The sequence below is a fragment of the Caretta caretta genome, chromosome 7, assembly GCF_965140235.1.
Source record: "Caretta caretta isolate rCarCar2 chromosome 7, rCarCar1.hap1, whole genome shotgun sequence".
Taxonomy (NCBI): Eukaryota; Metazoa; Chordata; order Testudines; family Cheloniidae; genus Caretta; species Caretta caretta.
The window spans coordinates 50,858,606-51,143,863 of record NC_134212.1 but is presented as its reverse complement, the minus strand read 5'-3'; the positions used below and the strand labels follow the sequence as shown (position 1 = coordinate 51,143,863).

The 285,258-nt window shown below is 51.7% G+C and overlaps 3 protein-coding genes across 6 annotated transcripts; 1 reads left to right on the top strand and 2 right to left on the bottom strand.

The window, feature by feature from the left end:
• The first annotated feature begins 32,813 nt into the window (after positions 1-32,813).
• MST1 (macrophage stimulating 1) lies at positions 32,814-80,278 on the top strand. Its single transcript, XM_048857482.1, has 18 exons — positions 32,814-32,868; positions 37,808-37,955; positions 51,250-51,362; positions 52,921-53,035; positions 63,144-63,280; positions 64,055-64,175; positions 64,802-64,929; positions 65,485-65,650; positions 66,833-66,963; positions 71,163-71,265; positions 71,967-72,103; positions 72,861-72,893; positions 73,141-73,252; positions 74,399-74,476; positions 77,680-77,826; positions 78,849-78,955; positions 79,343-79,482; positions 80,117-80,278. The coding sequence occupies exons 1-18, from the start codon at positions 32,814-32,816 to the stop codon at positions 80,276-80,278; spliced, it is 2,133 nt and encodes a 710-aa protein (XP_048713439.1).
• An 18,336-nt stretch (positions 80,279-98,614) lies between these two features.
• Positions 98,615-115,926, bottom strand: APEH (acylaminoacyl-peptide hydrolase). 4 transcript variants are annotated; one of them, XM_048856530.2, is made up of 22 exons: positions 115,786-115,926; positions 115,331-115,460; positions 114,232-114,358; positions 108,977-109,067; positions 108,340-108,415; positions 107,935-108,086; positions 107,460-107,597; positions 106,982-107,073; positions 106,477-106,517; positions 105,270-105,391; positions 104,664-104,724; positions 104,153-104,250; positions 103,961-104,012; positions 103,743-103,831; positions 103,033-103,171; positions 102,874-102,957; positions 101,415-101,495; positions 100,792-100,880; positions 100,281-100,471; positions 100,090-100,192; positions 99,230-99,336; positions 98,615-98,789 (listed from the first exon to the last, which is right to left on the bottom strand). In XM_048856530.2, the coding sequence occupies exons 1-22, from the start codon at positions 115,795-115,797 to the stop codon at positions 98,684-98,686; spliced, it is 2,181 nt and encodes a 726-aa protein (XP_048712487.1). In that variant the 5' UTR covers positions 115,798-115,926; the 3' UTR covers positions 98,615-98,683. The 4 variants fall into 4 exon arrangements, with proteins under 4 accessions (XP_048712487.1, XP_048712493.1, XP_048712492.1 ...); XM_048856536.2 differs by lacking the exons at positions 115,331-115,460; positions 115,786-115,926 and adding an exon at positions 112,388-112,619 and having other exon boundaries at positions 107,935-108,081; positions 114,232-114,319; XM_048856535.2 differs by lacking the exons at positions 114,232-114,358; positions 115,331-115,460; positions 115,786-115,926 and adding an exon at positions 110,481-111,324 and having other exon boundaries at positions 107,935-108,081.
• A 51,125-nt stretch (positions 115,927-167,051) lies between these two features.
• Positions 167,052-279,147, bottom strand: LOC125639443 (protein bassoon). The gene is made up of 9 exons (XM_048856491.2): positions 278,680-279,147; positions 249,239-256,060; positions 214,407-216,585; positions 213,262-214,082; positions 211,948-212,047; positions 211,290-211,430; positions 176,980-177,034; positions 172,290-172,387; positions 167,052-170,650 (listed from the first exon to the last, which is right to left on the bottom strand). The coding sequence occupies exons 1-7, from the start codon at positions 279,145-279,147 to the stop codon at positions 176,994-176,996; spliced, it is 10,572 nt and encodes a 3,523-aa protein (XP_048712448.2). The 3' UTR covers positions 167,052-170,650; positions 172,290-172,387; positions 176,980-176,993.
• Positions 279,148-285,258: the final 6,111 nt, after the last annotated feature.

Here is a 285,258-nt window from a genome sequence, read left to right as displayed (position 1 = left end):
AAGTCAAAGGTCTTGCAGGCATCTAAGAACCTTACATCAGCACTGTGACCTTTAGCAGCCAAACTCGTCACCTCATCACACAGGCTCTTGGGAAGTTGCAGGTGACAGCGCTGGCTTTCCAGGGGTTACTGGGAGTCCCTCCATTGCAGCTGTGGGAGCTGGAGGAGCCCACTGCTAGGAGAGGATCATTATGGAAGCCAACCCCGTGGTTAGCCAGAGTGAGTGGTGTCATTATGGTGGCATCCCCAGCCCACAGTGCCCACATCTTGCATTGTCCCATGTGATCTACTAGACGGGACCTGAGCAGAGCCAGAGCCAGTGCTGCCAATGGGCTGCCATCAAGCTCTTTGCTCAGCCCACAGCAGGCAGAGAGGGCATGGACTGATGCCCGTTTGCCTTTTACAGTTGAGCTGAGGGTGGTTTCTGGGGCACATTCTTCTTACATAATGCCCCTCACCCCCCTGCTTAGCATTATCCTGCCCTGCCCAACTCTCTGCCATGCCTACCCACAGCCACCTGGCTCTGGACACACAGGCCCTCCCTTCAGAAGGGCACAGTGGGTTGCTCGAGGGAGGCAGCCTTTCTCAGACAGTTGCCCAGCGCTGGGCATGCTGTGGCATGCTGAGTCCCTGCTCTCTGCCCTTGGATGAAAGGTCCATTACAAGGACATGTTAGTTCATGCGTCATGTGTCCAACTAGAGTTCCCAACTTTCTAATTGCACAAAACATCCTTGTCCCGCCCTCTGCCCCACCCATTCTCTGAGACCCTGCCCCCGCTCACTCATCTCCCCTCCCTCTGTAGCTCACTCTCCCCCAACCTCACTCACTTGCTCATTTTCACCGGGCTGGGACAGGGGGTTGGGGTGTGGGAGAGGATGAGGGCTCCAGCTGGGGGAGTGGGCTTGGGGTGGGGCCAGAAATGAGGGGTTCAGGGTGCGGGAGGGGGCTCTGGGCTGGGTCAGGGAGTTAGAGTGAGGGAGGGGGTGAGGGCTCCACCTGGGGGTGGGCTCTGGGGTGGGTCCAGGAATGAGGGGTGTGGGGTGCAGGAGGGGGTTCCAGGCTGGGGAGTAGGGCTGAGGCGTTCAGAGTGTGAGAGGGGGCCCCAGGATGAGGCAGGAGGTTGGTGTGTGGGAGAGGGTATGGGCTCCAGCTGGAGGTGCAGGGTCTGAGATGGGGCCAAGGATCAGGAGTTTGGAGTGTGGGAGAGGGCTCAGGGCTGAGACAGGGGGTTGGGGCCCAGAAGAGGGTTTGGGGTACAGGTTCCAGAATGGAGTTTGGGTGTGGGAGGGAGAGAGGGGTATGGGTTCCGGGCAGCGCTGATCTCAGGGGGCTCCTGGAAGCAGCTGGAATGTTTGGCTCCTAGGTGAAGGCACAGACAGGTGACTCTGTGTGCTGCCTCTGCCTATAGGTACTGCCCCCACAGCTCCCACTGGCCGCGTTCCCAGCCAATGGGAGCTGCGCAGCCGGTGCTTGGGGCAGAGGCAGCGCATGGAGCCCTCAGGACCACCCCTACATCTAGGAGTCGAACATGCTGGCCGCTTCCGGGAGCCACGCGGAACCAGGTAGAGAGCTTGCCAGCCCTGCGCCTACTGGACTTTTAACACCATGGTCAGTGGTGCCCACCAGAGTCGCCACGGTCCTTTTTTGACTGGGTGTTCTAGTCAAAAACCAGACACCTGGCAACCCTATGTCCAATGCCAGCAGCACAGGGATGGCCCAGGCCAATGTGGCAGCCAGCCACAGCTCAGAAGAGCCTCACAGCACTCCTGACACAAGGTAACGTGTTGTAGGGAAGGGAACTCCAGGGCCTCTAGGATCGCCCATGTACCAGAACTGTCCTGTGACCTCTGTCCTGGAGGCTCCCAATGCCCAGCCCTCCTCTCCACTCCATAGTGTTCTTTCTAGCCAACCCTTTGGCCCTGGAACGTGTCACGTCAGCCAGCAGCGCTTCTTCCATTCCATTGGGGAGCATGGCTTCCAGACAGGGCTGGCTTGGGCTCAGGGCCATGCAGCTTGTCTGAGCAAGTTCTTAGACACTGATTTGTGTTTTTAAAAAGGCAGGAGGCGGAGGTGTTAAACAGCCTAGTGTTTGCCCGTCTCAGAGGCCACTGTCATCCACCAGCCCAGACACGCACACAAAGAACCACCTGTAACAAGGGCCTACGTGGGGCCTTGGCTCTTAGCTCCCAAACACACACAAAATCTTCTTGCCTGAAGGTGCAGTCATGGGCTGCGGGTATCATAGGCCGGGGAGGCTAAGGCTCCCCAAAGAAGCACAACGTGGCCCTCCTTACACTCCGCCCAAGGGCTCCCTCTGGCTTCCCGCTCTTCCACCCACCTGGGGCTAGGATGGCCTGTAGCTGGGACTTGGGGTGGCTGGGGCCGGTGCTCGCTCTGCCCAGTGCTCCAGGGCCGGGGTGCTGGGGCCATGCCCAATGCTGTGGGGCTGGGGGTACCAGGGCCATGCTGCCTGCCTGGCATTCTTGGACTGGGGACCAGGGGTGCTAGGGCCGCACCATCTGCCCAGCACTCCAGGTCTGGGGGTACTCAGGTGGCCTGGGCCTGGGATGGGGGGTTGGTGGCTGCGGTAGGGGGCTCTGGGCTCCAGTGGGGGAGGGGAGAGCCTCAAGCAGAAGGGATGGGGACAGGAGCTAGTCTTCCCCAATGGTAGGTTCACACACCATCCATGGTGTGGGCGCATCCACCCCAGCGAGCTGGCCTCTCCTGGCTACTGGGTGAAGCCCAGTCACCTGACAACTTGCAGTGTGGACACAAGCTAATCAGCTCAGACTCTGCTAGTCCTCCAAGGCTTTCCTACAATTCCACCCTGGTCTGGATTTTCTTGCCCTTTAGCTGCTCCCAACGTCACTTACCAGTTCAAACCCCACAAAAAGTAGAAACTAGGTCAAATTACAAAGCATGACTATGTAACCCTTCTGCGAGGTGGAGCTGTCAACAACCAGGACTGTGTTCAATATCTAGGGGTTCCTTTTCAACAATACAACACCCCAGAAAGACATTTGCCTTCTTCAGAACAGTATCACATTGCTGGCTCATTTCCTTGCAACCCCTCCTAGCCAGGTGTCATCTGCAAATGTTATAAGCACACTCTCCACTCCATTCTCTAAATTATTAATGAAAATAGTGATCAGTCCTGGACCCAGGACAGACCCCTGCGGGCCCCCACTCAGTGCACCCTCCCACTCTGACAGCAAACCACTGATAAAGTTGAGAACAGGTTTTTGTCCACTTGTGCACCCACCTTATAGTGATTTCATCTAGACCACATTGCCCTAGTTTGCTTATGAGAATGTCATGTGGGACTATGTCAAAAATTTACTGAAAACAAGTTAGAGCATGTCTACTGCTTCGCCCCTCCATTAGGCCAGTAACCCTGCCAAAGAAGGAAATTAGGTTGGATTGGCATGATTTGTTAGTGACAAATCCATGTTGGTTATTATTTCTCACCTGATTATCCTGTAAGTGCTTACAAACTGATTGATACGGGAAAGATACTGGAACAAATTAGTAGTAAAGTTAGGCTGACTGGTCTATAATTCCCCAGGTCCTCTGTGTTCTCCTTTGTAAAGACCTGTACTGTGTTCAGAGGTGAAAGGAAGCCGGTATGCCCCGGTACGATGTACCGGCAAGAGCCGGTGCGCCGTACCAGAGTGGATTGGCTTCCCCAGGTGCAATTTAAAGGGCCTGCAGCGGCTGGAGCCCCCGGCCCTTTAAATTGCTGCCAGAGCCCTGCTGCCGGAGCTTTGGGGTAGCGGCGGCGGGGCTGGGGCGACGATTTAAAGGGCCCTGGGCAGTAGCGGCGGCCAAGCCCTGGGCCCTTTAAATCATCCCCGGAGCCCTGCCGCTGCTTCCCCAGGGCTCTGGCAGGCTCCGGGGACGATTTAAAGGGCCTGGGGTGGTAGTGGCGGCCGGAGCCCCGTCCCTGGAGCCCTGCTGCCGGAGCCCTGGGGAAGCGGCGGTGGGGCTCTGGGGGTGATTTAAAGGGCCCAGGGCTCTGGGCTCTGCTACCATCCAGGGCCTTTTAAACCACTGCCAGAGCCCCCGGCTGCCTCTGTTACCCCGGGAAGGGGGAAGGAGGCACTTGCCGGTACAGGGTGGGCCGGGGCTGGCTTTGACCTCCCCCAGCCCCGCCCCCTTTGCCTGAGACCCCGCCCCTTCCGGGGGCCAGAGCCGGCCCCAGCCCAGCCCCGTACCAGTAAGTCACTAGACTTACTTTCAGCCCGACTATGTTTGCCCTTCTCCAGTTGTCTGGGACTTCAGCTGCCCTCCATGAGTTCTCAAAGATAATCGCTAATGATTCAGAGATTGCTTCAGCTAGTTATGTACATACTCTAGAGCAGCAGTCTCCAACCTTTTTAAGCCCAAGATCATTTTTTGAATGTAAGGGCAACCCAGGATCTACCCCGCCCTTTTCCCAAAGCCTCACCCCACTCACTCGATCGCTGCTCTCCCCCACCCTCACTCACTTTCACTGGGCTGGGGTAGGGGCTTGGGGCTTGGAAGGGAGTGCGGGCTCTGGGCTGGGGCCAAGGGGTTCGCAGTGTGGGAGGGGGCTCTGGGCTGAGCTTGGGGCAGGGGGTGGGGGTGAGGGGTGCAAAGTCTGGGAGGGAGTTTTGGTGCAAGAGGGGGCTCCAGGCTGGTGCAGAGTGTTAGGGTGCAGGAAGGGGTGCAGGGTGAGTGCTTTGGGAGGGAGTTTGGGTGCAGGAGGCGGCTCAGGGCTGGGGCAGAGTGTTGGAGTGCAGGAAGGGGCACGGGGTGCTGGCTCTGGGAGGGGGCTGGGGGGTTGGGGTGCGGCCTCCCGCCAGGTGGCACTTACACTGGGCAGCTCCCATCAGTGGCACAGCAAGGCTAAGGCAGGCTCCCTGCCTACCCCAGCCCCATGCCACTCCCAGAAGGGGCCAATGCGTTCCTGGCCAATGGGAGCTGCGGGGGTGGTGCTTGCAGGCAGGAGCAGCATGTGGAGGGATACCCCTGCCCACCCTGGGGCCGCAGGGACATGCTGGCCACTTCCGGGAGCAGTGTGGGGCCAGGGCAGGCAGGGAGCAAGCCTGCTTTAGCAGCACGCTGCACCACCAGAGATCTCATCGACTGGGAGTGGGAGAATCTCTAGGATTGACCAGTTGGTGACCACTGTCCTCAAGTGAATTTCATCAGGTCCTGCTTATCTGCTTACACAAACATTCTTTAACCTGGTCTTTCCCTCATCTGTCTTGCATTCACTCTGCCTTGTTGTTAATATTAATCATGTTAAGCATCTGGTAACATTAACATTTTTAGTGCAGACTAGAGACAAGCAGGCATTTAATACCTCCGCCTTCCTGATACCATCAGTTATTTGTTTTCCTTCCACACTAAATAGCGGACCTACGCTCTTCTTTGTCTTTCTCTTACTCCTCATTTATTTAAATAACCTCTTTTTATTGTCTCTAGGTGTAACTCATTTTGTGTCAACCTTTCTGATTTTGTGTCTACACTCTTTAGTCTTGTGCTCTTCTTTTGTACTCATCCTTACTAATTTGTCTATGTCAGGGCGGATTAACACATGGGCCCATGAGCCTGTGCCCAAGGGCCCTGGCCAATTTGGGGGCCCCCGCAGGAGCACTGGAACCTCTGAGGGAGGAGCAGGGGGCAGGGTCCCATGGCAAGTTCAGTGTGGGGGGCCCAAATGTTCTTTGTGCTCAGGGCCCCAATAAATCATAATCCGCCTCTGGTCCATGTTTCCACTTTTTCTAGGATTCCTTTTAGATTTTCAGATCGCTAAAGAGCTCCTGATGGAGCCCAATGGGCCTCTTACTATCTTTCCTTTGGATTATCAGGAGTTCTCAAACTTCGTTTCACTGCAACCCCCTTCTGACAACAAAAATTACTACACAACCCTAGGATGTGGAACTGAAGCCTGAGCCTGCCCAAGACCTGCTGCCCCTGGTGGAGGGAGTCGAAATCTGAGCTTGCCCGAGCAGGCCCTTTCAGAGGTCCAGAGGGGGCCGGGCCACTTCTAGCTTTTGAGGCTCCTAACCATATTAAAAATAAAAAATGATGACATATGAAAACAAAATAAGGCACCAAAAAAGACTGAGACATAATATGAATATTTTTTTATTTAACAAATGCTTTTCTAGCCTTTTTCTGTAAAAATGCACTAATTATTGAGGAAAAATCTAGCTTTTGTGCAATGTCACAGTTGATATTAAGCATAGCGAGCCCATTCAAATGCTCTTGTCCCACAGTTGAACGGTGATAGTTCTTTCCCTGCTTCAACACGTTGAAGGTGTGTTCACCTAAAGCCACTGGCAAACTGACAAAAATACGCAATGCAATTGTGCTATTAGGAAACACGCCAGAGAGTCCAAGTTTGAATATTTCTTAAAGCAATTCCTGTGGCTTGAAATCCAATTTAAAGTTTGTGGAATATATTTGTTTGAGGAAGATGACCTCGCCACTAAGATCTTTTGAGATTTCTTTGTTGCACTGTTGCTGAAATTGTTCAGCTGCAGAAAGTAGATCTTCATTACTCAGTCTATTGAACTGCCAAAGAAACCCAAAAAGTGTACAAATTAGTTGCAGTGACTCAAAGTGATGTGTAAGACATGATTGAATAGAGTCAGCGATGACAGGGAAGACATTGACCCTATAATGCTGCTCAGCATTGGATTCAGTAGGTTAGTTGTGATTGGAGGAGAACTCAAATGAAATGCCAATATTCTGTGCTACTAATTTGGAGTAAGTCAGTATTGCATCTCATTGTTCATGAATCTGTTGAATGTCATTGATAAGACTTTCAATGTTATCCCTCTCAACATCAACTGTACCATTGCGTGCTTCAATTACCAGATTAGTTTGGTGGATCAGTGTAAGTAGCTTCATCCACAAAGATGACATCAGAATGTATTCAAATTTGGACATGTGCTTCTGAATAGTCTGAAGTTCAGTTTGAGCCTGTGCAGTGAAATCAAGAGATTCAAGCTCATTTAAAGCCTTTCTCACTGAATTCAAATGCTGCGCAACTGGTTGAACACCATCAGTCCGTGTAGACCATCTAGTTTTGGACATCCAATGAAGGAAGATACTGCTTCAGAATTTCCCACCTTTGTGGACTGCTACTGAAGAGATTGTACATTTGCTGAACAGACTCAAAGTAAGTAATTGCCTCCTGGCATAATTCAGCACAGTCAACACCTACAAGGTTTAGTGTGTGGTTTCCACAGCTGGAGAAAATACAGTTTGAATTATGCTCAAGCAGAACTGCTTGTACACCTTTGTACTTCCCTGCCATATTAGATCCATTGTCATAGGCTTGACCAATGCAGACTTGAAAATCTAACTTAAAACCTTCTAGAATTGCTAATATTCGAGCAGCAATTTCTTTTCCAGTTTTTCTCATGAAATTATCAAACAAAATAAAACTTTCTTCAATTGAAAATTTTGAGCTGTCTACAATCTTAACATATTGAATAACCATAGTAGTCTGTTCCTTGTGAGAACAATCTGGAGTGGCATCAACAATGATTGAAAAATACCTGGCATTTTGAATCTCATCAAGAATTGTTATTTGTACGAATGACCCACATAGCTCAATAAACTCATTTTGTATGTGTGTGGAGAGATAATGGACTTGCATGCGCTTTTGTCTCTCTTGCCATTCTCGAACATGTTTAACATGCTCTGATAAAAGTGGGTCATATTTGCTGAGGAACTCAACTATGCCTAGAAAGTTTCCATTTGCACGATCACCAGTACGTTAACTGGAAAAAAGAAAGCCAATCCCCACTCAGAAAGAAAAAGGATGACATGCAGGATGTGCTCAAGAAGTTTTTTCCAGTCATTAGTTTCTGTAGAGAGTTCAGTCAAGAGTAAATTCTCAACTGAACTTTCATCTGATGCTGCCCTACTGGCTGATTTCCATGCAACATAGTTTTCTTTGTGTGTGACAAACTGTCATGTGATGGTATTCAGTCTTTCAACTTCCTCCAATCCCAGTTGATGCTCCATCCTGACTGATCAGAGAGAACTGATGCATTTGCAGCACTTTTGTTCAAAATGAAGAGGGGTGCACAGTACAAAGATTGTTTTTCCGTACTCCAGCATAACCAGTCTCTTGTGCAGGTCTCACCATTTGGAAGAGTTTTTCTCAGCAGACAAGTATGGAAAGCATGATTATCAGCATCTCGTGGCATGTTACTTGGAATTTCAGAACAACTAATTTGAAGAAAAGATTGCATTTGGGCAGCATTGCTCTTGTCAATAATTCCAATGTCAGTCACGGTCAAACCTGAGCAAATTGCTCTTGCTGCGTAAGATCTACATCTTCCTGTTGCTGTTGAGTTTCTTGATCGTACACAGGATCTTCTGCTGCATCTGTTACTACTGGCACATCTCCTTCTTGACTATTGTCTTCACGTTCAGGTATTGGCATTGGCATTGAAATATCACCTGTTGCAGTTGTGGAGTTTTCATTATCTGTAGCATTGTTTGTTGGGTAAGGTGTGTTTTCGAGTGGTTTGAGAAATTAAGTTATTGGCTTTGAGGTCTTAGTGGCTGCTTCACTAAATTGTTTTCGCCGTCTCTTGCTTGCACCACTTTCAAATCTCCTCTTCATAGTGAGCTATCTGGTCAGTATATAGCCTATCCACACTTGAAATATTCTGCTGTAAATAAGTAGCTTATCTACACTTGAAATCTTCTACTGTAAACATGTACACAAATGCTGAATGGTATGCAAATGCTGCAAAGACTTAAAACGAAGGAATACTAATTAAGAACACAAAATGACACAGGCAGACAGGTTATTATCCTTATCACTGAATCAAAATTCAAGCACGCAAGGTATAATATAACAGGCTGAACTGAAGACAAAGGGATGACATATATATAGTAAACACAGACATGGTTACAGACAGAGGGATAATGTCCAAAAATTTCAGACATGATCTCATGAAACTCACTGTACAAGATTGTCCTCACAAATTTTCACCATGAATTGGGCCTATAGACTACGAAAGCCTATAATGACAGCCAAGCTACCAAGCTAGGGCTCAAACAACCAACCATTCACCTCTTTTAGCTACCATATGAAGATAATAATGAGGAATTCTCACACATAAATAATTCCTTAGTCAACTAGATGGAAAACTACAAAGACACTAAAATGTAACAATTCTCTACCTTTCAACACACACTTGATCCAGCACCAGCCACTCGTAGTGGTTTATTTATATAATCGGCTGATCTGAGAGGACACATTCATCACGGTCTAATCTTGTGCCATCAGAACTGATATATTTTTATTAATATTTATGAACATTTTAAACTCTTTAATATGACAAAATCTGTATCAGTTAACAAAAAAATTATGTCTTTTGCCAAATCACATCTCTTATTTGCTTAAATTTGCAGCTCTAAGCTGGGAGAGTGTCACATTTTGGTCCGATAGGGATGCGCATAAAACCAAGTTGCGAAACTTATCAAATGCCAAAAAATTAACAAGTGTCTAAATTTGAGGCCATCTCTTAGCTTGAGGCCTAGGCCAAATGGCCCTCCTGGCCCCACCTCTGATTGGCCCTGGGCAGCAGTCTGGGGCAGGAGGGGCAGTGAGGGACCTGGGATCGTGCAGGCATGGGGAGGAGAAGGGTTGCACCACCTGGGGCAGGTGGTGGTGGGATCTGTACCACCTGGTGGCAATAAGCCCCAAGGCGCCCCGCTGGCAGGGCCCAGCCCCAGAGATGGGAGGGGGTTGACAAGCCCCCAGGTGCCCCACTGGCAGGGCACGGCCCCAGGGATGTGGTCATGAGCCCCCAGGTGCCCCACTGGCAGGACTTGGCCCTGGGGTGAGTGCCTAAGCCTATGTGGAATAAGAGAAACATGGTGGGATAACTCACATGACTGGTGTACTGTCATGGATGGATATAAACTGTTCAGGAAGGACAGGCAGGGCAGAAAATGGGGGGGGAGTGGCATTGTATGTAAGAGAGCAGTATGACTGCTCAGAGCTCCAGTATGAAACTGCAGAAAAACCTGAGAGTCTCTGGATTAAGTTTAGAAGCATGAGCAACAAGGGTGATGTCGTGGTGGGAGTCTGCTATAGACCACCGGACCAGGGGGATGAGGTGGACGAGGCTTTCTTCCGGCAACTAACTGAAATGATTAGATCGCAGGCCCTGGTTCTCATGAGAGACTTCAATCACCCTGATATCTGCTGGGAGAGCAATACAGCAGTGCACAGACAATCCAAGAAGTTTTTGGAAAGCGTAGGGGACAATTTCCTGATGCAAGTGCTGGAGGAACCAATTCGGGGCAGAGCTCTTCTTGGCCTGCTGCTCATAAACAGGGAAGAATTAGTAGGGGAAGCAAAAGTGGATGGGAACTTGGGAGGCAGTGACCATGAGATGATTGAGTTCAGGATCCTGACACAAGGAAGAAAGGAGAGCAGCAGAATATGGACCCTAGACTTCAGAAAAGCAGACTTTGACTCCCTCAGGGAACTGATGGGCAGGATCCCCTGGGAGAATAACATGAGGGGGGAAGGAGTCCAGGAGAGCTGGCTGTATTTTAAAGAATCCTTATTGAGGTTACAGGAACAAACCATCCTGATGTGTAGAAAGAATAGTAAATATGGCAGGCGACCAGCTTGGCTTAACAGTGAAATCCTTGCTGATCTTAAACACAAAAAAGAAGCTTACAAGAAGTGGAAGATTGGACAAATGACCAGAGAGGAGTATAAAAACATTTCTCAGACATGCAGGAGTGAAATCAGGAAGGCCAAATCACAGCTGGAGTTGCAGCTAGCAAGAGATGTTAAGAGTTTCTTCAGGTACCTTAGCAACAAGAAGAAGGTCAAGGAAAGTGTGGGCCCCTTACTGAATGAGGGAGGCAACCTAGTGACAGAGGATGTTGAAAAAGCTAATGTACTCAATGCTTTTTTTGCCTCTGTCTTCACGAACAAGGTCAGCTCCCAGACTACTGCACTGGGCAGCACAGTAAGGGGAGGAGGTGACCACCCCTCTGTGGAGAAAGAAGTGGTTCAGGACTATTTAGAAAAGCTGGACAAGCACAAGTCCATGGCGCCGGATGCACTCCATCTGAGGGTGCTAAAGGAGTTGGTGGTTGTGACTGCAGAGCCATTGGCCATTATCTTTGAAAACTCATGGTGATCGGGGGAGGTCCTGGATGACTGGAAAAGGGCTAATGGAAAAAGGGAAGGAGGATCTGGGGAACTAAAGGCCAGTCAGCCTCACATCAGTCCCTGGAAAAATCATGGAGCAGGTCCTCATGGAATCAATTCTGAAGCATTTAGATGTGAGGAAAGTGATCAGGAACAGTCAGCATGGATTCACCAAGGACAAGTCATGCCTGATTAACTAATTGCCTTCTCTGACAAGATAACTGGCTCTGTGGATAAGGGGAAAGCAGTGGATATCTTATTCCTTGACTTTAGCAAAGCCTTTGATATGGTCTCCCACAGTATTCTTGCCAGCAAGTTAAAGAAGTATGGGCTGGATGAACAGACTATAAGGTGGATAGAAAGGTGGCTAGATCATCGGGCTCAACGGGTAGTGATCAATGGCTCCATGTCTAGTTGGTAGCCGGTATCAAGCAGAGTGCCCCAAGAATCGGTTCCTGGTGCTGGTTTTGCTCAATAGCTTCATTAATGATCTGGAGGATGGTGTGGATTGCACCCTCAGCAAGTTTGCAGATGACACTAAACTGGGAGGAGTGGTAGATACACTGGAGGGTAGGGATATGATACAGAGGGACCTAGGCAATTTAGGACATTGGGCCAAAAGAAATGTGATGAGGTTCAACAAGGACAAGTGCAGAGTCCTGCACTTAGGACGGAAGAATCCCATGCACCACTACAGGCTAGGGACTGAATGGCTAGGCAGCAGTTCTGCAGAAAAGGACCGAGGGGTTACAGTGGACGAGAAGCTGGATATGAGTCAACAGTGTGCCCTTCTTGCCAAGAAGGCTAACAGCATTTTGGGCTGTATAACTAGGAGCAGGGGTGAAAGTAAGTCTAGGGACTTACCGGTACGGGGCTGGGCCCAGCTCAGGCCCCGGAAGGGGCGGGGCCTTGGGCAGAAGGGGCGAGGCTGGGGGAGGTCAGAGCCAGCCCCGGCCCACCCTGTACCAGCCAGTGCCTCCTTCCCCCTCCCTGGGGTAACAGCGGCAGCAGGGAGCTCTGGCAGTGGTTTAAAGGGCCCCGGGTGGTAGTTGAGGCTGGAGCCCTGGGCCCTTTAAATCATCCCTGGAGCCCCACCGCCGCTTCCCCAGGGCTCCGGGGACGGGGCTTCGGCCTCCACTACCACCCCAGGCCCTTTAAATCATCCCCGGAGCCTGCCGGAGCCCTGGGGAAGCAGCGGCTCCGGGGATGATTTAAAGGGCCCAGAGCTTGGCCGCTGCTACTGCCCCAGGCCCTTTAAATCGCCGCCCCAGCCCCGCCGCCGCTACCCCAGGGCTCCAGCAGTGGGGCTCTGGCAGCAATTTAAAGGGCCAGGGGCTCCAGCCAATGCTTTAAATTGCACCTGTGGAAGCCGATCCACCCCAGTACGGCACACCGGCTCTTGCCAGTATGCCGTACTGGGGCATACCGACTTACTTTCACCTCTGAGTAGGAGCATTGCCAGCAGATCGAGGGACGTGATCATTCCCCTCTATTCATCATTGGTGAGGCCTCATCTGGAGTACTATGTGCAGTTTTGGGCCCCACACTACAAAAAGGAGGTGGACAAATTGGAAAGAGTCCAGCGGAGGGCAACAAAAATGATTAGGGGGCTGGAGCACATGATTTATGAGGAGAAGCTGAGGGAACTGGGATTATTTAGTCTGCAGAAGAGAAAATGAGGGGGGATTTGATAGCTGCTTTCAACTTCCTGAAAGGGGGTTCCAAAAAGGATGGATCTATACTCTTCTCAGTGGTAGCAGATGACAGAACAAGGAGTAATGGTCTCAAGTTGCAGTGGGGGAGGTTTAGGTTGGATATTAGGAAACACTTTTTCACTAGGAGGCTGGTGAAGCACTGGAATGGGAGGTGGTGGAGTCTCCTTCCTTAGAGGTTTTTAAGGTCAGGCTTGACAAAGCCCTGGCTGGGATGATTTAGTTGGGGATTGGTCCTGCTTTTGAGCAGGGGGTTGGACTAGATGACCTCCTGCGGTCCCTTCCAACCCCGATATTCTATGATTCTATGAGTCTAATGGGGCAGCTCTCCGGGGAGAGGGGGAGGTGCCTCTTACAGCCCTCCGCCCCTCTCCCCCCACTGGGAAAGACTCCCTGACCTCTGCTAGAGGACACACCCATGTATCATCCTCTCAGCAAATACCCAGGTGCTCTGCCAACCTGATCTTTCTCCTCACTGATCATGTGGGACGAGCCTCCCTGGGAGTAGGATAGGTACCCCTCATTATTCTCTCTGTTGCTAGCAAGCTGCCCATCCTTCCTAGTTGATTTACACTATCCACAAAGAAGTCATCAGCTCCCCCAAAATGCAGCCAGCTCTGGAGCTGGACATGGCAGCTGTGTATAACAAGACTACAGCCAGGATGCAGGCCGGCTAAGCAAAGTAGCCAATGTCCCCACCACAGCAGAGGCAGCACAGCTGACGGGCAGTGTGAAGTGATCTACGTTGGAGCCTTAATGAGCTCTAGCATTTGGGGTCAGACTTTTCATAGAATCATAGAATCATAGAATATAAGGGTTGGAAGGGACCCCAGAAGGTCATCTAGTCCAACCCCCTGCTCGAAGCAGGACCAATTCCCAGTTAAATCATCCCAGCCAGGGCTTTGTCAAGCCTGACCTTAAAAACCTCTAAGGAAGGAGATTCTACCACCTCCCTAGGTAACGCATTCCAGTGTTTCACCACCCTCTTAGTGAAAAAGTTTTTCCTAATATCCAATCTAAACCTCCCCCACTGCAGCTTGAGACCATTACTCCTCGTTCTGTCATCTGATACCATTGAGAACAGTCTAGAGCCATCCTCTTTGGAACCCCCTTTCAGGTAGTTGAAAGCAGCTATCAAATCCCCCCTCATTCTTCTCTTCTGCAGGCTAAACAATCCCAGCTCCCTCAGCCTCTCCTCATAAGTCATGTGTTCCAGACCCCTAATCATTTTTGTTGCCCTTCGCTGGACTCTCTCCAATTTATCCACATCCTTCTTGAAGTGTGGGGCCCAAAACTGGACACAGTACTCCAGATGAGGCCTCACCAATGTCGAATAGAGGGGAACGATCACGTCCCTCGATCTGCTCGCTATGCCCCTACTTATACATCCCAAAATGCCATTGGCCTTCTTGGCAACAAGGGCACACTGCTGACTCATATCCAGCTTCTCGTCCACTGTCACCCCTAGGTCCTTTTCCGCAGAACTGCTGCCTAGCCATTCGGTCCCTAGTCTGTAGCTGTGCATTGGGTTCTTCCGTCCTAAGTGCAGGACTCTGCACTTATCCTTATTGAACCTCATCAGATTTCTTTTGGCCCAATCCTCCAATTTGTCTAGGTCCTTCTGTATCCTATCCCTCCCCTCCAGCGTATCTACCACTCCTCCCAGTTTAGTATCATCCGCAAATTTGCTGAGAGTGCAATCCACACCATCCTCCAGATCATTTATGAAGATATTGAACAAAACCAGCCCCAGGACCGACCCTTGGGGCACTCCACTTGATACCGGCTGCCAACTAGACATGGAGCCATTGATCACTACCCGTTGAGCCCGACAATCTAGCCAGCTTTCTACCCACCTTGTAGTGCATTCATCCAGCCCATACTTCCTTAACTTGCTGACAAGAATACTGTGGGAGACCGTGTCAAAAGCTTTGCTAAAGTCAAGAAACAATACATCCACTGCTTTCCCTTCATCCACAGAACCAGTAATCTCATCATAGAAGGCGATTAGATTAGTCAGGCATGACCTTCCCTTGGTGAATCCATGCTGGCTGTTCCTGATCACTTTCCTCTCATGCAAGTGCTTCAGGATTGATTCTTTGAGGACCTGCTCCATGATTTTTCCAGGGACTGAAGTGAGGCTGACTGGCCTGTAGTTCCCAGGATCCTCCTTCTTCCCTTTTTTAAAGATTGGCACTACATTAGCCTTTTTCCAGTCATCCGGGACTTCCCCGGTTCGCCACGAGTTTTCAAAGATAATGGCCAATGGCTCTGCAATCACAGCCGCCAGTTCCTTCAGCACTCTCGGATGCAACTCGTCCGGCCCCATGGACTTGTGCACGTCCAGCTTTTCTAAATAGTCCCTAACCACCTCTATCTCTATTTTCCATCTGAGCAGCACTATTGTGGTGCCTGTGGCCATGCCAAGTCCTGCTCACACCACAGCTCTGCCCTGCCGATGCCCAGCTCGCACCACAGCCCTGCCCGTGCCAAGGCCCTGCCCGCACCACAGCCCTGCCCAAGCTGAGGCCTGGCCTGTGCCAAGGCCTGCCTGTGCCAAGGCCCTGCCAATGCCACAGCCCTGCCTGCACCATGGCCCTGCCTGCACTGAGGCCCTGCCCGTGCCAAGGCCCCACCCGCACCAAGGCCAGCCCACACCATGGTCCTGCCCATGCCAATGCCCAACCCACTCCAATGCCCCACCTGCACCAAGGCATGTCCATGCCAAGGCCTGCCTGTGCCAAGGCCCACCCATGCCAAGGCCTGCTCTGCATGCTAGGAGGTGCATTTTGACCAGCAGGCACTGCACACTGGGTCAGCTGAACTCCTTGTGCTTTCTGCCTTCCGCAGCCCTCTTGACAGGCCAGCGCCCCCCAGCTGCTGGTCTGAGGGGCACAGGAGGGAAGGTAAGCTGGGGAGTGAGGGCCAGTCCAGCTCTGCACATTTCAGCATTCTGGCTCTGGTGAAAGAGCGAGGGTTGGGGCATGAGGCTGGGGGCATCAGTCTTGGCATGAGGCTGGGGGCAGGTGGGCTGAGGCACAGCCTGGGCTCTCTGGGCGATGCAGGCAATGGGGCAGGCCTGGGAGCCCGGAGCCTGAGTCTCATCTCACACTAGTTTCCCCTGGGGTAATGCTACTGCTCTCAGTGGAGTCGCTGCTGACTGATGCCAGTGTCAGGGTGAGTGGATCGAGCTGGTGCCAGCCTGCTCCATGTTGGCAATAAGCAGCTGGAGTGAGGCGAGGCCCAGCTCCGAGGGGAGGAGGAGAGCACGTGCAGAGCGGGGTGCCAGCGATGAGAAGCCACCCAGCCCAGGGTGCGGGAGAGGCAGCCTGGACCCAACCAGGGCTCAGGATGGTAGACAGACCGTGCCCAGTGGGAGGGAGGGGAGCACTGGGCTAAAGCTAAGGAAGGGAAAGTTCAAGCAAGACTTGGACAAACACTCTGCAGCCAGAGCGAGGGGCGCTCTATGTGTGTGTGTGTGTATGAGGGCCGCTGTGTGTGTGTGTTTGTGTGTGTGAGGGGCGCTCTCTGTGTGTGTGTGAGGGGCACTGTGTGTGTGTGCGTGCGCATGTGTGAGGGGCTCGCTCTGTGTGTGTGTACCAAATAAGGCCAGGCACAGCTGGAGGGGACTGGTTCTGGTGTGCGAGACACCTGCTGGTTGGCCCCAGCTCTGCCTGGACATGCTGTCTGTGACCTGAGTCTATCAGTACTCCTTGTCGTCGCCTCATGGGGGCTGGGGAGATCCAGGAGTGGGAGCGTTCTGGGGCCTGTCCCTGACTGCCCAGGGGCCATGTAGTGGGTGGACATGAGGGAGAGGAGACACCCCCGCCCACACAGTCTCCATGTGGGTGAGACACCACCGCATGCTGCCCCTCATGGGGAGATTCCCCCCAACACTGTCCCTTGTGGGATGACCCCCTGCATGCTGCCCCTTGGTCTGGAAGGTCCGGGAGCAGTACTGCCACAGCTCCCAGCAGGCCATGGAGATACTTCCACCCCCCATGGGATCCCTACTAGCCTCACTTTGCATGATCTTCCCTCCTATCCCCCGAGCCCTGCCCCACAGCTCAGAACCCCCCTGTGCAGAGCTCTGCCCTTCACCCCTCCCAGCACACCTCCCCCTCACAGCCTTTCTCCACCCCACGACCCAGCCCCGGCCCCTATGGTGACAGCTGAAGCCCTTTGGCTGGGTTGGCAATGATCCCCCGCCTAGAGAGGGCACCCATGCGAGTAAGTACCCAGCTGCGGTGCCCCCCTTGCGACACGCATTGGGGCAGAGCAAGGCACCTCACAGGGCACCTGGAGAGCTCAGGTGGCTTGGTAGGGAGTGTCTGGGCCTGGTGCTGGGTTTTCTGGGCACAGCCCGGCTGAGCAGGATGGGGACAGTGTGGTGCCCCTCTCCCGATCAGCCCTGCCCCACACAGTGCTGTGCGGCTGCCCTGGGTTCTCTGAGCATGACCTGACTTGGGGGGAGGAATGCTCCTAGCAATGGAAGATAAGAGCTTCATTCCTCAGCCCAGCCCAGACCTGCTGCTCACTAGATCCAGCTGTGCCTCCAGCCCCCGCCCCACCCCTGCCGCAGCTCAGGACTGCCCCCACACCTGATCAGGGAGCTCCTACGGGTCCCTCCTCACCCTCAGCTGGGTCCTTTGCCACACCACCTGTCCCTGCATGGGCTGCAGCACCTCACCGAAGCCCATACCAAGGGAGGCAAAGCTCTGTCTCCTGCCTGTGCCAGCCAGGCACATGACTGCCCTGGGTACTGTCAAGGGGCTCAGGCAACTTGAAGCTGTGTTGAACCTTCACAGTCCAAAGCAGGAGGGTCTGGAGCTCTCTTCTGGCACCATGCTGATCCATCTGTCCTGCCAGCCCCATGACACTGTGACCCTGCCGCTCGGCTCCTGTGCTGCCCAGGATGAGACCCCCTTCACTCTGCCCCTGGGGGGGCTCCGGCTGCAGAATGTCAGGGGTTAACCCTTGGGGGATCCCAGCCACAGCAGGAGACCTAGTGAAACCAGCAGAATTTATTCCTGGGGGGCAAGAACTGACCCTGGGAGCAGGGGCCAGCCCCTCCCCAGCCCCGCAACCAGACAGCACCAGTCAGGCTGTGCCAGCCTTTCCTGGTGCCAGTGCTGACCCCCAGCAATCTGACTGCCCCATTGCCACATAGTGACCAGCAGAGCTACCAGTCACCCTGTCACCCTGCAGTGTCCCACCAGCCCAGTGACCTCCAGGCAATGACCTCCAAGCAGTGCCCTTCCTATGCCCCAGGTCACCCTACTTCCCATGACACCACACCCCATGTTCTGAAAACATCCACTCAATGTGCAGTGGCGGTCAAAAGAGTGAACAGAATGTTTGGAATCATTAAGAAAGGGATAGATAATAAAACAGAAAATCTCACATTGCCTCTATATAAATCCAGGGTACACCCACATCTTGAATACTGCATGCAGATGTGGTCACCCCCATCTCAAAAAAGATATATTGGATTTGGAAAAGGTTCAGAAAAGGGTAATAAAAATGATTAGGGGTATGGAACGATGGGGTATGAGGAGAGATTAATATGACTGGGACTTTTCAGCTTGGAAAACAGACGACTAAGGGGTGATATGATAGAGGCCTATAAAATCATGATGGGTGTGGAGAAAGCAAATAAGGAAGTGTTATTTACTCCTTCTCATAACACAAAACTAGGGGCCACCAAATGAAATTAATAGGCAGCAGGTTGAAAACAAACAAAAGGAAGTATTTCTTCAAACAACGCACAGTCAGCCTGTGGAACTCCTTGCTAGAGGATGTTGTGAAGACCAAGAATATAACAGGGCTCAAAAGAGAACTAGATAAATCCATGGAGGATAGGCCCATCAATGGCTATTACCCAGGATGGGCAGGGATGGTGTCCCTAGCCTGTTTGCCAGCAGCTGGGAATGGGAGACGGGACGGATCACTTAATGATTATCTGTTCTGTTTTTTCCCTCTGGAGCACTTGGCATTGACCATTGTCAGAAGATAGGATACTGGGCTAGATGGAACTTTGGTCTGACCCAGTATGGCTGTTCTTTTGTTCTTATGCCATACAACAGGCAAGAGGCAGGGTATCAGAAGCCTGCACTGGCTGCATCTGCCCCAGCTATGGCAGAGGGCGGGTTGCTGCTGCCTTCTCCAGGCTTCTCGGGGCTGGGCTGGGACTTGGTGCAAAGATGGCCATGCACATGCCCATGGCTGGTTTTCTAGCCCGGCTCATAGGCTCATAGATATTAAGGTCAGAAGGGACCATTATGATCATCTAGTCCGACCTGCTGCACAACGCAGGCGACAGACTCTCACCCACCCACTCCTGCAAAAAAACCTCTCACCTATGTCTGAGCTATTCAAGTCCTCAAATCATGGTTTAAAGACTTCAAGGAGCAGAGAATCCTCCAGCAAGTAACCCGTGCCCCATGCTACAGAGGAAGGCGAAAAACCCCCAGGGCCTCTTCCAATCTGCCCTGGAGGAAAATTCCTTCCCAACCCCAAATATGGCGATCAGCTGAACCCTGAGCATGTGGGCAAGAATCACCAGCCAGATACCCAGGAGAGAATTCTCTGTAGTAACTCAGATCCCACCCCATCTAACATCCCATCACAGGCCATTGGGCCTATTTACCATGAATATTTAAAGATCAATTAATTGCCAAAATCATATTATCCCATCCTACCATCTCCTCCATAAACTTATCACGTTTAATCTTGAAGCCAGAGAGGTCTTTTGCCCCCACTGCTTCCCTTGGAAGGCTGGAAGGTGAGTGGGGTATAGTGGTTAGAGCAGGGGGGAGGGAGGGCTCCTGGGTTCTATCCCTAGCTCTGGGAGGGTGTGTGGGGGCTTGTGGGTTTGAGCAGGGGACTGTGTGTTAGGTTAGAGCAGTGGGGGCTGGGTTTCAGAACTCCTGGGTTCTAGCCCCAGATTAGGGTGGGGAGTCTAGTGGGTTAGAGCAGAGGGGTGGGAGCCAGGACACATGGGTTCTAGCCCCAGCTCAGGAGGGAAGTGGGAGCTAGCGGTTAGAGCAAAGAACGGCATATTAGGATACCAGAGTGCTGCTTGTGTGTTAATACTTTGCATTTACACAGGAGCCCATTCCCAGGAGGGGGTACAGGAGCAGCCCAACTTACAGGACTTTGGCGTACTCTCCCCAGAGGTGGTTGGGATGGGCACCCCCTGTGGCCCTGCCTTTTCCCACCCTGGGTCCGAGCGCTCCCACAGACTTTGCTGGCTGCTGCCTCGGGGTGGGACAGGGGCTCTGGTAGCAGCAGCCGTGGCAGAGGAGAGGTTGTTCCCTGACCGGGGGCTTCCAGGCACAGAGCGGCACATCGGTGGGACCCTTTGCTCCTGCAGGCTGAGCCCCTCATTCATGGCCTGCTTGATGCAGTTCATAGTGGAGGCTATGGCGGAGGCTGCCCCTTGGCCGTGTTCCCCATTAGTTTCCTGGCTGCGCTCCCAGGCCTGAAGCAGGGAAAGTCTCTTACCCTTGTCTGCTCTCCCCTCGGGGCCTGGGGCCACTGCTCAGTGGCTGCTGCTCCAGCCCTTCCCAGGAAGCAGCAGCAGACAAGACATTGCTCTGCCCTGCTCCAGACATGGCACTGTGCAAGGCTGGAAGGCTGAGTGGGAGGCTCCTGTGGGGCGAGGAAGCAGCTGCCTCAACCCTGGCTGACCTGACAGAGAGGTGAACAGGCTGTGGGCTGGGGGTACTGAACAGAGAGCCTCCCAAGGCTGGGTGCTGGTCAGAGCCCCAAAGCCTGGTACCCTGCTCCCCCAGCAAGGCCTGGCCCCCCCAACCCTCCCAGGGCAGACATGTGCTGGGACCTTTGGGGCCCTTTGCTGCTATGGGGCTGAGGCAGCCTCTTATGGGCGGAGACACGGGTGTGTTTGGGAAGCATGCAGCAGTCTTTGACTTACTGGCACCTGCCGGTCACCCAGGGTGGTTATAGTCCTGAACTGGCCCATTCCACTATCTGGCCAGCTTAAGTGGTGCTAACGGCCTTGGCAGGACCTGAGCTGCTCTGGCTAAGACACCAGTGTGGGGCCCACAGCCAGAGCTTCTCTCTCTGCTCTCAGCCTCCTCGGGGCTCACAGCACCCTGTCCTCAGGGAATCCCAGCTCCCACCAGTCCCATCTTCCCCCAAGGCCTATGAGAGCAGGGTGGGGCAGCAGTGGCTCCGCCACCACAGACAGCTGAGGTCTCTAGGAAGAGGGAGTGCGAACACAAGCCAGGTAGACACTGCAGGGAGGCACTCTGGTTTGGCACCAGGGTCAGAGCTCAGCACCAGTCCCATGGCAAAGCCAGTGCGATGGGGAACCACAGGACCATGGTCTCTACCTGTGCTGCTGAGATACTTTAACCTCTGGCCAGTGCACAGGTCCCTTCCGGAGTCCTGCTCTGGGGCAGATTGGACCCAGCTATGGAATGATCCAGCCCCAGAGCTGGGCTCCCGAGGCAGCAGATCCACTGGCCTTTGTGCATCAAAGCTGGGTGCTTTCTGTCATGCCCCATGGCAGCCCTTGTGCCTTCCTGCCCGGCCTGGAGGGACAAATGCACGTGCTAGGCAGAGGGATCACTGGTGAACGGATGCTGCCAGTCTCTGACCTGAGAACTTGGGGGGAGACAGACCCAGTAGATGCTGAAATAACAGCTGGAATCCAGCATGTGTTTGCTGGATCTTAGTTATGCAATGAGGGGCAATGTGCCTGAATGGGCGCAGTGTAGGCTGGGAATGCCAGGAAAGGCAGCTGGGCAGGGCATGGAACCATGTGGAATTTACCCCGTAATATACACAGCTGGGCCCGTGTTTCTCAGCAGCAATAACAAAGCAAAGCAAATCCGGCTGCTCCTAACCCTGTTAGCCAGCCAGCCCAGAAGGCAGAACGAATCGGTGCATGAGAGAGGAATGTGGCTAGGCGGAGAGGGGCCAGAGCGAAAGAGCAGCAGGTGCTGAACCCCAACAGATGGACAAAACAGGTCTCTTGCAAGGTTTGGGAGGAGCTGATGGGCGGGTGATGGAGGCTGGGGACGTTGGCGGGGTGGAGGCAGATTGACTTCCCTGTACGCTGCTGGGGGGTGACGAGTCATGTCGGAGGCAGAGGTGAGTGGGGCATTCAGGGCTTGGAAGGGGCAGAGCAGCAAGCCAGGAAGGTGACCGAGCTGCTCGCTCTGCGTGGAGCCCAGGGGAGCAAGGTGCCAGAGCTGGCCAGGAGGAGTCAGCAGCACCAAGGAACAAGATGCTGACTGTGGCAGAGGGTGGAGAGGAAGCAGCAGGGTTTGGATGTGGCCTGAATGCTAGGTCCAGGGGGCAGGTGGAGTCAGGGTCTGAATGACAGGGAGAGGGGTAGTAGCCAGGAGGGTAGAGAATGAGGAGGTGCTGATCTCTGACCCATGCCATGCACAGGTTCCACGGCTCCCAAACTGTGGGCAGCTCCTGGTGCTGGGCGCCATGTGACACTGGCAGGGACTGTTCTCCCCTCTGGTCCATGATCCCTCTGAACTCACCTGCACCAGTCTGTGCCCCGGACGCTCTGCACTGCAGGTCATACACTGCTCATCCCAGAGCTTGCACTAAACACAGTCCTGGCTGGATCTCAGGGCTGGGGACCAAGCGGGACTCAGGACTTGCATCTATGCCCCTCCCCTCCCCTGCACACTGCCCACCTGCTCCTGCCAGCTCCTCCCTGTCTGCAGCCAGGGCTGCAGACCAGCCACTGTGGCTCCTCCCAGCCCCCTCCCCACCAAGCTGTCTGGCTCTCTCCCTGCCCCTTTGCCCTTCTTTTCCCCAGGTGCCTCCATGGTCAGCCAGGGGTGACCCTCTGCCTGTGAGCTGCTCCCCACGATCCATGTGGTAGTGGCACAGAGCCACTCCCATTGCAACTGCCACCTGTCTGGGCACAGCATCTGCCCTCTGCTCAGGTCTCACATGGCACCTTGCTGCGGCATCAGGGCACCACTGCTGGGAGGGCTGGGGAGGCACTGCAGTGTGGCTGGGCAGGCTGACCTCAGGGTCTCGCTCTCCTCACGGCACCCAGCCTTGGCCCAGCACAGGGGGGAACTCCACTTGGCGGCCTCCTGCATCCCACGCAGTGCCAGTCACACCCCACGAGATGAGCAAAATATACCACGTCCCCATCCCCATAGACCCCGCCCACAGAGCCAGCCATGCCCCTACCACTCAGACCCTGCCCATAGAGCCAGCCATGACCCCCTACCACTCCAAACCTGCCCAGCGCTTCCTGAGACCTCGCCCACATGGAGCCCAGCCAATAGCTATGCTCCTGCACCCTGACATTGTCTCCTGTGTCCGGCTGCCACACACTGCGTTTGGGAGGTGTCCCCTGGGCTTGTGACTCATTGCACCTTCTGCGCTGCCCCCTACTGCCTCCCCTGCCTGCCCACCCCAGGCAGCTTCCCAGGCAGAGCTGCTACCAGACCCTGCTGAGGGGGGGAATGGTGGGAGCGGGGTCTCAGCTCCACTGTGCTATCACTGAGCCCAGGTGACAGCACAGCTGACTGGGGCCATCACAGCCATCCATCTCCACGCATGGGGCTGGCCCAGCCCCAGCGCCTGCCCTCAGCTGGGCACGGAAGAACCAGGCTCTGCTAACAGTGTTAGTGCCTGGTCCCCTCGGGGCTGCAGCCCTGGATGGCAGCTGAATAGAGCCCTGTGCTCACGAGGCTCTGAGGCTGGTGCCAGGGCGTTCCCAGCTGTGTGACCGCAGCACCCACAGCAGTGTGACCCCCTCCATGCAGGGCACTGAGCAGGGCAGACAGCCCAGCCACGATGCCCCTTTGCTACCTGGCCTCCCCTCCTGGAGCTCTTCAGGCCTCTGCCCATGCCTGGGGGGCACCAGCCTGTGCCACAGGCCCGGCTTTCCATGCCAGGGCAGTGACAGCTGGGTGATGCCTGGCTGTCCAGACCCACCAGCCTCTCCCACTCCTGCACTGCCCCCTGACGGATTGTGAGCAGCAACTGCTGCCTCTCTCAGCTGCACAGTTACTAATAAGCAGAGATCCTAGTTTTCTCTGATAAAAAACAAAATTCTCTGAAAAACAACCATAAAAATCCACATTTTTCCATGATTAAAATGAAATGCTGACCTTTCATTTCCCTAGCCACAACACACACAGGTCTCAGGTGAACACAATATTTTATTGATATACAGCAGAGCCCCCGTTTATCCGAGCCTCCATTGCACAGCTCTCCATGTTAACTGAACCACCAACCACCTGGCAGTGACAATGGTGGGGCCTGGGGCTCTCAGCCCCCACCGCCTGAGCCCCAGCCACCCGAGCTCCAGCCACTGTCAGCCCCAGGCAGCTGGTGGTTTGATTAACACAGGGCACTGGGTAACAGAGGCTTCGGTAAACCGTATTCTATTGTATGCCAATTTAAAGCACATTCAAAAATCAACCCCAAGAGGGGGAGGTTGTGTGCACTGAATAAGTGACACTGGTGCTGTCAGTGAATTTTAGTTCATAGTTAATGGATGTTTTTATTAAAAACTAAACTGGGAGGAGAGGTAGATACGCTGGAGGGTAGGGATAGGATACAGAGGGACCTAGACAAATCTGATGAGGTTCAACAAGGACAAATGCAGAGTCCTGCAATTACGATGGAAGAATCCCATGCACTGCTACAGACTAGGGCCCGAATGGCTAGGCAGAAGTTCTACAGAAAAGGACCTAGGGGTTACAATGGATGAGAAGCTGCATGTGCATCAACAGTGTGCCCTTGTTGCCAAGAAGGCTAATGGCATTTTGGGCTTTATAAGTAGGAACATTGCCAGCAGATCGAGGGATGAGATCAGTGATGAGCTGCCAAAATCTTAACCACTGGTTCCCTCCTCACCCCACGAGGGGGTCATTGCTCACCCCCACCCTCCTGGACTCCTGCCCCATCCAACCCCCCGAGTTCCTTGACACCCCCCCAGGACCCCTGCCCCATCCACCCCCCTCCCCTGTCTCCTGACTGCCCCAAGAACTGGGCAGGAGGGTCTCATGGGCCACCGTAGTGGATGCCCACCCCACCCTAAGAGCCAGAGGGACCTGTTGGGGGGCGAGTTGGGGAGTCCCGGAGCTGCTTATCTGGGGCAGCTCCCAGGAAGCAGCTGGCAGGTCCCTCTGGCTCCTAGGGGCAGGGTAGCATAGCTAGTGGGGGAGCAGGTGAAGCAGCCGCTCCCCCCACTGATCACATCAAAAGTGGTGCCTTAGGCGCCGACTCCCTGGGTGCTCCGGGGCTGGAGCACCCACGGAGAAAATTTGGTGGGTGCAGCACCCACCGGCAGCTCCCCGCCCCGCACCTGGCCCCAGCTCACCTCTGCTCCGCCTCCGCATCCACCCCTAAATGCACCACCCCGCTCTGCTTCTCCAAGCCCCACCCCAGGCTTCCTGCAAATCAGCTGTTTGGCGGGAAGCCTGGGAGGGCTGAGAAGCAGGTGGCAGCTTCACACTCAGGCTGAAGGTGGCAGAGGTGAGCTGGGGCAAGGAGCGGTTCCCCTGCGCCGCACCGGGTTACCTGCTGCGGCACGGGTGGCCCTCCTTGTGCCCCACCCCAGCTCACCTCCACCTCCCTGGGCCTGAGCAGGAAGCCGCGGCCTGCTTCTCAGCCCGCCCTGGCTTCCCACACAAACAGCTAATTCGCGGGAAGCCTGGGGGGGCAGAGAAGCAGAGCGGTGCGGCGCATTCAGGGAAGGAGGCGGAGGCGGAGCAGAGGTGAGCTGGGGCCGGGGTTGGGGTGGGGAGCTGCTGGTGGGTGCTCTGCATCCACCAAATTTTCCCCTTGGGTGCTCCAGCCCTGGAGCACCCATGGAGTCGGCGCCTAAGGCACCACTTTTGGCTGGTTAAATTTAGAAGCCCTTTTAGAACCGGTTGTCCATCGCGGAACAACCAGTTCTAAAAGGGCTTCTAAATTTAACAACGGGTTCTAGTGTACCAGTGGGAACTGGCTCCAGCTCATCACTGGATGAGATCATTCCCCTCTATTCGGTGAGGCCTCATCTGGAGTACTGTGTCCAGTTTTGGGCCCCACACTACAAGAAGAATGTGGAAAAGGCTGCAATTCGGGCTTTCTTGATTAAGAGCCCCCATCTTGACCTGAGCCACATACTGTTCACTTACAGAACGAGCATGGAGACATTCCTTTCTCAACAATCTTGTCTCCCCAACAAGCTGGCCAAACACAGCCACTTGGTTATAGGACTGTTTAACTTTCTTAACAGCTTTCGCTCCATCTGAGACCTTCTGGATCCTTCAACAGGAAACTCAGTGGCTTCATTCACAACAGAAAATTTCTGGCTGTTAGGAACTGAAACTTTCTTGATTAAATCACTTTCACACCCTTCAGTTACAGTAAATTGCTTGCAAAGACTACCATGAGGATTCCTTTCCCTAGGGGCTTTTCTATGCAACAATTCACCCTTCACAGAAATTCTGCCCTTACCCTCTTCACCTAGGGCTTGCTCTAGAGGAACACTTCCCTGAGCAACAACAGACTCTTTCTGGGTCTCATTTATATCCAGAATTACCTCTGACCCATCAGGCGGATTCCTACACAATCCCCTTTCAGGCAAACTTACAGACTTACTAGATAAAAGGTTAGAAGCATTCTCCTTCCCTTTGCCACACACAACTTCAGGAATCTTTTCCTTCTTGCTACAGGTTTCCACACCATCAATAGGTAACAGGATCAAATCACCTTTATGCTCTCCTTGTGCCCTGGCTAGGATCTCACCCTGATTAGACAGAGTTGCTACACCCTTTCCCAACCACACACTAGCAACAGGCAAAATACAAGCACCAGAATTGTCTGGTCTCTGGGATTTTACATAGACACTAACTGGATGCAACCTAGTTACAGGGCCATTCTCCCTAGCAGACACAAACTTAGGACCATTCCCTTCCTGGGCTTTAGTTGAATCCAGAAACTGAGACAACTGCACTATTCTCAACCATCACAGCCTGAAAGGCCCCTTCTGTCTGCTCCACAGACAAAGAAGAGCCGGACACACTTTCTCCTTTACCAGACCACAGCTTGGGCTTTCATTTCCCTTGTCCCAGCACACAGGGTTGTTCACAGACAACTGCTTGGAGACAGGGGTAGCTCCCTCCACAGGCAAGTCAATACCCCTGACAGACACAGGCACATTTCCTTCAGTGTCACACTTCTCCACCCAGGTAACAGGTAAGGTACAGAGACACTCATCTTCCACTATCCTTGCCTTCCCACACTGCTGACTAGACAAAGCCACAGCTCACAAGTCTGCCTAGGCTCATCCAAACTTTCCTTACCGAGCACCTTGCCACTCCCAACAGATAACCTGCCCTGCCTGTGTCTCCCCCCACTCAGCTGGGGTCTCAGCTCCCACTGTGCTCAGCGCTGCCCTTGCTGTCCCAGTGGGGGTAAGCAGTGAGCTCGCTGCTTTCCTCACTGCATCAGAGCCAGCGTGAGCCACCCGAGCCCCCTCTCCGGTGTGCAAGGGGGCAGGGAGCATCTCTCTGTCCCACCCAGCCCCAGGGCTCTGGTTACGGCAGGCAGGTAGCCCAAGCCTAGCAGCTCCTCCCCCCTGCCAGCCAGGTCTTCTGCATTTTCACTGACCATTTCCCTCTCCGCCGATTGGTTCCCTGGATTCAAATTCAAACCTTCAGCCATTACAGGAGCAGGGCCTGGATCCAGTCCCAAAAAGACACAGTCACCCCACAACAGAGTCTCACAGCTGATATCGTGGAGAACCCCAATGACCAGCAAGCCCCACCCATCTGGCTGACGGAGTCTACAGCCTTGGGACCCAGCAAGGGAGCTTGACACCTGGGCTTTTCTGCAGGGTCCCCCTGGTTCAAATTGCCAGCCTGCTCAAAGGTAGTGAGGTGGGCATCCACACCCCCCTCCTTAACCAGGGGCAGCAATTTAATTAAATTTAAATTTAGCAATTTCTCGAGGTTCCCTGCAGAACTGGCACCCCGGGGTCTATCCCCACTCACCCCTGGGAGGTCCCCTATGCCTCTCTGCTCCACCATCACCAGTTCATGCTGCTCCTGCTTCTGCAGCTCTTTCTTGGACTCTCACTGTCTCTCACAGTCCTCTTGCTCTCTTGGACTCAGCTCCAATCCCGTCCATCTCCGATCCCCGGTTGGGGAACCCAATTGTGAAGACCCCCGTCTGGTCGGGGACAGGAGTCTTGGGGATGCCTGGCTACCACTCCAGCCGCTCCCAGATCCTGCTATAGCCCCATTTGGGTTAGGAATCTGTTCCTTAGAGTGGTCATCCTCCTCCAGCTGCATGATTAACTGTGCTTTGGTGAACTTTCCAATGCTCACCCCTCTCTTTTTGCACAGGGTTACAATGTCCTTCTTAAGGAGATGGTGATAGGCTATCACTCCGCGATTCCCAAGTTGTTGTGGACTCACAGGCCTGTGTGCTCTCAGCTCCCCATGGTTTCCAGGGAGAACCCGTAGTGTGCCAGCCCTTCTCGAGGTCACCACTTCTTTGCCAGGGTCGAGCTGCAGACTCCTCCGCCCCTGGGACCGCTCGCTGCAATCCCCAGGGGAACCCTGTTACTGCAAAAGTCCTTCTCTCTTTCAGGGTCAAGCCACAGGCTCCTCCACCCCTGAGACTGCTCACCGCAGTCCCCAGGGGGACCCCATTACTGCACAGTCCTTCTCGCTGGTCACACACTCCCAGGGGTTAACTGACCCCCGAAACCACTCCTCTCTGAGCCTTCAGCATGCCTGGTCCTCGTCAATCCCCCTTCGTTTTACTTTTCCCCAGTCACTTACTGCAGGTAGCGCAATCCACAGGGTGCAGTACATCCCACAGCTGCCACCAGTTGTCACAGAGTCCCTGGGCGATGCTCTGGAACTGCTCCCTACAAAGCCAGCCAGGACTCTGGGGAAGTCTCCTTTCTGTGAGCAGACTGTCTTCAGGACACACAGCTCACACGGCTTCCACCTTCCTGGGTCTGACCTCAGAGCACTCAGCATCCTCTGCCCCTCTGTGCGCTTCCCATAGCAAGTCCGCCCAGGCGGGCTCTTGGGGAAGCCAGAGGGTCCTGCACCCCAACTTCGCAGCCAGACATGACTCTCTGCCAGCCAGTAAAACAGAAAGTTTATTAGACAACAGGCACATGGTCTAAAACAGAGCTTGTAAGTGCAGAGAACAGGACCCGTCAGCTGGGTCCATTTTGGGGGGCAGTGAGCCAGACAACCACGTCTGCACTTCACTCCACGTCCCCAGCCAGCCCCAAACTGAAACTCTCTCCCGCCCCCTCCTCCTCTGGGCTTTGTCCCTTTCTTGGGCCAGGAGATCACCTGATTCCTTTGTTCTCCAACCTTTTAGCTCTCACCTTGCAGGGGGGAAGGGGCCAGGCCATCAGTTGCCAGGAAACAGGGTGTTGGCCATTCACTGTGTCCAGATCCCTGCACACACCTGCCCTCTAGGGCTCTGCAATGATCAAACACCCTTATCCCACCACCTAGATCCTTAAGAACTGCATAGGGGAAACTGAGGCACCCCCACAATATTCAGAGGAAGCATTAAGAACAGTCCTGCTTCGTCACACTGATATTCTATGATTCTATGATAAGTGCAGAGGCAGGAGAATTTTTATTACTCCTGCAAGAGGTGAATCAGGATTTGACCTGCTGCCGATTCCCATGCCAAAGAGGAGCCCTGCCCTACATCTCTTCAGCTGCCTGCTGGCCATGGGAGGAAGTGCCTAATGGTCACAGTGAGATTTGAGATGCACAGCTCAGTGAGCTTTTCCCACTTCTGCCAGAATTTAGCCAGGAAATGAACCTGTGATCATTTGTAGACAAAGGCAGTACCTTGCCACTGACCCACACAGGCCACCGTATGATTCACCAATTGGCCATATGGCATGAGCTCTGTAAATAATGAATGGGTCATGTAAAATTATAGGTGATAGAACTTTCACCATGCCTGCAAAAGCTTCAAAGCTAAGATCACATGAGCAGCTAGTAAGGCCTCCATGACACTGCAGCGTTTTGTCGGCAAAAGTTTTGTCGACAATCAAAAAGCGCTGAAAGATAATTGTTGTTTCATGTTCATGCTGTCTTCCTCTGTCGGCAGAGCGCATACACACTTGGGGCAGTAGCATCAACAGTGAGAACAGTGCACTGCTACAGTAGCTATCTCACACTTCTGCCTCTAGGTCTTCTAGGAAGGTGTAGTGGATTGCAGCGCATCATGGGTCTGGAGTCAATGTCCCATGATGCTTTCCACCCCAGCATTCCATGTGCTTCTGTCTTTGGTTTGTGGCATTTTTCAACAGCCCTTGTTTGCTGTTCACCTTGCCATCTCTGTGTGAAAGCATGGGTCCCACCCTGCTCTCCACTGCTCTGCTAGCTGTCAGTAGCACATCACGAATGGCAGTGCAGTTAATCGTGAAATTCCAAACTCAACAGGATTCACAGTTGCCTGACATCAGTAGGAGCAGTGTTTTTCCCAGGAATTGAAATTAGGGGGGGTGTTCAAAAACATAAGGGGGGAGTGAGGACCAATGAGGGGTGAGACCATTAGGGCAAAGGTGGGCTGTATGGCACCATAGTAAAAACTGAAAAATGTTTCACTACCATTTTATTAGCTTTAACTCGTGTTTTTAAATCATCACACAAAATAAAGTTGGCTACAGAAACCTACTATGAAGCACTATATCTACATCCTTCTTGGTTTCTTGTAATTTTGCACAACTCGTTAATGAACTTCTCAAATGCAGTGTGTTCATTTTTGGTGGCTTTTCATGTGTCCAGTACTTCCAGTTCTTCATGATATGCTCATGATCATGCAGAAGGCGACTTCTTTCAGAACACAAAATTCTATTCAATGATGAAAAAGGACGCTCAACTGTAGCTGTTGTGACTGGGACTAGAAAGAAGTGAATTCCTACTTCTTTCATCCCAGGAAATATAGCACAAAAATTGGGTTGAACCACTAGTGATGATAAAGAAGAAGTTGAAGTCAAATCTTAATTCGTTCATTGTATGATATTCACTCTGTGTTCAAATTCTCTATTCGGTCCTGATCACATGGCAGGCCCATTGCAGGTAGTGCCTCACTCCACTCGACTTTTGGTGTTTTATAAGGCAGGCATCTGTAAAAGCTTCGTGGAGGTTGTTCTAAAGCTCTGCTGGGAGCTGGGCTTGGGGAGGCAACTACCTGCAAAACCAGAACAGCCCGATGCTGGCTTGTTCCTGGCCTCGGCATGGCTGATCAGAGCATGTGCTGGGCTTGTGTTTCTACACTGCTCAGGCTGCAAGTGAAAGGCAGCCACAGAGCCAGCAGCTGCATGTTCTTTTGGTGCTGCTCTCTTCTTTCCCTTCGGGGATGTTTTTGGCTTGATTTGTCTCCTATAAAAAATGGGTCAGACTTTATCCCCATCTCAACCCAGGTCACTGCTCTCTGTTCCCCAAAGCCCAGGTATGACCATCTGCGAGCTGGCCAGACAGCAGCTCTCCTAGGAAACACTCTCCAGCTAAAGGGTACGGGAACAAGGGAGTGTGTCACAGCAAAAGCCTGACTCAGCACTTCGCATGTCAAAGGCTTTAGCTGTTTTTCTGTCTCTTTAGTACAAGTTTTACAGGTAGTGAATGGTGCGTGTTGCTGTGAACCTGAACAGGCTGAGATTGTGGTACGTCAGGCCCCAGATGGTGTGCATCAGTTGTTCAGTGTAAGTGTGCTGCAGGGAGAGGTGCATGGAATGCTTTGGGCCCACTGACCCCAGCAACGCTAGCCCAGTGGTTAGCCCCGGCCACGCAGACACATCCCCAGGAGAGTCAGCGCCTGAATGACAGTGATGTGGGGACACGGCCTCCTGGAGGTGGTTTAGGGACATCACGGCCATACAGACATTTGCTCACTGGGGATTAATGACAAAACAGTCCTATACGGATACTGCCCCCTGTGGGGATATTGCAGTGCTGCAGAGACACTGCCCCTTGTGGGGGTATCGCAGTGCTGCAGTGACTCGTCCCCCCTGTGGAGTATTATTGCAGCGCTGCAGAGACACTGCCTCCCTTTGGTGGGATAGAGGTGTAACCGGTGTGCAGATACCCCCCCCCCCCAGGGGTATTGCCACAGCATGGCAGAGACACTGCCCCCCTGTGGGGGTATCACAGTGCTGCAGCAACACTGCCTCCTTGCGGTGGGTTCGTGTCTCTACATTCCTGGGCTGTTTCTGACTCCAGCACAGGCTGGCTGCTGACCTGGCCTGGTGCGTGTTCACATTCACCTTGGGGGCAGTGTGCGTCTCTTCCCTCTGGGCTCTGCTGCAGCCCTGGCTCACCCAGAGTGGCCAGGGGACCCATTAGCACTGCCCTGCTGCCCCCACCCTACACGCAGGGCATGTGTGCCACCTGCCAGCTCAGCAGTCTCCAGAGCCCCTCGGGCCCCCACCCACAGTACATGGCTCCTGGAGCTGTGAGAGGGCCCAGGGTCGGCTGCATCTCCACCCTGGCAGGGCAGCTCTAGGTGTCATGTCAGTTATTGCAAAGGGAGGAGCGGGTGAGTGGCCGAGTCCTGCTGGAGCTGGGCATGGAGCAGTTTCACAACCTGCTCCTCTGGGTCAATATGGCCATGCAGGGGGTGACTGTTTATTGAAGCCCAGGAGCTTTTGGTGGCAGGGAGCTGAAATCCCCATGAGCTGGGTGTGTGTTGGGGGGTGAGGGCTGCTCCTCTGTGATCTGCCTGGGAATCCCTTGAATGGTGACCCTCCCACTCCCCAGAGCTGCATTATTGGCTTATGGCCCAGAGGCAAATATTTGCCCATCGGGAGCGGAGAACTGGGGGTGGCCCTCAGGGCACTGCCCTGCTTGGACAGTCCAACCTCGGCCAGCACATTTCTGCACAGGCTCCGCAACAATCCCTGAGGCTGACGGCGCAGCAGGATGATGCAGGCCGGAGCAGTGCTGCTGCTTGCCCTGGCCTGTGCCCTCAGCACAGGTAGGAGTGCCCGCCTGGGGCAGCCAGGGCCTGCTGCGAGCCTGCCCTCCCAGTGGGGCAGGAACTAGGGCAGAGGGGCCCCTCTTGGTCTGGCATGGGGCCCAGCACTCGCCTCTCCCTCCTGCACCCGCCAAGGAGGTCTGTGGGCAGGCAGCCGAGGGGAGACCCTGGGGAAAAGCCCCATGAGGCAGGGCAGGAACAGCTGCTCCCTGCTTCGTGCTCAAGCCCCACAGAGCAAAGGACTCTGACCAGCACAGCTGGGTCATGGCTCCAGCCAAGAGAGGAGAGGGAGGTGGACACCAGTGAGAAGTGGTGCCCCTGACTGGGGCCAGACCATGGGCTCTGTGGGGCAGGGATGCTGGCAGAGCCAGTAGGGCAGCGGCCCAGACACTGGCTGCACTCTCAGATGTGCTCTGTCCTGGCTTGGCTGGCCGACCAGTGCTGGCCGGGTCTCCGGCGCAGTTTTCCCTGTCTTTGGACAGAGACATGTGCTGAGATGTCTCAGATAGCTTCTGGGGAGGGGTGTGGGATGCAGGGGTATGGAATCAGGGCCCCCTGGCACTGAGGAGCTCCCATTGGCACCCCAAGCTTGGACCTGGCCTGGCACTTAACAGGCTAGTCAGACTATGGCTGGGAATTTTAGAGGATACAAAATACAGCTTGAAATAGCCCCCTTGCTGCAGCCATAGATGTGCCCCAGCTGCACTGCCGGCCCCACTGCTGGCCACTCTGCCAGCCTGCTGGCCCCTCTGCCCAGGGCTGGCCCACAACATTTTGGCACCTGAGGCAGCCCCCTTGCTTTGGCCAAAACTTTGAAAGGTCTCAGTTCTGCCTTCTTCCTGTTCTACTCCTATCATGGTACTGCTCTGCTTTACCTACCCTAGTAAAGGAGAACTAACAACTTAAAATGCCTTGTTCAAAAATTTTAAGTAACACTTAACTTTAAACGCCTGAACAGCAAATGTAACTTTTCTTGTCTGTATAGTAAACACTGGCATTTTTATCTGTTTGAATAATCAAAGTGGTGCTTTCTGTGCCTTCTTGGTTGCAAAGATTTGAACTGCTTCCTGAAGGTCCACAGTCTGGGCCAGCTTATGCTCTATTGAGATGGTTGCAAGGCTGACCAGCCTCTCCTGTGTCATTGTGGAGCATATTTATTAACTTCAGCTTGGAGAAGCCACTGGCAACTGTTACAGGAAGTGTTAGAAGTATGTGCAGAGCAACAAAAGCATTTGGAAAGAGGGTGATCATCTTATTTGTGCACTGTGACAGGGTCGGGCCAGATGGCTACAGGAGAGTGATAGAAGGCAGATATATTAGCCCTGGGTTGAGTAGGTCCCTTTTCCCTGGGTAAGGTAACAGGGAAGATTCCAGAACAATCAGGAACTTTCTGGAAACAATTAAGACAGACAGGCTGATTAGAACAGCTGCAGCCAATCAAGAAGCTGCTAGAATCAGTTAAGGCTGGCTAATCAGGGCAGCTGAGTTTAAAAAGGACCTCACTTCAGTTTGTGGCATGTGTGTGTGTGAGGAGCTGGGAGCAAGAGGCACTAGGAGCTGAGAGTGAGAATGCATACTGTTGGAGGACTGAGGAGTACTAGCATTATCAGACACCAGGAGGAAGGTCCTATGGTAAGGATAAAGAAGCTGTTGGGAGGAGGCCATGGGGAAGTAGCCCAGGGAGTTGTAGCTGTCACACAGCTGTTCCAGGAGGCACTCTAGACAGCTGCATTCCAGAGGGCCCGGGGCTGGAACCCAGAGTAGAGGGCGGGCCCGAGCTCCTCCCAAACCTCCCAACTCCTGGTCAGACACAGGAGGGGTTGACCTGGACTGTGGGTTCATGAAAATGGCCAAACTGAAGGCAACCGTGAATCTCCAAGGCGAGCAAATCCGCCAATAAGTGCAAGACCCACCAAGGTAGAGGAGGAACTTTGTCACAGCACATATATTCCAGAACAGCCTTTGTAGTTGATTCTGCTGAAATGTATCTTGAAAGGGCTTTCAGTTCATCACCTAAATCACTTGCATCAATATCATGCATGTCATCATGTGTCAACACTGTCTGTAGTGCCCTGCATTGCTGGTGTAGGTCTTCTTCAGGTATAGTGAGGAGTTTTGGAATATCATACAACATCCCAAATATACTGCTGTGTTCCTTGAGCTGCATGAAATGTTCTTCAACTGACTGTATTACACAATCTAGCACCTGGTTAAAGAATTGAACTTTGAATTGTTGTTTGGGGTCTCTTATGGGATTATCCCATGCCTCGTAATCAAAATGTCTTCTTTGGTGACTCTTGTATTCTTGAATGGGTGGGAAAATAGCTTCAGTGTGAAGTTCCTCTGCCAACTTCTGTGCACTCTTCAGAACATTTTGAAATCCCTCATCTGACCAGTAAGACTGTAGGTATGACTTTGCTTTGTCCAGTTGTTCCATTGCTCCAGATATATCAAGGTCAACACCTTGGAGTCTCTTGCTTACAACATTTATTTCAAACAGTATGTCATGCAACAACACTAAGCCACACAGAAATTTGAAGTTATGTAGGTTTCTGGTGATTCCATTTCCCTCTGCCACTGTTCTCCCACAAACAGTTCCTGTCATAGCATTATCCTCCATAATGGCAACTATGGCATCATCTATCTTCCCAATTTGGTGTTTGATAGACTTTATCGCCTTCACTCGACTTTCCCATCATGTGGCACTCAGTGGTTTCAGTGTCAGAGAGGATGTTCCCAGATGTTGCTTCAAAATTTGCCATCGATGAGCTGATGCAGAGAAAAATACATAGATGCTTTGAATTACATTAAAAAATTCAGCAACCTCACTAGAGGCTGATGATGTATCACTGACCACCAAGTTCAATGAATGAGAACTGCATGGGACAAAATAAGCTCGAGGGTTTAACTCTCGGATCCATGTCTGCACTCCTCTGTTCTTTCCTCTCATGTTGGTACCATTATCATAGCCCTGACCTCTCATGTCAGCTATTGCAATTCCTGTATCTTCCAGCTTTTTAAGAAGCACATTTGTCATACCAGCTCCTGTAGTATCATTAATGTCAATAAATTCTAGAAAATACTCTCTGACTGTCACCATTGCAGGGACACTTTCACTAGGTTCTGTTGTTGTTACAAAATGCACCATTAAAGTAATTTGTTCTGTATGGCTGACGTCAGGTGTGCAGTCCAGAATAACAGAGTAATATCTTGCTGACTTCAGATCTGCCACAATCTTCTGTTTGACTTTTGTTGCCAGTAATTGTATGATCTCATTTTGAATTGTTTTTCCAAAAGAGTGGAATTTGCATCTTCTTAGATGCTCCTGGAGTACAGCATCAAACTCAGCCATCAGCTCCACAATTTTAAGGAAGTTTCCATTGTTTGGCATATACAGCTGATCTGAAGTGCCATGCAGTGCTAGGTTTTGGGTAGCAAGCATTCTCACAATGGCAATGAGCCTGTTCAGAACATTTTGCCAGTAAAGAGACTCTGATGCAATCTTCTCTTGATGCTGATCATCTATGGTGGCCTTTAACCTTAGTCTCATCTCAAGCTCTTTCCACCTATGGAATGCTCTCTGGTGATTTGCTGCCTTCTCATGGCATGCCAGATTTCTAGCCAGATTTTTCCAGTTCTTTGTTCCTGTAGAACCCAGTGTGGCTGAAACATTAGACTGGAAGAGTTTGCAACAAAAACAGTAGGCAGCATTCTGGGTTTTTGAGTACATAAGCCATGGCCTCTCCACTTTGTCACCATTGGGGATTTCACACCAGTAATGTGTTGGATGGAAACTTCTATTTTCATTGTCTTTGGGGAACATGAAGTTTTTCACTTGCTGTGGCCCATGCAGTACAAGGAAGTCCCTCAGGCTACTGCTCAAGTGGGTCCACAGTCCTGGATCATCTGGATTTAAGGAACTAAACTTGGCAGCAGCTGTTTCTTGCACCTCCACCACACTCTTCTCTGATCTACACTTTTCTTCAGGAATGTGCATGGTTACATCCATTTGAGATGGAGACATGGATGCTGCAGTAGCTGCCAGGTCACCTGCACTCTAACTGGAAGATCAGGCATCTTGTCACCACTCACATCCTCACCAGGGCCGGAAGGCTCACCGTGAACATTTGTGTTTATGTATCTCAGGAGAGCTCCTTCCTGCTTAGACAGAAAAGCTTCCTTTCCTTTCTTTTTCTAAATGCTGCCCCAGAGGGGCGTTTTCTTCTTTCACTCATGACTGCTGTTCTGTGCCAGCTATAGTGGCTCTCAACACTCAACTGAAGTGGACAAATAAGCAGGCTGGTAGCCGGGCCTGAGTGAGGGAAGATATCAGCATCTTAAGGGCCTAACTGGCTCCTACTACTTCAGTTGACTGCCCGTTCTCATCAACTGAGTTCAGGGAAGCAGCAGGAAAGAGGAAGCTCCCTGAGAAGCTGGTGTTAATCAGTCCAGGGTCCTGGGAGTGCTAGAGAGGTACATAAGAGGCTCCTCCTCTTCTCTCTCCCTGCAGCTCCTGCTGCTTTCTGTTATTCCCTCTCACCTTTTCTCCTGCCTGCCTGTTATGTCTCTTGTGCCCTCCTTCCTCCAGCACAGCACTCCACCATCTCTGTGCATCTAGAGTAGAGAGAATACATATGTACCAGCAGCAGGTACAATTTTCTGCACTCTGGGTCCTAGCGGTGCCCCCCCAAAGTCTGGCACCTGAGGAGGCTGCCTCAGTTCGCCTCATGGTAAGGCCAGCCCTGCCTGCCCACCGGCCCCACTGATGGCCCCGCTGTCTGTCCATAGCTCTGCTGCCTGCCCAGGCACCTCTGCTTCCCTGGCCCCACTGCTTCGCCAGACCCCTCTTGGTTCCATGCCCAGGACAAGGAGTGAGGCCAAAGCTGGGCACCCCCAGCCATGTGATTGCCAGGAATGTGTCTCTCGCTGTGTCCCCCAGGGCAGCAGCGCTCCCCTCTCAATGACTTCCAGAGGCTCAAAGCCACCCAGCTGCTCTCCCTGAGCCAGCAAGGCCCCGGTCCGGAGCAGGAGGAGCTTGCAGACACCGAGGAGTGTGCCAGGCGCTGCACGGTGCTGCTGGACTGCAGGTGAGTGGGGTGATGGGGGCCCAGCTAGGGGTGCATACAAGTGTGTGTGGCTGCATGTGTGTGAGCTCCCCTGTGTGATGCATGAGCAGGGCAACGCTGCCCGCCTCAGGAGCTGGACCCCCAAGTGCTAGCTCAGGAGAGCAGGCTACCCCACGTTTTGCACAGGCTATTGATTATTGCCTCCCCTCCTGTGTGTGGGTGACAATCAGTGTCACCCACTCTCCCAGATCTACTGGGGGAGGGGATTCTGTCCCCCCACAGCAGAAGCTGTCCCCCCACTTCTGCCTGTTCCCAACCTCTCAATCAGTCCTTCCCCCCCCAAATCCCATCTGCTCCTCCTAGGGTTCCTCACCCTCACTCTCCCAGACCAGGGGCTGCAGAGGGACTCTTCTCCCCCTTCCCAGGTGGGGGTGGGGAATCCAGGGGCTGCTCACACCCCACACCTGCCCAGGCAGGAGAAGGATGGCAGAGTCACTGTCAGTGTTCCCTCTAATTTTTCCCACACATGTGTGGAATGAATTTTGTTATGTGCACCAATAGAGGGAACATAGGTCACTGTCCCATCCCCATTTCCCATGGGGGGCCGTGAGCTGTTTGCAACTCTCCCCACCTCTGAGAATGGCTGTGTGTTGCTGGGGTGTGGGAGAAGAACTCTGCCTGTAGCCACTCTGATTGGCTGTTTGGCGCCAGGAGGCTAGTTTTTTGTCTGTGTTTTGCTGTACTATGCCTAGCTGTGCTGCCACTTGCTTGTGCAAATCAGCTACAGTCTCTACTAGCGTTTGTACCCATTCATCTGTTACCATCTTCCCAGGCACTAGGCAGTTCCACTCCCAACCACCAACTTTCAGGCATGTGCCTTTGCCTTCCAGTCATAACTTCAAAGGGAGTGTACCCATGTATCACCTTAGAGCCTATTAGAACCATTAAGATGATTGGTAGCCAGGGCCGGCGCAAGGCTATTTTGCGCCCTAGGCAAAACTTCCACCTTGCGGCCCACCCCCGCGGACATTGGTTCATTGAGGGGCAAATCTCAACGAGCCTTTATAGACCCCAGGGGCCAGCCTGCCCAGGGGCCAGCTGTGCCCAGGGGCTGCTCCCCAGACCAGGTTCCCCCCCTTCCCACCCCCTGAATTCCCCTGGAGGGTGCACAGCCCCCTCACAAGCCCTCCCCACCCCACCCCGGCAGCCCCCACCCCAAGTCACTGGCTTTGCTGGGCTTGGGCCGCTGCAGCAGCTTGGCATGGAGGAGCCGCCTTCCAGAGGCACCAGAGAGCCAGAGTGTCCCACTTGCGGCAGTGGCAAGCCCCAGCCATGGAGGAGCCGGCACAGCGAGGGGGGCAGCAGCCCTGCAACGGCGGCAGTGCCACTAGCGGGGAGCAGCTGCGCCTCCCGCCCCTGCCCAGGCTGCGGCCCGGCACCCTCCCCCCCGGGGGCTCCTGCAGGCCGCAGCGGATGCTGGCCCCCATGCCCCCCCCCCCCCGCCCGGCTCCCCTTGGGTTACCATATTTAAACAATCAAAAAAGAGGATGGGGGAGGGAGAGCCCCGCCCTAGCCCCGCCCCCATCCACTCGCTCCTATTTCCCACCCCCTCACTGCCCCCCTCAGAACCCCCAATCCCCCCTGCTCCTTGTCCCCTGACTGCCCCCCCGGGACCCCTGCCCCTAACTGCCCCCCAGAACCTCACCCCCTACCTAAGCCTCCTTATTTCTTGTCCCCTGACTACCCCCTCCTGAGACTCCCCTGCAGCCTAACTGCCCCCCTAGGACCCTACCCCCTACCTGTCCCCACCCTTATCCACACCCCCACCCCCAGACAGATCCCCGGGACTCCCATTGCCCATCCAACCACTCCCCACCCCCTGACAAGACCCCCAGAACTCCTGACCCATCCAACCCCCCCTGCTCCCTGTCCCCTGACTGCTCCGATCCCTCTCCACACCCCCTCCCCCTGACAGGCCCCCCCCCAGAACTCCCGAACCATCTAACCCTCCCCCTGCTCCCTGACTGCCCCCCGGGACTCCCCTTATCATGTCCATGCCGGTCAGATGCTGGCTCCACGTGGAGGCAAAACATGCGCCAGGCTGCCGCATGCATAGCCCCTCCCCCCCCAGAGTGCTGAGGTAGTGGGAGGGGTGGCCGTAGCTCACATGCCTGGGAGCACAGCGAGGGGGGAGCTGGAGGGCGCATGGGGGCCACCGCCCGCATGCATCTGCTGCAGCCTGCAGGAGCCCCGGGGGGTGGGGCACTGGGCCGCAGCCTGGGCAGGAGGGGCTGCTCCCCGCTAGCAGTGCCGCTGCCTCTTCAGGGCTGCTGCCCCCCTGCGCCGCGCCAGCTCCTCCATGGCTGGGGCTCACTGCCCCCTCAAGCCAATGCTCTGGCTCTCTGGTGCCGCCGGAAGGCGGTTCCTCCCTGCCAAGCCAGGGCACCGCTTTTTGGCGCCCCCAACCACTTGGTGCCCTAGGCGACCGCCTACTTCGCCTAGTGGTTGCACTGGCCCTGTTGGTAGCTTTTCATCCTAATCCCTCCTTGAGGTCTTTACTTGTTTTCTCTAAGCTTCCTTTAGAGTGCGATTGGTTTGTTCAACTTGTCCAGAGGACTCAGGGTGTCCAGCTATGTGGAAACATTGCTTAATGCCTAAAGCATAACATCTCCCACAAAATGGGATCCCAAATCTGAATCAATTACTCTGGGAATTCCCATTCTTGAGAAAACCATGTTAAAGAGTTTCTTAGCAGTGACCGAGGCAGTGTTAGTTTTAGTAGGGCTGGCTTCCACCCATTTGGAGAAGGGATCTACTATTACCAGGCAGTATTTATTCCCTCTACTGGTGGTGGGTAAAGGGCCTATGTAATCTATCTGAATCCGGGACCAGGGACCCTTTATTCTTCGGTGCCCCAGTGCATTTTTTTGAACCTTGCAATCAACATTAACCATGGCGCACTGCAAACAATTATCACACCACTGATTTATATCCGCTTTCATGCCTGGCCACCACCCTATATCTTTAACCCTATTTAAAGTATCCTGTTTTCCTCTATGCCCTTGCTCATGCACAAACTGAATCAGGTCCCCCTGTGCCAGGCTGGGGACTATCCAGTGTCTTTGACCACCTGCATCCACTGCTCAGCAGACATCTCCAATTTGCTCAATCCTGTATTTTCCTGTGGATCTTTCCCTGTCTTGGCTAAGGACCGGATTTCCGTATCCCCACCTTGAAGGGTACTTAAGCCCAAGGTATCTATTCCTTTGCCGAAAGTTTTTCCTCGGGTAGTTACTGCCTCTATTTGTTCTACCGGGTCTGTGTCTCTAGTGTGGTTACTAGTAGCTGCAGCTTTGGCTAAGGCCTCAGCTCTGTTGTTCCAGTGTGCTTCTTCTGTGTGATTTTTCTGATGCCCCTTTCTGTGAGTCTCCTAGGTGTCTCCAGTTCTTTCCTTGTTCAGATTTGACATTTGTCTCCCTTTGTCTGAATGAGAAATGGAGCGCCAATCTGTAGCTACCATTTCTCTATTCAATCAAACGGGGAGCCACACAGTGATTGCTCTGGCTGTCCAGTCAGAGTCAGTGTAACAGAAGTGTCCTGGGATTCATAAGCTAGGACAGCTCTAACTGCCTCCACCTCAGCTGCTTGGGAAGAACGGGGGCAAGCTCGTCCTTGGAGCATCTCTCCCTCATTTACACGGATGGCTCCATACCCTGTTCGGGGATGACCCATAGGGTAGAAACTTGAGTTATCTGTAAACCAAATTGCAACCCCCTTCTGCTTAGCGTCTGCAAGCCTCATGCCTCCCTTGACTGGCCACTCAAGGTGTTTTACCAGGGGGAGGGGGCAGGTATGCGCCTTTCTTTCTATAATTAGCACACAGTGGGCTGGTGAAATGGCTGGTTGATTTTTAAACTCGACTGCTCAGTTTACTAGGGTGAGGGTCTATTGAGCAATGCGGGGGTTAGAGACCTGGCCGTCCTGTATTTTCCCCAATATGACGTGCTTGAGTGGGGAATATACACAGTCTGAACAATGACCTTTGACCCTCCAATAATAAATTCCCAATGCGTGAGGCTCCAGACCAACGCAAGACACTCTTGTTCACAGGCGGTAAAGCCTGGCTCTGTTTGAGCCGGGAGCCTGGAGTCATACGTAATGACTCTGAGCTTGTCACATTGCCTTTGGCTGAGAGTGGCTCCAATGCTTGTCTCTGAGGAGGCCAAATGAATCACAAAGAGCAGGGCAGAGTCCAGATAAGCCAGGGCAGAAGCACTAGCCAAATCTTGTTTCAAGGTGACCAGGGCACTCTGTTGATCTGGTCCCCATTCCCAAATCCTGTTTTTCTTTAATAATTGGTACAGGGGCTTGGCTTTGTCAGAGAACATTTCAATGGCCTCTGCAGAAATTAAAAGTTCGGTGGGAGCAGGTTCCTTTCCTATCGTTTCTACCCTTTGTTGATTGGGAGTCGGACCATCCTCCCCAAGACACACATCCAGGTATTTCACTTGTTGCTGTACTAACTGAGCCTTTTCTCTATTTACCTTAAATCCGGTTTCCTGCATTGTAGTCAACACTTCCCTGGTGATTTCCCTGTTCATTTCTGAAGTGGAGTTGTGTATTAAAGTGTCATCCACGTATGAAATTACGTGTGAGCGGTGGTCAGGGTGCAAATGGTTCCACATTTTAGTGACATGGGCATGACAAATACTAGGGGAAGAATGGAAACCTTGGGGAGTCCAGTTGAAGGCATGTTGTTGTCCCCTATAGGTAAAAGCAAACTTATACCAGCATGAAGTATGGAGGGGTATAGCCAGGAAAGCATTAGTCAAATTGATCACAGAGAACCATTTTGAGCCAGCTGCCCCTACAGTCACTATGATTTTGTTCTATTTAGCTACTACAGGGGCTGCTGCAGAGGTGGCCGCATTTAATGCACGGAAGTCATTCTGCAAGTGATACCGTCTGCCTTAAGGACTGGCCATACTGGTGAATTGCAGATATTCTGCATAAGCATGAGCACCCCTTATTTCAAGAGACAGTCTATAGTATTTTTAATGCCTTCCTCTGCTGCAGCTGGGTATTTATATTAGCTTTGAGGAGAGGGATCTTTTCCCTCAATGAAAACTTCAGAATCTATTTTTCCACACTCCTCCTTATTGTTAGTCAATACCCTGGGAAATTCTTGTACCCATGGATCACTAACGGAGGTTAGGGTGGCTGTGGTTGCCTTTATAGCCGCACAACAATGCACAGCAGAAATCTCTGTAGGCCCTCCTTCCAATTTCCATAACACTCCATTAGCTAGATCCATAGTTAGCTGAAATGTTTGGAGGAAAGGAACACCTAGGATTCCCTTCTCATTTCCCTCATGAGCCCAGCATTCTACTTGCCCCTGTAGTCTGTCAGTTTGCAAGGGAATATCCTGCCAGACTGGAGCTTCCTGGATGTTTCCCCCATACCCACTGAGCTGAACCTGTTTATCAGTGGGTCTCCCTCCGGAGATCCACCAGAGACTTAGAATGTTTACTGATGCTCCAGTATCCACTAACAAGTCGGCTAATATCCCTGGCTGTTTTTTCCTGGTTAGGTCTGTCAGCGGGGTGGCAATTTGGCTGTAGTGTGGTACCAATCAGCGGTAATACCCAGCCAAGCCCAGGAAGGATTGGACCTGCTTCTTTGACTCAGGGACAGGCCAGTTTTGGATAGCATTTACTTTAGCCTGTAGGGGGTTGATAGTTCCTTGACCCACCTGGTGTCCAAGGCACATCACCCTGTTTAGGCCTATTTGACATTTTTTGGCCTTAACAGTTAATCCTGCCTCCCTTATGCGCCAGCAGACAGCTTGGAGGTATTCTAGGTGTTCTGCCCATGAATCTGAGAATATAGCCACATCGTCAAGGTAGGCTACTGCAAATGCCCCAAATCCCGCCAGAAGGTTATTTACCAGTCTCTGGAAGGTGGCAGGTGCATTTTGCAGTTCGAAAGGGAGCACATTAGAATCATAGAATATAAGGGTTGGAAGGGACCTCAGGAGGTCATCTAGTCCAACCACCTGCTCAAAGCAGGACCAATCCCCAACTAAATAATCCCAGCCAGGGCTTTGTCAAGCCTGACCTTAAAAACTTCTAAGGAAGGAGATTCCACCACCTCCCTAAGTAACGCATTCCAGTGTTTCACCACCCTCCTAGTGAAAAAGTTTTTCCTAATATCCAACCTAAACCTCCCCCACTGCAACCTGAGATCATTACTCCTTGTTCTGTCATCTGCTACCATCCCTAAATTAAATTCATACAGCCCTACATGGGTGATGAAGGCTGACCTTTCCTTGGCTGGGTCATCTAGCGGCACTTGTCAGTACCCCTTAGTTAAGTCTAAGCTGGAGATGAACTGGGCACGTTCCAGTTTCTCTAATAGCTCATTTGTGCATGGCATTGGATAGTTCTCTGGGCGAGTTACAGCATTTAGCTTATGGTAGTCCACACAAAAGCAGATTTCCCCATCTGCTTTCAGAACCAGAACCACTAGAGAGGCCCATGCACTCTCAGAGGGGCAGATTACACCCATCTGTAACTTGTCCTTGATCTCCCTTTCTATTGGAGTTTTGGCTTGAGGAGCCATCCAGTAGGGTTGGGCTCTAACTGGGCGAGCATCACCTGTGTCAATGGAGTGGTATGCCTGTTCTGTCCATCCTGGGGTGGCTGAAAACATTGGCACGAAGCTGATGCACAGCTCCTGGATTTGCTGTCACTGCTTATGCCCTAGGGTGATGGAAAGACTCACCTCTTCTAGGCCACCATTGCTTTTTCCTTGATAGTAGACTCCTTCAGGCCACTCAGTGTTATCTCTCTCCTGGGCTGTAAACTGGAGAACCTTGATTTCTCAGGAATAAAAGGGCTTTAGAGAATTAACATGGTATACTTTAGGTTTTAGGATAGGGTCTGGGAACACTATGAGGTAATTAACAGCTCCCAGGCACTCTTGGACCATAAATCGCCCCTCCCATGACACTTCTATCTTATTGGCCTGGAACACTTTTAGGACCATGACTTGGTCATCTACTTTGAAGGAATGCTCTCTGGCATGTTTATCATACCAGGCCTTTTGCTTTTGTTGAGCATCCTGTAGGTTTTCTCAAGCAAGGGCTAGAGTGTCCTTGAGGGTGTTTTGCAGTTTGGTTACAAAGTCCAAAATGTTAGTTCCTGGAGATGTAACTCCCTCCCATTGCTGCTTCACCAACTTTAATGGCCCCTTAACTTCATGGCCATAAAAGAGTTCAAAGGGAGAAAACCCCAAACTGGGATGTGATATTGCCCTGTAGGCAAAGAGCAACTGCTGCAACACTAGGTCCCAATCATGGGAGTGCTCATTCACAAATTTATGTATCATGGTTCCCAAAGTTCCATTAACCTTCTCCACTAGCCCATTCGTTAGATGGTGGTAAGGGGTGGCAACCAAGTGGTTCACCCCATGAGCTTCCCAAAGACGTTTCATGGTCCCTGCCAGGAAGTCAGTTCCCAAATCCATAAGGTTGTCGGAGGGCCAAAAATGTCTGCCAATGCCTGGCTCACGCTTTTAGCCCTGGTGTTGCTTAGAGCTACTGCTTCCGGCCATCAAGTGGCAAAATCCATGAAGGTCAGTATGTAAAGCTTCCCTCTGGGTGTCTTTTTAGGGAAAGGACGCAGAATATCCACAACTACACGCTGAAATGGAACCTCAATTATGGGAAGTGGCTGGAGAAGGGTCTTGACCTGGTCTTGGGGTTTTCCCACCCTTCTGGCACACCTCACAAGACTGGATATAGGTAGAAACATCCTTGCCCATTCCCTCCCAGTGGAATGACTTCCCCAAACTGTCTTTGCTCCTGTTCACCCCAGCATGGCCACTAGAGTGATCATGGGCTAAGCTCAAGAGCTTTTCCCTATACTTAGTTGGAACTACCAACTGTCTCTGAGGATGCCAGTCCTCCTTGTGCCCATCAGAAAGGGTTTCCTTGTATAAGAGTCCTCCTTTTACAGCAAACCTGGGTCCATTGGAAGATCTGAGAGGCGGTGGGTCGTGCTGCCATCCAAGCTCCCTTGAGGCTTCCATCCGCTTCCTGCTCTACCTGGTACTACTCCCTTAATGCTGGAGAATTAGTTCCTCGCTGGGTTGTGGACTTGGGCTTGGTCCCACTGGAAGCAATGCAGGTGATAGGGTTGTCTCCATCGATTGTGAACCGCTTTCCACTGGTGCACTAGGTTGTATTTCAGGCTTCAGCGCCCTTTGGTACTGGCTCCCCTGACTCTGGTAGGGTTGCAAGCATGGGCTCTGGTGCTGACTGCTCCCCCAGTTCCAATTCTTGAGCTGGTTCTGGCTGGGTCCCAGGAACTGGATCTACAACTGCTGCCATAGACTTTGGTCTGGAGTCTGGTTTCACCACCTCTGGCTGGGTCCCTGTAGGAGACTCAAGAATGGAGTTAGGTGTGGAGGCCTGTTTAGCCTGGCTGCTGGTGACCATCCCCACCTTTTTTGTTAGTCTTACATGGTTGGCTAAGTCTTCTCCCAGCAGCACAGGAATGGGATAATCATCATAGACTGCAAAAGTCCATATCCCTGACCAGCCCTTGTACTGGACAGGCAACTTGGCTGTAGACAAGTAAAAAGAGTTGGTCTTAAAGGGTTGCACTGTCACTGGCCTCTGGGTCGATGAATTTGGGGTCCATCAGGGATTGGTGAATAGCTGACACCAGTGCTCCAGAGTCTCTCCACACAGTAATCTTCCTCCCGCCCACACTCACAGTTTCCCTTCACTATGGGGGTATTTGCAAGGCATCTGGGCCTGAGGGCTTTCGGTAGGACCCTGGGGTGATGAGTTGCAGTCGGCTGGTGCTCTTGGGGCAGTTGGCCTTCATATGCCGCAGCTCATTAAATTTGAAGCATCACCCAGCTGACTGTGGGCTTCGGCGAGGTGGGTGGTTGGAGAGTAGCATGGTGAGATGAGAGGGCACCTGGGGTTTCCCTAGTTGTGTAGAGGGCTCCTCCTTGTGAGGTGGGGCCTTGGGCTGATCCCAATGGTGGAGTGTCGTCATGGGTTGCCCCTTCTGATATCCATACCAATGGCTACTAGCTTTCTTATTCTCCGCCACCTCCACCCATTTTGCTCCAATCTTCCCCACTTCGATTCATTTATCACAGCATCTGAGTAGACCAGGTCAATCAGCACTCCCAAGCTGATCCCTTATATGCCCCTGGACTCAGCAGGCTAGGTCGTACAGCACTTCCAAGCTGCCACCCTCCTATGCCACAGGTTCAGCATGTCCCTATCCGCACTTTCACGTTACAATTGTTCTGGTAGTAACCCCCTTGATGAGCAAACCCCACAGGATTTTTGGGTGCTACAGGGATCTTTAGCTTAGGTAGGAGGAACGTTGCTGCAGAGCAAATGGGGAAGCCAAAAACACAGAAAAGAGAGAGATGGAGGGAGGGAAGCAACCATCTTAACCATAAAAATTATTTATGGCCAGGTAATAACCATACACGGAGAGCCAAACAATCAAAACAGGTTCAATATTAAATCTATCTTAAATTTGGTTACAAAAGTCAGGTTTAGAAAACTATACCTGATCACACAAGTCAGGGTTAGAAAGCTATACCTAGAGTAGGACAAAAAACAGAGAGAGAGAGATGGGTTATCCATGCAGCTTGAACCGGTCGGGGTTCCCAGGTAGTGGTGGTAGCTGAGGGTCCGGAGTGCTGGAGACAGGCAGAGCCCCCAGCACGATCAGTCAGGAGAAGATGAAGTCCCAATGTAACTGATGCAGATTTTGGATCCAGGCAGGTCCTGAGAATGGGTAGGGGTTTTTTGTAGGGAAACAACAATGGTTAAAGGGAGAACACTAGATTTGTTTATGGGTAAACTAATGGCTCAAGGGAATATACCAAAGTTGTTTTGTTCAGGCTAGACAATAGGAACTGATCATTCCTGCCAAGGGCGATGTTCCTTTGAGGGAGCTCACCATGCAATTAGGCAGCTTCAGTGTTTTGTATACTGTAAAGGGGCTATGCTGGGGCTCAACCCTCTCTGGGGCGGCAGGGAGCCACACCAGCTCACTACACACAGTTGACTTTGGGGGAATTTGTCTGGCCACCAGAGTCTCCCACGGCAGCCCTTGTGGTAACTGGAATGAGCACTGCAGGCCCGGGCCCTGAGTCAGGGTGGGGCACCAGATAGTCAGTAGTTCAGGCCCTCGGGCAGGGGCTGAGCAAATAGCCCAATGTTAGCAGGCCAGGCCGTGGGTCAGGGCAGGCACCAAATAGTCAGTAGCTCAGGCCCTCGGGCAGGGACTGAGCAACACAGCATGTGTGAATTAGCCCAGGCCTCCAAGGATCTGGAAGAGGGAGAGACTACCACCCACGAGTTGGGTGGCAGGGGGGACACAGGCACACCCACTCCGCTGCGTCCCAGCCCGGGGCCCTAGCAGTGGCAAACGACCCGCTGCTGGGTCAGTGGGGATCCTGACCACAACACACTGAGTTGGGTTCTGGCAGAGATACAGCCAGACTAGGGTCGGCTGTCCCTGGGCTACTTCCTAATTCCCCCACTTCTGGTACCTGGATCACGGCAGTGTTCTCCAGGGGGGGTCCAGCACCATGGGTTCCTCAGGGCAGTGGACAAGCAGCCGGCCTGGTAACTCTCCTGGATAGCTGGCGCAGGGCAGGTCCGGCAACTCCCCTGGATAGCTGGCGTAGGGCAGGTCCCGCCAGTCTTGGTGTGGACCTGGGGCCACGGGGTTTTTTCCAGTCACGGGTTAGGCTGGCTATGTCTGGCCTCCCTGGCCACTGGTCCTCTAGTGAGCTCTGAGGGCCCGCCTTTATACTTCCAGGTTGCCGCCTGTCCCTCTGAGGGGCAGGCTCAGAGCTTCCTGGCTCCACCCACTCCGGTGTCTGGAGGGGCTCGACCCTCTTCGGGGCGGCGGGGAGCCACACCGCCTCGCTACAGATACCAATAAAGGATTTATTACTAGACTAGGTCTGATAACTACTGAGCTGGGTGTGTGCAGGCGAGGGTTCATTAACATCTGGAGCAGAGATCCCGCATCATGCAGTGCTTCCCTGCCTTTCTGGTCCCAGAGTTCCATGTGGTTCTTGCCTTGGAATCTCTGTTCTCCATTCTGTATGCTAATGGATATGCGTGTTCCATCTCTGATGCAAATGAGGCTAGGGGAGTTTCCTTAATCCTGTAACCCTTGTCTGGAGGGGTTTAGGTGTGTCTCCCACTGTCTTTTCATTGCTTTTTATAAATCTTTCTTCTGATCGGTTTTGGTTCAAGCAGAGGCTGGGGTGGGGTCCTTCCTGAATCAGACAGGCTGGATACTGCACCTTGGTTTCCCAGGAACACAGAGCTGACAGGTAGCATGGGGCAGACAGCTAATGGCAGGAGCCAAATTCTCTAGTGGGCTGGAGCTGTTACCATCATGGCAGAGGGCTCTGGCCCGATCAATGGTGTTGCTGCGAGAGGGGGTGTCATAGAACTACAAGTCCAGTGCTCTCCCATACTCTCAGTAGCGGTCCCTGGGAGGAACCGCTTTAGAGTGTTAACCCTCCTTAGGGTCACACTCTTGCTGGGGTAAGCCCTTTGACTCCACTGCCTCCTGGAACTGCACCTCTGAGACCTCAGCATGCCTGCCTCACTCTGCGAACTTCCTCAGTGAGTCCACTCGAACTGGACCCTGGGGGCAGGGAGGGCCGTTTGCACACCCAGAGGGAGCAATGAAACCCTGACCTCTTTAGAGTGGAGTGACTCTCAGCCAGCACTGTAAAACAAGGGTTTATTGGTTGTCTAGAAACACAGTGTAGAAATTCTTGGGTAGCTGCAGAATAGAAAATTACAGCACAGTCCATCTAGGTCTGTCCCAATCTCTTTGGTCCCAGTCCAGAAGCATTTTTCCTTCCAGTCAACCACGCTATATCACCTCCCCAAAGGCCCCTCCTCCATCCTTTGTTATCTTTCCTGGACAAAACACCTGGTGTCTCTCTTCAGCCCTTTGTTTTCCCACTGGGCAAAGCCAGCTGGCTCCCAAGTTGGGGTGGGCCTTCCAGAGGCAAATTAAAGTTTTGTGGAGCCCTGGGCCAGAGAAAGTGGGGGGCCCCTCCCAAATTCCCTCTAAGCTGGGTGGCTGTGCAACAGCCTATTAAGTGCTGTGCAGGCGCTCAGGGCTGCGGTGGGGAGAGTCGCCTATCCCACGGCTCCAACCCAGCCCAGCCCCAGACCTGCTGAGGCAGGCGGAGAGACACCCCTCCTCTGGCCCCAATCCAGCCCGGCTGGACCTGCTGTGGCTGGGGGAAAGGCTCCTATCCCACAGCCCCAGCCCCAAAGCTGCCACAGCGGGGAGAGGCACCTCTCCTCCCAGCCCAAGTGCTGCTGCGGGGAGAGAGAGCTGGGGGGAGTCCTCTCTCCCCGTTGTAGCCCCAGGGCAGCCGGCACCCCAAACCCATCATCCCCAGCCAGAGCCCTCACACCTTGCACCCCAACCCTCTGCCCCAGCCCTGAGCCACCTCCCACACTCCAAACCCCTCGGCCCCAATCCCACCACATGAATTTTGTTATGTGTGCCATTATGGAAGTGATGTGTCTTACATCACCTCCATATTGGTAAACATAATAAAATTCATTCCGCACATGTGTCAGAAATAGTAGAGGGAACACTGGACCCATCCCCACCCTTTCCGCCTGCAGTCCCGCCTCCGTTCTGCCCCTTCCCCCCATGGCCACACCCTGTTCCACCCACAGTCTGCACCATTCCAGCCCCCACTGCATCCCCAGGAACTGGGGGGTGGAGCCGGAGTGCATGAGGAGCCGGGAGCCAGAGGCGGGGTAGGGGAGGAGCTTGGGTGGGAGAGGAGTTGAGGGCTAGAGCTGGGGTGGGGGAGGACTCTGTCACCTTACTCGGAACTCCCCCCATGTTCACTAGGCTGTAGCCAGGCACGGGTGGTGACTCCTGCTATGGTGATGGAAGGTGCTGGAGAGGGCACATGAGCTGGGGCACTGGCTCTGGCCCAGCCCTTGAGGACAGGGGGGAGGGATAGCTCAGTGGTTTGAGCATTGGCCTGCTAAACCCAGGGTTGTGAGTTCAATCCTTGAGGGGGCCATTTGGGATCTGGGGCAAAAATTGGAGATTGGTCCTGCTTTGAGCAGGGGGTTGGACTAGATGACCTCCTGAGGTCCCTTCCAACCCTGGTATTCTATGATTCTATGACAAGGTGGGGTCTGCCGCGCGGTTGGGGACTTGTGGTCTGGTCCGAGCTGGGATAAGACTCTTGGTTTGATCTTCAGGGCCTTTCACTACAACCACCAGCGCCACGGCTGCCAGCTGCTGCCATGGACCCAGCACTCGGTGCACACCCACGTGCAGAGGAACGTCCACTATGATCTCTACCAGAAGAAAGGCAGGTGGGGGCAGGGGTGAGGGTGAGGGGTGGGGCAGGGATGAAGGCCAAGGGGTGCTAACAAGGGCAGGGATAAAGCGCAGGGGTGAGGGGCGGGGGTGGGATGTAGGGCAGAGAGGTGGAGGAGGGCAGAGACGAGGGCAGGGGGCGAGGAGCGGAAGAGACGGGCGTGGAGATGTAGGGCAGGGGGCAGGGATGAAGGCAGGGGTATAGGGCAGGGGGCGAGGGGTGGGGATGAGGGCAGGTGTGTGGGATGGGGGTGGGGGTAAGGGTGTATGGCAGGGGGCGAGGGGTGGGGATCAGAGCAGGGGGTGAGGGGCAGGGGGCAGCAGCAGAGGTGTAGGTCAGTGGGTGGGGAATGAGGTCGGGCGACCAGGGGCAGGGATGTAGGGCAGAGGGTGGGGACAACGGCAGCGGGTGGGGATGAGAGCAGGGGACAAGGGCAGGAGGGCCCAGGGGCAGGGTTATAGTGCGAGGGTGGGGATAAGGGCAGGAGGAGCCAGGGACAGAGGTGTAGGGTGGGGGGTGGGGATGAGGACAGGGGGTGAGAGCCAGAGTGGCAGGGGTGTAGGCAGGGGCAGAGGTATAGGGTGGGGATGAGGGCAGGAGGGAAAGGTGTGTAAGGTGGGGACAAGGGCAGGAGAATGCAGGGGGATCCAGGAGCAGGGGTGTAAGGGGGGTGGGGATGAGGGCGGGGGGGCCAGGGGAGTGGTGGGGGCAGGGATGTAGGGTGAGGGGCAGGGAAAAGGGCAAGGGGTGAAGGGCAGGGGGAGCAGAGGGCAAGGGCAGGGTCAGCAGTGCTTTCACCCAGTTTGACCTTGGGCTGATCAAACCTAACTCCAGGATCCCGCTGCTGGCTCTGGCCATCCAGATGCTTCCTACCGTGAGCTGGCTTTGCCCTGGAGGCTGACACACCCGTGCCCGTCTGTTGCCTGGGGCATGCTGTGTGTCCAGCCACAGAGCAAGCCCAGCTGAGGGCAGCTCCTACCCCATCAGAGGGTTTGTAGTGAGAGAAGGGGAGCCCCAGGCGAGAGGGCAGAGTGAGGGCAGGAGCATTTCCAGAGCAGGTACTTGGTGGCTCGCACGGCCCAGGAGAGGGGTGGCATGGCCATCTGTGCTGTATGACAGCACCCCCAGCTGTGCTCACAGCTGCCAGGCTGCTGGGCTCCAACCTTACAGCCATTGACTCCTGCCACTCTGCTTACCCCGTGCCAGCCTTTCCTAGGGCAGCAACCTCCTGGAGCCCCAAACTGGCCAGTTCTGCACTCCACAGGAGCCAGCTCTTCCACCACTCTCAAGCCACCAGTGCTCTGGTGTCTGGCTCTGTGCTCAGATCTCCCCAGCTCCCGACTGCAGGGAGGCTGCCCAGTTCTGCCCCAGCTCTCTAGCTCCCCAGCGCACTTGCTACAGGGCTGATGGTTGCCTGCTCCCCACTGCTGGCTGGAGTAGCTGCGGAGCTGCAGGAACCGCTCATGCTGAGGGCCGGTTGCTCTCCCCACGGAGGTTCTTCGCAAGGCACCCATCCCTGGGCTCATGGAGGCACCCTTCTCACCCACAGATTACATGCAGAATTGCATTAGGGGAGACGGGAGAAGCTACCGGGGCATGCAGTCCACGACGGAGAAGGGGAAGAACTGCCAGCAGTGGAGATTGAAGATTCCCCATGATCACAGGTGCTGTGAGGGTGATGCCCACCCCGTGCTAGGAGATGAGGTGGGGCTATCCCATGGTGGATGGGGCTGTGCCACCTGGGGGTCCACTGGCATGGGCAGTGAGTATCGAAGGCCAGGGGAGGCTAAGTCTCCCCTAACTGAGGCTGTGGCCTCGCCCACGCTTCCCCCTCTCCCCTGAAGCTGGTGGAGACTCAGCTCCAGTCAAGGGCCTGGAGCTTGGGGCTTGGGCTGGTGGCCAGGGGCTGGAGCATCCAAGAGCAGATCGGGCTGGCTCACCCCAGCCCAGGGGTCCGGCCAGTCAGTGTGGCAGGCTGGGGGGCAGGGCCTCTGGTGGAAGGGGCTAGCTTCCCCTCAGCCCTGCCCCCAGCATGCTCCTCCTCTCATTGGGCTGGTATTGCAGGAGCTGACAGCTCTGGGAAGTCCAGAGTAAATGGTGCCTCTGTCACTGTGCCTCAGTGGGTCACAGCTAAGGATGTCAAATTCAGGACAGACTGTGGAGAAATAGGGCAGACTCACCCCAGATTGGGGGTTGTTTTCTCATTAGATATATCAAGCCTGTAATCAAAGTAAATTTGTCTCACCACACTGGTTAACAGGAAGTGAAAGATGCAGTCTCCTTAAGCATCACAGCACTTGGCTCACCACCCAGGCACTGGACTCTAGGATGAGTGGTTACTGAAAACCAATTTCATTGAACAAAGGGTCCTTTTAATCCCAAGTGATCAGCCACACAGCCAGGTCAACATACAACCCAGATTTTATCCAGTAATCATGCTGGTACCAATCCTGTAGTGACTAAAATCTACAGGTTTAATTATAAAAGAAAAGAAGAGAATTAATAATGGTTAACATATCATATACATGCAAGTGATTACAAAGTCCTTATATCAGGTTTTAGCAGTGATGGAAGGTCCTCAGTCCATAATTCAAAATGCTCCTTTGACTTTTAAATCCACAGTCCAGAGAATCAGGCCAGGAAATGGAGCGCCAAATGGAGATATCTCAGGGATCTTTTATATCCTCTGCCATGTGCCTGGAAATCTACTGTCTCAAACAAAGCTCACAGTCCAGGTGAAAAGTTGGAAAAGTTACATGAAAAGCATGGAAAGTTACTGGCCCAGATGGAGTCCAGGGTCACATGAGCATATCCCACGTCCTTACATGCTAGATGACTCATAGGGGCACCTATTGCCCATGTTCTGGCTGAAGCCTCCCTCTGCAGGAAGAGCTATCAGGGTGGAAGGAGTTTCTTCTATGGCCCATTGTGAGAGCTAAGTGTCCTTGATGGGACATCAACAGAAAGCTGTCTGGCCTCAATTTAAATTTTATCTGGTGGCTGTTACCCGGGAATACAGCACACATGTATGAATAGCCAATATTCATAACTTCAGCTACACAAATGTATCCTATGCATACACATAGGATAACCATACTTAGCCAATCATAACTTTTTCATTGACACCTTATGTGACAAACGTTGCACAAGATTTGTTGTAATTGTCTAACAGTGGCAATATCAATGATATAAATAGTCATATTCAATCGCACAGCATCACAGCCTCTCACAGAGATGGGAACTCCTGTCATTAGTGCTGTACCCCACAAAGGGCACTGGAGCCTCTCAAATGCAGGGCTGCCCAGAGGGGTGGGCAAGTGAGGTAATTTGCCTCAGGCCCTGGGCTCTGCAGGGGCCCCCATGAGAATATAGTATTCTATAGTGTCTTCAGCAGCGGGTCCTTCAGTGCCGCTGAACACACCCGGAGCAAGTGAATGACCCACTGCTGAAATGCCGCCGAAGACCCGGAGCGCCGCCAGGTGAGTAAAAATTAAAAAGGCCCCTTAATTAATTAAAGGGCCCCCAAAATTTCTTTGCCCCAGGCCCCCTGAATCCTCTGGGCGGCCCTGCTCAAATGTGCTGGGGACATCCCCAAATGGGTGGAAGGTTCAGAGATTCCCAGGCCAGAGAGGACCATTGTGATAATCTAGTCTGACCCCCTGTAGGAAATAAGCCAGAAAATGTCCCCAAAACACTTTTAGAAAAACAGCCAATCTTGAGTTAAAAAATGTCACTGATGGAGAATCCTGGGCAGATGAAATTTAATGTTGATAAATGCAAGGTCATGCACATTGGAAAGCATAATCCCAACTATACATATTAAATTATGGGGGTCTAAATTAGCTGTTACTACTCAAGAAAGAGATCTTGGAGTCATTGTGGATAGTTCTCTGAAAACATCCACTCAATGTGCAGCGGCAGTCAAAAAAGCAAACAGAATGCTGGGAATTATTAAGAAAGGGATAGATAATAGGACAGAAAATATCATGTTGCCTCTATATAAATCCATCGTACCCCCGCATCTTGAATACTGTGTTCAGCTGCTTTCAACTACCTGAAAGGGGGTTCCAAAGAGGATGGATCTAGACTGTTCTCAGTGGTAGCAGATGACAGAATGTGGAGCAATGGTCTCAAGTTCCAGTGGGGGATGTGTCGGTTGGATATTAGGAAAAACTTTTTCACTAGGAGGGTGGTGAAACACTGGAATGTGTTACCCTGACACCACGACGGAGGCCATTCAGCTCATGGAGAACTACCTAGCCGCCAAGTCCCCCGGGATGAAAATCCCTTCAGGGTTGGCTGGAACCAAGAATCCTGTGCCCCTGAAGGATTAAACCATCCAGGGACCCCTGGATCATGAGGAACATTGGCCTCCATCCCCCCTACCAGAACTCCGGAGGGCTAGAGAATCCAGAGGCACCAGGCCCCCCAATCCAGAGGACCAGAGCTGGTTACCCACCCTGCAGTTCAGGAGACCATAGCCCCATCAGCAGCCTGGCCAGGGCCCTTGCTTGGCCTAGAACTCGGGGAGGCCTGTTGCGACCCAACTGCCTGGGTACCCAGACAGGAAACCCCACGCGCCACCCAAGAGCAGGACCGGTGTTTCACATATGGCCATTCTGGGCATTGGTCCAGAGACTGCCCGTACATAGAATGTAGCTTTGGGAAGATCTGGGCTCTGCAGGCATGTCCATCCCACTGCAGATAAATGGGAAAGAAGTGATGGGACTCCTAGATTCATGGTGTACTCAGACCTAATCCTGGCCCAACTCAGGGCACCATCATGTTGCAGTACATGCATGGAGATGTGAGGGCCTACCCCGGCACAGAAGTGACTTTAACAATAGGGAAACGCAAAGAGCCCCTGATAGTCGGTCTGGCCCCAACACGGGTCTACCTAATTATTTTAGGCCAGGACTGGGACTATGTTGGGGAATTGTTAGTAGACCTGGTGGGGCTGCCGTCCAATGGTCAAGGACACCTACCTCTGGCCACTGGCCAGCCTGAAGCAGTGACCCTTGTGGGCGTGGGGGAGGTTGCTGACCCTGGTGAAGGGGCATCACAGGTCTCAGCGTCAACTCGGACCCACCAGGTCCCCTCCCAGCCAGGAGGGGAACTCACTCCATTACCTGAATCAGAGATCCTGACTCACTTTTCTGAATTTTTGGGGGAGCAACGGGCTGATGACACCCTGAACCGGGCATATACCCAAGTGGCAGTGGTGAATGGGGAGACTGTTGAACCCCGCCATGCGGGACGGTTCCCATGCTTTGAGATTCAAGGTGACCGTCTATACCTCATAGAGATAGACCAACCAACTGAAGAGGTTCAACAGGAAGGAAGTTATGTGGCTCGCCAATGCCATACCCATGCCTGGGCACCTTGGAAGGGAAAAGACGCTGGCCAAGATTTTAGGTTGGTTCTTTTGGACAGGGATCTACCGAGATGTGGCCAATTTCTGTGCCTCATGCCCAGAGTGTCAGCTCACCGCACCATGGTCAGTTGAGAGAACCCCATTGATCCCCCTCCCACTTGTAGGCGTACACTTTGAGCAGATTGGAGTTGACTTAGTCAGCCTTCTTGAAAAGAGCACTGCTGGATACAGGTTCATCCTTGTTGTGGTGGACTATGTGACCCCGAAGCAGTGCCGTTACGCTCCATGAACTCCAAAGGAGTGGCGACGGAACTTATGAACATCTGCACCCGAGTCAGGGTGCTCTGGGAAATCTTGACAGATCAAGGGACAAACTGTGTCCCAAATGTTCAAACAGCTCTGCCATCTATTCAAGATCAAGACCTTACAAACATCTGTATACCATCTGCAAATGGATGGCCTGGTAGAGTGCTTTAACCGAGCCCTAAAAACAATGCTCCAAAGATTTGTCCTGATGGATATCCAACACTGGGACCAGCTGCTCCCGCCTCTCTTGTTCGCAGTCTGAGAAGTATTGCAGTCTTCCACTGGTTTCTCACCATTTGAGGTTTTATATGGGAGGCAACCCAGGGGGATTTTGGACCTTGTTGAATAAATGTGGGAGGAGCAACCATCCTGAGCCAACAATGTGGTACAGTATGTGCTAAACCTGCGGGAGAAACTTGAGGCCCTAGGTTCATTTGCCAGGGAGAATCTCCTACATGCCCAGGATACCCAAGAAGCGGCCTACAATAAACGGGCATGCCTCCAGGTGTTTCAGCCCGGTGACTGGGTGCTGTTATTGTTGCCCAGTTCAGAGTCGAAGGTCCTGGCCCGCTGGCAAGGACTATATGAGGTGATCCAGCGTGTGGGGCAGGTGAACTATGAAATCAAGCAACTGGACAAACATAAGGTACAACAGATCTACCACATGAACCTGTTAAAACTGTGGAAAGCCCAGGAAGGTTACTAATAGCACCGTACCCACCAGAGCCCGCAGGCCATGAAGGCCTCAAACCCCAGAGTGGTCAAGACTGGGGACAATCTTAACCCCGAGCAGAGAGGTCAGGCACAAGAATTGATTACTGCCTTCTCTTCCATTTTCTCAACCCAACCTGGGTGGACTCACCTGATAACTCATCATATTCAGATGGAACTGGGCATTATGGTCAGAGAAAACCCCTGGCCCCTTCCCCAGAAGTTTAGAGAGACATGAAAGAGGAACTCTGCTCAATGCTCGCATTAGGGATGATTGAGGAGTCATTCAACAATTGCAAAAACCCTGTGGTACTGGTCCCTAAGCTCAATGGAAGCACCCGCTTTTGCATAGACTTCCGCAAGGTCAATGCAGTATCAAAATTCGATGCTTATCCAATGCCTCAGATTGATGAACTGCTCAACTGGCTGGGAAAGGCAGAAAGGCAGAATACATCACCATTTTAGATTTAATGAAGGACTATCCTTACTGAGGTTACAGGGACAAACCATCCCGATGTGTAGAAAGAATAGTAAATATGGCAGGCAACCAGCTTGGCTTAACAGTGAAATCCTTGCTGATCTTAAACACAAAAAAGAAGCTTACAAGAAGTGGAAGATTGGACAAATGACCAGGGATGAGTATAAAAATATTGCTCGGGCATGCAGGAGTGAAATCAGGAAGGCCAAATCACATCTGGAGTTGCACCTAGCAAGAGATGTTAAGAGTAACAAGAAGGATTTCTTCAGGTATGTTGGCAACAAGAAGAAAGTCAAGGAAAGTGTGGGCCCCTTACTGAATGAGGGAGGCAACCTAGTGACAGAGGATGTTGAAAAAGCTAATGTACTCAATACTTTTTTTGCCTCTGTCTTCACGAATAAGGTCAGCTCCCAGACTACTGCACTGGGCAGCACAGCATGGGGAGGAGGTGACCAGCCCTCTGTGGAGAAAGAAGTGGTTCGGGACTATTTAGAAAAGCTGGACGTGCACAAGTCCATGGGGCCGGATGCATTGCATCTGAGAGTGCTAAAGGAGTTGGCGAATGTGATTGCGGAGCCATTGTCCATTATCTTTGACAACTCATGGCGATCGGGGGAAGTCCCGGACGACTGGAAAAAGGCTAATGTAGTGCCCATCTTTAAAAAAGGGAAGAAGGAGGATCCGGGGAACTACAGGCCAGTCAGCCTCACCTCGGTCCCTGGAAAAATCATGGAGCAGGTCCTCAAAGAATCAATTCTGAAGCACTTAGATGAGAGGAAAGTGATCAGGAACAGTCAGCATGGCTAGTTGGCTAGATTGTCGGGCTCAACGGGTAGTGATCAATGGCTCCATGTCTAGTTGGCAGCCAGTATCAAGCGGAGTGCCCCAAGGGTCGGTCCTGGGGCCGGTTTTGCTCAATATCTTCATAAATGATCTGGAGGATGGTGTGGATTGCAGCCTCAGCAAGTTTGCAGACAAAACTAAACTGGGAGGAGTGGTAGATACGCTGGAGGGTAGGGATAGGATACAGAGGGACCTAGACAAATTGGAGGATTGGGCCAAAAGAAATCTGATGAGGTTCAACAAGGACAAGTGCAGAGTCCTGCACTTAGGACGGAAGAACCCAATGCACCGCTACAGACTAGGGACCGAATGGCTAGGCAGAAGTTCCGCAGAAAAGGACCTAGGGGTTACAGTGGATGAGAAGCTGGATATGAGTCAACAGTGTGCCCTTGTTGCCAAGAAGGCCAATAGCATTTTGGGATGTATAAGTTGGGGCATTGCCAGCAGATCGAGGGATGTGATCGTTCCCCTCTATTTGACATTGGTGAGGCCTCATCTGGAGTACTGTGTCCAGTTTTGGGCCCCACACTACGAGAAGGATGTGGAAAAATTGGAGAAGAGTCCAGCGAAGGGCAACAAAAATGATTAGGGGTCTAGAACACATGACTTATGAGGAGAGGCTGAGGGAGCTGGGATTGTTTAGCCTGCAGAAGAGAAGAATGAAGGGGGATTTGATAGCTGCTTTCAACTACCTGAAAGGGGGTTCCAAAGAGGATGGCTCTAGACTGTTCTCAATGGTAGCAGATGACAGAACGAGGAGTAATGGTCTCAAGTTGCAGTGGGGGAGGTTTAGATTGGATATTAGGAAAAACTTTTTCACTAAGAGGGTGGTGAAACACTGGAATGCGTTACCTAGGGAGGTGGTAGAATCTCCTTCCTTAGAGGTTTTTAAGGTCAGGCTTGACAAAGCCCTGGCTGGGATGATTTAACTTGGAATTGGTCCTGCTTCGAGCAGGGGGTTGGACTAGATGACCTTCTGGGGTCCCTTCCAACCCTGATATTCTATGATTTTATGAAGCACTGGAATAGGTGCGATACAACCGCATTTGCTCGAACGCCTCAGACAGAGACAAACACCTACAGGATCTCTATCAAGCATTCTTACAACTACAATACCCACCTGCGGAAGTGAAGAAACAGATTGATAGAGCCAGAAGATTTCCCAGAAGTCTCCTACTACAGGACAGGCCTAACAAAGAAAATAACAGAACGCCACTAGCCGTCACCTTCAGCCCCCAACTAAAACCCCTCCAACGCATTATTAAGGATCTACAACCTATCCTGAAGGATGACCCAACACACTCACAAATCTTGGGAGACAGACCAGTCCTTGCCTACAGACAGCCCCCCAACCTGAAGCAAATACTCACCAGCAACCACATACCACACAACATAACCACTAACCCAGGAACCTATCCTTGCAACAAAGCCCGTTGCCAAGTGTGCCCACATATCTATTCAGGGGACACCATCACAGGGCCTAATAACATCAGCCACACTATCAGAGGCTCGTTCACCTGCACATCCACCAATGTGATATATGCCATCATGTGCCAGCAATGCCTCTCTGCCGTGTACATTGGTCAAACTGGACAGTCTCTACATAAAAGAATAAATGGACACAAATCAGATGTCAAGAATTATAACATTCATAAACCAGTCGGAGAACACTTCAATCTCTCTGGTCACGCTATTACAGACGTGAAAGTTGCGATATTACAACAGAAAAACTTCAAAACCAGACTCCAGAGAGAGACTGTTGAATTGGAATTCATTTGCAAATTGGATACAATTAACTTAGGCTTGAATAGAGACTGGGAGTGGCTAAGTCATTATGCAAGGTAACCTATTTCCCCTTGTTTTTTCCTCCTTCCCCCCCACCCCCCCCGACGTTCTTGTTAAACCCTGGATTTGTGCTGGAAATGGCCCACCTTGATTATCATACACATTGTAAGGAGAGTGATCACTTTAGATGAGCTATTACCAACAGGAGAGTGGGGTGGGGGGAGAGAAAACCTTTTGTAGTGGTAAACACCCATTTTTTCATGGTTTGTGTGTATAAAAAGATCTTCTGTACTTTCCACAATATGCATCCGATGAAGTGAGCTGTAGCTCACAAAAGCTTATGCTCAAATAAATTGGTTAGTCTCTAAGGTGCCACAAGTACTCCTTTTCTTTTTGCGAATACAGACTAACACGGCTGTTACTCTGTTACCTAGGTAGGTAATGGAATCTCCATCCTTAGAGGTTTTTAAGGCCCATCCTGACAAAGCCCTGGCTGGGATGATCTGGTTGGTGCTGGTCCTGCTTTGAGCAGGGGGTTGGACTAGATGACCTCCTGAGGTCTCATCCAATTCTAATCTTCTATGATCCTATGATTCTATACCATCTTTGCCCATCCTAGCTAATAGCCATTGATGGACTACCATCCATGAATGTATCTAATTGTTTTTTGAACCCTGTTATAGTCTTGGCCTTCACATCATCCTCTGGCAAAGAGTTCCTCAGGTTGACTGTGCGTTGTGTGGAGAAATACTTTCTTTTGTTTGTTTTAAACCTGCTGCCTATTAATTTCATTTGGTGACCCCCTAGTTCGTGTTTTATGAGAAGGAGTAAATAAAACTTCCTTATCTACTTTCTCCACACCAGTCAAGATTTTATAGACCTCTATCATGTACCCCCTTAATTGTTTCTTTTCCAGCCTGAAAAGTCCCAGTCTTATTAATCTCTCATCATACGGCAGCCATTCCATACTCCTAATCACTTTTGTTGCCCATTTCTGAATCTTTTCCAATTCCAAGATATCTTTTTTGAGATGAGGCGAAATCAACTGCACACAGTATTCAAGATGTGGGCGTACCATGGATTTATATAGAGGCAATATGATATTTTCTATCTTATTGTCTATCCCTTTCTTAATGATTCCCAATATTTTGTTAGCTTTTTTGACTGCTGCTGCACATTGAGTGGATGTTTTGAGAGAACTGTCCACAATGACTCCAAGATCTCTTTCTTGAGTGAGAACACCTAATTTAGATCCCATAATTTAATATGTATAGTTGGGATTATGTTTTCCAATGTGCATTACTTTGCATTTATCAACATTGTGGAAAAATACAAGTCCCAAAATTGAGTTCAGTGTCATGTGGTCTGGTCACATGCCATTGCATGCTTCGCTGAGTCATAGCAGCCATTATCCATAGGCTGGCTGAAGCACTGGGAACAAACTTTTTCCATGGTCCATTGTCTTTACTGTTGGGCCATTAGCACTGTCTAGCTTTTTCATTTTTGTACCTGAAAGGCTAGTTGTGGATGTTTCCAACTTCACAACATCTTTCAGTGACACACACATAGCAACATTCATAACTCCAGATACAATCCAACAAGAATGCTACTTCCCAAGGCTCACTTTGTACAAAACATATCATAATTATATGACAGTGGTGAATATGGGGGTGTCAGGGTGTTGCTCTGGGGCACTAAGTGTCACACACACACCACTCTGGGAGGCAGTTTTACTGGGCTGGTGTAATGGGGCGCTTATATCTGCTGGAGGCAAATGTGAATGCAGACACATGCATAACTCAGGCTATGTCTACACTACTGCAGTAAGTTGACCTAAGTTACACTACTCCAGCTATGTGAATAACATAGCTGGAGTCGACGTAGCTTAGGTCAACTTACTGTGGTGTCTACACCACACTGGGTTGATGGGAGACACTCTCCCGTCGACTTACCTTACTCTTCTTGTTCAGGGTGGAGTATGGGGGTTGACCAGAAAGCGATCTGCGGTCAATTTGGTGGGTCTTCTAAATCGACCCCTAAGTTAGACCTGCTGAATTGACCCCTGGTGTATTGATCGCCAGAGCTTCAATCTGGCTGCAGTGTAGACATATCCTAAGTCTATGCCAGGCCACTTGCATTGACCTACCTTTGTTGTGTAGCCCTGGCCTGAGTGCTAGAGCCCCTCCTTTGGGCTGTGCAGAGCCCAGCCCCAGCTGGTCTAGGGCACCCGTCACTGAAACTATCCCAGCCTCCAGCACTCTCTGTGTCCCACTAGGTTTTCACCCTCTCTGCGGAATGGCCTTGAGGAGAACTACTGCCGGAACCCAGATAGAGATGAGCGGGGGCCCTGGTGCTACACCACAGACCCGGCCATCCGGCACCAGAGCTGTGGCATCAAGAAGTGTGAAGATGGTGAGTAAACCCCCTTCCCCCAAGCACAGGTGCTGACTTTTCCTTTTTCTGCTCAACCCCCACTTCACCTGAGGCCCCAACCTCACTCAGCCTCTTCCCCCAAGGCCCCACCTTTGCTCCCCCTCTTTCTCCCTCCACTCTGCCCCCTCCCCGGGGCTCCTGCATACCTGCCGCTCTCTGACCTCCCCCAATTCCCCCCAACTGCCAAACAGCTGTTGGGCAGCAGCACCACCCCCATCAGCTGTTGGGCAGCAGTGTTCCCCCATTAGCTGATGAGCAGGGGCGGGAAACAGCTGTGGCCGGTATGTGCGGAGCACCCACTGTTATTTTTCTGTGGATCTCCATCTCCAGAGCACCAACGGACTCAGCATCTATGCCCCCATGCATGGAATAGCCATCTCCCATGTGCAATGGCTGGACACCTCACTCCCTCCGTGTGCTGGCTGGATGCTCCCTCCCTCCCTGCGCGACAGCTGGTGCCTGTGCACCAGCACCCAGCCCACACTTGCCCGTTCACCCCTGCACACCGCCATGCGCATATGTGCTGGATCCAGGGTTCTACCCACAAACCCTTGCCTGGCACTAGTCTGCTTGGTGATGGTCTGTGATATGGGGGCTCTCCTGGGGGCAGAGCTAGGAGGGTTGGGGATGCTGTGGATTCTCTGGGTTCAGTGCCAATGATGCCCACCTGCATAGCTGACAGAGGCCCTCAGAGCTGCCAGCCTGTGTGTGCCCTGCCTCGCTCCATGCCTGAAGCATGACTCTCTCTTGCAGCCGTGTGCATGTTGTGTAACGGGGAAGATTACCGGGGCCTGGTGGACCACACGGAGTCCGGGCGGGAGTGCCAGCGCTGGGACCTGCAGCACCCCCACAAGCACCCATACCATCCCCACAAGTACCAGCCCTCCCTGTTTGGGGCGGGGATTGCTCATCCCCCACAGGATGTTCTCAGCATGGGATGGGAACAGCCTGGCCTTTGGGGGTGTGGGGGGCTCAGGACGGAGCAGGGCTAGGTGGTGGTGGGGCAGCTCAGCACTCTGTCCAGAGCGGCGAGTTCCCCAGGGTCACTGGTTACTGCCCATGGATTGCTAGGGGCTGGGAAGCCTGAGCTCCCGCAGCACTACACAGGCCCTGCAGTGAATGCAGACCAGCCGGGAGGCATGGCACTCCGGGATGGGATGGGCACAAGCAGAGATCCTCCCTGCTGCCAGTGCTGAGCCCCCAGGCTGGCATTGCCACCTGCAGAGGAGCGCACTTGCCACTGCCCAGCCCCACCACCCTGTTCAGGCAGGGTCCAGCACTGAGATTCTGTGGGTAACATGGATCCTGGCCACGTCCCCCAAACAGGGCTGGTCACTGCCAAGGGTCAGGCTGAGGCTGCACTGCAAACCCACTTCCTGGGGGTCCGAGCAGGGGGAGAACACATCCCAGAGGCTCTTGAACCAGGACAGGATCAGAACGTGGCTTTGTAAATATCATGGTTTCCCTCACCTCTCTCTGCCTCCTCCCCGTCCCACCCAGATACCCCGAGAAGGATCTGGATGACAATTACTGCCGCAACCCTGACAGCTCCGTGGGCCCCTGGTGCTACACCACGGACCCAGCCCGGGAGCGGGAGTACTGCCACCTACGCAAGTGCAGTAAGTGCTGTGTAGTGGGTGCCAATGGGAGTGTCTGGGATGTGTTGACCACACTGCTATGTTCGTATCATCGTTAACTCTCTGAGAGCAACGCCGATGTGCCCAATCTGGCTCTGGCTCTTGATGGTGTGAGGTGTAGCCACCTGGCAGGGCCACCCCGTGTCACCGTGCCCAGCTCCCTGCTCCCATGCCTCAGCGGAGTTGAGCCCTGTAGCCATGACAGACCTTTTCCCGACAATGTCCCCCTGCTGCCCCTGACCAGCACTGCTCTCTGCTCTGCCCCAGCGCAGGGGATGAGTAGCACACCAACCCCTTGTACAGCGCCCACCCCGCTGGCACTCGGGAACAAGCTCCATGCCCTTAGGGGGATTTCAGAGAGCCCATGAGGTCCAGCCTCTGTCTCACAGCCCTGAGCACTTGGCAGGGCCCTGCCAGTGAAGGGTCTGCAGCGTGACCAGTCCCCTGGCCAGTGCCCACAGTATACACCACTCGTCCCTGCTCCCGGTGCTCCCAAGACAGCCCCCAGTGACGCTTGGCCTCTCCCGCTGCCCACATCTACGGAAGCAGAGAAACGTCCACACCTCACAGATACCACCACCAGCTGCTTCAAGCACAAAGGCGAAGGCTACCGGGGCAAGGTGAACGTCACCACGTCAGGGATCCCCTGCCAGCGCTGGGATGCCCAGACCCCCCACCGGCACCACTTCCAGCCTGAGGCATACGAGTGCAAGTAGGCGATGGACCACTTGGGTGTGGGGGAGGGAGGAGCTCCTTGAGATCTATATGCTGGAGGTTCGGGGCTGGGGGGCATCCTTGTGCACAGGGAGAAGAATTCACTTTGCATCTGTGCAGGGATTGCTGGGTGGTCCTTGGGGGCTAGTTGGGGGAGGGGTCACGGGGGTCCCTGTGAGGAAGGGAGCTAGCTGGAGGAGGGGTTGCCTGGGTCCCTGTGGCAGGCTAGCTGATGGGAGGGGTTTCCAGGGGTTCCTATGAGGGGGGGCTAGCTGGAGGAGGGTTCACCATTCGTCCCTATGAGATGGGGAGCTAGGTGGGGAAGGTGTCACCTGGGGTCCCTGTGGCAGGCTAGCTGTGGGAGGGGTTGCTAGAGGTTCCTCTGAATGGGGGGCTAGCTGGAGGAGGAGAGGCTGGGGTCCCTAGGAGGGGCTAGTTGGGGGAGGGGTCACATGGGGTCCCTGTGTGGGGGAGCTAACTGGAGGAGGGGGTCTCTGCAGGGGCCGAGCTGGGGGGAGGGGTTGTTGGAGGTTCCTGGAGGGGTACCTGGGGGAGGGGTCACCTGTTCCCCCTCAGATGAGACCCGGCACCAGCACACACTGCGCTAGCTGTCTGAATAAACACCCAGGGTCCTGGATGGCATGAACAGCTGTGCAGCTGTGGTTTGAGCTGGCTGGAACCAGACTCCCTGGCTCAGGTCCCAGGTGCTGCAGGCTCCCGCTATGACCATGTACAACCCAGTCTGGCGGCTGCAGCATTGCTCCAGCTGGAGCTGGGCAAGAGGGGCTGGCTCTGCAGCCAGGAGTCACAGCATGGGAGCCAGCCTGGGGAGCCAGCCAGGGCTGGGAGTGTGGTGTGAGGCCAAGCAGGGCTTGCTGGTTCCATGGCTGCAGGCCCTGAGCCTCCAGCACAGGTGTGACCTTGGCCCAGATGGGGTGGAGCCAACCTTGAAGGGGGGGCTGCTTGTGAATGCCCATAGCCTGATGCCACAGCTTAGGGGGAGCTTAGGGGGAGCTGTCTGTGGGGGGCGATCTGAGCACCTGTATCCTTGGAAATTCCAGCCTGCAACTCACAGAAACACCTCTGTGGCTGGGCACAGCTCCGATGATGGGGGCTGGCAGCCACTGGATGCTGTGCGTTTGGCTGGGGCATTCCCAAGCTGAGCTGATATGTCTGCCAGGGACCTGCGGGAGAATTATTGCCGGAACCCTGATGGCTCAGAGGCCCCCTGGTGCTTCACCAGCCTGCCCAGCATGCGCGTCGCCTTCTGCTTCCAGATCAAACGCTGCACCGATGAGGTGGAGGTGGAGGGTGAGGACTGCCCTGGCGGGGAGGAGACACTGGGCTGCCCTGAGAACCTACAATAATAAACCAGTGCTCACAGCCCAGTGCCCAGGAGCAACCCTACAATAACTGTGCCCACAGCCCACTGCCCAGGAGCGACCCTACAATAACAAATCATCTAGTTATCTTAGGTGCCTATACATGAATGCAAAAAGCCTGGGGAACATGCAGGAAGAATTGGAAGTCCTGGCACAGTCAGGAAACTATCATAGAATCATAGAAGATTAGAACTGGATGAGACCTCAGGAGGTCATCTAGTCCAACCTCCTGCTCAAAGCAGGACCAGCACCAACTAAATTATCCCAGCCAGGGCTTTGTCAAGCCGGGCCTTAAAAACCTCTGAGAATGGAGATTCCACCACCTCCCTAGGTAACCGATTCCAGTGTTTGACCACCCTCCTACTGAAATAATGTTTCATAATTTCCAACCTAGACCTCTCCCACTGCAACTTGAGACCATTGCTCCTTGTTCTGTCATCTGCCACCACAGAGAACAGCTGAACTCCATCCTCTTTGGAACCTCCCTTCAGGTAGTTGAAGGCTGCTATCAAATCCTCCCTCACTCTTCTCTTCTGCAGACTAAACAAACCCAGTTCCCTCAGCCTCTCCTCGTAAGTCATGTGCCCCAGTCCACTGATCACTTTTGTTGCCCTCCACTGGACTCTCTTCAATTTGTCCACATCCTTTCTGTAGTGGGGGACCCCAAAACTGGACACAATACTCCAGATATGGCCTCACCAGAGCCGAATATAGAGGAATAATCACTCCCTCGATGCGCTGGCAATGCTCCTACTAATGCTATGATATGATTGGAGCATTGTCATGGATGGGTATAAACTGTTCAGGAAGGACAGGCAGGGGAAGAAAAGGTGGAGGAATTGCACTATATGTAAGAGAGCAGTATGATTGCTCAGAGCTCCAGTATGAAACTGGAGAAAAAGCCTGTTGAGGGTCTTTGGGTTAAGTTTAGAGGTGAGAAAAACAAGGGTAATGTCGTGGTGGGCATCTACTATCAACCACTGGACCAGGAGGATGAGGTAGATAAGGCTTTCTTCAGACAACTAACAGAAGTTTCCAGATCACAGGCCTGGTTCTCATTGGGGATTTCAATCACCCTGACATGTGCTGGGAGAGCAATACAGCAGTGCACAGACAATCCAGGAAGTTTTTGGAGAGTGTTGGGGACAACTTCCTGGTGCAAGTGCTGGAGGAACCAACTAGGGACCATGCTTCTCTTGACTTGCTGCTCACACACAGGGAAGAATTGGTAGGGGAAGTAGAAGTAGGTGGCAACCTGGGCAGCAGTGACCATGAGATGATCAAGTTCAGAATCCTGACAAAAGGAAGAAAGGAGAGCAGCAAAATATGGACCCTGGACTTCAGAAAAGCAGACTTTGACTCCCTCAGGGAACTGAAGAGCAGGATCCCCATGGAGAATAACATGAGGGGAAAAGGAGTCCAGGAGAGCTGGCTGTATTTTAAAGAAGCCTTATTGAGGGCTCAAGAACAAACCATCCCGATGTGCAGAAAGAATAGCAAATATGGCAGGCAACCAGCTTGGCTTAACAGAGAAATCTTCGGTGAGCTTAAACACAAAAAGGAAGCTTACAAGAAGTGGAAACTTGGACAGATGACTAGGGAGCAGTATAAAAATATTACTCGAGCATGCAGGGGTGTAATCTGGAAGTCCAAAACATAACTGGAGTTGCGGCTAGCAAGGGATGTGAAGGGTAACAAGAAGGGTTTCTACAGGTATGTTAGCAACAAGAAGGTCAAGGAAAGTGTGGGACCCTTACCGAATGGGGGAGACAGCCTAGTGACAGATGATGTGGGAAAAAAAATATTTTTTTTTGCCTCGGTCTTCACAGACAAGGTCAGCTCCTAGACAGCACAGTATGGGGAGGAGGTGAGCAGCCCTCAGTGGTGAAAGAACAGGTTAAGGACTATTTAGAAAAGCTGGACCTGCACAAGTCCATAGAGCCAGATCTAATGCATCCAAGGGTGTGAGGGAGTTGGCTGATGTGATTGCAGAGCCATTAGCCATTATCTTTGAAAACTTGTGGTGATTGGGGGAGGTCCCGGACGATTGTAAAAAGGCAAATATGGTGCCTATCTTTAAAAAAGGGAAGAAGGAGAATCCTGGGAACTACAAACTGGTCAGCGTCACCTCAGTCCCTGGAAAAATCATGGAGCAGGTCATCAAGGAATCCATTTTGAAACACTTGGAGGAGATGAAGGTGATCAGGAACAGTCAAAATAGATTCACTAAGGGCAAGTCATGCCTGACCAACCTGATTGCCTTCTATAATGAGTTAATTGGCTCTGTGGATGTGGAGAAAGTGGTGGATGTGATAGATCTTGACTTTAGCCAAGCTTTTCATATGGTCTCCCACAGTATTCTTGCCAGAAAGTTAAAGAAGTATGGACTGGATGAATGGACTCTAAGGTGGATAGAAACCTGGCTAGATCGTCGGGCTCAACTGGTAGTGATCAGTGGCATGATGTCTAGTTGGCAGCCGGTATCAAGTGGAGTACTCCAGGGGTCTGTCCTGGACCTGGTTTTGTTCAACATATTCATTAATGATCTGGATTAGTCTGCGGAAGAGAAGAATGAGGGGGGATTTGATAGCTGCTTTCAACTACCTGAGAGGTGGTTCCAGAGAGGATGGTTCTAGACTATTCTCAGTGGTGGAAGAGGACAGGACAAGGAGTAATGGTCTCAAGTTGCAGTGGAGGAGGTTTAGGTTGGATATTAGGAAAAACTTTTTCACTAGGAGGGTGGTGAAACACTGGAATGCGTTGCCTAGGGAGGTGGTGGAATCTCCTTCCTTAGAAGTTTTTAAGGTCAGGCTTGACAAAGCCCTGGCTGGGATGATTTAATTGGGGATGGGTCCTGCTTTTGAGCAGGGGGTTGGACTAGATGACCTCCTGAGGTCCCTTCCAACCCTGATATTCTATGATTCTATGATTCTATGGATGATGGGCTAGATTGCACCCTCAGCAAGTTAGTGGATGACATTCAGCTGTGGGGAGAGGTAGATATGCTGGAGGGTAGGGATAGGGTCCAGAGTGAGCTAGACAAACTGGAGGTTGGGACAAAAGAAATCTGATGAGATTCAACAAGGACAAATGCAGAGTCCTGCAGTTAGGACGGAAGAATCCCATGCTCCGCTACAGGCTGGGTACTGACTGGCTAAGCTGCAGTTCTGCAGAAAAGGACCTGGGGATTACAGTGGATGAGAAGCTGGATCTGAGTCAGCAGTGTGTCCTTGTTGCCAAGAAGGCTAACAGCATACTGCACTGCATTAGTATGAGCATTGCCGGCAGATCGAGGGAAATGATTATTCCCCTCTATTCAGCACGAGGGAGGCCACATCTGGAGTATTGCGTCCAGTTTTAGGCCCCCCATTACAGAAATGATGTGGATAAATTGAAGAGAGTGCAGCGGAGGGTAGCAAAAATTATTAGGGGGCTGGGGCACATGACTTATGAGGAGAGGCTGAGGGAACTGGGCTTATTTAGTCTGCAGAGGAGAAGAGTGAGGGGGGGATTTGATAGCAGGCTTCACCTACCTGAAAGGCGGTTCCAAAGAGGATGGAGCTAGGCCGTTCTCACTGGTGGCAGATGACAGAACAAGGAGCAATGGTCTCAAATTGCAGTGGGAGAGGTCTAGGTTGCATATTAGGAAAAACTATTTCACTAGGAGGGTGGTAAAGCACTGGAATGGGTTACCCAGGGAGGTGGTGGAATCTCTATCCTTAGAGGTTTTTTAGGCCCATCTTGACAAAGCCCTGGCTGGGATGATTTAGTTGGGGTTGGTCCTGCTTTGAGCTGGGGATTGGACTAGACGATGTCCTGAGATCTCTTCGAACCCTAATCTTCCATGATTCTATGATCAGTGCCCACAGCCCAGTGCCCAGGAGTGACCCTACAATAACAAACTAGTGTGTACAGTTGAGTGCCCAAGAGCGACCCTCCAATAACAGAACACAGTGTGTGTATTACCTCCTGGGCAGTCTCTGGAGGTCTGGGAGCAGGGCAGGATGCACTAGGCCAGCAGTGCCAGGATGGTCTCTGAGGGGTGTCATGGTGGGGACGGAGGCTAGGGAGCTGCAGGGGAGCTGTGCACCCTCAGTAACAGCTGTCCTTTCCCTTCCCTCACCCCAGACTGTTACCATGGAAATGGTGAGCTGTACAGGGGCAAGATCAGCAAAACCCGGAAGGGCATCACTTGCCAGAAGTGGTCAGCAGGGTCACCACACACACCCCAGTAAGTGTGGGGTCTCCCCTCCTCCAGAAATGGCCCCCACAGCCACTGGGAGAGGCCCCGGGTGGGGAGGTCCCTGCACTGGGCCCAGGAACCTAGGCATGTGACCATGCCATGGAGCCTGGGTCAAGGCGCGCAGCAGGGCTGGGGCAGTGGGAATGGCACTCACCTCAGGGGGAGGGTTGTGGGGAGTGTTGGGACAAGGGATGAGAGGTGTGGGAAGATTGAAGGGTTGGGGGGATTGAGGGAAACCAGGGCAGCAGGGGGGTTGAGGAGGCGGCAGTGGGAAGGGCTGAGGGTTGAGGAGCTGAGGGGCAGGGGCAGGAGGGTAGCTGAGGTGTGGGAGTTTGAGGGGCGGGGGGCAGGAGGATGGATGGGGGGTGATGGGCAGGAGAATTGCTGGGGGAGCTGAGTGGTGCGGGGCAAGAGGGTGGCTGGAGGTGGGGGGTGACTGAGGTGCAGGGGCAGGAGGGTGGCTGGGGGGTTGAGGGGTGGGGTGACTGAGGGTCAGGGGGCAGAAGAGTGGCTGAGGGGTGGGTGGTAACTGAGGGGCGAGGAGCTAGAGAGTGATTGGAGGGGGCTGAGGGGTGGGGGGCAGGAGAGTGGCTATGAGAATCTGGGCTGAGGGATGGGGGGCTGAGAGGCAGCCGGGGCAAGGGGTCGGGGTTGAGGGACACAGGGCTGATTTCCCCATCTCCCCACAGGATCTCGCCTGCCATGTTCCCCACCATGCGCCTGGAGGAGAATTATTGCCGCAACCCTGACAACGACAGCCACGGGCCCTGGTGCTACACCATGGACCCCAGCACCCAGTTTGATTATTGCGCCATCAAGCCCTGCGGTGGGTGCCTGGCACTCAGAGGGGACAGCTCAATCCCAAGGCCACTGCCCCACGCCATGTTCTCTGGGGACTGGAGTCATGCTGCTGAGTTGAGAAAATGCAGTGGGTTCGCGGCCTGGCTCCCCTCTGCCAGGCTGGCCTGTGGCCCAGCCTCCTGTCGACCCAGGGCCACTGCCAGGGCCACCTCTCCAAAGCCACAGGCTGGGCTGCCCCCTCCAGGGGCCTTCTCCACAGCAGAGCCAGCCCTGGCTGCCTGGTGTTTGGCACATGGATCTGAGCCCTCTCAGGGCAGACCTGGGCTCTGGCCTAGCAGAGGGATGGGCGGATTGGTGGCCCCAAACTTGCTCCCTTAAACTGCCCTGTGGGTTCCAGGTAATCAGCCATACCTGTGTCAGGCAGATGGGGCTCCGGGGCCACGGACAGGCCAGGGCCAGAAGATGCTCAGGTGGGGGTGCACTGGAGGAGAGGGTGAAGGGGTGTGATTAAGGGCTCGATCACCCCACTCCAGTGCTGCAGTGATAGGCTGGTTCAGTACCAGCGTGGAAGCCGGGAAGAGTTTTCAAAAGATTTAATCAGCGTTAAAAGGAGCTGGGTCTCTGCAAGGTGGGAGTGAGGAGCTGACTTGGGGGCTGAACCCCCTTCAGGGCTATGCTTTGGCCATTCCCCAGACCTGGCGCCATCCATGCTTGGCTCACCTACTGTGCTCCACTTCTTGGGGCAACTGATCTTCCCCACCTCTGGTTTGTTTCCCCAACAGGTGACAAGACGCTGGCCATCCTGGAGACTGCAGGTAAAGCCCACCAGCTGTGGCCGGGGTCCAGGTGCTGGGGCCAGGCGGGGGCAGCTCAGTTAGGGGATAGTGCTCAGGAGCAGAGGCCACAGAGCCCCTAGGTGACCCCACCTCCCTCTTGGGACTGGGAAAACACCCAGATTACCAAGCAGCTGCCTCTGGCTGGGGGAATCTTTGGGGAGCTCCTGCTGAGTCTGCTGCCGGCCCTGGCCCCCGTGCACTGTCCTCATCCTCCCCATGTCTGCAGATAATATTGTCTTTGCCGAGTGTGGCAAGAGGGATGAGCGCCGCCAGCTGAAAGGCCGTATAGTCGGGGGACGCCCCGGGAACTCACCCTGGACCGTCAGCATCCGCAACCGGTGAGCCAGGGTGGGGCTGGGGCAGGAGAGCTGGAGAGTGGGACCCTGCTGGGTCATGGGGAAGCAGCGGCAGCAGCCGTGTGCCATTGGTGCCTGACCATTGCTCCGCTGGCTCAAAGTGGAGACTCAGGCGGCAGTTATTTGAACTCCATTCAGTGGGGCAAGAGTTTAATGGGTGCGGAGCAGCAAAGTGTGCATCTCCCAGAGCAGCTAGAGCCCGGCCCCAGATCTTCTGGGGGTAGTAACACTGGCTGGCTGGCCACTCTGAGCAGCCTCCCACCACCATGGCTCGCCAGGCACAGGCTGGGGGTCAGCAAGCCACGAATGTTGGTGCCTGCCCCCAGGCCTCACAATGCGCACTGCAGTTCCCCAGCATCCAGACCCCCAGGCACTCGGCAGCTGCAATAGCAGGGGCCTGGGGACTGGCACTTGCAGAATAGCCAGTGGTGGTCACACCTCCTGCCATAGGTTCCTCACAGAGGAGAGAGGCTTATAAGCTGCATGGAGCTGAGACCCACGGTACCATCTCACAATGAGCCAAAGTGCCATGCAGACCAGTGACCGCTCTGACTGTGGCCAATGCCACAGAGGCAGAGACTCCCCATGCACCTCACAGTCCCATATCTGATCTGCTGGAGGCCAAGCGCGCCCAGCCCTCAGAGAGGCATGGCGATCCGGAGATTCAGCCATTCCCAGGCCTGAACGGACCATCGTAATTATCCAGTCTCACCTCCTGTAGGACACAGGCCAGAGAAAATCCCCAAAACATTTCCTAGAGCCAGAAAATAGCCAATCTTGAGTTACAAATTGTCAGTGGTGGAGAATCCACAATGACCCTGGGTAAATTGTTCCAATGGTTACTTATTCTGACGAGTAAAAATGTAAGCCTGATTTCCAGGATGAATGTGTCTAGCTTCAGCATCCCACCTATGGACAGTGGTAGCCCTTCCTCTGCCAGCCTGAAGAGCCCAGGATGAAAGATTCGGTTCCTATGCCAATATTCTGCACAGTGATCAAGTCACCCCTTCACCTCCTCTTTGTTACTGCTGCCAGATCCACCTGGTGCTAACTAGATTGCCAGGCCCTGTGAGGCAGGCCTGCCTGGACCCTGCCTCTCCCATGTGCTGTGTGCTTTCTGCTCCGCAGGGAAGGAGTGCATTTCTGTGGAGGATCCCTAGTGAAGGAGCAATGGGTCATCAGCACGCGCCAGTGCTTCTCCTCCTGGTAAGGTGTCAGCTGTACCCTGGGGCCCCTCCAGGGGAGGAAATGCGGTGTTCTGTGCAAGAGCCATTCTGGCTGAGCACATGGCACTGTGGGGAGGGGGGGGGGGGGCTGGAGTAGGGGACAGTCCCACTGGACCCTGACTGGTCCAGAGATCAGCTAGCTGGTGCCTTTCAGACGCTCAGCGCTAGTCCAGGGGTTGTTACCATCCAGTCCTCCATGGTACGGCGGCCAGCGGGGCCGGGCTCAGTGATGGGCCGGGGAGCAGCGAAGGGAGGCAGATGGTCCCTGCTGACTAGCACCACTGCAACAGCTGCAGGCATCATCTGGTGGGTGCTGCAGTGCACAGGTGGGCAGTGGACAATAGGAGCCTGTGGTTTGTCCCTTCACCCCCTACCCTCCCTAGCTGCAGGCTACACAGGCGTCTGGGCAGCACCATGCTCAGCCTCTGTCAGCCTGGCCTCCCACCCCTGTGCCGCATGGCATGTATCAGCCCCAGAGCGAGCCCTTTGGCCTGGGCATGAGGGGGCTGCTGTAGTGATGGTCAGACACGGACTGTCTGGGAGCACCTTCCTGGGCTGTGCAGCCCTGGCCTGCAGGGAAGGGCCAGTCCTTCCTCGCCCACTCCTAATGGCACCATGGGCAGAAAGGCGGGGCCCCAGGTATGGGGGACTGTGAGAGAGCCCTGCACAGCCAGTAGGGTTGCCAACTGTCTAATCATGCAAACCCAAGTGCCCTTGCCCCACTCCTGTCCCGCCCCATCTCCGAGGCCCCGCCCTGGTCATGCCATCCTCCCTCTCTCCATCACTCACTCTCCCACACTCTCACTTACTTTCACCAGGCGAAGGCAGAGGGTTGGGGTGCGGTCTCTGGGGCCAAGGAGTTTGGAGGGTAGGAGGGCACTCCGGGCTGAGCCTGGGGCAGGGCTTAGGGTGTGGGGGGGGTGCAGGGTGCAAGCTCTGGGGGGGAGTTTAGGTACTGGAGGGGGCTCTGGGCTGGGGGAGAAGGTTGGGGTGCGGGAGGGTGTGCTGGGTTCAGGCTCCAGTAGGGGGCTCAGGGCTAGGGCAGGGGATTGGGGTGTAGGGGGGGTGAGGGGTGCAGGCTCTGGGAGGGAGTTTGGGTGCAGGAGGGGGCTCAGGGCTGGGGCAGGCGATTGGGGTGCGGGTGGAGGTTCAGGGTCAGGGAGGAAGTTAGGGTGCATGAGGGAGTTCCAACCTGGGGCAGGTGATTGGGGTGCAGAAGCAGTGTGGGCTCTGGCCAGGCGGTGCTTACCTTGGACTGGTCCTGATCAGCAGCGCAGTCAGGCTAAGGCAGGCCCCCTGCCAGCCCCTAGCTCTGGGCCGCTCCTGGAAGCAGCCAGCACATCCCTGAGGCCCCTGGGGAGGACCAAGTGCCTGCCTGCAGGCACTGCCCCCGTAGCTCCCTTTGGCCAAAGTTTCCAGGCAATGAGAGCTGTGGAGTCGGAGCTTGGGGCGGGGGCAGTGCGTGGAGACCCCATAACCCCCCGCTTCAGGGACATGCCAGCCACTTCCAGGAGTGGCGCAGAGCCAGGGGCAGGCAGAGAGCCTGACTTAGACCTGCTGTGCCCCCAACCCCAGCCTTGAGCCCCCTCCAGGACCCAAACTCCCTCCCAGAGCTTGCACCCCCCTCTGCACCCCAACCCCCTGCCCCACCCTCAGACCAGAGCCCCCTCATAGAATCATAGAATATCAGGGTTGGAAGGGACCTCAGGAGGTCATCTAGTCCAACCCCCTGCTCAAAGCAGGACCAATCCCCAACTAAATCAACCCAGCCAGGGCTTTGCCAAGCCTGATCTTGAAAACCTCTAATGAAGGAGATTCCACCACCTCCCTAGGTAACCCATTCCAGTGCTTCACCACCCTCCTAGTGAAAAAGTTTTTCCTAATATCCAACCGACACATCCCCCACTGCAACTTGAGACCATTGCTCCTCGTTCTGTCATCTGCTACCACTGAGAACAGTCTAGATCCATCCTCTTTGGAACCCCCTTTCAGGTAGTTGAAAGCAGCTATCAAATCCCCCCTCATTCTTCTCTTCTGCAGACTAAACAAACCCAGTTCCCTCAAAAAGAAAAGGCATACTTGTGGCACCCCAGTTCCCTCAGCCTCTTCTCATAAGTCATGTGCTCCAGCCCTCTAATTATTTGTGTTGCCCTCTGCTGGACTCTTTCCAATTTGTCCACATCCTTCTTGTAGTGTGGGGCCCAAAACTGGACACAATACTCCAGATGAGGCCTCACCAATGTTGAATAGAGGGGAATGATCATGTCCCTCGATCTGCTGGCAATGCCCCTACTTATACAGCCCAAAATGCCATTAGCCTTCTTGGCAACAAGGGCACACTGTTGACTCATATCCAGCTTCTCATCCACTGTAACCCCCAGGTCCTTTTCTGCAGAACTGCTGCCTAGCCATTCAGTCCCTAGTCTGTAGCAGTGCATGGGATTCTTCTGTCCTAAGTGCAGGAATCTGCACTTGTCCTTGTTGAACCTCATCAGATTTCTTTTGGAGCAACCTTCTAATTTGTCTTGGTCCCTCTGTATCCTATCCCTACCCTCCAAGTGTATCTACCTCTCCTCCCAGTTTAGTGTCATCTGCAAACTTGCTGAGGGTGCAGTCCATGCCATCCTCCAGATCATTAATGAAGATATTGAACAAAACTGGTCCCAGGACGGACCCTTGGGGGCACTCCACTTGATACCAGCTGCCAACTAGACATGGAGCCATTGATCATACTGGTTGAACCCAATGATCTAGCCAGCTTTCTATCCACCTTATAGTCCATTCATCCAGCCCATACTTCTTTAACCTGCTGGCAAGAATACTGTGGGAGACCATATGAAAAGCTCCCACAGTCCAAACCCCTCGGCCCCAGCCCAGAGTCCACCCCACCCCCTGCACCCGAACCCCCTGTCCCAGCCTGGTGAAAGTTAATGAGGGTGGGGGAGAGTTAGCGACGGAGGGAGGGGGGATGGAATGAGTGGGGCGGGGACTTGGAGAATGGGCGGGGCAGGGGGCAGGACAAGGGTGTTTGGGTTTGTGTGATTCGACAGTTGGCAACCCTACAGTGGGAGCTCCTGCTGAATGGAGGCTGGGGATCAGGGCGGGGGCTGAGGAGCAGAGTGAGGGCTGGGGGCACTGTGCTGGAGTGATGTGCTGCAGCTTGGATCTTGCCTCCTCTGGCAGTGACACTGACCTGTCTAGCTATGAGGTCCAACTTGGGACCCTCTTCAAGGACCCGAGCCCCAGCGACCCCGACAAACAGGCCCTCCCCATCCTGAGACTTGTCTGCGGGCCCTCTGCGTCCAACCTGGTCCTGCTGAAATTAGCCAGGTGAGCAAGCTGAGGGCGCCGGCTTGGTGAGGCCAGGACCGGGTGCCAAGGCGTACACTGGACTCCACCCCCACCCACCCACCATGCAGCTCTTGGTGTGACAGCCTTTCCTTTCAACTGGAGTGCCCCCTTTCCCTACAAGGGGTGTAAGGTCTGGTTGGCTCCAGTGATTTTCTGTGCTCCCACAGAGAACCTCCATGAGCCAGCCAGGGGCCCTGGGGACAGCCAGGGCATGCCCTGCCCAGGCGTGCTGGGTGCCACGATGGGAAGGGTGGTGCAGGAGTGCATGGCCGGTATGGGCACTGGTGGTGCAGGAGGCCAGCCCATGGGGCAGGTGTCTGGCTGTGACAGGGAGGCAGGTGGGGTAGTATATGGCCCTGGCAGGTGGCATGACCTCAAGGCAGGTGCCTGGCTGTGATGCAGCCCATGCATCCCACAGCACAAAGCTCTGCAGCGCAGCCTAGCCCTTGCCAGCCCCTCAGGCCTGCAGCCAGGCAGCCTGGCTCAGCACCACTTCCTCCCTGTGCCAGGAGCTCCAGGAAGGGGGCAGCTTGGAGCCTGCACTAGTGGCTCATCTCTGGCTGCACTTCCAGTCCCTGGCTCTGGCTCTGCCTCCCTGACCCCCCCATGGCCTGGTGCCATGGCTTCATGCAGGGGCATGCACTGGCATCCAGCTGGCACGCCCTGGAAAGCAAGAGGCAGCTGCAGGCAGGGGAACAAGAAACCTGGGCCAGCGTGGGGGGAATCCCCCAGCTAACACCAAATTCTGGGGCTGAGGAGTCAGCAACCCCCAGGGCTGGACAGAGCTGAATGGGCAGTTCAAACCTCTGCGAGTCATTAGCCCGGGTCCCTGCAGCAGTCCTGTTGTGCTTGAGTCACATTTGGAGGCTGCTCCAGATCAATCTGTGCTGAAGGCCTGTTTCTGCAATGGCCATGGTGAGGGCAGAGCCCATGGTGCCATGCTGGGAGTTGGGTGGCAGGGCGTGGGCAGGCAGCTATGTGGCACTGCTCTCTCTTGGCAGGCCAGCGACTCTGAACAAGCGGGTGGCTCTGATCTGCCTCCCACCAGAGCGGTACGTCGTGCCTGAGAACACAGAGTGCGAGATCGCCGGATGGGGTGAAACCAGAGGTACAGACCCAGGATCAGGGAGGGGGCAGCCAGGAGGTGAGGACTGGAGAATGCCATGGGGCACAGACACCCCCAGAGCCGTCCAGTCTCTTCTCCAGGCTGGGGCTGTCTGCAATGACACCCCACCTTCCCCAGCTTTCTCCTACCCTGCCTCTATACTACAGGAGCCCCAGCCGGATTCCTGCCCCATGCAGCTTCCCCTCTGCTCCATCCCTCTGCCCCATCCCTTCCACCACTGCCACATCAGATCCCAGACAGGGACCCCGTCATGGCCTAGCCAGCCTCCCCTCCAGCCAGCCCTGCCCAGGCCGGGGGGAAGCGAGATGGGGCCACCAGTCCTTGGGCTCTAGCACCTAGGCCTCTCACCTGCTCTCCCTCCTGCCCCAGGTACTGGCAACAAGACTCTACTCAACGTGGCCAAGCTGCCTGTGATGAGCAACAAGGAGTGCAACATGGCGCTCCGAGGCCAGGTGAAGGAGAGTGAGCTGTGTACTGCGCCCCTGAGAGCCAGGGTGGGGGCCTGTGAGGTGAGCTGGGGGGCATGCTGGTTGGTGCATGCTGGGGGAAGGGGAAGGGAGTGCAGTGGGGGCAGGCTGGGAGGGAGTGCCCTGGGGGAGGGGAGTGCCGTGGGGGAGGGGAAGGAGTGTTTAGGGGGCAGGCTGGGTGGCAGTTCAAAGGGGGAGGAGAGTGCTCTGGGGGGTGGGAGGGGAGGGAAATGTTATGGGGAGGGGAGGAGAGTTCTGTGGCGGAGGAGAGTGTCGTGGAGGAGGGAAGGGGAGTACAGTGGGGGAGGGGAGGGGAGTGTTGTCTGGGGAAAGCTGGGAGGGAATGCTGTGAGGGAGAGAAGGGGAGTACTGTGGATGAGGGAGTGCCATGGGGGCAGGCCTGGAAGATGTGCTATGGGTGAGGGGAGGGGAGTGCTGTGGGGGCTGGAAGTGGATCCTGGGGAAGGAGGCCATGCAAGGTGAGCATGGGGAGGATCTGTGAGGGGGCAGGGCAGGACGTGGCCCTGGGGACACGGTGGGGCAGGGCAGGACAGGAGCACAGGAGTGAGGCCAGGAGCCCTGGGCCCTCCACAGTGGCTTGGCACTCCGAGTCCCTGCCCATGCTGAGGGGCCAGCGCAGGGCGTAAGAGTTGGCATGTTCTCTCGGCCCCTGCAGGGTGACTATGGGGGGCCGCTGGCCTGCCTGACCCATGACTGCTGGGTGCTGGAGGGCATCATAACCCCAATGCGTGTGTGTGCCCGCAAGGACCAGCCAGCCATCTTCACTCGTGTCTCGCTCTACGTCGATTGGATCAACAAAGTGATGAGGATGTTCTGAGCTGGGGGGGGCCCAGCTCAGGGCCCAGATGGGCAGGGACAGCCCCCCCAATGAGCTCAGCACTGCTTTCCCCTCCGCCTCATGATGGCCATTGGAGTTCACCCATTCCAAACTGTGCCAAACCCTCACAGCATCCCCAGGCGGGGCTCTGAATCCAGACTGTCTGTCCCATGTGCTGAGACCAAGCCAGGCCAGCCTGTCCCTGGGTTGTGGGCATCAGCCTCACAACAGGGGGTTGCTCCTCATTACTGCATTGGGTGATTGCAATAAACATGCTTAAGGTGTCTCTGTCATGTGGGCCGGGGGGACCTGGGTGCTGGGGTACAGGACCAGCCCCAAGGACTGGTGGGAGCCTGGGCAGGGCCTGGCAGGCTCCAAGTCCACCTGGGGGAGATGGCAGCAGCATTGGCAGGATGGGGCCAGGCTCTGGCCCTGCCCACTCCAAGGAGCCTCTCCCCCGGGATCGGGGGAGGCGGGGGGGGGGCGGGCGCTGATTCCTGAGTTTGCTGTGACCCACAGGAGCCCAGTGCCTGGCCTGGGCATGTCTCACTGGGAGCCTTTGTATGCTGCAGCCACGTGCATCACTGGGAGAGGGCAGTGATGGGCTGGAGCTAATGGTGGGGGGGCAAAAGGAGGAGGGGAAAGGTCCTTGAGTGCTGGGGGGGGGGCAGGAGGCAGTCCCTGGGTGGGGGCAGGGAAGCATGTGGCCCACTGGCCCGTCAGCACATGGGTCCTAGGTGACATGGTGGGGATAGAGGAGCTGGTTCATGTTTCTAAGTTTGCCAATAGAACAGGAGCTGTGACCCAGAGGCAGGGCAGGGGGCTCTAGGGTGGATCTGACTACAGGGAGGGCAGAGCTGGGTCATGGCTTGCATGTAGGAGGAGGGCAGGGGCTGGCTCTGGGGCTGTGACTGCCCCACTGTGGGAACAGCCCTGGCTCATCTGACCAAGCCATAGCCAGCATGAGACAGGTGAGGTGTGCTGCAGGGATTCCAGACGCCAGCCATTTACTGGGACTCCCAGTGCCCCATTCCTCCCACCTGTCCAGCCACCTTCTCACCCAGCCCCCTGATTACTCCACCCATCGTGCACTGGGGCTGCTGCCTGGGACACTTTGGGGGGTACCCGAGGTCTCTGGGGCAAATCCCTGCCCACAGCAGGAGGGAGCAGGTCTGTGTCCGCCAAGGGGAGGCTCCCAGCTCAGCCGGCTGCTGGCAGACAGGTGCACCCCCCCGAGCTCCACAAGCCTTGGTCTTTCCCCAGCAGGCTGGGAATTTACACCCCCTCACCATGGGACACACAAGTGCCCTGCCCTTTTCTGGACACACCCCGCCCCCACCTCACCCCCCCCGTGCACCCTAGTCCACGGCCTGCAGGGAGCTGGGTCACCTGGTCATGGGTCTCACCTCAGTTCACCCTCTCCTTAGCATTTGCCTCTCAGCCGTATCTAGGAAAACCAGACAGAAGTTTATTTAGCAGAGCTGGAGCCAGACCCATGGGGCTTGGAAACCCACGGGAAGAAGTCAAAGAAAAACCGTATGAACCTGGAATTTGACTCCTGACCATGGGACTTGGCTCTCCACTAGTGGCCTGGCCTTCCAGCCTGTAGCTAGTTCACAGAGCTGTAAGACCCCCCCCGCTCTGTGATGGGTGACTTGGGCTGGTCCCTCTGCTCTTCTACAGATCCAGGCTGTTTCCTAGCCAAGGGCACTGTCCTTGGGCTCGTTTGTGTGTATCAGAGCTCATGTCTCCACTTGGTCCAGACAAGCATCCAAGCCCAGTCTCCTTGGTGCAGCTGGAGTCACCCCAAAATCCACCTCGCCGCCACGGACAAGTCTCTAGGCAGCAGTTTTGCACCCCATATCCATCATGTCATGCAGCACCACAGCCACTGCCCCTGCGCACCATTCTCACCAGCCACGCCAGTCAGTTCCTGCTTAGCTTTTGGCAGAGCCCCCTGTGACAGATTAGGTGCCAGAAAACCCCTTTGGAACTGCCACCTTAAGTGCTGGGACTACCTCTAAGCCTGTTTTCCCTGGCAGCTTGGGCCTTCAGTGCCTTTCCTATTGTGCTTGACCCAGGTCTAAACCACATCCCCCAAAAGCTACAGGCTTAACTGAAAAGAGCTTAAGAAGTGCTCCTGTCTCCAGCACCCAGATACCCAGTTCCCAAACCGATCCAAACCTCAAAAAATCCATTTTAATCTGTATAAAGCTTATACAGGGTAAACTCATAAATTGTTTGCCTTCTATAACACTGACAGAGAGATATGCACAGCTGTTTGCTCCCCCAGGAATTAATTACCTGCTCTGGGTTAATTAATAAGTAAAAAGTAATTTTATTATATATAAAAAGTAGGATTTAAGTGGTTCCAAATAACAACAGACAGAAGAAAGTCAATTACCAAGCAAAACAAAACAAAACACACAAGTCTAAGCCTAATACAGTAAGAAACTAAATTCAGGTAAATCTCACCCTCAGGAACATAGACTAAAGCAGAGTTTCTTAGCACAGAAATCAGGAACTTTCCACAGAGTCTATCTTGGGGGGACCCAGGGCATGGCGCCTTCGACTCCCACCTCCGGGTCCCAAACAGCCAACTGCCCCTTCCAGCTGCCTGACCTCCAGCACACCCACTGCCCCTCTTCTTGGTCTTTGTCTTGCTTCCCTGGCAAAGTGTCACCTGGTTGCATCCCACTCCTGGGTCTCCGGTTATGAAGGCACCATCCATTGCTTACATGCAGACAGCTGGGCAGCCTCCCCCCGACCCAGAGTCAGCAAAGTCACACACTTTTATTCCCATCTAGGCATTGGTGCAATACACAGGGAAACTGTGTCTTCATACAAAACAGTAAGACTCACATACAACTGTGACAGCTCTGTTCTTGTCTCCATGGGTCCCACATTTCCTGGTGGATTTCGCTAGCCTCAGAGGCTCACTGTGACCCTCCATGTAACCCTTCTCTCTTTAGAGAAAAGGGTAACAGTCTACTGAGCCATTTTCATCATAAGCCAACAAGGGAGGTGAGGAGAAGTTATCCTTCCTTGCACAGTCTCTGTTGTCTCCTAGTTTCAGTGATTAATGGGGGAAAGGGTGAAGCACAGGCCCAACCTCTACTCCGGGTTTGAGCCCAGGGACCCTAATAGTATCAGCTATGGTAACTGATCTGTTAGAAACATGACACATAATTCCCTGGGCTACTTCCCCACAGCAGCCCCTACATCCTCAGGCTCCACTTCACCCTTAGCTCAGGGCCTCCTTCCTTGTGCCTGATATGGTGTGTGTTGCTCAGTCTCTCCAACAGCACAACTTCCTCCCACAGCTCCTGACATCCACACCCACCTGATTAACTGGGAGGCTTTTAACTAGTTTCAGCCAGTCCCTGATTGGCTTCAGGTTTCCCAATCAACCTAGCATTCTCCCTGCCTTCTGGAAAGTTCTTAATTTGCCCCAGGTGTCTTAATTGACTTGGAGCAGCTGCCATTTAATTTATCCTGGTACCAGGGATTTGTTTAGCCTGGAGCTATCTATCTCCCACTACTTTTCTATAGCCATCTGGCCTTGCCCCATTACACAACATAACAAAGAAAAAAACCCACACTGACACCTCTCTCTCTGTGCTTTGAGACTGAACTGAGCGGGTCACTTTAGTCAGTGCCCTGGGGAAGTTTAGCCCCCCCCATCTCCAGGACAAAGCATCAGCTATAATATTGGACCTTAACATGGACCACTTCCATGTCATAATCCTAGAAGACCAGACTCCACCTCAGGAGTTTGGCATTGGCCCCTTTCATCTGGTGCAGCTGTTATACCAATAAATTAAAACCAGCAGGATCTTATTAAAGGGGAAAAGGCAAAATACCACATTTATTGTGAATACAGAAAGAATCATAGTAAGCAGTTAGTTGTAGTTATAACATTCCATTCAATCTCATATTTATTCACACATTCATTCATACACACACACACACACACAGACACACAGAGGTTCTGCAAGGTTGTTATCATAGTTACCAGCCTTAGAGTTGCTCATGCCAAGCCACTGGCCAGGTGGCCTGGACATGGGGAAGGAGCAGGGCCTTGTCAGATGCTCATCTGATGCTCCTGGAAGTTGGTTTGCAGAATCAGACCCCCCCAAAGATCTCACTTTCTAGAGTCCATTTTTATAGGAATTTCTTCCTAGGCCAGTCTATGGGAATTTCTTCATCATGCTGTTGCTGAATCAATCAGCAGATGGCACATTCCTGCCGGCTCTGTGCTGCTAGATGTTATCTTGTTCTTTGGTTCTCCCATTCTTGAGGCTGTTGGGTGGATTCCAGTCTGCCCTCCGGGGGTCCTCTGCTTATTTCCACTTGACGCCTTCTTCAGCCGAAGGACACTGGATTCTTAGGCTGGCACCTCCCTGATCATTCACTTATTATCCACACCAAGCATCCATCCACATACATCCTCTATCTCTATTTTAATCACAATTGTTAATACAACAAAAGGGCGGGGAGTCTCTGGGTGCTGTTTCTGTTGTTACAGAGTATTGCTTTGAGTCTCTCTCTGTGTGAATTGCTTTGAGAACAGACTCTGTCTTAGAATGTACTAACGCAATTAGCAGCTTGCAAGTTTCACACATAGAGGGAGAGAAACAGTACCAAAAACCAAGAGACCTCTTAATTAGCAATACTCTGGAATTTAAACTATGGGGAATCAAACTCATTTGTGATTTTAATACAGAACTTCTTTCATATGGTCCAACACAGCCACGCCAGGGCAAGTAGTCTGTGTACACAGTGAAATAGCACCCAAATAACTGTAGCTTTTTAAGAGCCCACTCCAAGGCCAGGCATTCCTTCTCTATGGCTGCATAGCTCTGCTCCTGGGCAGCAACTTCTTGCTCAGGTACAGAATGAGGTGTCTCTTCCCCTTCAGATTGGCATGGATCAGCACCGCGCCCAGCCCGGTGTCTGAGGCGTCAATGAATACAATAAAGGTTTGTCAAGAACTGGGCACTTGAGCAGAGCCTCCGTCAGAGCACAGAGAGCCCTCTGGCACTGCCCAAGCCAAGACCCCCTGTCTTGCTTACCCTTCTTGCATAACTCAGTGATGCGGGTGGATATGGAGCTAAAGTGCGACACAACCCTCCACCATCTTAGTCTGGGGAGCAGGCCAATCTCTGAGTGCCTCCACTCTGACTGGCTCTGGCTTTAGGTGGCCACTCTCCACGTTGATGCCCAGGTATGACACCTCTGCAAGCCTCCCCCTCCATTACACTTTTCAGCTTTAACAGTCAGTCCTGCATCCAAGAGGCGACCCAGCACCCTCTTCACCTGTGACACATGACCCTCCCACATCTAGTTAAAGACACAGATATCACGAATATATGCCAGGACAAAGTGCTCCATCCCCCTCTGTAACTGGTCCATCCGATGCTGGGAGGTGGCAGGCAACCCCTTGAGGCTGAAAGGCAGGATCAAGAACATATAGACCCCCCGCCCCCAGAGGGCTTATAAAAGCAGATTTCAACCTGGTACCTGGAGCCAAAGGCACTTGCTGGTAGCCCTTGGTGAGATCCCTGATAGTGAGGTACTGAGTCTTCCCCAACTTGTCTAGGAGTTTTTGAGGCCTAGGCATGGGTTAAGAACTAAACACAGTGATTACATTGAACTTCCGATAGTCCTCACAAAACCGGATCAACAGTCTTTCCTGGGAACCAGCACCACGGGCTAGGCCTAAGAGCTGGAGGATGGCTGGATCAACCCTAAAGCCAGCATGTCTTTGACCTCTCTCACCAGGTGTTAGGCTGTTTTTCCAGTGACTCTGAATAGGGAACACCTGATGGGAAGGCTGGCTCCCATTGTCACCCAACAGGCAGCCTGGGTAGTGAACCCAGGACAGTTGGACAACAGCTGCAGATACAAATGCAACACTTCTCTGAATTGATTGCAGAGGGAGGTTGGCCCCTGTCACAAGGAAGAGTTCCATTTCCCTCTTACCCGCATTTGGCCAGTACCAGCTTCTCCCTGTCAAAGTATGGCTTCATCATATTGACATGGTACACTCGGTCGCTGTGAGCAACAACATAGTTCATCTCATTTAACTGTTTGATACTCTTAAAGGGCCCATCCCAGGCCTCTTGTAATTTATTATTCCTCATTGGGATGAGAGCCACCCATAGTCCCCAGTGTCATAGGAGCAGGCATGAGCTGAACTGTCATACCAGAACTTCTGCCTCCCTTGGGCTCTGGCTAGGTTCTCCCTGGCCAAACCCATGAGCTCAGCGAGTTTTTCCCAGAAAGTCAGTACATACTTCATCACTGATTTTCCATCAGGAGAGGCCTTCCCCTCCCATTCATTCCTCACCAAGTCCATGGATTCCCTCACTCTCCTCCCATACAGCAACTCGAAAGGGGAACCCCCCCCCCATGGGTTCCTGAGGCACTTCTCGCTATGCAACACCAGGTGGGGTAAATACTTATCTCAGTCCTGCAGATGCTGGTCCATAAAAGTCTTCAGCATCATCATTAGGGTCCCATTAAACCTCTCCACCAGCCTATTGAACTGAGGATGATATGAAGAAGCCCAGGTGTGCCGGATCCCACAGTTTTCCCACTAGACTGGAGAGGGGCTGACATGAAATTGGAGCCCTGGTCTGTAAGGACCTCCCAGGGGAACCTCACTCTGCTGAATATGATCTAATCTGCCACAGTGTCTGCCTCGACAGAGAATAAAGCCACCACCTCTGGGTAGCGATTAGCGAAAGCTATCAGCGCCAGAATGTATTTCTTCCCTGACTGAGTTGCCTTGTTGAGGAGCCACAGTGTATGCACAACCACCTTCTGTAACCCAGTGTGATGCTCTGTACCTCAGGGGAACACCCAGCACCCCCATGTTTACCCTTGTAAAATGATTGTGTGGTCTCCAATGCAAAGTTTGTCATCTTGGATATCCTCAGAAGGCTCATGATACACTGATCATTGTTGTTACAGTGATGTTATAGTAATTCTTGCTACAATAATGTTATAGTAATGTTATAGATTATAATTTCATGTATGAGGCTTAAAATATAGCTGCATGGCTTAAAGTAAGCACAGGCAAAAACGCTCCAAAAGCAGAGAGGCAGTTCACACCTCATCAGGGCATGTATCAGACAAACACAGCCCACCCTCACAGAAACAAATGACACAGGCCTAGACAACAACAAAGGACTCTCAAGTGTGTCCCCCACCCTCCCATCTCTTGTTCAGTTAGGGACTATGATGAGCATTAGCTCACCTGACCTTGCAGTCCGGGGGGAGGGGGGCAAAGCCAAGAGGGAAGAAAGAACATGATAAAAGGGAGAGACATTTTTCATGCTCTTCCTGCTCCATCTACAGAAATCACCACCAAGAGACTGCAGCGCTGATCAAAGGGGAGAGCCTGGCTGAACGACAACCAGCCAGCCTGTGGTGAGAAGCATCTAAGTTTGTAAGGGCATTGAAAGTGTTAAGATCAGCTTCGGATGCATTTTGCTTTTATTTCATTGACCAAATCTGACTTCTTTTGCTTTGACGTAGAATCACTTAAAATCTATGTTTTTGTAGTTAATAAATGTATTTGTTTATTCTACCTGAAGCAGTGCGTCTGGTCTGAAGCATGTCAGAGACTTCCCTTGGGATAACAAGCCTGGTACATATCAATTTCTTTGTTACATTGACAAACTCATATAACCTTGCAGCGTCCAGGGGCATAACTGAACACTGCAAGATGCAAGTTACTAGGGTTGTGTCTGGGACCAGAGATATTGGCTAGTGTCAGTCAGTTGCACAATCCATGCAGAGGCTGTGCGTGAAGAGTGGGGTGCTCACAGCAGAGCAGGGTAAGGCTGGCTCTCAGAGTTAAGGATTTGAGTGACCTAGCAGATCACTGATCCAGATAACACCAGGGGAATGTCACACTGTGTATTTCACCCTGCTCACTGCGACACGGTGACGGGAGCCCCTCAGGGTGCAGCCTCTTTTCAGCCTGGGCTGTCTCTCACAATGCCTTGCTAGTGATCAGTATCAAACCCCTACAGGTGCCATTATCACTCAGGACAACCACATGTGGACACCCCACACCCAACTAAAGTGCATTAATGCTCACATGTCCATCTGAGGGTGCTGAGGGAATTGGCTGATGTGATTGCAGAGCCATTGGTCATTATCTTTGAAAATGCATGATCCTTGGGGGAGATCCTGGACTATTGAAAAAAGGCAAATATAGTGCCCATCTTTAAAAAAGGGAAAAAGGAGAATCTGGGGAACTATGGACTAGTCACCTTCACCTCAGTCCCTGGAAAAGTTATGAAGCAGGTTGTGATAAATGAAGGGTGCGGGGCAGTTCCCTTTTTTGGACAGCCACCCAGACAGTAGCTATGAAATCCCTCTTAAAAGCTGGTCTCCAATTGCTCTACCTGTAAAGGGTTAAAAAGTCTCACTGCTATGAGGTAAAGGAAGTCAGTGGGCACCTAGTCAAAGAGACACTGGGAAAGCTAGACCTTTTAAAATTGAAAAAAGACTCCGTTTTTGTCTGTCTGTTGTTCTCCCAGAGAGAGGCGGATAGGGCAGAGCTATGTTGTAAGAAGCTTGGGCCAGGTATGGAAAAATCATCAGCCTCATAACTAGAATCTACTCATTTAAAACCCCACATATGTAAGTAGATCAGGAAATGTCTACATGATTAGGTTTATCCCTTTTATTTCATTATGGCTTGTGGATTCCTCTGTGCTAACCCTAGTTGTTTTTGTTTTGCTGCTAACCTTTAAGATGGACCTCAAGGAAGCTAATTCTTGTAGTGGCTCTTTTAAATCTAGCCACAGCCTGAGACCCAGATGTATTTTCTTTCTCTTTTGATTAATAAAATTTACCTTTTTTAATGTAAGCAGTGTGAGGATGAGCTCCACCCTGACATCTGGTGGTGAGGTGTGGCAAGTTGTGGAAAAGAACTTCAGGGGCTGATCTCATTTGCATAGGCACACCCACCCCGCCTAGAATGAGGCCATAGCTGTCCAAATGGTCACTTTGGCTGCTGTGGGATCCCCAGTGTCTCTGTTATTGGGGCAGGAAGAATAAATTGTTATTACCCTGATTATGGGAACTGTGCTTGGAACTGTACTGGGCCTTTTGTTATGATGGAGGAACTCACCATCACCTAAGTAGCACTCGCTAGGCAAGGGTCATGGGTTCCAAAGCTCTGTGAATTGAAAGAGGCTGGGGACAAATATTAATACTTGGTGGTGTGGGCCTCTGGGTGAGAGCCTTACATGCTAATTGCACTTTCTCCTGTCTCCACTGTGGAATATCAGAGCTAATTTTGATTCCATTAGGAGTCTAGTTAGAGGCTGCTGAGCTCACAAGGTAACTAGATCAACAGAGTGCCCTGGTCACCTTGAAACAAGATTTGGTTAGTACTCTGCCCTGCTCTTTGTGATTCATTTGGCCTCCTCAGAGACAAGCATTGGAGCCACTCTCAACCAAAGGCAATGTGACAAGCTCAGAGTCATTACGTATGACTCCAGGCTCCCGGCTCAAACAGAGCCAGGCTTTACTGCCTGTGAACAAGAGTGTCTTGCGTTGGTCTGGAGCCTCACGCATTGGGAATTTATTATTGGAGGGTCAAAGGTCATTGTTCAGACTGTGTATATTCCCCACTCAAGCACGTCATATTGGGGAAAATACAGGACGGCCAGGTCTCTAACCCCCGCATTGCTCAATAGACCCTCACCCTAGTAAACTGAGCAGTCGAGTTTAAAAATCAACCAGCCATTTCACCAGCCCACTGTGTGCTAATTATAGAAAGAAAGGCGCATACCTGCCCCCTCCCCCTGGTAAAACACCTTGAGTGGCCAGTCAAGGGAGGCATGAGGCTTGCAGACGCTAAGCAGAAGGGGGTTGCAATTTGGTTTACAGATAACTCAAGTTTCTACCCTATGGGTCATCCCCGAACAGGGTATGGAGCCATCCGTGTAAATGAGGGAGAGATGCTCCAAGGACGAGCTCGCCCCCGTTCTTCCCAAGCAGCTGAGGTGGAGGCAGTTAGAGCTGTCCTAGCTTATGAATCCCAGGACACTTCTGTTACACTGACTCTGACTGGACAGCCAGAGCAATCACTGTGTGGCTCCCCGTTTGATTGAATAGAGAAATGGTAGCTACAGATTGGCGCTCCATTTCTCATTCAGACAAAGGGAGACAAATGTCAAATCTGATCAAGGAAAGAACTGGAGACACCTAGGAGACTCACAGAAAGGGGCATCAGAAAAATCACACAGAAGAAGCACACTGGAACAACAGAGCTGAGGCCTTAGCCAAAGCTGCAGCTACTAGTAACCACACTAGAGACACAGACCCAGTAGAACAAATAGAGGCAGTAACTACCCGAGGAAAAACTTTAGGCAAGACATGCGGGGATGGTGTCCCTAGCCTCTATTTGCCAGAAGTTGGGAATGTTCTGTTCATTCCCTCTGGGGCACTTGGCATTGGTCACTGTCGGAAGACAAATACTAGTCTAGATGGACGTGGTGAACCGGCAATGTGTCAGATTGTGTAGACAAATCTCCTGTGAGCACCCGTAAAAATTTGGGGTCACAGACACTTTATGCGAATTGAAACCTGTATTATTCAGAACAATCTTATTCAATCTCTGGCTACCAGCATTGACTCCTGAGAAAGCAGTATTTTATAAATTGATTCCTGGCAATTCATGTGGCCACCTCTACAAGAAACAACTGCACTTCATCATCGCCTGCTGTATCTCAGAGCGATGCAAACCTGAACAGCACGGTATGCCCCTTGTTATGCCAGGAATGCTATTGGATTCGCAACTCCAGTTTGTGGCCACAAGGCTTGAGGCTTATGCAATGGCAGGGAGAAGCTAGCCGATCCTGTCTCCTGCCTGGTGCAGCTTGCCCGACGTACCAACCAGCAGGGAGAGTAACATACAACAGGGATGGAAAGCACTGTGTAGTAACTAATTACAAATAGTTTTTACATGAAGGCTGCACTTGTGATGTCCTTGCTCGTCCAACGTCTGGGTTTACTGCCCGTGCACACAGCAGGACACATTGTGATAGCGCCTCTCCCAGCTTTAAAACGGTCTGTAAGACTACACCCCTGAACCAAAGGACACAACCAAATGTTCACAGAGCCACCACATAGAACTAAGAACAATTGACTGACGGAAACTGGCCACAGGTGTCACGAGGGAATGTGCACACCATTGAACACATGGCGCATGAATAAATGGATGGGTAGAGCCAAATAGCCAAGATACAGTGGTTAGCCCACTGGGTCATCTTCAGTGCATGCACTATACTTCTCTGGGATGGGTAAATATCCTCCCCATAAAAGACAAAAAGGAGAGGCATGTAGGCCTGGCTGAAGCTCTAGGCATCACTAACAAGCGTGAGCTAAAAGCTGTGAGCCCGAACAGGCCTGACCTTGGCAGAATAACAAAAAGACTTCGGTATATTAGCTAGCACCAAGTGAGCACGTTCCTGACCGGAGAGGATGGCACAGAGCTCTCACTTAACTACTGAAACAAATGTCAAGAGGTGGTACCTAAACACACCAAGACCTGCCACTTGGTTTGCTCAAAGTAGCAGGTCCCTGGAGCAGGTTGGTAACTAGACACATCAGGAATGTGAGCCATAACCTGTTTGTATCAGTATATAATATAAAAGGGGGAGTCACAGCAGAGGCTTTGTTGGCCAGCCTGGGGGCGGTCAAGGTCCTGGTGCGCTGACTGAGTTGGTGTCATTGGGTTGCTAGAATCGTAAGTTGTTGACAATAAACCTGGCCGAGCACCTTCTCCACTGTTCCCAGCCTGTGGCCTTTCTTACAACTAATGTGAGGTCTGGGACTGAATGTGCTGCCCTGTCTGCTAATGCGACTTGCATCGGACCCCCGAGAACAGGTGGCACTGTTTGGAGCGACAGGTTGGGTTCGGCTGGACAACTCGGCATCCTTGGGTCTGGTTCAGGTCCTGGCTGGGCCTAAAAATTTCGTCTGAGCAGCCCTCTTCTGTGGGGTGCTGGAGAGCACAGTTGAGAGTGTTGCAGGGATGTGCAAGGCAGAGAAAGCCAGGCGCTAAGGTGCTTATGTTGGAACGAGGCAGCAGGGCAAGTGACGAGTCCAGCCAGAGCCCAGTGTGGGATGCACGACTATGTGCAGGGCACTCATTCTTAGCAGACTCAGGGGGAAACTCAGGGATGAGCCACTGACCATAAGCACTGTTGCTGAATGGCCAGTGTCGTGTGCCGTCCTGCTCCCTTTGGCCAATCCTGGAGGCAGAGTACTGTGGGTAAGGGAGGGGCTTATCACTTTACAATGAGCAACTACCAGAAGATGAGTCAGAAAGAAGTCACCAATGTCCCGGCCTCTCCCAGCTAGGGTTGCGCAACCCTCCCAGACTATCCTGGAGTCCCCAGGAATTAAAGATAAGTCTTTAATTAAAAGATTATGTCATGTGATGAAACCTCCAGGAATACCGCTAACCAAAATTGGTACCCCCCCCTACTCCCAGCAGGGGCCACTGTGGGAAGCAGGGTAGGAGTGCTTGCTGTGGAGGGAGCTCCAATGTGTCAAAGCAGAGGATTTTCTTGTTTTGTATTAATATGGTGTGTGCCTCAGTTTCCCCTATGTGGTGCAGTATTAACACAGGTGGTGGGACAAGGGTGTTGTTCTTTTCAGATACCTCTAGAGGGTAAGGTGTGACTGTTGTCTAGCTGCCTGGGCCGGCTATTTTGTAATTTAGTAACTGATGGCAGGGTGTGTGTGTGGGGGTGAACAGGACTCCCTCTTCAAGAAGCCAGCCAGTTTCAAGAAGGAGAACAAATTACTGAAGTGGAGGCCAGGTGACCCTATTTGCCCGGGAAGAGTAACAAAGGCTGAAGGAGGGGCAACTGGGTGTGACTTGGTATAGCCTGTTGCAAGTACATCTCAGTTTCATGTTTGGGTCTCGGGGGGAGAATCAGGGCTTGGAGCACTGGGTCTGACCAAGATGGACTTAAATGTAACTTTCTGGGTTCGGTGCTAACAAAGACCTTTCCTATGCTGTGTTCCTGCTCTTTTACAACACTGGCTGAGTGCGGAGTGGGATGCAGGCACCCCTTTGGAGCTGTGTAAGGCTTCCCCAGGTGCCCCATCCCCAGGGGAACTTGCTGCAGGGAGCTCACGGTGTGCAGAGTGCTGAATGGTCCAAGGTTGGTCTCAGGAGGCACTGAATCGAAGGAGGCTTCCTGCCCTGGTGAGAATGGCCCTGAGGGGAGTCACACTGAAGAGGGTCCTGCTTGGGTTTGTTCCAGAGCCCTGAGCCTGTGTGCTCGTGACACACAGCTATGCCATCTCCAGCCTCTCCCAGCAGGGGGCGCTGTGGGGCAGGGCAGGAGCCCTGGCTCTGGAGGGGTTGACAAAGTGGGACTTTTCTATAATATTTTTATGAAGCATATATGTGCTTCAGTTTCCCCGATATATCACAGTGTTGCCCAGTGGTGGGAAAGGGCTGTTTGCTTATGGGGCAGGCTAGGAGACAGAGGCATGACTGGCATCTGGCTGACTGAGCTGGGCTGGGTAATTAAAACTGGCCAAAGCAGACCTATATCAATAGAGGCTCTGAGAGGACACTGACAAACCCAGTCCCCAGGACACGGACACCTAACGACCAATGCCCCGGAGGTAGCCAGATTTCCCCACCTGCTTAGACCCTAGCCCGAGAATAGTGGCCAGGTGTGAGGTGGGGAGATAGTGGGAGGGTGGGAGCTGGCTGCATGAGTCATGGCATTTGCCTGGGAACTGATCAAGGAATCAGAGAGAGCCTGACCCATGTGTTAGGATATAGATATTCATGCCTGTCTGTAAAGGCCTATACTCTAAGAATGTAGGTATATGTTTATCATTTAGCTAGTAATAGAGGTATACAAGAAAGAATCTGTGTAAGGGCCTTCTCTCACTGTGACAGTCTGAGGCCCTGTTCTTAGGCCAGTGCCTTTGGCTAAGCAGCAGAGGCAGCCAAAGCTGGGAAGTGAACGGTCACATCCCAAACTAGTCAATATGGGACTGTTAGTAAGGTGATCCAATCTATCACCTCCAGAGAAAAGGAAGAGCCTAGAAGATGAAAAAGGACATTTAGGTTGATAGTTTGCTATCTGGTAAGAACTCACTTATCCGTAGACACAGCTGGGAAACCCTTATGTCTTTATAGATGTAGTTGTGAAATCCTCACTTCCGTATTGTTTTCTCATTATAGTTCCCACGTTGCTATAGTTTATTGGCATGGTCTCTGTCTGGTTCTGTGATTGTTTCTGTCTGCTGTATAATTAATTTTGCTGGGTGTAAACTAATTAAGGTGGTGGGATATAATTGGTTAGCTAATCATGTTACAATATGTTAGGATAGGTTAATTAAATTTCAGCAGAATGATTGGTTAAGGTATAGCTAAGAATATTACTGTATAAATTAGGGGCAAACAGGAAGTAAGTTGGGATTCGAAAATAAGGAAAAAGGAACTTGGATTTAAGCTTGCTGGAAGTTCACCCCAATAAACATTGAATTGTTTGCACCTTCAGACTTCGGGTATTGTTGCTCTCTGTTCATGCGAGAAGGACCAGGGAAGTGGGAGAGTGAAGGAATAAGCTCTCTAAGACCATGGGGTTCATGACAGCTTGGCTGGGCCCTGGCTACCCAGTATGGCTGATGTTTTACCCTGCTCTCTCTGTGCTAACCAAAAGCTGGTCTGTGCTCTGTGTCCAGTGACTAATAAACCCTGCTGGTTGGACAGCACACTGGGAACGTCACTGCACATGCTGGATGAGGTGCACTGATACCTGCAGAGTATGAACATCTCTCCGAGGTGGCCGGTTCCGCTGGGCAACACTCAAGGAAGGATGCGGGGAGCGGGCTAGAGTCGCAGATGTTCAGCCTCAGGAGCCAGCCCTGAAGGATGAATGAGCCTCTAGGGAGTCTATCCCACAGAAGGGGTTCAACACAAAGCTGAGGGGGGATAGCACCGATACTGTTGGTCTGCAAGAGGGAGCTCTCAGCTCCTGCAGTCCCAGACTGGCCCAGCAGGGGTGCTGTAATAGCTAGCCACCCCAGCCGTATCTACTGTGATGGGGCTCACTGTTTCTGACCCTCTGGCCATGAGAAGGCACCCTGGCGAGGCAGCTCCCGCCACACTCATGGCTCCGTGGACAGCAGGACCCCACTCTGGTTGGAAGAGAGCTCTAGAAAGGGCCCACTACTGATCCACTCAGTTTCCCTGGGTAGTGCCAGGGTCCCAGGAGATCAGGGCAGACCTGGAGTCCCACACCCTGCCCCCCTCCCTATTTCCCTGTCCCCATCCCCATCACCATGGGCAGCCTGACTCCTACTCCTCTTGGGGATAGTGGATGTGTGCTGATGCGGCCCCTGTAGCCATCAGCCACCTAGCACCCCACATACAGCAGAGCCTGGTGCCCCCCCTGGGACCCCCAACCTGGAAGACTGGTTTTGATTCCTTGAAACCATTTCAGATGTTAGGTATATATAAATGTTTGGCTGGCTCTAACCCCACTGCTACAGCATATGGGGAGGGGAGGGGAGAATGTGTGCAAAAGACCTTATAAAAAAGTTAGTTGTAGGTAAAAGCACTCTTGTTTGTGTCAATCATTTATCAGACAGAGGAGCTGTGTCCCCATTGATTTATTCCTGACAGCACCTGGAGAGAAACTGTTAAGTTACCACTGCTTAGGGTTCTGAAAACCCTGGGTACCAGGCCTGCCCCACGCTCGTAGAGTCACAGAACATCCAAGGGCTGCAGAGGGTGCCGGGGAGGCAGCAGGAAGGAAATGAGATCAAGAACTTTGAAGACTTAGCGGAAGGGTTTCCCCATTCTTGGCAAGGAACACCCCCCCCCCCACACACACACACACGCACACACACACAAGTTACAGACACCATGGAAAGGCCCCTGGCAAGGCTCAGCAATGAGCGGTGAGGACAGATGTTAGTACCGCCCTCCCCTCCCCCAGTCTAGATGATGCAAGCAGGGCTCACAGTGCCCTGCTTAGGGTAGGGCAGTGCGGATCTGTGTGTGTGGGGGGGTGTGTATGCTGGGGCAGCACAGCTGGGAGAAGGGGCCAGGATGATGGGCAGTGCCCTGCAGAGGGGTGACACACTGTCTGTACATGGCTCAGGGATGCTCCTTGTGGTGCTGAGCACAGGAGTAACCACCCAGCAGGACACCTGGCAGGTGGGATGTGGGTGCCCTGCTGGAGACCACCTGGTGGCTAGGCTCAGAGCTGCCCTGAGATAAGGACAAGGACCCAGAGCCAGCAGGGGAATCGACACCAGCTGTCATGGCTTTGCCTCTCAGTCCTGAGCCCAGGGACCTTCCAAGGCTTCAGCCAGTGGACAATCCAGCCTTGCACAAGGGTCTGGCTGGGCTGCACTTGCTGCAAGGAGCCCCACAGAGATCACTATGTTTAAGGCCCAGTCGTGTTGTCGTGGAGCTGGCGTTGGGGGCTGGAGGCATTGCCAAGGGCCTGAGCCACACTGGGCCATGAGCCCCTTGTAGACAGGGACAGACCTTGGGCTTGGTAGGCCAGCCTGTAGGGACGTAGGCAGTGAACAGGGAGCCATGGTCGCCAGAGCCCCAGTTCCTGCTGCACCCTGGTCCAACCGGAGCTCAGAGCTTCCCTGGCCGGAAGGGCCCATTGCAATCAGCTAGGCTGAGCCCTTGCTGTCTCCCAGCCCTAGCTCTGAGCCCAGGCCAGAGACAGCAATTCCTAGCAGAGTTGTTAGAAATAGCCCAGCTGGAGCTAGAAACTGCCAGCAATGGAGACTGCACCACAATGGCTCCAGTGACTAATTCCCCTCAGCGTGAAACAGTTACACCTGCTTTGCCTGGGTTCAGCTTCCTGCCCTCGGCTCACGTCAGGCCCTCCTGCACCAGAGCAATGAGCACAGGTATTGTCGGACTGGGATTGCCATGCCCCCTTTCCTGCCCATAGCCCAGGCCTCTCGGCTCCATCCGCTCCTGTTTCTCCATCTCCCATCACTCACCTGGGGCAGAGGACCCCCCTCCTGACTTTGCCCTTGGCCCCTCTCTTCGCTCTGGCGGTGAGTCTGGATCCACTTGCCCATCCTGCTGCCTGTTCATAGTGCCACCTCTCTGCTATGCCAACATCTGCATACACCTGCTGCCCTTTATCTAGGGCCGGACAGTGGCTGAAGCTCAGGCTGGCCAGGAGCAAGCTGCTCTTTTTTTATGGACCCCACCCAGTGATACACAAAAGCCTTATAGTGCCACTGCCTGTCCCCACTCTCCTCCCTGCCCAAACAGCTCCAGCTGACTCAGCCCAGCTGTGGTCCATGCACCAAGTATCCTGCCAATGAGGCAGCACTAGCTGCTGACAGCAGGGCTGGGGAAATCTTGCTTTCTGCTGTCACAAAGTGGAAATTTTCTGCAGTTTTTATGATGCCTGTGCATGCATCAGTTTCCCTCTGGACTTCACATCCACAGGGCGGCACTGCAAAGGGGCTGAATTACCACTCTTAGGACAGAGCAGGAGTCATGAGCAGCAGGGTCAGTGAACTGCCTGGAGGACCTGGAAAGAAAATGGGAGCCCCAGGGATGGCACAATTAACTCCCAGCCCTGGGAGGCCGGCAGGTGGGGCATCTGAAGTCAGCCTGGCCCTGAGGGCACTGGCCCAAGATGTCAGGGGTAAGAGCCGCCTCAGCAGCGCTCACCTGGGGCAGAGCCAACACCTGCCTGCAGGGCACCATGGCTGGGTGAAGCTGTCTCAGCCTTGGCTGGTCCCGGTGAGTCAGAGATCCTGCTCTGACTGGACAAGGCTGCCGGGTGTCACTGCCAACACTGGCTGTGGGCTGGGAGGGTGAGGGTGAAAGTCTCCCCCAGGCTTCTGGCTCAGCAGGACAGGGTGGGCAGGCGGTGGTGAGAATGTGTGGCCTGCCCTGGCAGATGAGGGGGGGACCTTGGGTGCTGGCCACTGAGGGGTTCCTCCAGGGCTCGATCCTAGAGCTAGGGCTGTGAGGCACCCCACAAGGGGTAGGCTTACAGAATGGGCTGTTCGCAAGGTGCAGGTGGAGTGTAAAGCCAGCCAGCCAGGTGAGGGGAGAGCGAGTACTGGCACACCTCCCACCTTCCTCCCCCAGGGCCCTTCCCAGAACACCTCCCACCTTCCTCCCCCAGGGCCCTTCCCAGTTCTGCAGGAGGGGCGCTGGTGGCTCCTCCTCCCCCACCCTAGCCCCACAGCCTGCTAGTGAAGGGGGCCCCCCGCTGCAGTGGAGACCCATCCCCTCCCCCCAGGGGCACGCTACGCCCTCAGGGACACAAGATGAGCCGTGGGTTTATTGGATGCAGGTTACAGGGCTCGGGCAGAGGCGAAGCCCAGCCTCTGTCAGCATTGCAGGTGCTGGAGCAGCCAGAGCGCCATGTTCATAAAGCCATCGGCCTCAGCCTCGACGCCAGAGAGCGCATGGCTGTTCCTGGGGTACAGCAGCAGCCTGTGGAGAAGGAGAGGACTTGGTAAGGTACCCCGTAACCAGCTCTCCAGGACCCCCCCCACACATATACCTGGACATGGACCAGGACCCCTTGCCACCTCTCCAGAGACCCCCCCCACCCATCAAGAAATGCACCAGGACCCCCCACCTGCTCCCCCAGGACCCCTGCACCAGGACCACCCCAGCCATTTGGGATGTACCAACTCCTCGCAGCCATCTGAGCCTCCAGCCAGCTTCCCTCCTACAACTCCAGCTTCCCCCCGCCCCAGTGATCTGCTCCCTCCCTTGGTGCCAGCCTGTTCCATTGGTGATCCCAGCCCCACTGGCCTTGTTGCACCTGAGCACCCAACTTGTCCTTCCTCCCGCCCCAGCCATGGCCCCTGCACCAATCAGTTCTCTCCTCCCAGCTGATCCCCATGTCCTGCCCCCCGCAGGCTCACCGTGCAGGGACGCCCCTGGCCTTGAGAGCACGGTAGTACTCCAGCCCCTGCCTGGGGGGGACACGCCTGTCCTCTTCTCCCAGCATCAGAAGCACAGGTGCCCGGACCTGGGGGAAGAGCAGGGCAGAGATCTGGGTCCCACAGCCAGCACTAGGGGACCCACACCATAGAATAGAATATTAAGGTTGGAAGGGACCTCAGGAGGTCATTTAGTCAAACCCGCTGCTCAAAGCAGGACCGATCCCCAACTAAATGATCCCAGACAGGGCTTTGTCAAGCCTAACATTAAAAACCTCTAAGGAAGATGTGGCAAAATGGGACTGTTCTTAATGTTTCCTCTGAATACTGTAGGGGTGCCTCAATTTCTCTTATGCATTTCTTAAGGGAGTGTAATTGTTGCAGAGCAAAGGGCCAGGGTACATAAATGGCCGACACTGTTTCCTGGCAACTGATGGCCTGGGCCCTTCCCCCTCTGCAAAGTGATAGCTAAAAGGTTGGAGAACAAAGGAATCAGATGACCACCCCCCTGTGACGGGTTCCCCAGAATGCAGTCTAGAACTGTGGTACTGCTGACCCCGTCTTACCAACCTGGGTTCCCTCTCACACTGTGACGCTGTGACAAACTGCAAACCTCTCCAGGTCCTGCACTCACACAACCATCCACAGGCAGGGACACACCTAGCTGAGTTACATGAATGCTTTTGTAAGCCACTCGTGATCCAACAACAGAGAGGCTCCAGCCAATTCCTCCCAGCTCCCCAACCTAGGATCCCGGGGCTGCACTGTCTTGCCCTGGTCAGAAGCTTGACCAGTCTCTGAGCAGGGGTTGGGGTCTATGAGCAGGGGGGTGGGGTCCATACCTGGGCAACGTACTGCATGGGTGACATGTGGAGCATCTCTGCCCAGTGGGAGGCATCCGGTAGGGTGTCGGGCGCATAGGGGAAGCCGGCCTCAGTCAGACACCTGCAGAGGAGACAGAGCCCGGCTCAGGGCAGGATCCAGGTTGCACCTGGTGCAGGGGGTGGGGAGGGTCTTAGCCCCAGGCACTCACCAGTCTGGGATGTCGGTGCTGCTGATCATGGAGGCCATGTTGATGACCGGGTTCCTTGCCACACAGGCCTGGTAGGTGCCTGGGTACTGACCGATGAGGTGGCAAGCGAGGAAGCCCCCATGTGAGCCACCCACTAGTGCCACACGCGCTGAGTCTAGGGGCTCCTCCTGCAGCACCCGCTCCACACAATACTGCAATGGGATGAGAGGGGCAGTGCCATGGGGCAGCCAGGGCACCAGGGCCTGAGACAGGGCAGCCTCAGGGCAGGGTGGGAAGCCAGGGCAGTCTCAAGGAGGGGGCAGCCAGGGCCTGGAAGGGATCGCCCAGGGAGGGGACAGGGGGGCAGGGCTGGGATGGGGCCAGGACCTGACAAGCTGGCTGAGCCCATCTCCCCCTAGCAAGTCCCTGGGCGGAAGGTGCCCAGAGGGAGCAGCCTGGTCTCCTGGCTGTGGGTCACACACTGTCCCAGCCCCTGCAGGGCAGCTGGGGGGGTGGGGGGGGCAGCCACTACCTGCACGTCTTTGACATCCTGGCAGCCCACGTGCCCGGGCAGGGAGGCGACGCTGTCCTGGCCAAAGCCCAGCGAACCGCGGTAATTCACTGTGGGAGAGAGTTCAGCATGATGGGAGAGTGCCTGACAGCCCCCCAGCAACAGGGGTTCACAAGGGTACAGGGTTGGCCTGCCACAGCTAGCCCCCTGCCATGCTCTGGGAGCAGGATGCTGCCAGGAGACCCCAACCCTGGCCAAGGGGCACACAGCTGCAGGCCTGCAACCCAGGGTGAGGGGAGAGCAGCTGAGTACTGTGGGGCTGGGTTGGCCCGGGGACTGCGCCCTCCTGCTGGCTGTCCCAGGGATGCTGATGGTGCCCGGGCCCTGCCCTGAATGGCCATCCCCATGTTGATGCTGCATTCTGGGAGCTCAGCCTCCCTGTGCCGTGGCCCAGATGTGCCCTCAGCCCTCTCCAGGGGCTCCAGGGCACCTTCAGAGTAAGCCTTGGCCCAGCAGTTCCTCCCCAGGGTGCCGTGCCCAGGGAGCTGGCAGGGGCCGAGCACGGCCAGGCCTAGGGAGCCCACAGCCACTTCACCAGGCTTTGGCTGCACCATGCCTGCTCCCGTGGCTCTGGCAGGACTCACCCAGGAGCACAGCGAAGCCGATCCTGCAGAGCACCGCGGGGTACAGCATCCAGCTGGCCGTGCAGACAGAGTGTGGGCCTCCTGCAAGGTGAGGGCAGAGGGGTGAGGGGCTGGACCATGGGGCAGAGTCCAGAGGGAAGGGGCTCATAGCGTGTGTGTAGTGTAATTGTTGGGACGTGGTGTCTGGCAGGGACGGGGAGGAGCTGGGTGAGCAAAGTGATCGAGCTGCTAGGCTCCCCCAACACACGATTGCCTTGAACAGAGGCTTTCAGGGGAGCATGGACCAGGGGGCATCTGCTGGCCCCAATCACTCCCTGAATGGCGAATGAACGACACCGTTGGCACAAGGGATTGGTTGGGAACCGGGGACAAGACGCTCAACACAGCGACAGAGCTCTGGGGACCAGGGCAAAACTGGAAACAGAGGCCCCCCCAACCCTCCAAAACAATTACCATGGGGACAAAAGAGTAAAAGAAGAGGGAAGGGGCTGTGGGGTCGGAGGGCCCAGGCCTGTGGGGTGGCTATGATCCCTGTGTGGTGGCTGTGCGCCCCTTGGGGCTGAGGGGCCTAGGCCTTTGGGGTGGCTGTGCTCCCCGCGGGGCTGAGGGGTTTGGGGGCCTAGGCCCGTGGCATTGCTGTGCTCCCTGTGGGGCTGGGTAGACTCTGACCTGCATGCAGCTGGGGGACAGTTCTCGGTCCCACCTCTCCCTGAGCTCTGTCCCTGCCATGCAGGGAACGGCATCCCCACACTGACCCTGCTCCAGACTCAGCCCAGTGGGTGCTGCCAGGCCGCTGTGATGACGCCAGCAGTGCCGAGGGTGGGATCTGGGCCTGGGCAAGCAGGGACGTGGCTCCCTGCACTATCAATAGCAGGTGCCAAAACCGAGTGAGGCTGCCACCCCATATGCCAGGCTGCAGAGCCTCACTCAGATCTGACCTGATCACCCCTCATCTTCCTAGGGACTGATGCAAGCTGCCTAGGGAGGGACTCTCCATGGACATGAACACCAGGGCAGAACCTTGCCCCCAACCCAAACCCAGAGGGACCCGCCTGTCAGTGTCAGGCGCTGGTTGGGTTGGGGCCGCTCCCCTTCCCCTGCCATGGGGCTGGCATTGTGGCTGCTGGCGAATGCCCCCTTGCCCGGGGGGGTGGGGCACGTGCCTGGGAGTCAGAGTCCAGTGAAGGGGCAGTGGCCTGCAGCTGCCATGACAACCCCATGGGACAGGAGGGCAGCTGGCCCCACAGCAGGAGGGGAACAGCTGCAGATAGGCAGGCATGGGGAGCCTCAGGGCAAGGTGGCAGCACTGACAAGGGTCGGGGAGAGCCAGATCTGACAGCACAACACTCGGCTCTAGCTTCATAATTAGGCCTAATCAGACCTACACAGTCTGGGAGGGTGGGGGTCCCTGTGGTGGTGGGGGGGGGAAAGGGAGGGGCATGCCAGGCAGGGGTCTCACCATGGGGCATGACCACCAGGGGCAGCTTCCTCAGCCCTAGCCCCTTGCTGGGCTGCAGCAGGATGGCTTCGAAATCAATACCCTCTGCAAAGGAAGAGTGTGATGTCAGCGTCAGCGCCAGCCCCCAGAGCCCAGCCCCGCACTCCCGAAGGCACTCACTGTACTGCGGATTCTCCTGATCCGGGGGGGGCTGCAGGGGCCGGATCACCCAGCTGATCTCCGGGATGGGGGTCACATCCTCCAGACATACCCAGTGCACCTGGGCCTCCCGCCCGGCCCCGGGGAGGAAGGCCACCTTCTGCCAGGGGAAAGAGCCCATCAGTGGCAGGCGCAGCATGCTCGGGGAGTGGGGGCATGACCCAAGGGGGGCCAGGATGCTCGGGTGGGGGCCTTTGCAGATATCTTCTGGCAGCATTTGGGGAGGAAATGGCTGCAGCTGGAATGGGGGGGTTGACAAGGAGAGACTGACAGCATTGACCAAATAGGCAACCTGCATGCAGCCCCAGTACCTGCAGTCCCTGCTAGTTCAGCCCTGGGCTCCACCCCACACCTCTGCTGGTGCCCCTCACTCCTGCCCCACTGCCCCCTGCTAGCCCAGCCCTGGGCTCCACCCCCCAAGCTCTGCTGATGCCCCATACTCCTGTCCCACTGTCCCCTGCTAGCCTGGCCCTCGGCTCCATCACCCAGCTCTGCTGGTGCCCCTCACGCCTGCCCCACTGCTCCCTGCTAGCCCAGAGCCTGAGCAGGGTGATGCTTTGGGATGCTGGCTGGGGTATGGTGTGGATGCAGCCAGTAAATTTTTATTCCTGAGTCTGCGTGCGGGGTGAAAGGTCACGGCACAGTCTCCCTCCCCAGCCCATATCCCTTACCAGTGTTGGGGGGCAGCTGGGGGTCGAGAACCTGGCCACCAGGAGATCCCGGTCAATGGTGAGGAGAGACCAGCTGCCCAGGGGGGCGCCTGCAAAGGGACAGATGCCCGGGTCACGGTCTGGAGCTCACAGGAGGAGTCTGGGAGCAGCAGGGCTCCCAGCCCCTCCCACCAGGCATCCAGGGACACCGTGAGCAGAGCAGGCTGCCGGGTACTTACCCATCGTCAGGGAGGTCACGCTGCCACTCAGAGTCTCCACCACAAGCAGCTCCTAGGAGGACACCAAGAGCTTCGTCAGAGCCAGGTAGGGCCCAGCACGCCCCCAGCCCCTCTGCTCAGGGCTGGCCTGGGCCCCGGGCTCTGCATATGCCCACAGGCAGCACAGCTGTGGACTGCCCCCGACCCCAGTACCTGCCGGCTGCGCTGAGCGGTGTCCAGCACGACTCTCTGGCTATCGGCTGCCCAGCACAGGCCAGGCAGTGCTGGGCAATAGATCCCTGTGAACGTTCCTGCAAGGAGAGGGCCCCAGGTTCAGCGCACTGCCCCCTGCACACCAGCCAGGCTGGCACAGGGCACTCGCACCAATGGCCAGCAACAGGGAACCAAGCTTCTCACGCAGCTCCTGTTCAGCCTCCTGCCCACACAGCTCTGCCAGTGCCCCTCACTCCCGACTCGCAGCCCCTGCTAGCCCAGCCCTGGGCTGCCCCCCAGCTCTGCCAGCGCCCCTCTCTCCTGATCCACAGCCCCCTGCCCCCCCCCAGCTCTGCCAGCACCCCTCACTCCCAAAACGCAGCCCCTCCTGGTCCCAGCAGCTCTGGCCCCTCCTGAGCAGACAGCGCCAGATCCCTGGGTGTTCAGCCTGTCTCATCATCCCGCTGCCCAGCTCCTCCCTCGTCCCCAGTGAACCTGGCCGACTACTCACCCTGGCTGTGCCGGGACACGACATCCAGTGCGGTGGAGGTGACCTTCGTGTACCAGTCGTACTGCAAGAGACGGCCGCCTGGCACTCAGGGGCAGCAGCGTGGGGCTCTGTTCTGCAATGTTGCCCCCTCCCTTCTGGGGGATCCAGAGCAGGGCTGGTGGCTGCTCATGGGAAGGCCCAGCGTGCTGGGGAGCCTGACCTGGGTTAGCTAGACCCCAGCAGGCCTGTCCCAGCTCCCCCCGGGCACCCAAGGGAGCAGCAGCGCTGTGCCATAGGCACCTTCCGGTGCCTTATTGGGGGGATGATAGGTGTGACGCTGTGGGGAGCAGGGGGCACCAGCAGAGTGAGCAGGGCCAGGCCCAAGTGTCAGGGCGACATGCCCAGGGAAGAGGATTCTCGTTGTGCCGCTGGGTGCACAGACTTTTGGCTATGGCAGCACAGGCTGCTGAAGAAGCCCAAGCACCAGGCCTATGCAGTGCGACTGAAGGCTGGCTCCCAGCAGGAAGTGCCCCTGGAAGACATGGCCCACACGGCCTTGGCTGGGCCTCAGAGAGCCTGACACCCAACCCCTGGCATTGGCTCCCCAACCTGGTGGAACCCACTCACCACGCGAAGGCGGCTGCACTGCTGGTGGGGCCCGAGTGCGCTGTTCTCCAAGTACACGATGCGGCACTGGTCAGGGCTCAGGCGTGGGGACCACACAGCTTTAGTGTCGTCTGACAGCAGCTCTGCAGAGGGACGGAGAAGAGTGTGAGCACAGGCAGGATAGGGGGGCAATCATGGCGGAGGATGGGCAGGTGGGCAGGGCAGAGGTCAGGCTGGACAGGGGCAGGCCAGACGGGGGCATGGGGACATGCAGAACAGGGGACATACAGGCAGGACAGGGGGCACAGGCAGAGCAGGGGACCCGGGGGCAGGGCGCAAGCAGGATGAGGGGACGAGGCCAGGGCAGGGAGCACATGGGCAGAGCGTGGACTGCGGGCAGGATGGGGGCACATGGGCAGAACAAGGACCGTGGGCAGGGCAGCGGGCACAAGGGCAGGGCATGGCATCGGCAGACCGGGGGGCACATGGGCAGAGTGGAGACCACTGGCAGGGCAGGGGACATCCAGGCAGGGGGCAAGCAGGCAGGGAACAGGCAGGACAGGAGGCATACAGGCAGGGCGGAGACCGTGGGCAGGGCAGGGGGTATGCAGGTAGGGCAGGGGGTACGCGGGCAGGGCGCAGGCAGGATGGGGGCATGTGGAGAGAGCAGGGACCGCTGGTAGGATGTGGGAAGAATAGAGGCATGTGGGCAGAGCGGGGACCGCGGGCAGGGTGGGGTGTGGGTAGGGTGGGTGGCACACAGCCAGACCGGGGGCTGGGCAAGGGGCACACAGGCAGGGCAGGTGGAGAACGGGGGCACATGGGCAGAGTGGGGACTGTGGGTGGGGCAGGGGGCACATGGGCAGTGTGGGGCACGGGCTGAATGGGAGGCGCGCAGGCAGGATGGGGTCACATGGGCGAGGTGGGGACCACTGGCAGGGCGGAGTGCGGGCAGGGCACAGCAGGACGGTGTTTCATGGGCATAGTGGGGACCCTGGACAGGGCAGGGGGCATGCAGGTAGGGCAAGGGGCACATGGACATACCCGCAGGTAGGATGGGGGTACATGGGCAGAATGGGGACCATGAGAAGGGCAGGGGGCATGTGGGCAGGGCACAGGCAGGACAGAGACATGTGGGCAGAACAGGGGCAGGGGGCACACAGGGAGGGCACAGGCAGGTAGGGGGCATGCGGGCAGGGCACTGGCTCAGAAAGCAGCAGCGACTCACCACACCTCGCTCCCGTCAGGTCCACATAGAACAGCGCTGACCTGGGAACCAGAGGAGGGCAGCCGTCACTGCACGGGCCCCATAGCTTCCCCACAACTGCCCAACCCTCCTGACCTACACCCGATAGGAGTGGCCAGCCCAGCCCCCACTCCTCCCCCTCCAGATGGCCCCTGCTCCCAGCTGGCAGATCGGAGCTGTGGCTCCTCAGGCTGAGTCTGGCAGCCCCAGCCCCACAACAACCCCTCCCTTTGCAGTGGTCTCCTTCAGAGGAGGCTGCAGCAGATGCCCGCAAGCTGGGGCCAGCTCTCAGAGCAGGGCTGGGTCAGGCCCAGTCCGGCCTTCTGCCCTAGCAGAACAGCCCCAGCCCAAAGGTGCCTCAAAGGGCATTTCCCCGAGGGGTCCCACTGGCCTAGACTATATGGACATGGCTCCACACCTGGGAATGGGGAGGCCCCTCTCCCCAGCGCTCAGGAAGGGGCAGCTGGCAGCAGCACAGGGCACTCACCTGCGGTTGGTGCAGTGCCGCAGGCCCAGGCGGAAGGGCTCATGCCACCAGCCTATGAACACCACACCCGTGTCGCCAGGGGACCAGAAGGCCTGCAGGCAAAGTGGGAGAGCGCCAGTGAGCAAGAGGGGTGGGGAAAGAGAAGGTGGGAGGAGGAGAACCTGGTGAGGGGGGAAGAGTGTCAGAGGGGGCGCAAGAGCAGCTAGAAACTCTCCCGCTCTGTTTAAGGGAATGAAGCAATGAGCAGTGCCCTCCCGAGATCCAAACCAGGGCCCCGCCCTACCGGCTGGCATCCTGGGGCACAGGTTCCCCTGCTGAGGCACATCAGCCCCTCATGGAAACTGGGTGACCTGTGGGTGCTGGCAGGGGCAGCTTGCATCAGAGGGAACAGGTAGAGAGGTGTTTGGGGGCTGTTTTGGGCTGCCAGCGAGTGCCAGTCAGGTACTGCCAGCACCTGGCTCCCCACGCCTGCACTGACCTGCCCAGGGGAGATGTGCTCCGGGATACCCTCCAGCACCGAGACATTGCCGCTCTCCACATCCAGTATGCACAGGGCTGGGATGCTCTTGCCCACCAGTGCCTCGCCCCAGTCGTCATGGTACACGAACTGCTCCCCCTGGAACACAGAGCCATGAGTGCCCCCTCCCCTGGGACACCCCCCAACTCTCCTGCTTTCTGGGGCAGGACAGCCCTGTGCCTCAGATACAGGGCAGATCTGGCTCTTTACATTGCCAGAGCCCACAGGAAAGCCATCTCCTGCCCCACAGGCCCAGTGTGTGGGGGATGGGCAGGCCCAGCATCCCCTAGGGAAGCATGGCACAGCACTCAGCGGCAGAGCTGGGAGTTCTGCTCAGGGCCCTAGCACCATGCCCGACTTTCTGACCAGTTGTGGGGGTGGGACGAATGGCCCACCCACAGCTCCAACTCGCGATCTCCAGCTGCGCCCCACACACCTTGACAGCCTTGTCTCGTCTCTCATCAGCACAGTTGCTGCTCAGCTCCGGGGTTCTGCTCTGGAAGAAGGACTCGGCCTTGGGCCGTTTCCTCTCAGCCACGTAGAGCAGGTGGGTCTCCGAGTGCGACCAGGACAGGCAGCCAAACTGATCTGGGGAAGTGTTGATCAGACCCTGTTGGGCAGCATGGCCCAGTGCCCCCACCACAGGCCCTGGGGACCCCCTTCCCCTACCCTCCCCCACCCGGCCAGACGGCTGCAGGGCCCCCTTCACCGCCCTCTGCACGCCCGGCCAGACGGCCACAGGGCCCCCTTGGCCACCCTCCCATCCCCATATCCTGCCCTGCCCCACTTCCCTGCCAGCCAATGCAGGGAAAAAGGTGGATCCATAGGGACCCAGCCTCACCATCCTCATAGACATTGCCATGCTTCTCCAACACAGTCAGGTTGACGCTCTTCACTTTGCGATTTTGATCCCAGATCTGGAGGAACAAAAACATCAGGGGCCAGGCCCCAGGACTGTGGGGCCACAGGGCAGGTGGCAGGGGAATGGCAGCACAGGGCGGGGGGAACAGGTGACTGTGGTGGGTATTGCTGGCAACAGCTGCCAGCTGGGGTGGTAGTTTGCCTGGCTGCAGAGTGGGCAGCAGGGCCCCACCTTACATGGGCTCGCTCCACCCATGAAGGGAAGGAGTGGGCTGGCCATGGCTCTGTCCATCCTGCCCCACACCAGCCCAGGATCCCACGAGGCTGGGCCCCAGTGTGCCATGAGCAATGCCTGGTAAACGCTGAGGGGAGAGCCACAAAGATTCCCACCCTAGTGGCCTGCTGGAACTACAGAGAACGGATCCCTCCACCCCAAAGCCAGGCCTGAGGAGGGGCCGTCAGCAGCAGGGGCTGGCAGGGGCCCCTTCCTTGAGTCCTGAGCACGGTCAGGCCAGGAAGGAACCTCGGCCCCAGACAGCAAGAATGCTGAGGGCTGCCCTCACTCTGCCCAGGGCTTTTCCCACAGTGTTAGTGGGCCCAGCCTCATATCGACTCACCTCAAGAAACTGCTTCTCCTCGCCTTTGCCAGGGCTGGCTTTCCGCAAGACGGCCTTAAGTGCCCCGCTGGGAGACTCCCTGCTCAGCAGCCTGCAGGGGGAGACAGGCTGGAGTGGGCCTGGGGGCATGGCATGGCCTAGGGACAGGAGAGGCACGGCCAGGGCTCAGGGAGTCCATAGGACCCTGGACCCACGTGCTAACCCACCCCACAGGGGTGTTGGGAGAGGTGGAGTTGGGGCCTGTTGTGATAACGGGGTCTGCAATTGAGCCTATGAGCTCAGTCGTGCAAGAGAGTGAACATTCCCAAGCTGTCACAGTGACCTGTTATCCAAAACGGAACAAGAAAATATGTACAAAGGTCCCCAAAGGACTGGGTGTTCCGGCCACACCTGGTAACCACGAGAAGGTGGGGACCAGAAATCAGTGGACCAAACCTGGAGTCGGAAATTTGGCCTAATTGGTGGTCAATGGGCTATTCCACCCCTCTGCCTTTGGAGGCTGGAAAACAAACAGACTTGGGGGGAAATGAGGTGTCATTAGAGGTTCTGGAACACATTGATAATCTAAACAGTAATAAGTCACCAGGACCAGATGGTATTCACCCAAGAGTTCTGAAGGAACTTAAATGTGAAATTGCAGGATTACTAACTGTAGTCTGTAACCTATAATTTAAATCAGCTTCTGTACCAAATGACTGGAGGATAGCTTATGTGATGCCAATTTTTAAAAAGGGCTCCAGAGGTGAACCTGGCAATTACAGGCTGGTAAGCCTCACCTCAGTACCGGGCAAACTGGTTGAAACTAGAGTAAAGAACAAAATTGTCAGACACATAGATTAACATAAGTTGTTGGGGAATAGTCAACATGGTTTTTGTAAAGGGAAATCATGCCTCACCAATCTACTAGAATTCTTTGAGGGGGTCAACAAGCATGTGGACAAGGGGGATCCAGTGGATATAGTGTATTTAGATTTTCAGAAAGCCTTTGACAAGGTCCCTCACCAAAGGCTATTAAGCAAAGTAAGCAGTCATGGGATAAGAGGAAAGGTCTCATGGGTTGGTAACTGGTTAAAAGATAGGAAACAAAAGGTAGGAATAAATGGTCAGTTTTCAGAATGGAGAGAGGTAAACAGTGGTATCCCCCAGTACTGGCTCCAGTCCTCAACATATTCATAAATGTTCTGGGAAAAGGGGTAAACAGTGAGCTGGCAAAATTTGCAGATGATACAAAACTACTCAAGATAGTTAGGTCCCAGACAGACTGTGAAGAGCTACAAAAGGATCTCTCCGAACTGGGTGACTGGGCAACAAAATGGCAGATAGCATCAGAGGGGTAGCCATGTTAGTCTGTATCCACAAAAACAACGAGGAGTCTGGTGGCACCTTAAAGACTAAGATTTATTTGGGCATAAGCTTTCATGGGTAAAAAACCCACTTCTTTAGATGCATGGAGTGAAAATTGTAGGCATAAATATACATTGGCACATGAAGAGAAAGAAGTTACCTTACATGTGGAGAACCAGTGTTGAAAGCCAATTCAGCCAGGGTGGATGTGGTCCACTCCCAATAATTGATGAGGAGGTGTCAATACCAAGAGAGGGAAAATTGCTTTTGCAGTGAGCCAGCCACTCCTAGTCCCTATTCAAGCCCAAATTAATGGTGTTAAGTTTTGAACTGTAGCTCTGCAATTTCTCTTTGAAGTCTGTTTTTGAAGTTTTTTTTGTTGAAGAATGGCTACTTTTAAATCTGGTGAGGGAGACTGAAGTGTTCTCCTACTGGCTTTTGTATGTTACCATTCCTGATGACTGATTAGTGTCCATTTATCCTTTTACGTAGAGACTGTCTCCGGGTTGGCCAACGTACATGGCAGAGGGGCATTGCTGGCACATATCACATTAGTAGATGTGTAGGTGAATGAGCCCCTGATGGCGTCGCTAGAATAGATATGGGGACAGAGATGGCAATGGGGTTTCTTACAGTGATTGGTTCCTGGGTTAGTGTTTCTGTGGCGTGGTGTGTAGTTGCTGGTTAGTATTTGCTTCAGGTTGGGGAGCTGTTTGGAAGCAAGGATTGGCCTACCTCCCAAGGCCTGTGAGAGTGGCAGATCGTTTTCCAGGATAGGTTGTAGATCGTTGATGATGTGCTGGAGAGGTTTTAGCCGGGGGCTGTACGTGATGGACACTGGTGTTATTTTCTTTGTTGGGCCGGTCCTGTAGTAGGTGACTTCTGGGTACCTGTCTCGCTCTGTCAATCTGTTTCCTCACTTCCCCAGGTGGGTATTGTAGTTTTAAGAATGCTTGATAGAGATCTTGTAGGTGTTTGTCTCTGTCTGAGGGATTGGAACAAATGTGGTTGTATCTTAGGGCTTGGCTGCGTAGACAATGGATTGTGTGATGTGTCCTGGATAGAAGCTGGAGGCATGTAGGTAAGTATAGTGGTCAGTAGGTTTCCGGTATAGGGTGGTGTTTATGTGACCATCACTTATTTTCACTTTAGTGTCCAGGAAGTGGCTCTCTTGTGCGGACTGGTCACTGGTGGGGTGGAAATTGTTGAAATCCATGTGGAATTCTTCAAGGGCCTCCTTCCCATGGATCCTATGATGAAAATGTCATCAATGTAGCGTAAGTAGAGGAGGGGTGCTAGGGGATGATAGCTGAGGAACTCCCTTCTCTTCATGTGCCAATATTTATTTATGCCTGTATCTGCAATTTTCACTTCATGCATCTGGAGAAGTGGTTTTTTACCCACGAAAGCTTATGACCAAATAAATCTATTAGTCTTTAAGGTGCCACCAGACTCCTCATTGTTAAAATGGCAGATGAAATTCAATTATGATAAATGCAAAGTAATGCATACTGGAAAACATAACCCCAACTATACATATAAAATGAGGAGTCTAAATTAGCTGTTACCACTCAAGAAAGAGATCTTCAAGTCATTGTGGATAGTTCTCTGAAAACATCCACCCAATGTGCAGCGGCAGTCAAAAAAGCTAACAGAATCAAGGGAATCATTAAGAAAGGGATAGATAATAAAATAGAAAATATAATATTGCCTCTATATAAATCCATGGTACGCCCACATCTTGAATACTGTGTGCAGATGTGGTCGCCACATCTCAAAAAAGATATATTGGAATTGGAAAAGGTTCAGAAAAGAGCAAAAAAAATGATTAGGGGTATGGAACAACTGCCGTACGAGGAGATTAATCAAACTGGCACTTTCCAGCTTGGAAAAAAGACGACTAAGGGGGGATATGATAGAGGTCTATAGAATCATGACTGGTATGGAGAAAGTAAATAAAGTTTAATTTACTCCTTCCCATAACACAAGAACTAGGAGCCACCAAATGAAATTAATAGGTAGCAGGTTGAAAACAAACAAAAGGAAGTATTTTTTTACACAACGCACAGTGAGTCTGTGGAACTCCTTGCCAGAGGATGTTGTGAAGGCCAAGACTATGACAGGGTTCAAAAGAGAACTAGATAAATCCATGGAGGATAGGTCCATCAATGGCTATTGTCCAGGATGAGCAGGGATAGTGTCCCTAGACTGTTTGCCAGAAGCTGGGAATGGGTGACAGGGCAATCACTTGATGATTATCTGTTCTGTTTATTCCCTCTGCGGCACCTGGCACTGGCCACTGTGGGAAGACAGGATACTGGATTAGAAGAACCTTTGGTCTGACCCAGTATGTCCATTCTTATGTTCTTATGAAATTAGCCAGAGCAGCAACTGTCTGGCGACAACCACTGCAGTGAGCTTCACCATCGTGGCTGGGTCTCCTTGGAACCTCCTGCTCCTGCGAGCTGCCCTGACCAGACCAGGCCAGGCCAAAGAGAGGGGTCCAAAGGCCAGCACCACTTCCATTGGCTTCGGCTGAATTGCAACCCCAGCTGGGACGTGAGACTTTTCCCCCCTCTCTCATTCCCCCTTGCGGCCTTTGCCCTCTCCACCTTTTTTCTCTTTCCTAGCCTTCTCTGTTTTCTTCCTAATTATTAAGAGTGTGGCTGAGCTGGCCATGCCTGCATACTTTGCAACACCACTGTAAGCCTGTAACTGAGCGGCAGCTAAAAGCACTACGCCCAACCGCCTCTTGCTAGTACGAGTTTGCCAGCTCTTGGGCATGGGCTGGGTTTCTCCAGCAGTGAGGTTGCAATGAAGTCAGCCCCAGAGACAGATGCTGAATCTCTCTTTTTGTTGTTCTTTTCCGCTCTATCTTTGGTGCGTTGGGCTTGTTGTCTTCTTAGCAAACAGGATCAGACTTGAGCAGTAGCAGTTACCCCAGTCCATCTCAACTCACTGCTTCTCTTTTCCCCAAACAGTTATTTACCAGCTATAACCCTGTCTACGAGACTGTCTGGCACGGGGAGCCCTCTCCTGCCAAAGGGAAAGGGAACATGGGGTGTTATTACAATGAAAGCCTGACTCAATCCCTTCCATTTCAAAAGCTTCAACTGTTTCCCTTCCTTTCTGGACGTTCAGTACAAGTTAAAGGGGTGTTTGCTGGGCTGTTTGCCCCGGGGCTATGCAAGCTGAGGTCTCCAGATCCTAAAGCCCAGGCCACGGTTAACACAGTTTATTGTTGGCCAGGGACTGGGTCATGTGAACCCTCTGTCTCCTGTATCCCGTCTAAACACACACCAGGACACAGCACAATGGAGAAGTGTTCCCAGCAGGCGCAGCAAAAGGCAGGGACAACAGGTTTGGCACATGGGGTTCCCCATTGCAAAGCTGGAGAAGCAGCAGGGGGCTAGAGGTGGCCCAGATACCTCCTCCAGGGGGTGGGAACAGGCGCAGCCAAGAGCCCCGCCCTCTGCTAATGGCCTTTTGCAGGCAATTGAGCCTGGAGCCCCCCAAGGACACAGAGGAGGGGTAGCCACAGGGGAGGGGACAGGGCAATGTAATGGCAGACTCTGCCTCCCCAACCAGTAGCCTGGGAGCTAGGGGCAATTCAGGGCTAGACATAAGGCCCCCAGGACATCCTCATCCCCGCACTCTGAGCAGGGGGCCTCTGCCAGGTGTAGAGCCACACTCTGGCTCTGTCCCTCCTGCTGGAGCCCCCAGCACCAGGGCAGGTGGCAACGCAGCCCAAGCTCTTCCCCAGCTGCCCACATCCCATGGCAGGGCAGCCCCCACCTCCTGCCAACCACGCCCACATTGGGCAGCCAGCCAGGTCAGGCTCTAGCAGAGCTGTGGGGGTGGCGATGGGCACATGGTGGGTGCTGGCAAAGGCACAGGGCGGAGACACTCACTCTCCCTTGATCTCACTGCAGGTGCCCGAGGGGCCCGAGTACACAATGGCCTGGCTGTCATGGAAGATGAGATACTGGCGGCAGAACTTCACGCTCTCGGCTCTCTCCAGGTCCTGCTGAGACCACTCTGGAAGGAGAGGGCAGTCAGCTGCTGCCTGCCCCAGACCGGCACTGCTCCCCTCTCCTTTGGCCTTAGAGCAAAGATACCACATGGGATGGCCTGTGTGCAGAGCAGGGCACCTTGCCTGCCTGCACTCCTGGCACTTTCTATGCTACCTGCAAGCAGGCTGGGCTTGTGGCTAAGGCAGCAACTTAGGGCTCAGGAGATCTGGGCTCAACCCCAGCTCTGTGTGATCGTGGCCCAGTCCCTTATGGCTTGATGGTCAAGTGCACTTAGCACTTTGCAGCTGGGACGGGGGACATCTCTGAAAATCAGCTGTCACTGTCTGGGCCTCAGCTCCCCAGCTGGCACATGGGGACAGCAGTCAAGCTTCTGTCCCAGGAAGCTGGGGCCAGCCCCATCTGGGCACACTTCTCCCACCCCTCCAGTTGGAGAAAGGGAGCAAGTCACATGGCAATGGGCAGGTCCCAAGGCTCAGTCAGGCCTCTGAGTGGACAGAAAACAGAAGTCTGGAGAGCCGGGAGCAGTGGCTCAGGAAGCAGGGCTGGTCAGGTTAGGGAAGCCACGCGGAGGGCCGCGGAACCCTTAACTGGGGAAGGTCAGGACTGGAGGTGCTGTGGGATGCTGCTGTGACATGTGGAGCGAGCTGCAGGGATGGGAGGGCTGAGCCCAAGCCCAGGGAGCCTACCCAGGGGGTGGCATGCTGATCCGATGGGACCCAACAGCCACAAATCCCTTCACACATGTGAAGAGCCCCAAGCAGGGTCTTGGGGTGCTTTCCTCTGAGACTGACTCTTGGCAAGCAGACAGCCTGGGCCCATTGCCTCACCTCAGAGATGGGGAACTGGGGGGCCTCCCATGGCAAGGCCGAACCAAAGCTAGGAACAATGCAGCTGCCCTCTGCCCTCGGGGCTCCTCTGCCCTCCCCGCACTGGGGCAGAGGGGCTTGGAACGCGCAGGGCGCAACAGAGTCGGTACCTGTATAGACATTGCAGTATTTGCCCCCATACTGAGTGGTGACCTCGGGCCCGATACAGGCACTGCAGAGCGAGGGGCACTGGCTGAGCTCGCGGTACAGCGCCGCTATCTCTTCCGGGCTCCTCAGCACCTGCGCAGGAAGGGCCCGTCAGCACAGGCAGGCTGGCAGTGGGCACCGAGTCAGGCACCGCGCAGCGGGGCAGGGAAGGACCAGGGCAGCGGGGAGCTCGCGGGCACGGAGGGCTGGGCGCAGAGCTCGGCACACCGGGGGCACGGACGCGGGTTCAGGGACGGGGAACGCAGCCTGGGGGCTGTGCGTGGGGGAAGGGGTCGTGGCCCTGTGGGTCACACAGAGGTCACGGCGGGGGGTGGAGCTTTCACCCGCAGTCCCTGCCCTGCCAACCAAGGCCCCTCCCGCGGGACTCTGTGGGAAGGCGGTGGACCCAGCCCCTCACCGGCGACTCCATGTCGCTGACGCTGCTCCGAACGCTGGGGATCCTGACGCGGCACTTCCGGCCCGGAGGACTGGGCCCCTACTGGCCAGGGTCCGGGCCGGCCCCAAGAGCGCTGCGCGCGCAGGGCGGGCGTGTCCCCGCTACCTGTCAACAGCGAGAGCGTGCGCTGGCCCCGCGCGGGGGCATCGGGCCAGACGTGGCTCCGCAGCGAGCCCCAGGCGTGGCGATGAACGGAACGCGGCCCCCCTTCGGAGCCCGAGACCAGCCTGGGGGGTCGGCTAGGCACTGGAGGCAGGGCCGGGGGCGGGGCGCTGGCTGGGGGCAGAGCTGGAGGTGGGGCCGGGCTGGAGGAGATGGGGGGCGGGGTGGGGCGCTCTGGGGGACGGGGCTGGTGTTGGTGGGGTGCTGGCTGGGGGCAGAGCTGGGGGGTGGGGCCGGGCTGGAGGAGACAGGGTGGGCGGGGCTCTCGTGGGGACGGAGCTGGTGTTGGTAGGGCGCTGGCTGGGGGCAGAGCTGGGGGGTGGGGCCGGGCTGGAGGAGATGGGGGGCGGGGTGGGGCGCTCTGGGGGACGGGGCTGGTGTTGGTGGGGTGCTGGCTGGGGGCAGAGCTGGGGGGTGGGGTGCTGGCGTGGCAAGGCGCTAGAGCCGAAGGCGGGGGGTAGGGCTGGCGGGGTGGGTCCGGCATTGCGGCAGCCCCGAGGTGGGAGCTACTCGCACACGCATCTTCCCTGCCCGCAGGGGGTCGCTCGGCTCACTGCTCTCTCGTGCCCTTGTAGTGTCGGGCTGCGACTCCGGGCCTTCCCCCCGCATTGCCAGCCAGTCTCTGCCCTGCTGGCCCAGCCGACAGGTGAGGCTGCCCTGGCAGCAGGATGGGTGACACCCCGGGAGCCCAGTATAGGTGCTGACTCTGTGGGTGGTCCGGGGCTGGCGCACCCATGGGGAAAATTTAGTGGGTACGCTGCACCCACCAGCACCCAAGCTTGCTGCTGCCTCGCCTCATCTCCTCCTTCTTCCTTGAGTGTGCAGCATCCCCGCTCCTCCGCCTACCTCCCAGCGCTTGCCCGTAGAAAGCTCTGGGAGGACGGGGAATGTGGCATGCTCAGGGAAGAGGTGGGGCCAGGGCAGGGATTTGGGGAAGGGGTTGGAATGGGGGCGGGGACTTTGGGAAGGGGGCGGAGTTGGGGCAGGGACTTTGGGGAAGGGGTTGGAATGGGCAGGGCGGGGGTGGAGTCAGGGTGGGGCTAGAGGCGGGTCGAGCACCCACTGGTGCCACTAGAAGTCGGTGCCTATGGAGCCCAGCACCCCCCAGGGCCAGCCTGGCCCCAGAAGCCCCAGTCCTGTGCTGCCCGTGGTGATGCCCAACAAGGCCAGGCTCAGCTCCATGCAGGGCAGAGCCCTGGGCTGGCTGGGACGGTCTCCAAAGTCCACTGGTTCTTGTCACCAAAGCACCCCTGACCAGGCTTGGCCATGGCTGCTGCATGCTGTCCCTGGCAGCCAGGAGTGGGTCAGGATCCAGTATGCGCAGCTTACTGCTTGAGTCCCTTTTTGGGGACTGCACCAGCCTGCATCAGGGCCGAGCACACAGTTTTTCCATGTCAGAAGGAAGGCTCACTTAGAGTGGATGTCTCTTAGGCTGTCTTTCAACATAGTCAACAGCCCCACTGGGAGGCCTGTGTGCCATTTCTGGGTTTGTGCCGTGGCTGCTTCTACGCTAGAGATCACGTCCTGTCAGCTCTCCCCAGGCTGTGCTGCAGCGTGGCAGAGCGTAGGCAGCCCTCCTCTGAGCAGATCTTCGAGACGTGCTGGCCAGATCCCGAGTCTTTGCACTGGTGCCACCGGAGAGCATGTAGAGCTGGCCAGGGTGGGGTTGCCCAGCCATTCTAGTGGGAGAGAGGTTGAGTGGTGCATTGTGGGTGTGGGTCATGGTGTGCTTGTTGGAGTGGGTCTGGCCCCTTTTTCTGTTAGCCATGGGGATCTGGTTTCCTGGGGCTCAGGCAGGTTGGCTGGGACATTGCAGCAGAGTCTTACTGTGGGCGTCTTACATGGTGTTGAGTGCTGCGTGTGGGTCTGGCTGTCTGCATGCCAGTCCGAGCTGGGAATAGCACAGGCGGCGCCATGCCCACGTTAAAGCTGTGCAGCCTCTCGGGCCTGCTGTGAATTCTAATGAATTGGCCTGTAGCAGGGAATGGCTTCAGTCAGTCTCTTTGTCCCCAGCTTGCTGATGACAGAGGTCTCCTGGGACCCTGAGTGCTGAGCTGGAGTTTCCGCCACTGCTCCAGCCAGCAGCATTGCAAGGTTAGGCTGGGAACTGGGAAGCCAAGTGGAAAGCTGCCATGGGCACCTGGCAATCCATGGATTGCAGAGTGACACACTAATTTGGCATTTCCTCACCAGCCTGCACATCTCTAACTAGAGCTGAGCAGCCAATGCCAGCCAGATGGCTGTGCAGGTGCTGAGTGAGAGCTGCATCCGCGTGGGGTGGGTAGAAGGAGCACAGGCCAGGGATGGTGATAAACAGCAAGTGGTGGGGGTGGGGGAAAGAAGCAGGAGTGAAGCCTGTCCCAAGAAGCAGGGAGCTGTAGGCTGAGCAACAGGAGCATAGTGGCTGGAGGGTGTGTGGGGGTTGGACTTCTCCTGGCCCTGAGAACTAGTGCCTGTCCCCCCAAGCAAAGTGTCCCCATTCTCCCCCCGCCCACCCACTGCATGGCAAGCAGCTGCCAGTTTGGAGCACAGGGAGAGCCCATTGCTGTACTGCTGAGGACAGCTCTGTGGACACCAGTGATCGCACATAGCTCCCCCAAGAGAACTGCTCCAAGGGACAGAGTCCTGGGATGAGCAGTACTTTTTGCTCCTTTAGCCTGTACCACAGACTGCCTAGCTCCCACTCCTAGCTGCACTGCTGTGCTTCCATGGCCTCCCTATGCACTTTGCCTTAGTGCAGTCCATCTCCGTGGAGTCATGGCAGAGTTTGTGATGGTCATTCCTCGGCCTCGCCACCCTCATGATGTCACAGAGTGCAGTTCCTGGTTAGACACCCTCTTGGGTGGAATCCTATGCCCTACCTAGCTGGCTGGCGAGGAGTTGTGGAGTTGGCACTCAGGGTCTCAAGGACAGTTAGTGGCTGCCACAGCCTTGGTGCATGCAAAGTGGCCTGAGGCCAGAGAGTCTGCACAGAAAATGACACTTCTCCAGTGCTTCCCAGTGCAGAGTGCCAACTGGCTTGGCTCTGAGGATCACTCCCAGCCACCAAGCAGCAGCCTCCTCCAGGGTGGACACAGCAGCTGGTTGCTGGGGTCACAGGAAGGAAACGTCTCTTGTGACCTGCCAGGGCCCATAGGGAGGCAGAGTGGGGGAAGTAGGCCTGATGTTTGGCCTGGACCGCAGGGCTGATCCCCTTGTGATCGTTGATGAGCTCAAGGGGCCAGGGCCTTGGCTAAGTGCCATCCAAGGGCAGGAAGGTGGAGCTGCAGACTGTGTCTGTCTGCCCCATTGCCATCAGGGGTAACAGTAGAGCACCTTTGCCCCTGGGGGTGATGCCTGGGGCCCTTGATGAATGTAGCAGGTAGCTTTTAGGGAGTTACCTCCTTGATTTGGGGGAGCAAGTTTTAAGTGAAATTTGCAAACAAAATAAATGTTGGGGACTTCTTTAGTGACTTGCCCCCTGTGTGCATGTGGGGCTGGATTGTCTCAGTCACAGGACAGGGGGTGCTGGGGTCAGTGGAACCACCCTGCTGCATCACTATCAGGGTTCCAGCTAGTCCAGGATCCTGTCTGACATGTCCAGTCCAAGTGCCTCGGAGGAAGATGCAGGAAGCCTGTGGTGGGCAGTGCTGGGATAGCCAGTTGGGGGCAGAGCCCCAGCGAACAGTCTCCAAACAAGGTTCTTTCCAATGTAGCATACCCTGACAATTTGTAGGGCAAGTATGTGGGAGCAAAGGAATCTGAATCCATGATAAAAACAAACAGCCGCCTGTGGGACAGTTTGATGAAGCAACCGAGAGGAATGATGATTGGAGCCCAGTCAGCATGCTCTGTAACTCACGTGGCACAGAGAGCTGCCTAGAACTCCCTACGCAGCATTTGCTGCTTTCGAGGTACAATGCGCTGCCTAGGACAGCTCCTGCTCACAGGGAACATGCAGAGGAAATGGGCTGGTCCAGGGAGATGGAGCTAAGGTGCCTGGCTCAGTTTGGAGCAGTCTTTCCATCCCTGTTCTCAAATGGCCTCCAGTGTCAAGAGATCAAAGGAATTCCATAATAAAAGAACTTGAGCTCTGCTCCTTCCTAGGCAGAGCTGGGCTCATGAGAGAAGAACAGTACTGAGGTCTGAAAAGGGGTTCTGGTCCCCGACCCCATGCATGTGCTGGTTACAATCTGTGGCAGCTGGGGGACAGGTAATGGCCAGTGAGGCAGCTGCTGAATACAAAGCAATGTTTGAAACTGGGCCGTGTCAGCACCCTTTCTTTGTGACTCCTCATTCTGAGTGCCCTGGGGGTATAGCTTGGATGATGCATGGCTGTTACCATGGCCTGGTATGGCTGTTTGGGGCCATAGGGAGCCCACGGTTTAACTCATCCAAAGACCCACAGGGTTTCAGAACTGGATGAGTCCTGAGATAGCTGTTGCGGGTCCTGTCCAGCTCCCTTTGTTCTGCTGCTTTGGTTCATGCCTCCCTGCCACGCAGTCCCCAGCAATCTAGTGGCTTTGGCCCTTCATCTCTCTCCTAGAGTTGCATGCCTGGGGTTGCCGTTTAGGTGGGGCAGCTGGACCATCTTTGCAATCTCCTTCCCTTTTGAATCATAGAATTGAATAATAGAATATCAGGGTTGGAAGGGACCTCAGGAGGTCATCTAGTCCAGCCCCCTGCTCAAAGCAGGACCAATCCCCAAATAAATCATCCCAGCCAGGGCTTTGTCAAGCCTGACCTTAAAAACCTCGAAGGGAGGGGATTCCACCACCTCTCTAGCTTACCCATTCCAGTGCTTCACCACCCTCCTAGTGAAAAAGTTTTTCCTAATATCCAACCTAAACCTCCCCCACTGCAACTTGAGACCATTACTCCTTGTTCTGTCATCTGGTACCACTGAGAGCAGTCTAGATCCTTCCTCTTTGGAACGCCCTTTCAGGTAGTTGAAAGCAGCTATCAAATCCTTCCTCCTTCTTCTATTCTGCAGACTAAATAATCCCAGTCCCCTCAGCCTCTCCTCATAAGTCATGTGCTCCAGCCCCCTAATCATTACTGTTGCCCCCCACTGGACTCTTTCCAATTTTTCCACATCCTTCTTATAGTGTGGAGCCTGAAACTGGACACAGTAGTCCAGATGAGGCTTCACCAATGCCAAATAGAGGGGAATGTTCACGTCCCTCGATCTGCTGGCAATACTCCTACTTATACAGCCCAAAATGCCATTAGCCTTCTTGGCAACAAGGGCACACTGTTGACTCATATCCAGCTTCCTGTCCACTATAACCCCTAGGTCCTTTTCTGCCTAGCCACTCAGTCCCTAGTCTGTAGCAATGCATGGGATTCTTCCATCCTAAGTGCAGGACTCTGCACTTGTCCTTGTTGAACCTTGTCTGATTTCTTTTGGCCCAATCCTCTAATTTGTCTAGGTCCCTCTGTATCCTATCCCTACCTTCCAGTGTATCTACCTCTCCTCCCAGTTTAGTGTCATTTGCAGACTTGCTGAGGATGCAATCCATGCCATTCTCCAGATCATTAATGAAGATAATGAACAAAAACAGCCCCAGGACCGACCCTTGGGGCACTCCGCTTGATTCCAAATGCCAACTAGACATGGCGCCATTGACCACTACCTGTTGAGCCCCATGATCTAGCCAGCTTTCTATTCACCTTATCGTCCATTCATCCGGCCCATACTTCTTTAACTTGCTGGCAAGAATACCGTGGGAGACTGTATCAAAAGCTTTGCTAAAGTCAAGGAATAACATGTCCACTGCTTTCCCCTCATCTACAGAACCAGTTATCTTGTCATAGAAGGCAATTAGTTTAGTCAGGCATGACTTGCCCTTGGTGAATCCATGCTGACTTCAAAAATCGATTCCTTGAGGACCTGTTCCATGATTTTTCCAGGGACTGGCTTGTAGTTCCCCGGATCCTCCTCCTTCCCTTTTTTAAAGATGGACACTCCATTAGCCTTTTCCCAGTCATCCGGGACCTCCCCCGCCAACTCCTTTACCACCCTCGGATGCATGGCATCCGGCCCCATGGACTTGTGCTCATCCAGCTTTTCAAAATAGTCCTGAACCACTTCTTTCTCCACAGAGGGCTGGTCACCTCCTCCCCATGCTGTGCTGCCCAGTGCAGTAGTCTGGGAACCTGAAGACAGAGGCAAAAAAAGCATTGAGTACGTTCGCTTTTTCCACATCCTCTGTCACTAGGTTGCCTCCCCCATTCAGTAAGGGCCCCACACTTTCCTTGACCTACTTGTTGTTGCTAAGGTACCTGAAGAAACCCTTCTTGTTACTCTTAACATCCCTTGCTAGCTCCAACTCCAACTTTTTATACTCCTCCCTGGTCATATGTCCCATCTTCTACTTCTTGTAAGCTTCTTTTCTGTGTTTTAGATCAGCAAGGATTTCACTGTTAAGCCAAGCTGATCGCCTGCCGTATTTACAATTCTTTCTACACATCGGGAAAGCCTTAGGGCTTTCTCAGCAGTGGCAGTTTTCTGCTGAGACACCCTAGTCTGATCGAGTCAGTGTCTCATTGGCTGTGATCAGTCCCAGCCAACAGCACTCTGCAGTCCAGCTGTAGGCGAATGTCTTGCCCCAGAACCCAACCATGCGCTAGTATTTCATGCACCACAGGCCAGGTGACAACAGGAGAGGAGTCTGTGCTCCTCTTTATTAAGAGAGCTATTTAGAGAGGTGCAGCAACTACATAGCAGAGAAGAGGAGGGTCAAATGAGGTCTAATATCCTTATGCAGAACCCACACAGTAGAAACACCTGTCCCCACCCTCTCTCACCTACAATGCTCTTTGCCACTTACTACCTGCTGCTTAGTGAGTACAATTCAGTTAAGAGTGAACCGCTCAATCAGGACATGCCAAGCACAGTTCTGCTGCCCTTTATTCACACAAGGATAACACCCTTTATTACTACTGCCCCAATAACAAAGTGATTTGTTAGCCAACACCAGCCAAAAGTGATGATGGAGCTGCTTTGCCCAAATTATGCTGTGCACCTAAGCGGAGTGGACATGTCTATGCAAACAAGGTAGTCTCCTGAAGTCCTCTCCCCCCCAGCTCATCACTAGATGTCAGGGAAGAACTCATTCATACCCTGCATACATTTTATTAAAAGTTTTACTCTTTTCTCATTTACTGGTTTGTTGTTTAATGAACCCCCAGACCTTTACATGGTGTCAGAAGTACCGAATGAGAATGAGACTTTCAGGAGTTTTGAGGTTAAGTCCTGGGTTTGACACTGAAAGCAGAGGGAACAGGAACATGAACACGTGGAGAAGCAAACAGAATGATAAAGGCTTTTGTATGTATTTTATGAACACAGTAGTATGTTGACTAGCTTAAGACAGGAAGAAAGCCAAAATGGATGCAGTCTGCAAATGTCAGACAATGTTGCAGAGAACCAGAAAAAAAATCCATAGATTTGAAATGTATTTAGCAGCCATTTGGGGCAAAGGAGAAAAATGACAAATTGAAATTCTCTCTCTCTTTGCACATTGTAGGGGAGGAAGCATTGGAAATTTATAATAACTTTAAGGGCTTGTCTCACTTTAAATGCTACAATGGCACAGCTGCTCCACTGCAGCGATGGGAAGTAGTGTCAGCACAGCTGATCCATCTCCATAAGAAGCAGTAGCTAAGTTGACAGAAGACTTCTTCCGTTGACCCAGTGCTATCTACATGGGACTTAAGTTGGTTAACTGTGCTGCTTGTAGTATGGAGCAGTATAGTCATGCCAACCATATTTTGTAGTGTAGACCAGGCCTAAGTTGGAAGAAGGTGAAAGCAGGAAGTTTAATAAAATACTGACTAAATTTGAGGAACACTGAATGCCAAAGAAGAATGAGACTTTTGAGAGAGAAAATATTTCTATATTCAGGCAAAAAACTGATGACACCATAGAGCAGAATTAAGAAGACTCAGTAAACCTGGGACTTTGTTGAGTTGATCGTGTCTCTGGTCAGAGAGAGAATTATTTGTGGCATTGAAGAGAATGTGCTAAGGGAAAGACTGTTCCATGAACAGGAGGGGAAGCTGGATATGAGTCAACAGTGTGCCCTTGTTGCCAAGAATGCTGTCAAGATCCCACCCCCTCTGAACTCTGGGGTACAGGTGTGGGGACCTGCATGAAAGACCCCCTAAGCTTATATTCTACCCTCTTAGGTTAAAACTGCCCAAGGGCACAAATTCCTTTCCTTGTCCTTGGGCGGTATTTCCGCCACCATCAAGGGATTTACACAAAAATTCAGGGAAGGGTCAGTTGGAATCCCTATCCCCGCAAAATATCCCACCCCCAAGCCACTTCATCCCCTTTCCTGGGGAGGCTTGAGAATAATATACCAACCAATTGCCTTAGCAATGTGAGCAGAGACCATATTTTGTCTTCAGGACACTGAATTCAATCAGGTTCTTAAAAGAAGAACTTTATAAAGAAAAAAAATAAAAGAATCACACCTGCAAAATCAGGAGGGAAGGTAACTTTCCAGGGTAATAGAAAGAATTAAAACACAGAGGATTCCCCTCTGGGCTCAGCTTCACAGTTACGAAATGACTTCTGTAGCATAGGAAAATTCACAAGCCAAAACAAAAGATAACCTAATGCATTTCCTTGCCATACTTACAATTTCTGTGGTTTTAGATGGATTATTCCATGTATATTTTCAGGAGATACTGTACCTACTTGGCTTTTCCCTTCGTCGGGAGAGGCAACAACAAAAGAGAACCATAACAAATCCTTCCCCCACCAGTTTTGAAAGTATCTTCTTTTCTCATTGGTCCTTCTGGTAAGGTGCCAACTAGGTTATTGGAACTGCTTAACCCCTTACAGGTAAAGCAATGCAGTACAGCTGCCAAGAAGGGATTTTATAATACTGCATACATTCCCCTATAATTATGACAAAGGCTAATGGCTTATTGGGCTGCATTAGTAGGAGCATTGCCAGCAGATTGAAATGATTAATCCCCTCTATTCAGCACTGGTGAGGTCACATCTGGAGTACTGTGTCCAGTTTTGGGCCTTCCACTACAGAAAGGATGTGGACAAATTGGACAGAGTCCAGTGGAGGGCAATGAAAATGATTAGGAGGCTGGGGCACATGACTTACGAGGAGCGGCTGAGGGAACTGGGGAGTAAGGGGGGATTTGATAACAGCCTTCAACTACCTGAAGGGGGGTTCCAAAGAGGATGGAGCTAGGCTGTTCTCAGTGGTGGCAGATGACAGAACAAGGAGCAATGGTCTCAAGTTGCAGTGGGGAAGGTCTACGTTGGATATTAGGAAAAACTGTTTCACTGGTAGGATGAAAACAACAAGAAGTCTGTGTAGCACCTTAGAGACTAACAAATTTATTTGGGCATAAGGTTTTGTGGGCTAAAACCCACTTCTTCAGTGCATGGAGTGAAAAATACAATAAGCAGTATATATATTACAGCACATGAAACGATGGGAGTCGCCTTACCAAGTGTGTGTATGTGGCGGGGGGGAGGGGTCGCTGTGAACGAGGCCAATTCAATTAAGGTGGAAGTGGCTTATTCTCAACAGTTGACAAGAAGGGGAGTTAACAGAGGAAAAACTACCTTTGTAGTGCTAATTGAAGATCCCAAATGCAGAAAAGAGAAGAGCATTGAGCTGAAGATACCCAGGTTGAGGAGTTAGGTGTGCGGGAGTAAGAAAATGTAATGAGAGAGTCTGGCTACTGCCCATGAAAGTTTTGCTTTGTTTCAGTTTTCACCAAAAAGATTAGTAGCAATTTGATGTCTAACTTAGTGAATGGCAGTGAAAATGAGGTAGGATCTCAGGCTAAAACATGGAAAGAACAAGATAAAATTACTTAGACAAGTTAGATGTCTTTAAGTCACTAGGGCCTGAGGAAATACATCCTAGAATAATCAAGGAGCTGACTGAGGAGGTATTTGAGCCATTAGCTATTAGCTTTGAAAACTTGTAGAAGACAGAAGAGTTCACATCTATAAAAATGGAAATAAGGGAAATTACAGACCAGTCAGTTTAACTTCAGTACCTGGAAAGATAATGGAACAAATAATTAAGCAACCAGTTTACAAACATCTAAGAGCTAATAGCTTTCTTTGTCAAGATAACAAGCTTTGTGGAAGGGGGAAGCCGTAAATATGGCTTTATTAAGGCTTTTGATACTGTCTCCCATGACCTTTTCATAAACAAACTAGGCAAATACAACCTAGATGGAGCTACTATAAGGTGGGTGCATAGCTGGTTGGAAAACTATTCCCAGAGCGTAGTTATCAGTAAGGCTAAGTTTTTATCATGGGTATTTTTAGTAAAAGTCAGGGACAGGTTCATGGGCAGTAAACAAAAATTCACAGACCTGTCCCTGACTTTTACTAAAAATATCTTTGATTAAAACTGGGGGGGGGGGGAGGGGGCGGCTCAGGGGGCATTGCAGGTGCTGGGGAAGGGGAGCATAGCCTGGGGAAGCGTGGTAGGTGCTGGGAGGGGGTGCATGGCCCGGGGAAGTGCGGTGGGTGTTGGGGAGGAAACATGGGGGGGAGATGTGGCTCGCCGGGGACATGGGTGCTGGGGGAAAATGCAGCAAGGGGGTGTGCGGGTGCTGGCGGGGGCAGGGGTTTGGTGGGGCTGAGGCAGACAGAAGCGGTGGCCACAGCTCCCTATCTCCATGTGTTGCCTCCACTCCTCCCCTAGCCCTGGTTATTCAGCTCCCATTGGTTGGGAACCATGGCCAGTGGGAGCTGCAGGAGCAGTGGTTGTCTGCCGGCAGAGGTAGCATGGGGAGCTGAGGGAGGGGAGCCCCCCACCGTTCCAGGTAAATAGCAGCTCCAATCCCTGCCCCCCCCCACACCCAAACTTCTACTGGGGGGCCCCAAGAGGCAGGGGGATGAGGGGGACCTGAGATTACCTCAGTAGCAGCCAGTGCAACTGTCCTGGGGCTGCTCAGGCAGCTCCTGGGCCAGTTGCACAGGGCTGCTGCAGAAGTCACGGAATCCGTGACCTCTGTGACAAACATGGAGCCTTGGTTATCAGTGATTCAGAGTCAAGTTGGAAGGGCATGTGAAGTGGGGTCTCGCAGGGATCAGTTCTGGGTCCAGTTCTGTTCAATATCTTCATCAGTGGTTTACATAATGGCACAGAGAGTGGATGATACCAAGCTGGGAGGGGTTGCAAGTGCTTTGGAGGATGATTAAAATTCAAAATGATCTGGACAAACTGGAGAATTGAAGAAAATAGGATGAAATTCAATAAGGACAAATGCAAAGTACTCAATTTAGGAAGGAACAATTAGTTGCAAACATAAAAAATGAGAAATGACTGCTGAGGAAGGAGTACTGCAGAAACTGATCTGGGGAGTCATAGTGGATCACAAGCTGAATACGAGTCAACAGTTTAACACTCGCAAAAAAAGAAAAAGCGATCCTTCTAGGATGTATGAGCAGGAGTGTTGTAAGCAAGAGATAAGACGTAATTAGTCTGTTCTACTCTGAACCGCTCTGAACCGCTCTGAATCAACTGCGCTGATTGGCCCTCAACTGGAGTATTGTGTCCAGTTCCAGGAGCTACCTTTCAGGAGAGATGTGGACAAATTGGTGAAAGTCCAGAGAAAAGCAATAAAAATTATTAAAGGTCCACAAGACATGACCTATGAGGGAAGATTGAAAAAACTGGGTTTGTTTACTCTGGAGAAGAGACCACTGAAGGGGGCCATGATAACAATTTTCAAGGCCGTTACAAGGAGAAAGAAGAAAAATTGCAGGGAGATCACAAGGTTATTTTCGGGGGGGAGGGGGTGATTGCGGTATTGCAACCCTTATTTCTGTGCTGCCTTCAGACAATGGCGGTTGCTGACTGAGGGCCTAGCTCTGCAGGCAGCAGCGCAGAAGTAAGGGTGGCAATACCCATACCATTCCATCCTTACTTTCGCGTTGGTGCTTGTGATCACTCTGCATTCAGAGCTGTGCTCCCAGCCAGCAGCTGCCATTCTCCAGTTGCCAACCTCTGAAGGTAATGCAGCTGCCAGGAGCAACACAGAAGTAAGTGTAGCAACCCCCGCTACGATAACTTTGCAACCCACGCACAATTCATTTTTGGGTCAGGACCCTTACAAGTACAACACCATGAAATTTCAGATTTAAATAGCTGAAATAATGAAATTTAGTATTTTAAAAATCCAAAGACCATGAAATTGACCAAAATGGACAGAGAATGTGGTAGGGTCTGAGGTATTGGGATGGAGAACAGGAGGATTTATGAGACTGTTTGAAACAACTAATACAAGAGCCAGTTGTGAAGGTCTACACACCAGGCAGGTCTATTAAAGTTTCAGCAGATGCTTCACAATCTGGGTTAAGTGCAGTGATTTTGCAGAAACACGATTGTTTGCAACCAATGGCTTGTGTATCCATATGATTGATCAATGCAGAACAGATATGCACAGATTGAGAAGGAGCTTTTAGGACTCTTCTTTGCCTGTGAGAGATTCAATAAATACATTTATGGTCAGACAGTGGAAGTGGAAATGGTCCACAAGTCCCTGATACCATCACTTGGCAAACCACTAAATGACTGCACCGTAGGGATTTAAAGAGTAAAGTATAAAAGACTATTGTAATTGCAGACATGATCTTACCAGGATGGGGTGATTTTCAAAGGGCGGCAAACTTGTAATACCAATGAACTTCAGGAAAGAAGTGCTACAGAAGAGCTGCAAGGGTAATTTAAAGAAAAGGAGTACTTGTGGCACCTTAGAGACTAACCAATTTATTTGAGCATGAGCTTTCGTGAGCTACAGCTCACTTCATCAGATGTATACCGTGGAAACTGCAGCAGACTTTATCCTTTTCTTTTTGCGAATACAGACTAACACGGCTGTTACTCTGAAGGGTAATTTAGGAACTGAGAAGTGCAAACAACGAGCAAGAGAGATGAGGCATTGACTGTGGATCCATCATGACATTACTTATGTGGCAGGAAACTGCTTTTCATGCTTGAAGTATAAGCTATGCCAACAGACGGAGGTGCTGAGATCTCATCCAGTTCCAAAAAGGTTTTATGAGACGGCAAGAATTGAGCTATTCATCTGGCAAGCAAAGCACTATTTAATAGAGAAATAGTCACACAAATTTGCACACTGCGCAGTACTAGTAGTAAATCAGTGATAGCTGGCATGAAAGGAATCTTTTTCAGCCACAGAATTCCAGCCCAGATGTCAGCACAGCAGTGAAACAGTCCCACAGTCATCCCCATAGAATCATAGAATATCAGGGTTGGAAGGGACCCCAGAAGGTCATCTAGTCCAACCCCCTGCTTGAAGCAGGACCAATTCCCAGTTAAATCATCCCAGCCAGGGCTTTGTCAAGCTGACCTTAAAAACCTCTAAGGAAGGAGATTCTACCACCTCCCTAGGTAACGCATTCCAGTGTTTCACCACCCTCTTAGTGAAAAAGTTTTTCCTAATATCCAATCTAAACCTCTCCCACTGCAACTTGAGACCATTATTCCTCGTTCTGTCATCTGCTACCATTGAGAACAGTCTAGAGCCATCCTCTTTGGAACCCCCTTTCAGGTAGTTGAAAGCAGCTATCAAATTCCCCCTCATTCTTCTCTTCTGCAGGCTAAACAATCCCAGCTCCCTCAGCCTCTCCTCATAAGTCATGTGTTCTAGACCCCTAATCATTTTTGTTGCCCTTCGCTGGACTCTCTCCAATCTATCCACATCCTTCCTGTAGTGTGGGGCCCAAAACTGGACACAGTACTCCAGATGAGGCCTCACCAATGTCGAATAGAGGGGAACGATCACGTCCCTCGATCTGCTCGCTATGCCCCTACTTATACATCCCAAAATGCCATTGGCCTTCTTGGCAACAAGGGCACACTGCTGACTCAAATGAATCTGAGTCCGCTGGCATGGGCCATCCGCAGGTTTTTCTTTGCTGTGCAGACATACCCTTAGAGATTAGCCAACCTGCCTGGAGAAGGGTTATTTGAGGAATGACAACAGTGATGCCTCACTCCAGGGTGATGTGATGGTAAAATTGTCTCTCCAGGTAGTGACATAGTTGGTATATGGAAAGTAAATTATGGCAATGCAGTAGTTGGAATGAGAATTTAAGGTATGCATTATTAGATAGTTATTAGCTATTTATATATGTCACTCTTCTGCCAGGTGGAGTTGGCAGCAACAAGGTCTACATCTAGGGATTCCTCCTAAAAATACAAAACAGAACAGGCTTGTGGGCCCCCACCAATAATCTGGGAAAATGTAAGTCTGTGTATAATAAAAGAGAATTTTTCATGAAAGGGAAAGGGAATGCAGAATTAGTTTGGGAAAACAACAAACCCACACTCAGAAACAAGCAATCATAAGCAAAAACGCATCTCCACCGTGCCTCAGTTTCCCACCTTGCAGTGGAAAAGTGTAATGATGATGCCTCTGGCGGCACCCAATTGAGAGTACCAATTCAGGACAAATTGTTTAAAGCAGGGCAATTACAGCCCAATACTGGGGCAAACCAAACTAACCAACCAGAGAAGACTTTGGTTTTACCCCACTGCCTAGTCAAAAGTCACACAAGCAATTCCCTTAGACACTCCAGTTTCCCAGTATCACCACCACTGCCACATGCCACAGTATTCTTGTCAGCAAGTTAAGGAAGTATGGGCTGGATGAATGCACTATAAGGTGGGTAGAAAGCTAGATTGTCTAGGCTAGATTGTCGGGCTCAACGGGAAGTGATCAATGGCTCCATGTCTAGTTGGCAGCCGGTATCAAGTGGAGTGCCCCAAGGGTCGGTCCTGGGGCCGGTTTTGTTCAATATCTTCATAAATGATCTGGAGGATGGTGTGGATTGCACTCTCAGCAAATTTGCGGATGATACTAAACTGGGAGGAGTGGTAGATACGCTGGAGGGGAGGGATAGGATACAGAAGGACCTAGACAAATTGGAGGATTGGGCCAAAAGAAATCTGATGAGGTTCAATAAGGATAAGTGCAGGGTCCTGCACTTAGGACGGAAGAACCCAATGCACAGCTACAGACTAGGGACCGAATGGCTAGGCAGCAGTTCTGCGGAAAAGGACCTAGGGGTGACAGTGGACGAGAAGCTGGATATGAGTCAGCAGTGTGCCCTTGTTGCCAAGAAGGCCAATGGCATTTTGGGATGTATAAGTAGGGGCATAGCGAGCAGATCGAGGGATGTGATCGTTCCCCTCTATTCGACATTGGTGAGGCCTCATCTGGAGTACTGTGTCCAGTTTTGGGCCCCACACTACAAGAAGGATGTGGATAAATTGGAGAGAGTCCAGCGAAGGGCAACAAAAATGATTAGGGGTCTAGAACACATGACTTATGAGGAGAGGCTGAGGGAGCTGGGATTGTTTAGCCTGCAGAAGAGAAGAATGAGGGGGGATTTAATAGCTGCTTTCAACTACCTGAAAGGGGTTCCAAAGAGGATGGCTCTAGACTGTTCTCAACGGTAGCAGATGACAGAACGAGGAGTAATGATCTCAAGTTGCAGTGGGGGAGGTTTAGATTGGATATTAGGAAAAACTTTTTCACTAAGAGGGTGATGAAACACTGGAATGCGTTACCTAGGGAGGTGGTAGAATCTCCTTCCTTAGAGGTTTTTAAGGTCAGGCTTGACAAAGCCCTGGCTGGGATGATTTAACTGGGAATTAGTCCTGCTTCGAGCAGGGGGTTGGACTAGATGACCTTCTGGGGTCCCTTCCAACCCTGATATTCTATGATTGATTCTATGTTATTGGGATGAATGGTTATGAAAACCAATACCCCAGTAAAAGAAAAAAGGATCTCCCGATCCCAAAGTACGAAGCCCCAGAGCCAGGTCAATGTAAAAATCAGATCTTATCCACAAATCACACTGTTGCCAACCCTTTAGAATCTAAAATCTAAAGGTTTCTTCATAAAAGAAAGAAATATTGATGTTAAAATTGGTTAAATGGAATCCATTACATACAGTAATGGTAAAATTCTTGGTTCAGGCTTGTAGCAGTGATGGAATAGACTGCAGGTTTACATTAAGTCTCTGCAATACATCGACAGCCGGGATGGCTCACTCAGTCCTTTTTTCACAGCTTCAGTGTAGCAAAGTTCCTTAAGAAGTATGAAGCAGGGTTGACGACAAAATGGAGGGGTTTCCAGGGCCTTTTATACTCCTTGACCTATGGAGGGACACCCCTTTGTTCTTACTGTGGCAAATCCCTGTGACAAGATGGAGTTTGGAGTCATACAGCAAGTCGCATGTCCACGAAGACTCTTTTTGCAGTCGGCAGCCATTGCTCATATACTATCTTGAACGTTCCCAGGAAGACTTCTTATGTGGATTGTTGAGAACAAGAAGAAAACCAAGGAAAGTGTGGGCTCCTTAATGAATGAGGGAGGCAACCTAATGACAGAGGATGTGGAAAAAGCTAATGTACTCAATGCTTTTTTTGCCTCTGTCTTCACTAACAAGGTCAGCTCCCAGACTGCTGCACTGGGCATCACAACATGGGGAATAGATGGCCAGCCCTCTGTGGAGAAAGAGGTGGTTAGGGACTATTTAGAAAAGCTGGACGTGCACAAGTCCATGGGGCCGGACGAGTTGCATCCGAGAGTGCTAAAGGAACTGGCGGCTGTGATTGCAGAGCCATTGGCCATTTTCTTTGAAAACTCGTGGCGAACGGGGGAAGTCCCGGATGACTGGAAAAAGGCTAATGTAGTGCCAATCTTTAAAAAAGGGAAGAAGGAGGATCCTGGGAACTACAGGCCAGTCAGCCTCACTTCAGTCCCCGGAAAAATAATGGAGCAGGTCCTCAAAGAATCAATCCTGAAGCACTTACATGAGAGGAAAGTGATCAGGAACAGTCAGCATGGATTCACCAAGGGAAGGTCATGCCTGACTAATCTAATCGCCTTCTATGATGAGATTACTGGTTCTGTGGATGAAGGGAAAGCAGTGGATGTATTGTTTCTTGACTTTAGGAAAGCTTTTGACACGGTCTCCCACAGTATTCTTGTCAGCAAGTTAAAGAAGTACGGGCTGGATGAATGCACTATAAGGTGGGTAGAAAGCTGGCTAGATTGTCGGGCTCAACGGGTAGTGATCAATGGCTCCATGTCTAGTTGGCAGCCGGTGTCAAGTGGAGTGCCCCAGGGGTCGGTCCTGGGGCCGGTTTTGTTCAATATCTTCATAAATGATCTGGAGGATGGTGTGGATTGCACTCTCAGCAAATTTGCGGATGATACTAAACTGGGAGGAGTGGTAGATATGCTGGAGGGTAGGGATAGGATACAGAGGGACCTAGACAAATTGGAGGATTGGGCTAAAAGAAATCTGATGAGGTTCAATAAGGATAAGGGCACAGTCCTGCACTTAGGACAGAAGAACCCAATGCACAGCTACAGACTAGGGACCGAATGGCTAGGCAGCAGTTCTGCGGAAAAGGACCTAGGGGTGACAGTGGACGAGAAGATGGATATGAGTCAGCAGTGTGCCCTTGTTGCCAAGAAGGCCAATGGCATTTTGGGATGTATAAGTAGGGGCATAGCGAGCAGATCGAGGGATGTGATCGTTCCCGTCTATTTGACATTGGTGAGGCCTCATCTGGAGTACTGTGTCCAGTTTTGGGCCCCACACTACAAGAAGGATGTGGATAAATTGGAGAGAGTCCAGCGAAGGGGAACAAAAATGATTAGGGGGTCTAGAACACATGACTTATGAGGAGAGGCTGAGGGAACTGGGATTGTTTAGCCTGCAGAAGAGAAGAATGAGGGGGGATATGATAGCTGCTTTCAACTACCTGAGAGGTGGTTCCAGAGAGGATGGTTCTAGACTATTCTCAGTGGTAGAAGAGGACAGGACAAGGAGTAATGGTCTCAAGTTGCAGTGGGGGCGGTTTAGGTTGGATATTAGGAAAAACTTTTTCACTAGGAGGGTGGTGAAACACTGGAATGCGTTGCCTAGGGAGGTGGTGGAATCTCCTTCCTTAGAAGTTTTTAAGGTCAGGCTTGACAAAGCCCTGGCTGGGATGATTTAATTGGGGATTGGTCCTGCTTTTGAGAAGGGGGTTGGACTAGATGACCTCCTGAGGTCCCTTCCAACCCTGATATTCTATGATTCTATGATTCTATGATTGGAGTCTCCCAAGATCCGTTGTCAGTTAAGTGTTTCTTGTTTGGACACTTAATTTGAAAATTTCTTTCTCAAGACGGTTTCAGAGTAACAACCGCGTTAGTCTGTATTCGCAAAAAGAAAAGGAGTACTTGTGGCACCTTAGAGACTAGCCAATTTATTTGAGCATAAGCTTTCGTGAGCTACAGCTCACTTCATCGGATGCATACTGTGGAAAGTGTAGAAGATCTTTTTATACACACAAAGCATGAAAAAATACCTCTCCCGACCCCACTCTCCTGCTGGTAATAGCTTGTCTAAACTGATCACTTTCCTTACAATGTGTATGATAATCAAGTTGGGCCGTTTCCAGCACAAATCCAGGTTTTCGCCCCCCCGCCCCCACACACAAACCCACTCTCCTGCTGGTAATAGCTTATCTAAAGTGACCACGCTCCTCACAATGTGTATGATAATCAAGTTGGGCCATTTCCAGCACAAATCGAGGGTTTAAAAAGAATGTCGGGGGGGGGGTAGGAAAAAACAAGGGGAAATAGGTTATCTTGCATAATGATTTAGCCACTCCCAGTCTCTATTCAAGCCTAAGTTGGTTGTATCCAATTTGCAAATGAATTCCAATTCAACAGTCTCTCGCTGGAGTCTTAGCCCAGCAGAAGCAGCTGTCCTATCTCGGGGCCTCTCCTTCTGCCCCTCCACCCCCATGAACGTGATACAATTCTGTGGTGACCTAGAATCCTATTTTCGACGTCTCCGACTCAAGTAATATTTCCGACATACCTCTGAACAACATACTAATCCACAGAGACCTCCCCACCAACACAACAAAAAGAAGGATTCTAGGTGGACTCCTCCTGAAGGTCGAAACAGCAGACTGGACTTCTACATAGAGTGCTTCCGCTGACGTGCACGGGCTGAAATTGTGGAAAAGCAGCATCACTTGCCCCATAACCTCAGCCGTGCGGAACACAATGCCATCCACAGCCTCAGAAACAATTCTGACATCATAATCAAAAAGGCTGACAAAGGAGGTGCTGTTGTCATCATGAATATGTTGGAATATGAACAAGAGGCTGCTCGGCAGCTCTCCAACACCACTTTCTACAAGCCATTACCCTCTGATCCCTCTGAGAGTTACCAAAAGAAACTACAGCATTTGCTCAAGAAACTCCCTGAAAAAGCACAAGATCAAATCCGCACAGACATACCCCTGGAACTCCAACTGGGGTATTCTATCTACTACCCAAGATCCGTAAACCTGGAAATCCTGGGCGCCCCATCATCTCAGGCATTGGCACCCTGACAGCAGGACTGTCTGGCTATGTAGACTCCCTCCTCAGGCCCTACGCTACCAGCACTCCCAGCTACCTTCGAGACACCACCGACTTCCTGAGGAAACTACAATCCATCGGTGATCTTCCTGATAACACCATCCTGGCCACTATGGATGTAGAAGCCCTCTACACCAACATTCCACACAAAGATGGACTACAAGCCGTCAAGAACACTATCCCCGATAATGTCACGGCTAACCTGGTGGCTGAACTTTACGACTTTGTCCTTATCCATAACTATTTTACATTTGGGGACAATGTATACCTTCAAATCAGCGGCACTGCTATGGGTACGCACATGGCCCCATAGTATGCCAACATTTTTATGGCTGACTTAGAACAACGCTTCCTCAGCTCTTGTCCCCTAATGCCCCTACTCTACTTGCGCTACACTGATGACATCTTCATCATCTGGACCCATGGAAAAGAAGCCCTTGAGGAATTCCACCATGATTTCAACAATTTCCATCCCACCATCAACCTCAGCCTGACCAGTCCACTCAAGAGATCCACTTCCTGGACACTACAGTGCTGATAAACGATGGTCACATAAACACCACCCTATATGGGAAACCTACTGACTGCTATTCCTAACTACACGCCTCCAGCTTTCACCCTGACCACACCACACGATCCATCGTCTACAGCCAAGCTCTGCGATACACCCGCATTTGCTCCAACCCCTCAGACAGAGACAAACAACTACAAGATCTCTATCAAGCATTTTTACAACTACAATACCCACCTGCGGAAGTGAAGAAACAGACTGATAGAGCCAGAAAAGTACCCAGAAGTCACCTACTACAGGACAGGCCTAACAAAGAAAATAACAGAACGCCACTAGCCGTCACCTTCAGCCCCCAACTAAAACCCCTCCAATGCATTATTAAGGATCTACAACTTATCCTGAAGGATGACCCAACACTCTCACAAATCTTAGGAGACAGGCCAGTCCTTGCCTACAGACAGCCCCCCAACCTGAAGCAAATACTCACCAGCAACCACATACCACACAACAGAACCACTAACCCAGGAACCTATCCTTGCAACAAAGCCCGTTGCCAAGTGTGCCCACATATCTATTCAGGGGACACCATCACAGGGCCTAATAACATCAGCCACACTATGAGAGGCTTCGTAAAAAAATAAATGGACACATATCAGATGTCAAGATTTATAACATTCATAAGCCAGTCGGAGAACACTTCAATCTTTCTGGTCACGCGATTACAGCCATGAAAGTTGCGATATTACAACAGAATAACTTCAAAACCAGACTCCAGAGAGAGACTGTTGAATTGGAATTCATTTGCAAATTGGATACAATTAACTTAGGCTTGAATAGAGACTGGGAGTGGCTAAGTCATTATGCAAGGTAACCTATTTCCCCTTGTTTTTTCCTCCCCTCCCCCCCCCAGACGTTCTTGTTAAACCCTGGATTTGTGCTGGAAATAGCCCACCTTGATTATCATACACATTGTAAGGAGAGTTTCGGAGAATATGCATCCGATGAAGTGAGCTGTAGTTCACGAAAGCGTATGCTCAAATAAATTGGTTAGTCTCTAAGGTGCCACAAGTACTCCTTTTCTTATTGTAAGGAGAGTGATCACTTTAGACAAGCTATTACCAGCAGGAGAGTGGGGTGGGGGGAGGAATTTTTTCATGCTTTGCATGTATAAAAAGATCTTCTACATTTTCCACAGTATGCATCCGATGAAGTGAGCTGTAGCTCACGAAAGCTTATGCTCAAATAAATTGGTTAGTCTCTAAGGTGCCACAAGTACTCCTTTTCTTTTTTCTCAAGACACTGACCAAATGCATCACTAATGCTATTTAGAATCAAACACATTGAGATACAAGTACATAGCCTATATTCATAACTTCAACTACATAGATACGTCACACAACAACCTTTGTACAATATTTGCTGCAAATATTTAACACTAGTTGCAATAATGATCAAAACGTTCCCAGTTCATGTCAATAACGTCACAGTAAGTCCAACAACTGACCTTGGTTAGCGAAGTCCCAACGTTCAGAAGTGTACTTGCAGGGGTTCCCCTCGCATCCCTGTGGAGGGGATTGTGATGGGTTCGGTCACAGAGATCCCGATGGGACTGTCACCTGATGTGCTGAAATTACCTCTGCGCCACTTATCCCTGACAGCTTGGGACTCCAGAATCCTGCCTTGTTGAGCCAGACATGCTAGCTTGCTGCAACACAGACCCAGGATCTGGTCGACGCCCCGAAAGCTGCAGACTTTGAAAACAGCTCAGCAGGTTATCTGTCTCCAGCACCCAGACACCCAGCTCCCAATAGGATCAAAACCCAAAATAATCCGTTTTATGCTGAATAAAGCTTATGCAGGGTAAATTTGTCAATTGTCCGCCCTCGCTATCACTGATAGCGAGATCTGCACAGCTGTTTGCTCCCCCAGGTATTAATAAAATAACTTTTGTTAATTATTAAACCCAGACTAAGTGATTAAGTATAAAAACTAGGCTTTAAGTGGTTTCAGGTAATAACAGACAGAACAAAGTAGTTCACAAAGCAAAATAAAACAGAACATTCACCTCTGAGCCTAATACATTAAAAAACAGATTACAGGAATATCTCATCCTCAAAGATGTGCCAATAAGCTTAGTTCACAGACTAGATTCTGTCCTTGTCTGGAGCCAATCCTTTCCCCTGGTACAGTCTTTTTTAGATCCAGCAGACATGTCAGTTGGTAAGTATGAGTGCTCATGACTGGGCCCCCCCCCCCCATTTTATAGTGTTAAGGCGGGAGTCTATTGTCTCGTTGGGTCCTCCCTCCCCTCCTTCTAAATGGAAAAGTACCAGATTTAAGATGGAGTTCATTAACAGGTAACATGTCACTGTAAGACCCCAGTCTCCATTTCCCATGGGCTGGCCGACACGTATACAGGAAGGCTGTCAAGTAACTAAGGCCTAATTACTAAGGTCTAAGAACTAGTTGTTTCTGGAGCTCCCTTAATGGTCTCCACTTAATATGTTTACATCAGTGATACAAGTTTATGTCTTACTCTCCTAATTCCAGACATACAATTACATGGGGAAAAAATAACATGAACACAGCACATTAGAAGCTTTTGCTGATGCCATACCAGCGGTATTTAGCATAAAGCTTATTCCAGTTATTGTATATTCATAAGCATATTTCCATAAAGCATATGGAGTGCAACATCACACCCTCCTCCTGAACTTACTGTCATAGACTTGTACACGGTCTACGGTGGAAGCAGTATACCTAAAATTCCTCTTTTCTGGGCTGGGCATCTGTACCCAGTTCTCTTTTTCTTTAATATGCATAATTTCTATGTCAGATTCCTCCAATACAGGCGTTTGGAGTTTGTGCTCCTAGTCTGGTTAAGTCGTACCAAGGGTGAATGGTCAGAATCCTGAACCTCCTGTTAAAGTGGAAAGGCCTTAGTTGCTTGACGGCTCACACAATGGCATAATACTCCTCTATGACAGAATAATTCTGTTTGGCAGGGGATAGCTTTTTCCTTAGGAAGGCAAAGTGATGCCTCTTGCTGCCCTCCCCTGTCTGCTTCACCACAGCACCCAATTCTGTGACTAATGCAATTCAAAATTCTTATCAAAGTCAGGGCTGACCAGCACAAGCGCCACAGACAAGAAAGCTTTGACCTTTGACCAAATTACAATATTAGGTTGATGCTTTTTATACAATGTCACTGTGTTGGTGAGTATCTGAGTTTCTGTTGCTGGGACAGTTTGTCAGTTTCACCATGTGCTTGATTGTTTGAAAAGTGTGAATTGGGAGTGCTTTGCTCCAGGTGGGCCTTGAGTGGGCCTGTCAGTTGCGAACCAGCTGAGCAGCGAACAGCGGAGAAGCTAACAGAGGGAGTTCGACTGCTTCTGAGTAGCTACTGCAACAGCTGAGGAAGCTCTTAGAAGGAAGGTAATATGATTGGTGAGCGATCAGCTGTTGTGACCTGCTTGGGTTGTAACGTGTTTGTCTTTCTTCCACAGGACAGAAGTGACTTTGTCTGTACATCTCCATTCAAGGTCTGGTGTAACAACTATCAACCGTGCATTGCATAAGAGAAAATGAAGATTTCCTGGACAGACATCAAGACATGCTTCTGTGGGCACAACATTCTAAAGAATCAGAGCAGGCTGTGCAGCGGAGACAGGACGGTGAAGAAACTTGGCAGCATGTGACCTTCAGAAGAAGTAAGAGGAGCATCCAGGTACCAGCAATGCAGATAGTGGTGAGCAACCGTTTTCATGGTATTAATGCGGAGAGTGGATTAGATGATACTTCTGAAGGACGGGAGTAGAAGGAGACTGTCCTAGTGATGTTTTGGTTCCACGACTACCACTCCTAAGAGAAGGAGGCTGGTGGTGGTGGTCGGGGACTGCCTCCTAAGGGGCTGAATCGTCCCGACCGGGAAAACCAAGAAGTGTCCTGCTTGACAGAAACTAGGATTCACAATATGACAGAGAGGCTGCCGAAACTCATCAAGCCCTTTGATCGCTATCCCTTCCTGCTTCTCCACGTGGGAACCAATGATACTGCCAAGAAGAACCTTGAGCGGATTATTGTGGACTATGTGTCTCTGGGAAGAAAGATAAAGGAATCTGAGGTGGTATTCTCGTCCATCCTGGGGAAGGAAAAGGCCCGGGAAAAGCCCGTTGAATTGTGGAAGTTAACGAATGGCTACGCAGGTGGTGTCAGAGAGAAGACTTTGGATTCTTTGATCATTGGTGTTCCAAGAAGTAGGATTGCTCAAAAGAAAAGGGCTCCCCCTAATGAAGGGAGGGAAGAGCATCTTCGCAAGCAGGGTGGCTAACCTAGTGAGGAGGGCTTGCAACTAGATTGACTGGGAAAGAAGAGCAAAATCCTGAGGTAAGTGGGGAAGCACGAGCAGGAGAGAGCAAGAGGGGAGGCCTCCTGACTCAGATTGAGAAAGCAGGATGATTAGCGAGTTATCGTAAGTGCCCATACACAAAGGCAAGAAACTTGGAAAACAAGGAGGGAGAACTGGAATTCGTGGCACAGTCAAGGAATTATGATGTGATTGGAATGACAGAGACTTGGTGGGATAACTCACATGACTGGAGTACTGTCATGGATGGATATAAACTGTTCAGGAAGGACAGGCAGGGCAGAAAAGGGGGGGCAGTTGCATTCTATGTCAGAGAGCAGTATGACTGCTCAGACCTCCGGGAAGAAACTGTAGAAAAACCTGAGAGTCTCTGGATTAACCTTAGACATTTAGAATTGTGAGCAACAAGTGTGATGTCATGGTGGGAGTCTGCTATATACGACCAGAGCAGGGGATGAAGTGGACGAGGTTTTCTTCCGGCAACTCACGGAAGCTACTAAATCACAGGCCCTGATTCTCATGGGAGACTTCAATCACCCCTATATCTGTTGAGAGAGCAATACAGGCGTGCTCTCCCAACAGTGTAGGGAACAATTTCGGGGTGCAAGTGCTAGAGGAACCAAATAGGGGGCACTGCTCTTCTTGACCTGGTGCTCACAAATAGAGGAAACAAAGTGTATGGGAACAAGGGAAATTAGTAGCAGAAGCAAAATGGATGGGAACAAGGGAAGCAGTGACCATGAGAGTTGAGTTCAGTATCCTAACAAATAAATTTAGTCTCTAAGGTGCCACAAGTACTCCTTTTCTTTATGGTATAGGGTGGTGTTTATTAGCACTGTAGTGTCTAGAAAGTGGACCTCTTGTGTGGACTGGTCCAGGCTGAGGTTGTTGGTGGGGTGGAAATTGTTGAAATCTTAGTGGAACTCCTCAAGGGCCTCCTTCCCATGGGTCCAGATGATGAAGATGTCATCAGTGTACCGCAAGTAGAGCAGAGGCATAAGGGTACAAGAGCTAAGGAAGCGTTGTTCTAAGTCAGCCATAAAAATCACATCACACGATCCATTGTCTACAGCCAAGCTCTAAAATACAACCTCATTTGGTCCAATCTCTCAGACAGAGACAAACACCTATAGGATCTCTATCAAGCATTCTTACAACTACAGTACCCACCTGCTGAAGTGAAGAAACAGATTGACAAAGCCAGAAGAGTACCCAGAAGTTGCCTACTACGGGACAGGCCCAACAAAGAAAATAACAGAATGCCACTAGCGGTCACCTTCAGCCCCCAACTAAAACCTCTCCAGCACATCATCAAGGATCTACAACCTAGCTTGAAGGACGACCCATCACTCTCTCAGACCTTGGGGGACAGGCCAGTCCTCTCTTACAGACAGCCCTCCAACCTGAAGCAAATACTCACCAGCAACTACACACCACACAACAAAAACACCAACCCAGGAACCAAACCCTGCAACAAACGCCGGTGCCAACTCTGTCCACATATCTATTCAAGGGACACCAACAGAGGACCTAACCACATCAGCCACACCATCAGAGGCTCATTCACCTGCACATCTATCAAAGTGATATATGCCATCATGTGCTAGCAATGCCCCTCTGCCATGTACATTGGCCAAACCAGACAGTCTCTATGCAAAAGAATAAATGGATGCAAATCTGACATCAGGAATCATAACATTCAAAACCTAGTAGGAGAACACTTCAGTCTCCTTGGTCATTCAATAACAGACCTAAAAGTGGCAATTCTTCAACAAAAAAACTTCAAAAACAGACTCCAAAGTGAAACTGTAGAACTGGAATTAATTTGAAAACTGGACACCATCAGATTAGGTCTGAATAAAGACTGGGAATGGTTGGGTCATTATAAAACCTAAGCCTAATTTCCCCCTACTGTTACTCACACTTTCTTGTCAACTGTCTGAAGTGGGCCACTCTCATTACCACTTCAAAAGTTATTTTTTCTCCCTTGGTATCCTGCTGTCTCGTTCAATCTTGAATTGTCTCGTTAGACTAACCTCACATTTGGTAAGGCAATTCACATCTTTTCATGTATTTATGCTTGCTTCTGTATTTTCCACTCCATGCATCTGATAAAGTAGGTTCTAGCCCACGAAAGCTTATGCCCAAATACATTTGTTAGTCTCTAAGGTGCCACAAGGACTCCTCATTTTTTTTGCTGTTACAGACTAACACGGCTACCACTCTGAAACCTACTCTTTCTCTGGCATTGCTTGGCATCCTGGTCATTATCCGTCGTGGACATCTGCTTTGCAATATCCCCAAAAAGGTTTTATTCTGGTGACTGGCCACAAGAGCTTCCTGAACTAATGCTTCTCCCCAGATGGCAATGAGAGCCAGGATCTCAGCACGGCTCCAGGCAGCTATATAAGCCATGGTGTGGAGCTTTTGGAGTGTAATCACAGTTGTATTACAAGAATGGTATACTGGGATCCAGGAGCAAAATGACACAATCCTTCTCAGCATCAGCTTTCAAAGGAGGGAGGTGTCATCCCTGGAACTTGACTCCAGAGCAGGGGAGAGCACTCAGGTAAAGAGGTCAGCAATGGTCAGCCTGCAAAGCATTGTGGGATAGCCATTGGAGGCATGCAAAAAGTGGTGTGCAGCAGTTGCATCCACACAAACAATAGACCAAACTAATTCAGTTTGAAGCAAGAGGACTGCACACTTTGGGATAAATGCAGAGTTAGTGTGCGGTGATGGATTGTGTCATGTGAGGATCCTCCATCCTTAACGGTTTTTAAGGCCCGGCTTGACAAAGCCCTGGCTGGGATGATTTAGGTGGGGTTGGTCCTCCTTTGAGCACAGGGTTGGACTAGATGACTGCCTGAAGTCTCTTCCAACCCTCATCTTCTATGATTCTATGTGTACCAAGTGTTTTCAAACCAGATTAACTTGATTTGACCTGGTTTAAACCCCGATGTAGACAAGCCCTCAATTAGCACATAAATGGAGGTCTCTTTATTGCAGATGTGTTGGGGAGGCGGAGATAACCTTTGAGTTCATCCATGTAGTATGAAAATCATCAAATAAACCCATACAGGTTGCTAGGGCAGCTGCTGTCAGGGCTGATGCCAGGAGCCAAGGGTAGTTGTCTATGGGGATGTACCTCTGGTGACTTGGCTTGGGACTCCATGGGCTGACAGCAGGCAATCCCTGGCCATACACATGCAGGTGGCGGCCCTTTCGAAAACAGGGCAGACATGGTGTGTTCTATAATTTGCCAAGCGAGTAGCAAATGTGAACTATAACAGTCTTACCATAGAGTCACAGACAGTCCCCTTAGACTCTCCAGTCTATCTGGCCACCTACACAAACTGGACTTAATTGATAAATTGTCACTTATACCACATTCGGGGCAAGGGTTCCTGCGCCCAGGCTCCAGCCTGAGCCTTGATGTCTACACAGCTTTTTTAGCCCTGCGAACCCGAGTCAGCTGACCCAGGCCAGCTGTGGCCATGCTGCAGGTCTTTTATTCCAATGTAGACAGACCCACTGTGGTTCTATGCAGTTGAAAAGTGAACATGCAAAGAAACTGCTGTGTGTTGGATGAGGAGCAGTGCTTCTAGGGCTGGTTGAACATTTTCTGTCAAAAAAAATTTCTATGAAAAACTCGTGGGGGAATTGATGAAATTACAATTTTTGCAGAAAGTGCCTTTTTTTCTTGAACATTTTCAATTTTGTTTTATTATTATTAGGGCAGTCAAGTAATTAAAAATTAATCGCACGATTAAGTGCACTGTTAAACAATAATAGAATACCATTTATTTAAATATTTTGGATGTTTTATACATTTTCACATTTATTGATTTCAATTACAACATAGAATACAAAGTATACAGTGCTCACTTTATTTATTTGTGATTACAAATATTTACACCGTAAAAAAACAAAAGAAATAGTATTTTCAATTCACCTAATATAAGTACTGTAGTGCAATCTCTTTATAATGGAAGTTGAACTTACAAATGTTGAAAACGTAAAACTTTAGAGTAGTGGTTTTCAAACTGCGGTTGTGACCCAATACTGGGTTGTGGAATGGAAGGCACTGGTTCGCAGTGGCTCTGGTCAGCACTGCCGACCGGGTCATTAAAAGTCCCGTCGGTGGTGCAGCTCATCTAAGGCAGGCTAGTTCCTATCTGTTCTGACACTGCACTGCGCCCCAGAAGCAGCCAGTAGCAGGTCCGGCTCCTAGGCAGGGGGGCCATGGGGCTCCGTGCACTACCCCCGCCCTGAGCACTGGCTCCGCACTCGCGTTGGCTGGGAACCAGACAATGGGAGCTGCGGGGGTTGGTGCCTGTGGGTGAGAGCCTCCGCCTAGGAGCTGGGCCTGCTGCTGGCTGCTTCCAGGGTGCAGCACGGTCTGCGGTGCCAGGACAGGCAGGAAGCCTCCCTTAGCATCGCTGCTGCACTGCTGACCAGGAGTTACCTGAGGTAAGCCTGAACCCCTGCACCCCAACCCCCTGCCTCAGCCCTGAGCCCCCCCAACCCAGAGCCCCCTCCTGCACCCAAACTCCTCATCCCTGGGCCTATCCCAGAGCCTGCACTCCCAGCCCAGAGCCCTGACCCCCTCCCGCACCCCAACCCCTGCACCAGCCCAGAGCCCCCTTCCATCCCCTGAACCACTCATTCCTGGTCCCACCCCAGAGCTGTCACCCCCGCACTCCAACCTTCAGCCCCAGCCCTGAGCCTCTCCCACACCCCAAAACCCTCATCACCGTTGGGTCGCGGGCACTAACAATTTTCTTTATTTGGGTCGCCAGAAAAAAAAAGTTTGAAAACCACTGCTTTAGAGCCTACAAGTCCACTCAGTCCTACTTCAGCCAATCACTAAGACAAACAAGTTTGGTTACGTTTGCAGGAGATAATGCTGCCCACTTCTTCTTTACAATGTCACATGAAAGTAAGAACAGGTGTTTGCATGGCACTGTTGTAACCGGCGTTGCAAGATATTTACATGCCAGATGCGCTAAACAGTCATATGTCCCTTCGTGCTTCAACCACCATTCCACAGGACATGCATCCATGCTGACAATGGGTTCTGTTCGATAATGATCCAAAGCAGAGCGGACTGATGCATGTTTATTTTCAAAATCTGAGTCAGATGCCACCTTTTTCTTTTCTGGTGGTTTGGGTTCTGTAGTTTCCGCATCTGAGTATTGCTCTTTTATGACTTCTGAAAGCATTCTCCACACCTTGTCCTTCTCATATTTTGGACAGCAGTTCAGATTCTTAAACCTTGGGTTGAGGTCTGTAGCTATTTTTAGAAATATCACAGTGGTATTTTTAGAAATATCACATCAGTACCTTCTTTGCATTTTGTCAAATCTGCAGTGACAGTGTTCGTAAATCAAACGTGTTGGGTCATCCAAGACTGCTTTAACATTAAATATATGGCAGAATGCAGGTAAAACAGAGCAGAGGACATACAATTCTCCCCCAAGGAGTTCAGTCATAAATTTAATTAAGACACTATTTTTTTAACGAACATCATCAGCATAGAAGCGTGTCCTCCGGAATGGTGGCTGAAGCATGAAGGTGCATACAAATGTTTAACATATTGGCACGTAAATACCTTGCAACGCTGGCTACAAAAGTGTCATGCAAACGCCTGTTCTCACTTCCAGGTGACATTGTAAATAAGAAACAGGCAGCAGTATCTCCCGTAAATGAAAACAAACTTGTTTGTCTTAGTGATTGGCTGAACAAGTAGGATTGAGTGTACTTGTTTTAGAGTAACAGCCGTGTTAGTCTGTATTCGCAAAAAGAAACGGAGTACTTGTGGCACCTTAGAGAGACTAACCAATTTATTTGAGCATGAGCTTTCGTGAGCTACAGCTCACATCATCAGATGCATACCGTGGAAACTGCAGCAGACTTTATATACACACAGAGAATATGAAACAATACCTCCTCCCACCCCACTGTCCTGCTGGTAATAGCTTATCTAAAGTGATCATCAAGTTGGGCCATTTCCAGCACAAATCCAGGTTTTCTCACCCTTCACCCCCCCACACACACAAATTCACTCTCCTGCTGGTAATAGCCCATCCAAAGTGACAACTCTCTACACAATGTAGATGTACATTGTACAATGTACATTGTGTAGAGAGTTGTCACTTTGGATGGGCTATTACCATCAGGAGAGTGAATTGTGAGTTGTCACTTTGGATGGGCGATTACCAGCAGGAGAGTGAATTTGTGTGTGGGGGGGGAGGGTGAGAAAACCTGGATTTGTGCTGGAAATGGCCCAACTTGATGATCACTTTAGATAAGCTATTACCAGCAGGACAGTGGGGTGGGAGGAGGTATTGTTTCATATTCTTTGTGTGTATATAAAGTCTGCTGCAGTTTCCACGGTATGCATCTGATGAAGTGAGCTGTAGCTCACGAAAGCTCATGCTCAAATAAATTGGTTAGTCTCTAAGGTGCCACAAGTACTCCTTTTCTTCTTTGAGTGTACTTGTGGGCTCTAAACTTTAACATTGTTTTGTTTGAGAGTGCAGTTATGTAACCAAAAAAAATCTACATTTGTAGGTTACACTTTCACGATAGAGATTGCACTACAGTACTTGTGAGGTGAATTGAAAAATACTATTTCTTTGTTTATAATTTTTACAGTGCAAATATTTGTAATAAAAAATATAAAGTGAGCACTGTACATTTTGTATTCTGTGTTGTAATAGAAATCAATATATTTGAAAATGTAGAACATCCAAAAATATTTAATACATTTCAATTGGTATTCCATTGTTTAACAGTGCAATTAATCGCGATTAATTATTTTAATCGCAGTTAATTTTTTGAGTGAGTTAACTGCGATTAATCGACAGCCCTAATTATTATTAGAAAACCAACCACCCTTTTTGTTTGTTTTTCTTTTCAACTGACATTTTTCTGTTGTGTCAGTTTTCTGCCAACATTTTTTGGTTTTCTGGGATTCGAGTGTTTTGATTAAGTCAAAATTTTCCACAGAAAAACTCCAAACTTTTTCTGACCAGCTCTAGCTATTCCATCAGAAGTAGACAATGAGGTATGTAAGACACAACCATCTGACTGAGAGGAATGGGAACCAGCAACATGTCTCCTCCCTGCGCTGCGCTTCATTGCAAATGAAATTTGTGAACCCCCCATGTACCATGTTCAAGAGGAAGGTCCCAGGCATTATTCCAGGACTGTTGCTGGACAGACAGACAATGTGCAAAGCTCTTTTTACTATTGGTAACATTGGCTAAGAAATACATCCTGATGGCATGGACTGTTGAAGATAAGCCCAGCTAGATGTCTCGAATAAATCTAGTTAAAGAACACTTAATCACAGAGTAAATTACATTGCGGGACTGGGATCGATTCAAATGAAAACTAACAACTATACATGACTTCTTTATCAATGAAAAAATAGACTCAGATCTCCTGTACAGTTGTATATCAGGTCAAATGAGCAATTGTATTGTGACCTCTGCCTCAGTGGCTTGTTGAAAATATACTGATTTTCAAATACTGCATTCCTAGCACCAGTAAGACAAACAAGAGCTCACAGGCTGGAGCCCCACTATGGGATGCTGGGTGAGTGAATTTGGGTGTGCTGTGAGCAGAGCTGAGTAAATGATGGATTTTTCATTTTGCTGGGAATTCTAGAAATGGAGAGGGGGCAACTGCTTTGCCAAACCAAAAAAATTTTTTTTAATTTTCATTGAATCAAAAATTTTGTTTCAAGTCAGTCAGAATGTTTTGTTTCAACAAAATCCAATCCATTGTTTTGACTGACCATATTTAAACATTTTTTATTTTAAAAAAATAAAATTAAAGGAAATTTTAAGAAAAAATTAATTTTTCACTGAAAAAATATCAGAACGTTTCCTTGGCTCTCGGGGAGGAAGCTAAACCCTGCATTGTGTGCTGTGATAAATGAAGTGGGGGATAGCTCTCTTATGGACACCCAGCCAGCCAGTAGCTATAAAATCCCTTTTCATCAGGGTTGGAAGGGACCTCAGGAGGTCATCTAGTCCAACCCCCTGCTCAAAGCAGGACCGATCCCCAACTAAATCTTCCCAGCCAGGGCTTTGTCAAGCCTGACCTTAAAAACCTCTAAGGAAGGAGATTCCATCACCTCCCTAGGTAACCGATTCCAGTGCTTCCCCACCCTCCTAGTGAAAAAGATTTTTCCGAATATCCAACCTAAACTTCCCCCATTGCAACTTGAGACCATTACTCCTTGTTCGATCATCTGTTACCACTGAGAACAGTCTAGATCCATCCTCTCTGGAACCCCCTTTCAGGTAGTTGAAAGCAGCTACCAAATCCCCCGTCATTCCTCTCTTCTGCAGACTAAATAATCCCAGTTCCCTCAGCCTCTCCTCACAAATGCTGCCTAAATGTGGAAAGCAAGTACATATATATCTTGCAGACACAGGAACAAAGTTCTAATTTGGTGGCTTCCTAGGTGGGTTCTCTTGCTGTTCCCTCTGTCTGGTTATCCACCCAGGGAATGATACCATTCCTAACAGCACCACTCTGTTCCCACTTTCTAGTAAACATTCAGAGCACACGTTGTATTGACATGCCCAGTGTTACAGATCAGAGTTTGCCATTGTGACAGGTTGGACCCCCCCCATCTGGGATGCCACCTGATGTGCTGATGGGGTTCCACTGAGCGTGCCCGTTACATCAGCCTGGGCTTCCTCACCCTGTCCTTGCTGTGCCAGGCCCTGAAGCCTTCTCTAGCACACACCCAGGTAAGACCACATCCAGCTGCAGACACAGACTGAGATCAGCTCTGTGAGTGTACATCACCAGCCAGGGGAGAGACACTAACAAGTATGAATAGTGGTCTCCAACAGAAGGGGTTACTTAAGAACAAAAGAATGGCCCTACTGGGTCAGACCAAAAGTCCATCTAGCTCAATATCCTGTCTTCCGACAGTGGCTAATGCCAGGTGCCCCAGACGGAATGAACAGAACAGGTAATCATCAAGTGATCCATCCCCTGTCGCTCATTCCCAGCTTCTGGCAAACAGAGGCTATAGACACCATTCCTGCCCATCCTGCCTAATAGCCATTGATGGACCTATGGTCCATGAATTTATCTAGTTCTTTTTTGAACCCTGTTATGGTCTTGGCCTTCACAACATCTTCTGGCAAGGAGTTCTACAGGTTGACTGTGCGATGTGTGAAAAAATAAAAGTATGTATTTGTTTTAAACCTGCTGCCTATTAATTTCATTTGGTGACCCCTAGTTCTTGTGTTATGAGAAGGCGTAAACAACGCTTATCTAGTTTCTCTACACCAGTCATGATTTTATAGACCTCTACCATATCTCCCCTTAGCCGTCTCTTTTCCAAGCTAAAAAGTCCCAGTCTTATTCATCTCTCCTCATACGGAAGCCGTTCCTTACCCCTTATCATTTTTGTTGCCCTTTTCTGAACCTTTTCCAATGCTAATATATCATTTTTGAGATGGGGCAACCACATCTGAACACAGTAGTCAAGATGTGGGCGTACCATGGATTTATATAGAGGCAACATGATATTTTCTGTCCTATTATCTATCCCTTTCTTAATTATTCCCAGCAATCTGTTCATTTTTTGACGGCCGCTGCACATTGAGTGAATGTTTTCAGAGAACTATCCACAATGACTCCAAGATCTTTCTTGAGTGATAACAGCTGATTTAGACCCCATCATTTCATATGTATAGTTGGGATTATGCTTTCCAATGTGCATTAGTGTGCATTTATCAACATTAGATTTTATCTGCCATTTTGTTGCCCAGTCACCCAGTTTTGAGAGATCCTTTTGTAGTTCTTTGCAGTCTGCCTGGGTCTTATCTTTAGGAAATTTTATATCATCTGCAAATTTTGCCAGCTCACTGTTTACCCCTTTTCCAGGCAATTTATGAATATGTTAAATAGGACTGGTCCTAAAACAGACCCCTGGGGGACACCACTATTTACCTCTCTCTCCATTCTGAAAGCTGACTATTTATACCTAACCTTTGTTTCCTATCTTTTAACTAGTTACCAATCCATGAGAGCACCTTCCCTTTTATCCTGTGCCAGCTTACTTTGCGTAAGAGCCTTTGGTGAGGGACCTTGTCAAAGGATTTCTGAAAATCTAAGTACACTATATCCACTGAATACCCTCGGTCCACATGCTTGTTGACCCCCTCAAAGAATTCTAGTAGATTGGTGAGGCATGATTTCCCTTTACTAAAACCATGTTGACTCTTCCTCAACAAATTATGTTTATCTATATGTCTGACAATATTGTTCTTTATTATAGTTTCAACCAGTTTGCCTGGTACTGAAGTCAGGCTTACAGGCCTGTAATTGTCAGGATCACCTCTAGAGCCCTTTTTAAAATTGGCATCACAGCAGCTATCCTCCAGTCATCTGGTACAGAAGCTGATTTCAATGATAGGTTACAGACTACAGTTAGTAGTTCTGCAATTTCACGTTTGAGTTCCTTCAGAACTCTTGGTTGAATACCATCTGGTCCTGGTGACTTATTGCTGTTTAATTTATCAGTTTGTTCCAAAACCTCCTCTAATGATACCTCAATCTGGGACTGTTCCTCAGATCTGTCACTAAAAAAGAATGGCTCAGGTTTGGGAATCTCCCTCACATCCTCAGCCGTGAAGACCGTTGCAAAGAATTCATTTAGTTTCTCTGCAATGGCCTTATCGTCCCTGAGTGCGCCTTTAGTGCCTCAATCATCCAGTGGCCCCACTGGTTGTTTAGCAGGCTTCCTGCTTCTGATGTACTTTAAAAAAATTTGCTATTGTTTTGGAGTCTTTGGCTAGCTGTTCCTCAAATTCTTTTTTGGCCTTCCTAATTGTATTTTTACACTTCATTTGCCAATGTTTATGCTCCTTTCTATTTTCCTCACTAGGATTTAACTTCCACTTTTTAAAGGATGCCTTTTTGCCTCTCACTGCTTCTTTTACTTTATTGTTTAGACACGGTGGCTCTTTTTTGGTTCTCTTAGTATGTTTTTTAATTTGGGGTATACATTTAAGTTGGACCTCTGTTATGGTGTCTTTAAAAAGTTTCCACACAGATTGTAAAGATTTCACTTTTGGCACTGTACCCTTTAATTTCTGTTTAACTAATCTCCTCATTTTTGTGTAGTTCCCCTTTCTGAAATTAAATGCTACAGTGTTGGGCCGCTGTGGTGTTTTTCCTGCCACAGGGATACTAAATTTAATTATATTATGGTCACTATTACCAAGCGGTCCAGCTATATTCACCTCTTGGACCAGATCCTGTGCTCAACTTAGGACTAAATCAAGAATTGCCTCTCCTCTGGTGGGTTCCAGGACCAGCTGCTCCAAGAAGCAGTCATTTAAGATGTCAAGAAACTTTATCTCGGCATCCCGTCCTGAGGTGACATGTATCCAGTCAATATGGGGATAACTGAGATCCCCCATTATTATTATTGAGTCTTTTATTTTAATAGCCTCTCTAATCTCCCTGAGCATTTCACAGTCACTACCAACCACCTGACCAGGATTGTGATAATATATCCCTACTGCTATATTCTTATTAGAGCACGGAATTTTTATCGATAGCGAGTGTATGGTACAATTTGCTTCATCCTGGCCAACAAGGAAGATCCATAGTCACCAGATAGAATATTGCTCGTTCCTTCCCCCTCTAAAGAAGAGGTGGTTTGATTGGTGGTTTGAAAAGTGTGAATAGGGAGTGCTTTGTTCCAGGTGAACCTCGAGTGGACCTGACTGTATAAAAGCCAGTCAGCTGTGAACCAGCTGAGCAGCGAACAGCAGAGCGGCTAACAGAGGGAGTTTGCCTGGGATCTGCCTGAGAGGAGGTACGCTAAGGGCTGCATTAAGGAGGCTGTGTTCGTGAGTATCTGAGTGTCTGTTGTGGGGACAGTTTGACCGTGTGCTTGACTGGTGGTTTGAAAAGTGTGAATAGGGAGTGCTTTCTTCCAGGTGAACCTCGAGTGGGCCTGACTGTATAAAAGTCAGTCAGCCAGTCAGCTGCGAACTGGCTGAGCAGTAAACAGCAGAGCGGCTAACAGAGGGAGTTTGCCTGGGAGTTCACCTGGGGAGAGCCTGCTGAGGCTTACATCTTGCCGGCTTCTCTGAGTAGTTACTCCGACTCCTGACTGAGCTCGTAGAAGGAAGGTAATATGGATGGGGGGTGTTCAGCTGTTGTGACCTGCACTGGATGTGCCATGTTTGTCTTTCTTCCACAGGACAGAAGCGACTTTGTCTGTACAAAGTGCAAGCTGGTCTCCATATTGGAAGAGAAGGTTCAAGGTCTGGAGCAACAGGTATCGACCCTGCTTTGCATAAGAGAAACTGAAGATTTCCTAGACAGACATTAGGATATGCTTCTACAGGCACAATGTTCTGAAGATTCAGAGCAGGCTGCGCAGCGGGGACAGGAGGCCAGTGAAGAAATTTGGCAGCATGTGACCTCCAGAAGAAGAAAGGGGAGCGTCCATGTACCAGCAATGCAGATACAGGTAAGTAACCGTTTTCATGTTCTCTCCACAGGTACTAATGCGGAGAGTGTACTAGATGATACATCTGAGGGAAGGGAACAGAAGGAGACTCTGCCAATTGGAAGGCATGAGATGCACTGTCCTAGGGTTGGGGGTTCCACGACCACTGCTCCCAAGAGAAGGAGGCGGGTGGTGGATATCTGGGACTTTCTCCACAGGGGGACTGAGTCATCTATCTGCTGCCCCAACCAGGAAAACCGAGAAGTCTGCTGCTTGCCAGGAGCTAGGATTCACGATGTGACGGAGAGATTGCCAAGACTCATCAAGCCCTCGGATCGCTATTCCTTCCTGCTTCTTCACGTGGGCACCAATGATACTGCCAAGAATGACCTTGAACGGATCACTGCGGACTACGTGGCTCTGGGAAGAAGGATAAAGAAGTTTGAGGCACAAGTGGTCTTCTCGTCCATCCTGCCCGTGGAAGGAAAAGGCCTGGGTAGAGACCGTTGAATCGTGGAAGTCAACGAATGGCTATGCAGGTGGTGTCGGAGAGAAGGCTTTGGATTCTCTGACCATGGGATGGTGTTCCAAGAAGGAGGAGTGCTAGGCAGAGACGGGCTCCACCTAACGAAGAGAGGGAAGAGCATCTTCGCAAGCAGGCTGGCTAACCTAGTGAGGAGGGTTTTAAGCTAGGTTCACTGGGGGAAGGAGACCAAAGCTCTGAGGTAAGTAAAATATTGCTCGGGGATGCAGGAGTGAAATCAAAAAGGCCAAATCACACCTGGAGCTGAAGCTAGCAAGAGATGTTAAGAGTAACAAGAAGGGTTTCTTCAGGTATGTTAGCAACAAGAAGAAAGACAAGGAAAGTGTGGGCCCCTTATTGAATGAGGGAGGCAAACTAGTGACAGAGGAGATGGAAAAAGCTAATGTACTCAATGCTTTTTTTGCCTCTGTCTTCACTAACAAGGTCAGCTCCCAGACTACTGCACTGGGCAGCACAGCATGGGGAGGTGACCAGCCCTCTGTGGAGAAAGAAGTGGTTCGGGACTATTTAGAAAAGCTAGACGTGCACAAGTCCATGGGCCTGGATGCGCTGCATCCGAGAGTGCTAAAGGAGTTGGCGGATGTGATTGCAGAGCCATTGGCCATTATCTTTAAAAACTCATGGCGATCGGGGGAAATCCCGGACGACTGGAAAAAGGCTAATGTAGTGCCCATCTTTTAAAAAGGGAAGAAGGAGGATCCTGGGAACTACAGGCCAGTCAGCCTCACCTCAGTCCCTGGAAAAATCATGGAGCAGGTCCTCAAGGAATCAATTCTGAAACACTTAGAGGAGAGGAAAGTGATCAGGAACAGTCAGCATGGATTCACGAAGCGCAAGTCATGCCTGACTAATCTAATTTCCTTCTATGACGAGATAACTGGCTCTGTGGATGAGGGGAAAGCGGTGGACATGTTGTTCCTTGACTTTAGCAAAGCTTTTGACACGGTCTCCCACAGTATTCTTGCTAGCAAGTTAAAGAAGTATGGGCTGGATGAATGGACTATAAGGTGGATAGAAAGTTGGCTAGATTGTCGGGCTGAACAGGTAGTGATCAATGGCACCATGTCTAGTTGGCAGCCGGTATCAAGTGGAGTGCCCCAAGGGTCGGTCCTCGGGCCAGTTTTGTTCAATATCTTCATAAATGATCTGGAGGATGGTGTGGATTGCACTCTCAGCAAGTTTGCAGATGACACTAAACTGGGAGGAGTGGTAGATACGCTGGAGGGGAGGGATAGGATACAGAGGGCCCTAGACAAATTAGAAGATTGGGCCAAAAGAAATCTGATGAGCTTCAACAAGGACAAGTGCACAGTCCTGCACTTAGGACGGAAGAACCCAATGCACCACTACAGACTAGGGACCGAATGGCTAGGCAGCAGTTTTGCAGAGAAGGACCTAGGGGTGACAGTGGACGAGAAGCTGGATATGAGTCAGCAGTGTGCCCTTGTTGCCAAGAAGGCAAATGGCATTTTGGGATGTATAAGTAGGGGCATTGCCAGCAGATCGAGGGACGTGATCATTCCCTTCTATTCGACATTGGTGAGGCCTCATCTGGAGTACTGTGTCCAGTTTTGGGCCCCACACTACAAGAAAGATGTGGAAAAATTGAAAAGAGTCCAGCGGAGGGCAACAAAAATGCTTAGGGGACTGGAACACATGACTTATGAGGAGAGGCTGAGGGAACTGGGATTGTTTAGTCTGCGGAAGAGAAGAATGAGGGGGGATTTGATAGCTGCTTTCAACTACCTGAAAGGGGGTTCCAAAGAGGATGGATCTGGACTGTTCTCAGTGGTAGCTGATGACAGAACAAGGAGTAATGGTCTCAAGTTGCAGTGGGGGAAGTTTACGTTGGATATTAGGAAAAGCTTTTTCACTAAGAGGGTGGTGAAACACTGGAATGCGTTACCTAGGGAGGTGGTGGAATCTCCTTCCTTAGATATTTTTAAGGTCAGGCTTGACAAAGTCCTGGCTGGGATGATTTAGTTGGGGATTGGTCCTGCTTTGAGCGGGGGGTTGGACTAGATGCCCTCCAGAGGTCCCTTCCAACCCTGATATTCTATGATTCTATGATTCTAAGAGTCATGCAAGTGGTCACAAATCTGAGGAACTGTCCCAGATTGAGGTGTCTTTAGAGGAGCTTTTGGAACAAATTGGTAAATTAAACAGCAATAAGTCACCAGGACCAGATGGTATTCATCCAAGAGTTCTGAAGGAACTCAAATGTGAAATTGCATAACTACTAACTGTAGTCTGTATCCTATCATTGAAATCAGCTTCTGTACCAAATGACTGGAGGATAGCTAATGTGACGCTAATTTTTAAAAAGGGCTCTAGAGTTGATTCTGGCAATTACAGGCCGGTAAGCCTGACTTCAGCACTGGGCAAACTGGCCGAAACTATAGTAAAGAACAAAATTGTCAGACACATAGATGAACATAATTTGTCCCCAAAGTATGGAGTCGCTCATGCAGTTGCAACACGTAGTGGACCACACCTGTGACCCAGGTTTCTTGCTCCTCCCAGTTATCCCAAAGGAGGTCGAGAATGCCACAGGGTTGCCTTCCATAGAGGAGCTCAAAGGGTGAGAAGCCTGTTGATGCCTGGGATACTTCCAGCATAGTGAACAACAGGGCTGGGAGTAAAGTGTTCCAGTGCTGAGGGTCTTTTTCCACAAACTTATGCAACATCATTTTCAACATCTGGTTGAAATGCTTTACCAGCCCATCAGTTTGAGGGTGGTACACCAACGTCTTGAAAGCCCATATGGTAAGTAAGCGGCAGAATTCAGCCCTCAGACAGGATACCACGTTGGTACCCTGATGAGTTAGGATCTCTCATGGTATCCCCATTCTGGTGAAGACTTTCACTAGCTCATCGGAGATCTTAGTTGCTGTAGCTGTCCACAAAGGGACAGCTTTGGGGTACCAGTGGCATAGTCAATAACCACCAGAATGTAGCACTTTTCCGCCCCGTTCCTTTTCATTGGCCCCACCAGGTCCAGGCCGATACATTCAAATGGGACCCATATCACAGATAAGGGGATGAGCGGTGGCTTGGGTACTCCCTTCGGTCAGGCCGCTGGCACTCTGGGCAAGAGGCACTGTAATCCTTTACAATAGAACTGCAAAGATATGGACTCCAGAGTTATGGACTTGACTGGTCAACCGGACACCAAGTGAAACTGAAAGCAACCAATCAGGCAGCAGCAGAGACCAAAAAAATAAAAAAAATAAAATACTGTACTGTGCTCGTATTGCATCTTAAAGGTAGGCACATCTGGGCAGTCTGTCCCCATCCTCACCACCATGCGCAGGGCAGCCACTTACAGCGAGACGCTATGCTGCCAGCCCAAGGCAGCTGGAACCAGCCAGCAGAGTAGGAGCAGTGCTGGGTTCTGCACTGCATTCAATCCTCCCTCCCCTCCCACAACTGGGAGGCGGATGCACTGTTTTTAACCTCCTTCTCTGGCCAGGAGGGGGATGTACTATTTTTTCTCTGTCTCTCTCTCTCTCACACACACACACACACCCTGCCAGGAGGGGGACAAGCTTGCAAACTCATCTTGGGGCTGAGTAGGGAGCTCAGCTGCTGCTGAAGCCTGGCCTGCAGTGTCAGCTACTGGATCTGGAGCCTGAACTATACTTTGTTCAGAGTTACGAACACTTCAGAGATGCGGACAACCTCCATTCCCGAGGTGTCTGTAACTCTGAGTTTCTACTGTACCTCCTGGTGGATGCCTGGCTAGAAGAACCATTGGGCCAGCCTTTGGAGAGTATTTTCTACGGAGGTATACTGCCCAGGGCATCAAGTGGGCCAAGTGCAGGAGGCCACAGCATAGCCTTCACAGAACCAGCATCTCTCAGAGGTCTTCCTGTGTCTGGGGGGTCTTTGACCACCTCGGTAGAGGTTGTCCCTCTGGATCTCAAAGCGGGACCTTTTCGGGTGACTAGCACCGTCCCCTGCCTCTAGGTAGGGGTGGGGTCATTGCTTGTTCCCAGACACTGCTTGTTCTCAGAGAAAATCCCCATCATTTGAGTTCCCTCTGGGCATCCTCTACTCAAGATAGTTAAGTCCCAGGCAGATTGTGAAGAGCTACAAAAGAATCTCTCCAAACTGGGTAACTGGGCAACAAAATGGCAGATGAAATTCAATGTTGATAAATGCAATGTAATGCACATTGGAAAACATAATCCCATGTATACATATAAACTGATGGGGTCTAAATTAGTGGTTGAGGCCCAGATCTTTCTTGTGTGGTATCATGGATAGTTCTCTGAAAACATCCACGAATGTGCAGTGGCAGTCAAAAAAGTGATGTTGGGAATCATTAAGAATGTTGGGAATCGTTAAGAAAAGGATACATAATAACACAACAAATATCAAATTGCCTGTATCCATGGTACTCCCACATCTTGAATACTGTGTTCAGATGTGGATGCCCCACCTCAAAAAAGATATATTGGCATTGGAAAAGGTTCAGAAAAGGGCAACGAAAGTGGTTAGGAGCATGGAATGGCTTCCATATGAGGAGAGATGAATAAGACTGGGACTTTTCAGCTTGGAAAAGAGACAACTAAGGGGGGATATGATTGAGGTCTATAAAATCATGACTGGTGTGGAGAAAGTAAATAAGGAATTGTTATTTATTCCTTCTCATAACACAAGAACCAGGGGTCACCAAATGAAATTAATAGGCAGCAGGTTTAAAACAAACAGAAGGAAGTATTTCTTCACACAATGCACAGACAACGTGTGGAACTCTTTGCCAGAAGATGTTGTGAAGGACAAAAATATAACTGGAATCAGAGAAGAACTAGATAAGTTCCTGGAAGATCGGTCCATTAATGGCTATTAGTCAGGATGGGCAGGGATGGAGTCCCTAGCTTCTGTTTGTCAGAAGCTGGGAATGGGCGATGGGGGATGTATCACTTGACGATTACCTGTTCTGTTCATTCTGTCTGGGACACCTGGCATTAGCCACTGTCGGCAGACAGGATACTGGGCTAGATGGACCTTTGGTCTGACCCAGTATGGCCATTTTTATGTTCTTCTGATTTCTCCCATCAGCTGAGATCACAGCTAAAAGCACACAGGGGAAAAGGAATAAAAATCTCTAAGAAGAAGGAACTGTATCTCAATGCTCTTTGGATTCTGGGGGACATGGTTTTCTAAGCACAGGGATCCCTAACTGCTCAGTCTGGGTTAGCCCTAAAGGATCTATAGACCTTGCTTATTATAGAAACTTCTACTTTTTGAAACTTAAAATTGTAACTCAATTGTATATATGCTGACCTACTTTAATCTCATAAACAACTTCCTTGTTTTCTTTTTAATAAATCTGTATATAGTTTATTACAGGATTAGCTACAGATGTTGAATTTTGATGTGAGATCTGAAGTGCAATTGACTGGGGTAAATGACTGATCCTTTGGGACTGGGAGAAACCTGAATATTCCTGTGATTCTTGGTGTAAGGGACCGTCTATCACAAAGGCAGGCTTCCCTGGGTGGCAATGCTTAGACTGTTTTCGTGCCTGAGGAGTTTACATTTGGTATTGGTTGGTTGTGAGTTCTATAACTAGATTTCACCAATGTGGGGTTTGTGCCCTGGTTTTAACAGTCTGTCCTGAAGTTGGTACTTACACTTTGCAAGCCAGCTTGACACAGGCTCTACAAATGATAATGGCAGAACACCAAATCAGCATTCTTAGAAACCTGTGCAGGGACCTTACACTGTGACTTCCCAAGGACAGCAGGCCAAGGAAGCAGTACTGCAGCATGTTGCAGAAAGTGGGGACAATATATACCCTCAAGTCAGCGACACTGCTATAGGTAACCGCATTGCCCAATGGTATGCCAACATTTTTATGGCTGACTTAGAACAATGCTTCCTTAGCTCCCATCCCCTAACGCCCCTACTCTACTTGCGCTACATTGATAATATCTTCATCATCTGGAGCCATGGAAAAGAAGCCTTTGAGGAATTCCACGATGGTTTCAACTATTTCCATCCCACCATCCACCTCAGCCAGGACCAGTCCCCACGTGGTGCAGAGCCAGACGAATACCCAGACCTAACTTACTACAGGACAGTCTCAGTGTGCTCGGAGCAGATGCAGCTGCAGCACTAGCCCTGCTCAGTGGTTGGTGTGGGGGAGCAGGGCAGGGGATATTTTTCTAGCCCTGCCAAGGTGCTGGAGTTGGGGGGACAATGGGGTGTGTGTGACGGTCTGCGTCCCGGGGTGCAGCCTAGGACCATTAACTCTCTCCAGCCTGGGCTGTCTCTCACAATGCCTTGCTAGTAACCAGCAGCAGACCCCTCCAAGAGCTCTGATTACTCCGCCCAGTAGCATATGGAGCCCCACACACACCTATGTGCATGAATGCTCCCAGAGCCATTCATGAATCACACAGAGAAAGGCATCGGAGCCAAATCCCCCCCCAGCACTGTACCTCAGGAATATAGCGTCTTGCATTGCGCAAGATGGCCAGTGGAAATTAAGTAATTGGTTCACCTCTTCTACAATGGAAAGTGCAAAACCTGAGCAGATTTGCCCCACACGTCATACAAACTCATGGGTAAAGATAAACAATTAAACAAATTTATTGATGATAAAAGTTAGATTTTAAATTATATTAAGTGATAGGCAAAAAGTCAGAGTTGGTTACCAAAAGAAATAAAATATAAGCACACAGTCTAAACTCTCAACCCTGTTAGACTGGGCAGCAACTAGTTTAAGCAGTTCTTCTCACCCCACTGGATATTGCAGTCCTTAATTTACAGGTTTGTTCCTTAAACCTGGGCCAATCTCATCGTTGGTTCACTGTCTACACTGGTACTTTATAGCTGTGAAACTTGCAGCAAATTGTGTGTGTGGGGGTGTTTTTTCACTCCCTTGAGAAAGAAAGTTGCAGCGCTGTGAAGTGCCAGTGTAGACAAGCCCTTAGTTGCTTGCAGCATGAGTGGCAGCAGGAAAAGGCCCAGTGCATGGCCTGTGTGTCTGTTTTATAACCTCAGTCCATGTGCTTGTAGAACACAAGTCCAGGGATGTCTGGGGGCATTGCTGAGCAATGGGCAAGGTTGGGCAATTCTCCTGGTATGGTTTCATGCAGGTGAGTCATTGAATTGTAGCTCCCTTGCTGGACAATGGTTGTTGATGGGTTGTTTGAAACGCCACCCAAGTGTTGGTTACGTTCCTTTCTGTTGCCTCTGGGGAACTAATAGGATTGCCTCCCCAATTTACAGTATGTTTTAGAGAGAACCATACAACACAGTTCTCATAACTTCATATGCATTAATGGAATACAGGTATGGATAGAGAAATGACTTTCAGCAGATCGTGACCTTTCCCCTGATACCATACAAAGCATGCTTTATATGTAAGATCATGATTATATGAAAATGAGGAATATGGAGTTATAGTATGCTCCCCCAAGGTATAGAATGTCACAGGGGGCCATGGCACTAGCCCTGCCAGGGTGTTGGTGTTGAGGCAGTAAATCGTGTGATGTGGCGCAACTCCAGCCCTGCTCCCGTGCTTGTGGGCGAAATGTGGGGTCTGGCACACCTGGGCCTCTGCATATCACCCTCAGTTTAACCAGCTGGTGGAGAAGTTTAATGGGACCCTCAAGATTATGCTGAAGACTTTTATCGACCAGCATCTGCGGGACTGGATTTACTCCACCTGCTGTTTGTATACCAAGACATACCCCAGCAATCTATGGAGTTCTCCCCTTTCGAATTGCTCTGTGGGAGGAGAGTGAGGGGACTTCTGGACTTAGTGAGGGATGAATGGGAGAGGAAGGCTTCTTCCATTGAGGAGTCAGTTTTGGAGTACATACTAATATTCCGGGAAAAGCTCATTGAGCTCATGGGTCTGGCCAGGGAGAACCTAGCTCGGGTCCAAGGGAAGCAGAAGGTCTGGTACAACCACTCAGCGCAGGCTCGTACCTATGCCACCGGGGACCAGGCTCGCTCCTATGCCACCAGGGACCAAGTGATTGTTCTCATCCCAGTGCTGAAGAATAAGCTACAAGCCGCCTGGGATGGGCCCTTTAAGGGTATCAAACAGCTGAATGAGGTGAACTATGTGGAACTGTCCAACTGTGCTCTCAGCCACCAAGGGTACCAGGTCAACATGATAAAGCCGTACTGTGACATGCAGAAGTTGGTGCTGGCTGTGTGTGGCCAGTGGGAGAAGAAGAGAGAAGATCACCTAGTGGAGCGCTTCCCTGTGACAGGGGCCAACCTTCCTCTGGAATCAATTCCCCTCTCTGACCAGCTATCCTCTGCCTCCCTCACTAACTTAGCTGTCCCACTGGCGTGAGAGGTCAGAGACATGCTGACTTTAGGGGTGATCCAGCCGTCCTTCAGCCCCAGCGCCTTGCCCGTGGTGCTGGTCTCCAAGAAGGACGCGTCTATCTGGTTCTGTGTGGAAGCTCAATGCCATCATCGTGTTCGATGCCAAACCCATGCTTTGGCCTGATGAGCGCCTAGACAAGTTGTGGGGAGCTTGGTACCTATGGATCTCATCAAGGTTTACTGGCAGGTGCCTTTGGAGCCAGATGCCAGATTGAAGTCTGCTTTTATCACTCCTCTGGGACTCTATGAGGTCTTGGTCCTGCTTTTCACCCTCAAGAGGGCACCTGCCACCTCCCAGTGCCGGACTGATCAATTACTGAGTGGGATAGAGGACTTGCTTTGCCCTAGCGTACATTGATGATATCTATAACTTTAGCCAGACATGGGAGGCTCATATATCCCTGGTGAAGGGGATGCTGGGTCACCTCTGCAATGCAGGACTGACTGTTAAAGCTGAAAGGGGCGGGCTGGCAGAAGTATTGCACCTGGGCCACAAGGTGGGGAGTGGCTGCCTAAAGCCAGAGCCATCCAAGGTGGGGGTGCTCAGAGACTGGCCCACTCCCAAGTCTAAGAAACAGGTCCAGGCCTTTATGGGGATGGCAGGTTTGTACCCATTTTAGGTCGCTCTATGCTCCCATCACTGAGCTATGTAAGAAGGGTAAGCCAGATAAAGTGGTCTGGACTGAGTACTCTGTGCTCTGAAGAAGGCTCTGGTCAAGTGCCCAGTTCTGGTAAGCCCAGTCTTTGACAAACTCTTCATGATGTTCACTGATGCTTCAGACACTGGGCTGGGTGCAGTGCTGATGCAAATTGATGCAAAGGGGGAGAGACGACACCAATCGTGTACCTGAGTAGGAAGCTGCTGCTCCTGGAGCAGAGCTATGTGGTCTAGAGAAGGGATGTCTCACCCTGGTGTGGGCCCTTAAAAAGCTGCAGTCATTATCTAGTTGGATGGTGCTTCACTATGTACATTGACCACTCGTCCCTGCTGTGGCTGCGCTGATGAAAGGGGGCAACGCCAAGTTCCTGAGGTGGAGTCTGGCGCTCCAGGATTATGACATGGAGGTGGGCTATGTGAGTGGCAGTGCCAATGTTATAGCTGATGCTTTGTCATGAAGAGACGGGGCCTGAAGTTCCCCAGGTCACTGGCTAAACTGACCTTGCTCACGTCAGACTCAAAGGGGGAGAGACGTGACAAAGTGGGAGAGTTTTTTCTTAATGTTTTTCATGAATACTGTGTGTTTCCCCTGTGTTACAGGCTCAAAGGGGACCTAGGAAAAATAAATCACAGTCGGTGCTCTCCAGGGCTCTAAAAGGGGAGCTCAGGTAGGCTGCCTGCCATGGCCTCACACAGCTCCTGGAAACAGCTGGTTGCTGACAAGTCTCTGTGGCCCCTAGAGGAGGGAGGAGCTCCATGCGCTGCCCCCAGCACCATCCCATTGGCTCCCATTCCACCCCATCCTTCACCCCCAACCCCCTGCCCTAGATCAGAATCCCCTCATACACCCAAGCTCCCTCCCAGACCCCGCATACCTTCCTGCACCCATCTCCCCTGCCCCAAGTCAGAATCCCTGCACCCAAACTCCTTCCCAGAACCCTGCACCCCCTCCTGCACACCAATCCCCTGCCCCAGACCCCTCCTGCACCAAACTCCATCCCAGGAAAAAGAATTGTATACAGGGGCCCAACAAAATCTAACAGCCCCGGGTCCACAGGCTGGATCTGGCCCTGATGGTCGTACACTTTGTAACCTGGTAACTGATGGCCAGGACCCCTCTACCAGGAGCCAGCCAGCTGCGACAAGTTGGAATAAGGACAGAGGTGGAGACCAGGTTACGTTTTTGTCTGGAAAAGAGACAAAGCACTAAGGTCTGGTTGCTGCAGGGTAGTCAGTCTCCTGGTTTGAGACACGCTGGGACAGCCGAAGGGTCTGGATTCCCCCCAAGATGAACTTTTCTGTAACCCTGCTTTATGTGTCTGACGCACTCCATATGATGTTATGAAAATATGCTAATGAGTGCGACTATAATGTAACTGGAATATGCTTCATGCACAGTGTCTTGTAAGATATCATTACAAAGCTTATAATCTACTGAGTGTGCTCATCCTATTTGTATAAATGTATCATTCTTATATCTGAAACTAGAAATATGAAATATAACTCTGAGGTCATATTGTAATTATGCAAAGTGTGGGCCATTAATGGTGGTTTGGGCCATTAATGGTGGTTCCCATTAACCAGGACAAGTGACTGTAGATAGCTCTATTTACTTGTAAGTCTTCCTGTACACCTGTGTGCTGGCAAGCGGGTAATGAAGTCTTACAGTGACATATAATCATGTCACCTGACCTGGGATCCATCTTTAACTTGGTATTTTTCCATTGAGAAGGAGGGGTGGGAACCCAGTGAGGGACAAAAGATTCCCGCCTTGTGCCAAAGCTATAAGAGGGGGTGGAACAGAACAAAAGTGGCTGCAGTAATGAGAAATCCCCTAGCTACCACCTGAGCAGGAACAAGGACTTTACCGCGGGAAAGGATTGGGCCCAGACAAGGAAGGTCTTCAGTGAGACCTATTGAAAATCACTGAGGGTGAGATTAATTATATTCAGTTTTCTTACTGTATGAGGCATAGACTTACGTGTTTTATTTTATTTTGCTTGTTTTGTTATGTTACTTTGTTCTGTCTGTTATTAATTGGAACCACTTAAATCCTACTTTTTGTATTTAATAAAATCACTTTTTACTTAACCCAGAGTATGTATTAATAGCTGGGGGGCAAACAGCTGTGCAGGGTAAATTGGATTTTTTTGGGGTTTGGAGCCCATTGGGAGTTGGGCATCTGAGTGCTGGAGAAAGGAGCAGTTCTTAAGCTGTTTTCAATTGAGCCTGAAGCTTGTGGGGGACGTGGTTCAGACTTGGATCTATGTTTGCAGCAAGATCCAAGTGCCTGGCTCAAACCAGGAAAGGTACTGGAGTTCCAAGCTGGCAGGGACAACAGGCTCAGAGGTAGTCTAGACACATCAAGTGGCAGTCCCAAAGGGGGTTTCTGTGATCCAATTGATCACAAGTGCTAACAAGCTCTGCTCTACGCTGTGTTCTTGTCAACTAATGAATGCTTCTGTTTCACTACGCTGGCGGAGTCACTGCTGATTGTGAAGTGGTGTGCAGGGCCCATCCAGGGGGACTTGCTGTAGGGGAGCTCACAGGGAGCTGAATGCTCCGAGGTCAGACACAGGAGGTGCTGAAGGCGAGCAGGCTGCCCTGGAGAGAGTGGCCCTGAGGGGAGACACGCTGCTCCAGAGTCCTGCCTGACTTCATTCAGGGCAGTTCCAGAGCACCCAGCCTGTAACTCCATGACAGCCAGTCTCCTCGAACCAGGTAGCCAGCCCCTTAGCCAAGAGTCCCCTGTGACTCATATGTCTACACTACAGTGGAGCTAAACGCTTTGAGATCGATCCACCAACGGTCAATTTAGTGGGTCTAGTGAATACCTGCGAAATCGACAGCAGATCGCTCTCCAGTTGACCCCTATACTCTACCCCTGATGAGAAGAGAAGGTAAATCATAGAATATCAGGGTTGGAAGGGACCTCAGGAGGTCATCTAGTCCGACCCCCTGTTCAAAGCAGGACCAATCCCCAACTAAATCTTCCCAGCCAGGGCTTTGTCAAGCCTGACCTTAAAAACTTCTAAGGAAGGAGATTCCACCACCTCCCTAGGTAACCCATTCCATTTTTCTCCCACTGACCCCCCCCCCCCCGTGGTGTAGACCCCCTGGTAACTCGACCTAAGGTACGTCAACTCCAGCCATATTATTCAGGTAGCTGGAATTGCGTAACATAGGTTGACTTACCGCGGTAGTATAGACATAGCCTCATCAGGCTGCGGCTTGGATCCAGCAGAGCAGGGATGCAGGCAACTCTGCTCCCCACCTGTCCCACAATGAACACAGCTGTGCTCGGGGGCAAAGCCATTGTTCCACCAAACCTGGCTGAACCCAGACTTGCTCACTGGGGACCCCAGTGCTGTTGGTCATGCCCATTCAGCTCAATCCAGCAGCTGCTAGTTGCTAGTGCCTGTCACCTTCTGGGCTGACCGGTTCTCCTCAGTGTGCTCCAGCCCCACTTTGCTGTGTAATCTCACTTGGTACACATCAAGTCATGGCACCCTCTGATTTCTAGCAAGTCCTTTTATTCTGTTCCCACAGAAATACCTTGTAGGGCAACGTCTCGGAGGGAGTCACAATACAGGAGGTGGCACACTGAAATACATGTTCTCACAGAGCACAGCAGGACGACACACCATTCACAAGGTCATTTCACTTACAACTGGCAATTTGTTCTTTTGTTTGAGCTTTGTACAGCACCTCTTCCCCGCTCCAAAAACCAATGCAAAGGAAAGCCCCCAGGAATGTGAGCACGGGGAGCGGATAACAAGAGTGGTCAGCGCAGCGAGCCCACCACAGACGTGTGGCCAGTGTGCTGGGCAGCGAGAGGCACACCGTGGCCTTGCTGGGTTTTGTTGTCAGTACCACTGGAGATTCCACACTGTACAACTATTTACATGGCAGAAATGGAGGGGGCTGGTTCAGCCACTGCTGAGCAAACCAGCGGAGGGCAAGAGCCCAGCTAGAGCCCTGGAGAAGCATATGCAGACTATGCACTTGTCATTGGGGGGAAATCGCCTTAGAGGACCCTAGAGCAACATCCTGCTGCCTGGGGCAAGGACAGCCATGCCTGCCCCCTTCGAAGGAGCAAAACAGCAGAAGCCCAAGAGCGAGGCTCTGTGTTCAGGACTAGCTGACTCGTCTACCTAAACCAGTACCCCAAGCGAGCCCCTGGCAGCCAAGGCTGAGAGTGGGCACACCTGGGCAATGCCCAGGATGGGCAGGATGTTAACAGAGTGAGATCTCTCTGTTCTGCATCACCTGCTGGGCTGGCACCATGCTGCCCACGAGTGTGGCTAGTGCAGATCAGCAGGCTTAGTGCCCAGCAGCTGTACTTGGTCCATGACTAACTGCCTGCCTGTCAACTGCAGTGTGGCCATGTCTGCAGTGCCATGTTGGGCAGGCTAACCCTGCTAAGCTCTGACCTGGGGACTGCTGTTCTGCACTCTCCGACAGCCTGGCTAAGCAAAGGGCTCTGTCCCCCTCGCTCTGGCACACCTAGGCCAGGGGCCTGGCTTTGCCTCCTGTCTGAGCTGCAGCACCTAAGCAGGAGGTGGGAGGGAAATGCTCCTGGCACAGCTGGGGAGGGACTGACTCCCAATCCCTCAGCGACAGTGACGCTCCAAGTGCTGGGCCGGCCTTGGCTTACAATGAGTGTGGTGCTGGTGAAAGATGCTGCATCAAGAGCTCTAGAAGTGGATGCCCTCTATCCTGGGGGCTGATGTGACCTGGGAAGCCATGGTGCAACCCCCCTCAGACCCCCAGCACTCCCGCCATGTGCCGGAGTCTCCAGCAAGGAGCCCTGCATGGCGAGAGGAGAACTCAGCCTCCATGGCCATCAGAACGTGGCCTCTGTGCCGATATACCACCCAGAGGCTCAGTCAGTGACTATGGCACTGCAAGCAGTTGGCTGCAGTGAACTAGAGTGAGCCCAAAGGTCCGATTCACACCAGCCACTGAACAGCCAACAGCAGTGCTACCTGTCAAAATACCCACCCCCTGTAGACAAGGCCACAGTAATCTGCACAGATCCACAGCTAGTACTGACCCACCCCCATGCCATGCCCAGGCAGAACACTGCTCTGAGCCTGCACATGATCCCAGAAACATGCAGCTTCTGCAACATCCCTCCATGCTCCCTGACCTCAGACATGGGGTATCAGCTGCACCCTCCCGGATCCCATGGCGATCAATAATGGGGGGGGGGTCCCATTCCTTTCCATGGTCTCCATCGAATCAGGGCCTCACGGCTCGGATCTCAGCAGCTGTCTACAGAGCCTGGGGTTCCTCCCAGCTGCAGCATGGGTGTCACAGCCCTGGGGGGCTCCCCTCTGTGATGTGAAGGTCTCTGCAACGCAGAGAGAGTCTGGTTTGGCAGGTCACCCAGTGTCAATGTGCAGCAGCTCCAGCCACTCCTCAGGGGTGTCTTGGCATGTGCACAAGATCCCAACCTGGCCATGGTACCCGACCCAGAACAGTGCAGATGCTGGTGCTCGTTCCAACCATCTGTGCCTGGAACCATATATGAGATCACTTGGTGCCTGCTGTTCTGCAAGGATGGCTGAAGTGCCTCTTTCAAGACAACAAGGCCCATGGTGGTAACCATTTCCAGCTCCAAGACAGAGCATTGCATACTGGGACCTGTAGTCTCTGTCAGTGGCACCTCTCTACTAACAGGGAGGGTGGATTCATTCTGCCCCAGTTAATGTTGGCCTTGGGGCAGGCTGCTGACATAAGCCTGGCTTGGGCAGGTTCGGGTACCCCTGGCTGAGAGAATGGGAGGACAGTGCAGCAAGCCCTAAGCAGAGTGCAGAGCCCAAGCTTCTTGGACGGAGGTGCTTTGGGATCCGAGAAGGAGAATGTGTCTGGGCCGATCACTCACCAATCTGGCACAGCCAAGCTGGTGCACACTGCAGAATGAGTTATGTGGTGGGCACCCCCGGGTCCTGCCCAGTCCCCACAGGCTCACAGTGCCCAGGGCCACAGAGAAGGCTCCGGCCCCGTCTCTTTGCAATGCCCGCTTGCCTGAAAGGGCTTTACAGTCTTCATCTAGCTTGTGAAAACACAGGGCTCAGCCAGGTGGCTACTGGCAGGGAGGGCATTGCAACTGTGGGGCAGTCTGCTTCGCTTTTCTATTACTGGGCCATGCTTAGTCTTCTCTCCATGGATTCCTGGGGTAGTTGTTCAGGGCTCTTCAGTCACGGGAAGGAGCAGCATTGAGAGCTGACACCACTATGAGACCTCTCAGCCTCACAAAGCAGGGCAGGGAGGTTTCAGTGCAGAAATTCTAAAACCAATTTCCAGAGCTGTTCCATACTGTCTTTCTCTCCCCCTACCCCCCTACCTGTTGCCTGCTTGCCTATTCTGAAATGGGCCAGGGCTGGACAAAGGCCTATCTCAGGGAACCCCTGGTGGTGCTGTGTATTGGACCCTGGTAGCCACTGCAGGGCAAGAGGCAGAGAACTCAGACTCATCAGCTGCAGGATGTTCTGCTTCACACTGGGACTGTGCCATCAAAAACAAGTGCATAAATCTGCTACTAGCATTCAACATCGAAGATGAACCAATGAGAAAAAAATCCTCCAAGCAAAGAACTGCAAGCGTTAAACGTAAATGATAGCATGCAGAAAAGTAGCAAGCCATGCTCTACTACAGGACAGTCACACGCCTTTGGCAAAGTGTCCCTCGATGGGTCAAACATGCCACTAATTGAAATGTTATACACATGGGTGTTTGCTATAAAGATCACTATCGAGTATCAATAGCACAGTTGCAATTAAATCCTTATACAGAACATTGAACTTAGTAAATATTAACAGGATTTTTTCAATTTTGTATTTCATTGCATAGAACATTAGACATGAGACTAGCTCGCGGTTACCCAAGGTGGATGGAAGCTCTGATGGATCACACCAATGAACTGTTGTTTTGAGCATGCTCAGCATGAACAAGAGACTGGCAGGAAACTGACAACACAAACAAATGAAAACCAGAATATTTGTACACTTGCTGATTTCTCTACGGTGAAACAAGCTTTCCATTTGGTTTCCTTCTGCTCTCCTGGGTTACGGTCTGAGGAACTTTATCCTCGAAGGTTAAACATTTTGCTGTGAGTAGCTCCTCCATCTTTATGAGCATGCAATGGCTTAAGAAGGACTTGAATTGCACAGTAATAAGAAGGAGAATGGCAGAGGCAGCGCTCTCCTGATCTTGTGCTCGTTATAGCCTTCTGGACTCTATTGCTTCTACAGACAACAGCCTGGGTGCTAACTCAGCACAAAGCAGAAAGGAAAGAGAATTCAATACAAAGGAAACCAAACCAAAAAGAAACAAGAAACCCCCAGCCCCTGGGTGTTGATGAGGTATAGATGTAAATCAAAGTGGAATGATTAAGGCTGTTATGGAAATAAAAATAATACCCGGGCATACATAAAACAATGTGTGATGTTACCAATGGATAGCACTGCCATTTGAATGCTTTAGAATGGCTTCAGGATGGCTTGGGGCGGCTGAGAGACATGCCTGGCCAGTATCTGCTTTGGGAAAAATCAGCCAGTTTACGCACTGCCTTTCAGAGTCCTATGGCCTCGTATCTCAGTAAGGAAACAGTGTTAGGTCCTAATTGAAGTTCTCTCAATCCCCCGGATGGGGGTGTGGAACGCTTTCCGTCGCAGGGATGGTGAGAGTACAGGAATGCTGCGCATGCGGAGGGGCCAATGGGGCAAACTGGAATGTGAAGGAGATTGGAGCCTTCAGCTGCCAGCCCTAGACTCATACATGGCTCAGAGAGAGGGAAAAAAACCTATGAAGAAACTAGAGTTAAGATTCAGTCCATGAGCAACTCTGTGTATAATCTCAAGAATGGGCCAGTGGTCCCCCCATCAGATCCCCGGCCCAAGGAGACCACAGGAGGGACCAGTCCTGCACAAGCTCAGAAGTATTCTCTGAGAGCAGGGCAAACCCCACCTCTGTGACAGTCACGTTGTGGTACAGGCCCATGCTTTGGCAATGTTCCTGATGGACACTAAGCTGTGTGGGTGTTCCCATGGCTTGCTCCAGACAGTACACAGAGCCAAGAAGAGGTCAGTGTCCTCCTGCAGTGCTGCCTCAAGGCTCTGAAGAAGCTTGCTACAGGTAAAGGCCTGGTTTGCTCAGTGAGACCCAACATCGTCTCTTCGGCCTTCCAGGTCACGCTGGGCCCTTCTGGCCTTGCAATCTGTGAAGCAGCCTAGTGGTTTCCATGGTTTCAAAAGCTTGATGAGAGACAGAAAGAGACAGAGAGATCATTGACAACTGTGTGTGTGTGCAGCGCCTGGTGCAATGGGCCCTGATCCATGACAGAGCTCCAAGTGCTTTGCTATCACTCCTGCTCCTCCTGCCCCCCTTGGCACACACAGCCCTCTAGCTTGGGAACAGCTCTCTGCAGGCACAGTGGCCAATGGGAGGAGTGTGTAGTCTGTTTACGATCAAGGAGATGGCTGAGGAACTCCTGACCCAATGAACTGCCCAGCCCCAGTGGGCCCTTAGCTTAAATCTGGGCTCAGATCTGTGCATTTCACCCTCTGCAAATTGGCACTGCAGCCCCGCCACCTCCCCAGCAAGCCAGGCCAGGCTCCCGCAGCTCTCCTGCCATAGCTCTGCTGTTCAGCTACCCATTGCCAGGCAGGGGTTCAGCAGCCCAGAGACACCCAAGCAGTGGGTAATGCTCCAAGCAGGAGGAGTGGCCTGGGCATGCCATGATTCAGCAGCTACAGTGTCATCCAGTCCCCCTTGGCAAAGGGCTGGTGGGGAGGGTGCTGGGGCAGTGGCAGCCAAAGAGCGATCAACTCATCTCTGTGGGGAAACATGGGCCGGCAGTCCCATCTCTCACTCCCAGCTCTCCCAGGCAGGGACTGTTATTACATTCCATGCAGTGCCCACACCACAGGGACCAGCCTGCCCTGTCAGACCCTCTGCTGTACCCGTGTGAACAGCCGCATAGGGTGCGAATGTTGGTGAGAGCAGGGCTGGGGGAGCCGGCCTGGACACTGAGCAGCCTAGGGCAATAGCTGCCTGGCTGCCTTGCCCAGGAGATGGCATGGGGCAGGGTCTGGTTCCCAGAGAAGGGAGTGATAGGCTGAGCCCCTCACACACTTTGTTCTTCTCACTGGGACAAGGGCCTCTCAAATGGCCCATCCACTCCTGGCTTGGGGGGCACTGCCCTTTTCCAGCCATCTTCGCCCTGCCAGCTTCATCATACAGCAAATGTACCACACCTTGGCCCAGTGTCTTCTCAGTGCTCAGGCATTTTGCTCTCCAATGCACTGAGTCTGATGGCACATGGGAAATGAGCATTCTGGTATCAGCACAAAGCCCACACATGGCTTCAGCGACAGGCATACTCTTTTCAGGAACAGCAGGGAGCTGTGGGTTGGGAATGAGGTGCATCAGCAGAGCTGGGGGAGGGGGAAGCCCAGGGCTGGAATGTCAGAGGTCTGTGGGTTGGGAGAGAGGGCTCCGACAGAGCTGGGAGAGTGGGGAGCCCAGGGCTGGGCTAGCAGGGGCTGTGGAATGGGGCTGGGCTAGCTGGTGGCTGCAAGGCGGGTGTTTGAGAGGCACTGGCAGAGCAGAGGGAGGAAGCTTGTTGTGTGCCTGACCCTGCCCATGGGCATTAATTTCACGAGCACTAAATTTCCACATAATCCAATCTGCAAAAGGCAAAAAGCAGCAGTTCCCCTCACAGCTGTACCCTGACCCCCATGTGGCTGTACCCCTGACCTCCATGCAGCTGTACCATCAGAACTCCATGCGGCTGTACCATCAGACCCTCATGCAGCTGCATCCCTAGCAGTCCCCCTTGCAGCTGTACCCCAAGCAGACCCCACCTTCACGGCTGTACCCAGGGGCACTCACTGTTATACCCAGAGTCCAACGTTGCCTGCTGAATTCACTGGTTTCTTCATAGGTTTTTCCACTGCGAAGACTAGATCGCCACCCGCTTTCCCAGCCTCCTGTCGGCGGAAGAGGGTGGTGGGGGGGTTGGGGCATCTAATGAGAGGCACCCGCAGGCAATTCCCGCCTGAGCAGGGCGGTGCAGTCAGCAAATAGCAGGTGGGTTACTGGGCAGGAGAGAGGATGGGAGGTCAGTGCAGTGTGCAGGGGCTGGAGAGTGGGTGGAGAATGAGGGGGCACACGGTGGGTGGCAGCTGGTGGGGTATGGAGCAGGTGAGTGGCTGGAGGGACAGTGACTTGGGCAAGTGGCAGGGGCTAATGGGGGCCAAGGAGTCGGGGAATGGGTTGGTGGGGAATGGATGGGGGCTGGATGGGCTGATTCCCAGGCCTCTGCAGACATAGCTCAGGAAGCTCTCACCCATTCCCATCCTCCTCAGACACTTTAAAGCCCACACACCTAGTCCGGAACATCAGGCAAGGCCAATACAGCAGGGCAATAGTAGGGTAGAGAAGGCTGGGGCATCAGGGTGGATGTGTGGAAACAAGGGCTAGTTATTTGGGGCGGTTGTGGGGTGGAGAGGGCTGGTGCTTCAGAGTGGTTGTGGGGAGGCGAGGGCTGGTTTGTCAGGGTGGTTGTGGGGAGACGAGGGCTAGTTTGTCAGGGTGGTTGTGGGGAGATGAGGGCTGGTGTGTCACGGTGGCTGTGGGGAGGCAAGGGCTGGTGTGTTGGGGCAGTTGTGGGGAGTGTGACGTTACTGACATAAACTGGGACTGTATAGATCATTGTGGCACCAAATCTTGAATAAGGTGTCTAAGACAAGGTTATGGTTTGCTGGTTATGATACAGATAGCATATCTGTATTCATGTATCATTTTTGTATTTAAAGTTATAAGTATTGGCTCTATACTGTCTGTATTTCAAACTTGTGCTATGCTTCTGGGTGACACCCCAGACAATTTGGCATCAGTACTGTCTAGCCTGCTTGATGGCCCATTAAGGACCATCAGCTATACAAATGACCCATTGAGAGAAGGCAGCTACACCTTGTGACTCAGCAAGGAATGCAGGGACATGCCTATGGACAGAACTCAAAGGTTTTTTCATGCCATGTGCTGGAATGCTTGTCTTTGGAACAAAGAAAGGAGACCACATGGCAAGAGACTATAAAAGGCTGCTGCAGCTCCTCCATCTTGTCTTCAATCCTGCTTCTTGCCTCTGGAGGGACTTTGCTACAAACTGAAGCTCTAAACAAAGGACTGAATGACCCATCCCAGCTATGGATGTACTCCAGAGACTTGATTTGAACCTCCAGTTGATTTCATCACCGCTACAAACCTGAACCAAGAACTTTGCCATTACTGTATGTAATTAATTCCATTTAACCAATTCTAGCTCTCATCTATATCTTTTTCCTTTTATGAATAAACCTTTCGATTTTAGATTCTAAAGGATTGGCAACAGCATGATTTTTGGGTAAGATCTGATTTGTATATTGGCCTGGATCTGGGGCTTGGTCCTTTGGGATTGGGAGAACATTTTTTCTTTTACTGGGGTATTGGTTTTCATAACCATTCATCCCTATAATGAGTGGCAATGGTAGTGATACTGGGAAACTGAAGTGTCTAAGGGAATTGCTCGTATGACTTCTGGATAGCCAGTGGGGTAAAACCAAAGTGTTCTCTGTTTGGCTGGTTTGGTTTGCCTTGGTGTGCAAAGGAACCCCAGCCCTGGGCTGTTATTGCCATGCTTTAAGCAATTTGTCCTGAATTGGTACTCTCAGTTGGGTCCTGCCAGAACCAGCATTGTTACAGGGGGCAATGGCTGGCACGTCAGGGTGGCTGTGGGGAGACGAAGGCTGGTGCGTGAGGGCAGCTGTGGGTAGTCGAAGGCTGGCATGTCAGGTCCGTTGTGGGTAGGCAAGAGCTGGCATATCAGGGTAGCTGTGGGGTGGAGAGAGCTGGAGCATCAGGGTGCCTGTGGGGTGGAGAGGGCTGGTGCATCAGGGCGGCTGTGGGGAGGCGAGGGCTGGAGCGTCAGGGCGGCTGTGGGGAGGGATCCGTTAATAAATCCAATTAATAAACTGTGTTGAAGGGAGGGCTGGTGCATCAGGGAAGCTATGGAGAGGTGAGGGCTGGCGCATTAGGACAGTCATAGGGAGGCAAGGGCTGGCAGATGTGGGTGGCTGTGGGGAGGCCAGGGCTGGTGCATCAGGGCGTATGTGGGGATGTGAGGGCTGGAGCGTCAGGGCGGATGTGTGAAAGCAAGGGCTGGCATGTAAAGACTGCTGTGGGGTGACAAGGGCTGCGACCTCAGAGGTTGTGCGGAGGGAAAGTCTGGTATGTTGCGGAACTGGCACATCATGACAGCAGTGGGGAGGCAAGGTCTGGTGTATCAGGGCTGCTATGGGGAGAGAAGGGCTGGCGTGTCAGAGCGGCTGTGGGGAGGTGAGGGCTGGCGCATCACGGCAACTATGGGGGGGCCGACGGCTGGTGCTTCGGGATGGCTGTGGGGAGGCAAGGGCTGGCGTGTCACGGCAGCTGTGGTGAGTCGAGGGCTGGTGCATCAGGGAAACCATGGGGAGGCAAGAGCTGGCATGTCAGGGTGTTTGTGGGGTGGCGAGGGCTCATGGTTCGGGGCAGCTGTTGGGAGGGGAAGGCTGGGCATCAGGGCTGTTGTGGGGAGGCGAGGGCTGGTGCATCAGTGTGGTTGTGGGGAAGCGAGGGCTGGTACGTTGCGGTAGATGTGGGGAGGCGAGGGCTGGCACATCAGGGCAGCTGTAGGCAGGCGAGGGCTGGCATGTCAGGGCAGATGTGGGGAAGCGAAGGCTGGCACATTAGGGCACTTGTGGGTAGGCGAGGGCTGGCACATCAAGCCAGTTGTGTATAGGCGAGGGCTCGCGCCTCAAGGCGGTTGTGTGTAGGCGAGGGCTGGTGCATCAGGGTGGCTGTGGCATGTGAGGCCTGGCACGTCAGTGCCATTGTGGGGAGGTGAAAGTGGGTGCATTGGGGCCATTGTGGGGAGAGGAGGATTGGTGCATCGGGGTGGCAATGGGGAGGGAAGGGCTGGTGGTTTAGGGCGGTTGTGGAAAGGCAAGGACTGCTGCATCAGGGCGGTTGTGGGGAAGTGAGGTCTGGTTCGTCAAGTTAGTTATGGTCAGGCAAGGCTGGTGCGTCAGGCAGTTATGTGGAGGTGAGGGCTGGTGCATCAGGGCAGCTGTAGGGAGATGAGGTTAGGTGAACATCAGGGTGGTTGTGGGGAGGCGATGACTGGTGCTTTGGGGGGGCCATGGTGTCCGAGGGCTGGTGTGTCAGGGAGGCAATGGGGAAGTGAGGGCTAGCGCATCAGGGTGGCTCTGGTGAGGTGAGGACTGGCACGTCAGGGCACTTGTTGGGAGGTGAGGTCTGGTGCCTTGGGATTTTGATGGGGTGGCGAGGGCTGGCACACTGGGGGGTGGTGTGGGCTGGCACATTGGGTGGCCACAGGATGGTGCATCAGGGCAACTGTGGGGAGGCGAGGACTGGTGCATTGTGGCAGCTGTGGGGAAGCGACGGCTGGCATGTTAGGGCAGCTGTGGGGAAGCAAGGGCTGGAGCGTCAGGGTGGTGAGAGCTGGCGCATCATGGTGGCCGTGGGGAGGTAAGGGCTGGCACGTCACAGCGGCCATGGGGAGGCGAGGACTGGTGCATCAGGGTGGCTGTGGGGAAGTGAGGGCTGGTGTGTCAGGGCTGTTGTGGGGATGTGAAGGCGGGTGCATTGGGGCTGTTGTGGGGAGGGGCGGGCTGGTGCATTGGGGCTGCTGTGTGAAGGCGAGTGCTGATGCATCGGGGAGGCGAGGGCTAGCATGTCAGAGCAGCTTTGGGGAGGCGAGGGCTGGTGCATCAGTGTGGCTTTGGGAAAGTCAGGGCTGGCGCGTCAGAAGAGTTATGGGGAGGCGATGGCTGGCATATCAGGGTGGCTGTGAGGAATCAAGGGCTGATGCATCAGGGCAAGGCGAGGCGAGGGCTGGCGCGTTGGGGTTGCTGAGGGTAGGTGATGGCTGGTGCGTCAGGGCAGTTGTAGGTAGGTGAGGACAGGAGCATCAGTGTTGTTGTAGGTAGGCGAGGGCTGACTTGTCAGGGTGGCTGTGGGTATTTGAGGGCTGGTGCTTCGGGGTGGCAACAGGGAGGGAAGGGCTTGTGGTTGAGACTGGATGTGGGGAGGCGAGGAATGGTGGTTCGGGGCAGCTGTAGGGAGGCGAGGGCTGGCACATCTGGGTGGCTACGGGGAGGTGAGGGCTGGCGCATCAGGATAGGTGTGTGGAGGCCAGGGCTGGTACTTTGGGGCTGCTGTGGGGATACAAGGGCTGGCACATCAGAGCGGCTGGTGGGGGACGATGGCTGGCGCATTGGGGCAGTTGTGGGGATGTGACGGCTGGTGCTTTGGGGTGGCTGTGAGGAGGTAAGGGCTGGCACACTGAGGGGTGGTGTTGGCTGGGATGTTGGGTGGCTGTGGGATTTGTTCGTCAGGGCAGTTGTGGGGAGACGAGGGCTGGTGCATTGCGGCGGCTTTGGGGAGGTGAGGACTGGTGTGTCAGAGTAGCTGTGGGGAGGCAAAGGTTCATACATCAGGATGGCCATGGGATGGGGCATTGGGGCAGTTGAGTGTGACTCACCTTGCAGCATTTGCTCACCAGAACGACGTGAATTTCTTTCCGAATGCTGACACCGCTGTGATGGGCAAAGAAAAGAGGGCGGTGAGGCATGCAATGGCACTGTGAGGTATCATCATTCATAGAATCATAGAATATCAGGGTTGGAAGGGACCTCAGGAGGTCATCTAGTCCAACCCCCTGCTCAAAGCAGGACCAATCCCCAAATAAATCATCCCAGCCAGGTCTCTGTCAGGCCTGACCTTAAAAATATCTAAGGAAGGAGATTCCACCACCTCCCTAGGTAACGCATTCCAGTGTTTCACCACCCTCCTAGTGAAAAAGTTTTTCCTAATATCCAACCTAAACCTCCCCCACTGCAACTTGAGACCATTACTCCTCGTTCTGTCATCAGCTACCACTGAGAATAGTCTAGAGCCATCCTCTTTGGAACCCCCTTTCAGGTAGTTGAAAGCAGCTATCAAATCCCCCCTCATTCTTCTCTTCTGCAGACTAAACAATCCCAGTTCCCTCAGCCTCTCCTCATAAGTCATGTGTTCCAGACCCCTAATCATTTTTGTTGCCCTGGGGTCTGGGCATTGTCTGGGGTTAGGGTATGGCCTGCAGGGGAGTGAGAGGGTAGCTCCCGGTAACCCCACTGCAGCTCTGGGCTCTGACAGCAAAGCTGCTTTCCCTGCATCCAGCCCATGCTAGCACTAGCTCTTTCTGCTGTAACCCTGGCTTCTCGGTGACAGCCAGGTTGGCTCTGCAATTGCTTGATTGTTTGTAAAACAACACTATCTACAACATAAGAACAAAATAGGGAGAAATTCTGAGCCTGCCCTACCTCCCCCTCCTCCCTTTACCCCTCCGATGATATACAGGGCAAGACCCAGGGGACTGGACATATGCTAATGTTGAGCCACCACCTGGAAAAGGCAAACAGGGTTGGGCAAACGGTTGGACAAAGCCATGGAATGGATGACAGAAGTAGCAAAGAATAAATACGTGGCAGCATGATTAACCCCAGTCAACATGGTTCTCTGCAAAATAGAGCAATGGGAGAGGGTCCCAGAGCCTAGCCACCAGTCCGAGACCTGATGTCTACACTGCAGTTTTCCAGTCCCACAGCCCAAGTCTCATGAGCCTGCATCAGCTGACATGGACCAGCCACAGGTCTCATTGCAATGTAGCCACACCCCATACAATCCAGATTGCTCCCTAGAGTAGGGTTGCCAATTTTCTAATTGCACAAAACTGAACACCCTTCCACCAAGGCCCCACCCCTGCCCGTCCCCTTCCTAGAGGCCCCACCCCCGCTCACTTCATCCCCCCTCCCTCCATCAATCGCTCTCCCCCACCCTCACTCACTTTCACTGGGCTGGAGCAGGAGAGTTAGGGCTCTGGCTGGGGTGCAGGCTCTGGGGTGAGGACAGGGATGTGGGAGCGGGCTTTGGGCTGGGGCAGGGGGTTGGGATGGGGAGTATGACTAAAGGGCTGGTGGTGCAGGCTCCAGGTGGGGCCAGAAATGAAGCGTTCAGGGTGTGAGAGAGGGCTCTGCGCTGGGGCAGGGGGTTGCGGGGCAGGGGGATGAGGGCTCTGGCTGGGGGTGTGGGCTCTGGGGTGGGCCAGGTGTGGGCCAGGGATGAGGGGTTTCAGATGCAGGAGTAGGCTCAGGGCTGGGGCAGGGGGTTGCGGTGTAGAGGGGTTGTGGGGTGCAGGCTCTGGGAGGGAGTTTTAGTGTGGGAGTAGGTGTGGGGTCCTGGCAGCGCTTACCGCTCCTAGATGCAGGGCAGCCAATGAAGCTCTGCATGCTGCCCTCTTGTCTGCAGGCACCAACCCTGCAGCTCCCATTGGTCGCAGTTCCCAGCCAATGGGAGCTGCTTAGCTAGCACCTGGGGCATGGGCAGAGCCTCCCTGGCCACCCATGAGCCTACGGGCTGCTGTGATCTGGCGGCCATTTCTGGGAGCCGCACTGAGCCAGGGTAGGTAGGGAGCTTGCCTTAGCACCGGATCCCTGCTGTGCTGCCGACCAGACTTTTAGTGGCCAGGTTGGTGGTGCCAACTGGCGCTGCCAGGGTCCCTTTTCGACCGGGTGTTCCAGTTGAAAACCAGATGCCTGGGAACCCTACTCTAGAACCTCATTCACAGGAATTGCACTGGAGTTTATTTATATAGATTCCAGCTTTGAAGGCCAGAAGGGTTCCTGTGATCAGCTTGGTTGAGCCTATTTGGCCCAGGTGAGAGAGCAGCCCCACAACACTTCCTAGAGCAAAGCCAGTTGTGAGTTAGAAATTGACAGTGCCAGGGAATCCACTAGGACCCCAGTAAATGGCTCCAATGGTTAATTCCTCCAGCTGTTGCAAATGTAAGCCTGATTTCCAGACTGACTTTGTCCAGCTTCAATGTCCAGCCATTGGAGGGTGTTAGCGCTTTCTCTGCCAGCTCAAGGAGCCCGGCTGAAATATTTGTTTGCTATGAAGTTCCTCCTCCAGGTGCAGCCTCTGCAGCTAATTGGCCTGCCTGGCCACCTTAACCCCTTCCAGTCCTGTGTGGGGTGGACAGCCATCGCAGCTTGTCAACAAGAAATCATCAGCCAGTGGGGGGGGGTTTCTTGTGGGGATCTGTTCTCAGCTCACTGCTGTTCCAGATCTTTACCAATGATTTGGAAGAAAATGTACAGTCCTTGTGAGTAACATGTGCTGGTGACATGCAGCTGCGGGGGAGGGGGAGTGTTGGCAGATAACCGAAGGATGGTTTACTTACTCATTCATAGAATCATAGAATCCTAGAAGATAAGGGTTGGAAGAGAACTCAGAAGGTCATCTAGTCCAATCCCCTGCTCAAAGCAGGACCAACTCCAAATAAATCATCTTACCCAGGGCTTTGTCAAGCTGGGTCATAAAAATCTCTACAGATGGAGATTCCACCACCTCCCTAAGTAAACCATTCCAGTGCTTCGCCACCCTCCTAGTGAAATAGTTTTTCCTAATATCCAACCTAGACCTCTCCACTGCAACTTGAGACCATTGCTCCTTGTTCTGACATCTGCCATGACTTTGAACAGCCTAGCTCCATCCTTTTTAGAACCCCCCTTTAGTTAGTTGAAGGCTGCTATCAAATCCCACCTCACTCTTCTCTTCTGCAGATTAAATAAGCCCAGTTCCTTCAGCCTCTCCTCATAAATCATGTGCCCCAGCCCCCTAATCATTTTCGTTGCCCTCCGCTGGACTCTCTCCAATTTGTCCACATCCTTTCTGTAGTGGGGGGGCCGAAAACTGGACACAATACTCCAGATGTGGCCTCACCAGTGCTGAACAGAGGGGAATAATCACTTCCCTCGATCTGCTGACAATGCTCCTACTAATGCAGCCCAATATGCCGTTAGCCTTCTTGGCAACAAGGGCACACTGCTGACTCATATCTAGCTTCTCATCCACTGTAATCCCCAGGTCCTTTTCTGTAGATCTGCTACTTAGCCAGTCGGTCCCCAGACTGTAGCAGTGCATGAGATTCTTCAGTCCTAAGTGCAGGACTCTGCACTTGTCCTTGTTGAACCTCATCAGATTTCTTTTGGCCCAATCCTCCAATTTCTCTAGGTCACTTTGGACCCTATCCCTACCCTCCAATGTATCTACCTCTCCTCCCAGCTTAGTGGCATCCACAAACTTGCTGAGGGTGCAATCCATCCCATTATCCAGATCATTAATGAAGATGTTGAACCCATTGAGCCCAACAATCTAGCCAGATTTCTATCCACCTTGTAGTCCATTCATCCAATCCATACTTTTTAAACTTGCTGGCAAGAATACTGTGGGAGACTGTATCAAAAGCTTTGCTAAAGCTTTGCTAAAGTCAAGATATATCACGTCTACCACTTTCCCCATATTCACAGAACCAGTTATCTCATCATAGAAGGTAATCAGGTTGGTCAGGCATGACTTGCCCTTGGTGAATCCATGTTGACTTTTCCTGATCACCTTCCTCTCCTTCAAGTGCTTCAAAATGGATTCCTTAAGGACCTGCTCCATGATTTTTCCAGGGACTGAGGTGAGGCTGTTCTCGTGGCTCTTCTTAGAACCCTCTCCAATTTATCAACATCCTTCTTGAGTTGTGGACTCCAGAACTGAACACACTATTCTAGAGCGCTCACACCAGGATTTCATTAGCCCTTTTGGCCACCGGTCACACAGGCATCTCATATTTAGCTGAGTATCCACCATTGCCCCAAATCTTTTTCAGAGTCACTGCTTCCCAGGATAGAGTATTAAAATGCATATTATTTGCTTGCTCTCCATTTACCAAGTGATCCATATCAGTGATCTGTTTTCTTCATTATTTATCACTCCCCCAATTTTTGGATCATCTGCAAACTTTATCGATGATGATTACACGTTTTCTTCCAGGTCATCAATAAACATGTTAAATAGCATAGGGCCAAGAACCAAACCCTGGGGGACCCACCGGAAACACACACCCACTCAATTCCCCATTCTCAGTTCCATTTTGAGCCCTATCTGCCAGCCAGCATTTAATCCATTCATCATGTGCCATGTTCATTTTATATCATTCTAGTTTTTACTCAAAGTGTCATGCAGTCCCAAGTCAAAAGCCTTTCAGGTGTCTAAGAACCTTACATCAGCACTGTGATCTTTAACAACCAAACTTGCTAAAAAAGCTATCAAGATACCAAGCTGGGTTCCCCAGGCAGGCAATGGAACTAGCCCTATAGACATCAGTGCTTTTACAGCCTTGGCCCGGGCTTGCTTTTTACCCAAACACTCACAAAGTAAATCCACTGAAAAGACTGGGGAGAATGTGCAGAGGCTTTAGCCAGCCCCATGAGGAGAAGGCATCTTGTCCTTCCCCTTCCTTTTAAACTCTGGCCCAAGCAGCCACAGGACCAGCCAGGACCTGTTAACCTGCTGCAGCGCCTCCACCTTGCCAGGATGCTACACGGATTGTGCATAGTGCTTATATTTTTTATTTAGGATTTTGTGTGAGACTGAGTCAAATGTCTTACAGCAGACTAATCCGATCTGAACAACATGTCTTAATGCAGCTCAATGCAACGGCATTCATCTAGGAACAAAGAATGCAGGCCATCCCTGCCAAATAGGTATGACATTTTATACCTTGGGGGAGCGCCCTGTAACCCCGTCATTTATATATAATTGTGAGGTATCATAGGAAAGGTTATGATCTGCTGAAACCCACTGTCCCATCTAAATAAGTACATCATTAATGCATATGAAGTTATGAGAATGTGTTACATGCTGTGGGTTTGGGCAGCACCCAGATACTAGCTCCCCAGAGACAATGACAAGGGAAGAGGTAATCAACACCTGGGTGGGTGCTGAACAGACATCACCAGCCATTGTCCAGAAGAGGAGTTACAATTCAATGACTCGCTCACAGGAGACACACCAGGATATTGGTTCATCTTGTGATTCAGCAATGACCACCAGACATGCCTGGACTTGTGTTCTCCAAGCACATGGGATTAAGGATATAAAACAGAACATAGGGGCCCCCTGCTTGGCCTTTCTCCTTCCCCCACCTATGCTTCAAGCTACAAGGACACTCAGAAGACTGAAGATTCCAACAGAGGAGACTGGCCCAGGTTTAAGGAACAAATCTGTATATTAAAGATTGCAATATCCAGTGGGGTGAAAAAAACTGCTTAAATCTAGATGTTGCCCAGTCTAATAGGGTTGGATGTTTAGACTGCATGCTTATATTTTATTTTATTTTGGTAACTAACTCTGACTTTTTGCCTATCACTTATAATCAATACATTTCTTTAACTGTTTATCTTTACCAGTGAGTTTGCCTGAAGTGTTTGATAAAAGTGTTTGCTCAGGTTTACAAAGGCTGGTGTATATCCACTTTCCATTGATGAAGTGGTGAACCAATTAATAAACTTGCACTGCTTGCCTTGAGCAGTGTGTGACCTTGCACCCCATAATGCTTTTTAGAAATATGCTTAGGAGTGTAAATATGACATAATTGGGATATGTTTTATGCTAGATATGCCATGTAACATATCCTTGCAAAGATTATGATCTACTGAATATATTCATCCTATTTGTATGCATGTATCACTTTTATATCTGAAGTTATGAGCATTGGCTCTATGCTTGTATTTAAAGTGTTTGCTGAAGGAAGCACATAAGACAGATTTGGTCAACATAGTTTGAAGGGGTTATTCAAGTAATTGGGAGTACTTAACTAACAATGAACTTTGGAAGACGCCAATCCATATTGTAGCTTTCCTGGGAACATTCAAACTAACATGTAAACAATGGTGTTTGTAAAGAACTGAGTCATGCATGGGCATGTGACTTGCCCAGGTGACTGCAAAACTCCATCTTGTTGAGGGGATTTTACACAGGAGAAGAGTGGGGTTTCCACCCACAAGAAAAAGACTATATAAGCCCTTGGAAACCCCTCCTTTTTGTCTTCAATTGGCTCAAGAAGTAGCCTCTCCACCCCAAAGATATGCCTGAAAGAAACTGGAACAAAGGACAGTAACTACAGTGGTGTGAGTGATTGCTGGACCGAGACTAGCCTGTCAAAAAAGATTATTGGAACATCTCTGAGGGGAAGATTTACCTGCATTTAGTTTCCTACTGTATTAGGCTTAGACTTGTGTGTTTTTGTTTTATTTTGCTTGGTAATTTACTTTGTTCTGTCTGTTATTACTTGGAACCACTTAAATCCTACTTTTTATATTTAATAAAATCGCTTTTTACTTATTAATTAACCCAGAGCAAGTATTAATACCTGGGGGAGCAAACAGCTGCGCTTATCTCTCTATCAGTGTTATAGAGGGTGAACAATTTATGAGTTTACCCTGTATAAGCTTTATACAGAGTAAAACAGATTTATTTGGGGTTTGGATCCCATTGGGAACTGGGTATCTGGGTGTTGGAGACAGGAGCACTTCTTAAGCTGTTTTTAGTTAAGCCTGCAACTTTTGGGGATGTGGTTCAGATCTGGGTCTGTGTTTGTAGCAGGCTAGCATGTTTAGCACAACCAGGCAAGGTACTGAAGTCCCAAGCTGCCAGGGAAAACAGGCTTAGAGGTAGTCTCAGAACATCAGGTGGCAGTCCCAAGGGGGTTTCTGTGACCCAACCTGTCACACAGTGCAAGATGGTATATCCTGAGGTACAAGGCTGGGAGCTGGGGGGATTTGGCTGGTGCATTTCTCTGTGTGATTCATGTGTGCCTCTGGGACCATTCATACAATCTAGCTGGGTGTGGGGCTCCACATGTGTTTGTGCTGAGTGATAACAGCATCTGGAGGAGTTTGCTGCTTGTCACTAGCAAAGCATTTTGAGAGACAGCCCAGGCTGGAGAGTTAAGGGGGCACAGCACTTCCACAGTCCCAGGCTTCACACCGGGGAGCCCGTCAGTGGTGCAGCAATCAGGGTGAAATACAGATATTGTTGTATTGAGCAAGATTTGCACTTCATACACTGGCATAAAGATTTTAAATGAGGCTTTAAGCGTGGCTAAGAACAGTCAGGAGGCGGCTACCGGTTTGTTATTTTCTGTTTGTTTATTTTGGGAAAGGGAAGTAGGGACAGAAAAGCAGGAAAATTAGTGAATGCAGTGAAGCTATTGCAAAGTTGGACCTTTGAGAGAGAGAGCGAGAGCACCATAGAATATTGGAACTGAAAGAACTGGAGATAAAGGAAAGAGAGAGAGCGAAAACACCAACTGGACCTACTAGAAAAGCAAAACCAGAATCCACCGACCCCAGTGATTCCCATCACTCCAAAAATCCACAATTAGGACCATTCATACAATGAGGTAGACGATACTGCTGAATATCTGACTACCTTTGAAAGGCTGTGTGCAGTGCATGAAATCCCTGATGCCAAGAGCGTTCCTACCCTGATTGCAAAATGAACTGGTAAAGCTCGAAGTGTGTTCAATGAAATGTGTGTCCATTGAGGATGTTTTGCAAAGGTTTCAGATTACCCCTGAAACATATAGCGTTAAATTTAGGAATCTCAAGAGGGATGGATATTGGTATGAGTCATGGCGAATATGTGAACAAAATGAAAGATATGATGGGAAAATGGGTGAGGGGCAAAGGTGTTACAAGCTTTGAAGGAATATTTGATCTTATTGCTCAAGAGCATTTCTGTGTCTATGGGACAAAAATGTAAAAATCTGTAGATGAGATGGCATCTCTAGCTGATGCCTTTGAACAGACCCAGGCATCTGTTGAAAGCAAACCACCAAAAGAGGGGCTTTAACATGGTGGGAAGGGAGGATCCTGTTTTATCCCTATCAAGAAAGAGGGTGGCTGGTAGGCTGAGTGCTCACCTCCCCAAAATCATTCCTCTAACCCTCACCCCAAATCTCCTGTAAAAAGCATAAGAGCCCAAAAGGTGTTATTGTAATTCCACCGATCTTCTGAGGAATGAATGCCCTGTGCTAGGAGGAAGCAGGCAACCAATAGCTCATGTTAGTTCTGCTGTCCTCAACACAGAAACCCCCCCGAGGTGATTGAAATCTATCATATTGGTTTTGTGAGATTAGCCTCTGAAGAACCAGATATGGAGCATTGTTAAGGTTGTCAGAATTGATGGCAGGGAGTACTTGGTGCAGAATGATACAGGGACCCAGATCTCTCTGGTTAAGCAGAGTGTGGTCCTAAAGTCTAGTATATTACCTGGCTGGCAGAGATTGTGGGGGTCGATGAAAGCAGATTCCTCATACCACTAGCTAAAATCCATGTGGTATAGGAAGATTTGGAAAGTGTTTCAACCGTGGGGGTAATGGAACACCTCCTAGTTGACCCGCTTCTTGGTTATGATTTTTTCTGTGTTGTTCAGGTTAAGGTATTTTCCCACAGCAAGAAGTTTTATGCTGGGACCCCCAAGGGAAAGGGTCAGGTCTCAGGAACTGCTGAGAGAATGGGAGAGAGCCTCCTTGATTCCTCTGCAGCAGGGGGAAGCCACATCCTTGCAGCTGGGAGGTTGGCTGAGACCAGCTCCTGCATAGCAGTTGGAGGCAACACCTCCTCAGGAAGGGATGGGGATGTAGTGCCTGCCAGGGAGTGAACTATCCAGGTTGTTAGCTGAACCAGAGACGGATCCCGCTCTAAGGAGCAAAGGGAGATGTGCCCCAGAGGGGAGCCCAGAGAAGGCGGAGGCAGTTCTTTATGAAAATATGCTTATGATATGAATATGATATAACTGAGATATACTTTATGCAAGATGGCTCATGTGAGATATCACTGGAAAGGATATGATTCACTGAATGTGATTATCCTATTTGTATGCTTGTATCATTTCTGTATCTGAAATTAGCAATGTTGTCTATGTATCTGTATTTCAACTATGCTACTTTGGATGACGCCACTGCTTACACTTCAGGTACAACAATGGAAAAGCCAGACAGCGTGGATGGCCCAACAACAAGGACAGTGGACTGTAAAAGAGTTTAATCTTCCTGTGGGTCAACCTGTGAAGAATGGCTATGTCATAAATATAAAGGGAAGGGTAACCACCTTTCTGTATACAGTGCTATAAAATCCCTCCTGGCCAGAGGCAAAGTCCTTTTACCTGTAAAAGGTTAAAAAGCTCAGGTAACCTGGCTGGCACCTGACCCAAAATGACCAATGAGGGGACAAGATACTTTCAAATCTGGAGTGGGGGAAAAGGCTTTTGTCTGTCTGTGTGATACCTTTGCTGGGAACAGATCAAGGATGCAAGCCCTCCAATTCCTGTAAAGTTAGTAAGTAATCTAGCTAGAAAATGTGTTAGGTTTTCTTTGTTTTGGCTTGTGAAATTCGCTGTGCTGGAGGAAATATGTATTCCTATTTTTGTCTTTTTGTAACTTAAGGAACTTAAGGAAGCCTAGAGGAATTCGCTATGTTTTGAATCTGACTACTTGTTAGATTATCTTCCATTCTGATCTTACAGAGTTGTTCTCTTATTTTTTTTTGTTCTTCTAGTAAAATTCTGTTTTTTTAAGAATCTGATTGGGTTTTTTGGGTCTTAAAAATCAAAGGCTAGTTTGTGCTCGTCTTATTTATTCTCAAGCCTCCCCAGGAAAGGGGGTGTAAGGGCTTGGGAGAATATTTGGGGGAAATAGGAACTCCAAAAGTCCTTTCCCTGTTCTTTGTCTAAATCACTTGGTGGTGGCAGCATACTGTTCAAGGACAAGGCGAAATTTGTGCCTTGGGAAAGTTTTTAACCTAAGCTGGTAAAAATAAGCTTAGGGGGTCTTTCATATGGGTCCCCACATCTGTATCCTAGAGTTCAAGTGGGGAGAGAACCCTGACATGGTGGCAGAGCGGTGGGATCATTTTGAACCAAAAGCACAGACCTGAAGAGGTTTTATTTTTTTAACTGAAAGCAGCTAGAGCTTTTTCTGTCTATTTGCCTAGAGGCAGAGGTGTAAGTTTTTTTAACAAAAGGATTTTTCTGTAGGCTGAGAACAGCTATCCGAGGCAAAGGTATCAGGTTACAGTACAGCGAATTGGGAATTCACAAGCAGGTTTTTTTTTTTTCTTTCTAACTCTCAGGTATAGCTAGTTTAAACACAGAGAGGCTAGGATGACAGAAAGCAATGTCCAACAAAAACTGGAATTAGCCAGATTTGAGGCTGAGGAAAGACAGAAGGAACATGAAAGATGGGTAGAACTCAGACAGATGGCGATTGATGCACAAGCGGCCAAAGAAAGAGCTGCTAGGGAGGCAGAAACGGCCAAAGAAAAAGCTGCTTGGGAGGCAGAAAAAGCCAGGGTGGAGGCAGAAGAAGCTGCCCACAGGAGAGCTATGGAGGCAAAAGAAATGGAGGAGAGGGAAAAAGAGAGGAAGCATGCACTGGAGATAGAAATGGCAAGGGCTCAGCAGAATATACCGAATAACCCTAACAATCCTTCCCCAACAATCCACAAATGGGAGCGACTATGTCCACAGTATGATGAATCCAGTGATATTGCTGAATCTTTTCTCACCTTTGAGAGACTGTGCACACTCCATAAAATTCCTGATGCTCACAAGATGACCACATTGGTCGGAAAATTGACTGGAAGAGCTCTGGACATATTCAACAAGATGCCTATTGATGAGGCTTCTGACTATGATAAATTCAAGGATTTGGTTTTAAAACAATTTCAAGTTACATCTAAAAATTACAGAGTAAAATTTCGAACCCTTAAGAGAGGGCCTGGAGTAAGTCATGTGGCTTATGTAAACGAGATAAAGGATCTATTAGCTAAATGGGTCGAAGGAACGGGTGTCACTGGCTTTGAAGGAGTGTGTGATTTGATGGCTCAGGAACAATTCCTGAATATGTCCGATGATGATATAGAACAGTGTTTATGGGATAAGAAAATGGACTCAGCAGAAAATCTTGCTTCTTATGCTGATTAATGCGAGCAGTCCCAGACTGCCAGAGAGGTGGGGCAAACCGGAATAAAACAGGTGGAGGGAGGAGAGAGGAACAACCCTGGTCTCAGTTTAAGCGGACACCAGAAGGGACACCCTCAGACCACACCCTACTACTGGGGGCAGCCCATCTACACCCCAAGGAAAACCCCAGACACCTTATCGTCCCACCACACCATTCTCCAGCAACCCACCTCGCCCCAGTGACCAGTCAGTTGGGCGATGTTTTAAATGTAACAAGCTGGGGCATGTAAAGGCCAACTGCCCCAAGAACCCCAACAGATTACAGTTCATTGCACCGGGGTCACACCAAAGGTCCTCAGGCCCAGATGTCTCCCAGGTACCCTCAGAGCAGAGGAAAACTGTGAGTTTGGGTGGGAAGGTTACAGCATGGAGGGACACTGGAGCACAGGTGTCAGCTATCCACCAATCCTTAGTGGACCCCAACTTCATCGACCCAGAGGTCCAAGTGATGATTCAACCCTTCAAGTCAAACTCTTTTGACTTGCCTATAGCAAAGTTGCCAGTCCAGTACAAGGGCTGGTCAGGAACATGGACTTTTGCAGTCTATGATGATTATCCCATCTCCATGTTGTTGGGGGAAGACTTGGCCAGTCATGTGAAGCTAGCCAAGAGGGTGGGAATGGTCACCTGCAGCCAGGCTAAGCAAGCTGTCACACGTAGCTCTGTTCCAGAGACTTCTACCAGGGCCCAGTCAGAGGTGATGAAACCGGACCCTATGCCAACGTCTGCGACAGCAGTAGTGGATCCAGTCACAGAGACCCAGACAGAGCCAGACCCAGAACCAGAACCGATGGAACAACCAGCACCAGAACCATTGCCAGCACTAAATCCAATGCTTGCAACCCCAACACCAGAGGGCCGCACCGAAACTGCACCGGCAGCAGCAGATAACCCTACACAAGATGCTCAGCCAGAGCCTGAACCCCAACATAGTGCACTAGCGGAGAGCGGTTCACAGTCAACAGAAACAGTCCCATTACGTGCATCGCTTCCAGAGGGACCAAGCCCAGGTCCACAATCCAATGAGGAACTGATGTCTCCAGCATCAAGGGAACAGTTCCAGACCTAACAGGAAGTAGATGAAAACCTCCAGAGAGGTTGGATGGTGGCACGGAGCAACCCACCACCTCTCAGCTCTTCTAATCGATTCAGGTTTGTTGTAGAAAGAGGACTTTTATACAAAGAAACTTTCTGGTAGACACCAGGAAGACTGGCATCCTCAGAGACAGTTGGTAGTTCCAACTAAGTACCGGGTAAAGCTCTTAAGCTTAGCCCACAATCATCCTAGTGGCCATGCTGGGGTGAACAGAACCAAAGAGCATTTGGGGAAGTTGTTCCACTGGGAGGGAATGGGCAAGGATGTTTCTACCTATGTCCGGTCTTGTGAAGTGTGCCAAAGAGTGGGAAAACCCCAAGACCAGGTCAAAGCTCCCTCCAGCTACTCCCCATCATTGAGGTTCCATTTCAGCAAGTAGCTGTGGATATTCTGGGTCGTTTCCCAAAAAAGACACACAGAGGAAATCAGTACATACTGACTTTCATGGATTTTGCCACCTGATGGCCGGAAGCAGTAGCTCTAAGCAATACCAGGGCTAGTGATCAATGGCTCCATGTCTAGTTGGCAGCCGGTATGAAGTGGAGTGCCCCAAGGGTCGGTTCTGGGGCCAGTTTTGTTCAATATCTTCATAAATGATCTGGAGGATGGTGTGGATTGCAGCCTCAGCAAGTCTGCAAATCACACTAAACTGGGAGGAGAGGTAGATACGCTGGAGGGTAGGGATAGGATACAGAGGGCCCTAGACAAATTAGAGGACTGGGCTAAAATAAATCTGATGAGGGTCAACAAGGACAAGTGCAGAGTCCTGCACTTACGACGGAAGAATCCCATGTACCGTTACAGACTAGGGACTGAATGGCTAGGTAGCAGTTCTGCAGAAAAGGACCTAGGGGTACAGTGGACAAGAAGCTGGATATGAGTCAACAGTGTGCCCTTGTTGCCAAGAAGGCAAATGGCATTTTGGGATGTAGAAGTAGGGGCATTACCAGCAGATCGAGGGACGTGATCGTTCTCCTCTATTCGACATTGGTGAGGCCTCATCTGGAGTACTGTGTCCAGTTTTGGGCCCCACACTACAAGAAAGATGTGGAAAAATTGGAGAGAGTCCAGCGGATGGCGACAAAAATGATTAGGGGACTGGAACACATGACTTATGAGGAGAGGCTGAGGGAACTGGGGACGTTTAATCTTCAGAAGAGAAGAATGAGGGGGGATTTGATAGCTGCTTTCAACTACCTGAAAGGGGGTTCCAAAGAGGATGGATCTAGACTGTTCTCAGTGGTAGCAGATGATGGAACGAGGAGTAATGGTCTCAATTTGCAGTGGGGGAGGTTTAGGTTGGATATTATGAAAAACTTTTTCACTAGGAGGGTGGTGAAACACTGGAATGCGTTACCTAGGGAGGTGGTGGAATCTCCTTCCTTAGATATTTTTAAGCTCAGGCTTGACAAAGCCCTGGTAGGGATTATTTAGTTGGGGATTGGTCCTGCTTTGAGGAGGAAGTTGGACTAGATGACCTCCTTCAGTCCCTTCCAACACTGATATTCTATGATACAAGTGTGTGCAAAGCACTAACAGATATTTTTGCCAGGGTAGGTTGGCCCTCTGATATCCTTACAGGCGAAATTTGTGCCTTGGGAAAGTTTTTAATCTAAACTGGTAAAAATAAGTTTAGGGGGTCTTTCATGCGGGTCCCCACATCTGTACCCTAGAGTTCAGAGTGGGGAAGGAACCCTGACAGGAGGGAACCCTGACAAGCTACAAGGGCCCTACAGAGGCATGTAACCATGTCACCTGATTCTGGAACCCAGCTTGAGTTCTGTACTTTTCCACGAGAAGCTGAGGGGGGTGGGATTAAACTAGGAAACAAAGGACTCTTACCTTATGCAAATCCTATTTAAGGGTGGGGAGTGAGGTAATCCGGGTAGTCAGTTCTCACCTGCTACCCAATGCAAGATGACTGCTGGAAACAACTAAGACTGAACAGGGGGAAAGAACTAGGCCCAGGCTGGAAGGGTCATATTTAGGGTGGGAACTCACATGTAACTATTTTCTTTAGTGTTTTAAACTTAGTTTGCGTGATCTGTTTTATTTTCTTAGTAATGTCATAGAATCATAGAATATCAGGTTGGAAGGGACATCAGGAGGTCATCTAGTCCAACTCCCTGCTCAAAAGCAGGACCAATCCCCAATTAAATCATCCCAGCCAGGGCTTTGTCAAGCCTGACCTTAAAAACTTCTTAGGAAGGAGATTCCACCACCTCCCTAGGCAACGCATTCCAGTGTTTCACCACCCTCCTAGTGAAAAAGTTTTTCCTAATATCCAACCTAAACCTCCCCCACTGCAACTTGAGACCATTACTCCTTGTCCTGTCCTCTTCTACCACTGAGAATAGACTAGAACCATCCTCTCTGGAACCACCTCTCAGGTAGTTGAAAGCAGCTATCAAATCCCCCCTCATTCTTCTCTTCTGCAGACTAAACAATCCCAGTTCCCTCAGCCTCTCCTCATAAGTCATGTGTTCCAGACCCCTAATCATTTTTGTTGCCCTTCGCTGGACTCTTTCCAATTTATCCACATCCTTCTTGTAGTGTGGGGCCCAAAACTGGACACAGTACTCCAGATGAGGCCTCACCAATGTCAAATAGAGGGGAACGATCACGTCCCTCGATCTGCTCGCTATGCCCCTACTTCTACATCCCAAAATGCCATTGGCCTTCTTGGCAACAAGGGCACACTGCTGACTCATATCCAGCTTCTCGTCCACTGTCACCCCTAGGTCCTTTTCCGCAGAACTGCTGCCTAGCCATTCGGTCCCTAGTCTGTAGCTGTGCATTGGGTTCTTCTGTCCTAAGTGCAGGACTGTGCACTTATCCTTATTGAACCTCATCAGATTTCTTTTGGCCCAATCCTCCAATTTGTCTAGGTCCCTCTGTATCCTATCCCTACCCTCCAGCATATCTACCACTCCTCCCAGTTTAGTATCATCCGCAAATTTGCTGAGAGTGCAATCCACACCATCCTCCAGATCATTTATGAAGATATTGAACAAAACCGGCCCCAGGACCGACCCCTGGGGCACTCCACTTGACACCGGCTGCCAACTAGACATGGAGCCATTGATCACTACCCGTTGAGCCCGACAATCTAGCCAACTTTCTACCCACCTTATAGTGCATTCATCCAGCCCGTACTTCTTTAACTTGCTGACAAGACAATGTGCCTTGTTCTGTGTGCTACCTCCTTAACTATTTAAAATACACCTGTTATAGTTAATAAATGTATTTCTGGATTATAATACAACCCAGTGTATGTGATTTCTAACAGGGGGGAGAGAAATTGTGCATACCCTCTTCCACATTAGGGAAGAGGTGAATTTCGTATGATTTTGGGTTTGTACTCCAAGCGGGGGGTGGGGTGAACACCTGGGTGCTGTGGCAAGCCCCTTAAGATGAGCCTTCCCAGAGCGCATCTCTGTCTTTCTGTGGAGGTGGGTGTGGCCGTGCCTGCGTGCTTGGCTGGAAAAGGCTGGGGAGCCTATCCCAGATAGACCAGGCGAAAAGGGGGCCCAGGCTAGCAGAATAGGCTGACTCAGTGGCATCCCAGCACACCAAGTGACACCCCAGGGTGTCCAGGCCATCACAGTGGGAATCTCAGAAACCACTGAGGTGGGTGAGGATTCGTATGACTCTGTAACACAGGGAAGCAGCATGTTTCCAAGTATGGGAGGGGCTTAGACTAGCACCTTTTCACCAGAAGGCAACATGCCCTCAGGATCGGGGACAGGAGAGATGTTGTCAGTAACCAAGGAAACTGTCCCAGTTGTTAGCTGGCAGAGTGTTGTAGCTGCAGAAGGGACGGACCCCTTTCTAGGGAGCACAGAGAAATGTGTCTTAGAGGGTGGTCCAGAGGAGGAAACTGGGGAAGGAATAGTGGGAGTATGGGAATGTCTCCTCACTGGTCACTTGGGATAGGATGCCCAGGACTTGTGTTCTCCAAGCACTTGGGATTAAGGGTATAAAAAGAACACAAGGGCCCCATGCTTGGCCTTTCTTCTTCCCCCACCTATGCTTCAAGCAACAAAGACACTCAGAAGACTGAAGACTCCAACAGAGGAAAGCAGCCCAGGTTTAAGGATAAAATCTGTATATTAAGGACTTCAATATCCAGTGGGGTGAGAAAAACTGCTTAAATCTAGATGTTCCCCGGTCTAACAGAGTTGAGAGTTTAGACTGCGTGCTTATATTTTATTTTATTTTGGTAACTAACTCTGATTTTTTGCCTATCACTTATAATAACTTAAAATCTATCTTTTGTAGTCAATACATTTCTTTAACTGTTTATCTTTACCAGTGAGTTTGCTGAAGTGTTTGATAAGAGTGTTTGCTCAGGTTTACAAAGGCTGATGTATATCCACTTTCTGTTGATGAAATGGTGAACCAATTAATAAACTTGCACTGCTCGTCTTGAGCAGTGCAAGACGGTATATTCCTGAGGTACAAGATTGGGAGCTGGGGGATTTTGACTGGTGCCTTTCTCTGTGTGATTCATGAGTGGCTCTGGGAGCATTCATGCAATCTAGCTGGCTGTGGGGCTCCACGTGCGGATGTGTTAAGTATAACAGCGCCTGGAGGGGCTTGCTGCTTGTCACTAGCAAAGCATTGTGAGAGACAGCCCAGGCTGGAGAGTTAAGAGGGCACAGCAGTTCCATGGTCCCAGATTGCACCCTGGTGATCCCATCACAACAGGGTCCAGGACCTGGAGCACAGCGTCTCAGAAAGGGACTCACGGTCCTAATAGAAACCAGGTGAACATGACCTCGCAGGGCAATAGCTAAGAGAGCTAACGTGATCCTCGGATGTATACGCAGGGAATAGAGAGAGGAGATTTTCTCTGTTTACAGCACTGGTAAGACCTTTCTTGGGCACTCTGTCCAGATCTGATGCCCACACATTACAAATTGGGAAGGGTTCAATAAAGAGCAGTAAAAAAGACTGCAGGTCAGGGAAAGCAGCCTGACAGTGACTAAAGGAGACGAAGCAAGGCAGTGTGCCCAAGAGAAGGTTAAGGGACAGCTTGTTTCCAGTCTACAAGGGCTAGAGCCACAAAGGGGACTTAGACTCAGCAGCATAAGCTGAGGGCACCCATGGAAAAAAATTAGAGGGTGCTTAGCACCCATCAGCAGCCAGATCTCCCCACCCTCCTCAGCACCTCCCTCCCACTGCAATCAGCTATTTCGCAGCATGCAGGAGTCATGGAGGAGGAGGAGGGGGGATGGGGTGCTTGGGGGAGGGGGTGGGACTGGATGGGAAGAGGCAAGGGGAAGTGGGGGGTTTGGGAGAAGGGGTAGGGGTGGGGCCTGGGGCAGGAAGAGGGGGGGCAGGGGTGGGGAGCTTGGGAAAAGGGGTGGGACCAGGGCCTGGGGCAGAGCTAGGGTTGCCAGGTGTCTGGTTTTCAACCAGAATGCCTGGTTGAAAAGGGATCCTGGCAGCCCCGGTCAGAACTGTTGACCAGGCCGTTAAAAGTCCCGTTGGCGGTGCAGCAGGGCTAAGGCAGGCTCCCTGCCTGCCCTGGCTCTGCATGGCTCCCAGAAGTGGCTGGCATTTCCCTCCTGCTCCTAGGTGGAGATGCGGCCACGGGGGCTTCGTGTGTTGCCCCCGCACTGACTGCCAGCTCTGAAGCTTCCATTGGCCAGGAATTGTGGCCAATGAGAGCTGCGGGGGCAGTGCCTGTGGATGGGGGCAGCATGCAGCGCCACCTAGCCACACCTCTGCCTAGGAGCTGGAAGGAAATGCTGGCCGCTTCTGGGAGCTGCCTAAGGTAAGCACCACCCAGAGCCTGCAACCCAAACCCGCTGCTGCAACCCAACCCCCTGCCCCAGGTTGGAACCCCCTCCTGCACCCTAATTCGCAAAGTCCTCACCCCTCACCTGCTCCAATACCCCAACCACCTCCCCAGCCCAAAGCCCCCTCCCACACCCAAATTCCCTCCCAGAGCTGGCACCCCACACCTCGTCCCGCAGCCCAATCCCCTGTCCCAGCTCTGCACCTCCTCCTGCACCCGAATCCGCGTCCCAGCCCTGAGTCCCCTACCGTACCCAAACTCCCTCCCAGAGCCTGCACCCCATGCCCCTCCCACACCCCAACCCCATGTCTCAGTCCTGAGCCTCCTCCCGCACCCAAGCTCCCTCCCAGAGCCCACTCCCCCAGCTGGTTCCCTCACCCCCCCCCACCCCAACCCCCTGCCCAGCGTGGTGAAAATGAGCGAGGGACAGAGCGAGGAGGGATGGAGTGAGTGGGGGTAGGGCTTTGGAGAAGGGGCAGGACCTCGGAGAAGGGGCAGGCCAGGGGGTGGGGCAGGGGTGTTCAGTTTTCTAAAATTGGAATGTTGGCAACCCTAGATGGAGTGGGGGCAGGAAGAGGTGGGGTGGGGTTTGGGGGTCAGGGGTCAGGTGGGGAAAGGGGCCTGGGGTGGAGCAGGGGATTGAGCAGCCCTGGGGACCATTGGAAGCTGGCGACTGTGCTCAGCAGTGCAATGTCTAGCTTTTGGGCAAGCTGTCCTCAGTGTGATCCACAGCCCCATTTGGCCTGGGCACCCCATACACTTCATGGGGAGAATCAGGCGCTGAAAATGGGACCCACAGAAGCCAACACACTGAGTGGCAAGCTGCCTCAGTAGCCAATAGGAAATACTGAGGACCAGTGTGGCCTTGTGATAAATGAAGGGGGAGGCATTTGCCTTGACATAGGGTGAAAGTGTGAGTGTGGGTGGGAGGAAGATTACTGCGTGGAGAGACACTGGAGCACAGGTGTCAGCTATCCACCAATCCCTGGTGGACCCCAGATTCATCAACCCAGAGGCCCAAGTGAGAGTGCAACCTACAGCCAAGTTGCCTGTCCAGTACAAGGGCTGGTCAGGAATATGGACCTTTGCAGTCTATGACTCTCATAAATATAAAGAGAAGGGTAAACCCCTTTAAAATACCTCCTGGCCAGAGGAAAAATCCTCTCACCTGTAAAGGGTTAAGAAGCTAAAGGTAACCTCACTGGCACCTGACCAAAATGACCAATGAGGAGACAAGATACTTTCAAAAGCTGGGAGGAGGGAGAAAAACAAAGGGTCTGTGTCTGTCTGTATGCTGCTTTTGCCGGGGACAGAACAGGAATGGAGTCTTAGAACTTTTAGTAAGTAATCTAGCTAGGTATGTATTAGATTATCATTTCTTTAAATGGCTGAGAAAAGAACTGTGCTGAATAGAATGATTATTCCTGTCTGTGTGTCTTTTTTGTAACTTAAGGTTTTGCGTAGAGGGATTGTCTATGTTTTGAATCTAATTACCCTGTAAGGTATCTACCACCCTGATTTTACAGAGGTGATTCCTTTACTTCTATTAAAAGTCTTCTTGTAAGAAAACTGAATGCTTTTTCATTGTTCTAAGATCCAAAGGTTTGGGTCTGTGGTCACCTATGCAAATTGGTGAGGATTTTTACCAAACCTTCCCCAGGAAGTGGGGTGGTAGGGTTGGGAGGATTTTGGGGGGAAAGACGTGTCCAAACTACGTTTCCCAGTAAACTCAGATAAAGTTTGGTGGTGGCAGTGGAAATCCAAGGGCAAAGGGTAAAATTAATTTGTACCTTGGGGAAGTTTTAACCTAAGCTGGTAAAAGTAAGCTTAGGAGGTTTTCATGCAGGTCCCCACATCTGTACCCTAGAGTTCAGAGTGGGGAAGGAACCTTGACAATGACGATTATCCCATTCCCATGCTGCTGGGACAAGACTTAGCCAACCATGTGAGGCTAACAAAAAGGGTTACCCACAGCCAGGCTAAACAGGCTCCACACTTAACTCCATTCCTAAGCCTCCTACAAGGACCCAGTCTGTGTCCTCTGATATCATAGGCCTGGGAACCCAGCCAGAGGTGGTGAGACCAGACCCCAGACCAGAGTCCGTGGCAGAAGTTGTAGATCCAGTTCCTTGGACCCAGCTAGAACCAGCCCGAGGATCGGAACTGGCAGAGCTGTCAGCACCAGAGCCCGTGCTTGCAACCCCACCAGAGTCAGGAGAGCCAGCACCAAAGGGTGCCACAGAGCATGCACCTGCAGCAGCAGCTAAACCGGGGCAAGAAGCTCAACTGGAGACTGAAACACAACCTAGTGCACCAGTGGAGAGCGGCTCACAGTCTATGGAGACACCCCCATCACAGGCATCGCTTTCAGTGGGACCAAGTCCACAACCCTGCAAGGAACTAATGTCTCCAGAATCAAGGGACCAGTTCCAGGCAGAGCAGGAAGTGGATGAAAGCCTCAAGGAAGCTTGGACAGTGGCACAGAACAACCCACTGCCTCTCAGTTCTTCTAATACATCTAAGATTGTTGTTGAAGGAGGACTCTTATAAAAGGAAACCCTTTCTGGTAGACACAAGGCGGACTGGCATCCTCCGAGACAGTTAGTAGTTCCAGCTAAGTATAGGGTAAAGCTCTTGACCTTAGCCCACAATCACCCTAGTGGCCATGCTGGGGTGAATAGGACCAAAGACCATTTGGGAAAGTCATTCCACTGGGAGGGAATGGGCAAGGATGTTTCTACCTATGTCCTGTCTTGTGAGGTGTGCCAGAGGGTGGGAAAGCCCCAAGACCAGGTCAAGGCCCCTCTCCAGCCACTCCCCATCATTGAGGTTCCATTTCAGTGTGTAGCTGTTAATATTCTGGGTCCTTTCCCTAAGAAGACACCAAGAGGAAAGCTGCACATCCTGACTATGATGTTGAACTCTATATGTTGTGACAGGGTTGGGCCAGATGGCTACAGGAGAGTGATAGAAGGCAGATATATTAGCCCCAGGTTAAGTAGGTCCCTTTTCCCTGGGTAAGGTAATAGGGAAGGTTCCAGAACAATCAGGAACCTTCTGGAGACAATTAAGACAGACAGGCTGATTAGAACACCTGCAGCCAATCAAGAAGCTGCTAGAATCAATTAAGGCAGGCTAATCAGGGCACCTGGGTTTAAAAAGGACCTCACTTCAGTTTGTGGTGCATGTGTAAGGAGCTGGGAGCAAGAGGCGCTAGGAGCTGAGAGTGAGAATGCATACTGTTGGAGGACTGAGGAGAACCAAGCATTATCAGACACCAGGAGGAAGGTCCTATGGTGAGGATAAAGAAGGTGTTGGGAGGAGGCTGTGGGGAAGTAGCCCAGAGAGTTGTAGCTGTTGCACAGCTGTTCCAGGAGGCACTCTAGACAGCTGCATTCCACAGGACCCTGGGCTGGAACCCAGAGTAGAGGGCGGGCCTGGGTTCCCTCCAAACCTCCCAACTCCTGGTCAGACACAGGAGGAGTTGACCTGGACTGTGGGTTCACGAAAATGGCCAAACTGACGGCTGTCGTGAAGCTCCAAGGCGAGCAAATCTACCAATAAGCCCAAGACCCACCAAGGTAGAGGAGGAACTTTGTCACAATGTTTATGAAAATATGCTTATAAGTATAAATATAATCTAACTGGAATATGCTTTGTGCTCGATATGCCATGTAACATATCTTTGCAAAGGTTATGATCTACTGAATATATTAATCCTTTTTGTATGCATGTATCATTTTTATATCTGAACTTATGAGCATTGGCTCTGTGCTTGTATTTGAAGTGTTTGCTGTAGGAAACACACAAGGGAGGTTTGGCCAATATATTGTGAAGGGGCTATTCAAGTAATTGGGAATACTTAACTAACAATGGACTTTGGGAGACACCAATCCACATCTGAGCTTTCCTGGACATGTTCAAACTAACATGTATACAGTGGTGTAGGCCTGCAAAAAGCTGAATCATTCATGGACACGTGACTTCCCCAGGTGGCTACAAACTCCATCTTGTTGCTGTGATTTTGCACAGAAAAACAAAGGGGTTTCCGCCCACAAGAGAGAGAATATAAAAGGCCCTGGAAGCCTCTCCATTTTATCTTCAGCTGGCTCAAGAGATGGCCTCTTCATCCCAAAGAGATGCCTGAAAGAAACTGGAACAAAGGACTGTAACTACGGGGGTGTGAGTTATTGCTGGGCCCAGGCCATAAACTACAATGTTTGTCTGAAAAGGATTGTACCTGAGATAACATCTAAGGTGAGAAGTTAGTATTTTTAACTAGATCCTTAGTGTATTAAGGTTTCAGAGTGGTAGCCGTGTTAGTCTGTATCAGCAAAAACAACGAGGAGTCCTTGTGGCACCTTAGAGACTAACAAATGTATTTGGGCATAAGCTTTCGTGGGCTAGAACCCACTTCATCAGATGCATGGAGTGGAAAATACAGGAGCAGGTACAAATACATGAAAAGATGGGAGTTGCCTTACCTAGTGTGAGGTCAGTCTAACAAGACAATTCAATTAACAGCAGGATACCAAGGGAGGAAAAATAACTTTTGGAGTGGTAATGAGAGTGGCCCATTTCAAACAGTTGACAAGAAGTTTTGAAAGTAGGGGGAAATTAGTATGGGGGAAATTTAGGTTTAGGTTTTGTAATGACCCAGCCACTCCCGGTCTTTATTCAGGCCTAATGTGATGGTGTCCAGTTTGCAAATTAATTCCAGTTCTGTAGTTTCACGTTGGAGTCTGTTTTTGACGTTTTTTTGTTGAATTGCCACTTTTAGGTCTGTTATTGAGTGACCAGGGAGATTGAAGTGTTCTCCTACTGGTTTTTGAATGTTATGATTCCTGATGTCAGATTTGTGTCCATTTATTCTTTTGCATAGAGACTGTCCGGTTTGGCCAATGTACATGGCAGAGGGGTATTGCTGGCATGTGCATATATCACATTGGTAGATGTGGAGGTGAACAAGCCCCTGATGGTGTGGCGGCTGTGGTTAGGTCCTCAGATGGTGTCCCTTGAATAGATATGTGGGCAATGTTGGCACCGGGGTTTGTTGCAGCGCTTGGTTCCTGGGTGTTTTTATTGTGTGGTGTGTAGTTGCTGGTGAGTATTTGCTTCAGTTTGGGGGGCTGTCTGTAAGCAAGGACTGCCCTGTCTCCCAAGGTCTGTGAGAGCTTATGCCCCAAAAAATGACTCCTTGTTGTTTTTAGTGTATTAAGTTAGCCTTGCATGTTTTTTTTTGTTTTGTTTCATAACTTACTTTTTTCTATGTTATTACTTGAAACCACTTAAATCCTACTTTTTATACTTTTGTTTATTAATTAACCCAGAGTAAGTAATACCTGGGGGAGCAAACAGCTGTGCATATCTCTTTATTACTGTTACAGAAGGCGGACAATTATGAGTTTACCCTGTATAAGCTTTATACAGAGTAAAACAGACATATTCAGGATTTACACTCTCAGACTGAATACTGGGTGCTTGGAAAGTCCCTGTTAACTGAGAAGCCCCTGAGCTAAGTGAATCTTAGTTTCTGTGAACTGCAGGAGGGCGTGGCCCAACCTCTAGGTCTGCTGGAGCCAACTGGTGTGTCTACCTCAGCAAGATGGGCGTGCCGGGAAGCCTTTTCTGGCAGGGGGGTTTGTTCTCAGTGGTATCCCACTAGACTGTCAAGTAAGACTGTCTAGTAACAGTCTTGAAGGAGTTTCTGTGACCCAACCCGTCACAGTGGCGTAATTGAGCAGGATCCGTGCACAGCTGATTGCTTTGAGACACTGGTAGTGAATTTAACTGAGTTTTAAGTGTGGTGGCTGGAGAACAGACAAAGTGGTTACTGGTTTGTTATTTTCTATTTTATTTCAGGTGTGGGAAATAAGCACAAGAAAGCAAGAAAATGACTACCAGTGAGGCAGCTACAAAACTAGAGCTGGCCAGACTGGAAGCAGAAGAGAAGGCAAAGGACTAAGTGTGGTGTTGTGCTCCATATGATTTTATGAAAATATGCTAATCATTGTGAATATAATGTAACTGGAATGTGCTTCATTCAAAAGGTCTCTTGTAAGGTATCATTACAAAGCTTATAATCTACTGAGTGTGGTAATCCTATTTGTATAAATGCATCATTCTTGTATCTGAAACTAGAAATATGAAATATAACTCTGAGGTCCTATTGTAATTATGTAAAGTGTGGGCCATTAATTGGGGTTTGGAATCTTGATGGCTCCCATCAACTAGGACAATTGGTTGTAAATGGCTCTGTTTACTTGCAAGCCTTCCTGTGAGTCAGGCCAGGAAGAATGAAGGCTTGGGGTCTCACATGACATGTGATCATGTCACCTGGTACTGCAATCCATCTTAAACCTAAAAAGAAAAGGAGCACTTGTGGCACCTTAGAGACTAACAAATTTATTTGAGCACAAAAACTTATGCTCAAATAAATTTGTTAGTCTCTAAGGTGCCACAAGTACTCCTTTTCTTTTTGCAGATACAGACTAACACGGCTGCTATTCTGAAACCCATCTTAAACCTGATGCTTTTCCATTTAGAAGGAGGGGTGGGGACCCAGAGAGAGAAAAGATTCCTGCCTTGTGCCAAAGCTATATAAGGGGGTGGAACAGAACAAAGGGGTCTGCAGTCATGAGAAATCCCCTAGCTACCACCTGAGCTGGAACAAGGACTGTACCAGGGGAAAGGATTGGGCCCAGACTAGAAAGGAGTCTAGTCTGTGAAAGAAGCATATTGGAACACCTCTGAGGGTGAGATTTACCTTTATTCAGTTTCTTAAATGTATTAGGCTTAGACTTGAGTGTTTTGTTTTATTTTGCTTGGTAACTTACTTTGTTCTGTCTTTTATTACTTGGAACCATTTAAATCTTACTTTTTATACTTAAAATCACTTTTGCTTATTAATTAACACAGAGTAATTAATTAATACCTGGGGGAGCAAACAGCTGTGCATATCTCTCTATCAGTGTTATAGAGGGCAGACAATTTATAAGTTTACCCTGTATAAGCTTTATACAGAGTAAAACGGATTTATTTGGGGTTTTGATCCCACTGGGAGCTGGGTGTCTGGGTACTAGAGACAGGAGCACTTGCTAAGCTGTTTTCAGTTAAGTCTGCAGCTTTGGGGAAGTGGGTCAGACCCAGGGTCTGTGTTGCAGCATATTAGCATATCTGGCTCAACAAGGCAGGGTTCTGGAGTCCCAAGCTGCAGGGAAAATAGGATCAGAGGTAGTCTCAACACACCAGGTGACAGTCTCAAGGGGGTCTCTTTGATCAAACACGTCACACTGCAAGTTTCAAATGAGGCTCTGTGATGTTATTAATATGAACTGGGACCATATAAAGCATTGTTGCAACAAGGTCCTGTAGTGGCACCAAATCTTGTATGAAGGGGGTCAAATAAGGTGTCTAAGACAAGGTTATGGTTTGCTGGTTATGATTATGCTATCTGTATGAATGTATCATTTCTGTATTTAAAGTTATAAGTATTGGCTCTATACTACCTGTATTTCAAACTTGTGCTATGCTTCTGTGTAACACCTGCGACAGACCCAGACCAGTGGGGTACAGGAGTCTGGTCGAAGGCAAATATACTGGCCACTGGATGAACAGTTTTCTGTTCCCTGAGTGACCAGAGCAGGGGCCTGCCCTAGAGCAATCAGGAACCTGCTAGAACCAGTTAAGACAGATAAGCTAATCAAGACACCTGGAGCCAATTAAGAACTTTCTAGAATCAATTATGGCAGGCAGGCTAATCTGGACACCTGGTTAAAAAAGGACCTCCCATCAGTTAGTAGGGGAGTGCGCAAGAAGCAGGGAGTGAGAAGGCGTGCTGCTGGAGGACTGAAGACTTCAAGCATGATCAGGCTTCAGGAGGAAGATCCTGCAGTGAGGATAAAGAAGGTGCTGGGGGAAGGCCATGGGAAAGTAGCCTAGGGAGTTGTAACTGACATGCAGCTGATACAGGGAACATTGTAGACAGCTGCTATCCACAGGGCCCTGGGCTAGAACCCAGTGTAGAGGGTGGGCCTGGGTTCCCCCCATCCCCTCAACTCCTGATTGGACACAGGAGGCGTTGACCTGGTCTGGGAGAAACACCAGAAGGGAAGGACTAAATTGGAAAGGGATCTGGCCTGTCCCTGATCCACTAGGTGGGACACAGAGACTGCGGGGATTGTTCTCTGTTTCCCCCATGCTGGTCAGTAATGAGATTAGCTGAGTGGACAGCAGGTTTGAGCCACTACCAGAAGTGGCCAAACTGAGGATTGTCGTGAATCTCTGAGGCAAGCAAATCTGCCAGAAAGTGTAGGATCCACCAAGGCAGAGGAGGAACTTTGTCACACACCCCAGACAAGTTGGTGTCAGCTCTGCCTAGCCTGCTTGATGGCCCATTAAGGACCATCAGCTAAACAACTGACCCATTGAGAGAAGGCAGATACACCTTGAGACTCAGCAAGGTATGCAGGGACATGCCTATGGACAGAACTCTAAGGTTTTTTCTTCCCATCGTGCTGGAATGCTTGTCTTTGGAACAAAGAAAGAAAGGCCACATGGCAAGAGACTATAAAAAGCTGCTGCAGCTCCTCCATCATGTCTTCAATCCTGTTTCTTACCTCTGAAGGGACTTTGCTACAAACTGAAGCTCTGAACAAAGGACTGAATGACCCATCCCAGCTGTGGATGTACTCCAGAGACTTGATTTGAATCTGCAATTTATTTCATCACTGCTACAAGCCTGAACCAAGAACTTTGTCATTACTGTATGTAATTGATTCCATTTAACCAATTCTAGCTCTCATCTATGTCTTTTTCCTTTTATGAATAAACCTTTCGATTTTAGATTCTGAAGGATTGGCAACAGCGTGTTTTGTAGGTAAGATCTGATTTGTATATTGACCTGGGTGTGGGGCTTGGTCCTTTGGGAGTGGGAGAACCTTTTTTCTTTTACTGGGGTATTGGTTTTCATACTCATTCATCCCCATAATGAGTTGCACTTGTGGTGATACTGGGAAACTGGAGTGTCTAAGGGAATTGCTTGTGTGACTTGTGGTTAGCCAGTGGGGTAAAACTGAAGTCTTCTCCATGTGGCTGGTTTGGTTTGCCTTGGTGTGCAAAGGAATCCCAGCCTTGCCCTGCTTTAAGCAATTTGTTCTGAATTGACACTCTCAGTTGGGTCCCACCAGAGGCAGCATTGTTACAGGCTCAAAGAAGCAGAAGCAGCCAGGGAGGAAGCTGCTCACAAAAGAGCCATGGCGTTAAAAGACAAAGAGCTTGAAGCCCAGAGGATAGTACAGCAAGATGCTCAGGAGGAGAAAGAAAGAGAGAGGTAGCTAGCCCTGGATTTAAAAGACAGAGAAATTGAGACCCAGAAGCATGAACTGGCTGTAATGGAGTGGAAGAGACAAAACCCTTCAGCAGCTGGCTCCACTTCCCCAAAAGTCCACAAATGGGAGTGGTTATGTCCACAGTATGATCGATCCAATGATATTGCCGAATATTTCATCACCTTTGAGAGACTGTGCATGCTCCATGCAATTCCTGAAGATCAAAATATGACAACTTTAGTTGCAAAATTGACTGGGAGAGTTCTGGACATATTTGAGAGATTTGTTAGACAAGTGGGTGAGGGGAAAAGGCATTACAAGCCTTTAAGAAATGTGTGATTTAGTTACTTAGGAACAGTTCTTGAATATGTGCAGTGATGATGTAAAACAGTATTTGTGGGACAAAAAGATGAATGCAGTGGGGTGGATTGGCTGGGATTGCAGACTCTTTTGAGCAGACACAAGCTGCCATTAAACACAAACCACTGGCCGCGGGGGACAGGGTGGGGGGAAAACAGAATCACCGTTTTACCCCTGGGGAAAAGGAGGCTGGGTGTTCACCTCCCCATTCCCCTGTTACTCGTCCCAAGTCTCCTGCACAAGCAGAGGTGCCCCAGAGGTGCTACCATTGTAAGTTCACCGAGCACCTGAGGGATAGGTGTCCTTGGCTGAGTGGGAACAGGCAGCAGGTAACACATGAAGCTGCTGTTTCTCAGAGCACAGGGCTAACCCAGGCCTCTTTCCACACAGGATTTGTAAAGGTTGCTTCTACACAACCAAGCAGTGAGCATGTGCATGCTGTTAAACTTAATGGCAAAGTGCTCCAAAGTTGGAGGGATACTGGTGCAGAGATTTCTGTGGTCAGGAAGGACCTAATCCAGGTGAAGGATTGGTTACCAGGAAAAATGGCAGAATTAGAATTGGTGGGAGGTTACAAAGTCCTTGCACCCTTAGCTAAGGTACACATGGAGACTGGTGATTTGCAGGCTCAACTGACTTGCAGCGGTGGCAGATAATTTTGCACTGTTTCTACTGGGGAATGATTTTTTTTAATGTGGCAGAATGTGTCCCAGTGTTTGTTTGCAGCAAGAAGGAATCTTGTGCTAAAAGCGCCAGGGGGAGGTTGAAGTCACATGTGCTGCTGGGGGAACAGCAGAGTGTCTCTTTAATTCCTCTGTAGCAGTGGAGAATGCAGCTTTGGGGGCAGGGATGGTCGTAACCAGTTCCTGTAGCCCCAGGGCTCAAGGCAAGTCCCTGCGGGAAGAGCTGGATAAAGCCAGCTCCTGTCCTGTGATGATCTCCCTGTGGGAGGGGGATGTTCCTCTTTGTAACAGGGAGGCCTTCCCAGCTGCTGACTGCCAGGAAGTTGCAGGTCAGCAGGGTACAGGTCCTGCCTGGGGTGCACAGAGACATGTATCCTGGAGATGGAAGTTGGGGTCCTGGTGACCGCTGCAGTGGGATCAGACCCCAAGGGCACTGTAGCTGGAAGCAAGCCCAAACTGAGTGAAAAGGGGGGGATTTTTCTGGCCAGTGAAGGGTCTGTCATAGCTAGTAGCTGTGAGCCCACAGCTGGATCAGGGTCACCTTCCCTTTTTGGGGATGCAGGAATGTTTGCCTCAGGGGGGAGCCCAGAGAGGGAAATCCAGACAGAAGGTGAGGCGGGACAGGAGGGTCTGCCTACCTTTTGTAGGGAGGCTTTTCCCCTGGGGGAGAGTGGAGGATCTGCATCTAAAATGCCAGACCCCTCACCTGTGGATCAGGTTTTGAGGGAAGATTGAGGGACAGATCTCCTGGAGGGGAGAGTCCACTCAGCTGACCTGTTGGGAACAGAGTGGGGTGACTGAGGAGTTCTTACCAAACCAAAGCACTCCATTAAAGAAGTTCCCAAACCCTACCCTAAAACCTAAAGGATACCATGTTATTTATCTAAAGCCCTTTTATTCCCAAGAAATCAAGGTTCTCCAGTTTACAGCCCAGGAGAGAGCCAATGCTGAGTGGCCTGAAGGAGTTTACTATGAAGGGAAAAGCAATGGTGGCGTAGAAGAGGTGAGCCTTTCCATCACCCTTGGGCATAAGCAGTGACAGCAAATACAGGAGTTGTGCACCAGCTTTATGCCAATGTTTTCAGTCACCCCAGGACAGACAGAACGGGCGTACCACTCCTTTGACACAAGTGATGCTTGCCCAATTAGAGCTCAGCCCTACCGGGTGGCTCCTCAAGCCAAAACTGCAATAGAAAGGGAGATCAAGGACATGTTACAGATGGGTATAATCTGTCCCTCTGAGAGTACATGGGCCTCTCCAGTGGTTCTGGTTCCCAAACCAGATGGGGAAATCCACTTTTGCATGGACTACCATAAGCTAAATGATGTAACTCACCCAGAGAACTATCCAGTGCCACGCACAGATGAGCTATTGGAGAAACTGGGATGTGCCCAATTCATCTCCACCTTAAACTTAACTAAGGGGTACTGCCAAGTGCTGCTATATGTCCCAGCCAAGGAAAGGTCAGCCTTCATCACCCATGTAGGGATGTATGAATTTAATGCGCTCCCTTTCGAACTGCGAAATGCACCTGCCACCTTCCAGAGACGGGTAAATAACCTTCCGGCGGGATCTGGAGAATTTGCAGTAGCCTACCTTGATGATGTGGCTATATTCTCAGATTCATGGGCAGAACACCTGAAACACCTCCAAGCTGTCTTCTGGAGTATAAGGGAGGCAGGATTAACCGTTAAGGCAAAAAAAATGTCAGAGGCCTAAACAGGGTAACTACCTTGGACTCCAGGTGGGTCAAGGAACTATCAACCCCCTACAGGCTAAAGTAAATGCTATTCAAAATTGGCCCATCCCTAAGTCAAAGAAGCAGGCCGAATACTTCTTGGGCTTGGCTGCGTATTACAGACAATTGTGCATGTATCTTATTAACTCTGTTTTCTTAAACCTCCAGGAAGAAATCCCAGATGGCGTGGACCTGAACCAGGCTGGCCAACATCGTCTGTTGTTGTTTATCAACATTGGGGGGCGTGTGATAAATGAAGGGATGAGGTAGGTCCCTTTTATGGACACCCAGTCAGCCAGTAGCTATAAAATCCCTTTTAGTAACTGTTCTCTAATTGCTCTACCTATAAAGGGCTAAAAAGTCTCACTGCTATGCATAGGTAAAAGGAAGTGAGTGGGAACCTGGCCAAAAGAGCCTATGGGAAGGCTAGAACTTTTTAAAATTGAAAAAAGACTCCCCTTTTGCCTGTGTGGTGGTGTTCTCTCAGGGAGAGGCGGACAGGACAACAGCTATGCTGTAAGAAGCTTGGGCCAGGTATGAAAAATCATCAGTATCATATCTAGATACTACTCATTTAAAAGCCCAGGTATGTAAGTAGATCAGGAAATGTCTAGGAAGATGCAATTAGGTTTATCCCTTTTATTTCGTTATGGCTTGTGACCCCTCTGTGCTAACCATAGGTGCTTTTGTTTTGCTTGTAACCTTTAAGCTGGACCTCAAGAAAGCTCTTCTTGGTAATTAATTCTTGTAGTTGCTCTTTTAAACTCTAGCAATAGCCTGAGTTCCCAGATGTATTTTCTTTCTTTTTAAAGAACAGAATTGGATTTTTGTGTCTGAAGAGGTTTGTTCACATGTTTAATTAGCTGGTGGCAACAGCCAGTTTCCTTTTTTTCCCTTTCTCAGCTCTTCCTTAGATGTGGGGGAGGGGTGGCGGTGGCGGTCAAAGGGCTTGATGGTACCCCAGAGAAAGGAATTCCCAAGTGCGTGTTCCTGGGCTCTCAAAGGGGTTCTACACTTGGGTGGTGGCAGCATCTACCAATCCAAGGTCAGAGAAAAGCTGTAACCTGGGAGTTTAATATAAACTGGGAGTGGCTAGTATTAATTTTTAGAATTCTTGTGGGATCCTTTTGAAGTCGAAGTGCCAGACTGAGGAATTAGCCGAGAGGCCTAAGCCCCACTCTTCTGAGGGACTTAGTGAGGCACAATCCCATCAGAGGACCTTCTGCTGGACTCAGGCACTGGGGTCAGCGCAGCCTTTCCTGGCACAAATGCAGCAGGAGGAGCTGGGTCTCCATTGCTGAGTGCTGAGCTCTGGCCTGGTCTGTCCGGCAGGGCAGGGCCCAGTGTCCCACTGTCTGGCAGGGGGAATGCCATCAGGTTGGGCACAAGTCCGCAAAGTGCCACCTACCTGTTTCTCAGCATGAGTGGGGACTTCATTAGCAATCCCCCGGCAGGTCCTTTGATCAAATTCTCACTAAGTAGCTTCCCCTGTGGCTCTGGTCTCCTCCACCCCGTCACTTGAGTCAGGTTCAATACTGCCCCATTTTCCTGATCTTGTCCTTCCCATCTAATTTACTTCCAGCCGCCAGACATTCAACACAGTGAGAGCCAGCAGCGACTCTTCTGACAGTCTGTCCCCCTATGTTCACCCTTTTAAAAGACTATGATAAATTTTGTAAAAAGTATGCCTTGTGAGTATGTCTTTGAAAACTCATAATTGCTGATCATTATTGTCCTGGTAAAGTTTGTGTGATATCGTTGTATGTAAGTTATGAGATTCTACTATATGATGTTTTTGAGATGTTCCAAGTTTGGAAAAATAGCCACAAACTGGTTCCTCAGAGACAAATGGCAAACTGATGCCTCCGCCAGATGTCAACAGGATCAAATGGACCATCACCTGGCTAACTGGCCATTCTTTGGCAGGAAAGAGGATGTGGGTAAAAATTTACATTTTGACAAAGGAACAGCTTTAGATTCCTGTCCAAACAGATTTTCTGTTGCCTGAACCTCAGCTGGAGGTGGCTTTCAAAAAACAGAGAGCTATAAGAAAGGGGAATGGACACCCCAAAATATTCCTCCCTTTCTCTCTGCTCACGGCATCAACAATGGTTGAAAGACATGGAAAGTAACACTGAACTGGGGGAGGGGTCCCCGCTGAAAGGAGTCCAACCTGTAAGACTGCTAAAACATGTGGTGTGAGAGAGATTCGCTTTGGGGGGAGGGATAGCTCAGTGGTTTGAGCATTGGCCTGCTAAATCCAGGGTTGTGAGTTCAATCCTTGAGGGGGCCATTTAGGGATCTGTGGCAAAAATTGGGGATTGGTCCTGCTTTGAGCAGGGGGTTGGACTAGATGACCTCCTGAGGTCCCTTCCAACCCTGATATTCTATGAATGTATTTAGCTTATTAAATTAGGCGTTAGTTGCATTTTACCTTTTATTTCTTTGTATCCAATTCTGACTTTTATGCCTCATTACTTGTAATCCCTTAAAATCTTTCTTTAGTTAATACACTTGTTTTATTGTTTTATCTAAACCTGAGTGTTTGAATTGAAGTGTTTTGGAAATTCCATTTGGGATAACCGGGTTTGTGCATACCATTTTCTATTCATAAAACGATGGACTTTCTATGGGCCTGTATTGTCCAGGAGGGTGCGGGGCAGTACAAAACAGCACATTTCCGGGGGAAAGTCTGGGACTGGGATTTTGTGGTGTTGCTCCGCAGTGTATCTGGGAGGAATTTACATGCTGGAGGCTGGCTGTGAGCAGGCCAGGAGTCGTTGCTCTCACAGCGAAGCAGTGTAAACGACACTCCGGTTGGAGAACTGAGGGGACACAGCTGTTCAACAGTCCAGATTGTAGCCCTCCAGCTCCAGAAACAGCAGCTCTTCCTGGTGAACCACAAGGCCACCTTATGGTTCACCTGAAGTGGCTGGCCTTGTCTCAATGCTTAACGAGCAGCCAGTCAGAGGCCTGTAGCACCTGGGTCACCTCTGGGCTGTGTCAGCCCCTGCACAGTCTGCAGTGAGTCCCTTCTGTTGATCTGCAAAGCAGAGACCCTGTGCCGGCATGTCTCCATGGCGCCAGGTCCCGTGGGCTGTGTGACCGTCTCCGGACACTGTCTAGCCAGGTGCTGGCACTCTTAGGCTATGTCTACACTTGCCAGTTTTAGGGCAAAAAGTCAGGTTTTTGCGCAAAAAACACACTAGTATCTTCACTGAAATCTACATTTTGCGTTGAAACTCAGCAGTTTCAGCACAAAAATAAAACCACCCCAATGAGAGTATTTTTGTGTTGATGCTTTTGCGCTGATGTGCCAGAAGACTCTTGATTGCTTTACTGGTCTAATTGCCCTCCAGAGCTGTCCCACAATGCAGCGCGGGAGTGCCTGCTCTTTGAAACTCAACAGTCCTGCCTGCAAGTATGCGCCCCTTCCCTTTAGCTCTGTTTTGACAGCTGGTGCTGTCACTTCTCTGGGACACAAAACAAATAATTATTGTGGAATGCTCCTGCTGCCTCCCACGATACAAACAGAGGCAGGCAGACAGAATGTGCTGTGCAGAGTCAGGGAGGGAGGCGGGGGCTGAGGTTGGGGTTTCCCCCTCCCCCTGCCTTAGGACTGGTTGCTTCCAGCGACTGTCACACACACATATCCACCCCTGCCACAATAATGATTTGCTTTGTGTCCAGGAGCAGTGCACAGTGGGATAGCTTCCACAGTGCACTCCTCTCATCTGCAATGCAAGTGCTGCATAAGTAAACACGCTCTGAAGCCTGTGGAAAACAATGTGAACACAAACCAGTGCTTTTCTTTTAGCACTTTTCTATCACTGACAAAACGGTCAGTGAAAAAACTCTGCAAGTGTAGACATAGCCTTACCTTCTGTCAGTTTGCCGGCTTGTTCTGCAGCTCCTCCTGGCAGGATTTTGGAGAACACGCTCTCTCCATCCACCCCGGACTGTCCAGCTGCTGCCCCAGTTGGTGGGGGAGCCCCTGATGGCTTCTGACCCACTTTAATACCTGCCAGGGAATATATAGAACCATAGTAAGGAGGAGAACCCAGCCACAGCCCCTCCCTGACACGGGCAGCGCCTATGTGACTTACTAGAGGTGGGGCCAGAGCCCAGGTGCTTTCAGCTGCCAGGAGTCTGTGGCATGACTGGTACAGATTAGGGCAGGCTGCTTTTGGGCACCTTCTGCACATCTGCTTCCCTGACCGGGGGATGCCAACCCACCCTGGGTCACTGCTGACCCCTCTCCTGCCCTGAGGGACCGGTAGGCTGGGGATCTGGCCCCATTCCATAGCCTGACAAGAGCGGGATGCATTTGTTTCCAGGCTCCGAGTGATCTCAGCCTCTGAATGCTGTGATGTGCTAGGGAGGGATAAAAGTGGATCTTCTCTTTGAAGAGACCAGGCAGCCATGGCTCTGGCAAATACAGCTGGTGCCTGGCTGCTCCTTCAGTACCATGGGCACTGCCAGCCAACATGGGCGCAGGTGGCCTGGCAGGGCCCAATGTGTTGGTCTGGCTCACTGACCTGCTGCAGTCGTTCCCAGTGGTTGTGCTTGGGGCGCTCTCCCATGCGGTGGTGGCACTTTTGTGGTGGGTTTGGGCGTATCCACCTGATCCGCTTTTGGCTGTAACATGAAAGGCATATTTCAGAATTCCCCTGGTCTCTGTGCGCATGGGTGGGCAGGCAGGTAGGGCATGGGGCTGGTAGAACAGCAGTCCCAGGGGCATAGGGGCACATCAGTAAGTGCCAGCAGACAATCCAGCCCTCGCAACAGGTCAAAGACTATATCAACCCAGGATCACGCATGTTGCCTCCTGGGAAACCCACCCTGACACCCCCTGCTCCCAGTCACACATATGCACATCTCCTCCCACACACAAAGGCCTACCTTGCAAGCCAGCCTGGCTCCCCAAGGCAATGGCCCAGCCTCTGTCATCCCTTGCAATCCACAGCCAAATCCATCCAGTCAGCTGTTCCCTCTGCTGCACTTCCTCAGGGGGCAGGCGCTGGGCCTGGCTCAGGAGGTAGCTGGGCAGGGGGGAGGCCTCTGCACCAATATGGGAGCATGGATTTTCTGCCCAGCTCCCCAATCCCATCCCCTCCTCCCTACCCCCACCCCAAATCCTTGCTTCTTTCACAGGGCCCCTCCCATCTGTTCTCTCTCCTGATCCCCACATTCCCCACTCCCTCCCCCCTGGCTTCTCCCAGCTCCCTGATCTTCCCAGCCTCATCTCTCCCCTATGCCCTCCATGCTCAGCCTGCCTGGGTGCCCAGCAGGTGAGCCCGGGAGGCAGGCTGGCTGCACTGGAGAATGGAAATAGCCAGCAGACCTGAACAGTGCAATTGGCTTATTGTGCTGTAAGGTTGTTGGCTTGTCCTGGCCAAGTGGGGCCGGGGGAGGGGGAAGGAGTAGCTCCAGGTGTTTGACTGAACAACTGGAGCCTGAAGTCAGGCAATGAAGGGTGAAACGGTGGGATTTTATTTCTGCTCTTAGTGCCAATCTCGGCACAGCCTCAGCTCTATTGCTCCCCTGAGATCTCCATAATTTAACGCCTTTCCTGCTGTGGAACATCCTAGGTAGGTCTCCTGTGTGACAGAACACATCAGCTGCTTAGCAGCTGGGGGCCCTCCTCACTGGATGATGTACTCCGCTGTGTTGCTGTGGACTGGGGGAGCTCATGACAGTACATAGCCTGTGCCCTGGGACGCAGCAGGGGCTCCCAGCCTCTGCCTCCTTCCTGGGCAACCAGATTCTCCTAGGGTGCCATGCCCAGTGCTGCAGGACAAGCCATCAGCTGGGCACCTGCTGTGTAAGTGATGAACCAATGGCACACTTACTAGCCCTACTTGGTGACTGCCTGGCTGTGCAGGGAGGGTTGACTGGGGCTTCCCGACATGCTGGGACTGGATGGGCTGTTGTTGTGGTGGCCGAGAAGAGGGTGGTCCTTGAGCCCCCGGCTGTTGCTGCATCCTAGCTTGCTGCTGCTGCTGCTCTTTCTGTGGCTGAGGAGGTTGCTGCGAAGGGCCTGCTTGCTGTTGTGGAGACTGCCTGGCTGATGGCTGCTGCTGCCTGGATGGCAGCTGCTGCTGCCCAGATTGCTGCTGCCTTGTTTGCGACTGCTGCTGTGAATGGTGCAGCAAGGGCTCTGTTTTCGGCTGTTGGGGCAGTGGCCCATGCTGAGCCTGCCGTTGGGACTTCTGAGACTCTGAGGTATGGTGGTAGCTGGACAGCTGCTGGGACTGCTGCGAGTACTCCACTGAGCTGGAGGGGAAAGCTGGCTGGGCTCTCGTGTCTGACTGCTGGGCCTTCTTCTGGGCAGATAGCTGCATGTGTGTGCGGACTTCATGACGGCCCTGGTCTCGGGCATGCTGCTTGGATGTCCTCCTGGGCTGTTCATCACTTGGGTGGCGGGAAGAGGCTGAGTGCCTTCCATACTCTCCATGGTGCCGGTGGTCTTTGGAAGAAGAGTGACGTGCCTGAGAATAGTCATCGTGCTGCCACAGGTCTTCGTCTGGAGGCTCATCGTAATCATGAAAGGTGTGTTTGATGGGAGGTCTCTTCTGGGAGGAGGAGTGGCCAGTGTAGTACCTTACCCGCTCTGAGCGAGCTTCCCTGGGCTTATCAAACCAGTCTGTCTCCTCCTGACCCAAATGATAGGCTTCAGAAACCAAACACAGAGTACAGTCAGTCTCTCGGTCCCGTGGTGGGAGCGTACCCCACACTGAAGCCATGCAATGAGATAAAAGAATGCAAGCAGCTTATAACATGCATCTGGGACACGTCATAGACCCCTCCCCAACAAATACAACACATCATTACATGCAGCAGGCACTGAACACTGACATACTACCACCAGACACCTGGAACATGCAGTGGAAGAAGGGAGAAAGGCACATGATATGCAAACGCAGGCTGTGAGACCGTCTTTGCAAATGACCCATAGGAGCATGCTCTGGGGTATGTCACCACAGATAACTGTTACCTTCACTGTCTGAAACAACACAATGTGAATCATCCATGATGTAACCTTCTTCATGCTTGTAAGAGTGGTTCCTTGGCACATCTTTAATATGTTCTTGCACATCAGGCAACGAGTGGCTGGAGCAGAACTGGGAACAGCTGTCCCCAGAGGACTGAGGGAGAGGTCCACCTGAGGAGCGGGACATGCCCACAGACTTTCCTAAAGGGCTGATGGGACTTTCCTCTTCAGTGGTCTGTGTACGAATCGGAGGCCGCCCTCGACTCTGACTCATATTAAGGGAAGATGGTTTGGAGCTTCCTTTCTGAGGCTTCTCCATGCACTCTCTCTCATAGGATTTGCTTCTGCTGTTGGCATCGCGGCTTGATGATTTCTCTGTCCCATAACCTGACGATCTAGATCTGCTTCCAGTGCTGTACGCTCGATCGTCCTCTTCTGTCGTATCCCTGCTGGACACGCCATAGTATTTCTGCTGCTCATACACATTCTTCTTGAGGCCGTAGGTGATCTCGTCCTGAAGCTTCTTTGCCCTGGATGCCACATTGCTGCTGCTGATAGACGTAGTCACTGTGTAGGAGGCCAGGTCCGACTCCACATCTTTGGCTTCTTCTATGGGGGAGAATTTGGAGATCTTTTGCTCCATGCCTTGTTTCCTGTGTTTACTGCGCTTGGATGAGATGACAGCAGGGGCCAGGTTTTTGGAGGAATGTTTCTGCATTCCCAGTCCAGAGCCATGCTTGTCTGAGCGTGCGGAGTGCCGATAATCGTCCCCATAATAGGAGCAGGGGCTGCTGGAACTGCCTGACATCCTGCCATTGCTCTCCATGCCCCTGTGGTAGCTGTTCTTCCCCCTATGGTCAGCACCATGCTGATCATACATATCCTCCTCTGACTCCTCCTCTGCTTTGGAGTAGCAGCAAGTTCTGCTGGAGCCTTCCATCTCCACCAGCTCACTCTTCTCTTTGATCTGGTGGCCAGTGCTGCTCTGCACCTGCATCTCCCCCTTGTGGCTGTCTGCTGCAGTGCTCTCTTTGGTCAGCTCGCTGATGTCCTCGATCATCACATAGTTGCGGGGAATGTTCTGCTCCAGGTTTGTGTACAGAGAATCTGAAGAGTAACTGGCTGAGGGGCTTTGTATGGCATTGCTCTGGTCAGCTGGCCTGGCCTCTGGGGCCGTGGGCTGGGCATAGCTGCTGGTCACTGTCGTGGGGCTGTATGTAACTTCTGGGGCTGCTGAGGAGATCACCACGGTGGGATTTCCAATCACTTCATAATTGGTGGGGATCTTTTGCTCCAAGTCTGCTAGTGATGTCTGCCATGGCTTCTGGTGCATGGTGTGCACATCTGCCTGCGTTTGGAAGAGGGCACTCTGTGCTGGCTGTGAGGGTGGCTGGTTGGGATATGTGGTCTGAGCTTGGTAGTGATGAGGCGGCCGGAAGCCTTGATGGCTCTGAAAGCCCAGCTGGGGCTGGTAACCGGTACTGGGAGGGAAGCTGTGTGTCTGATATGTACTTTGGGAGGGGAAGGCGGGGAGCTGGCCAGCCTGGAAGCCATTCTGAGATGTGCCACTGCTGACCACAGGGTAGTGGGGGGGCTGGAGCCGTGTTTGCTGGAAGGCGGCAGGGCCAGGTGGGGCTGCTGGGTATGGGTAAGGGGCATAGGAGGAGGCTGATGTGTACTGTGTGCTGGAGAAGTCAGTGTAATGGTTAGTGGGGGCAGTGCTGGGCCTGCTGAGCAGACTGCTGCCCTCATAGCTGGAAAGGCGTAAATTGTTCAGCTCGCTATCAGACATGTAGTCCCGGTTCTCGCCCAGGCACCTTGGGTAAGGATAATCCCGCCCTCCCCTCTCCTTCAGAAGAGACTCCTTCCTCTGAGTAATGCCCAGCTCCAAGTACTTCAGCTTGGCATCAATCTCCTTCTCTTCCTCATCCAGCTCTGCTTGCTTCTTCCGCAGCTTCGTGGACTCATGCTCCACCAGCTTCAGGTCACGGTCGATGTCTCTGAGAAGGCTGGCTTTGGTTACCTGAGTGGCCTGTTCTCCTACCCCCTTCTGCATGAAGCTGGGCAAGTACAGCTGGGAGTGGGCTTGGCTGGCCAGAGGCAGGTGAGCTTCCTCCGGAGGGGGGCTGGGCAGTGTCCGCTTCACCTTCCGCATCAGAGTGTTTGACTGCAAAGCAGAGATCTAGAAAACAATTGAAACTGGCATTAACCTAGACACTGGGAGTGCTGCAACTCCCTTGGGAAAATGGAGAGGTAAGAACTCTGCCCTGTCGCAGTGTCTTTCAGCAGAGTTTATCTAAGTGCTTAAACATTCATTTCTTAAGTCTCGGCATATCCCTATGTTATCACTGCAGTCAGTGGAGAAATGGGGAAACTGAGGTACAGGGACAGGCCACCAGCTGCCCAATATCACAGAGTGAAAGTAAGCACTGGAAATAGAGTCCAAGAGGCCTGACTCCTCATCCCCTGCTTCCTTCAGTGGGAAATGAACAGCTGCCAGTGCTCATGGCTGTGTGGTGGAGTGGGTAAGGCACTTAACTACAATCCTGAAGGTTGGGGGAGCTGAGTTTTGCTTGATTGCACACTGAAACGCCACATCCAAGTCACCCAGTGGCAGTCAGAGGTGGTCAAACGTGATGCTGGCCACATCAATGCCTTGTGCACCGTTAGCTGTGAAACTGGCACACCTTAACCAGGTGAGCCTGCAGAGCCATAGGCTTGGAGGAACTCTGGTGTTGGTCATTGCTGCCTTTTGATTAGCATGTACGTTGGTTGTACTGTGACATATGTATCTGCTGCACTATCACTCTGCACATGGAAATGACCACACCAGCAATGAGAAAAAATAAGAGACAACCTTACCCTTTTCCCCAAACTGATCCAGAACAGAAACAATACAAACTGGTTCTGAGGTTTCAAACAATTAAGTCAAAAATGCCTCGTAAGGGGACAGTTGTAACTTGTGGGATGGCAGAGAAACATCTTTTCCTGTGGGACTATCATAGCTCTGCTACAGACCGCTGCCTACAGGCCTTGGGGGGAGTTGTTGGGGTGGCAAACCTTTTCTAGGGTCCAATAAGAAGGCCCCTGGGAAGGCTTTGGCAGTTAAACTACAATACAGAGATGTATGTTAAACCCTTCCTAGGACTGAAAGGAGGCTGTGCAAATGCCTGGGATGGGAGCAGGGACACCCTCCAAACACACAGCTGTGCAAATGCCTGGGATGGGAGCAGGGACACCATCCAAAAGGCACTTTTCTGTGGCTCTGAAACATCTTGTGAGCTGACCTGAGAATTTTAGGTGATCTATTTTCACTGCAAAATAACCTGACTGGTTGGATGAAAAATTACACAAGGGCTGGTCCTATGGAAGGAGATCTCCCTTGAGGTTCTGACCCTCAAATCTTATCTCAGCCTTTAAGGGTGATGGAATCCAACAAGCCACAGTTTACATTAGCTGAACAACGAAGGCAAAGGCCAAGTCTTCGAGGCAGAAGCCCAGTGAGAATACCAACCACCCCTAATGTCTTCTGTGGAGATTTATGGAGGGTGGCTGAGGAGTAGGTCACAGGCAGAAGGGATGGCATGGGATTTGGGGGATCCAGAAGGGCAGCACTGAAAACTGGGATGGGGAAAGCATTCGCCTACTCCAGTTCTGTATGGGCTTCCCCACAGAAAGACACTCAGGACAGTTAATCTGAATTAACTAAGTGTGAATTCAAAGTGGATGAATTAACAGGATTAAACCACTGTGTGGATGCTCTTATTCAGCATTTAAGTGGACTTAATCCAATTTTGCTTAATGCACTTTGGAAGTGGGTGGGTTTCCATAGGAGGAGCAGGCAGGACTCCTTGCTAGCACATCATCATTTTGACCTGTGCCATGAGCAGAAAGAAGAAATGTTGCCTGGAGAATGTGTGAATCTGAACCCTGACAAGGTGACAACAATCCACACAGCTCCATGCATGATGGGGGCAAAGCCTGTTCAAAGGACTCTGTCTTTTGCGTTCCCGGCCAACCCTCCTGAGCGCTGAGATGAGATTGGATGGCCGCTAGCTGAAATCCACCTGTGTGTTGCTGGCTCTGGCCCCATTCAGCCCCATGATGAGTGTGCTGATGTCACCCCACATGATGACATACTGTCACATCACGATATTGTGTCTACTGAGGATGGGCCTGCTTGTGCTCTTACTGACATTAATGACAAATGGCATCCACTAAGACTCTATTGCATGGTGACATGGCATCAGCATGGAGTGTTACAAGTGCCCCCACTCAGCATCAGGACATGGTGATCTTCGGTGACCCAGCCACTTGGGGATGGAGCTGGTACAAGGCAGATTTTAACCAAAAGCAACTGTGTTATCAAGATGCTTGGTGGGCTGCTAGAAACACGAGGCAAGTGGTCCCAGCACATGCCAGAGCTATAACTACCTTGCCGCTTAGTGACCTCCCAGCTGCCTTGAACAGAGCCCCCGCTACCTTTCCCACTTCTGGAATTTGCTTCCTCAGTTGGGCCTGGTCACCTCAGGGGCAGGGTACAAGCTCATTGCTTTTTGCCAGCTTTTCTAGGGTTCCGCTAGTCCTGTCTGCTGTGCGCTGTGATACAGAAACACACACTGTGTTTAGTACACGGGCCCTGGGGCACTGTGAAAGGAACAGTTTTATAAATCTGAGTGTAAAAATTATCAGCTACAAATGACCAAATGGGCTGGAATTAAGGAAAAGGGTGTTTTCTATTGCAGTGTGAGAGGCAGTGACCCCAGGATAAAGATCACCTAATGTGCCAATATTAAAATACTTTCAGCTCTTCCCTAGAGAGCTCCAACCTTTGTGTAGTTTGCAGCAGGAGTGCTTTTGGGTTTTTGCTGGCCTCTGAACAGCCATTCAAATCTGGCCAAGAGCCTGGTTGGGGCAAGAGCCACGCTGCATGGGCAGCTGTGGGCAGCCTGGGTCCCTCCACCTGCCCTGGGTGGGACATGGGCTGGGGGCTGCTTTTGGCCTCCCCTCTGCACCACGGGCAGGTGGAGAGTCCGCACAGCTCCTACAACTGGCTGGGCTCCCCACTGCCTGGCCAGGTGTGGGGTCTTGGGGGGAAAAGGAGGGAAAAGGGGAGGGTCTGCCCCAGTAAGAAGTGGATGGGCCCTGCGTCCCTGCCCCCCAGTTCCAGCACCACTGTGCTGCTCAGCGGAGTTTGCTCCTGGCTTGCTGCCGAAACCCATCCCCAATCCAGCAAAATCACACATGCATGCCCGTGTACCTATTCAGCTGGCCACAGACCACTGAACCTCTGGGTGGGACACAGGTAACATGAATGATCATCAACTTCCAACCCCTCAACACAATTCCCTTTGGCCTAGGGGACAGTACTCAGAGCTGGGAGCTCTAGGCTCACTTCTCCTGACTAGGATTAATCAGGGTGTGCCCTTCACCATTCTTATTGACAAGGATTCACATCCCCCTGTGGGGTTCCACAAGCGGGGACCAGAGCCCAAGTCTCTAAGATGGCAGGTCCAGGTCTCAGTCACCCTGTCTCTAGGAATGAAGTTGCCACATCTTTGTGCTTGATCTATGTAAAACACGTGTCTGTAAATCATGGCACCTCCTGCAAATGTACCACACTGTGTCAGTGTGCTATGTGGCCTCAACTAGTGGCTAGTCCACAGCCTTCTCCTGCTGCCAGCTCAGGTCTGTTTGCTCTGTGGTAGAGGTCTGTGCTGCAAGCTTAGGGTGCCAACCCTGCCGCTAATGCATGGTGGGAGCAGTGTGACTGTTGCAAATACCGGGAATTGGTGTTGCCTTTTTACAAACCGTAGGACATTACACGGAAGTGCGTTAAAAGAACATCATTTAGGTTGCCAAACCAAACATACAAAAGTTAGGAAATGCCCAAATTAGGGGAGCCCATGTAATCTTAACTCCTGTAATCTTAATCTTAACTCAGCCCCTGTGGGAATTAATCAGTTTTTCTTTGCTCAGCAGTTTTACAGCTTGGCAAGTGAGAACCAGGTAATGAGCCCCAGCAGGCAAGACACTGTGAAAAGGCAACAGACCATTCAGAACCCACACATGCAGTTGGGTCAGCACAGGGATGTCATAACCATACAGCTAAGGGTAGCCTAGAATTCCTCCTTACCTGTAAGGGGTTAAGAAGCTCAAATGACCTGGTTGGCACCTGACCAAAAGGACCAATGGGGAAAGAAGATACTTTCAAATCTGTGTGGGCGGTGTGTGTGTGGGGGAAGCGAAGGCTTTGTTGGTGTGTTCTCTGGGGAAAGCAGAGAAGCATCAGGTCAAAAAACTCCTCCTCTTATAAACCATCCTGTACAAGTGTCATAAATATAAAGGGAAGGGTAAACACCTTTAAATCCTTCCTGGCCAGAGGAAAAACCCTTTCACCTGTAAAGGGTTAAGAAGCTAGGATAACCTCGCTGGCACCTGACCAAAATGACCAATGAGGAGACAAGATACTTTCAAAGCAGGAGGGCGGGGAGAAACAAAGGTTCTCTCTGTCTGTGTGATGCTTTTGCCGGGAACAGAAAAGGAATGGAGTCTTAGAATTTAGTAAGTAATCTAGCTAGATATGCATTAAATTCTGTTTTGTTTAAATGGCTGATAAAATAAGCTGGGTTGAATGGAATCATAGAATATCAGGGTTGGAAGGGACCTCTGGAGGTCAACTAGTCCAACCCCCTGCTCAAAGCAGGACCAATCCCTAATTAAATCATCCCAGCCAGGGCTTTGTCAAGCCTGACCTTAAAAATATCTAAGGAAGGAGATTCCACCACCTCCCTAGGTTACGCATTCCAGTGTTTCACCACCCTCATAGTGGAAAAGTTTTTCCTAATATCCAACCTAAACCTCCCACACTGCAACTTGAGACCATTACTCCTTGTTCTGTCATCAGCTACCACTGAGAACAGTCTAGATCCATCCTCTTTGGAACCCCCTTTCAGGTAGTTGAAAGCAGCTATCAAATCCCCCCTCATTCTTCTCTTCTGCAGACTAAACAATCCCAGTTTCCTCAGCCTCTCCTCATAAGTCATGTGTTCCAGTCCCTAATCATTTCTGTTGCCCTCCGCTGGACTCTTTCCAATTTTTCCCACATCCTTCCGCATCCAACCCCCTGCATCAGACCCCTCCCCCCATACTCAGACCCTTCCCAAGCCTCATCCCATACACCCAGAACCCCCTTTACCCAGCCCTCCACACCCAAACCCCACTCTGCTGAACCTCATCCCCTGCATCCTCAGCCCCCCTGGCATGCTGGAACCTCCACATTTATTTATTGACAAATAAAACTTGTAGAATTTTGCAGAATTTTAAAATATTGTGTGCAGAATTTTTAATTTTTTGGCACAGAATTCCCTCCGGAGTATCTTATGTACCTGCACAGGCGCCTGGAAAGAATAATTCCACTTTCTGACACAGTAATGAAATCAACCAAATGTCCTCCAATTCCCAGATGCCCAGCATGGGATGAAACGATTGCTGATTATGCATGTGTGTGTTTGTGTCAAGGCTGTCACTTGAAGTCAACCTTTTCAAATATTCTTTGCTGGAGCACGAATGAACGAGAGATTCTTGGTGCACCGTCTGGGGACAGTCTTCTGTGGAGAGGTTATGCCACAGCATGACGGGCTGTACAGATAATTCATGCCATGAGGCGGAACAGTAACATTACTGTGGGCATGTGGAAAGCATGACAAGCAGTTGACTCTGTGTCTGTCACAGCACATTTCCTCTGCATGATATTCTCCACCAGGGTGATCTCCCAAAGCACAAAGGAACAGCTCCAGAGGACTGCAAGGAGGATTAGGTGTGTGAGATCACCACTGCATCAGGAACAAGCTGCTCTCCGCACTGAGAGAATTTGTAAAAGACTCTCCTGAAGTCGGCCCATCCAATTGCCATGAAGCAACTACCCCAAAATTAGTTCTTGTGAAAGTTCAGCCCCAAACAGTGGAAGTCTCAGGTGATCTCATGAGATCTGCCACCTCAAATAGCTGCATTCATGATATTTCAGCCATATCTGAACTAGCACTGGAAAACAGGTGCACTCTGGAGCAAGATACAACCTGGGACTCAAACTATAGTAGTGTAATCAGATGTGACAGTTCAAATCCAGCTCCTCCTGGAACTGAAAGGCCTCGAGAGCCAGGATTCTGGTTTAGAAACCTTTGAAAATGGCCAGCCAGTTTGGTTACATGAGACTTTACTTGGCCTCCATTAACTGGAAGCTGATGGACTTTCCTTACCAACTCTATACTCCTTTAATATATCATGTTTTCCAAAATCAGGAGCCCAAAGTTAGGCTCCCAACTCCACATTCAGGCCCCCAAGGAAGTGACCTGGTTTTCAGACGTGCTGAGCTCCCAGCAGCTCCCACAGAAGCCAGTGCATTTGGCTCACAGTATGCGTTGTGTAAGTGCCTGCAACACCAACTGTTTGAGATGTGTCTCCAGTGTGCACTGGCTCCCGACCAAGAGATGAATTCCAACTGTCAAGCCAATAGTTTTTGATGGGGGGAGAAGGAGTTGCTGTTAGTGTCAGGGCTCCAACTGAATATGACAGCAAGGGACCTTCCTCCTTCCTCGCTTGGAATTCCTCTGAGGACAAAAAGAAAACTGGATGTTCAATGGGCTGATTAATTAGTATTGTCTCCACAGCAGCACAGGCCACATCACAATGCACACTGACAGCCAGGGACCCTGTCCCAAGGAGACTGCCATCAAATGGGTGCTCAGCCAGCGCACAAGCGTGGAATGCCTTGGGTGGGGAGGTTCTGGCTCTGCACAGGAAGGCAGAAAGGAATCTGGAGCTGGGGTGGGAGGCACTTGGCTCATGGGAGGCAGTACCTGTCCCCTGCCCAAGACGATGCACAGAGGGAAGGAATAGAGGAGAAAGGGGCTTGGGCCCAGGGAGAGAAGATGTGGGATTGTACAGACTTGAAGGTGAGCATAAGGAAGATGAACCAGATGTGGAAGAAGAGGGAAGCTGGGAAGGGATTCTGGAAGGAGCAGTGGGCTGGACTCCTGCTGAGATGTTGGAATGGTCACTGAGGAAAAGGTCTTGCTCTCAGCATTTCCAAGGCAACCATCGTGTTACCCAGGCTCTTTAGTCTGATAAGGAGAGGTCCTGGAAGACTGGTGAAAGGCTAACATAGTGCCCATCTTTAAAAGGGGGAAAAAGAAGGAGCAGGGGAACTATAGACCCGTCAGCCTGACTTCAATTCCTAGGAAGCAACTAGAGCAATGGATAAAACATTTCATTTGTGAATACCTGGAGGATGAAGGGGTGATCACGAGCAGTCAGCAGGATTTACCAAGAAGAAATCATGCTGAACCAACTTGATTTCCTTCTTTGACAGGATTTGGTAGATGGAGGAATGCAGTGGACATAATATACTTAGACTTCAGCAAGGTTTTGACACAGTCCCACATGACATTCTGTTAAGTAAGCTGGAGAAATGCAGGGTTGATGGAACTACCATTAAGTGGATACAAAATTGGTTACAGAACTGCAAACAAAGAGTAACTATTAAAGGAATGATGTCAGATTGGAGGGAGGTCTCAAGTGGGGTTCTAGAGATATCTGTTCTGGGCCCAGTGTTATTTAACATCTTTATTAATAATCTGGATGTAGGAATAGAGAGCAGACTGATCAAGTTTGCAGATGACACAAAGCTAAAAGGGGTTGCCAACACTTTGGAGGATAGAGATAAAATTCAGAGCAATCTTAATAAATTGGAGAACTGGGCTATAGCCAACAAAATTAAATTCAACAAAGACAAATGTAAGGTGCTACACATAGGGAAGAAAAACCAAATGCAGAATGGGGGAAAACTGGGAATTGTGGTGAATCACAACCTCAACATGAGTCAGCAATGCAACGCTGTTGCAAAAAAAGCAAAAGCAGTTTTAGGTTGCATTAACAGAGGCAGAGCATGCAAATCACAGGAGGCGATAGTACTTGGTGCTGGTTAGGCCTCAGCTGGAGTACTGTGTCCAATTTTGGTCACCAATATATAGGCAGAGAAACTGGAAAGGATCTAGAGGCAAGTGACGAAGATGATCAAAGGGATGGAACACATGTCATATGAGCAAAGGCTGAAGGAACTGGATATGTTTAGTTTGGAAAAGAGGAGATTAAGGGGAGGACATGATAGCTGTCTTCAAATACTTGAAAGGCTGCTATAATAGACAGAGAGAGAGAAAAGTTGTTCTCTATTGCTGCAGAGGGCAGGACAAGAGTCAATGGGTTCAAACTACAGCATAGGACAGGGTCTCAAACTTCATTGCACTGTGACCCCCTTCGGACAATAAAAATTACCACATGACCCCAGGAGGGGGGTCGGGGAGGGGCAAAGCTGAAGCCCAAGGGCTCCAGCCTCAGGCAGGGGGCCTGTAACCTGAATCCCGATGCCCAGGGCTGAAGCCCTCGGGCTTTGGTCCCGGGCCACAGCAAGTCTAACGCCAGCCCTGGTGACCGCATTAAAATGGGGTTGTGACACACTTTGGGATCCTGACCCACAGTTTGAGAACCAGTGGCATAGGAGATTTAGATTAAATCTCAGGAAAACCTTCCTAACTATAAAAACAGTGGGACAATGGAACAGACTGCCTGTCATAAATATAAAGGGAAGGGTAATCACCTTTAAAATCCCTCCTGGCCAGAGGAAAAATCCTTTCACCTGTAAAGGGTTAAGAAGCTAAAGGTAACTTCGCTGGCACCTGACCAACATGACCAATGAGGAGACAAGATACTTTCAAAAACTGGGAGGAGGGAGAAAAACAAAGGGTCTGTGTCTGTCTGTGTGATGCTTTTGCTGGGGACAGAACAGGAATGGAGTCTTAGAATTTAGTAAGTAATCTAGCTAGGTATGTGTTAGATTATGATTTCTTTAAATGGCTGAGAAAATAGCTGTGCTGAATAGAATGACTATTCCTGTCTGTGTGTCTTTTTTGTAACTTAAGGTTTTGCCTAGAGGGATTCTCTATGTTTTGAATCTAATTACCCTGTAAGGTATCTACCATCCTGATTTTACAGAAGTGATTATTTTTTACTTCTATTAAAAGTCGTCTTATAAGAAAACTGAATGCTTTTTCATTGTTCTAAGATCCAAGAGTTTGGGTCTGTGGTCACCTATGCAAATTGGTGAGGATTTTTACCAAACCTTCCCCAGGAAGTGGGATGCAAGGGTTGGGAGATTTTGGGGGGAAAGACGTGTCCAAACTACGTTTTCTCAGGAACCCAGATAAAGTTTGGTGGTGGCAGTGGAAGTCCAAGGGCAAAGGGTAAAATAGTTTGTACCTTGGGGAAGTTTTAACCTAAGCTGGTAAAAGTAAGCTTAGGAGGTTTTCATGCAGGTCCCTACATCTGTACCCTAGAGTTCAGAGTGGGGAAGGAACCTTGACACTGCCTAAGGAGGTTTTGGAAGCTCCTTCACTGGAGGTTTTCAAAAGGAGGCTGAACAGCCATCTGTCTTGGATGATGATAGGGGTCCTATAAAGGTAGCCAGCCAGTCAGGCAGCAGCACAGACAATTGTAGTGGCACAGGAGCCAGGAACCAGAGCTGTAAACGGGAGTTTGAGTCGGAGTCTGTAAGGGGAGTGTGGGGGGGAAGACTAAGAGAGCCAGGCAAAGGAGCAGACAGGCTAGTGAAGGGAGTGTATGGTGGTCTGGCAGTATTTTGGTACTTGTTGGGGGTTTGTTTTGCTGTGGGTGGTGGTGTTTTGGTTTGGTTTGTGTTTTCCGGACTAACAGGACTTAGGTGAGAAGGCTATGACAGACACAGAGGTAGCAGTGATAGTGACCCAGTAGTGGAAGACACAATGCAGATGACTGGATGTAGAAGCTGCGGCATGTACATGATCCTGGAGGGGGTACCTGAAAAGAGATTTGTCAGCATGAAGTGCTGCCTGATAGAGCTGATGGAAGAAAAGATCCGAGGATTGGAGATGCAGGTGGAAACTCTGGTCGAGTTTAGAAGGGGGTTTGAGCAGATGATGGAGCAAAGACATGAGGAGGCTGAAGGGAAAAGCTCAGACTTGCAGATGGAAGCAGGACCAAAGAACTCTGAGGGGAGACTGCTGGGTGAGAAAAGTGGACAGTGGAAGCATGTGACTAAGAGAACCAGGCAGAGGAAAAGATGGGCTAGTGAAGGAGGAACAGGTTTGCGGAATTGGAAAATGAAGAAGGGGCACAGCAGGTGGTCACTGAAGGTGAGAGGGCAAGGAAAAAGAGAAGAGCAGCTAGTCCTATAGAAGAGGGCAAGAGTCAATGGAGATAATACCATATATGAGCTCCAGGAGGATGCAGGATGGGTTGCAGAGGATTGCAAGGGAGAATAGGAATTGAGAGGACATGCAGCCAGAGGGAACAGGGGATAGACTGGAGAATGCCACCATCACCAGGAAAAGGCAGGTCTACGTGATTGGGGACTCCTTTCTGAGAAGAATAGACAGGCCTGTAACCAGAGCTGATCCAGAGAACAGAAGGGTGTGCTGTCTGCCGGGAGCTAAGATACGGGATGTGGACCTGAGGCTGAAGAGGATCCTAACAGGAGCGGGAAAGAATCCACTGATTGTCCTTCATGTGGGAACAAATGATACAGCTAGATTCTTGCTGGAGGATATGAGGGGAGACTATGCCAGGCTGGGGAAGACACTGAATGAAATCGAGGCTCAGGTGATCTTCAGTGGGATTCTGCCTGTTCCTAGAGAAGGGCAACAAAGGTGTGAAAAGATTATGATGCTCAACAGATGGCTCAAGCAGTGGTGCTATAAGGAGGGCTTTGGGATGTATGGCCACTGGGAAGCATTCATGGACAGAGGACTGTTCTCCTGGGATGGACTTCACAGGAGTAGGGAGGGAAATAGACTTCTAGGATGGAGAATGGCACAACTGATCAAGAGAGCTTTCAACTAGGAATCTGGGGGAGATGGTTGGGAGATGTTCAGGTAATCTCCACACCGGATTTTAACACTGAGAGGAAAGAAAATGAAGTAAGAAAGGATACAGCCGTGGGTAGGAGAATGGACATAAGGAGGAAGGGGAGTTTACATGCCAGTCAAATAGGCGATACTGGCGGTAGAATGTCTGTGCCTAATCGGGTAAAGAATGTGAGCGAAGCCAAACAGCAAAAATTAAGATGTTTGTAAACTAATGCGAGGAGCCTAGGTAACAAAATGGAGTAACTAGAGCTACTGGTGCAGGAAGTGAAACCAGATATTATAGGGATAACAGAAACATGGTGGAATAGTAGTCATGACTGGACTACAAGTATTGAAGGGAATGTGCTGTTTAGGAAAGACAGAAATAAAGGTAAAGGTGGTGGAGCAGCATTGTATATCAATGATGAGGTAGAATGTAAAGAAATAAGAAGTGATGGAATGGATAAGACAGAGTCTGTCTGGGCAAAAATCACATTGGGGAAGTAAGCTACTAGAGACTCCCCTGGGATAGTGCTTGGGGTGTGCTACAGATTGCCAGGATCCGATCTGGATATGGATAGAGACCTCTTTAATGTTTTTAAAGAAGTAAATACTAATGGGAATTGTGTGATCATGGGAGACTTTAACTTCCCAGATATAGACTGGAGGACAAGTGCTAGTAATAATAATACGGCTCAGATTTTCCTGGATGCGATAGCTGATGGATTCCTTCACCAAGTAGTTGCTGAACCAATGAGAGGGGATGCCATTTTAGATTTGGTTTTGGTGAGTAGTGAGGACCTCATAGAAGAAATGGTTGTAGGGGACAACCTTTGTTCAAGAGATCATGAGCTAATTCAGTTCAAACTAAATGGAAGGATAAACAAAAATAGATCTGTGACTAGGGTTTTTGATTTCAAAAGAACTAACTTAAAAAAATTAAGGAAATTAGTTACGGAGGGAGGGTGGGATAGCTCAGTGGTTTGAGCATTGGCCTGCTAAACCCAGGGTTGTGAGTTCAATCCTTGAGGGGGCTGTTAAGTTGATCTGGGACAAAAAATGGGGATTGGTCCTGCTTTGAGCAGGGGTTGGACTAGATGATCTCCTGAGGTCCCTTCCAACCCTGTAATTCTGTGATTCTGTGAAGTGGATTGGACTGAAGAACTTGTGGATCTAAAAGTGGAGGAGGCCTGGAATTACTTTAAGTCAAAGTTGCAGAAACTATCAGAAGCCTGCATCCCAAGAAAGGGGGAAAAATTCATAGGCAGGAGTTGTAGACCAAGCTTGATGAGGAAGCATCTCAGAGAGGTGATAAAGAAAAAGCAGAAAGCCTACAAGGAGTGGAAGATGGGAGGGATCAGCAAGGAAAGCTACCTTATTGAGGTCAGAACATATAGGGATAAAGTGAGAAAGGCCAATAGCCATGTAGAGTTGGACCTTGCAAAGGGAATTAAAACCAATAGTAAAAGGTTCTGTAGCCATATAAATAAGAAAACAAAGAAAGAAGAAGTGGGACCACTAAACACTGAGGATGGAGTGGAGGTTAAGGATAATTTAGGCATGGCCCAATATCTAAACAAATACTTTGCCTCAGTCTTTAATGTGGAGCTTAGGGATAATGGTAGGACGACAAATGGGAAAGAGGATATGGAGGTAGATATTACTACATCCGAGGTAGAAGCCAGACTTGAATAGCTTAATGGGACTAAATCAGGGGCCTCAGATAATCTTCTTCCAAGAATATTAAAGGAATTGGCAAATGAAATTGCAAGCCCATTAGCAAGAATTTTTAATGAATCTGTAAACTCAGGGGTTGTACCGTATGACTGGAGAATTACTAACATAGTTCCTATTTTTAAGAAAGTGAAAAAAGGTGATCCAGGTAACTATAGGCCTGTTAGTTTGACATCTGTAGTATGCAAGGTCTTGGAAAAATTTTTGAAAGAGAAAGTAGTTAAGGACATTGAGGTCAATGGTAATTGGGACAAAATACAACATGGTTTTACAAAAGGTAGATCGTGTCAAACCAACCTGATCTCCTTCTTTGAGAAGGGAACAGATTTTTTAGACAAAGGAAACACAGTGGATCTAATTTACCTCAATTTCAGTAAGGCATTTGATATGGTTCCACATGGGGAATTATTAGGTAAATTGGAAAAGATGGGGATCAGTATGAAAATTGAAAGGTGGATAAGGAACTGGTTAAAAGGAAGATTACAAGAGGTCACACTGAAAGGTGAACTGTCAGGCTGGAAGGAAGTTACTAGTGGAGTTCCTCAGGGATCGGTTTTGGGACCAATCTTATTACTGACCTTGGCACAAAAAGTGGGAATGTGTTAATAATGTTTGTGGATAACACAAAGCTGGGAGATACTGCCAATACAGAGAAGGACTGTGATATCATACAGAAGATCTGGATGACCTTGTAAACTGGAGTAATAGTAATAGGATGAAATTTAATAGTGAAAAGTGCAAGGTCATGCATTTAGGGATTAATAACAAGAATTTTTGTTATAAACTGGGGACGCATCACTTGGAAGTAACAGAGGAGGAGAAGGACCTCCGAGTATTGGTTGATCACAGGATGACTATGAGCCGCCAATGTGATATGGCCGTGAAAAAAGCTAATGCGGTCCTGGGATGAATCAGGCAAGGTATTTCCAGCAGAGATAAGGAGGTGTTAGTACCATTATACAAGGCACTGGTGAGACCTCATCTGGAATATTGTGTGCAGTTCTGGTCTCCCATGTTTAAGAAAGATGAATTCAAACTGGAATGGACTAGTAGAAGGGCTACTAAGATGATCTGAGGAATGGAAAGCCTGTCTTATGAAAGGAGGCTCAAAGAATCATAGAATATGAATAATAGAATATCAGGGTTGGAAAGGACCTCAGGAGGTCATCTAGTCCAACCCCCTGCTCAAAGCAGGACCAATCCCCAACTAAATCATCCCAGCCAGGGCTTTGTCAAGTCTGACCTTAAAAACCTCAAAGAGCTTGGCTTGTTTAGCCTAACCAAAAGAAGGCTGAGAGGAGATAGGATTGCTTTCTATAAATATATCAGAGGGATAAATACTACGGAGGAAGAAGAATTATTTAAGCGCAGTACCAATGTGGACACAAGAACAAATGGATATAAACAGGCCATCAGGAAGCTTAGACTTGAAATTAGACGAAGGTGTCTAACCATCGGAGGAGTGAAGTTCTGGAACAGCCTTCCAAGGGAAGCAGTGGGGGCAAAAGATATCTGGCTTCAAGACTAAGCTTGATAAGTTCATGGAAGGGATGATATGATGGGATAGCCCAATTTTGGCAATTAATTGATCTTCAACTATTAGCGGTAGATATGCCCAATGGCCTATGATGGGATGTTAGATGGGGTGGGATCTGAGTTACTACAGAGAATTCTTTCCTGGGTGTCTGGCTGGTGAGTCTTGCCCACATGCTCAGGGTTTAGCTGATCGCCATATTTGGGGTTGGGAAGGAATTTTCCTCCAGGGCAGATTGGCAGAGGCCCTGGGGTTTTTTTGCCTTCCTCTGCAGCGTGGGGCACAGGTCACTTGCTGGAGGATTCTCTGCACCTTGAAGTCTTTAAACCATGATTTGAGGACTTGAATAGCTCAGACATAGGTTAGAAGTTTGTTACAGGAGTGGGTGGGTGAGATTCTGTGGCCCGCGTTGTGCAGTAGGTCAGACTAGACTATCATAATGGTCCCTTCTGACCTTAAAGTCTATGATTCTATGATTTAGATGCAACAAATCCTGCATCTTGGCAGGGGGTTAGACTAGATGACCCCTATGATCCCATCTAACCCTGTGATTCCCTGGGCTCTGCAATCAGCCCCAGGTGGAGCATGCTGTGTTCATCAAAGCTGGAAGTAACAAAGGCAGAGCAGTGTGGCCAGGTCCTCTCTGCGTGGAGTGGCCACAGCCTTCTTCACTTCCAAAAGTGGAAGGCATTTCTTGCCATCCTGCCTATCTGCATGTCTAGAGCCATGCTTAGCCCAGCAGGAGACCAATGACTGCAGGGCAGATGCCTTCACCCCTGGGTGCCAGCTCCGGCCAACATCCCCTCTGTTCATTGTGACTCCGCTGTTTCCATCCAAATGCTTGTTCCCACCAGTGCAGGGATCTCTGGACGGTGGTTGCAGTATATCCAGCTCCAGAGAATAAGCGATGCAGCTGACTGGCTTAGCATGCTGACCATGTTTACACTGCATCGCAGGATGCATCTTTGTGGAGATGCTGCTGCAAGATACTGCAAGCTGTGTTTAGCTTATGTCTGAGCATGCCAGCCAGGTCCAGACACCCAGGGGGAATAGGAGGGCTGAACCTCAAAGAATAAGCTGTTGAATCAATTGATTATATATAAGGCTATGAGTCCATCACGGAGGGCATGGATTCCGTGATTTTAGGTGACCTCCATGCCTTCAGCCTCAGCTGGCGGGGCTCAGGGTTTTCAGTCCTTCCCCTCCCTCACCCCGCCTGCAACTGATCCATGACTTTTAATAGAAATACCCGTGACAGACTATACAGGTATATGGATTACAGTCTTTTATGAAAGCTTGTCATGTTCTGAACTCAATGGGAATGCTGAGATATGTTCACAGAGTGGGGTTATGAATGTATGCACTATATGTGTACAATGGGCTTGTAATTTGGGCTGAACCATTCAGCTCCACCTAGAAGCAGTGTGGTGGGCAGTCAGAGATGGACGGGCTGCCTCCCCAGCCAGATGAGCCTAGCTCCAACTGCCTAGCATTGTACAACCTAGGAAAAGATGATGATGAGTCATTAGCATTAATGGGAAGACACTGAGGCATCCTGGCTATCAGGTCAAGAGGGAATTTCCTCCTGTTCTGAATAACCATGAACCACCTCAGTCTAAGAGAAAGAAAAACACCCTGCAAACCTTTTTTTAAAAGGGAAGGGATTTGAAGTGAAATCTATCCAGCAATTGAAGGCCAGCATCTAGGCAGAAGCTGTGTGTGAAATGCTGGGTCCCTCTACGGCTGAAGGCATGCTGGGAGACTGTTCACAGGCAGTGGGTAACTAGAAAAGGAATTTGTTTATCTATTTTGGAAGGGAGAAGCCTGAGGGTGCACCTTTCTGTTTATTTCCTGTGTGACTTGTACCTATTGCTTCCTTTGGCATTTCAGCTTTGAAGCTGTGATTTTTCCATTACATAAACTTCCCATTTATTTTTACCCCTTGCAGGTCTCTGGTGTGCAAACTGTGTCGAGTGTGTGCACCAAAGCAAACTGCAGGCTGGTGTCCTGTCTTCGGGAGTGATGAACCAGAGGGGCCAAGTCAGTGTCTGGGAGCTAAGAACTTGGGAAAGATGCAGTTGGGGAGACTCAGGACTGGGAGGGCTCCTGGGGGTCATCTTGCAAGAAGTAACTATGCTGGTGGGAGCCGGGTGAGAGCCTGTGGTGATGGGCAGGTTACTGGTGTCAGGGCTCTGAACTAAAGCTGCACGGCATAAAGGCACCCATGGTTCCAAGGCAGTTGGTGCCAGAACCCCTCACTGGTCTGGGTGATCCCCAAAACACCCCAGCAATGCCTCCTCCACTTCTGCCTTTTGCAGCGATACAACTCCAGGGCCATCACAGGATATGATGCTCCTTGTGGCTGGGAAATGCTGTCTGCTTTAACTCCACCCCATTTAATGTGCCCTGGATAATTCCGTGTAACAAAAACAGCTTCCTCTAATCAGAGAGAATGAATAGGCTAGAGGGGTCAGAACTGATGCGAGGTCTGGGGCTGCTCAGAGGATGAGTGGTGCTGCCTGCTTCCCAATTGGAACAGTAAATGAATGCAAAATCGTTACGGGATTGCTTGCCTCAGGACCTACCTGCTAATAACAGCAGTAGGAGGCGGGGGAAACCTATGCACAGCAAGTCAGAGAAAGTATTCTTCCACTTAGCATGACTCATTTATACCATATTGTGTTCCTCCATGTGGGGAGAGGCCTCGCAGACATCTTCAGCTTGGCTTGACAAACTGGGAAGACACCCAGCTTCCAGTCCTCAGCTTTGTACCTCTGTCAAGCACTAACAGTAGAACAACAGCTTGGCTGAGAAAGAAAGATTTGTCCCTGCAGTCCTAGATCTCTCTCAAAGCCACACTCTTGTTAGCTGCACCCAGCCATGTCCAAGGTGCCAACACTGTTAACCCTCTGGAAGCATCCTATTCTCTGATATACTCCGAAGTCCCTTTGCCTGCCATCGAACACAGAACAGGTCTGCAGAAAATAGCTTGTTATTAGAAGAGCTTCCCCTAATGAGGTTCATTGCTACTGAAGGCTGGTGTGTTTATAGAATATCCCTGATTTGTTCACTCCCTTAGGAGCTATTTGGTTTGCTTCACAAAACAAACACTAGAACAAAAATCCATGTGCAGGATGTCTCAGTTCTCTCAGAAATTACTATATCTGCACATGCTGGAGGAAAGCTGACACTGTGCACCTTGTTCTGACCTTGCCTAGCAAGGGAGTTAGCCTGAACCCTGCCCAGGGATCTCCTGTGCCAATTTACTAGATTAAATACAAGAAACAGGGTCACCCTGAAGCAAAGGGGTTCATGGAGGGAGCACGGCTTGAGCAGAGTGGCACACAGATAGGGTGTGTTCAGCTCAGCAGTGCCTGAGCATTAAAAACTGCATTATGTGATGTCTCCTTTATGCAGAGGCTGATTAAGCTTTTGTGGGGCCCTGGGCCTGCAGTCCCCCAACCCTTCCATACATGTCATGGGGAAATGGGGTCAGGGCACGAGGGCTTGCCCCGCTCTGCCCTCCACCCAATGCTCCTGCTGGGGATTGGGTCGGGACAGGGAACTTCTCCTGCTCCCTGGCAGGAGCGCCAGGTGGGCAGAGTGGGTTGGGGTGCAGGGCCCCCCAATAGGCCAGGGCCCCTGGGCATGGCCTGTATGCACACTATAGGCTAATCCGTCACTGTCTGTATGCACACTGACAGCTGTGCTCTTTGTTCCTCATGCCTTTCTGATGCCCAACAGAAAACATTCTCATTTCAGCCACCTCTACCCCTAGAAAACATGACAATGGTGCTCTGTCACATTCAGCTTCAGAGAACGAAATGAGCTTTAGAAGGCAGGATAGTGAAAAGTTACCATGTGATAACCAGCTATGTTCACGGCCTGAAGCAGATGATGTGAACCATTGGTAAAACACTGCAGCCACTCAGGCGTCAGCTGTCTCCTTTTGAAGGGATGAGCTCTGCACTCAGGAGCATGGGAGACAACTACTGCTTGGGTGGAGCTAGCTAACAAGAACAATTATCCCAAGGCTCAAATGGACTGCAGTGAACATCCTGTAGGTGGAGAGGCAAAGGCCCAGATCCTCCTCACTGGACAGGGGCTGTAACTAAAGTGCTGTCAGAGGCACTGGAAACAGAGAAGCTACCAGCCAGGCCAAATGTGTCTGGCCTCCTCCCTGTGCAGAACAGTGTCCTGGTGCACAGAGTAGACGCCAAAAAGAGTCTCTCCTGCAGGTGCCTGCCTTCCCTGCTTCTGCCCCTTTGTAAAAAGTCAACCAGCCTTCAGAATGGGCTGCTACAGGGACACTTCCTCCTCCCTGCTTGCTCTTTGCCAGGCATATGTACACACACACACACCTCAGTTCCCTGTAGGCCCTGGGCCCAATTCAAAGAAAGCAACAGGATAAGGGGCAGTTTGCTCCAGGCAGCCCTCAGTTAAACACACTATCAGGCTCTGGATACCACCGCAAGCACCTCCAACTCCAGCCCAGCCACCTGCAAGCAAGACCCTTTGATCAGTGCTGCCCTTACCTGCTCTCAGTCTCCTTTGGTCTGTAGAGTGGAGCAGCGCTGGCTCTCCCTGGGCCTGCGCCTAGCCCCTCCTGGCCCTCCAAATGCATGGGGTTGATACAGAACATGGAAGGGGACAGCTTTCCGCAGTGGGCGACTGGCATCAGCCTATGCTCTCTTTCTTAGAATGAGTTCAGGTGGCCACAGGTATATATTCACCATTCCAAACTGATGTGTCCCTGTCTCGGATCTGTGCGCTGAGAGCACAGAGATGGCTCTCAAGGAAGTGGAGACAAGATCCAGTAGGCAGCTGAAGATTCTCCTCAGGGGAGGTGGACTACACCATGCCCAGCATACTGGGGTACCTTGCAAGGTGGCGCCTGCTTGGCAATCTGGCTTCTGTATGTCCCTCTGTCATGCTGCCTGGGTGCTCTCTGGATAGTTAGCATATGCCTAGTTCTGCCACAGTCGGTCATCTCTTGCTGGCTACTAGATGGCAGAACACAGTTTGTGCCTATGCTCCCGGCATGACTCTCTTTGGGGGCTCCAGCGTGCACTGGAGAGATGATCAGGGAGAGGATCTCCTCACTCACTCTCAGAGCTTCATTCTGAAGCAGTGTTTAATACAGACTGAGGGAAAATGAGAACAAGCCTGCTGAGGGTCTGTCGACAAGAGAAGAGCCCTTCTGCCAGCTCTGCCTAGGGACTGCTGAGCCCGAAAAGGAAGGCGGCAAATGCCCCAGTGCAGTGGTACAGGCAGTGTGAGGGGAGCAGCTGAGTTTTTAGGGCCTCGTTCTGGTGTGCAGGGCACAGCTAGGTGGCGCTGCTAGGGGTTTCCTGGCTTGTTGATAATCCTGTAGTGGAGGGGCTCTTCTCCTGCAGGTGCAGTAACTGGTTTAGGAGCCTCCCCTGCTGCCGAGGAGCTAGGTGTGCCAGGCCTCTCTGGCCTCAACTACCAGCAGCTCAGTTAACAAGCCCTTGGGGTTATTTCCTCTGCTGCTGAGCTGGGGACTGCCTGTGATGTTTCATTCCGTATTCTTTATGAAAATATGCTTATGATATGGATCTGACATAACTAAGATATACTATATGCAAGATGGCTCATGTGAGATATCATTAGAAAAGTTATGATTTACTGAATGTGATTATCCAGTTGGCATGCCTGTATCACTTCTGTATCTGAAGTTAGGAATATTAACTATGTACCTGCATTTCAAATGTGTTACTTTGGGTGTCACCCCATGATGTTCCCATGGTGTTATCTGGACCAGTGATCTGCTAGGTCACTCCAGTCCTCAACTCTGGGAGCCAGTCTTACCTTGCTTTGCTGTGAGAACCCCCGCTCTTGGGCTGTTCACATGCATGTAAGCTGCTCCCAGCCGCTGCTTGGATTGTGTAACCTGAATGATACTAGCCAATATCGCCGGTCCTGGACAACACCAGAGGAACGTCACAGTAGTGCAGCGAGCAGGGTATACGTGCGGCTTATTCCTCCAAGTGGAGTTTACACTTTAAGCACTGATATTTGTGATTTTAAGTGAGTCATAAGTGCAGTGGCTAAGAACAGTCAGGAGGAGGTCACAGTTTTGTTATGTTCTGTTTGTTTCGGGTGAGGGAAATAAGCACAAGAAAGCAGAAAAATGACTACCAGTGAGGTAGCTACAAAACTAGAGCTGGCCAGACTGGAAGCAGCAAAGAAGACAAAGGACAGCGAGTTTCAAATGTGGCAGGCAGAAATGAGGCTCAAAGAAGCAGCTGTGACCAGGGAAACTATGGAGGCAGAGGCAGCCAGAGAGGAGGCTGCACACAGAAGGGCTATGGAAGAAAGAAAGAGAGGAGAAAGAGAAAGAGAGAGAAAACAACAGCTGGACTTGCTACAGAAGCAGAACCAGAGGCCCCCTACTCCAGTGACTCACATCACTCCAAAAATCCACAAATGGGAATATTTATGTCCTGCATACAGCAAGGAGGACAATATTGCTGAATATCTTACTACCTTTGAAAGGCTGTGTGTAATTCATGAAATCCCTGATGATAAGAGAGTTCCTACCCTGATTGCGAAATTAACTGGTAAAGCTCGAAATGTATTCGATGGAATGCCTATTGGAGATGCTTTAGACTATTGTAAATTTAAAGATACTGTTTTGCAAAGTTTTCAGATTACCCCCGCGACATTGTGAGTGTAATATAATACCTCATTGAAAGGTGACACAGGGCTAGAAAGAGTTAATTAACTCACAGACTGACCTGACCCATGCCTGAACTCTAATGACTTGTTAGGAAGATATGTAAATGAATAGATCTTTGAAATGCAAGCCTGCATTTTTAGAGACAGAAGGGTAGCTGTTTGTTCAGGTCTTGTGATGTAAGTAATCAAGTCTTGTCTATTGCTATAGCTTGATTCAAAGATCAAAAAAGGAGTATTAACATTTATGATGACACTTGAGTGAAATAGTATTATTGTCTATATGTCTCTTTGAAGGTTGTGATAAACTGTATATGAACAGTTTAATGGATAAATTACATTATGCTAATTGACAGGATGGTTGGGAGACAGAAGATTAAACTTATTCTCTCAGGCAGAGAGGCTGCTGGAAAATGTATAAAAACCCTGGGACACCATCCTGTTCTATCTCAGATCTGCTTTGGGTTTCAAGAAAGGGAAACCCCAAGCCATAAGAATTGAGATCCCCAGTCACTGACTGGAGTCACCCTGAATATGGATATTGGACTATAACCTATGGACTATTTCTAAAAGGACTTTTGGCAACTACAAACTCACCATCTCTGCTATGTTTCAGAGTAACAGCCATGTTAATCTGTCTGCAAAAAGAACAGCAGTACTTGTGGCACCTTAGAGACTAACAAATTTATTAGCGCATAAGCTTTCGTAGGCTACAGCCCACTTCATCTGATGCATAGAATGGAACATATCGTAAGAAGATATATATATATATATACTGTGATAGACCTAGGCCAGTTGGGTACAGCAGAGTAGCCCTATTGCTACTCTAAGCCCGTCCACTGCTAAAGGATCGCCCCCCCAGCCTAAGGGAAACCAAATAATTACGGGGGACAACTAATGAACAACAGGGACGGGAGTGCGGTCAAAGAGTCAAACGAAGGGAACCAGACGGGGACACCGAGCAGAGAACCCCGGACAGCGCCCACCGCTCCTCAAAGGCATCAAGGGAGTCAGTGGATGCCGCCCGGAGGAATTCTGCCCGGAGGCGTGAACGGACAGAGGATCGGAAATAGGCCCCGCAGTCGCAGGAGACTCCGTCGGCCAACCTCCTCACCCTGGTTTTATAGATGGCCACTTTAGCCAGGGCCAGGAGGAGGCTGACCAGGAGGTCCCGCGACTTAGTGGGGCCACGGACAGGGAGTGTGTAGATAGGGAGGTGAGGAGAAAAGTGCAACCAAAACCTTAACAAAATATTCGTGAGGAGCCGGAATAGGGGCTGCAACCTGGCGCACTCCAGATAGACGTGTGCCAGGGTTTCCCTCATGCCGCAAAAGGGGCAGGTGTCCGGAATTGGGGTGAACCGCACCAAGTACACGCCCCTGCTCACGGCCCTGTGAAGGAGCCGCCAACTGATATCCCCGGTGGGCCTCGGAACTAAGGTGGAATAGAGGCTGGCCCACCGGGGCTCCTCACCCTCTAGAGGTGGCAGGAGGTCCTGCCACTTTGTGTCAGGGCAGGACGCGAGGGTGAGGACCTGAAGGGTGTGGAGCTCGAGCGTGTAGAGATGTTGTTTTGGCGCGGTCTGGAATTGGACCGGCTGCAGCTCACGTAGCCGGCTCACGGTGAAGGGGCGGGGGGGGGGGGGGGGTCGGTCGGGTCCACGGAGCAGGGGCCCGATGAAAAGGTCCGGAGGGCCTGGGGTGGAGGGTGGGCAGGGCGCGCCCTCTCGCAGGACCCGGTCGAGGTAAACCCGAGCGGCGGGCGGCAAAGCGGCCCTCACCTCCTGAAGTACACGCAGGGGAGTACAAGGTCTGGAGAGCCCCATGCGCTGAGCGAGCATCAGGGGATCCAGCCAGTCTCCCTGGTCGTAGTCCAGGAGGTCTCCGACTCTGGTGACTTCTGCCAGGACCAACCTTTGGTGCACCGAGGGGGACTCTGCCACCTGCACACGGAGCTGGGGGTTGCGTAGCACGGGCTCCGCGAGGAGATCTTCCCCCACGGAGGCCTCCATGGACCTGGTCGCTGTGAACAGTTTCCAGGTCCGGAGGAGGTCCTGGTAGAAGACCAGCAGCCTGGAGAGGTCTCGTGGAAGACCTCTCGGATGGAGATAAAGGAGCTGCCGGTCATATCGGAGCCCTTGGAAGCGGCGCAGGAAGGCGTGTGCCAATATGCTCCATGCTGGACTACCTGCACCATAAAGGAGCCTCTGCAGGGCCTGGAGGCAGAAGACATGGACCTGAGTGTGGAGACACTTCAGGCCCTGCCCTCCCTCCTCCAGGGGGTAGATGGAGAACCCCTGCAGAGACCCAGTGCAGTCCTGACCAGAAGAACTCCAGAATTAACTTCCGGAGTTTGGCCAGGAAATCCGGGGCCGGAACCAGGGTGTTGAGCTGGTACCAGAGCATGGACAGAACTAGTTGATTGAGCACCAGTGCCCGCCCTCAAAAGGACAGACACCGGAGTAGTCCTGTCCATCTCCGGAGCCGCTCTACCACCCTGCCCTCTAAACCGTGCCAGTTCTCCGGCGGAGATGGATGCGTGGCAGAAAGGTAAACGCTGAGCTAGAGCAGCGGACCTGCGCTCCACCAGATGACTTGAAGCACGGGTGGGAGGGAGCTTGCCTGCCAGCAGTCCCCTAACACCAAGCCAGAGCTCTTGACCCAGTTGACCCGGGCGGAGGAGGCTGCCGAGTACACAGCCTGGCAAGCCTCCACCCGCGCCAAGTCGCCCGGGTCCTGGACCACAAGGAGTACATCATCGGCGTATGCCGACAAGACCAGCCGCAGCTCCGGCTCCCGAAGCGCCAACCCCGTCAACCTACTGAGGAGGAGACAGAGGAAGGGCTCGATCGCCAGAGCATACAGCTGGCCCGAGAGGGGGCACCCCTGCCGTACTCCTCGCCCAGCCAGCCAGAACTCCCGGAAGGACACCACGAAGCCCACATCCTCCAACAAGCTGTTATTAAAATGCCAATAGGCCGGCCCCGGCCTCTCTGCGCAGAGAGAGACCATCACGGTAGCTAAGTGATGATCGGAAAAGGGGGCTGGCCAGATGCTGGAGGAGGGGGCCTGTGAAAGATGGAAACGTGATAAATAGATGCGGTCCAACCGGAAGTGGCGCGACCAACGGGCCTCCACCCGGACAAAAGTGAACGTCGAGACGTCATACGGGTGGTGGTCGCACCAGACGTCCACCAGGGAGTGATGGTCGACTATCTCCCGGAGGACGTCCGCGGCGGCTGGGCACTGCTTCGTCCCCAGGCGGTCCCGCTCCTCGAGGGTCGTATTAAAGTCCCCGCCCAGGACCAGGCACTCTTGAGGATCCAAAGTGCCGAGGAAGGCGGACGCCTGCTGAAAGAAACGCAGCCACTCCAGGCCCAATGTCGGGGCATAGACATTGACAAGATTGACCACGGGCCCCTCCAAATGGACCCGGAGGTGTAGCAGGTGGCCCGGCACAGCCTCGGCGACCCCCAGCACCTCGGGCCGTAGGTCGGGGGAGAACAGGGTCGCCACTCCAGCCGTACGAACTGTGAGATGGCTAAAGTAGACCCTGTCCCCCCATTCCAGCCGCCAGCTAGCTTCGGCGGCCGGATCTGTATGGGTCTCCTGCAGGAAAATCACAGAGTACCCCCCCTGCTGAAGGAAGGAGAGCACCTGGCACCTGCGGAGACCCATCCTACAGCCTTGGGTGTTTAACATGATGATGGTGAAAGGTTCCCTAAGGAGGGCTGGGGGGATCCTCGCCGGCAGGGACGCTCACGGTTCCCAACGGCCCGCGCAACAATCTGTGACCTACCCCGTAGGTAAGTAGGGAGTCACGGAAGTGGCGGACCCGCTGGTAGGCGGCGGCGGCCTGCTTCCCGGTCCTTTTACCCTCCCCCATGAGGGCCCTCGCGGCCCGGAGGATTAGATGGAAATCCCTCCATCGCTGCAGGGCGAGCTGCACCTTATTACGGGAGCCCCGGACGTCCTCAAGGAACTCCCGCAGCTCCTCCCGCAGCGTATGGGGGGCCGGGGCCACTAGCCCCCGGCTATCCTCTGGAGAGACCACTGACACAGCCCCGTGGCCCATCGAAACGGGCAGGCAAAGGGCAGACCCCCGATGTGGAGCCCGATGGGCTGGCACCACGCAGCCCCCCTCAAACCCTGGCTCGATTGGGGGCGGCGGAGGGAAGGTAGTAGCCCCTAGTGAGTCGGGACTGGGAACTACAGTAGCCGCTCCCAGGGAGCTATCTTCTAGAAACGAGATGACGGCCCCAGGGGCGGCAATGATAGCATGGGAGGTGGGGGGGACAGGGACGGGGTTGACAACAGGGGCAGAGCAGAGACCCAGAGTAGGGGCAAGGCAGGGGTTGGGTACAGAGCCAGGGAGAGGGGCAAAGGCAGGATCCTGGGCCCCAGGAGCCAAGCTGTTGGAAAATGGCCCCTCTCAATCAGGCTCTGGGAGGTGGGGGTGGGGCAGGGAACCCTCCATGATGCTGGGCTCTGGCACCACGGCTGGCATAGCAGTCACAGCACCGTCAGTGGGGTCCCCGCCCGGGAAGAAGGTCAGTCGCCCCACGCCCTCAAGGGGCAACCCGTGGGGCTCGGGTCCCAGCCGCAGTGTACCAGTGGTCACCTCGATGGGCTCGGCGGCTAACAGCAGGGTGCCACCCACGGCCGGGCAGATGGAGGAGCCCTGGAAACCCTCGGAGGCAGGAGCAAAGGCAGCGGTTAGGGGAAGGGGACATGGGGAAGGCGGGGCCGGGGTGAGGTCGCTCAGATCGAGGCCCGCTAACAGAGGGTCGTCCTCCCCCTGGGTGACTGGGGTCAGACCCAGGACCTCAATCTCCTCGTAAATTGAGGGGAGCTCTCCTTCCGCCACCCCGGAGGTCTCCCCGCTAGTGCCCGGAGCGACACTCGCCCCGAGGCTCACGGGGGTTCCGGATGGTAACGGAGCAGGTGGGGCTCCATCGGGGTCCTTGGAGGGAAGGGACTCCAAGGGAGGGACAGTACTGCCCTCCCGTGCTGCCACGTTTTCCCCAGCCAGCACCAGAGGATGGTATGTGCCCGCAGGCAAGGCAGAGGGCTCGGCATCGGCGCCCCCCCTTCTGGTCTTCCGTGGGACTTCCACATTGGTGGAAAGGAGCGGAGCTCGAGCCTTCCGTTTGCCCCGCTTCCCCTGGACCAGGGCCCAGCCCTCCATGGCATCATCGGGGGGCCGGCTAACAGGGGTCGGGTCAGGGGGCGAGGACGATGGCTCAGGGACCGTGGGAGGCAGCAGTGGGGCGGAATGAGGGAGGGAAGAGTCCCCCTGGGGCGGGCTCTCTCCCACGCTTGGCAGTATCCCCGCTGCACCCTCCTCTAGGGGCCCCACCGAATTGCAGGCGGCAGAGGCGGGGCTCTCCCGCTGGTCTGGGCGTGCTGGGGGGAGTGCCCCTTGGGCCCGAGCGGGAGCAGTGATGGACTGAGTGGGAGGAGGGGCGGTTTCGGGCACCGGGCAGCCAGGCATGGCGGCGATGACAGAGCCAGCACCCTGCCGGGGCTCGGGGGTCCCGGATGCCTCTCCTTGCTGGGCCAAGAGGCAGTCTCTCCGGACGTGCCCCATCGCCCAGCAGAGGTAGCACCGGGCCTCCCCCTGGAATAATGCACCCGGTAGTGGGCCCCCGGTAGGGGATCAAAAAGGACCCCTCAAGCACCTCTCTGTCACGTGCCACCAGCGGCAGTTGCAGTTGCACTTGCCGGTGGAACGAGAGGACATGACAGAGGGCAAGGTCCTTGCAGCCCAAGGAGAGAGGGCTCAAAACAGAGATGGGCTTCCCCAGGGTAGAGAGGGCAGGTAAAAGGGCAGCATTGGGAAGGAAGGGAGGGACGGAAGTCAGGACCAGGTCGTCCAGCGGCTCGAGGGGGACGAACACGCCCCCCACCGCCAGGCCCTTCTCCACTGCCTCCTGGGCGGCAGCCTCCGATGCCAGGAAGAAGACCACCTTCCTGTACATTTCGAAGGCCACCACAATGGCCGTGGGTCCCACTGCCCTCGCCAAAGCCCGCACGTATGTCTCCACGTGGGGCGAGGCGGGCACCAGGAGGCAACGGACGCCGTGCTTCCTGGTCATGGTGGAAAAGGGGCCCCGGCCGCTATAGCTGGTAGCGGAGGCGGCGCGCGGGAGAGATGATGTAATGGTAGGCGGGGGGGGCTGCCGCCACCTGGGCGTACGCCCTGGGGCCCGGGGGAGGGACACCTGCAGAGCTGGTGGAAGGAACAGCGGGGTGGGAGGCCGCAGCCGGTGGCGGGGCCGCGGCAGTGAGGGCAGTCCCTGCCATGGGGGGCCTGGGCTTTTTGGCAGGGCCCTTCCCCTTCTTCCTACCCTGGTCCTTCCCGCCAGCTGGGGGGGCTCCCCCAGAATCTAAGGGGGGAGGGACGTGGCAGCAATGGAGGTCACCCCGGTGTCCGCTGCTGCTGGCGCCCTGGCGGGGGCGGTGACAGGTGGTTTGGCAGCAGCGGTTGAGGTAGAGGCTTGGGGGGGTGACGGAGAGGCAGGTGGGGGAGGGGTACCTAGGGTTGCTGGAGGGGCCCCACCCATCATGTCCCCCGCCATAATGAGCAGGGAGGGAGGGAAGGATACCAGAAAGAGAAGGGGAAAGGGGAGGCAGGTCAACCACTCCTCCCTGCTAGGCTGCAGGCAGGGGAGGAGGGTGCCGAAGGGGATGGTCTGGACAGGGGGGCTTTTGAGGGCTTGTTGGGGACAGTCACCGACTCAGGGTAGAAAACCGGCTCCTCTAGCTGCACTAGGGGAGGGGGGTCATAACAATCTTTGGGGAGTGCAGTGAGATCGGGGCAAACTCAAACAGGGGAAGGGCACAAGCGCATGGGAGGCGGCATGGGCGCAATGAATAAGGGGCCAATCAGGGCAGGGGTAACACATGGGGAGGGGGGAGAACCAGGCTGGAGGCAGGACAGGGAACCTAGGGGCTGACTTCAGAGGCAAGGGCGGGGCAAACAAGCAAGGGCTGCAGAGGGAGAAGGGCAGGGCAGGCAAACAAACTGAAGCCAGCGAGGTGCTGGGGTAAAGGGGAGGGCAAAAAGGCTGCAAGGGGCAAAATGGGGCAGGGAGCAAGGGACAAAGCTGGGGGTTGCTGAAGGGGGTCAGTCCAGGATGGGGTGAGGGGGGGGCACGTGCGCCCACAGGCGCTTGCAAAAGAGTCAGTGTGGGCTGGCTGCTGCTGCAGGCCCAAAAGGTGGTGAAAGGGGGCAGCAGGCCAAGCAAGCAGCGGAGTCCCAGAAGCAGGAGCTTGAGGCAGATGGTAAGTGTCCACTGGGGGTGGTGGAGGGGGCAGCTCCAATGGTGGTGGTGGTGGGGGGGGGACACACTGATGGACTAGGGGGCAGGCTCCAAACCACACCCCCTGTGTTCCCACAAACACAGTCAGGACCCCCACCACAAGAGCACAATCCAAAAGTTACTCAGCTTTCAAGCCCCCTCCACAGTGGTCTACAGAGTCCTTGTGTGCTCCCCCAGCAGCAGATGGCCTCGTCCCCTCCCCCTTCGGGGTCCGGCAGCTCTCAGGCAGCAGCAAAGGCAGCAGCAGCAGCTCCAGGCAGCAGCCCGGTGGCCAGGCAGGCAGAGAGGACCCCTCACAGGTGGTGTTGATGGTGGTGGTGGTGTCCACAGCAGCACTAGCAGCAACGGCTGGGGTAGGGGTCCCTCACTCCCTCCTCTGGGGAGCGGGCCAGCAACCCCCCAGAGAGGCTGTAGTTGGAGCAGTAACAGCAGCACCCAAAGGTGGGTGGGTGGGGGAGTCCAGCAGCTAGCCAGCAACCAGGTAGCAGAGAAGCGGGGTGAGTGGATGGCATCCGGCCTGGCCAGGGGAGCGGGGCAGTGGCGGCAGCAGCAAGGGCCCACGGTCCAGCAACAGGAGCAGCAGTCTCCCTCCTCCCTCCAGGCCAGTTGGGTTCAGTAGAGGAGCTGAAGACGGGTCTACTGGCCACTGGATGAACAGGGTTCTGTTCCCTGACTGACCAGAGCAGGGGTTGCTCCAGGCTAATGAGAACACCTGACTCCAATTAACCTGCAAAGAGTCAGGTGAGGCCATTAAGCTAAAATGACCACCTGACTCAAATTATTGCCCCTCTGATAATATAAAAGGGCTCACTCCAGTCAGGCAGAGAGGAGTAGAAGTGCAGCTGAAGGGCTGGTTAATGAAGACACCTGCAAGTCATTGGTAAGGAAGAAGCAGGAGAGCTGTGGGGAAGTGGCCCAGAGAAATGTAGCAACTCTGGCAGTAAAAGGTTGGCTGCCAACAACTGCTGCCATTAGGGTCCCTGGGCTAGAACCCGGAGTAGAGGGTGGGCCTGGGTTCCCCCCAACCCACCACTAAAGAAACACCTCCTGGGAGGGGAAAACAGGCCCCTGTCAGGTCAGGAGGCTAAACTGTTTTGGCATGAGGCTGTAGGAGTAACAGACTGTGGGAATTCTCTCACTAACCTCAACTGCTGTCTTATGACGAAAAGGGCTCAGTAGACTGTATCCCTGGCCCCAGAGAGAGAACAGCTATGTGGAAGGTTGCAGTAAGCCTCTGAAGCTAGCATAAACTGCCTGGAAGCACAAGACCCACCGGGACAAGGTCGGAGCTCTGCCACAACTGGTGTCAAAAGTGGGATATGTGATTGTTCACATTGTGGCAGAACAAAGAGGTTTTTTTAAAAAAAAGGGCATTAGGGTTTTTGGTGTTGGGTTTTTGTTTGTACCACAATGGAGGAGGTGGTGAGAGCATTGGCGCAAGCCACAGCGGCCCAGCAGGAGGCAACCTGGGCTCAGGCGATGGTGCAACGAGCGTGCATGCGGCTACAGCAGGAAACTAGCCAATTATTAATGAGCCAGGCGACCCAAGATCTAGCCCTCCTGCGTGAGGTAATGGACCAGCTGAAGATCCTCACCATCCAGGCCCGGGGGTCTGATGGGACCCAAACCCTGAGGGCCACCGGTTGTCTACCAAAGATGACAGCAGAGGATGAGGTAAAGGTATATCTCCTCTCATTTGAGAGGTCTGCTCAGCATGAGGCATGGCCCCAGGAACAGTGGGCCAGCATTCTCGCCCCTTTTTTGTGCGGAGAGACCCTGAAGGCCTACTTTGATCTACCCACCAAGGATGCTGCTGACTATTCCTGGCTGAGACCAGAGATCCTAGCACAATCAGGGGTGACGGCAGCGGTACGGCCCAGAGGTTCCAGGAGTGGAAATACAGGGAGAATAAACTTCCGAGGTCCCAACTATTTGACTTCATACACCTAGCTCAGAAGTGGCTACGGCCTGAGGCATGCAGCCCAGAGGAGATTTTGGAGACTTTGGTAATGGACCCTTACATGTGGGAACTGCCGCCAGATCTCCGCAAATAGGTATGCCAGAATGATCCATCCACCTGCGATGAAATGATCACATTGGTGGAAAGACGGATGACGGCCAGAGAATTGACCCAACTCCCCAAGGAAGGCCCCTCACGAAGCACACACTCGACCCTGACCCTTGAGGGTTGGGTGGCCAAATCCCCAGGGAGTCCTAGGTGGAAGAAGAGGGGGACCGAAAACCAGCAGGGAACCCAGAAGGAAGGAAAAGGCCTGAGTGGGGGGGACCCTGGGACTAAACCCCCTAACCCACGTGATAGGGGAGTGACTAGAAGTTATTATCAATGTTACGGGTGGGGGGAGTTGGGGCACATAGTGGCCCAGTGCCTCAAAGTCATAGAGCCCATGCAGTGTAACCTGGGGGACAGGGCAGACCCATGCAGCCTACTCCATATTGTAGGGATTGCAGTCACCCCACATAAATATACAAGGCAGGTAAAGTTGAATGGGGTAGAAACCATGGCATTTGTAGACTCTAGGGTGATATCACTCCCTATTTCGCGTAAATTAGTGAAGTGTAGCCAGTTAACGCAGGCTAGGCATACGGGGGTAATCTGTGTCCATGGGATTGTTAGTTACTACCCCATCATACCAGTGAAAATTGAAATTCAGGGAAATGTCACCAGGGTGAAAGCAGAGGTATTCCCAAACTTCCCATACCTCGTGCTCATAGGTAGAGATTTCCCTGGGTTTGTAAACTTCCTCCCAGCGGAGGAATTGGAAGGAGAGGAGCTCCCCAAACTTCAGGAGGCTTCCACGGCAGAATTTCACCTCCCATTTTTTGCGGAAATGTTCCAGGAGCTATTCCCTGTCCCAGGGAAAGGCAGGAAGACCAAGAGAAAAAGAAGGGCAGCCAAGGCCTTGGGTACCTGAATCCTGATACAAGGAGACTCCCCAACTCCCTATGGCCAGAGGCCCCCCCCCGGACCCACTATCCCCAGCGCCCCTCCCAGACCCACCCACAAATGCACAGCACCCTCCACAGAACTCCCACTCCCTAATGCCCCAACACACACAGATCCTCCTCGCCCCTCACAACCCAGCACCCCCCCCCCCCCGACCCTCTCCCCCAAGCTCTGCCTCCCGGCTGCACTCACCAGCCCTGCTGGGAGGTGACTGTCTGCGGGGCTGAGCCGGCAGCACAGCCAGGGCTGGGAATCACTCCAGCCACTTGGGAGTGGCATGATCAACTAGGCCAGGACCTGCCCCGGCCGGGGTCCCTCAAGATGCACTTGCCTGGAGGGGCCCAGCCAAGCTCCGCACACTGTTCTCCCCTCTCCCCCTGCCCCCACATGGCTGAGACTGGCCAGGTTTCTGCACCAGTCCCAGGTGGCTCAGCTCTGGGGAGACAGGTGGGGCCCCACAGGTGGTGGGAAGCAGAGACTGCCCGGAGCCAGAGGTGCACTAGGGGCCAGCCAGGGGGCAGAGAGGAGCCCTGTGGGGCCAGGGGGCAGAGAGGAGCCCTCGGCCAGCCACAGGCAGGCCGAGAGGAGCAAGTGGTGGGCAGGAGGAGCCAGCAGGGTCCCATGGCACAATGCAGGCAGAGCAGGCCGGGGCCCCTTCTGAGCATGGGCCCAGCTCCATGGAGCCATTAGTCCTTTGCAAACCCGGCACTTCTCCCAGGCACTTCACCTATGGCTCAGGTTTTAACAGGTGTGACTGTCCTAACCTGAGTGGAGCAGCCATACAGCTGACCTCTGGGAAACAGAGAGAGGAGTGACCGAGAGTACCCCAATCCAGGTCCCACTGTTGCAAAATGTTTTTCCTGTTGTAATTGTGAAAACTAACTCTGTTCCTGTAAGGCAGGGGGTGGGGGTGTCTTCCAAGCATTCGGGTGAGACAGCTTCAGCCCTGCTCTTTCCCTTCCCTCCCCACTGCCTCCAAGCCCTCTCCATGGGGCAGTGGGGGGGGGGGGGAATGGAGCCCCCCTGGGCTCCCTGCTATTTCACTGCCACAGGCCCCTCCCTGGCTTATGCAGCTCCAGCAGGAAGCAGCAGGCAACTGCCTCCATGTATCTGCAGGAGATGGCTGCGTGGGGGAGTACACTGGGTGAGTAGCTGCTAATGAGGCAGCTTCAGTCCCTGCTTCAGACAGGTGTAATAACGTTCCTGAGGGCAGGTGTGAAGGCCCAGCAGAAGCTCCCTCGGGTTCCCAAAGAACAACTCCCCAAAGGGGAACCTCTAGACAGTGTGGGCATACATGCTGAACAGAGGGCATGGCTTCAGGACCTGGGCCCACCTGCTAGATACAACCACCCCAAGGCTAATCCTGGGGGAAATGCTGCCTCTTTTCTAATAAACCCATACCTGCTAATAGGGTGAGACCGTACAGGGTATGAGGGTACAGTCAGACAGTCTCACTCATGACTCATCTGAGCAGTGAAAAAGCAGCCTGCTCTCAGAGCTGAAGGTCTGCTCTCCTGTCTGCTGCAGCTCTCCACCATACTGACACTACAGCGAGAGAGCTGTAGGTGCTGGATGAAATATTAGTGGGAATGCACAGCAGCACGTGCAGCTCCAACTCACAAGCCACACAAGCATCTCTCTTACCTGGCTGCCTTGGAGTAAAGGGTGCTGGTATATGGAGAACCTGTCCTTCCCAGACTCCTCTGAGGTTGGGCTGGTGGGCTTGGGGTCAGAGAAGGATCTCTGCATGGTTTTGATGGGGCGAGGCAGGGTCTGCTGGCGCTGGATAGAGTCAGCTGTGAAATGTTTCTGTGGTGTCACGTGAGCCTTGTTAAGTCTTTCACTGGCAGTGAAGGAGGATTCCAACAGCCGATGGGGGGATAGAGGAGAGACAGGGGAGTAGAGTACCTGGGGGGATTTGGGAGGTTGGCAGGTCACTAGCTGAGAAAGGGACTCTGCGGGCAAATGGGATTGGTACCCAATTTCCAGAGGATCGGGCTTCTTCTTCTCAAACTTGCCAAGGGCCTGCTGCCGGATGGCACGTGGGTCCAGGGGGCCTGTGCTTACCAGCTGGAGGTTGGAGGAGTAGGGTGTTATGGTTGTAGGCACAGTGAGCTGGGGGACCACGATACCTGGCTGCGGCTGTGCTTCCAGCTCAGTCTGGCAGGCCAGGCTCTCCCCTCGCTGTGTCTTCTCTGGTGCAGAGATATACTTCACGATCTTCACTTTGGGGTCAGGGGTGGTAATGTGGATGGAGGGCGAAACGCGGGGCAGCTGGTCGGGCTCAGTCTGTACAGAGCAGTCACTGCTGGTCTGGATGCCTATGCTGGCCATGCCTTTGGAGGAGGAGTCTTGCTTGCTCTCAGAGCTGGAGTCTGAGTGCCGGGAGAAACGGGATCGCCGCCGGCGCACCGGCTGCTCCCACTCAGCATTGTCCTCCTCGTCAGTCTGCACGCTGCAGTCGGTGCTGCGCCGGGAGCGCCGGCGCCGAGACAGGAAGTAGCGCTCCTCACCGTCCTCCTCATCAGTCTGCACGCTGCTGTCCGTGATCTTCTTCACCACGTAGGGCTCGTGGGGGGTCTCTTTGTCATACGTGTCCCGCAGGCGTGGCATGGAGTTCCTCTTCTTTATCCCCTGGCTAGCTTCCCACTGCTCCTCAGGCTGCAGGGATATTTCAGAGGTAGAGTTGGTGAGTGGGCGCTGGAGCCCGGAGTAGCGGGATGGTGCTGGCCCTTCCTGCCCTGGGACTGCAGGAGCCATGAAGGGCTGGTTCAGGGGGGGCCAATACTGACCATTTTGGGCCAGGGTCCTTTGCATTTCCATGGCTATCTCAGACACGGCCTGGGGAGGGATCCTTCCTGTGGGGTCACACACAGGGGGGAAGGTGCTTTTCTGCCTCTTCTGCTCCTCTAGCTGCTGTTGCAGCTGTTGCTGCAGGTGCTGAATCTGCTCCAGCTGCAGGCGCTGCTGGGCCAGCTGCTCTCTCTGCAGGGCAAACTGGGCCTGGCGCTCTTCTTGCTGCTGCTGCAGGACCTGGTGCTTTATGGACTGCAGCTCCTGGATCTCCCTGTGCACCAGCATCTGCTCCTTCTCTCTGTGTCGCTGAAGCTCCACACGCTCCCTCTCCAGCTCCTCGTGCAGCCTCAGCTGCCTCAGTTTCTCCAGCTCCACCCTCTCCCTCTCAATCTGGAGGATGTGCTCCTGCTGCTTTCTCTGGCGTTCCTCTTCCTTCTCCTCTCGCTCTGTGCTGCCTTTGCTGGGGACGCTGGCCTGGGATACCTCGGCCTGCTGGGTTTGGACTGGGGGTGGTGGCTGCTGAGGCTGACTGGCCTCTTTTGAGGCACTTTGCATGCCAGCAGCTGCCATGGGCACCTCCTCTCGAGCACCAGCTCCTGTCTGCTCAGGTCTTTGCAGGTTCATTGCAGTAGGAGCTGGTGCTTTGGCAGCAGACACTGGGCTAACATTGCTTGCAGCCGTGCTGGCTGCAGTAGTGCTAACAGGCTTCCCCAAGTACATGGGCATTTCCATCACTGAGGTCGTAGAAACAAACGGGAACCTGCTAGGAGCTGAATAGCGATACAGGCCTTGGGTAGCAAAGGGGACCCTTGGGGTAACTAGAGGCACTCTGGTCAGGCTGGCCAGAGGGACCGCTGTGATATTGCCTGGGGTGTAGGGTCGATATAAGCCTCGGAGCATTGGCCGCAGCACAGAAGCTGGCTGGGTGGTGATGGGAAGGGTGGATGCTATGGGAGTATTTATTGTGGAATAAATCATGCCGTCTGCTGCCCGCACTGTGGCTGTGGAAGGGAAGATCTGCCTGACAGCTCCCAGCCGGGCACCGGAGAGACTGTACTGGCGTGTCTCTGGGAAGTTGGGATTGTACATATTGTTCGGTTTGATGGCAGAAATGCCTTGTGGTGCTGAGATGCCACTGCCCCCTGCTGGCCCATACTGCAGGAGGTCAGCGCTGTTCGAGTGCCTAGCCCCATACTGGTCCATGGAATTGAGTGCTGCGCACATGCGGCTGATTTCCCGAGCTGTGGTGGCACTGTACTGGGCCAGACTGGATTCCTGGAAATTTGCCAGGTCTCCTCTGGGTGAGTACTTGTAATCGGAGTAGATATTGGAGGCTGAGCTGTACCGTCTCATTGGGAGCGAGTGGCTTAACAAGTCTGTGGGCTGCCGGAGGTCCGAGAACGAGCCGTACTGCATTCCCTGACCCAGGTAGCCCCCCTCAGTGAAGCTGATGCTGTAGGAATGTTTCATTGTGGTCAAATCCACAGCAGAGTCTCCTGAAGGGGAGTGGAAGGGCTGCTCCGCCTTCGGGGGGTAATAGTTCAGACCAATTTCCGACAGATTTGTATCTGACATGGATGAATACAGCCTCCCAAACAAGCCTTGTGGGTAGAACCGCTGCTCCTCGTACAGGCTGGGAGCAGGGCCTGTTTGCTCTCTGTAGGGATATGTCTCTGGCAGGTCTGGCTCTTTGTTTCCATAGTACTGAATGCTCGGTTTGCCAGTTTGAGCAGCATCCCCAATGTTCTTCTCCGGGATCTTGGGGGAGGGGTTGAAGGTACCTGTGCAGCTGCTGCCAAAGGGGAATTTGTACACTACATCACAGCATGCCACCTGGCTTTCAGGCTTTATCCCAGTGAGATCCAATGCACTGGCAGGTGGTGGTTCTTTGATCAGCTTTGTTACTGGGACTGCTGCTATCTCATTCATCTGCACCATCATGGTTTGGGACTTTTTGCCTCCCAGGTTGATTGGAGGACTCTGGGTTTTCAGTCCCACTGGCACCCCTCTATATAGGTCTGTGCTTTGGTCCTGAAGAATTGGCCTCGGACTGGTGCTGATACTAACAGCACTCTGGGCGCTGCTAGTCTGACTAATTAGCACATCTTTCTTCACCAAGGACATCATCTGGTTAGGCAAATTATATCTTGCAAATTTGGTTTGCTGAGGACTGGCCGTTTCCGGCTTTGTGCTTGGTACAGAAATGCCAATGCTGCTCATGCTCCCTCGGAAAGTGCCAGTCTGAACTGCTTGCTCTACCTGCTTAACATGAGTCAGACAGACTGGACTTCCTGCCCCTTGCCCAAAGTCCATCCTGTTCTGGAAAGGATCTCCATAGACCAAAGGCTGCTTGGGTTGTGACACGAGCATGGAAGAGTCGACAGTTATGCTGACTGTAGTAGTTGTGCCTATAATAGCATGGGGTTGTTCCTGAGCATTGAGGTTAATGATTAAGGGTTGGATGGTTGTGGATTGCCTACTTGGGGTCTGTTCCAGAGTGAGGCAATATCTTCTGCTCTCTGTAGCTAGGGAAGTGAGATCCATGCCTTGGTCTGTTATGATGATTGGGCCTGACTTTATAGCAGTCCGTAGGTCCACAGCATTAGTGGTCTGTGGCTTGGGTCCAGGTTCTACTCTGGACGTGCCAGGGATTGATGATATTCTACACAAGGAGATGTTTTCTGCAGGCAGGGGTCCCCAGCTGTACACACCAGCAATGCTGTCAGCAACAGTAGTGGTGTGCCCTTTCTGAAGCATGGCACTGGCAGCAGAGGCTCTTTCTATTGACTGTGTCTTGGCATAAGTGGACTGCAGCTGCTCCTGATGAAGCTGTGTTGTGCTGACTGCTGTCTGACTGTAGCTGTGCATTGTTTGCTGGTGGCTCAGTCGAGTGGGAGAGGAGGCTGGGGAAGTTGAGGAGCACATGCTTGTTAGCGTGGTTTGGCTAGATGCATCTGATGCTAATGTGATGACCATAAATGGAGCTTCTTGTGATGACTGCTGCCTAGCAAGGCGAGGAAAGCTTGCACGATGGGGTGTCTGGGTCCCTTGAGCAATCATTGGAGAGGACATTGATGCACCAGTGGTAGTGGGAATATCATAGGAGAAAACTGTGCTTTGAGTTTGAGTGGAAAACTCTGCAGTTGCCTTACTGGATGGCTGCCCTGCTTTTGGAGCAGAATGAGTGGAACTTTGAGTAGGAGATGTCGGGGAAAGCAGGGGGCTGGGGCTTTGGAAGTAGGAATACATTTTAGATGACACAGGGACATTGGTCTTGCTCTCACTCTTACTTTGGAGGTTCTCTCTTTCTGATGCTCCACAGAGCTCAGCAGCAATCTGGCTCCTGGAGCCGTCCTCTGTCTGAGAGCTATAATTCACGGTACCTTTCGTCTGACTGTAGCTTCTGCTAGGGATAGATACAGGTGTTACATCTGAGCCACTCAGAGATGGAGAACTGTAGATTCGTGGAGCACTTGCTGGGCTAGAAACAACAGTTGTGACTGTGCTGAAGCCTCTGCTGTAAGTATAGGGAGCTGTCATAACCTTGGGAGCTGAGCTGGGTGCTGCCGGTGAGCTGTGAAGCTTTGGGTGATCATGCCCCTCTTTTGCAAAATGCTGAGTGACTCTAACATCAGGAATTACCCTGCCTGTGCTGTCTTCAGAGGAGGAAAATGAGACAGGAGCCGATAACTGGGTGGGGCTTGTTCCTGGTGTGAGTGGACCGCTGTTTTGCTTCATCAGATCAGCATAAGCACTCTCAGCATTCAGAAACTGCTTTTCCTGATATGTTTCTTCTCTCCCTTTCTTCTTTTTCTCCTCTTCTAGGGCCAAATCAAATGAGGAGGACTGATGCATCCTGGAAATGCTCTGTGATGTCTGCAGGATTTCCTCATACACTGCTCCTGGCTCTGAAAGTTCATGCTGAAAGTCAGATGCACAGGAGTCCATATGCCCATTATCGTAGCTGTACTCCTCTATGTACTGGTATTCAAAACTGCTCTGGCCTTCTGCACTGTGGTACCCTACCTGTTGGTAGGTGTTGCTGTAGGCGCTTTGCTGGGACTGTTGGACTTGTTGCTTTTGGAACAGTTCAGCCTTCCTCATCATCTCTTCATATGCTTCTTCAGCACTTTTCAGGGGCTTACTGGAGGGGTAATGGGAGATGCTGTTTGTTTTTTCTGTTGGGGAGTAGAGGGACATGAATGTTGGCAGGTTGTACTCACTGCCAGATTTGTACAGCTTGGAGGCTATGACATCAAAGCCCTCTGCCTCTGAATCGATGGAGGGTGAGTACTCTGAGCAGGAGGACCTGTGCAGCTCCTCCATCTCTGCTGCCTGGCGCAACTCCTCTGTGGGTGAAGCATCTTCAATGGGAGACAGGTTACTAGGTGGGGTTTTGGATCTCTCTCTCCTCCTCTGTGCCCTCAGCTCTTCTTTGTCCCGTTTAGTTTTGCGTGCAGTGCTTCGGATGCGCTGCTGCTCCACCTCTCGCATCTTCTCCTGCTCCCGCAAGAGCTCCTCTTCCTCACGCAGCTCGTCCTCCTCTGATGAATCCTCTATGGTTGGTAGCAAAGGACCATGGGAGCGATGCCGAGCTTTGCGCTGCTGCTTCACCTCTTCTAGTCGCTGCCGACGGCTAGGACTGCTGTCGCTGTCCTCCTCCAGAGATGAGAGGGAAGTAGGGGAGGTGCCCGATGTGTAGCTGGGTGTAGTTGCTGGCAAGGTGGAGGAATATTCCCCCCTTGAACGTTCCTCTGGGGAGCCCGTCAGACTCTCCATCTCCAGCTCTGGCTCTCTGTCCAGGCTAATGTCTGCATCCTGGCTAAGCTCCATGTCCCTGCTGTAGCTGCTAGTGCTATTTAACTCAATGGTCTTGAAGCGCCGCAGTCCTCCCTGGGATGTGGTTACATCCTCCCCCTCGATAACTTCCAGCTCTTTCCTCTCCTCCTCATACATACTGGTAGAGACGTGAGGCAGACGCCTCTTGGATGAGGTTGGCTCTTTGCTTTTCTCCAGGTCGGGCTTGTGCCCACTTTTTGTTACACTGTGTTTCACGTGACTGTACTCTTCTTCCTCCTCCAGATTGTCCTCTTCTGCACTCATCTCCAGGATCTGCCTCCTCATGAACTCCTCATCAGTCATCTCTGTCTCCCTGCCTTTCAGCCCGCTGGGCAGCGGGGAGACCCCTCCTTCGCTGCTGTCCTCCACATAGTCATGGCGCAGCTTGCTGCCTAAGTCGTCAGATGACTCCACACTCTCTCTTTGATCCCTCTGGTTTTCCCATTCCAGAGAGTCTTCATCTTCTTCCATGATGTCTTCCAGCTCCTCATCAGAATCAAAGGCTTCGGGGGTGATAGAAAGGGACCGAGGCCTCTGCCTCTGTCGCTGCTCTTCCCGTAACTCATGATACATTCTCCCTCTGTTGCTCTGCTCTTGGGAAATGCCCTTTGACTCCAGCAAGGGGCGCACACTACTCTCCAGTTTGGTAAGTTCAGAAGGACTGGCAGGGCTCTGGTCTTCCAGGCCAGTGCCATTCAGCTGCTCCTCTTCCTGCTGCACCAGGCCAGTGATCTCACTCTGGGAACTGGAGATGCCATCTGATGAGTAGCCAGTGTCACTCAGGCTTTGGGGGCTGCGGGACAGGTCATGGGGATAAGGCTTGCCTGTCTCCTGCAAGGAAGAGAAAAGAGATATTATACATTAGACCATGGACCCAAGGGGGGAAATGAAGTCACCTCCTGGTGGCCTGGCAGTGAAATGGGCAGGAATGTGGAGTCATACTGGTGTCAGAATTCACAGCAGGAAGCTGGAAACAACCCCTGGAGCAGGTGGCAGTGTCCTCAAAGCCCCATGGCAGGATGCAGGACAGTCCTGCATTCTAGTCCCTCTCCCCTCACATAAGGCCAAGCTCCTGAACATGTGGACAGTCCTTTCAAACAAACTGAGCAAGACAATGGACTCCTGCCAGGGGCCAGACCTCAAGGCATACAGAACTAAATGCAAGCCACAGCCTTCTCTCTTGCAGACTTAGTATGGCTTATGTATGTTGTGACTGCACACCTATTCATCATAGTGATATGATTATGGCATAATTATGATGAATTTTGCACAAGATGGGTCATGTGAGTTAGAAGAAGTTGCGAAAGTTATGAATTACTGAATGATTACCCTATTTGTGTTCATGTATCATTTTTGTATCTGAAGTTATAATTGACTATGTATCTGTATTTTAAATGTGCTTACTGTGGATGACTGTGAAGAGCTATAAGTGACAGGTTTCAGAGGAGCAGCCATGTTAGTCTGTATCCATAGCTAAAAGAAAAGGAGTACTTATGGCAAAAGGTGCCATAAGTACTCCTTTTCTTTTTATAAGTGTCACATTCTTAAGGCCATTCAGGGCTCATCTACATGACCAGTTAGTTCATGGCAAGTTGGGATGTGAATCTTCCCTGCACTAGCCTGCTGCAGTCTACCCTGTGTGTTTGGACCCTGCTGATGCACACGAATGGTTCGTTAATGTGCTTTGATTTAGCCCTCTTTGAAGCAGGACTAGATCAAAGTACATTAATGAATTGTCAGTGCACATCAGCAGGGCCACAGAACAGTCAGTATATGGCAGGCTACTGTGCAGCAGCTTTACACCCAGCTTGCTACAAACTGCCCATGTAGATAAGCCCTGAGTGGCAAGAAGAGCACAGGGCTCGGCCTTCTGGCTCCCACCAATGAGCCCAATCACCTCCTCCTCTGCTGGCTGTAACCAGTTGACAAGGGTGACTTTGGGTTTTTCCACGAACCCAGAGCTAGTAGGGAATGGGGGCAGGGGCCACGGACAACATTTCATCAGGAAATTTGGAAATGTCATTAAATTGTTTCAAAGGGCAAACATTTTGCAAACTTATAAACAGGCACACGGAGACTGAAAAGAAGCTTCAGTAGAAGGATTTCTCCTGGCTTTGTCTCAGAACAGACTCAGTGGATCATTTCCATTGTACATCAGTTTTTGCATTTCTAACGCATCCACTTCACTTTGTGTATTTTTATAAATGTTACTAATGGATAGCCTGCACCTGACCCTGTACTCCAACCCTCTCCCTGAGCTGAGTCCCAAAGAAATGTGCCTGCTGAGATCTGAGTGCAGGGCAGGGGAAATCCAAAGAGCTACCCCTGCAAGATTGGAAGGCTGTATTCTGCATTTCCAATCCCAGAGTTTAGACACCACTCCCTCAGTTTAAAGAATGTCATCTGGCTTGCCCGAGGCTGCTCTCAGGGCTCCACAAGCTTGACATGTAGTACAAACAAGGCTTCTAGCTTTGTAACCAGAAGGTGGTTTAGGCCCTTTAAAGCCGATCTGTGTCATTTTCACTGTGTTCTGCTCTCGGGCAGCCTGGAGAATTAACGCCATGGTTTACTAGGAATTTGGTTTGGTGATTGCCCAGAGCTGGTAAACAGGCCTGGTACCAACATAATTTCAATAACACTCTCCTATGTTAACTTACCAACACTTGGCCAGTACTGAGGAAGGAACAACTCATGAAGTTAGCAGTATGCATTCATGCACACACTTGTACACCAAGAATCCAGATGTGTTTGCCTGAGTACCTGGCCAGTTAGGTACCTCACTGTCTGTGGGCATGTACCAATATCTGATCTGTGTGCATGCATCTGGAACTGGCACACAAATATTTACGTGTGCTTAACTTTGTAACTCTGGCCTGGGATGGTCACTAGCTGCCCTCCAGGCTCTAGGAATGGGTTATAAGCAATTTATAAGAACATGAGTAAAAATACTTCCCAGATTAAACTAAAATCAGCTTTTCTAAAAGCGAACATTCTCTGGTATGTAAGAACAGTTAACACACAGTCCATCCAATATGAATATATTACAAAGGGCTACATTAACAAAAGGGGGATGGGTTACTCAACTGAACTGTAAATACATTTCAGAAACTGAGTTCTATTAATTTAGTTTCTGTATGTAAATAAATACAATCAGAATATCAGGGTTGCTAGGGACCTTAGGAGGTCATCTAGTCCAATCCCCTGCTCAAAGCAGGACCAATCCCCAACTAAATCATCCCAGCCAGGCCTTTGTCAAGCCTGACCTTAAAAACCTCTAAGGAAGGAGATTCCACCACCTCCCTAGGTAACCCATTCCACTGCTTCACCACCCTCCTAGTGAACACGTTTTTCCTAATATCCAACCTAAACCTCCCCCACTGCAACTTGAGATCATTACTCCTTGTTCTGTCATCTGCTACCACTGAGAACAGTCTAGATCCATCCTCTTTGGAACCCCCTTCCAAGTAGTTGAAAGCAGCTGTCAAATCCCCCCTCATTCTTCTCTGCTGTAGACTAAATAATCCCAGTTCCCTCAGCCTCTCCTCATAAATCATGTGCTTCAGCCCCTTAATAATTTTTGTTGCTCTCTGCTGGACTCTTTCCAATTTGTCCACATCCTTCTTGTAGTGTGGGGCCCAAAATGGGACACAGTATTCCAGATGAGGCCTCACCAATGCCAAATAGAGGGGAATGATCACATTCCTAGATTTGCTGGCAATGCTCTTACTTATACAGCCCAAAATGCCATTGGCCTTCTTGGCAACAAGGGCACACTGTTGACTCATATCCAGCTTCTCGTCCACAGACCCCTAGGTCCTTTTCTGCAGAACTGCTGCCTAGCCATTCGGTCCCTAGTGTGAAGCAGTGCATTGGATTCTTCCGTCCTAAGTGCAGGACTCTGCACTTGTCCTTGTTAAACCTCATCAGATTTCTTTTGGCCCAATCCTCCAATTTGTCTAGGTCCCTCTGTATCCTATCCCTACCCTCCAGCGTATCTACCACTCCTCCCAGTTTAGTGTCATCTGCAAACTTGCTGAGGGTGCAATCCACACCATCCTCCAGATCATTTATGAAGATATTGAACAAAACCGGCCCCATGACCGACCCTTGGGGCACTCCGCTTGATACTGGCTGCCAACTAGACATGGAGCCATTGATCACTACCCATTGAGCCCGACGATCTAGCCAACTTTCTACCCACCTTATAGTCCATTCATCCAGTGCATACGTCTTTAACTTGCTGGCAAGAATACTGTGGGAGACCATATCATAAGCTTTGCTAAAGTCAAGGAATAACACGTCCACTGCTTTCCCCTCATCCACCAAGCCAGTTATCTCATCATAGAAGGCAATTAGATTAGTCAGGCATGACTTGCCCTTGGTGAATCCATGCTGACTGTTCCTGATCACTTTCCTCTCCTCTAAGTGCTTCAAAATTGATTCCTTGAGGACCTGTTCCATAAATTTTCCAGGAACTGAGGTGAGGCTGACTGGCCTGTAGTTCCCTGGATCCTCCTCCTTCCCTTTCTTAAAGATGGGCATTACATTAGCCTTTTTACAGTCATCCAGGACCTCCCCCGATTGCCATGAGTTTTCAAAGATCATGGCCAATGGCTATTATAATACTAGGAAACTTTCTAGTCACCTGGAGGAGTTCTGAGGAAGAGTTCCAGGTCAACTGTCTCCAAATGGTCTACACACATGGCAAACAACCACAACTTGAGGGGGAACAGGGAGCGCTTTGGGTTAGTGTGTAAGTGTTCTCCAGATAGAAAGCTGGATACAAACCCTGTCTCAGGTCACATGTATGGGGATTACAGTCCTCCGTAGGTGTTTATGCACATCATAAAACTCCCACATAATTTAGCAAGATCAGGCCTCTCTCTTCCGAGCAGGCCTCTAATTGGAGGAGCACAGGGTGTCAGAGCCTAAGGCTGGAAATGGGGAGGGGGGGAGGGAGGCAGCAGGCCAGGATGACAGGGCATCAGCAAGGCTTCCTTGTGAGGGGAAATGCTGCCCTGACCTGCTGGCATCAACCCTGGCTATGGACCAAGTGCTATTGGCTTGATGCTTTTATGAGCATTAAATCAGAGCCATTCAAAACTGGAAGCGTTTCCTCCCCCCTGAAATAAATCGCCTCTTCATATGCAATTATTTCGAATGCTCCAGGAGTTCCTTGAGGGCAGCTGCCGTAACCCTGATTTTGGGCCTCACACAAATGATACACTCTGAAAGGACCCCCCCCCATCACCCAGGGGTCTCCTTTTCCCCAAGGCTGGCTGTGGCTCCCCCCACGGCCTGTCTACCTGAGATATTAGCTCTCTCTCTAGAGGGCTGCCTATGTTCAAGGTGGCGTTAGGGCTTCTCCTGCCCTGGGGACTCAGCAATAATTTAACAATACCTTCCTATAGCTGACAGAGAGGAGCAGGACAGTCCTGACCCCTGGGCCAGCTGTGTTGTTACATACAATTTCTGGTACTGCTGGGGCCAGTCCCACCTGCTCTCCTTCTTTGTCAGTGCCTGATGATGGACATTTTCTTTGTCTGACAAAGATAGTATTTTGCCTGTAATACAAACCCTGCCTCCCTTCTTCATGCCAAACTCCCTAGAGCTGCAAATGGTCCAAAAGGCCATTTGATAAATTCAACTGCTGCTCAGCTGAGTGCTGTGTTTATCAGTAAACTCTGCGGTAGCTGCAAGCCCAGCCTCAGAACTGAACTTTTTAATCTTCAAATAGAACTTGGAGAACCTGTAATTAGATCTGAGTTCAGGAAGGGACTAGTTCTGCTGTCCTGCAAAGTGAGAGGTTGAAGATCTCTGTTCTTGTGCCTTGGATGCCTGCACAGCTGGACAAAAAAGCAGTGAAAGCAGGGTTCACTAGCAGTATCCTCTGGGGACAGAAGCCATTGAATGGCTGTTAATTTCAGTGACTGAGAGTTCTGCAAAGCACTCTGAAAAATCAAGGTGATCCCAGGAAAGTAATGCAGGATCCTCGTCAACCACTGACAGAAATAAACCCAGTTTCATTGACACCACAATTAGGCACAATGGAAGGACTCTGGAAGGACATGGAAGGACTCTGAAGCTGGGATCCCAAACAGGTGTGGAACATGGACCACCCGGGACCCAACCTGTAACTTGTGAAAAGAGGTGACCCCCAGCTACCCCAGAGTGACCCTGATCTGTTTGCAGACAGAAGTTATTCAACTAAAGACGTCTCAACAGCCATCTGTGCAAGGAGGCCTTTGTGAAGTTGGTTTCCTTAGTGTTTGCCCAGGAGACAGCTCTGCTTCACTGGAGTGCTGCCTGGGGAAGCAGCAGGCATGTGTAACAACGCACCAACTCACATAGCTTTCTCTGCTGCTCAGCATGCAGCTGTCAGCAGTACGTTCATGCCTGGGCTGACCCTGACTCTGCCATTAGGACGTGCATCAGGTCCCAGTCCCGGGCTCTCACCTCCAGCTATTGTCTCATGCTGGGGCACCTCTGTGGGGAGGACACCCAGTGCCCCACCTCCTCTGACTCATTCTTTACTCCACTTCATCTCCTGCCAGCACTAGCATGACTTCCAAGAGAGTGCTTCAAGGGGCTTCCCTGTACCAGTTTTACACCATGTAAGTGCTCTGACCTCATTGACATTACTCCTGATTCATAGCAGGGCAAGCACCATCAGTCTCAGGCCCAAAGACTGTATTGCTCCTTCCAGGTAATAAGTTCTCTTTAGCCCAGCCCTTAACTCATGCCCAGGCTAGAAATCCTGGCGTCCCCAGAGCTTCCTATTGGTAAGTCACAGCTGTCTAGGATCCTCCTGGAGTTTACCCCTCCCTGAGCAGGCTCAGTTGACACCCTTAGTCACCCCTCTCTGTGCTGGCATCATTTCCCACCTCTATGACTGCAATTCCCTTCCTGTGCTCTTCCAAAATCTCTGCTCCAGGAGGTGGCTGCAGCCAGACTAGTCTCCTGCTCTCAGAAATGAGAGCTTAGCCCTTCAGCCCATTTGGCACCACACAGACCATCCACCCTTCCCAGCCAGTTCTGCAGCCAATTCCACGTGGCTCTTGGGTGTTCAATGCTCCCAGGGACTTTCTCCCCCATTCGCTCTTCAGTACCCTCCCGGTCTGGTACTGACCTGCCCTCTGGCCCATCATTCAGCTCCCCACACAGCAGCTGCAAGTGACTCTTTCATTTGTATAACTTCATCTACCTGGAATTCTTTCACTGTTGAAACATTGGGCCCAATTCCCAACACCCACTGTGACAGGGTCAGGCCAGATGGCTACAGGAGAGTGATAGAAGGCAGATATATTAGCCCCAGGTTGAGTAGGTCCCTTTTTCCTGGGTAAGGTAACAGGGAAGGTTTTTTTTTGAAACAGAAAAGAATTTTATTGTGTAACACTTGCAAAGAGTTACTAAAGAAAACAAAACAAACTATGCAACAAAATAACGCAAACAGAAGGTATAACACAGCAGCTTTCAGGAGGGAGAAGTGTTCAGGCTAGCCTGGGCCCAGAGCGGGGGGGCTTCCTCGACACTTGTGGTCTTCCACCCTCCTGAGTTACCTGGTGGCCTAGAGCGGGGGGGCTTCCTCGACACTCGTGGTCTTCCACCCCCTCGAGTTACTTAGGGCCGCGCCCAGTGTCACTGATTATCCCTCTCCTGAGAGTGCCTGGCAAGATGGGCATGGCTGCGGGGTGGGCGGTTTGGGGGTGGGAGGGTAGACACCCATGTATAGGACCATATAGGACCCCTCCTAGATGACAGTAATGATGGTATCCACAGCGGCAACGGCTGGGGCTGGCGTCTCTCGCTCTTCCCCTTAATCAAAGGGTCAGACGGAGGGAACTGGACGGGGTCACCGAGGAGAGAACCCCGGACAGCGCCCACCGCTCCTCGAAGGCGTCAAGGGAGTCGGTGGACGCTGCCCAGAGGAACTCTGCCCGGATACGTGAATGTACTGAGGATCGAAAAAAGGTCCTACAATCGCAGGACGCTTCATGGGCCAACCTCCCCTCTCTGGTTTTATAAATGGCTGTTTTAGCCAAGGCTAGGAGAAGGTTAACCAGGAGATGTCGCGATTTTGTGGGGCCACAGATGGGGAGTGTATAGATAAAAAGGTGAGGGGAGAAATGAAGCCAAAAGCGCAATAGAATATTTGTGAGGAGCCGGAAAAGGGGCTGCAATCTGGCACACTCTAGATATACGTGCACCAGGGTTTCTCTCACATTACAAGAAGGGCAAGTATCTGGGATGGGGGTAAACCGTGCCAGAAACACATCTGTGCTCACAGCTCTGTGAAGGAGCCGCCAACTGATGTCCCCGACGGGCCTTGGGACCAAGGTGGAATACAGGCTGGCCCACTGAGGTTGCTCACCCTCCAAAGGTGGCAGGAGGTCCCGCCACTTTGTATCGGGGTGGGACACCAGGGTGTGGGCGTGAAGGGTGTGAAGCGTGAGTGTGTATAGATATTTCATGGTGCGATTTGAAAACTGACTGGCTGCAGTTCATGCAGACGGCTTGCAGTGAAAAGGTGAGGGGTTTGTTGTGATCGGCAGGGTAGGGGCCCAATGGAAAGGTCCGGCGGGCCTGGGGTAGAGGATGGGTGGGGTGCGCCCTCGCGCAAGGCTCGGTTGACATAAGCCCGAGCAGCGGGGGTCAAGGCGGCCTTCACCTCCTGAAGTACACGCTGGGGGGTATGAGGACTGGAGAGCCCCATGCGCCGATCAAGCGTCAGGGGATCCAGCCAGTCTCTCCGGTCGTAGTCCAGGAGGTCTCCGACCCTCGTGACTTCCGCCAGGACCAACCTCTGGTGCACCGAGCGGGACTCCGCCACCTGCACACGGAGTTGGGGATTGTGTAGCAGGGGCTCCATGAGGAGATCTGCTCCCACGGTGGCCGCCACGGACCTGGTCATTAGAAACAGTTTCCAGGTCCGGAGGAGGTCTTGGTAGAAGACCGGCAGCCCGGAGAGGTCTCGCGGAAAACCTCTCGGACAAAGATAAAAGAGCTGCCGGTCGTATCGGAGCCCTTGGAAGCGGCGCAGGAAGGTGTGTGCCAATATGCTCCACGTCGAACTACCTGCACTATAAAGAAGCCTTTGCAGGGTCTGGAGGCAGAAAACGCGGACCTGAGTGTACAGACACTTCAGGCCCTGCCCTCCTTCCTTCAGGGGTCAATGAAGAACTCCAACAGGGGCCCAGTGCATTCCTGACCAAAATAACTCTAGAATCAATCTCCGGAGGTGGGTCAGGAAACCTGGGGCCGGGGCCAGGGTGTTGAGCCGGTACCAGAGCGTGGACAGGACTAGTTGGTTAAGCACCAGTGCTCTCCCTTGGAGGGAGAGACATCGGAGGAGCCTCGTCCATTTCCGGATCCGCTCTATCACCCCGCCCTCTAAATTTTGCCAGTTCTCCTGCGGGGAAGGGTGCGTGGCGGAAAGGTAAACGCTGAGATAGAGCAGTGGACCCGCACTCCACCGGATGGTCTGAAGAGCGGGTGGGAGGGAGCTTACCTGCTGCCAGTCCCCCACCGCCAAGCCAGAGCTCTTGACCCAGTTGACTCGGGCGGAGGAGGCTGCCGAATAGATGGCCTGGCATGCCTCCACTCGCGCCAAGTCGCCCGGGTCCTGGACCACGAGGAGTACGTCATCGGCGTACGCCGACAGGACCAGCCGCAGCTCTGGCTCCTGCAGCACCAACCCTGTCAACCTCCTGCGGAGGAGACAGAGGAAAGGCTCGATCGCCAGAGCATACAGCTGGCCCGAGAGGGGGCACCCCTGCCACACCCCTCGCCCGAAGCTGACTGGTTCAGTCAGGGTCCAGTTGAGCCTAACCAAACACTCCGCGGAGGCATACAGGACCTGGAGAAAACTCACAAACTGAGGTCCGAATCCAAACGCCTGCAGAGTGCTCAGGAGGTACCCATGGTCTACTCTATCGAACGCCTTCTCCTGATCAAGAGACAGGAGAGCGAACGACAGACCATCTCTCCGCCCGAGTTCCAAAAGGTCTCGGACTAGAAATAGGTTGTCAAAAATGCTGCGACCCGGGACAGTATAGGTCTGGTCTGGGTGGATCACGTCCACCATCACGGACCCTAGCCGCAGCGCGATTGCTTTCGCTACGATTTTGTAATCCGTGCTAAGGAGTGAGACGGGACGCCAGTTTCGTAGATCACGGAGGTCCCCCTTCTTCGGCAACAAGGCGAGCACCGCTCACCTGCACGACAGAGGGAGGACCCCGCTCTGCAAGGACTCAGCCCAGACAGTGACTAGGTCTGGGCCGAGGATGTCCCAGAACGCGCGGTAAAACTCCCCGGTCAGCCCGTCCATGCCCGGAGATTTATTGGTGGGCATGCGACGGAGGGTTTCCGAGAACTCGGCCACGGTGAGAGGCAGCTCTAGCCGGTCTCGGTCGCCCACGCTGACTGTGGGGAGTTCCTCCCAGAGCACCCCGCAAGCGCCAAGATCGGTCGGATCCGGGGAGAAAAGGCTTGTGTAGAAGTCACGGGCCCTCCCACACATCTCCTCCGGATCCATGAGGGGGGTGCCATCTTCCACTAGAAGGCAGGTGACGTGTTTCTTGGCCCCCCTCGTTTTCTCCAGGGCATAGAAGAAGCAGGAGCCGCGGTCCATGTCCCGAAGGAGGTGGATGCGGGACCGAACGAAGGCTCCTCGGGGCCGGTGGTCCTCGAGGGCCCGGAGCGCCTCCCGCTTCTCCCGGCACGCTCTGCAGAGGGACGGGTCCTCGGGGTTGGCAGCCAGGCGCCTCTCCATCTCTAAGACCTCCCGTTCCAACTGCTCTATCGCTGCATTTCTCCGTCGGCTGGTGCCCTGAGTGTAGTCACGGCAGAAGAGCTTGGCGCGCACCTTCCCTAGATCCCACCATCGCTGCACCGAGGGAAAGGCACGCCACTGCTCTCGCCAGGCCAGCCAAAACTCCCGGAAGGACGTCACGAAGCTCTCGTCCCCCAACAGGCTGTTGTTAAAGTGCCAATAGGCCGGCCCCGGTCTCTCTGCACGGAGGGAGACCGTTATGGTGGCTAAATGATGGTCGGAGAATGGGGCTGGCCGAATGGTGGAGGAGTGGGCTTGTGAAAGATGGAAACGGGATAAGTAAATACGGTCTAACCGAGAGTGGTGTGACCGATGGGCCTCCACCCGGACAAAAGTGAACGTGGAAGTGTCATCTGGGTGATGGTCACGCCAGACGTCCACTAGGGAGTGATGTTTGACTATTCCTCGGAGAATGTTCGCGGCGGCTGGGCTCGGCTCGGCCCCTGAGCGGTCCTGTTCCTCGAGGGTGGTGTTAAAGTCCCCTCCCAGGACCAGGCACTCGTGCAAATCTAGGGTGCCGAGAAAGTCGGACACCCGCTGATAGAATTGTGGCCGCTTTGGGCTCATTTGCGGGGCATAGATGTTGACAAGGTTGACAATGAGCCCCTCCATACGGACTCAAAGGTGCAGCAGGTGGCCCACCACAGCCTCAGTAACCCCTAGCACCTCGGGCTGTAGGTTGGGGGAGAACAGGGTCGCCACTCCAGCTTGCCAAGTCGTGGAGTGGCTCAAGTATACCCCGTCCCCCCACTCCAGCCGCCACCTGTCCTCGGCGGTCGGGTCCGTATGGGTCTCCTGCAGGAAAACTACAGAATACCCCCCTTCCCGAAGGTAAGAGAGCACCTGGGACCTGCAGAGAGCCATCCTACAGCTCCTGGTATTCAGGGTTGCAATAGTAAGAGGCGTCATGCGGAGGGCTGGGGGGTGGGGGTTTCTTGTTGGTGGAGGTGTTCAGGGCCCCCGGCGGGTTGCACAGCAACCAGTGACCCATCCTGTGGATGAGTAGATCGTTTCGGAAGCAGCGGGCTCGCTCATAGGCCGCAGCACCGCGCCTTCCTTGCCCCCTGCCCTCCTGTATAGGGGCCCTTGTGGCCTGGAGGATTTGGTCAAAGTCCCCCCATAGCTGAAGAGCCAGCTGTACCCTATTGCGGGCGCCACGGGTGTGTTCTAGGAACTTCCGTAGTGCATGCCGCAGCTCATGGGGGGGTTGGGGTTACGATTTCCGGGGTATTCCCTGGTGGGGCTCTTAATACAGCCTCGTGGTCTGCTAAGGCAGGTAGACAAGGTGCGGACCACCGACGGGGCGTCTGACAGGCTGGGGTTATTAAATTCATTTCACGCCTTGGGGTGGAGGGGGATGGCAGGGAAAAAATTGCAACTCCTAATGGGTCGCGACTAGAAAGTGCAAAGACTGCTCCCTGGGGGGAATCTGCGAAAGGCGGGAAGGAAATAACCCCAGGGGCGGCATTAGCATTGCAGGAGGAGGGGAATTGGACGGGGTGGGGGCAGGGGCAGGGGTAAGGCTCTGGGGTTCAGGAGGCAAGCAGCTAAAGGAAAGTGCCTCCTGAGCAGAGTCAAGGGTTAAGGGGTAAGGGAGGGGGCTCCCAATAATGCTAGGCGCTGGCTCCGTGGTGGTCTTGGCGGCCATGGTATCAGGTGGTGGACCACCTTCTGCAGGGTGCTCGTCCGGGAAGGCAATTAGGGGGAGGGAGCATGGGGAAAGGGGGGCTGGGGTAAGGTTGCCCAGCTCGAGGCCAGCCGGCAGTAGATCATCCTTTCCCTGGGTGACCAGGGTCAAATCTAGGGCCTCAATCTCCGCATACATGGCGGAGAGGCCAGCTCCTGCTACCCCGGGGGCCTCTCCTCTAGGGCCCGCCTTGACGGTCGCCTCGGGGTCCGCGGGGTGTTCGAGTGGTATCCGGGCAGAAGGGGCGTCCTCAGGAGTCTCAGAGGGGAGGGTCTCCCGTGGAGGGGGGATTCTGCCCTCCAATGCCGGTCCGTCTTCCCCTCCCGACACCAGCAGATGGATCTCAGGGGGATGAGGTAGATGAGGCTTTCTTCCGGCAGCTCAAGGAAGCTACTGGATTGCATGCCCTGATTCTCATGGGTGACTTTAATTTTCCTGATATCTGCTGGGAGAGCAATACAGCGGTGCATAGACAATCCAGGAAGTTTTTGGAAAGCGTAGGGGACAATTTCCTGGCGCAAGTGCTAGAGGGGCCAACTAGGGGGGGCGCTTTTCTTGACCTGCTGCTCACAAACCGGGTAGAATTAGTGGGGGAAGCAAAAGTGGATGGGAATCTGGGAGGCAGTGACCATGAGTTGGTTGAGTTCAGGATCCTGACACAGGGAAGAAAGGTAAGCAGCACGATACGGACCCTGGACTTCAGGAAAGCAGACTTCGACTCCCTCAGGGAAAGGATGGCCAGGATCCCCTGGGGGACTAACTTGAAGGGGAAAGGAGTCCAGGAGAGCTGGCTGTATTTCAAGGAATCCCTGTTGAGGTTACAGGGACAAACCATCCCGATGAGTCGAAAGAATAGTAAATATGGCAGGCGACCAGCTTGGCTTAATGGTGAAATCTTAGCGGATCTTAAACATAAAAAAGAAGCTTACAAGAAGTGGAAGGTTGGACATATGACCAGGGAAGAGTATAAAAATATTGCTCGGGCATGTAGGAATGTTATCAGGAGGGCCAAATCGCACCTGGAGCTGCAGCTAGCCAGAGATGTCAAGAGTAACAAGAAGGGTTTCTTCAGGTATGTTGGCAACAAGAAGAAAGCCAAGGAATGTGTGGGCCCCTTACTGAATGAGGGAGGCAACCTAGTGACAGAGGATGTGGAAAAAGCTAATGTACTCAATGCTTTTTTTGCCTCTGTTTTCACTAACAAGGTCAGCTCCCAGACTGCTACGCTGGGCATCACAAAATGGGGAAGAGATGGACAGCCCTCTGTGGAGATAGAGGTGGTTAGGGACTATTTAGAAAAGCTGGACGTGCACAAGTCCATGGGGCCGGACGAGTTGAATCCGAGAGTGCTGAAGGAACTGGCGGCTGTGATTGCAGAGCCATTGGCCATTATCTTTGAAAACTCGTGGCGAACCGGGGAAGTCCCGGATGACTGGAAAAAGGCTAATGTAGTGCCAATCTTTAAAAAAGGGAAGAAGGAGGATCCTGGGAACTACAGGCCAGTCAGCCTCACTTCAGTCCCTGGAAAAATCATGGAGCAGGTCCTCAAAGAATCAGTCCTGAAGCACTTGCATGAGAGGAAAGTGATCAGGAACAGCCAACATGGATTCACCAAGGGAAGGTCATGCCTGACTAATCTAATCGCCTTCTATGATGAGATTACTGGTTCTGTGGATGAAGGGAAAGCAGTGGATGTATTGTTTCTTGACTTTAGCAAAGCTTTTGACACGGTCTCCCACAGTATTCTTGTCAGCAAGTTAAGGAAGTATGGGCTGGATGAATGCACTACAAGGTGGGTAGAAAGCTGGCTAGATTGTCGGGCTCAACGGGTAGTTATCAATGGCTCCATGTCTAGTTGGCAGCCGGTATCAAGTGGAGTGCCCCAAGGGTCGGTCCTGGGGCCGGTTTTGTTCAATATCTTCATAAATGATCTGGAGGATGGTGTGGATTGCACTCTCAGCAAATTTGCGGATGATACTAAACTGGGAGGAGTGGTAGATACGCTGGAGGGGAGGGATAGGATACAGAAGGACCTAGACAAATTGGAGGATTGGGCCAAAAGAAATCTGATGAGGTTCAATAAGGATAAGTGCAGGGTCCTGCACTTAGGACGGAAGAACCCAATGCACAGCTACAGACTAGGGACCGAATGGCTAGGCAGCAGTTCTGCGGAAAAGGACCTAGGGGTGACAGTGGACGAGAAGCTGGATATGAGTCAGCAGTGTGCCCTTGTTGCCAAGAAGGCCAATGGCATTTTGGGATGTATAAGTAGGGGCATAGCGAGCAGATCGAGGGATGTGATCGTTCCCCTCTATTCGACATTGGTGAGGCCTCATCTGGAGTACTGTGTCCAGTTTTGGGCCCCACACTTCAAGAAGGATGTGGATAAATTGGAGAGAGTCCAGCGAAGGGCAACAAAAATGATTAGGGGTCTGGAACACATGAGTTATGAGGAGAGGCTGAGGGAGCTGGGATTGTTTAGCCTGCAGAAGAGAAGAATGAGGGGGGATTTGATAGCTGCTTTCAACTACCTGAAAGGGGGTTCCAAAGAGGATGGCTCTAGACTGTTCTCAATGGTATCAGATGACAGAACGAGGAGTAATGGTCTCAAGCTGCAGTGGGGGAGGTTTAGATTGGATATTAGGAAAAACTTTTTCACTAAGAGGGTGGTGAAACACTGGAATGCGTTACCTAGGGAGGTGGTAGAATCTCCTTCCTTAGAGGTTTTTAAGGTCAGGCTTGACAAAGCCCTGGCTGGGATGATTTAACTGGGAATTGGTCCTGCTTCAAGCAGGGGGTTGGACTAGATGACCTTCTGGGGTCCCTTCCAACCCTTATATTCTATGATTCTATGATTCTATGATCTCACTTGTGGCCGTAGCGGGAGGCTCAATATCAGTGCCTCCTTTCCTGGTCTTCCGGGGGGCTTCCGCGTTGGATGGATGCAGCGGAGCTCGAGCCTTCCGCTTGCCTCGCTTCCCCTGGACTAGGGTCCAGCCCTCCATAGCGTCATCTGGGGGTTGGTTATCAGGGGTTGCGTCGGGGGGCGGAGGCGATGGTTCAGGGATTCTGGGGGGTAGCAGTGAGGCAGCATGAGGGGCAGGGGGTTCTCCTTGGGGCGGGCCCTCTCCTGTACCCGGTAATATCCTTGCCACACCCTCCTCCATAGGCTCTGCCAGATTGGTAATAGCAAGGGTGGAACTCCCTTGCTTGCCCAGGCATTGTAGGGAAGGTATCTCTTGGGCCCAGATGGGAGCAGCGATGGGTCGAGTAGGAGCAGGTTTGGTTTCAGGTGCCGGGCAGCCAGGGGCGTCGGCAACGACGGGGCCGATGTCCTGCCGGGTCTCGGGGGTCTCGGGTGCCCCTCCCACCCCGGGCCAAAGGGCAGTCTCTGCGGACATGCCCCGCTGAGCGGCAGAGGTAGCACCGGGCCTCTCTGGTGGAGTAAAAGACCCGATAGCGGGCTCCCTGGTAGGGGACTAGGAAAGACCCCTCGAGCGCCTCTCCGTCACGTGCCCCCGCCGGCGGTAGAAGCTGCACTTGCTGGCGGAACGAAAGGACGTGACGGAGGGTGGGGTCCTTGCAGCCCAACGGGAGAGGGCTGATGACAGAGACAAGTTTCCCCAGCGTGGAGAGAGCGGGAAACAGGGCAACATTGGGTAAAAAGGGAGGAACGGAGGTGAGGACGAGGCGAACGCCCAGGTCTTCTAGCGGCTCCAGGGGGACAAACACCCTCCCCCACCGCCAGGCCCCTCTCCACCGCCTCCTGGGTGGCAGCCTCCGAAGCTAAGAAAAAAACTTCCCATACATCTTGGAGGCTGCCACAATAGCCATGGGTCCTACCACCTTCGCCAACGCCTGCACGTATGTCTCCACGTGGGGCGAGGCGGGCACCAGGAGGCAACGGACACCGTGCCTCCTGGTCAAGGTGGGGAAAGGGCCCCGGGCCGCTGGTGAGGGTAGCGGAGGCAGAGGGTGGGCGAGATGACAAGGTGGCAGGCAGGGAGGAGCCCGTCACTGCCTGGGCATACGTCCTGGGGGCCGAGGGAGGGACATTCGCAGAGCTGTTGGAGGGAAACGCAGGGAGGGGCGCCACGGTCGATGATGAGGCCACAGCTGTGGGGGCAGCCCCTGCCATGGAGGGCCTAGTGGTTTTAGCGGGGCCCTTTCCTTTCTTCCCGCCCTGGCCTTTCCGGCCAGCTGGGGGGGGATTCCTAGAATCTGGGGGGGGCGGTGGGCGCAGCAGCAGCAGTAATCACCCCGGTGCCTCCTGCTGCCGGTGCCCCAGTGGGGGGGGTTGGCAAGTATTTTAACAATAGTGGTGGGGGAGGCCTTGGGGGTCGGGCGGGGCGGAGGTGGGGGAGGGACAGCTGATATTGTTAGAGGGGCCTCGCCCCTCTCATTCCCTGCCATTGTGAGCAGGGAGAGACGGGGAGACACCGGAAGGAGGAGGGGGGAGGGGGAAGCAGATTAACCGCTCCTTCCTGCTGGGCTGCAGGCGGGGTGGGGGGGAAATGCCAAATGGGTTGGGCTGGGAGGGGGGAAATAACAGAAATTGGGGTCCGGTGATAGGGGCAAGCTGTGGGATAAGCAGTCCGAGGGGGGTGTGTGTAGACCCACGCACGTTTGTCCAAAGAGTCTCGTTTGGTCGGCTGTTAAGTCCGGTCCGAAAGGCAAAGTTCAAAGCAAACAGCTGGATCCGAAGGCAGATGGCAGGTTGCCAGCAGGGACGGATGGCGGGTGGGCCGTGACAGTTGTAGTAATGGTGGGGGGGGTTAGGGGCACCGATGGATCGGGGGGCAGCTCCATGCCACACCCCCTGTGCCACCACAGACGCAATTAAAACACAGTCAAACTCCCCCCCACAAGAGTATAATTCAAAAAATTACTCAGTCTTACGGCCCCCTTTACGATGATTTGTAGTTTCCCTGGGTGATTTCTTCTCCAGCTTGTTGGCTGTGTACCAAGGCTTCCGGCGGGCCGAGATAAGAAAGGCATTCCAAACAGACAGCAAAACGGCTGGGTCTGGGGGTTTCCACTCCCCCCTCTGGATAACAAAATCGGCAATCTTCCCCCCCCTGCCCCGGGGGGTTCAGCTAAGGCAAATAGCTGTGACGGAAAGCAGGCATTGGGGGGGGGGGGCAGGTGCTGGCGGCAAGCTGGAGGCCGACCAGCACATAAACGGCAAGAAAAAAAAGCAACAAAAAATCAAACCAAAACAAAAAGCGTCTGGCCCAGTCAGAGGGGGGAACGAAGGCAGGTTCAAAAAGTAAGAAAAATCCAGGCCAGGGGGCTTTAGGAAAGAATAGAAAGCAGATAGCTGAGGAGCAAGCAAAGGACGTTCCGTTTCCCAACAGGGAAGGGTTTTTTTTGAAACAGAAAAGAAGTTTATTGGTAACACTTACAAAATTACCAAAGGAAACAAAACAACTATGCAACAAAACAACGCAAACAGAACGTATAACACAGCAGCTTTCAGGAGGGAGAAGTGTTCAGGCTAGCCTGGGCCCAGAGCGGGGAGGCTTCCTCGATACTCGTGGTCTTCCACCCTCCTGAGTTACCTGGTGGCCCAGAGCGGGGGGGCTTTTGTTGAAGTGGCCTCGCCCCTCTCATTCCCCGCCATTGTGAGCAGGGAGAGACAGGGAGACACCAGAAGGAAAAGGGGGGAGGGGGAAAGGAAAGTAACCACTCCTCCCCGCTAGACTGCAGGCGGGGGGGGGAATGCCGAGGGGGTTGGACGGGGGGGGGGAACAAATCGGGGTCCAGTAATAGGGGCAAGCTGTGGGATAAGCAATCCGGGGGGGGGTGCAGACCCACACACGTTTGTCCAAAGAATCTCGTTTGGTCGGCTGTTATGTCCGGTCCGAAAGGCAAAGTTCAAAGCGGACAGCTGGAGCCGAAGGGAGATGGCAGGTTGCCAGCAGGGACAGACGGCGGGGGGGCCGTGACAGTTGTAGTAAGGGTGGGGGAGTTAGGGGCACCGATGGATCGGGGCAGACTCCGCGCCACACCCCCTGTGCCGCCACAAACGCAAGTAACCACAGTCAAACTCCCCCCCATGAGAGTATAATTCAGAAAATTACTCAGTCTTACAGCCCCCTTCACGATGATTTATAGCTCTCCTGGATTATTTCTCCTGTCTTCTGAAATCTTCTTCTCCCGCTGTGTTGGCTGTGTTCCAAGGCCTTCGGCATGCTGAGAATGTTGTAAAGTCCGAGCTGCCAGCAAAACGGCTGGGTCTGGGGGTTTCCACTCCCCCCTCCGGACAGCAAAATCGGCAATCTTCCCCCCCCTCCTCCGGGGGCTCAGCTGAGGCAAATAGCTGCGCCCGAAAGCAGGTGTGTGGGGGGGTGGGTGCTTGCGGCAAGCTGAGGGCCGACAGCACGTAGACGAAAAAAAATAACAAAGAATCAAAACAAAGCAAAAAAAGCGTCTGGCCCGGTCGGGGGGGGGGGGGGACTAAGGCAGGTTCAAAAAGAAAGAAAAATCCAGGCCAGGGGGCTTTAGGAAAGAATAGAAAGCAGATAGCTGAGGAGAAAGCAAAGGACGTTCCGTTTCCCAACAGGGAAGGTTCCAGAACAATCAGGAACATTCTGGAAACAATTAAGACAGACAGGCTGATTAGAACACCTGCAGCCAATCAAGAAGCTGCTAGAATCAATTAAGGCTGGCTAATCAGGGCTCCTGAGTTTAAAAAGGACCTCACTTCAGTTTGTGGCGTGCATGTGAGGAGCTGGGAGCAGGAGGCACTAGGAGCTGAGAGTGAGAACGCATACTGTTGGAGGACTGAGGAGTACCAAGCATTATCAGACACCAGGAGGAAGGTCCTAAGATGAGGATAAAGAAGGTGTTGGGAGGAGGCCATGGGGAAGTAGCCCAGGGAGTTGTAGCTGTCACACAGCTGTTCCAGGAGGCACTCTAGACAGCTGCATTCCACAGGGCCCTGGGCTGGAACCCGGAGTAGAGTGTGGGCCCAGGTTCCCCACAAACCTCCAAACTCCTGGTCAGACACAGGAGGAGTTGACCTGGACTGTGGGTTCACAAAAAAGGCCAAACTTAGGGCTGCCGTGAATCTCCGAGGTGAGCAAATCTGCCAATAAGCGCAAGACCCACCAAGGTAGAGGAGGAACTTTGTCACAACTGGTGTGAGCAGTGGGATTTGGTGTGCGCAGCACAGTGGATGAAGGAGGGTGATTTTAAAAAAAAACCCCAACCCCCCCCAAAAAACAAAAAACAAAAAAAGGAGGAGAGGGGCCCCCCCTACCACAATGGAGGATGTAGTGCGGGCTCTGATACAAGCCACAGCTGCCCAGCAGGAGGCTACCCGTTTCCAGGCAGCCGCCCAACAGGAGGCAGTGCGGCTACAGCAAGAGACTAATCGCCTGCTGATGGACCAGGTTGCTCAAGACCGTGCTATGTTGCGGGAACTGGTAAACGAGGTAAAGGCCCTTACAGAGCTGAACCGCAGCCATGATGGGACACGGGTCATGAAGGCCAGCAATTGGCTGCAGAAAATGACACTGGAGGATGATGTAGAGGCATACCTCCTGGCCTTTGAGAGGACAGCCCTACAGGAGGCTTGGCCCCGAGAACAGTGGTCTGGCATCCTCGCTCCATTCCTGTGTGGGGAGGCCCAGAAGGCCTACTATGATTTGCCTGAAGAGGCTGCGGCAGACTACCCCCAACTGAAAGCAGAGATCCTGGCCAGATCTGGGGTAACGACCGCAGTGCGGTCCCAGCAATATCGTGAGCGGAGGTACCAGGAAAACAAAACCCCACGGTCCCAATTATATGACCTCATCCATCTCGCATGAAAGTGGTTACGAACTGAGTCCTGGAGTCCAGAGAAGATACTAGAGGTTCTTGTCATCGACCGGTACACGAGAGGGTTACTGCCAGACCTTCACGCCTGGGTAAGCCAGAATGAACCCTCCACCTATGAAGAGGTTGTTGCACTGGTAGAGAGGTGAAGGACGGCGAGGGAGCTGACCCGAGTAGTTAAGGAAGAAGCACCCCTGGTTAAACTAGCAGCACCAAGCCCTGGAGCTCGGGTGACTTGGCCACCAGGAGAGCCCAGGTGGAAAAAGAGAGGGGCTGAAGGCCCACCAGAAGCCACAAAGAATCGGAGCACTGAGGGGGAAGAGGATCGTGATGTTAGACTGCCCAAACCAAGAGACCGGGGAATGCCTCGGACTCCATACAGATGTTACGCCTGCGGGGAGTGGGGACACGTAGCTGCACAGTGTCCCAATGCTTAGGAGCCTATGCAGTGTAACCTGGGGAACTGGGCAGACCTATGCTCCCTAATCCACCTTGTGGGGGTCTCACTAACCCCACATATGTACACCAGACCAGTGAAACTAAATGGGGTAGAGACCACGGCACTGGTTGATTCGGGGAGTGCTATCACACTAGTCTCGGGGAAGCTCGTGAAGTGTAGTCAGCTTCTGTGGGCTAAGCGTACGGGGATAACATGCGTCCATGGGACAGTTGGTTATTACCCCACCATCCCAGTAAAAATCAAGATTCAGGGGAACACTACTGAGGTAGCAGCAGGTGTAGTCCCTAAACTCCCATACCCGGTGCTGATAGGGAGGGACTTCCCAGGGTTTGGAGACTTACTCCCGGTAGGGGAATTGGAAAAGGGGGAAGCCCTGAAGTTAGTGAGGCATCCACAGTAGACTGTCAACCCCCAATCTTCTCTGAAATATCCCCAGATTTGTTCTCCACTCCCAGACAGGATAGAAAGCCGAAAAGGGAAAGGAGGTCAGCAAAGGCCTTGGGAACCCGAATACTGGCCCAAAGCCAGAGGATTGCTCTCGTAGGTAGGCGGACCTGAGCAGCTGAAAAGGAGGCCACCCAGGAGGGAGAAGCACCCGAGTCTGACCCACACCCTAACGCCTCTGAACCAGTAGAGGCAACAGAGTCTGGCCCCCTAGATCTCGGGCAGATTAGCCCCGGGAAAGGAAATTTTGGACGGGACCAGGCTAAAGACCCAAGGTACGACAACATTAGGAAGGAGATGAATGAAATAGATGGGATACCCATGGAAGGGAAAACCCAGGGACCAGGACCCTACTTCATAATGAAGAAGAATCTCTTATACCAGGTTACACCAGTACAGGGGCAGAAGGTACAACAGATCCTAGTACCTCAAAAACACCAGAATGCTGTATTAAGTCTTGCCCATAGTCACCTTTTTGGGGGGCATTTGGGGGTAGAGAAGACCCTGGCATGGGTCCTGCGACGATTCTTCTGGCCCGGAGTACATGAAGAAGTGCGGAGGTACTGTGCGTCCTGCCCGGAGTGTCAGCTGCACAGTCCCTGTCCCCGTCCCCACTTGAGGGCACCTTTAGTACCCTTCCCATCATAGAGGTCCCCTTCGAGTGAATAGCCATGGACCTAGTGGGACCCCTGGAGAAGACAGCCCGGGGCCACCAATATATACTTGTCGTTCTGGATTATGCTACTCGCTACCCAGAAGTCGTCACCCTGTGGAACACGGCCTCTAAAATGATAGCTAAAGAGTTGGTGGATCTTTGCCTGAGTGGGGCTCAGGAGATATTAACAGACCAAGGTACTCCATTTATGTCGAAGCTAATGAAGGACCTCTGTATGCTGCTCCATATACATACCCTGAGAACTTCAGTCTATCATACGCAGACCGATGGGCAGGTAGAAAGGTTTAACCGAACCCTCAAGGCAATGATAAGGAAAATGGTAAGTCGGGACGGGAAGGATTGGGACACCCTACTACCCTACGTTATGTTTGCAATCCAGGAGGTACCTCAGGCCTCAACTGGGTTTTCCCCCTTTGAATTATTATATGGACGCCACCCCCGTGGCATACTAGATATCGCAAAAGAAATCTGGGAAGAGGAACCCAATGAGGGGAGAAATATAATTGACCATGTGTTGCAGATGCGAGAACAGATAGCCCGGGTCACCCCTATCGTATGAGAACATTTGGAAAAGGTGCAGGAGGCCCAGCGAACCCATTACAATAGCCAGGCAAAAGTCCAACAGTTCCAACCAGGGGATCGGGTGATGGTGGTGGTACCCATAGCAGAAAGCAAGCTTTTGGCCCAATGGCAGGGGCCCTATGAGGTGGTTGAACTTGTGGGGGAAGTAACCTACAAGGTGCGGCAGCCAGGATGCCGAAAACAAGAACAGATCTATCACATTAACCTCTTGAAAGCTTGGCACCAGTGAGAGGCATGTGTAGTGGCCCAAGAGGCCCCGATCCAGGGAAATAACCTACATGAGCAGATCAGGATATCCCCTGATCTGACACCGAACCAGGGTGTCTTAGGGCTGCTGTGAATCTCCGAGGTGAGCAAATCCGCCAAGCGCAAGACCCACCAAGGTAGAGTAGGAACTTTGTCACACTGCATAAAGCAGGAGTAACTCAGCTGAGGTCAGTGGCGTTACACTGGGGGAACCATCTGAGTGAGAGGGGAAGCAGCCTCTAATGTCACCGTAAGACATTCCCCTTCTCTGCAGCCTGTTGTTGACTCTCCCGGATGTTTGGGCCTGGTATCCGAAGGACACTACCTACTAGAATGGATTATGCAGTGATTCCCAAAGTGCTGACAGAGAAATTGGGATTGGAATCAAAGTGTTAGACATGACACATTTCTGACGGGCTGTGGGACATTGCTTCCCCAGTGCAGTCATTTATACATGCTTTCTCCAGCTCTCTACTGGGTCAGACCTGAAAGCCAAGCCCCTGTTTTTCTGAGGCTACCATGTTCTTTCTGTTTCACAGCCTCTGCCCCCTGCAGACTGCTAGCTAATGCCTCCATCCCAGACCTCTCCCTAGGGTAGGAGGGGGTGCTGCCTGCTCTGAGTACAAGGCAATGTTATACCCTGGCAGGAACAGGCCAGCCCAGTGGGAGGTAAGAGTAAGTAGGAGGGAGAAGGGGTGCTTACCTCCTGCTCTCTCACTTGCTGAGCCTCAGTGACTGCCTTGCTTGCTTTGCTCTCTGCTTCTGGCTTCGCAGCCATACTTTTCCCCTTTGGCGATGCACTTTCAGGAACTTTTGGAGCCTCACCAGGAAGTTTCAGCAGTGGCTTTTCTTCTGAGGGGGCAGTGGGCTTGCTCTCTTTCATCATTGCCTGCAGCTTGCTCTGCTCTGAAGTCCTGAGATGCTTTCCTTGGAGGAGGTTCCTGTCCTGAGGAGTGGACATTTCTGACTTCTGAGCTGTTACAGATTGAGGACCTCCTCTGTGTTGACCAGCTCCCCCTGGTTGGTGTCGGGAGGATCCTGTTGGCTGCTGCTTTGAAGCAGGTAGTGGTATTGGAGCAGGGTCTCCTAGGCTTCCTTCTAGCAGCCTCTGAGTTTGGCAGTTCAAACACAACCATTCATTTTTCTGCAAAACAGTGAAAGAAAATATCATCCATAATTTAGTGAGCTTTGCACTGCTGGTCTCAGTGGAGTGTGTAGTTCTGCCAGGGTTCAGAGGGGCAGAGAATTCCTACTGACCTCCAGGGAGACTCACTGCCCCTTGGCTGGAGTAGTTTCCCTGCAGTTATTATTGCTAGGGCCGACTCCTCGACCAAGGGTTTGTGACACTGCATCTCTCCTGCTCTCAGGTCTGAGGGCTTCTGACTTCCAAGAAGGAGCCGCCACTCAGAGCGCCCTAGGGAGCAGGCTTTGTAAAGACAAAGGTTAAAGTAGATGCAGCTATTTCTGAAGACGTTTGAGATATGTGAGGCCTGCACACAGTGGAGGGCCACAGCCCCGCTGAGCTCTGTGGAGACAAGGCAGGACTACAGGTAGCTCACACAGGCTTCCCATTCAGTCAGCCACTGTAGCAGAGCCAGTGCTTCCTAGCCTGTGAGATCTGATGAGGTCATAACCCACGGAATGCAATGGTTCCCTCGTATGTTTCATACGCACACAACGGGGCCTCATCTCCTCAGCCTAGGTATTACTCCTAACGGGGCCAGGGCCTGCTCATTATCATAGTACAGAGGTGGGCAAACTATGGCCCACGGGCCACATTTGGCCGAGGGACCATCCTATCTAGCCCCTGAGCTCTCAGCTGGGGAGGCTAGTCTCCAGCCCCTCCCCCGCTGTCTGCCCTCCCCCACAGCCCACCTCCCAGGCTTTCCAATAAGCCAGTCCTGCCACTCTCAGCAGCATGGTAAGGGGGTGGGAGGGTTGGATAAGGGGCAGGAGGTCCTGGGGGGTAGTCAGGGGACGGGGGTGGTTGGATAGGGTGGAGGTTCGGGGGGGTTGGATAGGGGGTGGGATCCTGGGGGGGGGAGGTTAGGGACGGGGGTCCCAGGAGGGGGCGGTCAGGGGACAGGGTGGGTTGGATGGGTCGGGGGGCCTGGCAGGGGGCAGGGGGGTGGATGGGGTCAAGGCAGTCAGGGAACAGGGAGCAGGGGAGGTTGGATAGGGGGTGGGGTCCTGGTGGGGGCGGTCAGGGGACAAGGAGCAGGGGGTTGGATGGGTTGGGGATTCTGAGGGGGGCGGGAAGTGGGAGGGGGCGGATAGCGCGTGGGGGCTGTTTGGGGAGGCACAGTCTTCCCTACCTGTCCCTCCATACTGTTTCGCAATGCCGATGTGGCCCTCGGGCCAAAAAGTTTGCCCACACCTGTCATAGTAGCAGTTACATAGGAAAGCAGGGGAGTTACGCCCCAGTGTTCTGGCTTCACGGAGAGTAAAGTTAACACATGAGGGTCCACACACAACTGGCTTTTGGTGGGGAACAGGCTGCATGTGGAAAGCTAAGAATGAGACCTGAGGAGCACAGCCAATGGGTTGCTACGGGGCTTCCTGTTGTTGAACAGGCTGATTCTAACAAATAAGCGGATACATTTTCCTGCAAGCAGATACATTATCCATTGACCCTTCTGATTTCACACATAGCACCCAGGAGCTTCAGCCCTGCTAACTGCACTACCTGCCTCATTGTGCTGGGCTTTGACTCTGTCACTCAAACCTAACCCGTACCCTAAGGCGAATGTTTGTTTTTCTATGGTGTGGCATTCAGGCAGGCTGGGCCGGCCACCCCTTTCCTTTCCGTCGTTCTTACCCTTCTCCTTTTGGTGGTTTGGGGAGCAGAGGGAAGACTGGAAGTTAGCTGTTGAATTCTACATGCTTGGCAGATAGCAGAACCCCGGAGACCTATTTTATTAATTTACTGACAGAGTTCCACGGTCGGAGAATTGTTCACCTCCGTATAGTTCTCAGAATGTTTCCATGATACAAAAGAGTGATTTTCTCTGTCTATATTGAAATGCTAAACATTTGTAATATCTTCTGAAAAGCAGAGAGTAAAATCTAAAGCCTTTCCTACCCTGGGATTCTCAAACCTGCCGAGCGTACAAAGCAAAGCCATCTTCACTATCATATTGTTCTTGTGAGGAAAGGAAAAGGCACAGTTAAAATGCCACAAGCCCATCTCATGGACTATAATCAACGTAGCAGGCTGTTTCCTTTATTCAGGTCAGTGCTGAGGCTTAGCCCAAATGTCCTAATGCAGGAAAACAGGAACACATGAGAGAGCACAGGTGACTGGGAAGAAGCACAAAACCCAGCCAAATATGCCAGGCACAGAGCAGCATTAACTGAGTACCTTCAACACCAAAATCTGCACAACCTGCCCTTGTCTGAACTGGATGCCAGGAGACATTGCCTTCCCTTCCCTTTCGAAAGATGTTGCTTGTTCCTTATTGTGGAGGATGGGGAATGCTCCTTGCCAGATGGGAACAGGAGTAGCAATGGGCTTCAGCACCATGTATTTGGCAGTGGGAACCAGCAGCCCAGCAAGCACCGTGGTGCTCTTTAGTGGCAATGTGGAGAAAGACGGTTTCCTGCTGACACATTATAGTGGAGTGGCAGCTCTGCTACAGTTCAGGTTGAGATCAGCATTCTGTTTAAAGTTTGACTCTTCTAAGTGCTCTAAAATCCATACAGTCAATCAGATTGAGTTGAACTTTGGTGTGCCTTGTTGGAGCATGGGGAACGGCCAGTGACCCAAATTTGGGGAAATTTGACCATGGGGTCCCGAGAAACCACCCTTGGGGAAAAAACAGTTTCTCTTAAAGTTGACACGTTCTGGCAGAGCTGAGATCAAAGCAGGGCTCAAATCAGCACACCATGTTGTCCAGCACTCAAGGGCTACCCTGACAGAGTGCCTAGCACCCACCAGCCCTTTGAGGTACAATGCAAATATCTTGTTCAATATCTTCATAAATGATCTGGAGGATGGTGTGGATTGCACCCTCAGCAAGTTTGCAGATGACACTAAACTGGGAGGAGTGGTAGATACGCTGGAGGGTAGGGATAGGATACAGAGGGACCTAGACAAATTGGAGGATTGGGCCAAAAGAAATCTGATGAGGTTCAATAAGGATAAGTGCAGGGTCCTGCACTTAGGACGGAAGAATCCAATGCACCGCTACAGACTAGGGACCAAATGGCTCAGCAGCAGTTCTGCAGAAAAGGACCTAGGGGTTACAGTGGACGAGAAGTTGGATATGAGTCAACAGTGTGCCCTTGTTGCCAAGAAGGCCAATGGCATTTTGGGATGTATAAGTAGGGGCATTGCCAGCAGATCGAGGGATGTGATCGTTCCCCTCTATTCGACATTGGTGAGGCCTCATCTGGAGTACTGTGTCCAGTTTTGGGCCCCACACTACAAGAAGGATGTGGAAAAATTGGAAAGAGTCCAGTGGAGGCAACAAAAATGCTTAGGGGACTGGAACACATGACTTATGAGGAGAGGCTGAGGGAACTGGGGATGTTTAGTCTTCAGAAGAGAAGAATGAGGGGGGATTTGATAGCTGCTTTCAACTACCTGAAAGGGGGTTCCAAAGAGGATGGCTCTAGACTGTTCTCAGGGGTAGCAGATGACAGAACAAGGAGTAATGGTCTCAAGCTGCAGTGGGGGAGATTTAGGTTGGATATTAGGAAAAACTTTTTCACTATGAGGGTGGTGAAACACTGGAATGCGTTACCTAGGGAGGTGGTGGAATCTCCTTCCCTAGAAGTTTTTAAGGTGAGGCTTGACAAAGCCCTGGCTGGGATGATTTAGTCGGGGATCGGTCCTGCTTTGAGCAGGGGGTTGGACTAGATGACCTCCTGAGGTCCCTTCCAACCCTGATAGTCTATGATTCTATGATTCTAAGACCATCACATGTAGATGAATGGGCCAACCCACTTTACACCTCTTGGAGCTTCCTATGCTGAGTACGTGGTGGTGGTGGTGGAGGAATGTGCAGGGAAACTCAGGCTGGCCAAGCAGTGCACAGGATACAGCTCCTTTGCAGAAAATGGTGGTGGGTCTTCAAAGAGCCCTGGGGTTCTCCTGTCATCGACTGCAGAAAGTCAGATTCCAAGGCTGGGTCCAGTTGGACACCCTGTGTACACTTCCACATAGCCACATCAGAGACACTCCCCCTCCCTGGAGAAACTAGCTTGGTCAGGGGAGGCTGGACTGGAAGGGACGGGGAGGGGAGAAGGGGATAGGCCATGGTTGTTAGTCCATTTGGCCTGAAGGCTATGTGCAAAGGCCACAATGACCACCAACTCATACCAGCACTGTTGTTTCTGTTAAAACAACTTAGAAAATTAGATGGGAAGACCCCCCTACTGCAGGGCTAAGGTTTCCTGGGATCTGCTTGTGTCCTTCAGCAAAACACAAACTTCAGAGGACCAGGAACTATGGGGTCAAGGTACATGCCCACACAGCCTTAACTCACCCTGTGGAACGGCACCTCATACACCCATAATGCACTCATTCACACTCTGCTTTTTCAGTGCAAAGGAAAGGTGCAATGTGCCCTACCTCAGACACTGCGCTGCCTCAGAACCCCAGCCCAGAACCACACTGGAGAAATTTAACAACCTCTCCATACTCACTGGCTACCATTTCAACCTAGCCCTCAGTAAGACAGCAGTAAGCTGCAGACTGCCCTCCTACCCCGCCCCACTGCTGACAGTGTAGCTCAGGGTAAAGTTTTTGCCTGCAGCAGGAGAGAGTTTTATGCTGGGACCCCTGAGGGAAAGGGTAAGGTCTCAGGAACTGCTGAGAGAATGGGAGAGAGTCTCCTTGATTCTTCTGCAGCTGGGGGAAGCCACATGCTTCCAGGTGGGAGGGTGGTTGAGACCAACTCCTGCACTGCAGCTGGAGGCAACACCACATCAGGAAGGAATGGGGGTGTAATGCCTGCCAGAGAGAGAACTGTCCAGGTTGTTAGCTGCCAGCAGGTTGCAACTGAACCAAAGGCAAAACCAACTCTGGGGAGCAAAGAGAAATGTGTCCCAGAGAGCCCAGAGAAGGGGCATGGAATCACAGAAACTACTGAGGTGGATGAGGATTCCTGTGACTCTGTAACACAGGGAAGCAGGGTGCTTCCAAGTGCGGATGGGGAGTTGACACTAGTTCCTTTCCAGCAGAAAGCAATGTGCCCTCAGGTGCTGGGGCAGGAGAGGTGTTATCAGTGATTAAGGAAACTGTCCCATTTGTTAGCTGGCAAAGTTCTGCAGATGAACAAGAGACAGAACCCTTCCTAGGGAGCACAGAGAAATGTGTCTTAGGTTGTGGCCCAGAGGAGGAAACTGGTGAAGGAATAGTGGGGGTACAGGAATGTCTCCTCAATGGTCACTTGGGGCAGGATACCCAGGAAGATGGCAGTGTCAGTATATGTGCACCCAGGCACTCAGTCTGTGACCCAGGTTTTGAGAAGGAACTGTGTAACTGACCTCCTGGAGGGGAGCAGTCACACAGCTGACTTCTCAGGGACAGAGAAAGGGATGGTGGAGGGTACCCCAATCCAGGTCCCAATTTTTCAGGATGCTATTTCTGATACATTTTTGGAAAGTAATCATGTCTCTTTAAATCAAGATGCAACTCCAATGCCTGTGATAACAGAGGAGTTGGGAGCAGGAAATTGCCAGGTGGTAGTTTGCCAGAATACAAATGACCCAACTAACAGAGAAGGGGGTGTTTTCCCCCAGACTGGTGAAACAGAGAGCAGTTATGGGAAAGCTGCTGGGAAAAGCTGAATCTGATCAAAGGGTAAACACACCTAGTCCAGAGAGCACAGACCTCTAGGGGGCAGGGAAGGACTCAGTGCTGGGAGGGGAAAACACAGGGTAACCCCAAAAGGGGAGCTGGACTTTCTGCATATGTACAGTCCTGAAGTTGGGAGACTGCTCCCCAAAGGGCAAACCAATGTACAGGATCCCCCTGAACACCTATCTTGCCAGACCCTGAGGCACCAAAATTCTAAAAACATGATTAAATTAAGAGCTCACCCAAAGGGAAAGACTGGAGGGAAAGAAAAGCCAGTGACTAATTACATGGGAGACAGTCAAAGGACACCATGGGTAATGAACAAACTAACCTCAAACTATACTATCTAAACAGAGGGTGTGGTATCATAAAGATACTTGTAAACACCCATCTGTGATACAAATTTTGGTATTAATGTTAAGTTTTGAGGATAAGAATTTTGACACGGATGTTAAACCTTGTGATAATGCTACTTTT

Coding starts and splice junctions, on each gene's coding strand:
- MST1 (XM_048857482.1), top strand. CDS start 32,814: ATGATGCAGGCCGGAGCAGTGCTGCTGCTTGCCCTGGCCTGTGCCCTC. Junction 37,956..51,249: donor ACGGTGCTGCTGGACTGCAG/GTGAGTGGGGTG, acceptor TTTGATCTTCAG/GGCCTTTCACTACAACCACC. Junction 74,477..77,679: donor CGCCAGTGCTTCTCCTCCTG/GTAAGGTGTCAG, acceptor CTCCTCTGGCAG/TGACACTGACCTGTCTAGCT.
- LOC125639443 (XM_048856491.2), bottom strand. CDS start 279,147: ATGATATTTTCTTTCACTGTTTTGCAGAAAAATGAATGGTTGTGTTTG. Junction 211,431..211,947: donor ACTGGGAACGACTGCAGCAG/GTCAGTGAGCCA, acceptor ATTCCCTGGCAG/GTATTAAAGTGGGTCAGAAG. Junction 177,035..211,289: donor AGCCGGCAAACTGACAGAAG/GTAAGGCTATGT, acceptor TGCCCATCACAG/CGGTGTCAGCATTCGGAAAG.
- APEH (XM_048856530.2), bottom strand. Junction 108,416..108,976: donor AGGAGAAGCAGTTTCTTGAG/GTGAGTCGATAT, acceptor TTGTTCCTCCAG/ATCTGGGATCAAAATCGCAA. Junction 102,958..103,032: donor TCAGGAGAATCCGCAGTACA/GTGAGTGCCTTC, acceptor CTTCCTTTGCAG/AGGGTATTGATTTCGAAGCC.